At 46.5% G+C, this 251,996-nt stretch overlaps 8 protein-coding genes and 2 non-coding genes across 15 annotated transcripts; 8 read left to right on the top strand and 2 right to left on the bottom strand.

The window, feature by feature from the left end:
• The first annotated feature begins 25,684 nt into the window (after nt 1-25,684).
• MSI1 (musashi RNA binding protein 1) lies at nt 25,685-56,614 on the top strand. 3 transcript variants are annotated; one of them, XM_033075551.2, is made up of 15 exons: nt 25,685-25,867; nt 26,921-26,961; nt 27,096-27,177; nt 27,291-27,375; nt 32,127-32,168; nt 33,812-33,904; nt 43,948-43,996; nt 46,006-46,088; nt 46,757-46,874; nt 48,363-48,443; nt 49,708-49,764; nt 52,543-52,611; nt 52,741-52,895; nt 53,356-53,421; nt 54,342-56,614. In XM_033075551.2, the coding sequence occupies exons 1-14, from the start codon at nt 25,818-25,820 to the stop codon at nt 53,395-53,397; spliced, it is 1,047 nt and encodes a 348-aa protein (XP_032931442.1). In that variant the 5' UTR covers nt 25,685-25,817; the 3' UTR covers nt 53,398-53,421; nt 54,342-56,614. The 3 variants fall into 3 exon arrangements, with proteins under 3 accessions (XP_032931442.1, XP_032931441.1, XP_032931443.1); XM_033075550.2 differs by lacking the exon at nt 25,685-25,867 and adding an exon at nt 26,532-26,677; XM_033075552.2 differs by lacking the exons at nt 25,685-25,867; nt 49,708-49,764 and adding an exon at nt 26,532-26,677.
• A 2,267-nt stretch (nt 56,615-58,881) lies between these two features.
• Nucleotides 58,882-60,720, top strand: PLA2G1B (phospholipase A2 group IB). The gene is made up of 4 exons (XM_033075553.2): nt 58,882-58,915; nt 58,988-59,147; nt 59,864-59,991; nt 60,602-60,720. Exons 1-4 carry the CDS (start codon nt 58,882-58,884, stop codon nt 60,718-60,720), a joined length of 441 nt encoding a protein of 146 aa, XP_032931444.1.
• A 2,994-nt stretch (nt 60,721-63,714) lies between these two features.
• SIRT4 (sirtuin 4) lies at nt 63,715-71,534 on the bottom strand. Of its 3 annotated transcripts, XM_033076105.2 has the most exons (6): nt 71,467-71,534; nt 68,828-69,333; nt 67,937-68,231; nt 66,620-66,823; nt 66,018-66,176; nt 63,715-63,825 (listed from the first exon to the last, which is right to left on the bottom strand). In XM_033076105.2, the coding sequence occupies exons 2-4, from the start codon at nt 69,325-69,327 to the stop codon at nt 66,671-66,673; spliced, it is 948 nt and encodes a 315-aa protein (XP_032931996.1). In that variant the 5' UTR covers nt 69,328-69,333; nt 71,467-71,534; the 3' UTR covers nt 63,715-63,825; nt 66,018-66,176; nt 66,620-66,670. The 3 variants fall into 3 exon arrangements, with proteins under 3 accessions (XP_032931996.1, XP_032931995.1, XP_032931997.1); XM_033076104.2 differs by lacking the exon at nt 63,715-63,825 and having other exon boundaries at nt 65,419-66,176; XM_033076106.2 differs by lacking the exons at nt 63,715-63,825; nt 66,018-66,176 and having other exon boundaries at nt 66,676-66,806.
• Nucleotides 71,535-72,827: 1,293 nt separating this feature from the next.
• Nucleotides 72,828-72,968, top strand: LOC117005002. Its single transcript, XR_004419733.1, has one exon. It is a non-coding gene; the product is annotated as a U4 spliceosomal RNA (small nuclear RNA).
• Nucleotides 72,969-73,628: 660 nt separating this feature from the next.
• Nucleotides 73,629-73,769, top strand: LOC117005001. The gene has a single exon (XR_004419732.1). It is a non-coding gene; the product is annotated as a U4 spliceosomal RNA (small nuclear RNA).
• A 1,347-nt stretch (nt 73,770-75,116) lies between these two features.
• Nucleotides 75,117-122,932, top strand: PXN (paxillin). 2 transcript variants are annotated; one of them, XM_033075983.2, is made up of 11 exons: nt 75,117-75,329; nt 101,869-102,095; nt 102,564-102,679; nt 104,548-104,687; nt 105,061-105,262; nt 105,765-105,900; nt 115,852-116,022; nt 116,367-116,540; nt 117,091-117,172; nt 117,502-117,650; nt 119,570-122,932. In XM_033075983.2, the coding sequence occupies exons 1-11, from the start codon at nt 75,275-75,277 to the stop codon at nt 119,834-119,836; spliced, it is 1,719 nt and encodes a 572-aa protein (XP_032931874.1). In that variant the 5' UTR covers nt 75,117-75,274; the 3' UTR covers nt 119,837-122,932. The 2 variants fall into 2 exon arrangements, with proteins under 2 accessions (XP_032931874.1, XP_032931875.1); XM_033075984.1 differs by lacking the exon at nt 75,117-75,329 and adding an exon at nt 78,022-78,091.
• A 263-nt stretch (nt 122,933-123,195) lies between these two features.
• Nucleotides 123,196-126,701, top strand: RPLP0 (ribosomal protein lateral stalk subunit P0). The gene is made up of 8 exons (XM_033075964.1): nt 123,196-123,281; nt 123,483-123,586; nt 123,973-124,148; nt 124,246-124,333; nt 124,578-124,724; nt 125,162-125,347; nt 126,009-126,149; nt 126,468-126,701. Exons 2-8 carry the CDS (start codon nt 123,533-123,535, stop codon nt 126,630-126,632), a joined length of 957 nt encoding a protein of 318 aa, XP_032931855.1. The 5' UTR covers nt 123,196-123,281; nt 123,483-123,532; the 3' UTR covers nt 126,633-126,701.
• Nucleotides 126,702-127,024: 323 nt separating this feature from the next.
• Nucleotides 127,025-165,238, top strand: GCN1 (GCN1 activator of EIF2AK4). The gene is made up of 58 exons (XM_033075729.2): nt 127,025-127,084; nt 128,517-128,619; nt 129,626-129,689; nt 130,218-130,349; nt 130,868-130,976; nt 131,657-131,755; nt 131,850-131,984; nt 132,424-132,492; nt 132,574-132,682; nt 133,083-133,157; nt 133,419-133,547; nt 133,771-133,821; nt 134,230-134,328; nt 134,603-134,776; nt 135,688-135,840; nt 136,599-136,691; nt 137,326-137,401; nt 137,570-137,729; nt 138,353-138,542; nt 138,657-138,781; nt 139,105-139,283; nt 139,453-139,546; nt 139,994-140,107; nt 140,284-140,482; nt 140,955-141,110; nt 143,567-143,748; nt 143,995-144,075; nt 144,520-144,663; nt 145,337-145,464; nt 145,629-145,818; nt 146,203-146,273; nt 147,008-147,173; nt 148,113-148,307; nt 148,491-148,737; nt 149,201-149,322; nt 149,628-149,742; nt 150,172-150,351; nt 150,693-150,913; nt 151,591-151,659; nt 151,789-151,927; nt 152,035-152,231; nt 152,590-152,732; nt 153,506-153,623; nt 153,776-153,991; nt 154,280-154,444; nt 154,856-155,017; nt 155,471-155,563; nt 155,804-155,947; nt 156,908-157,177; nt 157,290-157,403; nt 157,904-158,134; nt 158,764-158,957; nt 159,528-159,642; nt 160,699-160,795; nt 161,620-161,768; nt 162,365-162,469; nt 163,726-163,944; nt 164,532-165,238. The coding sequence occupies exons 1-58, from the start codon at nt 127,067-127,069 to the stop codon at nt 164,655-164,657; spliced, it is 8,013 nt and encodes a 2,670-aa protein (XP_032931620.1). The 5' UTR covers nt 127,025-127,066; the 3' UTR covers nt 164,658-165,238.
• Nucleotides 165,239-169,406: 4,168 nt separating this feature from the next.
• RAB35 (RAB35, member RAS oncogene family) lies at nt 169,407-183,782 on the top strand. Its single transcript, XM_033075962.2, has 6 exons — nt 169,407-169,578; nt 173,213-173,263; nt 174,002-174,125; nt 180,683-180,807; nt 180,895-181,019; nt 181,545-183,782. Exons 1-6 carry the CDS (start codon nt 169,527-169,529, stop codon nt 181,671-181,673), a joined length of 606 nt encoding a protein of 201 aa, XP_032931853.1. The 5' UTR covers nt 169,407-169,526; the 3' UTR covers nt 181,674-183,782.
• Nucleotides 183,783-184,912: 1,130 nt separating this feature from the next.
• BICDL1 (BICD family like cargo adaptor 1) lies at nt 184,913-233,786 on the bottom strand. The gene is made up of 11 exons (XM_033075817.1): nt 233,466-233,786; nt 228,651-228,866; nt 203,723-203,839; nt 203,060-203,071; nt 201,562-201,708; nt 200,476-200,655; nt 199,511-199,729; nt 198,254-198,397; nt 195,108-195,238; nt 192,465-192,585; nt 184,913-189,119 (listed from the first exon to the last, which is right to left on the bottom strand). Exons 1-11 carry the CDS (start codon nt 233,784-233,786, stop codon nt 188,919-188,921), a joined length of 1,809 nt encoding a protein of 602 aa, XP_032931708.1. The 3' UTR covers nt 184,913-188,918.
• Nucleotides 233,787-251,996: the final 18,210 nt, after the last annotated feature.

Genomic DNA, 251,996 nt, shown 5'->3' with positions numbered 1-251,996 from the left:
TCCCTGTTATTACTGTCACTTGCAGGTGGCTGACACCCACCATGACAGAGGCAACCAAGGGTTTGGTGTTGTGCTGTACACCAAAGACAATTTGTCTCATGTGTGATAGTCAGGCTGTCCTGCCTGTGGGAGGAGATTTAGAGAGCACTGCTGCTTTTAGGTATGTCTGTGGGTTTTCTTCTCCAAAAATAGCTACCTGTTGAAGTGGGAGTATTTCAGAAGGAGAGAGGATTAGCAGTGGTGACATGGATGGTCATATTTCAGGGCAAACACCTGTAAATCGGTCTAAGCCTGTAAGTAGCTACCTATTAAACTGAGTTCACCTCAGCAGCACTCACCCTGTGTCTGCTTGACAAGGCTGGATCCAGTTACCCAGCCCTCAGAGTAGAGCTGCTGCTCCAAGCTCAGCCTTTCCTCATCTTCTGTACCACTGCAAATGGAGCAGCTATGGATGTTAACAGCTGACAAGACAAAACACATTAAAGGGGTGATGACATCTTTTTAATACATCATCTGTATTTCTGCTTCTCTCTTATCCCATTTCTGGCCCCTCTTGGAACTCTGAAAAACTTTTCCTTCTTGTTTTGTTTTTATGGACTTTTTAGTAGAGAAATTCTTTTAATATTAGAGATGTTAGATCGAGTCTTCTGGTGCTGTCCCTTCTGTTCAGCAGAAAAGCTGCCAGCAGGGATGTGTTGCCTGGTTTTCTAGAGGGGAAGCACACAGCTGTTGTATTATCCCATGCCCTTTCCAACCTGCAGGTGTGCAATGAGAAATCAGAATGTTAATTTGAATCCTCAGTTATTGCCACTGTATTCTGGTCTTTTAAAAAGAAAAAAAAGACTATATGGAATTTCTGAATGAACTGCTGCAAACTCCCTTTTAATGAACTTTGCAAAACAAAGTGCTAGGAACACATTTCCTGTAGATATATGGCTTAACCACAAAGTATTAAAAATTACTTTGTGAACAAACATTCCATACCTGTGACCTGGCAGTGAAAATGTTACAGGGTCACAAAGTTCAGTCCAGTTCTCCCAGCAACTTCCAGAGTGATTTCTGATATTACAGTATTTTGTCCTTGGGTTCTATTGCCCCATTGTCTTAGAAAATAACAACCACCTCACCAAGGCTCTGAAGACATGTGAGATCTTTGTCTAGTTCGTGTGTGCAACTGAGATTGTGTAAGGAAAGTATCCTTGTTGTTTTCTGAAGTTTAAATATTCTGTTAGTCACTCTCTTCTTCCATGTTATGTGTATATATTATATAAATACATATATGTATATATGCACTTTTATATAATTTACTTTACATAACTTATAATCTATGATGAACCTACAAAGTTCTTCAGGTCAGTTACATATACCCTTCTCCTAAGAAAATGAAAAATCAGCATTCAAAAAAATTTGCATCCAAATAAGTCAAAACTGAATGTCATCCCTTGTTTACAGATTCAGAAAGTAAAATTTCACCAAAAATTTAAATATATGAGAGAAAAATAGGAGTCAAATGTTATATAAAGATGTTTCTGTAAGTATGTGTCCTGTGTTTTCAGCAAGTGTTCAGAGATCCTTCTGGTTTTGGAGTTTGGGAATTACTGAGAACAGTCGGTGTGCCTGTGAGATGCTGCATTCATCCCTTCAGGACTGTGCTGATAGTCACCTTCCTTGCTGAAACACCTCGCCCTAGTTTCCTTCCAGGAACTAAGAGTGCCAATTTCTTAAGAAATTTTTGCTAATTGTAACATAAGCAGTCTGGGGAGAGGGGAAGACTCAACTGTATCACACAGAAGATCCAGTTCTGCTTGTACAGAACAATGAAGATTTGGCTGTGTCAAAACACTGTTCCCAAATTTTCTCTGGTGTTTTTGGGAAAGACTTCATGGCTGTGGGAAGAACTGTTGGCCTGGGTGAGTTGCTGGCATAAAGCTGTTGATAAAAAATGCACTCTGTGCCATTGCCTGGGTAAAGAACATTTCATTTTCTAGTGGGCATGAGGAGTTGTCAGTGTCATTGAAATTTTATAGCTCTGAATAGTTGCTGTAAATTTCATCTGGGCAATATCCCCAATTGTGTTAGATATAATTACATTCAAAGTTCTTTTTAATCATTTATTTGGAACATGTCCCAAGATTCAGCAGCTTTGGACTGGGACAGAAATTGAATTATTTATTATCAATTAGAGGTTGTCAGAGCCTTTGACACCACGTCGCGCTGGCATTGTTTGGTATCTGTATTAATGATCGTATAGATAAAAGCATGAAATTATTGGTTAGAAAGCTTTTATTCTAGGCTGAGAAGGCTAGTTTGCATACTTGGCTGGATGCTTCCCTACACTCACTGTCATTATGGCCCTGTTTAATCAAGTCAATGTTGCCTGTGGAATTGCTTGCCCATAAATTGATGAATTGAGTGTAAGAATAATTCCTCCTAGATTGAACCCAGTTGTGACTTCCCTTGCCATCCCAGCCCAGCACATTTAGACTCTTCTGCTTTGGCTGTGGTCTGCTACAGACCCTGGAACAATCTTTGTCACATCTGTTCTTTTCTTAGAAGAGCATTTATTGATGGCTGCTGGTGCCATGGCAATGCTGGATGCTGAGCCTTTGTTCCCCCAGGTGAGGAGATGGAGCCTGTAACCTCACAGGTGTTCCTGAGCTCTCTCACAGCTTTCTTGTGCACCTTTCTCTCATCCATGCCAGTCTTAACAATAATTTTTCTTATTCTGCTTTGGCACTTTGCAAGAAACCTAAGCTTAGGAGGGAGATCACATTACAGAGGAATATAGTATGGTCCCAGAAACGTTGCTGCAGAAATGGAAACTGTCATGGAATCAGAGGAAAGGAGCATGAAGATTCCACTTGTCTCCTTGAGTGGCTGAGGAGAGAGGATGCTCATGTGAAATTGTCTCATCCCCATATCTTCTTGATTTTGTTGCCAAGGTTAGTATAGCCTTAGTGGGAAAAAGAAGGGGGAAAAACCTTCTGAGGACATACTTGCACGATTTTTTGTAGCAAATAGATATTTTTTCTGCCTGTGCTCCAAGCTGCTTGAAGCTGTGTGCATTAGCCCTGCACAGAGACTGATCCAGCACATTACAGGATGTGATTTGAACAAGGTTATAAGAAGTTACATGCTAGATCTGCAGAGAGAGTGGGAACTTTAAGTATGATAACAACAATAATTCATAATTCCCTCACCAGTTCTACTCCCCATTGGAGTCAGTTTCCAGTGTCTTCTGAGAATTCCAGTTTCTTGCAATTTATGTAAATTTCTCAGTGGGATCACTGATCTGGGACTTTTCTTCTTCTGATTTTCTTTCTCCTGATTCACAACACACTTATCAAAAGTGGGGTTGTCATACTGTCACAGGGAAATTTTTCACATACACAACTTTTCCAGTTATTTCATTACAGCAAAGGAAACTGGGACTAGAGAAAGAGAGAAGTTTTCATTTTACTGGGAAATTTTGAGATTTCAAAATCATTCCAGAATGCATCACATTTTAGATCAAGTTTTCTTACAAAATTAAACTCTGAAAGCAGAGTCTTCTTTTGACTAGAGCTGTTCCTCTGATTTCAGTGTCTTTAAACTGAAAAACATAGTTATTTTATATAGCTTCATCTAACTTTTTACATAATTGTATATATTTTTTATTTTGGAAAGCTTTCTCAACTATGTGCAGTACATCAGAAATGCCAAAATAGGCCTTTTTGACGTTATTTAAACACCTCATTAATTTTGTTAAACAGAGAAATTGTAAAGTTTTTCAAAACAGTTGGGCTTCAACAAACATTTTTTCCTTTAGCATTCATCCACACACAAACACTCATTATCTAGACAAATATTTTAATACTATGTAACTGTCATTCTTTTCAAATTGTGACTGTGTGGTAAGAAGTACCTCTTCCAGTGATCTCACTTGAAAAAGCTGAGGCTGCATGTATCCAGCCTCTCAGGCCAGTACTGACTTCCACAAAGGAAAGTATGCAACTGGAATTCCTGGAACAGACCTCTCTTGAAGTATGTGCTTTGTATCAAAGATGCTATTTCTCAAGGAAAAATAAACCAAACCAAAACAAAACCCAAGCCAACCAAAGCCCAGCCCATAACAACAAATCAACAAAAGTAAACCCATTTTTGTTATAAAATAGCTTTTGTCCTGACTTGCAGAAGGTGCAACGGCCTCTTCATCTGCTCAAATCCTTCTACTTAGGACAAAAAGAAAGGAAATGGAGAATGTGGCCTATCCAGCTCTGATATAATGTGCCTCAAATACTGCAAGCAACCTCACAAGTTTCTTTCACAATCTGGTAGTGATGTTTCTGGCTCCCAGCCTCCCTCTCCACAAGCTGACAAGCAGCAGCAACTCTTAACTGAGGCAGACTTGGGAAATGACTAATTAAACAGTGATTGCAGGATTGCTTCCTGCCCTGGGTATCAGACCACAAGGGTGAAGCTTCATAAAGATGGAGTGACTGCAGGAAGCGGTGCTGTGCATACTTCCACAATGGGGGCATTATGGAGACATGCCCCGGAGGCTGCCGGAGACCTCGCTGAATGGATCCTGATACCATCGGGGAATGGAGTACCTGCTAGTTCAAAGAGAGCCTGAATGCAGGTTTTAATCCTTTCTGACAATTGTTGAGAGGAAATGGCCTTTCCTCTGACCTTATCGTTGTAAACAACAACTAGTCATCAGGTTTGTCCTGCCGAGGGAATAGTCAAGGTCTATGCAAGGATTTTACTTCATATTTTTTTCTTCTCTGATTACAATGGTTTAATTCTCTAGACCTGAAATGCATTCTCACCCCTTAATATACTGACTTCATGTACATTCTTTCTTAATTATTGAGTCCATACAGCTCAGCCTGGTTCAAATTAGCTCCTTGGAGCTGCAGGCAGACATCCCATGGCCAGTTTCGGTACTCAGCCCTGTGGTTGTTTTTATGATGGGCTGTTGAGAGATGCCTTTTGCATACACCAGTATCCCCAGAGCTGGGTGTGAGACAAGCTGACAAACTCTTCTAGCATGACAGAACTATTTTCACATTGGCCAAGAGGCAGGATGGGGAATTGCTGCTGGGCACCATTAGTGTGGCAGTTTTAGTACGATAGAAGGATGCAAACACTTCTGGAATTGCAGAGGTGGGTGGATTTATGTCTGTGGATTCACATGGCTTTTAGAGCTAAGACAATACAGATGACAGAAGAAATGAGACAGTGGCTTTTGCTGCTCCTGGAGTTCAAGCCAGCTGTCTGTAAACAGCTGGACAGAGTGACAATGCAGAAGAGGGCTGACCTGCTGCACTGTGGAGTGATGAAATCCACTTCCCCCCAGATCTGTGCAGGACTTTGCCTCTGGCAGGGCCCCAGTATTGAGATGCACACCGCGGTGGTCATCTCTAAGCATCTCCTTCCGGGTTGCTGCTCATCAGGTGCTAAGTGCTGTAACAGAGATCAGCTGTCAGAGCCTTTCTGAAAGGGAATTTGCAGAGCCATTAGGAGGGCACTTCTGTGCCTGCTCGTAGACCTTGGCAGGGTATAGGAGGTTACTGATGGCTTTGTATGAATGGCTTTTTAATTCCAGTGGAGTTTATGGATAGCACTCACGTGTCTGCTCTTTGGTCCCCTGTTCTAAGACAGGGAGCAAGCCATAAGAGATTTCTCCCTTGCACTGCACAGCCTGGCTGATCACTGCAAAATGAAGGATGGGCTACGCAAGTCAGTGTGCCTAAGCTCTCTGCAACTCGCAGCTTTTTTTACTGGAACTAAGGAACGTTCCTTCCCTAGGTAAAGACAAATCTTTTCTTGTCCGGTTGACTCAGGTCTTGCTACATGCTTGACAACAGAAATATGGTGTATTTGCAGCAGGCTGGAAGTCACTGTATAGGTCCAGGTTTCTGGTGAAAATCCTGTAAGGGTCTGCAAATGAGAACAGGTTAAAAGTCACTTTCCTTGGGTTGTAGGAATGTCTGAGTGGGCTGTGGTAGGCTAAGGGGAAACTGGTGGATCCTCATAGAGAGGATGTCTGGTTTTCACAGCTGTGATAGCCTGTGGTAACTTTGGGCTGTGTTTTGTGTAACATACTTGTGAGCAAAGGCAAAAGCCTGAACACCGCAGAGAGCAATCTCTGAACACCACATACATCCTCTGCCAAGTGAATGATCAAGGTCAGGGTCTCAAGTGGTGAAGTAAACAGGGCTGGATCTGCCCTGTGCTTTGTCTCTGGCACCCACATGTGCTGTGGCCAAGTACAGGCTGTACCCAAGGCATGGATTTTCCTGATTTTCATCAGGATGTGGGGCTGTGGGTGGAAGAGGGTGTTATAGTGAACATTTGCAGTTTGTCCTGTAGCCATGTGAAGTTGTTTTTCTTGTTCCATACCAAAATGAGTTGGAATCATTTTGCTTCCAGTTTTGCTCAGAAAATAACTATGCAAGGCTGTGGCACATGTGTGCCAGTGGGGCTGAAACTTAAATAAGTGGGAAGGATCTTAAGAAGTTCTGATGTGATATGCCCAAAGGAATTTTCTCTCCTGGGGGTTGAGCCCTGTGACAAGGTTGTGTAAGTAGGCTGCTGGGAGATATCCTCACTAGGTATGGTGTGTACTCCAGGACTTGCAGGAGGCCAGCAGGTTGGTGGGTCAGTATCACCATCCCAGGTGTCTTGTGCATGCTCTCTCTGACAGCTGTGCACTGTCTGCATCACAGTCACATTGTCACAAAACTGAAAGAAGGGCTATTAGAGGAAGTATTCCCCTTTCAGTTGGGATGGACACAGTATTTTGTGAGAGAAACACTCTATCCGTCCCACCCCTTCTACCCTCTAAGATTTACTTGTTTATATGGTTGCAGGAGGTAGCTCTTTGCCTTGTTGTGGTATTACCTGTGCTAAGGAGGATCATAAAAAGCTCAAGTACTTATTGATTCGGTTGTGGGAGCTGTTTCAACAGTGATAAAATGGTGCCTCTCCCTCAGTTATGGAATACCTGTCAGGTTTTCTCTTTCCACTCTGAGGTTCCCTTTAAGACTTTTTGAATTATTTCCTCTGCTTTATAGAGCTGTAACAAAGGATGAGTGGCTGGATCACTGTACCAGCTTTACCTGAGTAAAAGGGGCCACAGACAGGCTGAAAGGGCTCCTGTCAGCAGGCTACTAATTGCGTGTGTCCATCAGCAGGTTGTCCTTCTACCAAAGAATGTTATCTTCAGATGAATCCATAGGCAGCACAGAAGGATCTTGTTGAGAGAGGCAGAGCAGGGAGCTGTAGAGTGCTGCTACTTATTGGGATGGTGTCTTCACAGCAGGTGCAGGAGTGAGAGCAGCACCAGCTCTGTGAGAGCTCCTCTGCCTTGCAGTGATCGTGTTAAGAGGGAGTACACTTTGCTTTTCTTCCTCACAAGGGACCACTTGCATTGTGTTTTGCACTGCTTTGCAATATTTCTGGAAGTCTGCAGTAACTGCTTGGAATTCTGTGGGGAGCAAATGCTACTTTTCCTGCTTGTTTTGTCCATGAACATTACACCATGCACTGTGTGTAAAGAAGAGCGATCTCTGTTTCAGAGCTTAATGAATGCCATTATCGACTGTCTTGGCAGTCTGCATACCTGAAGATTTTTTTTTTTTTCTGCATAGGAGCAGCCGATTTTACTCTTCTGCACAGCCCCGATTCTGGACTTGTCAAGTGTTACCTGTGGCCTGTCTTGGAAGCTTCTCACTGAGACCAGGGAAAAGGGCAATTACTTAAAGATATTTGCACGTGGTTAGACTTTTTTCTGATCTACTGAGAAATGATGGCAATCACTTCCAGATTCTTTGACTCAAAGAAAGTGTCACCAGAGCTGACAAGGTCTCATTCTCAATATGTTATATATTGTAATTAGGATGTATATTGCCATCAGCACCCTGAGATCTCAGGAGAAAATGAGCTGAGGATTTTGCTTGTCTCCCCTTACTGAATGCATCTGAGTCTTGTGAATATTTTTGAAGGAGGTCAAATACTTGCCATTGCAAATCTACAGAGGCAGTGACAGCAATCCTTTGGGCAGGAGTGAAGATGTATTTCTCCTTCCTTACAAAAATGCTCAAGGAATGCTAGAATAAGTTTGAAGTGGTAGGTAATGTCTGTGGAGTTAGTTTTCTCTCTGAAGTTGTGGAAGGGAGGCTCCTATTCATTCAGCTGCAGATTGGCACTTAACACATGTCTGTGGGCAGTGGAAGAGCCAGGCAGGACTGGGACAACAGTGACATGGCCAATATGGAAATTGAGACACTTCCCAAAGCAAATCTGCTGCTTATATGACAGCAAACACCTTGGTGTTAAGGGGTAGGGTAGAATCCTCTCTTTTAGTAATTGTAATATTATTATTTAGGGGCAATTACATTGTTAAACGAACACATCATGAACATTATTAGCCATCAAAGCATCACATGTGGTGCTGTGGGAAGGTGGGCAAAACAGTGAAACTGAGGCATGACACCCCCTTGATGCCTCCAGAATGTGGCAGAAGAAACCTCAATACTGCTAAAATTCAGCTTTTGTGAAAAATAGTTTGTGGAATCCTCTTTAACCTGCCTATGTGGATGTGCCTGAACCCCCAAAGGAGAGGCCTGGGTAGAGAAGCAGGATGTCAAGTGCAATTCAGGTGGAGTGATGCTGGGAGTGGATAAGGCTACACATCCTATCCTTACCACTTCAGATCCTGACTGCCAAAATGTCTGGTCCAAATTGGTCCCACTGTTGACTGAGACATAAGACTACTGGGGACCCAAGAGGTCCTGAGCTCAGTGTAAATCCTGGAATAGGAAGAGGTGTTGACAGAACTTGGTGTCCTGCTGGACAGTCTGGATCATCTGTCCATGGGAAGCCTGTATTTAGATATTTGTGTCTTTGGATGTTGAAGGTGGGCAGGAAGTTTCCTGTGCTGTTGAACCAAGGCTATATCAGTGATTAGGACCAAGGTTCATTCTATTTCCTTGAGCTCATGCTGCCATTCACTGACTTGCACTGCTGGAGCTCCTTTTCACGATTTGGTTGCAGCTTGACACAAGCTCTGAGCAAAAGCCTGGTGAGATCCCAAATGGTGCCATGATCATTAAAGAAGTTCCCTCCTCCTAAGACACATGCAGGATCACTAGTCCTTTTCCTGCACTCATGTTGCTTAGGAGGCTGGAGCTGAGCTGCTGCAGCCCTGTCTGCTTGGGGATGGAGTTGTTTACAGGAGGGGGAAGCATGTGTTTTGGTGGAGGTGTGGAGGAGGCAAATGTCCTGCCTCTTGTTCCTCAGCAACCAGGAGGTTTCTCTGTTCTTCAGGGCTACATACATTCAACTAGACTTCTTTTTTATAAAAGAGACTGAATAACCACTCCTCTGGACTCAGTGCAGGAAAGCTTACCCCCAGACTCTCTCTCCTGTTACTTTGCTCGTGATGCCTTCAAGCCAGGGAGGACCTTTCCTGTAAACTCCAGCACAAGAGGCGGCCTGTCGCTGTGAACTCTTGCATAGTAATTAGAGGAAACAACTTTGGGCTCCCACCACTGGTTATGCAACAGGACTGGATTGTTTGTCACCACACAACCCAGCACCAGCATGCTGGTGCCTCTGTTCTGACGCCCCTCCTTTGCTTCTCCTCTCTAGGCATCTGCTTTGCAGGTTGCAGGAGTTTGTGTCCCACAGTCAGCTCCCAGGTAAATCCTGTCTGGGACATTTCAAGGGAAGTTGTTGCCCCAGTTTCCAAGGCAACTGTCCCCTCACCCTGGCTGCCTCGTTCCCATAGAAAGTTACCCGTTAGTCTCGTCAGCAGCTGCTGCAGAAGCACACTGCCTCCAGAGGAGTTGTCCTTCACTGGACTTGATTCCCATAATGAGCAGGCAGGGGGCCACGGGTGGCCTGTGCTGCAGCCCCCGAGCAGGGCAGCACATCAGCACAGAGCTGCTCTTGAGTGGGTGAGGGGATGGTTGTGCCTTTCCACCTTCCCAGGGAAAAAGTGCTGCTTGGGGCTCCTGGGAGGTGCATGGAGCAGGAGGCTGAAGTGCTGATGGGGCTGCTCTTGGGGGTTTTTTGGTGAGCGGGAAGGTGACAAGTGAATAAGAAGGACACGGCATTTTATTTAATTAGAAAAACCAAACTCCCTAAAACTAGCCTCCGAAGGGCCTCCGTTGTCATCAGCCGCACAAAGAGCTGTGACAAATGAAAGGAACTGAGCAGAGAAAAGGCTGCTTTCTCTTTGTGTCTCTTTCCCAGCTTCTGTTTGCTTTGCTGTCTCCCTTGCTCCCATTGATCAGGCATGTGGAAACATTCCTCCTCCTGCACTCCCATTGTGGCCGCCCGGTTGCCAGGCTGCCGTTGGCTTGAATAACTTCACTAAGCCAGGCCTCTCCAAAACCATGCCATCCGGCTGCTGGATGCAGAGCCAGACACTGCCCTCCCATCCTCCTCCCCTCCCTCCCCCCTCCCCAGCAGCGCAGGGGTGCAGTGAGAAAATGTGCCAAAGAACAAGGGAGGTAACGCGGATCCCCAGCTGTCCCGATGCGGGGGAGAAGCACAAGCTTGCCCTAAGAAAATAGGGGCAAAAGGAGGGGACAATGGCCAGCCTGGGTTGCTGCCTTAAAAAGAAGGTGGGTGGTGGTGGTGAGGGCTGTTAGCCCAAAGTTTCTGAGCAGAGAGGAGACAAAACGGTACGTTTCCCAGGGATACAAGTTAGTAAAGCACAGTGAGGTAAACCCCAGCCTTGTTTCCCGTGGAGGGGAGAGGTGGAGAGGACAAAACAGGAGGCAGCAGGCAGCTGGCTGGGAGCAATTCATGGCCAGCTCTCACTGGCTGTGCCACAAACATGTCCTTACAGCACACGGGGCACCTTGGGCCAAGCTCGCCACTGCTGCTGGCTTGTGCGGCACCTCTTGTTGAGGTGACACCACTGTCTGGTGCAGGTGACAGCTCTGGCACACACTGTTGCTGCATTCCTGGAGAGAGCTCAGGGGCAGGCTGGGGGCTGTACCCCCAGGACTTGCTCCAGGGATTAATTTGGGGTGGTTCCTGTGCTGAAGACAGTGGACTGGAGCACTAGCTAGTGGCCCAGAGACCTGGGGGCTTGTGCTGTTGTTGCAGAGGGGCTGACACCCGCCTGCAGTCCTGCTGCCTACAGCCATTATTATGCCAAATACGAATCTGGCCTATTGTTCTTAACGCTATTTTTCATTGGTGAAATAGCAGTAAGCAATCTGTTCTTTCAGACATGCTTTTGACTCAGCAGGGCTGGGGTTGGATCCTCCGTATAAAGCAGCCCCAGCCCATCAGCTCACAGCATCACCTGTGACTCCCGTTTAGTGTTCCCACAGCTGGCAGTTGGGTCCCGGTGCTCTGGATCAGAGGAACTGTATAACCATGGGCTCAGGCTGTGGTCAGCAGAGGATCCTTTCCAGGTGCCACTGGACCTGTCCCCAGGGGTGGCCCCTGCATCCCAGGAGGTGGAAGGAGATGTTCTGGGGCAGCTGAAGCCTGAGCCAGGCTGGGTTTGCTTTGCAGAGAGGTCCTGGGTTTGCACAGGGTTTGTGCTTGTTTGAAGGGCAGGGACTGCTGAGCTCAGGTGATTAACATAACAATCCGGAGCTCTGCCTTCATCCTGCGGCTAAAGCCTGGTTTGCTCAATCCAATTTCCAGCCTCTGCCCTTTCTTTAGCAGGCTAATTACAGCGGCAGGACAGTGGAAATGACCTTCTTAAAGTCACAGTGCCCCTCATCTACTTACCTGTCAAAACACAGGAGACTGACCACTGGTATCATTCAGAGAAATAACGTTTAGCTACAATGAGTGAGTGTACCGAAGTGCAGAGCTCTTCCCCGAAGTTTCCAGTGAGAATTTGTGTGTTGTTACCAGTAGTGATGTGCATTTGCAAAACTCTTTCCAAGCAAGGTCCACTGATCAGCAGAGCAATGGAGGTGCAGGCTTGTTCAAATTTAAAGAAGAATAAGTGTGCACTATTACACTGATAAATGTGGAAATGCTATCATCTCACACAAAAACCTGTGAGGGCACTGGGCTGGAAAGCTTCTGCAGTGCTGGCTTCTCTCATTAGTCATCCTAGCCTCATTCTGTCTGTAACACGGAGTGCCTGGCTCCAGTGCAGCTCTGGCCTCCTCCTGCACAAACTTGGATGTGGCCTGTGGGCCCAGAGAGGCTGTGAGTGCTCTGGTGGTTGGTCCTACAGGTACTACAGGCATGGGCTGGAGCAGGAGCCTGTGTGCAGGGCCTGCCTGGGGGCTGGAGCTTCAGATGAAGCAGCCTGAGAAGCTGCAATCTGCAGGAAAGCCTTGGGCTGAGCACACCATGCTGATGTGGCCATTGACAGAGCAAAGGATGGGTGGTCCCAGCGTCCTTCCAAGGGCTTGTCCACTGGAGCAGAAATAAGTGATTTCCAAGGATGGCAGGGCTTGTTTCTGTTTGAACACTCTGACCAGCTTTGTAAAGACCTGTGCTGTAGGTGGACTTCATATGCTTGAAACTATGTCAGCAGTCACACAAATCGGCCCCTTCCCAGAGGATAACAGAAAATAAAAGTTTGTGCCTGACCAGTAGCTTGGCACAGGATATTTCTGTTGTGGTCCTGTTGAAATTGTCAGTGATACTTTGTTAAGGCTAAATTTTGCTTAGGATTAGTTTAATTTTGTGGGTTTAGTACTCAAAAAGAAAGAGGCAATCTCCTGGTTGCAGGAGGACCTGTGAGGTGAAGCCAGTCTAATCGGTGGAGTAGCCATAGCTAAACTGCTTCTGGAGCTGAAAGGATGGGTTTGCTATCTCTCCTGCTTGGAAAGGAGGAAATATGGTGAGCATCGTCAGACTTAATGTAATGAAACAGGCCAGGAATAAAATTAGCTGGATAGCTGATACAGATGTGTCAGTCACACTTTGCCCCAAAGCCACTGCTGATTGCTGAGATACCTGTCCCATCAGGCATTGAGAAGAGGTAGCAAAACAATTTTCAATCCATGGCAGTCTTGGAGACCTGCTGCACACAGCAAATTTGATGCTGTGATAACTGACACTGTTTGTGACAGACAAATCTGTGGCTTGTGTAGTGAAGCAGTTCAGAAGTGCCTGCTGTCGCATACCAAGAGGTTGTGGAAATGGTACTTGCTAGGAAATATGTTGCAAGAGGATCCCAACTACCAAAGGCATCTACTGAAAGCCATAGGAGAGCAATGAGATATTTGAGAGTACTGGGAGTTGGGTTTTTTCCCCTGTTATTTTTCTTTCTAAAGGCATAAATGGTCTGGTTCTATTGAAAGCTACAAAATAGGGGATTCTTGAGAAACAAGGTGAAATCATGAAAACTAATACTCCAGCACTGAAGTATAAACTAAACATATCTGAAAGAGAAGAAAACAATTACAGGAAAGGCTGTTACTAGCAAACTGCTGGGAGGAGGGCAAATGCATCCAGGGCAACAAGTCTAGGATAAATACAGGGAACAGTCTTGGAGGCATGACCTTGCCCATCCTTACTACAACAGCCTTTTCCTACATTTTGCTGCTGGGAAGACAGTAACAGGAGTTATTGTATCTCTAGTGTGGAATGCAGGGTTATAGGAAAACAGTGCAATTGCTTAGTCCTGTGTAGAGTGATGTGATGGCAGGGATTGTGTTGAGAACTATGCACAATAAGGTGGACTCACCCACGTAACTGTAGTTGAGGGAGAGCAGCTGGTTTTTTCAAGTGAGTCAGATATAATTTGAATTTATACCTGGAATTATACAGAGTATTTAAAACCCTTAAGATAAAAACTGAAATAAATCTGTTACCCATAATGCAGGTACACTCTGAGACAAGCTGAAGCACACAGGAAACATTTATTGAAAAGGAAAAAGAATGTCTCTCTAACAGGATTTTTAAAATTGTTTGTATTTTCCTATGTGAGCTGTCCAGAGGAGACTTCCTTGTTGGAAAGCCCTGCTGCTGCTGAAGGGCAGGACTCTCATGGGCTGTCACTGGTCAAGTGGTGACAGTAGGCAGCTTGGCAGAGTCTGCATGTAGACTTTGGAGTATTGAAAATCAAGGCAAGTGGTGTTAGCTCTTCTCCATGTGTGGTTAAATGCTTTCTCTGTAGCTGGTGCCAGGCGCTGTTGCAGCCCACTGCTCACAAATGCCTTTGCCAGGTGGAGACCACTGGAGTTAAGGACCAAATGAGACTTTGTTTTCTGTGTCACTTCTAAATGATACTTAGCTCCTCTTTCAGGTAGAAGGTTTAGAATATTGAATCCTTTTACACTTGCAGTGGGAGAATTCACCCCAATCTCTCTTTTTTCCCCCTGTGCTCTGAAATACATTAATAACCTAAGTGTATGAGAGCTATCCTGAACTGCAGCTATGTCAGTGAAGGATCTTGTGTTTCCTTCAAATTTCACAGCACAGAAAGTTACTTGGATCAGACAGTCTCACAGAGAGAAGCCACCACGGGAATGCTGTTTTCAGCATCCCACAGTGTCCTAGAACAGAAGTCAGAGATGTCCTATTTGAGTTTGTATAGTAATTGGTTGCAGTGCCACTGTTTTAGTGCTGTGGTGCCTACAAGCAGAGATCATGCAGTCTAATTTTGTAATGAAGAATTATAATAAAACAGTAGGCAGTGCTTCCTGCAAAAAATATCTCCCATGTGTGGCTTTATACAGGATAAACTGTCTGGCTTAAATATAGAAACAGTGTTCTTCTGTCAGGAGCTCTGAAAGAAAATGCATTTGAGTTGGTGTTTGCTGGCAGTGCATTTGGCATGTCATTCACTTACCTATCTAAATTCCAAGTGTAGTAGTTAAATCAACATTAATTAATTCTCCTATGATGTATTGGACTGATGGAAATCATTACACATTTGTGAGATGTGTGTTCCCCATCACAGCATAGCAGTGGTCTGTCAGGGCCTGGCTCACAGGTAGCCAGGGTCCCTTGTATACACTAGACAGCGTGCTGAACTTCCTGCAACGTTGGCTGTGCAATCTCCTTAGCTCCTGATTGCTCCCTTTCTTTTTCACTCACAAGGACCTTGAGTCAGCTATGTCTGTGGCAGGCTCTTAGTAACAGAACTTGTGTTTGAAAAGTGCTATGTCTGGCAAAACAAGCAGCAGCTCTTGCGTGGTCCTTCTAAGCAGATTTCTCTCACTGCTGTCGTTTCCCTTTCACATGCACCATGCAGTCAATACCCACCCCAGGATTTACTTGCTTCCTTCTGGTGATTGACTCTGTTATTTTGGAGCACAGCTTACAGAGCCAAGATAGAGGATCTCCAAGGGAAGTTTTAAATGTTCAATAAAAGAAGGAATGCAGGGAGAAAAGAAAGCACCGACTGGAATGGCATAATTTTCTTTTCCTCATCCCTTTGAGGTTCTCCTGTCTTCCCTGCCTGTGTGTGACCTCCCTCCTCTTCCAACCAGGCTCTTTCTTTTTTCAGTCTTCCTCCTGCCCCTCACCCTCCTTATTCATTGATCTCCCTTTAGGCTTTATTAGTGACTCTCCCTCCCACCCTTTCTCTCCCTCAGTTTTTCTGATTCTCTAACATGAGACAATTGAATGAGGCCAGACTCCTAAGCCGAAGCTGGGGGTGAGAGGGAAGAGGCGTTAAGATTTAATGATATTGCCTCTTTAAGGAATCCCTAATTCCTCACACCCATCTCCTCCCCCACCTGAGAACCAATTAAAACTCAATGAATTCAAGTGGAGGCTTTTGTGCATCACATGTGCTTGACTAACAAAGCCTTCTCCATGCTGGAATAAAAGCTTCTATTCAGCAGCCAGTTTGTTCTAATTCAAATCACTTCCACTCCAGCATCCTCTCCTTCCTTGCTGCCCCTGAGTTCCCAGGCTGGGCTGCCACCCGCACAGCCCTGCCCAGAGCTTCATGCTCCACCTTGCAGAGTTCTACTTCGGTGGCAGTGAAGCAGAGGGTGGGAGATGACCTCCATATGGTTAACTGGGCAGTCCTTGCTCTTTGTGTCCCTGTTCCCAGGAGCCTCCTAGGCTGGGGATGAGCCCACGTGGTGCCATGCGAGAGCTCCAGCCCTGGGAGGATCTTGAAGGGATCTCTTGCTGTGCCCTTGGAAAATAGCTCCTGTGTGCAGAGTCTGCTGTGTGTAGACAGAAAATTACCTTATCTATGGACAGAGCTCAGCCTTCCTTGAAATGAGTGAAAACCCTCTCCTTTTCCTGTTGCTGTAGGGGTCATGCAGATGTAGTGACACCTGAAGTAGCAGGGGAGTCCAAAAGAACATGCAGTCTAAGTGAGTAGTTTGTACTTTCATCTTCCTCAGGGTATAAATTGCACTACCTGGGAACCTGAGTGTAACTTCTGTCCTTTATTGTGCCCTGAAAATGAGCTTGGATAAGGTCATCTGGGGGATAGAATACATTTCATGCTATTCAACTTCCAAATTTAAAAACTTCACTCAAAAGCTTTGCAGCTGCAGATCTAGAGCTTGGGTGACTTTAAGTAGGGAGGCAATTCTCTGTCCAAATGTTAGCCAGGTGTAAAAGGCTCTGTTCACAGCTTCTGCCTGAGCTGGTAGCAAAGCTGTGTGCATGACATTAACTGGGTTATCTTTTCTCTGTTCCTGCAGCCTCCTATTTGTAGAGATACTTTTGAATTTTTTTTTGCTCTTGTGAGAAATCTCTGGTAGAAGCAGGTTGAGCGCTTTGCTGTGATCGCAATGAGGTTTTTACTCCTCTAATCTCTCCTGGGAGTGAGCTCCAACATTGTGGGCCGGCTGCCAAGGAAGCTATCTGCTCTGTTCCAGAGCCCTGTTCTGCTGTATGGCAATTCCATTGCTCCTGAAACATGTGGTTTTCTCAGGGAGTCATGAGGGAGATGCTCAGCTCTTGGGTAGCTGGGACCTGTCCCACGAAGAGCTCTGGCAATTGTGATGAGCTCTTGGAAGCTGGTTTCATATTTCTAGGAGGTACCAATGCTTAGAGGAGTGGTTTGGGTGTACAGGCAGTTGGGGAGCTGGGGTGTCTGACAACAGGAATATTGTGTTTTGGACTCATCTGTAGTTTGTGGTGCTGGTAATTCTTTCTGCCACACTGCTTTGCAGCTGTCCAGCATGGCAGGGAACAACCTCAGGCTGTTTTGCAGTCTTCTAGTCAACTTTTATGAAAGAAAGATTTGAACATCCCTTAGAGGTCCTGTTCTTTGCTATGGCTGTGATCTCTCACATCTTATCAACAACCCCAACTCTGGCCATCAACTGGAGCTGAATATTTTACTGCTCCAAAAAAGTATGTTTGGGTCTATACTTGTCTGTCTCACTCATGTGTTTATAGATTTGAACATGGAACCTTCCTTTGATGTCAATTTACTATTTGGTAAATTGGCACCAATTTTTTCACCCAGATTTTTTTTCTTTAAGTTGGCCTCTTGTTGCAGTGATGTGCAGAGTTAAAGAAAAAAGGTGCTGTGGATGGATTTTCCCTTAGCAAACCCAATAATGCAAAAGAGCAGGGGCTCTGACAATATGCAAAATTCTTGGGATGCTCAGACTAACACATTAATTGTAAATAACTATTCATTAAATGACAAGTTAATTTCAGGTAATGTCATGTGGTATCATGACAGTAGAATCTCTGTCCATCAGTATGGTGAAAGAGAAGAAGATCAGAACCAAAATCTGTTTTTCTGTCAAAAAGATACTACTTTCCTTTGAGTTAGAGAGGGTTGATTATTTGGGGGAGACAAAAAGTCTTTCCCTTTACAGCTTTGAGTCATTTTCTGCAACATGTTCTCTCTGAAGATGTTGAAACTTTTTCTGTTGGTTTTTTTTGATGGGGGAGGGATTGGTTTTGTTTTGAGATAGGGAGAAACCCCTTGGTTTTCAAGCAGTGAAAGAGAATTTTCTTGGCCCAAATCACCTGGCCAATTTGTGAGAAAGGACAAACCACTTATGAAGCTGGCTCCTCTGGAGCCTCCTGTGGAATGGAGCAAAAGCGTAGCAGTGCTCAGTGGTGGGGCCTGACAGTGCTATTGCCTGCTCAGGGCCTGGCACAGGTTAGTTGGTCCCTAGGCCTGTCTGTAATAAACTTGCTTAATTGAACAGAGCAGAAGATGTGAGCTGCTGTGTTTGTGAGGCTCAGTGGGCAGAACAGCCCCTTCCTTCACAATGCAGCTGAACTCTCCCTGTGTCGAACACTGACCTTCGTCTCAGGGGCTCTGCACTTTGTTCCTGTTTCTCGTTAGTGAAATGAGTTTGATGGTCTCAGACTTACTAGTAAATGGTCTCTACTTCAAAACAAAGTGCAGTTAGTTTGACAGGAGAGTCCCAGGTCTGACCTGAAACTAAATTACAGCTGACCCTGAGACAGTGAGGCCCCTCCAGGTCAGGGACAAGGGCGTTGTCAGGACACTGGGAGCTTGCACTGTAATTAGCAGCAAAGGTATCAAATACCTCTATTTCCAGCATTCCTGTCTTTAAAGCAACACAAGCATTAAATCTTAAAATTTCCTACTGCAACCTCACTAAAAACAAACCAAAAGAGAAGTAAGGCTGAACACCCTTTCATTGATTTGCTTTTTCTCTGTAAATCCCTCCCCATCTTACACTGTCTCCCACAATCCCTCGGTCTCCCAGCATCTGGGAGTGAGTTTACCAGACACTGCATTGCTTTCAAGGCTCCAGAATGACCAACACACTTGAGCATGCTTCTCCTGACAGCAGGAGTGTGTAAGAGCAGCTTTCCTCCTTCAAAAACTTGTTTTACTCCAGAGCTGCTCTACTAGCAGCTGTCCGTTCTATTCCCAGGTTTCTTCAAACACCAGAGGGGCCCTTTCAGTTTCACCCTCAAAAATGTGATTTAAATACATTTTCTGTTACAGGAACATTGTAACATTTGAGAGAGCAAACCACTCCTGCTGGTTTCCTGGGTGTCCAGCAGAGTGCCAGTAAACAAAGGCCATTGCAGCTAAGAACATAGAGAAGGTATAAATTACTGAGCCTTATGCTTTCAACCTGGTCACCTGTGCTGCTAACAAACCCAGACCTTGAGTGTGCACCATGGGACACCAGGAGCTTGTTCTGCACAAAATGCTGTGTGCTGAGAGCTTTCCCAGGCCTTCTTTGGAAGGGGAATGTTAACTCATTTCCAGCTTCTTGACTCAAACATCTAAAATCAGTGGGAAGTTTTGGAAGATGCCTCATTATTTCCGTCCATCACAAGTGGGCAGTTTCCAAACACCAAGGGTGCCTGTGAAGCAGCAAACCTGGTCACCACCAGGAGGGAAAGGTTAGAGCAAGGCAGGACATACTGCACAGGGATTCCAAAAACACCCGTATAATCAGATTACAAGTCCAGTGAGTCAAGATGTCTTAAACCAGAGTATGATCCCTCTATTTCACGTGTAACTCATGCAAGTCCTTTCTTTTGATGCCTCTGAAAAGGCACTGATCATTCCTGCTAAAAGGAGTGCAGAATTGCTCATTGAATAACTGGGAATATGGCAGGGAGACAGAACTAAAACGCATTTTTGTCTGAGCCTTAAGCGTTTTTTAATGTTACTAATGTTACTTTGATGTTACTATTCCCCATTTTGATTCATGTATCTGACAGAAACTTTGAATTGTACAGGTTACTGTTTCATTCATACTTTTACTAATAAGATGGTTTAAATATACATTTCACACCTCCTCTGTGAGAGAGGTTTCCTGCTGCTCCTCTGTGTCCCTGCTTTTGAAGGAGTATCTCCGTGTTGTCTGTCTTAGCCTTGTCCTAAATAAAGCCTTGGCCAGCTACTTTGGATGGAGCTGGTCCTTAGCTGTTGCAGTGCCTTGGCCACCAGCCAGCTGGGAGCTCTGAGGAATAGTTTGTGAATCACTGCTTGCACCTGGTGGGAAAAGGATCAGTGACTCAGTTTACTTCAGCTCATGGAACTGCATGGGCATGAGGTAGGTGAGGAAATTTCTGCCTGGGAGAAAAAAAAAATAAAAAAAATAAAAAGACCCTAAGATAGTAAAATCAGCCTTGAGGGAAATCCACAGCAGGCAAAGGCGTGAAAAGATAAATGCTTAAAGGCTGTGAAAAGTGAGAAAAAGATGGGCAAGAATGGACAAGTAGCAGCATGAGCAAAGTATTTCCCACTAGACTTTGAGCAGTGCAGAATGAGAGCTTCTCTTCAGTTAGAGGTCAGCTCACAGGGTGTGTAGGCAGGGGAATTACTATGTCTTGGGACCAAAGAACAGATTTTGAGTCTTTTCTAGTTCCAAACACATTTAAGAGCTGGTGAATGTTGCTGAAACTAGAGTATTTAGTAATAGCCATCTCATTTCATATTCCCTAGCCTGGAAGGATTGGGAGCCTGTAAGCCTGAGTGTGCCCTGGGGTGAGGGAAGCCCTCCCTCTCTGGTGGGCACCACTCCTGCTCCAGAGCATCTGTGCTGGGTGCACTGCTGTAAAAAAGCAGTTCTGAGTATAACACACGCTGGGTGAGTTCATGCCTTGCCTGTTCTACAGCAAACAGGAGAATGAGCAGAGATGACTGAGCACAGGTGCACTTGGACCCTGGCAGCCTCTCTCCTCCTTTCCCCTTCAGCAGGGAGGAGGCTCAGGCGGCAGCGACGTGTACAGAGCAGCTAAGCCTCTCCTGCAATCTGAGGATGGGAGCTTTGCCTGGGAAGACACTGGTGTCTGTCTTGATTAGGATGTGATGCCTGATGTAAGTCATGTGACAAGTACAAACAAAATACCTTGGCAAAACCTTGAGGAACCAGGGCAGGCTGAGCTGCTTAGGAAGATTTACAGTGTGTATTTCTGTCCTGTATACTTGCCTTGGTCTGAACCTTTCTCATCTCAGGAGCTCCAGCATGCACCCTGGATTTTAAAGATACTCTTTTCTGTTCTTTCCTTCAAATATTCTGAAACCTTCTGTTGTGCTGTTAAGTTTAACAGTTACTTAGCCCCAGTTACTTTACACCATCATAGTACCTGAATGCTATAATGTTGTCCTCTGAGAAGTGCTGTTGGGATTTGTGGACCAGAGGTCCCATCATCTTAGATTAGAAAATAAGTCTTGAAGAAATGGGAGTTAAAAGCCAGTGCGAGTGCTATAGCAGAGGTAGGAAATCGATTATGTCCTGAAAGAAAGGGGATGAAGAAACAGTTTCTGCTTGCTCAGCTCCTGTTCATGTGTTGAGCTAAAAGTTCTCTGTTTGCTCCTCTGAGTGCTTCCTTCTGGTGCTGCTCTGGGGCTGTGCCAGGACCCAGATTTCTGCCTCCTGCAAGCATCTCAGCAGAGAATCCAGTCCTTCCCCTGAGTCTAGTTCTGCCCTTGTTCCTCTGTTCTCTTGGACTCTACCCTCTTTAAGGCAGATTTTAGAGGTCCTTGACATGGTGCTGACTTCATCCCCAGATTAATAATTCACACAGGCATCAGACCTGCCCATGGATAGTGCAGCATCACTGCCTGAGGAGCTGGTGTGGAGACCCAGCACACTGGGCAGCCAGGCACCAGCAGTGTCACTGCAAGGAGACATTGGAAACGCTGTGCTGGCTGGGGTTCACCCTGCCCCTCTTCCACTGAGAGTCAGGATTTTATTTTAAATTCTGAACTTTAATACTTTTTAAAAATGTTAGTGCGGAAATCCCTTTTGTATAAGGTGTCTGGCAGCTCTCGAACCTGACCCAGAACTTTTTCTGTTACCCCTCTTCACCCAGCTCATTCCCAGATGTCTTCTCAGTCTGGGGTGCAGCCCCATGCTGCACTCTTACTTGCCCTGATATGAACTCATGGCCCAAAGCCTTTAAATATCTCTGTTACTCCTCTTCTCTAGGCTCCATCTATGCATGTGGAGTGCTCCTGAACACATATATAATGTAACAGATACATGTGTTCTTGCACATACATAATGTGCAAGAACAAAACAGGATGTAATCACCACACTGACATTTAATTTATTCTTAAAATTTTTTATGAATGGGAATTCCCTGGCCTTCCTAGCTCCCCTCCCCCATCTTTAGCTATCCTTATAGTTGCTAGTTTCTCCTGATATCTAACATTTATCTCTTTCTGTGTGTATTAAAACTATTGCCTTACCTTCAGTGAGCACAAGAAACAATTCAATAAATCTTCTTTAAAAGAGTCCAGCACATCTGGTGAATTTTGGTTGCATCCATCCTCATCTCTCTTTTCTAATGATGGGGAAATGAGTCCCTCTGTATGCCACCATGGGAAGCTCTGAGCTTCCAGGTGAGGAGGGGAAGAACAGGAGGCAATGCTCTGTTCTCAGCTAGGGAAGAGCCTCTTAACAGTGAGTGCTCTAAGAAAGGATGCTCTTTTCTATAGGAAAGTGAAGACTGGGAAGGGGTTGCGTAGGAGAAAGGACAGAGCAGAAAGCAGTCACTGATGGAAGGCTGGGACAAATGGTACTAAGAGGTTAGAGGGAAGGTGGAGCTCAGGGCACTTTCAAGGAGAGGGGTCTCATTTTTCAAATCTGTTGTTGCTTTTTGTCACTTTATATGCAATCTTTGGAGTATTAAAAAAAGAAAAAGGAAAAAGGAAATGTTTCCATCTCCTCTTTGGGGAGGGGAGATCCTTTGCAGGCTGCTGCAGAGAGGTGACACCTGGGCTGGGCTGGGCTGCTGCAGTGCTGGGCACACTCCATGCATGGAACAGCTCCTGTGTTAGAGCTCAACAGCCAGGGCTTCCTCCCTCGTTTGCTGGACTGATTTAGATAGGATCATGGAGACTAGACGCCACGTAGTAGTTTTTAGAGTTTGTGGGGAGGGAGAATAGCAGGCAGGGCTCTCTGATTTTTCCCTTAGCCATCATTTCCAGGACAGCGGGTGGAAGCCTGCAATCTCCTACTGTCCTTCAGAGACCTCTCTGGTTTTGCTATTTTATGCTGAATCCCTGCACTGAATTTACTACGCTGCAAGTTCTCTTGATGCTTTATTTTTCATCGCCTGCAGACTTCTTTCCCTTTTTATCCCCGTGAGGCTCCAATCCCTCTTGCTGCTTTGTGGTAATTGGGGTGGTCTCCTCCTCTTTTCTCCTTCACTCCTTTTCCAGTTATCCCAGTTGTCTCTATTTACTCTTCCTATTCCCCTTTTCCTTCTCTTTATTAACACCTATGTTTCTCTTGCATGCCACCCTGTTCCCCTTCTGTATTCCCACCCATCCTGTTCTCAGTGCTCTGTACCACATAAACAGTTTTCTCCCTAAGGTTTCTTATATGAAGTTGAGAAATCCTTGGTGCATTTGCAGTAATTTGTCTCTTCCTATTGCTGACTCTGTCCGTCCCCCCCACACCCCCACTGGAGTGGAACCTAAATAATTTAATTTTCCTAAATAGCTCCTCTCTGCCTGTGTGCCTGACTCCTGCCAGGCAGGTGCTTGCTGGGGCAGTGGGTTTCCTTTGAGGTAGACACCCCTGGCTGCCTCATGCATGGGCTAGCAGGGTTTTGCCATCCACCTTTCCAGAGGGTCAGCATCCTTCCTAAAGCAGGTGTGAGAACCACCAGAGGCCACTGCCAGAGCCAAGCAATGCCCCCAGGCTGCCTATGGAGTCACAGCTAATACCTTCTAGGTTTGCATCTTAGGCGTAATGCAAATGGTACAAAAATTATTTGAATTCCTATTCAAATTTGTTTATTATCTGTCCAAATGGAATGAAAAGTGAAGCTTTTCACAGTTCCTGACTGCCAAAACCTCCCAGCTAAGGACAGATCTCCAAGACAATCTCTCCTTAAGCTTTATATGATGAGGGAGGAAAAGAGGCGGCTTCTCTGCCTGACCCTCCCCTAACCTCCACTTTTGGGAACCTCCCTCTCACCATGAATAACTCCAGTGTCTGCCACTGGTGCTGGGCAGAGCTTTGCCAATCATCCTCCTCAGCAGGAAGTGGACATGATTTTGATAGTGTCACTCTACCACACATGAGACACTGAATAGCAGCAAGAAAACTGAGCAGTTTTGTTAATCTCGCTGGTGTTTGGCAACCTCTCAGCAGCAGCCACAGAGGCACTACAGCTGTCTGTCTGCAGCCCCAGGAATACAATGCTGCATTATTTTATATTCGGCAGATCATCTTTCCAATCATAAGGTCTGGAATGTTTTATATATTTACTTCTGTGAGGAAAGCTTCCTACTGTCACTAATCAGCAGATTTTTCAAGACCCACTGTCCTGTGCATTACAGAGATAATGAATTGATACTTACAAAGCACTTCGGGGTCCTAAGGTGGAAGTACAAAATATCATGTGTATGTTTTGGAAACAACCTCGGAATAAGTTACATGGTAGCTTACTGTGTCACTGCCAGTGATGCAAGTCCAACCACATCCTCCATCCAAATCTTCCTGAAGGCTCAATTTTTTTTTTCCCCTCTGATCTTCACATTGATCCTCTTCTCCCCTCTCCAATATTATTTTGGTGGAGAAAAAGTAAATAAAATAAAAACACAAAAAAAGACACAATGAAGCATTTTAGCAGTGTCCCTGAGAGTGTTCAACTTGTAGTATCTTTTAAAAATAACATGTTTAAAATTATAGTAATGCACTGGTAGCAAACCAAGAGATGTTATCCTTCAGTGAGTCTAACACTGAGCTCTTTTTTCTTTTTTTCCTCTTTCTTGTTTTTAATTAGCATTAGTAGTGACCCTAACTTGGGTAATTACGGAACCTGTGCCAGGTGACTTGAAATTATTAGCTAGTTCCCCCTTCAAAGTATTTGCCCTCCAAATAGGAGAAGCAGGTGCCAGGAAGAAGCAAAACATCAGTGAGTTTGGGCAGTGTGGCAGGTGGCTGTGGTGGCCCTGGTAGCCCAGCTTTGTCCAGGTTTCTCAGGACATGCAAGGGGAGATGGCTGTGATGCTGCCTCAGCACCACTGCTTCCACTGGCTCTGCACTCCTGCCCGTCACTGCCAGCTGCAGTACCACCTCTGCATGTCATTATTTATATTTCCCTGCTGCACCAGCCCTGCTGCCTCTCAGGGCACCTCCACCCAAAGTGATGACTTCAGCCCTGTGGAATGAAGAGTGGGTTATTCTGGAGAAGCAGCTCAGCCTGGACTGGTGGCAGCAGGAACTGGGATGCTGCATAGCTCAGTTCCCAGGGGCAGCTACCAAGTCTCTGGTGTTGAGAGTGTTTCTGTACCCAAGCACAGGGCCAGGACACAGGATAGGATCCTGAAACAGCTCAGGAAATTGGGTGGGTCAATGGTGGCTTGACAGAGCTAATGGGCAGAGGATGAATTCAACTCAGAGTTGCAGCCCATGTAACAAAATATACTATCACAAAATACTGTTAAGGTGTAGTGGTTCCTCTCCAGAAGGAGAGGATGTGTATTGGGACTTGGACAAACAGTCATGAGAGAAGGGGAAGAAAGGTCAAATGAGGATGGCACTGACCTGAGCTGTCAATACCTTGCTTTAGGCAGTGAGAGGGTTCAGGGGGGACCCATGCTAGAAGGAGCAGAGCCAGGGATGCCTGTGGGAGTATTTGGCAGCACAGTAGCATATGCCTGGAATCCAGTGATACCCTCTTGCCATGAGAAAGGGTCACAGCACTGTCACCAGAGTTTTTGAGCACTGCTCTATTCTGATGTGCCAAAAATGCAAACAAGTGCCTTCTCCCAGAGAGATGCTTGGTGCAGTCAGGCAAGGTTTCAGCTCTCCTCTTGACTCGAACTTTACAGGTATTTCATTTGCTTCTCGCTGAGCTCCTGCAGTCACCCGGGCTAGGTTGCCCGAGAGCAGAGGTGGAGTACACAGACCTGCTCGAGAAGCAGCATGTGAATGAACTTGTGTGGCAGTGGAACTCGTATGGAACCCGGCACGACTCTGTCAGCCTGAATGAGCAAGAAACTGCACGGTGCCTTGGGGACCAACCTACCCTCTTCCCGGTGAGCGGCGGGGAGAGGAGAGCGGCTGGGCCGTGCATACCTGGTGCTGCGGGGCTCTACGGGGCTCCGCGGTGCCCGGCAGCAGCTCTGCCCCGGGTCCTGCAGCCTGGGCACTGCTGTGCGGGGCAGCAAGCGGCGAGACCGGGAAGCCCCTAACCCCTGCAGGGTCCCCGCGGGCTGCCAGGGGGCACAGAGGTACCAGGGCTCCGGGAAGGCGCCTCAACTCCCCGCTGCCCGGTCGGGATCCCGGGGCGAGCAGGGCAGTCCTGGTCCCGACCTGGAAGCGCCCTCGGCGGCGGCGAAACACCGGGAGGAGCAGGGCCGGGTGTCCAGGGTCCGCCGCAGCGAGCCCGAGCGCACCGGGTCGGGCCTGGCTCCGCCGCCCTTTGTCCGCCGCCCCGGGGCAGGTGCGGGCGGCGCGGCCGGGGACAAAGCGGCTGCGAGCTCTGGGCTGCTCCCACCGCCGCCGCGCCCGGGGTCGGGCGCTCTCCCCCAGAGCGGTGCGGGCGCGGCTCCCGGCACTCGGCCCCGGTGCCGCCGGCGGGTTTTATGCGCAGGGCGGCCGGCGGGCCGGCGGGGGTGGGAGGAGCCGGGCAGGTTGTGCCCGCCGGGCCCTCCTCCCTCGCTCCCTCCCCGCCCGGCGGAGAGGGGTCGGGGGAGGGGGCAGCATGGCCTGTCCGTCCGGCCCCTTTTCCAGCGCTCATCTGCCCCGGGAGTGCGGCGCCGCTCCTCGCAGGGAGAAGAGGTCCGAATGGAGACAGACGGCAGCCAGCCCGGCCTCGCCTCCCCGGACTCCCCGCACGACCCTTGGTACCTCCGCGGCGGCTGCCGCCGGCCGCCCCCACCGCCCCCCCGGGTCCGGCCGCAGCCGCCCCCTCCCCCGGCCCCGGCCGCCCGGCCCGGGCAGGCGCGGCGGCGGCGGCGGCGGTGCCGCTGCCAACATGGCCGATCCGCGCCCTCCCCTCCCCGCGCGGCCCCGCCGCCGCCACCCCCCGCGGGGTGCCGCGGCCCCCCGGCGCGGCCCCGCTCACGGCTCTCCCCTTCCTCCCGCAGCAAAATGTTCATCGGGGGACTGAGCTGGCAGACCACGCAAGGTGAGCGCCGCGGGGCCCCGCACCTGCCGCCGGGGCCGGGGGTGGTGGAACTGGGGCTGAGCCTGGGGGGGGGCGGCGGGGCCGGGCCGGACCGGGCCGGGCCGGGACATCCACGGTGGGTGCTGTGCTTGCAGAGGGCTTGCGGGAGTACTTCAGCCAGTTCGGCGAGGTGAAGGAGTGCCTGGTGATGCGGGACCCGCTGACAAAGAGATCCAGGTGAGAGGCCGGGCCCGCGCCTCCTTTCGCTCCCGCCGCGGCCCGACCGCCACTTTAACCAACTTTCTCTCTTCTCTCTGCATCCCCTCTTCTGCCCGGGCTGCGGGGCTCAGGGGCTTCGGGTTCGTCACGTTCATGGACCAGGCTGGCGTCGACAAGGTCCTGGCCCAATCCAGACATGAACTGGACTCCAAGACGGTGAGATGACTTCTCTCATCTCAGGGGTGCATTTGCCAGCGGAATGGCTGTGCTCGGAGCAGCCGTCGATTGTAATGTTTGATTTCCAGTTAGAGGTTGTAAACTATTGATTCCTGATACGGATCGATCGTTCCCTCCTCTGTCCCACTTGCCGGCGGGCAGCCTAGCTGCCGCCCAAGCACCGGGCTCACCGTGTGCCGATTCCTGGTGTGGGTCTGTGGATCCTGGTGATGGTTTTCGTCTCCCCGTTGGTTGCTAGGCCTATCTGGGCAGTGACTGTAGCTCTCTCGAAGCTGGGACGGCTGAACGCGTTTGGGATGAGGATTTGTCCCGGGAAATAAGATGTGTCTGCGTTTGGAGAGAGGGAGGCCGCCTTTTCATCCTGTGTGCTGCCGAGCACTGATCCCTCCTCAGGGGTGCTGTTCCCCAGCGCCCAGGCCCTCTTTCCCTGGACATGGTGGCCTGTGCATCCCCCCTTCCTGGCAGGGAGCCCTTGCTTTGTGCACCCCAGAGACTCTCTTGTGGTTTCCCCAAGTGAAGTTTTTATAATGGGCATGGAGGTTCAGGACTTCATTGTCTCTGAGTGTGGCCAGTGCCTGCCCATGTGGGCCATCATCGGCCTCTTGGAGTGTCTGTGGCTCCAGCCCTCACTCTGCAAGTTTGGGGGGATGAGGAGCCCCTGCTGGGCCAGCAGAAAGATTTGGTGGCTCACAGAACTAGCGGCATAATGTGGTGGGTCCTGCCTTGTGAATCTGTGGTGCTCAGGAGATGTGCAGATTGTTTTGAGCTGTGGGGGTGAGATGTCTGAGTGGGAGGTCCTTTCTCTTTAGTTTTAGTGACTTGCCTTCCCCTGAATTCCTTTCCCTTATTGCTGCCCTGGGGTGAAGGTGAGGGTAGGGATGGGGGAGTGGCAAGGGCTGCAAGGGGATGGCATGGTGAGGAGGTATATTCTGGCTCCGGGCAAGGGCTGCTGAGGAGTCCAAATGCCGAGTTTTATTTCTTGCAGCGCGTGGCCTAGGCGTCCTAGTCTTTATCTTGGCAGAAGAAGAGGGCGGGAGAGTGAGACCCTCTTTCTTAGGGTTTACGGCATGAGTTGCAGCAAGATTTATGTCTGTTCCTGTTTAACTGCCTGGATCGCTCCCTTTGATGTGCACAGGTCCTTCCTCCCCACGGGAGCTCCTGGTTAAACCCACCCCAGCCTTCCTGGCTGAGGCTGCATCCCCAGGACTCCCAGCCGTGCTCCTTCCAGGAGTGATGTAAAGTGAATTTTGCTCTGAGCGGGGGGTTCTAGTAATGACTTTTGAGGAGAGCCCAGGGTTTTCTTATTTCTTTTCTTTTTTTTTAAATTTTTTTACTATTTTTTTATTTTTTTACTATTTTTTTACAATGTCTGATCAGCTAGTCCTGTCATAAGTCTATGGGCTGGCATAGACCCTCTTGAAAAGCAAGTGATGGATGTCTGTTGTAGCACTAATCCTGGAAGTGTTTCAGGGCTAGGAGTGAACTGAAATCCACGTTGTCCATTCTTCTCTGCGGGCCGCCGCTGCCGCCTGTGCGAAGGTGCTCTGCAGCCCAGGATGCAGCCCGTGGTGCAGCCCACACGGGCAGGGAGGGACAGTGGGCGAGCAGGGAGGGACAGTGGGCGCTGCAGGAGAACAGAGGAGCCTCGTGGTGCAGGGCGCGTGGGGACCGGCCAGCCGTTCTAATTCCCTGCTGCATCTGCTCTGCTCACCCTGCCGCCACGGCACGGAGAATGGGGAGAGTTTCACCACGGTTTTCTTTGTCAGGAACTTTGATCCTCTTCTCCCTTCCTTCTTATTTTTTATTTAGTGCAGTTTTCAGCTGGGTCAGATGTTTCGGGATGTTTTGCCTCGTGAGAAGTTAGTCTTGTGGGAACACATGAAACCTTCATATGCCTTTTCCCTGCTGAGGTGAAAGGCTGTGCCGTGAGTCATGGGCTAAATGACACAAACTTATCTAAATCTTAATTTAGAGTTTTATGAAACTTTGCAGGAAAAGGCCTCGTGTCCTGTAAGGACAGCTTTTGATAGACAGTGTCTGCTCAACTTGTTGCTTCATTGTTTTCTGATTCTTCCTAACCTAATAAAGGCAGCTGGCCCGATTCTTCTTCGGGGCAGCCTTGTTCTTTTCAGACTCCTCTTTGTTTGCAAAATAGATAGCAGCAGAGACTACAGGGTTATTTTTGAAAATACTTGATATGAGAATTGTCTTTACAGTCTCAAGGTAAAAGATGTGCATGACTTTGTAAAGCTGCAGCTGGCTGCTGCCTTGAGCTGCTTCTTTACGCGCTCTGGGATGAACACTTGGCAGTGCTGGGTCATCCCATCGTTTCTTTGTTGCCGTTTTTGAGTTTTTGCTGGGTTTGTCTTTTGTGGTGAGGCAGTGATGTGCAGCTCCCCGGCAGTGCAGACCAGCAGGGTGGAGGTAGTGACAGAGGTACAATGGAAGAACAAACCCGGACCTGATGTCTCACAGGTCCTTCCCAGCCCTCCCTGTGCTTTGGGACACTGATACCAGCTAGGCTAACACAGGAATTATGTGACCTGAGCTATGAAATGGGGCTGTAGGTGGCCTGAAGAGCATTACTGAGGACCTGGCTGGCCTGTTGGTCCACCTGCAACTTCAGTGGGATTCCTCTTCCCCAAAGCCTTGTGGGCTGAACTGGAAGCAGTTTGAGCTCAGGTGACTTCCATTCACTGCAGCCTGATCTGGGGTTTTGTTTTTTGGATACAATCTGAGCAGTTCTGAATGCTCTTAGCAGATTTTTATCTGGGTTTGTAAAAAGGATCCATTACGTCAGTGGGTGACACTGAAACACAACTCCTCCAGGGCTATTTGTTTTAACACCAGAAATGAAGGAATAAGGTACCAGTGCCTTCGCTTTAATTAGGAAAGACTCCAGCCACCAAGGAGCAGTCCAGTTTGAGTAACTTGAGTCCGGCACCGAACTCACTCCCCTCTGCATGTTCCCAGGGCTGCGCCTGCAGTCGGTCACCCCAGCCTCCCTCTACCTGCAACAATAGCTGGTTGTGCAGAAGAATTTGTGAAATGACTGCCTGCTCTCTCCAGCCAGGAGGACACGTTATCTCTGCCCAGTTGATCACACTCAGGGTAATGAGAAAATGAGGCTGAGCTTAGCATTGCTGAGTATGAAAGCGTCTTATTGGCAGGAGCTGAATGACACTGGCTGAGAAGTAAAAGACAGTAGATTATTGTTTTTGCTTATTATCTGCCATCAACCTCCCGGTCTCCTGCCGTCCCCTGTCCTCAGAATTCGCTGTGGGTGTCTGAACTAGCCAGGAAGCAGTGGTGGGGGGGTTGTGTGCCTGGAGAGGGGAGGGCCTGGATGGTTCCGATGCCCCAGGGAGGCACTGGAGGGTACGCTAATCTGCTGGTGCTTGGAGCTTGGGGAGTGAGGTTTATTTTTGAATTTATTTGTGCTCTTCAGTTTTGCCTGTGTTTACCTACGTGCTGAGTTTATTTATGTTGTAAGCTGTGAGTCAGGATGGAGGTGGGGAAGGCAGGGAGAGGAGCTGGTGGAAAGGCACAGGGGGGCCAAGCTCCGGGGCTGTGAGACAAGTAAAAGGATGCAGGACGGGAGGGCAGCCAGGCTGGAAAGCTGAACAAAGCAGTGAGAGGAGCTGGAGAAACACAGCTTCCTTTTGGGCTGTTGGAGCTGCTGGGCTGATGGGACAAGGCTCCAGGCTGCCCTCCCAGCTGCAGCCTGTCCAAGTGCGGGGATGAGCCAAACCTGCCTTCACCACAGGTCTTTGTAAGCTGATTTGTAGGTCTGGATCATCCCCGATGTGATGTAACTTTGCAGGAGTTGCTGTAAAAATAGGCTGTAAAGAAAGAGGTGGTGGCTGAGGAGGAGAGGAGGCTTTGTGGGTGTTTGGCTTGCAGCTGCATTAATGTTGTCCCAGCCTTTGTGGTGGTGCTGGTGATGGTGTGAGGCCAATGTAGGAACGCGCTCATCCGTGCTGAGCCCGGCACAACACGCGGCACCTGGATGGCGGCGCGGGGCCGGCTGGTCCGGCCAGCAGCAGGTTTATAGGGAAGCTGAACAGGCACAATGGAGGCTCAGCCCGCGGAGGGAGGGAGGAGGGAGGCATCACGGCTTTGTGTGCAGTGCGGCCTGGGGAGAGGGGCAGCACGATCCCTGCGGCCGCAGCCTCCGCAGCCAGGGGGCCCGGGCTCCTCGGGTTAATTTGTGCCATCCTGTCTACTCTTTTATTGCTTCTTTTTGTCTGCTCTTCAGTATGTGTTTGAAGGGATGAAATGTTTGGGGGTTTGTGTGCTGGCTGCTTTTCTGTCTTGTTACTACCCAAATGAACTCTGTACTTGTAGGCAGAGTGAAGGGTGAGAGCGGACAAGGCAAAAGAAACCACTTTTAATGTGAGGCTGGCGATGCAAGGCACCCAGGGGCCGGCCAAGCGGGCGGTGCAGCCCTGCCTGTTAATCCCAGCAAGTGATGGGCTCTCAGTGCATCTGCCCAGCGCTCAGCTGGAGATGGACCATTGCATGCTGGGACTTGTAGTCTCCCTGGGTTACACCTTACCAAGAGGGAAAGATGTCTGCAGCCAGCTTCATTTTATGTACCTCAGGTAGATTCTTTGGGTTTTTAGCAAGGTGCCACATGGGCAGAGACAGTTGCTCACATAGAGGAAACAGTGTGTCTGTAAATAGGTAGGAAAAGCGTGTTCACCTGTTCTTCCCCACATCTCTTTCAGATTGACCCGAAGGTAGCATTCCCTCGCCGAGCACAGCCCAAGGTAAGCACGGTGGGCAGCCCTTGTGCCACAAAGGGCAGAATTTGTGGTGGTGAATCTTGTCCTTCTGTGCAAGGTGGCCAGTGCATGCAACAGAGTTGCTTGTGGGGATTTGCTCAGGACTCACCTGGAGCGCAGTGCTGGGAGTTTGCATGGCACTGAAGGCACCAGGAAGCCCCTTGGTTGTACTTCAGGATGCACTAGATAGAGCTGGTGGGTTAAATGCTGCCCGGGGTGAACTTATCCCTTCTGAGGTTGCAGACAATGAGTGGAAGTTCCAGGCCTCGAGAGATATGGAATAGCTCCATCCTGTGATGTGACACAGGTGGAAGAGTGTCGTGTGTGTGCACCTGTATGGCAGGGAAGGGGAGAAGGATTTCACTTTGTGAAATGTCCTTGTGTACTTCAGCACTGGAAAAGGTTAAAGGAGTTTGGTGTTGGTTCTTATTTACAAGGGGCTCTGGCCCTAAAATGCACAGTGGCAGGAACTTTTTCCAGGTTTGCAGCTAGAAATTTGTAGCTGAGGAGCCAGCAGCATGCTGGAGACTGCTTTTAGACTTTGAGTCTTCCTTTAACTTGGCTCTGGGATGTGAGTTTTAAAGTTTAGAGTCTGTATTCCAAGTGCTGTTAGGGGTGAAAGAGCTGGGGAGAAGCTGTGCTGAGAAGCAGAGAGGAAAGAGGAGACTGGTGCTGGGAGGGAAGTAAGGGGTTCATGCACTGAGAACAATTGGTGAGCAGGTATCCCAAGTAACTGGAGCCAGGAAGCACATGGTAGGAATTGGGTTAATTCCATTAAGCAGTTTGGTGACAGAAGGTGCTTTAGTGTTAGAACGGGCTGCTCTCCAAGCCAGGGAATTGCTGCGGATTAGCCCTATGCTCCTTGGGGTAATTAGGACCATGTGTTCCTCTGAGAGCAGGGGTGTAGCCAAGCAGCTAAGGGGAGGATGCAGCTGGAGAGCTGGTTCAAAGGATGTCGGTGTGCCTCAGCCTGGCAGCCATGGCCCCTCTCAGGGTAGTTAGTTTTCTTCCTTGTCCCAGCTGTATCAGTGACAAGTGGCAGAGGGATCTTGTCTTTACTTTCTTTCAGAGGCAAAAGTGATTTAACTGGATGTTGACTGGGCTCCATTTAAATAACTGGCAAATGGTAGTGAAATGAGGCTTATTCCAGACTGGAATGCTGTGCAGTTTGTGGGGTGGGAGGGCAAAGCCTAGGGAACCTGCCTGTGCTGGCAGGCCTCCTGCCACCCTGCAAGCAGAACAGCTACCCCTGGGGTTGCCTGGAGGAGGCTGGCTGTACAAAGTGGCAACACTGGGGAAGGGACAGCTGTGCCCCACACGTTTGGGGTGGTGTCACAGTGCCAAGGAGGGGTAGCAGGTTGGTGAGGGGAAAGGCTGGTAATTGTTTGATGAGGAGGTGGTGGCTGGTTTCTGGCACATGTGATGGGGGCTGTGAAGGCAAGAGCATGAATGTGGTGTGGGACGGATCTGCCAGCTGTGCTTGGCCAGAGGGCTTCAAGAAGTTGAAGCTCAGCTGCAGCAAAGGGAAAAGTGCTTCCCAGCAGCAGAGGGGAGTTAGTGGCCTTTTGAGTCTCGTTCTCTGCTCGCTCTGGGTTTATTTGGTGAATTCCTGTCCTTCCCTTTTCCAGATGGTGACCCGAACGAAGAAGATATTTGTGGGTGGTCTGTCTGTGAACACTACTGTGGAGGATGTGAAACAATATTTCGAGCAGTTCGGGAAGGTAAGTCTCTTGAGTGATGTTGGATCAAAGCTGTTGCTTCTGGGGCAAAAGGAGTTTTCTGAACTTTTGTGGGGGCGGGATTAGAAGCTTGAGTCTTTTGCAAGGGTTAAGTAGATTAAAGGTCAGTTACAGATGCTGGCTGGCTGTAATGTCCTTGTAGAAGCTACAGCCAGTGACTCCTGCCCTGTGGTGATTTGAAACAGAGTTTATCCTTGTTCCCAGAGTTGCTAGGACCTCTGCTATGGGAAATGGTTTTCCAGTTTTTCCCTATCCAGAAGCCTCTTGTGGCTCACAGGTTTGTAGTTTATTCAAATACTGGAGGAAGGTTTGTAGACACTCTTAACAGAGTGGCTGCTTTATCAAACCTCTGATTTTGTCCTGTTTCTAACTCAAAATCTTGTGTTTTGTTTTTCGATAATCCTTTATTAAAAATAAGGCTTTTAGTCTTGAAACCTCTCCTGCTGAGTCTTGGGCAAGTGGTGGTGTAAGTTTTGTATAGTTGAAGAAAGTTTGGCACCAAGGCTGGCTCTTGTGTTGGTCTGGCTCTTCTGTGGCTGGTAGTGGCTCAGGGAAGGGTGGGTTACTGCGGCTGGAAGTCGCCTGTGCCATGGTCCATGACAGCCAGGTGTGGGAATTGTGAGATTGGACCAAATCTGAGGATTGAAGGGAGGAGCTTGGTTGTGACCTTTCAGCTGAGGAGGTTGTCAGCATCCCCAGGAGCGATATCAGCAGGATTAGACTGAAGGATCCCAAGATTTTTAATGGGATTAGGAACTGAAGGGGATCATCATAGTGCCAAGTGTGGTCACCTCTGTGGCAGGACATTGTCACTGTTTCTCTGTTGTTCATTGGTGTTGTGCATAGCTTTGCTTTTTGGGGCAGAAAGTTTTGGATTCTGCAGCTCTTAGAACCTTCCTGCCCAGTTAGGAGGGAAGAAGATGGTTTGGTGGGTGATGACCCAGCCAGAACATTGCTGATAGAATCATGGTCATGAGGGAAGTACCATGGGAACTGCAGTATGGGGATGAAGGCTTGGTATTAATTTTCTTTTGAAATTTCCTGCAAAAGGGTCATGTTATGTTAAGGCACACTAATTAGTGAAAGGAGAGGGAGTTTTGTAACCAGATTTGCGATATTGCTGAAACTTTTGAGCAGAAAGTTTGGGACAAATATCTGCTCAGAACCTTTGTTCTGCTTCTGAAACCAAACTTGCATGTCCTGGTGTGTAAAGTGGGACTCTGTTCACTCCTAGGAGAAAGTGATCGGATTTCCTGGCGTTTGCCGGTTGGTAGCTCTGTGTGGTTTCATTTTCTGTAAGAAATAGGAAAGCTGTGTTGTGTCCCCAAGAGCTTTTACATGGTATCCTCAAGGGTGCCACCACTGAAGGTGGTGGTGTCCACGTGTCTGTGCAATCTGAAGGCCGTTTGACTTGCAAGTTCCGTGCTGCTGATGGATGTGTTTGATAGGAAAACAAATTGTCTTTGGCATAATCCCCTTTTAACCTTGACTGTATCCCTGCTAATTCAAAGAAGCATGTCACAGAGGACTCAGTTTACAGGCAGTTACAGTAGCTCTAGTCTGAGCAGTTCTTTCCAGGTCTTTTGGGGTGCTGTTACGCTTCTCTTGTTTAATGGTTGTGTGCTGAGAGGTGTTGTGATATCAGGCAAGGACTGGTTGTGTGTGGCTGTTTTCTGGAGTAGGCAGGAGGGAGAATTCTGCATAGCTGGGTGCAATTCATTTCTGAAAAACCAGTGTCCCAGACAACATCCAGTGCTGCAAATCTGAGTGAGGCTGGAGCAGCTGTCCCCTTGGCTCTGGGGAGTTTCCATGGGGAGACATTAGGGCTGCTCAGATTGATTTGCTGTTTTCAGGGCAGTATTCTGACTCATCACTTCAGATGAGAGACTCCTCAGATCTCTTGTGTAAAGCATTGTTCCTGGCCTGTAACCATCTTTCAGACTAAGCCTCAAATAATTTACCCATGGCCAGGAGAACTGTAGAGAAATTCTCTGCAGTAGATAGCTTGGTATGGCTGATGGGCAGGATCAGTGGGAAAGTGCCTTTCAGAGGAAGCCTTGTGGCCTTCAGCTCTGGAGTTCTGAGCTCTGAATGTGCTGTTGTATGGTTTGTAGGGCTAAGAAAAGCCTGTTGCCTTCAATTTCAGCTGTGACTCGTGGAAAGCATGATTTTGATACGCAGTCACTTTTGATGTCTCTTTATGATGTGCTGGGGGCTCCCAGCTTCCACAGGTCTCCTACAATCCCATCTTTACAGGTGTCCCAGACACCAGGAGTGGTCTTCATCTCTGATTTACGGCATCTTTAAGTGAGAGGTGCTGAAGATCCAGTCATGGTATCCTCATCTCAGAAAATGTTTTTTTATTCAGACTTTCCAAGTCATTTGGGTCCAGTATTGCTTCTGGAATTGTGTCAGGACTGTGTGAAAAGGAACTGTTAAGGATGCTCTTTGAAAGAATTTCTTTAGAGAACTTACCTTCTTAGGAGAGAGTTTCATAACTATTCCCTTTTCATTGAAGTGGCCCCACAGTTACCTAGGACATTTCAGGAGAAAAATTGCTCCTCTTTCCTCCTGCCTAGCCAGGAAAGGCATGGGAACACTTAGGACCCAGAGAGGACAGAGCCAAGAGCACCAAGTTATCCTGTCCTGATTCTTCAAGCTCAAAGTGCCAGGTTCCCAGCAGTGATTTTCAGTCAGTTGTTGAGAACCCAGTGGCAAACTCATTTGGGGTCTTGGCTTCAGGGGGAGATCATGCTCTGCTTCTGAGGACAGGGGAGTCCAGACTGCTGGATGGCTTTTGCATGAAGGTTTGTATGTCACCCTCAGGTCACAAGCCTGAGTGTTTCTTAGATTTGCCATCGCTTAAAGACTTTAAATTAGGATAGATGCTTTTGAAAAATACATTTTAGCCCAGACAAAAAGCATGTACATGCTGAAGGAATTACAAAAGGAAGTGCTATGGCCTGCAGAACAGATGAGGTCAAATTAGATTATCATAATGTTCTCTCCAGTTCAAATCCGTGAACTGCAGCTCACAAGTCCACCAAGGTGGTTTGTGTTGGTGCATCTCAGGTCAAAAGCAGCACACCTCCTACGTCCATTAGCAGGAAAAAATGGAAGTTTAGTTGGGCTGCAAAGGAAATGGTTTTCTATTTCATTAGACAAAATTCCCAAATGTGATTTTTCCATTTTGACATTTCTGCTTATTCTTCTATTTTTGTTTTCTTTTCTTTTCATTCCTTGCTGTGTCCAAAACCTTCTCTCACCTTTGTAAATGGAAGTGGCAAAAGAAAGGTGAAAATGTGTGAAAAGGAAATGCATGAGTATTACTTAGCAATAAAGCAAGAGAGGGAGAGGCTGGCACCCCAGTTCTTCATATCAAAATACTTGGTTTAACAGGCACAAAAGGTGAAACTTCAAAGAAGATCTCAAATACCGTGTGAGTGTCTTTGCTTCAAAGAGAGACACTTTGGGGTTTTCTTACCTTCCAAAACTCTGACTAAAATATATGGGCTGCTGTTTTCCTGAGAAAGAAAATGCAAAGGTTTTTTTCGTTTTTTTTTTTTTTTAAGTACAGAGAAAGACTGAGAAGTGATCTCAAGCTGGCTGTGGTTTGTCAGGTGCAGCTGCAAGGGCTTTGACCATAGCAAGATCTCTAGGAAACACTTCTCCGGTTCCAAAACTTGAATCTCTCTGAGATCCAAGCTCAGGCCATGCACATGCTTTCTAAAGGAGATTATTTTTTCAACTGTAGGACAGAAGTCCTGGAAAGACTTTCATTCACAGAATGTGTAGCCAAGTAGTTTGGCTTAAGTTGGATGGTGTTGAAGATCTTTAGACAGCAGAAGGAATTATTTCAACAGCTTCTAGATTCAGGCTACCACCCTCACTGAAACCTGCAACAGAAAGAGAGGAGGAAGGTGTCTTGCACCTACCACCTCAGGCACAGCTAGTCCTCTGTCTAATTCAACACATATGAGAATGCCAGAGGAGCTCAAGTTGCAGCTTCCTCCTTTTCTACTTCAATCTGTGGGAACATGTTGTTCTGTATTATTTTTGGGGAGGAAAAGGGGTTGTCCATCAGAGCAATTTCTTTGGACTGTTGGGTCTCTGATCTTGTAAGCAAGGTTATTTGTGTCAAATCAAAACTGAAAAAACTCAGATCATCTTTCTAATGAAGACTTGGTCTGATGAAGTTTTGTGGTAGAGAAAGTCATATAAGTTGCAAGATAGGAGGCTTAGAAGAAATAAAGTCATCTGATCATGGAGCATGTCTAAACTGCGAAATCTTTGCTGCAGGATGTTGTTGCTAAAATTTACATAGGCTCCAAAATGATTGGGCAAATTCATGGAAGGTCTTTTAACATACACAGACACCCCTTTAATTCAGAAAATCTCCAAATCACCAAGAGCTTGAACGGGGATGTAGTGTTCTGGGCTCTGTGGTAATATCCTTGCCTTATCTTTATGTTCTTCCAAAGTTGTCTGCTGGTTGATATCTTGGGAGGTTTTGGGCAAGGCAGAGCTCTGATCCAGCTTGGTGCTGCCGGTCTTTTGTTTATCATCAGGAGAGAAGCTGATCTTAACAGAAACTAGAAGTGCACAGTTCCTGGAAGAAATGGGGGCCTGCACCTGAATCAGGTGTTTGGACTCAGAGTTGTGTGTTTTTGCATTTGGTGAAGCAGCAGTGGAGGAAATACATTCACAATGACGTCTTTGCATGACTCACTACTCAGTTGCAGCACCAAGGGTGCTTGGAAAGTGCTTAAAACCAGTCTGCATCTCTCACTGGGCCTGAGGTAATTGTGTATGGATGAGTCGGTCATGAAAGCTCTGCCTCTCTGTGAGGCAGCTCTTGCCCAGAGAGAGAGATCTCCTCTCTAAAAATACCCTGTAAGCAAACAAGAAAAAAGATCTGAGGTCTGAGGAGGGTTCTGACCTTTAGGCTGCCATCTAATACTCCATCCAAATTCTGGACCTTAGAGGTCCTCAGGTCTCACTGTGGTGAGAGCTGTTACTGTTGTGATGAGGGAAAATCACAGTATCTGAGGTGCTGGATCTGATGAGGGTTTGTTGGCCTGTCACAAATGCATATTCATGTACTCCTGCCAGAAGAATGGGGTGATTGACTTGGGTGTATGAAATGAGGTTTTCCCTGCTGACTAATGGGAGAACCTTCAGATACTGATGACAGATATCTTTAAAGAAAGACTTGTTTCTATGCCTACAGTGGCCATGATTTTCCTTTGGATTGGGAGAATGTTAATTAATCCTTAATCTGCCACTCTCTGGAAATTTCAGGGATCAAAGCTACTTGTCAACCTGCTGTGGATTTCCAAACTGGATTTTGGATTTTCTTCCACAGATCAGAGGGCAATTTATGTAAATTCTCACACATAACATGGTTGCCATGAACAGATGGGGAGGGGAGGAGAAGGGGAATCTGATCACCTCTCTTGTGGCAGTAGGCAGTTTGGCCTGTGGTAACAATGCCTCTGGAACAAAGGGTTCTCTGTGCTCCGCATCTGGTAGGCACATAGCCAAAAACACTCTAGCAGTAATGGTCATTCAGGTCTTTGGAGGTTCATCTGATATTTGCCAGGTGCCTGTGTGAGAGCAGGCAAGGACACCTGGACAGGCTGTTCTGCTGTCCTGTGGCATGGAGCAGGCTCTGTCCCCTTGGCCAAGTCTCATTCCCAGAGTTCTGGGAGTGGGTCTGCAGAGTGGGGTAAGAAGGGTCTTAATGGCACAGCACACCTGCTCCCTGGAGCCAGGCTCTCTGTCCATGCATCCTCCTCCCTGCAATTGGCCTGTCCTGTTTGTGCAGCTGGGAGAACCTCACAGGGTTGTTAATGTTGTCTCTTGACGGGATGGCCGAGTGGTTTCTAGCTAGTTTGGTTTCTATTTTCCATATGGAAGCTGTCTCAACAGTTACTATTTTTCTGCCTGACTTTACTACAAATATGTAGCCTTGATTCCTTCTAGGACCAGCTCAGACATTTTAATTTGCAGTTCAGGTGAAAGATGTCCATCTTCACAAACCATCTGCTTGAATATTTATAACTTTCAACATCTACCTTTGGGAAAGTGCATCCAACATTTCCTATCAAACTGCTATTGGAAATTATTATTTTTTTAAATCTGCATGAGGATGTCATTGGCTTCCCCATAGCAGATAACTAGGAAAATTCAAAGATACTGGAGTGGGATTAAACCTCTGAAAACCCCTGGGTATTTTGGCCAAAACTGGATGGATCAATTGTGATTATGGCACCTTTAAGTGAGAGGCGCTGAAGCTTCAGTTATGATATCCTCATCTCAGAAATTGTCGTTTCAGACAGACTTTTTCCAAGTAATTTGGGTCTAGTATGACTTCTGGAATTGCATTGGGACTCTGTGAAAAGGAGCTGTTGAGGATGTTCTTCTAAAGCATTTTTCTTTAGGGGACTTACCTTCTGAGGAAAGGGCTTTCTTTGGGTGAACTCTGTTCACTCTTTGTCCAAATGGCCTCACAGTTATTTTAGCACCTGCCATTACAAAAATCACTCCTCTTTCCTCCTGCCTAGCCAGGAAAGGCATGGGAACACTTAGGACCTAGAGAGAAGACAGCAGATTCCTTAAGCTCAAGGTGCCAGGTTCCCAGCAGTGATTTTCAGTCAGTTGTTGAGAATCCAGTGGCAAGCTCATTTTGGGTCTTGGCTTCAGGGGGGAGATCATGCTCTGCTTCTGAGGACAGGCGAGTCCAGGCTGCAGGATGGCTTTTGCATGAAGGTTTGTATGTCACCCTCAGGTCACAAGCCTGAGTGTGTCTTAGATTTGCAATCACTTAAAGACTTTAAATTAGGATAGATGCTTTTGAAAAATACATTTTAGCCCAGATAGAAAATATACAAAAAAACCTACTCCTATTTTTTCCTTATTTAGGGGAGGGATAGGAACACTTAGGGCCTAGAAAGCAGGGAGCACCAAGTGATTCCTCTAGCTCAAGGCACGAGGTTCCTGGGAGTGATCATTTCCAAGAGCATGTAGTGACAGGGCAAGGAGGAACGGCTTAAAGAGAAAGAGTAGGTTTAGATTGAACCTTAGGAATGAAGCTGTTCCCTGTGAGGCTGGCGGGGCCGTGGCTCAGGCTGCCCAGAGAACCTGTGGCTGCCCCATCCAGGAGCAGGTTCAAGGCCAGGTTGGACGGACTTGCAGCAGCCTGGAGGGAGGCGGCGGGGCTGGAAGGAGGTGATGAATCCCTCGGGAATGCCGATTGGGCTGTGCCGGGGTGCCGGAGGCCCCCGTTGGGTGCCGTGCCGCAGCCCATGGCAGGCCGCGGGCCCGGAGCGCTGCGGGGCGGCTTTGTGAGCCGCTAATCCGGGCCCCAGCTGCCATGGCGGCCGCGTTGCCATCGCGACGGCCCCGCCGGCGGCCGCCTTTGTTGGGGCCCGGCGCGGCCCGGCCGGGAACGGCCCAACGCGGCGGTGCGGGCGGGGAGGAGGAGCGGCCTGGGGGGGCTGTGGTGCTTCAGCACCACAATAGCTCCCAGGGATGGCTGGTGGTGGTGTGGAGGCGGTGCAGGCACAGCTTTGGTGGGTGCTGCATGGTGCCTCGGTGTGAGGCTCTGCCCGAGCCCTGTCCGGTGGGAGACATCCCCTGGAGTGAGGGCTAGGGGGATCTGGGCCCTGCTTTACCTCACAGGTGTGTGCTGAGGGCACCCACCTCAGCTCACAGGCTGCCTGAAAGGAGATATAAACATATTCATGTGTAGGTTTTAATGGCAATAAAATACATCAGTTATAGCCATACACTGAGCTGAAGCCCTGGAGTTGTATGCATATACACCCATATATATATACACACACACTCACATACTGTATAAGGTTTAGTTTTTAGCAGGAAACAGCTGTCAAATAGAGTACATGTGTTACAATAAATGTTTTTGCAAGGCAAGTACATTTCGGGGCGCTGGATAGACACCTCAAAGCAAAGCCATCGGAAAAAGCGCAGAAGGAGGAAGGCTGCAGCTCTCCTTACAGCATACAGCATGGTTTGGGGTGAAGTGGTTGCATATCTTCTGTCTCTGGATGCTTGAGCGCTGTGGCAGTGCCAGCCATTGCCTGGGGTATTGCTGTGCCAGGAGTTTGTGTGGAAGTGCACTGAGCTCTGCCACTTGCAGTTGCTCCTGCTTCCCAGGCTCTGCCGAGAGGAGGGCTGGTCAAGCAGAGTAAGTCAGCAGTGGGCCTGTGCTCTTTGACACTAGCTTGTTTTTTTTTCTCATGCCCATCTTTCATTGTCATGGGTTTGTGGTCTCCAGCTAGCTGAGCTGGGAGTGGCACTGACACAGCTTTCTCCCAGTGTTTACTGGGCTGGAGAACAGTTATTTCTTGTAAACTGGATGGAGCAATGGATCTAGATTTTAAAATTAGCAAAACCAGATAATAAAACCTGTTGAACTATTTTTAAGCCATGTTGGGTTTCCCTCCAGCACATCACAGTTGGGCTGTACCATGAAGGGAAATGGTGCAGATGTGGAAGCAAGTGGTGATGGGGAATGACAGTGTGAGGAGCTGCCCTCAGTGCCCATCTCCCTAACTGTGTGTTTTGGGAAGCTCCTGAGGAATTGCTTCAGGTCTCTGTCAAGGCTTATGTCCCCTGTGGCTCCAGGCTGGATGCTTGGCATGTTTTTCAGGTGTTTGTTTACTTGGCTGAGGGAGGCTGAGCCAGGATGGTAAGTTGTGAGATGAGCAGGAGCCAGGTTGTCTGTTGTCACCTGGAGTGAATGTGTTAGACAAGACTAAGGGCATCTAATATGATCTGTCTGCTAATGATGGTACTGGAAACGTCAGCAAGGGCTCCTTCCATCCACCTGGCCCTGAGATGGAGCTGGGTGTCCTGTGTTGCCCTGGGCGCCTGAGAGTAGGAGCCTCACCCTTTCCTGTCTGGAGTTGTGGGGTGTCCATGGGCAAAGCCCGTGGCTGCCTGTGCCAGGGCATGGGCAGCTTCTGCCCTCTCCAGTGACTGTTCAGGAGGAGGCAGCAATGCAGATTCTTCCCAGGGCAAGGCAAAGGAGTAATCCTGTGGAGCTGGGGGGCACGCAGGGCTTGCTGCTCAGGGAGCGGCTGTCTCACATGGAGAAGGAGGAGGGCCAGGGCAGCTGCTGGCCGGAGACTGCTGCCACCTCCCCTGAGCACTTGCACGTCCAGTTTCATAATCGGATTAAGGCAGTGGTATTAGAGGAGGGATGGGTCAGTGGGACAGGTTTACACTGGGGCTTACACGGAGGGGATTGAAGTGTATTTTTTAACCCTGCTCGGGCTGACCTGCGGAGCGGATACGGCTCCACAAGGCGAGACCCGCGGGAAGATGGGGGGAAAGGGGCACCAGGCGGTGATGTGCTGGGGAGGAGAGCAGCCCCAGGCCGGCTGGGGGATGGGATCTGGCCGCCCCTCCCCCCGGGAAGGCAGCCCTGCTCAGGCCTTGCAGTAAATTTGCTCTAATTACAGCCTCCAGCAGTGGGAAACCTCACTTAGAGGAAAGGCTCCTCTGGCGTGGGGGTGGGGGCGCTTCCCCAGCTTTCCCAGGCAGGCTCTGTTGTCTGAGGCCTCTGTTTCCCCCGCCGCTGGGAGGCCCCTTATTCCTCTCCCCTCTCCAGCTTTGCTTCTCTGCCCCCCTTTGATTCTCCTCTCCTTTGAGGCCGGGATTTGGGAACAATGCCCTCCCTGCTCCTTGGCCCCTGGCTGGAGCTGCAGGCAAACAATCGGGGTCGATTGCTGCCAGGGGCTGGGCCAAGGGGGCTCAGCTCAGCAGCACCTGCCCCAGGCTGGTGGGAGGACCAGGACCATGCTGGTTGTGGCTTGGGAAAGTGCCTGGTGTGATGGCTTATGTGTAATTCATATGTGTGCACACCCTGTTTCCTTCTGGGGACAGGATGTCTCATCTTTATCCCCTCAGGTTTGGGGAGGCCTGGGAAGCTGTGAACAATTGTGTTGGAGGATGCTCGTTGCAGCAGTAATATCTGACTGCAGCCATTCTCTTTGCAGGTGGATGATGCGATGCTGATGTTTGACAAGACAACCAACCGACACCGAGGTGAGAGCTGTCTTCTGGCCCTAGCAGAGGTTACTGCAGAGGGTTTGCCCCCTGCCTTGCCTAGGGAGGGGTCAGTATCCCAGCAGCAGGGGATGTGGGTCGCAGCTGCTCTTTATCTTGCCTCCAGTCGCCCCATTCTTTTGCATCTGCATCCTTTACCAGTGGCCCTCGCAGCACAGAGAGCTTTTGTCCAGTGCGTTTCCTGTGCTGTAAACTCGTCGAGTTGCAGATATGTGAGAGGAGACGGCCCCCTCCTCTGCGTGCTCACCTCCGTGGCTCCAGCCTGCAGTGTGTGTCTTACCTTGTCCCGAGTAATCTGAGCTCTGGGAAAGCTGACACGAGAGCCTGAAAAGTGCCTGCTTCTCGCCCCTTCCTCGGCCTGGAGCCCACTTGTGCTCCCAGGTCACCTTTTCTTACCGAGTCCTGCTGGTGGAGTCTGGTTACATGATGGGAGCAAGGCTGTACTGTTTGTGCTGTACAGACCCAGCCTGTCCATGGGTGTCCCTGCCGTTCTGGTGAGTCCTCAGACTGACTATCTGGTGGTGTGGCAGGGCTTGACACTTGCATCCAACTCGGAGATTTAATGGCAACAACTTGACCTGCAAATTTAGCCTCAGCCTCTTCCCAGTCAGGGTCAGTAATAGCCCTGTGCTGGCTGCTCTCCTGTGTGTCGTTTGAAGCACTTCCAAGCACTCCTGCCCCCAGAGCAGTGAGGGAACTCTCCCTTCTGCTCTTGCTACACTCTGTGCCCTTCAGATTTTTACTTTTTTTTAAAGCTATTAAATCTACTCTGACTGCCAGGCCTTAGCAGTCCTAGGATGTTGTTCCAGCTTCATCTTGAAAGGGAAGAAGCGTTAACCCCTGTTCCTCCATGGGTGCCTTCTAGTCATTGGTCCAATTAGAGCTATTGGGCATTTTGGGAGGCAGCAGGGAGAGCTGCCAGCCGCTGTGTCAACAGTGAGGGGCTCAGCCAGGGACCTAGCAGGCCTGGTGGGGGTCTGATGGGGCTCAGGACTGCTTTTGGCATTAGGGTTTTTCTGCTGAATTCCTGAGCTCCTCTGCTTGTGGGTTTTGAGGTGAGTGGTGTGAATCTACCTGGGCACAGACAGATGGAGGAGTTTATAGCGAGATGTTTCTGGCAGTGTGGAGAAAAGATGGGGTTCTGGGCAGTGGATTCCCATCTGCTTTTAAATGTTATTTTACAGCGCCGTGGAATTGGCCAGCTCTGGAAAGCGGAAAGTTCTGCTTAATCCCAGCTTGCTTGCACAGCAAGCTTTAAGACATCCTCCCACCTGCCTCAGTTCTCCGGAAATGGTTGCAGTCAGCTTAGAGGAGTTGAGTCTGCCCACCCGAGCTGGGCTTTGCCAAAACTGTCAGCAAAGGGGTTGGTGAGAGAAAGGAGGTGTGAGCGTGGGCCAGGGGCCAGGAACACGCTGTCCTGTCTTACCCCAGATACAAACCTTACTTTCGTGAAACTCTGCAAATCACTGTGCCTGTATCTGCCTGGCTGTGTGCAGCTGCACTGCTGATCTTTGCCTGCTCACACAGGGCTTTATGGCCAGTGCCTGCGAGGGAGCTGCAGGGTGTTCCTGCTGGTGTGGTGCGTTTAGCGAGGATGGTGCTGTCCTGGCAAGCAGCTGTTGGTTTCCCCACTGATTCTTTGTGTGAGCATCTGCCCAGATCCTCCCCAGTGTTACAGACATGTGGTTTGCCTTGGGAATAGCAAAGTTAGAAAAAAAACCAACTCAAAACCCAAAACAAACCTGGGTTTGAGACCAGTTGGGTTCAGAGTGGGTGGGAAGTATGGGATGAGTAGGAGAGGAGAATCTATAAGAGGACAGTCCTGTTCTTGTGCATAAAAGTAGAATTTGCTGGAGAGGGAAGATGAGTGACAGCTGTTTTCGAAAGGGCTGATTGTACTCTCCTTTTCTCCTGCCAATAAAAGAGTGAGTAGAGGGTTCAAACTGGGAGAGGTCTGACCTGATCAGGGAGTTTTGCTTTTTCTGCAGGATTTGGGTTTGTCACATTTGAAAGTGAAGACATTGTGGAAAAAGTGTGTGAAATCCACTTCCATGAGATCAACAACAAAATGGTGAGTCTCTGTCTGAGGCAGAACCTGGGGGGAGCAGGGAGAAAGGTGTGGGAGAGAGCAGGGCAGTGGCAAAGAGGCAGAGTGTGAGGCAGTTGGGTCCTGATGCATCTTCTCTGCAGTGGGGAATCAGATTGAGTTTTTCCCCAAAAATCACAGCAGTCAGTCTGGGGAAGAAACTCACAGTATGGAGGTGAACAAGCATAATACTGAGGTCTCAAGGAGGAGAGCTAGCTAAACAAGGAATTGTGCTGTGCTTGGAGGTTTTGAAGGTACACAAAACCTTGTAGTGGCCTGGGAGGGGGCAGGTTTTACCTTTATTCAGAAATGAGGAAAATTAGGCTTTGAGGCTCTGGTGCGGGGTCAGATAGAACATCCAGGGCAACACCAGGAGGAGGAAAGCAATGTTTGAGCTCCTCATTGCCTGTGGTGGCTGCTGCAGAGCAAGAGGGAAGGCTGGCACCGTGTGGGCTGGGGACAGTGATGCCGGGGAAGGGCAGCAGAGCGGGCAGATGGAGGTGGCTGGAGCAGGGACAGGAGGTGGCTGGAGCAGGGACGTGCTGTCACGCAGGCAGCCCTGCCTGGCCTGCCCGCGCTCTGTGGCCGTGTCCTGTGACAGCCTGTGATCCAGCCTGTGACAGCCGAGCCTGATCCTTACTTTCTTGTGGCAGGTGGAGTGTAAAAAAGCTCAGCCGAAGGAGGTGATGTCCCCAACGGGCTCTGCGCGAGGGCGGTCCCGAGTAATGCCTTACGGGATGGATGCCTTCATGCTGGGGATCGGCATGCTGGGTAAGCCCCCGGTCAGCCCTGCCGCGCTCCCCCCGCTCCCGGCCGTGCCAGGCAGCAGCTTAGAGGTTTATTCCGGGAGCGGCGGGGCGGCCAAGGGCAGCGCTCCCTGTGCGGGGCCACCGTTCGCGATCGCAACTTGCCCTCTGGTGGCACCTGGAAAAACTGCAAACGTGCCACCGCTACCCTGCGGCAGCAGGGCCGGCTGGGTACAGCTCGGCAGCTCCTCCGTTGCACAGCAATTCCTTCATGTGGAATAGGATGTAACTGCAGAGTTGAGTGTGGAGTCATCTGTAACCAGGCATCTTCCTCCCATACTTTTACAGGCTTTCTGATCAATTAGTTGATTAAAGAACCCCTAAACTTCCACTTGAAACAGTGGTCTGTTAAAATGCCCTTTAAGTTCTAGTTGAGTGCTGTCTCACCTTGTTCCCTCCCTCTCAGCTACAGCAAATATCTGGTATTGCAGGGAAAGTTATACATTTATCATGGGACTGTTTTGTAAGGAGAAGTTGGTGACAAGCAGGCTGAGGTTCATGTCTACCAATGCTCCCAAGGCAAAAGCATTCAGATAAAAATTAAAAAATGAAAAAAAAAAAAAAAAGAAGTCATTTGTACTCCTGTCTTCCAGGTAACTCTATCTTCCACGAAACCTTGTGCCTAGATTTGAAAGCCAGCATGATCTTTCCAGTGTGGGTACTGGTCCTGGCTTCTCTCTCTTCTCACTTTCATTGGAACCAGGACTGAGCTGACCCAAGAGCACTGTTTGCTCAGGATCATTGCTGGTGTTGCTGGGCAGGGTGTACTCAGCCTGGCTCTCACTGCTAAGCCTGTTGAGCAGCAGTTAGTCACTGAACAAAACCCCCAAAAGGGCATTTCTCCACCAATGTTTTCACTTGAGTTATTGAAGGAAAATAAATCTCCAGCCTGTTGTTTTGGCTTTTGCCTTTTCTAAGCCATCTGAATTTTAAAGCAGCAAGACACAAACTGAGTCACTGGGAAATCCATGGACTCTTGTCTTGGAAGATCTCAAATCAAATATTAATCTGTGAGTCAATGCCCTGCATTCTCACAGACTTGTTCCTATAGGTGGTCAGCTTCCCTGGGGAACAGCAGGAGTTGTGCTCCTGCCTGTGCCAGGAAGAAATGTTCTTTGTACCTGCATTCACCAGCCCTTCTAGTGCAAAAGTGACTCAGAGCTATTCAGCTATTCAAATGCCCCCTCCTCTCTGATCTCTTGTTTGTAAATCCAGCTGATGCATCAGAAAGCCTTAGTCTGCAGTGCTGTGAGTCTGAGAAGGAAATCTCCATGTCCTTACATGTTTGGAGCAAGGAAAAATTAAATGGACCTGCTAAAACTCCTCTGCAGGCTCACTCGTGTTGTGCACTCTCCTGGGGCTTCTGCTGTCTAATGCCAAAGGATGCTCGTGCTGCTCATGAGCAGCCAGACCTTGCCAGCTTGCACTAACGGAGTCCTTTTCTCTTCCTCAGGTTATCCAGGCTTCCAAGCTGCCACCTATGCGAGTCGAAGTTACACTGGCATTGCACCTGGTTACACTTACCAGTTCCCTGGTGAGTGGAGCTCCCTGCTCTGTTTTTTGGTCTGTCTTCAGGTGATGGGAGCCCCTGGCATGATCTACAACCCAGGCTCTGCCCCTTTCACCCTTTCCCGTTTGGTCTTTGTTTAAATTGGAGATGGATGTGGAAGGGGGATTGGAGAAGCCCTGGAATAGGTGGGAACAGCTTGTCCTTCATTAGGATTATCCTCACACTGCAGTGGCAGGAAAAGCCCAAAGCTGCTCCAATGTCCTTTCTGCTGGCCTCCTCCGCAGGGCTGCTGCTGTGACACAGAAGGGCCCCGCAGCTCTGCCTGTCTCACCGCCTTTGTGTGTGTCTGTCTCTCTTTACCAGAGTTGCCACCGCTCTGAAAGTAGCACAGAATGTTAAACCCCACGTGCCAGGGAGCTCCTGGGCACGCAAAAGGCAGGTGCCTGCAGCACTGCAGTTGTGTTCTGAACAGTGCCTGCACCACTCACAGCCTTCAGAAAGTATCTGCTGGGCCAGGGGGCTGCAGATCCTCTGCAAACGGGATGGTTGCAAGCCTCCAACACTGCCATGTGCTCAGAACATGGATTCAGCCATCAATGGCTGGAACCTGCTGTGCCGCAGCTGCTCAGAGCTGTGGGGCCTCTCTTCCCACTCTCTGCCAGGCTGGGGAATGAGGCAAAGCACACTTGAGGTACACACTGTGCTATTGCTGTTGCTATTTTCTAGAGCTGTGGCAACTCTGAGCATCCCTTCCTTACTCCATCCCTCAGTGTGATGGTTGATATATGAAGTTTTGATATTAAGGGCTGGGAATGGGAAGTTTCCTCTTTGTCTGAGGTGAGCTCAGGCTGACTGGCTGAAAGTTGCTGTTGCCTCCTGGCTGTCTGGAAGCTCTCCATGAATCTAGCTGTAGTGGCTTCAAGTCCCTCACTGTAAACCTGTGCCAGGCTGAGTATGGCACATACTGAGCATCCACTGGCCTTGCTGCTGAGAGGTCAGATTGGCTGGGTCACAGAGCGGTGCTCCAGGGCAGACCTGAGGCTACACTGTGATGCTTGAACTTGCCCTGCCCTGGCCACATTTATTGTAAGGATAAATGGATCCTTTCAGCCTCAGGGCAGGAGTCCAGCACCTTTCAGCACCAGTTATAAATCACTTTAAAGAAGACACTGGCCTGGTTGCAGTCTGGTTGCAGACTGCTCCCCCAGCAGACTCTGGCTGCTGTGTCTCTGGGGTCTCCCTCGGGGCGTTGGATGAGTTCCTAAGCTGTCTTGCATTTCGTTTTTAGAGTTCCGTGTAGAGCGGACCCCTCTCCCGAGTGCCCCCGTCCTCCCTGAGCTCACAGGTCAGTCCCACTCATTTCCTAAACTCACAAGCTGGAAGGGGAGAAGGGGGCTTTGGTCTGTTTCAATGATGTTGTTGCTCCACACCCTGGTGCAATTAGACTGGAAATGTGCCTTATTTCCTCTTTCATCTGGATAAGCTCCATCCAAAGCTGGGGATGGAAAGATGGAGAGGCAATCAGAGCCATGTGTATTGCCTCTGAAGAGGGCCATGAGGTCCTTTCCTGCTGCTTGCCTCTTTAACTCCTTGCCCCAGGCTGTATGTAAACCAGATACGGAAACTGCAGAGAGCAGGGTGACTTCCACAGGTCTACAAATGACTTTAACCTAAGCTGTTGCAAGGATGAAATTTGGAGTGCTGGGAAGAGGGAGAAGGCATGGATGCACTCCTGGTTACTCTAATCCCATTTCCCTGGGCAGAAGGGGCTGCAGAGAATGCTTTCCCTGCTCTGGGTGGTACAGCTCCCCAGCTACTCCCACACAGGCTTTCCAGATTGGAGTGTGGTGGGACCCTGAAAAGTCCTGCAGTGTTTGTAGGGAGCTTTGGAACAAAATGGGAGCAGAGGATCGTTCTCAGTATCTTCAAAGTGCAAATGCCCTCTGGATCCTTAGCCCTTGGGGTGCGTGTGGTGTGTTCTCCTACGTGATGTTCCTTCTGTCTGCTCTCCCTTCCATGGCCATGTTTTCCCCAGCTCTGTCTTGTCCATGGTTTTTGTCATAGAAAAGCAGCTTTATGTAGTACCCTGCTCCCTATGTGCCATTTCATTTTCATGGTGCTCCTCCTCCCCAGTGCTTCCTTGCCCCCACCTGTTTCAGGGTTTGAATCTCTCTGCAAAGGGGTACAGAAAACCTTCCTGGGAAGCTCTTCTGGAATTAGCAGTACAAACAGGCTTGAAAGGGAGTTTGTGTGGCACAAAACCATGTTAATCCTCAGGGACTCTCTGTTTGTGAGGATGCGGAGATTGGCAACCACAATGAACAAATTTCCCTGAGGGAGGTAGGGGAAAATGGACTCCTGTATCCCTCATAACCAAACCCTTCCCTGACACCATGTGTGCAGCTGCGTAAGCACCTCTGAGCCTTCTACTTGGCAAACCAAGCAGATGTGGGTCCAGTTGTTTATTTACATGCGTGTTTTTCTGCAAAACCCATCACATTTATAGAGGAACTTTGGTGACTTGGTAGAAGTGTTTTTCCCTTCATGTCCACCCCTGGGTGCCCTTGTGCCTTTTCCTAGCAGGCCCTTACCCAGGGCCTGGCTGTTACTGATGGCCAGGGTGCACCAGGGCTCTGCACAACAAGAAGTTATTAATGCTGCTGTCCTGGCTGGGTGCCACGTTAGCTTACAGTCCTGAGTGTCTCGCTGAAGTACCAGCTGGGGATTGTGGCATTCTTCCCTCCCCGATACGCTTACCTCCTGTTAAGCAGGCCCTCCTTGGCTGGGCTGTGGCTGTGGCTCCCATGTATGGGCTGGAGCTGGCCCAGCCAAGGGCAGGGCACAGTGAGCTGTGTGCTCAAGGGCCCTTGTGCCTTTGAGTGGCTGCAGCACTGCAGCTTGATGAGGGGAGCCAAGAGGAGGGGATGGCACAGGCAGGGATGCACACACAGGTCACTGCAGCACAAACCTGGTGTCTCAGCAGATAAGACTGAAAAGGCAGGAAGGATTTTTCTTGGAAAAAGAGCTGGTGTTTTTGAGATGCCCTTGCCTCCCTTCTCGGTAAAACCACATTCACTCATGTTCAGGACTGGGATGAGGCTGCAAGGAGGGTGGCTGCCAGCAGCCTTCCTTTCCCAGAACAGCATCTTTGGGGGTTATGTGAAACAGCAACATGCCTGCATTGGCCCAGGGCCTGTAATGAGCAGCTAACCCAGATAGAAGCCTTGTATGACGTTTGCTTGAAACAGGCTGGTGCCTGCTACTAAATATTCCCTCCTAAGCTAGTCTGGGTTTCAGCCTTAACGCGATTGATTTGTTCTGACCTCTTTTTATGGTGCTCTAAACAGAATCACAGTGAATTTCACATTCAAGCATGAAATGCTGACCCAGTCATTTTAAGGGCAAAGAGAAACATACTGGCTAGATGCCTCCTGCCCTGAGGGCTGAATGCCTGTGGCAGTAGAGTTGGGAATTAGAACTGCTACATATAAATTAAGACTTACTGTTTTAATTAAGCCATTTCTAGTTCCTGCTCCCTAGGTATATATTTCCTACTTTTCTACAATGAACAATGAGGTTTTGAGCAATTCAGAAGCAAAACTTAGTGTGGGGAGAATGGTACGTCTTGAGCAAAGAAATAGGGAGAAAGAGGCTATTAAACTGTTATTCAAGAATATTACCAAGAGACAGAGGAGGGATTGAGCCTCAGGATGTTAAGCTTCAGCTGCTGTCCCTGAGCTGTTGCGATTCTCCACATTTACTGCCAAAATCTGGATCTGTAGCTTCAGATTAACTGCATTTTGCAAGCTTAGTAGTGACAGGATACATCTGAAATTGCCCACTTCTCATTCAGTGCTTCCATGCCACACCTTTGGCTGCTCTGGGGTGTGGGCTTGACAGAGGGTGGCTCAGGCCATTCCCCTGGCCATTAGCTGTGCAAAAGAACACTGATAAATTCAGGGCTGTTTACTTCCCTGTTGTGATCTTTTAATGTCCTCTGTGGTGCACTAAAGCTGGTATGTATGTGTGAGCCCAGTGTTTTGCAGCAGGAAATGAAGGCTCCTTTCAGGGGGTTTCCCATGTAGCCACAGTGCTCCTGAGATGCCTGTTCCTTCTTTTCCAGCAATCCCCCTCACTGCGTATGGACCGATGGCAGCGGCAGCAGCTGCAGCGGCCGTGGTGCGAGGGACAGGTAACTCCACTTTCCTCCCCAGCATGGGCAGGGTTCTGCCACCGAGGTTTGCCAAGGGGCTGCGGGAGGGGGGTGGGACGGGGTTGCATTTTTGGGATCTTCACTCTGTAGTTCTGCTGCCTGCTGTAGGTTCCACCCCCAGTCGCACCGGTGGCTTTCTGGGCACCACCAGTCCCGGGCCGATGGCAGAGCTTTATGGAGCCGCCAACCAGGACTCAGGGGTCAGCAGTTACATCAGCGCTGCCAGTCCAGCCCCGAGCACCGGCTTTGGACACAGCCTAGGGGTGAGTGCTCCCTGTGCCCTCTGCAGTGGGGGAGATGGGAGTGGGCTGTGTCTCCACATGGTGAAGGGAGGTGAGCAGCAGTGGGCAGCCCCCTCAGCCCACAGTCTGTTTTCTGGTTATGAAATACCACCCACTTCAGCATTGGCTGTGCCACTGCTGAGCCCCACACCAAGATGGATGGTGCAGCAATTCACTTGGAACATCCTTGGTTCCTGTTGGCTCTCCCTGATCACCACTCAAGGTCCTGATCTCCAGTTCTTTCCCTGATCTAGCTCAGGCTTTCCAAGAGTCTGTCTTGCCCCTGACACAGCATCCTCTAGGGTGATGTGCTCTTTAGAGCTAGCATTTCCAACTGAAAACAATTACTCTGTCATCTGGGCCATGACTGAATTTGTTGTGTTAGTAATTCTTCTTCATTGCTCTTTTGTTTAAGAGTGGGGTTTTAACTCTTTCTTCACAGGGTCCCTTGATTGCAACAGCTTTTACCAATGGGTATCACTGAAGCTGGGGACCAAGGAGGCAGGAGGTAAGAGAGCTTTGAACAGGCGCAGGTAATGAGAGAAAGGAGTGAGATTCTGAGCTGGTCTCTCTGCTCAGGCTCTCAGCTGAAGCTGTGGATGTTCTGTGACACTCCATGGCCTGGCCCAGCCTGTGGGAGGAGTCCTCAGGCTCTCTCGTGCACCAGAGGTTGGGTTCCTACTGAACACTCTCCAGGCTGGGAGTGGAGAATGTCCTAGTGTCTGGCACAAAGATGAAGAAAACGAAGCACTGACAAAAAGAGAAAACATCTGCAGGGTTGGCTAGAGTCACAACCCAGTGGTGATCCTGGGAGACAAGCTTGGCTTTTTTGTGTGGCTGGGGAAGCCTCCACTATGCAGCTGGTTATTCTCACTGCTGCTGAGACCAGTCTCTGGGAAGTGAGGTTTCATCTCCTTCCTGGGAGAAGGGCAGAAGGAAAATCTCATCACTTCTGGTTTTGGTCCTTGGATGGGCTGAGAGGGAACTGGTGGAGTCTTCATTTGCTTTGAAGTTAGCTGGCTTAAATTTAAAATTAAAAAGTCAACAACCAGCTTTCAAAGAGGAGAGAACAAACTGGAGGGAACAGTATCCACAGACAGGAGCCCAGGGCAGCCTGGCAGGGCTGGTCTGAGCTGAGTGCTGGGGGAATGTCTGGACTCTGCTATGTCCCAGCCCTCACAGGGACCAGGCCACGTGGTGTGTGGGACCTTGTTTCCCAGGCCTGCACGTTGCCATTGAAGATGGAAACATCTCTGCTGTCCCCTGTCCTTGTGCCAGCCATGTGCAGAGCAAGACTATGGGGGCAAAGTTTGGGTATTGTCAATACTGGGTGTTGGTTTCTGTCACATCACACTGGAAGAAAACCCCAGGAGCAAAGCTGTGGTTGTTCCAGATCATGTCCCTTCCCTCCCCTGCTGTGTCCCACAGATTCCCCAGTGACCTAACCGAGGACAGCGAGTGGCTGGAGGATCTGGTGAGCCTCGGGGGATGAGCCAAGGTTACCTTTCTCTTGAATCAAACTGCACACTGCCGGCTGGCTGCCAGGCTCCTGCCGCCCTGCCCGATCTCTCCCTTTGACCAGACCACACTGGACTGAACCCGAGGAGATCATCTCGCTTTCCTACTAACCACCGACGGTTTACGCTTCCCCCTCCCTGCCCCCAGCCCACTGATTCTTCTTTTATTTATTTTATTAGTTGTTAGTTTTATTTTTTTATTTTATTTTTTTATCTTTTTTGGGGGCTGCCCCTTCTTTTTGTTGTTTGCTCTTTCCCGAGCTAGTAGACATATTTTATGAATTGGCTTTGTGATTGTGTTAGGTAGTTTTCATTGAGGAGTATTTTTATTTGGCTTTGAAACTGTTTTGAATATTTTCAACTCTGTTGTTGTTGTCGTCAGTGTTTTTAAAGCACGGTATGTAACAAGAATGCAGTTCTGAAGGGAAGAAAGAGACAGAGAGAGAGCAAAGGCTGAGAGGAACTGCTGTATTTCTATTTTTTTTAAAGAAACTGTTTTTAATTGTTTCTGTTTTGTAAATGTGAGGCTTTGAAAAGTGTGAAACTCCAAGGATCCGAAAATGTTGGACATCGCTATGGAACAAAACAAATGTATATTTTGCTAAGTGAAAAACACTATCCTTACAGCTGAAAGATTTTTTTTTTCCTAGGTTTAGTTTTATGTGGGGTTTTCTTTTTCCTCCTGTATAATATGTAAATATTGTGAGCTGAACCTGGCTGCTGCCTGCAGCCTGGCTCCAAGGAGCAGCTCCAGGTCCTGGACTTGGTGCCGCAGCGTGAGCAATACTCTCCAGCAGAATCCTGACAGGACTTCGTTCTTTTTTTGTACACCTTTTACTGTAAGATTTTAAGACCTCTGATGAGATGAGCTGAAAGGGGGGCGGGGGGAGGGCGGGGTGAAATGTGCCAGCCATCGGCTGTTTTGCTGAGCGGGTTAAAGCTGCTTCCAATTGCTTGATGTACAGACTCCATCCCTGGGCTCCGTAGCGCCGGCTCTGGGCTGGCTTAGGGAAAGGGCTTTGCTGCCGTTGCTTGTCTTGGTTACTTTGAAAGGAATTCACTCTCCAAACTTTATCGCTTGCGTCAAGATTTCCTGGGAAAGGGGATCCTCCTCCGGAGGCGAGGGTGTCGGAAGGGGTGTCAGCCAGGGGGAGATTTGGGTAGTCGTTCTCTGAAGGGCAGGGCTCTGGGATGGGGATTCATTAACAGGGGAGAAAAGCATTAGGGTGGTGATTTGGGGGCGGGTTAAGGGCTTCTCAGGGATTATATGAATTATAGAATTGCAGCTTCCCATTTGCTTTACTCTGTGTTCTGAAGACTGTGGGAATTTGTCCGTTGTCCTGTGCGGGGTGATCTGGTCCCTTCTCCAGAACCTGCTAGGGCTTCCCCTGGTATGGTCCAGGCCCCTGCTAACCAGCACTCTGCCAGGGGAGGCCTCCAGCAGGAATACATGGGGCAGGTTTGGGTCTGGATTTCAGTGAACCAAAGACCTTGTTAAGGGGGGTGATTAAGCCTTTTATTAAGATGCAGCCAAACTCTTTTCCCAGGGAAATAACAGCTTCATCTTAAGTTTTAAAAATCATTCCCTCTCTTCCCCCAAACTGAGCCCCTGTAAAGGAGATGGGCATTTAGAAAAGGACTGGGAGGGCACAGTGCCCACAGGGCCCTTTTTCTCTTCTATCTCTCCCCCATCTGCTGGAACTTGTCCTGACCTGGGCGATGCGTTTGGAGAGTTCTGTTTAGGTAAGAAGGTACTTAACAGATCAGTACTGAAAACACAAAGCAATAATTTTTGTTACTGAGACAAGAGTCTGTATGTCTGTTTTTTTAAATATTTCCTAATTAAAGAAGAGCTGCATTTTATTGGGTTTATTTTTATTCTATATACTTCAAATTTGGGTCTGCGGACAGCGCTTTCCTCCCTCTTGGTGTATGCGCTGAGCTGCTTCCATGCCCCCTCCAGACATCCCGGGCCAGCTGTGCTGCTGCTGGGCTGTGAGTCACTCTCTGGCCACTGCCTGGAGGCTGGGGCTCTGGTTTCAGGGTGGGCATTTTTTTAAAAAGAAATAAAGCTGTGTTTTTAAGCCAGTAAGTTATTACACTCCAGTGTTTGTTCTCTCCACACCTGTAACCCTTTTTCCAGATTTCAGTTTTAAATTCCTAATAAATTATTTGAAAACTGTCCTTCTCTGTCATTATTTAGGGGTGTGAGGATTTCCAGTGGGGGAGATTTCAGGACCTGGCAGGAGTTGCATGCTGCCTTAAGGATAAAAGCCCCAGGCAGGTCTCTGACTTGATGTTCTGCTCCCACACTTTGGCAGTGGCCCAGTTTAAAATGTGAGGCAGATCCGGTTTTAGTAGAGATTGTGTGTCTTCTCTACATTACAGAGGTTTTGTGTAAGTATTTGTAGGTTCAGAAAAGGAGATAACGTGGTGCTTACAGGTTTGGCTCATACCCTGGACTCAATTGGCTGTGGTGGACCAAGGAAGCTAGATGTAAGGAAGTAAAATGTGGAGATGGGAAGTAAAGTCCTTAACAGACAAAAGAGAGAAAGGAGAATTTTAACAGTGTGGAATAGTAGGGAACTCTGCAATGGGGCTTACAAAAAAAGGTCTTAAAAATAATTTAAGGTTTAAGCCTGCAAGTTGGAACCAGTTATAAGTTGAAATGTGTTAACAAGTGTGCCAAGTATCAGTGGCTTTGTATACAGCACAGGTTGGGGAAAACCAAAAATAGTACTGGTGGAAAAATCTTTACCCTGCTGGGATTTTTCTCATGAGGCACTCTTGTAATACTCATGTGCTTGCTTTCCCACACTTGGTGACCCTTTCGTTGAACTAAAAATGTAGGAAATTGTTGATTTATGATTTTAAAAAGGCCAGTTGACTGGAAACTTTCTAAGAAACGTCAATAATACATCAGATACTGAGAGCAGAGGAAAAAGGAACCAGACTCCTAAGTTTCATAGGTAAGAAAACAATTTATTTTTTTTTTAAAGATAAAAGCAGAGAAGATAGAGAGCTCTTTAGTGGATATTGAAGGGAAAGTTGCCAGAATGATCTGTGGGCAAAAGACAATTTTTTTTTCTAAACTAACTGTGGTGCAGGCTGTCCTTCTACAGCCTTTAATGTTTGTTCAATGCTCTGTTAGAACAGTGAGAATCTTAAATCTGCAACTCAGCATCTGTTTGGCTGTAGGTAAGCCATGAGTGGGGAGCCCCAGATGGGAGTGGTTGAAGAGATCAAAGAAGTCAGAATGGATCTGGTTGTTCAGCACCATGTGTAGCTTTACCTAGATGTCCTATGGATATGTCAACATCCAGTGGGTACTGTGGGTACCCTGGTGTAGTTTCAAACCTGGTGAGGAGGAAGGTGTCCTCATCACCCCTTCTGCAACCTGCTGGCAGGTGGTGAGCCCAGTTTCTTGCATGAACACTGGTGTACTGGCTGCTGCAGAAAGGTGGCCTTTTTCTGGACATCCTGCTCTGCTCTTAAAAGCTGAGGGTTTGTTTGGTGCTTGGGAAATCAATGCAGACTTGACAACCATGTCTAGGAACCGTACCTTGAGTGTGTAAAAATGCCAAACCTGTAGCCCTGAAAATGCCAGAGCCTCTGAGATCTGAGTGCAGAGTTTTTATTTATGCCTGACTGATTCCAGGAAATTTTTCTTACCCATTTTTTGAACTTCTTTCAAGGTTCCCAACTCTCCTCATCCCTTGGCGTAGAGAACCAAAGGCTCTTAACTGGAATCTGTATTGGTTTTGGAGACAGAGAAACAGCTCTAAGTCACTGAAGTCTGCTGTGTATGTTGAAGCTTCTAAGCCTGGTTCATTTCCAGTGCAGATTGCTTAAGGCCACATAAAACCAGATACTGCTCCTTGTTTAAGCCACATACAGAGGTTTTCCAGGTCACTTGGCTCCTGCTTCTTGCCTAGTAGTACCTCCTCCTCTGAACAGCTTGAATTTTTTTTTTTAAATTCAGTTCATGCCAAATGGTCATTTGATGTGAATGGACAACCTGTACCTTATGCTCTGAATGAGAACCCATGGAGAGACACAGGATTAATGATAAGTGGGATACTATAAAAGAGGATGCAAGTATTAATGGCAGGTGGTTATTAGTGTGCCAGAAACTTCCAACTTAACCACCACACTGCTATCAATTTTTAGCCCTTAAAAATATCCAGATCTTTCAAGCTGACTTCTAATAATAGCACCACAAGAATTTAATAACAAAAATCTACAGAGCTAATATTTGCCTTTCAGGCTTTTATGGATTTAACTCAACTGGCCTTCAACTGGTCACGCCACAACCTGCTGCCCACAGCATCTGATGGAAAAAGTCTGCATTTAGTAACATTTTATCTCATACTCATGTCAAGGTGAGCCTGCTGTATAAAGACTCATCTCCCTTAGCACCAGTTTGTGTGTCAAGAATTCTCTGTGCGAGAATGAAGTTCCTGGCCCTGCTTTTCCTGCTGTCGGGTGGGTAGGTGCCCTTGTCCTCGCACTGGTAATGCTAACCTGACTCTAACCAGCCTGTGTGTCTCTCCCCAGTGGCCGCAGCCAGCGATGATGTCTCGCCCCGGGCTGTGTGGCTGTTCCGTGAATTGATCAAGTGCACCCTGCCCAAGAGCCACCCACTGCTGGACTTCAATGGCTACGGCTGCTACTGCGGCCTGGGGGGCAGCGGCACTCCGGTGGACGAGCTCGACAGGTTTATAAGACTCTGCTTTTACAAACTTCTTTCCTTGCACTTTCCTGCTTCAGCTTCATCTCAGCTGGCCCTGCCTATGAACGTTTACAAAACTCTCTGGCTGCTGTGAACAAAGCTTTCTTTCACAGATGGATTCAGGGGAAAAAGGATGTATGCTATCACACCTTGATGCTTTATTACTAAGATAAAATAGAATCACAGTAGCTCTTCTATGGCAGCACAGTGTGCTGATGCCAGCATTTTTTTTAATTTTTTTTTTGCAGCAGTGTATCGGGCCAGCAGCCTCGATGCAGCTCTGCACACTCTGCCCAGTGCTTGACCATCAACATGTACATAGCTGGGCTGCAAAATGCTAGGAAATGGCACGGAGAATTTAGAGACACACAAATCTGGCAGCCAAGTCTTGGATTGTGTTGGCTGAGAGCTTGTCAGCTACCAGGCACTGAGGGGGAGACACTGGCTTTTGCTTTCCTTGTGTCCAATAGGCAACTGTAAAAATGCTCCCATAAGTATGTATGTGTCAGACATGTATTGGACCATGAGCTGGCACAACTGTATCTCTTTGAGGTTCTTTGTGTCTGCCCTCTTATCGCTGGGTATCTTTCTTTTATTGTCAAGAGCCTTGTCAAAGCAAATCTAGTGTATTTGTGTGTCTTACAGGTCAATTGAACCTGCGATTCTGGTATTTTCTAACCTTTTTTCTCCTTGTTTCCCAGGTGCTGCCAAGTACATGATAACTGCTACTCACAGGCAATGGAACTCGATGCCTGCAGATTCCTCCTGGACAACCCCTACACTAAGTCTTACCGCTACAGCTGTTCTGACGGGACAATCACGTGTAGCAGTACGTCCATTTTCACTGCACTCCAGGTGTTCTCCAGCCTCTCTTAGGAAGGAGCAGGGCTGTGTTTCACTCACACCTCTGCTGCAGGAAGGCACAGTGCAAGTTCCTGCCAGGAGACCTGGTTGTTACAAAGAGGGCATCTCACACTGAAATGAGTATTCTCTATATAGCTCACAGTTTAAAGTTTATGAAGATATATGCTATGGCAGGATCTAGAGAAGCCCGTGTAGTCTTCAGGGGATTGAGTACTTTTCTGGGAGGCCTTCTAATGGCACTATCAAAGAGACCAGCATGCTAACTTGACATTGTTTTATCCATAGTTTCTGCCAGACCCATCTTAAGAATAGTGGCGCCTTTACAAGGCTCTGGAACGGAGGTAAAGAGCAGAGAGGCTGGCAAATAGGGCTGCAGGGAAAGCAGGAAGGGGCACGGAGAGACGGCTCGGCTGGAACACACAGCTTTGGGGGCCGTGGGTTAATGGGCGGAAGCCTGTGCCCCCAAAACGATGGCAGCACTGAAACGGTACACCATGAGAGCAGAAATGCCAGCCCGAGCCACTGCAGCGCGGGGCGAGGGAGCCAAGCTCTGACCGCTCCTCTCTCTCCTCCAGGCAAGAACAAGGAGTGCGCCATGTTTATCTGCAACTGCGACCGCGCCGCTGCCGAGTGCTTCGCCAAGGCGCCCTACAACCCCGACAACAAGCACGTGGACTCCAAACAGTGCAAATAATTGCCCTCATGTGCAGCAGCACCAAATAAACAAATATATAATCTAAACCGACAACCCTGCCCGCTGTCCACTGCCGCGCTGAGGGCACGGGGGAAGGGAAGGGCGTGAGGGAGGCCCCGCCCCCTGCCCACGGCCCCGTGCGGCGCGTGCGGTGCCCCCGCGTTCGCTGATTGGCCCTTGGAGGCGGCGGGGGCGGGGCGCACCTGCTCGCGGCCTCGCGTGCCCCGCCCGCCCCTCAGGTACCCGCGGGCTGGGGCTGCTGAGGGCGGGGCTGCGGACTGCTGCCCTCACCCTCCCGGGGGTCCTCAGGGTGATCGTCCCTGCCCGCCCTCACCCTTCCGGGGCTCCTCGGGGCGATCGTCCCTGCCCGGCCTCACCCTCCCAAGGCTCCTCAGGGCGATCGTCCCTGCCCGCCCTCACTCTCCCGAGGCTCCGCTGGGGCACCGATCCTGCCCGCCTTCACCCTCCCGGGGCTCCTCGGGGCGATCGTCCCTGCCCGCCCTCACCCTCCTGAGGTTCCTCAGCGCTCCCCTCCCGCCCGCCCTCACCCTCACGGCCGCGCCCACTTTCCCGGGACTCCTGAGGGCGCCCTTCTCAGCCGTCCTCGCCTCGGGCAGCCCCCGCGTTAGCCTCAGCACCGCTGCCCCTCTTCCCTGGGGCATCGCTGCGTGAGGGTCTTGAGCCCTTCGGTGCTCCTTTCTCCTGAGGCTCTCCTGTGTGCTTCCCCTGGGGAGCCCTTCCCCTGCCCGCCGCTGTTCGCGGTCAGCAGCCGCAGGGAAGGAGGTAGTGCTGGCCTGGAGGGCAGGGAGCCCCTCGGAGTGACCCTCTCTGCCCCACGTTCCCAGCCCTGCCAAGGTCCTGTGCCAAAGCTGCCTCCCACCCTTTTGGGAGGTTTTTGGGTGAACTCCTGGGGCAGGGTCTACACACACCCCCTGCTTGCTGGGGGGGCATGAGGAGGGCCCTGGTTCATCACCACAATGAGCTGTACCCAAACTTGGAGTAGACCCCAAGGATCTGAGAGTGCTCTGGGAAATGAGAAACAAATGGAGAAAGAAGAAGCTGGCTTGGTATGTCACTGGAGGTACTTGCAATGCCTTCCTACTGAAAGTAAATGTATCTTTGAGGGCATTAGAATGATAATGAGAAAGGATAGTGAATTGCATTTAGTTTTGTTTTTTTTCCTTGAAAAGGAGAAGGGATTTTGTCACAGACAGACATTCCATTTTATGGCAGATTGAGCCCTAGTTTAGTACCAGTATTCGTTGCTTATTTTTGCTCAGGTGTTTGTGTACGAGAATTTTCTGGAAATACAGAGTGCATGGAGACCTCTATAGAAATCTTGAGGATACGGGATGTGGTTCTGTCATATGGCCAAAATGAATCATTCTTAGGGCTGGAAGAGCAAGATGAGGTCTCTTGTACCCACTCACTAGCTTAGATTCTCTGAAATCATTGTTTGTAGAACAGTAAAGCTCCTAAGTAAATGTTACTAGAATCCCCTTGTGATAAACCTCATTGTAGAGAAAAAAAAAGTAAAATATCATCGCTATCTGGAGGGAACACTGCATTTTAAGCTGTATTATCACAAGTAGGGAAGATTGGGGTGCATTGGAAGCATTTCAGAAACTGTTAGTATGAATTTTGCTTGTAACAGGAACTCTAGATTTGAGGTGAGCAGTATATCTACTCCTGGCATTCAGCATTTGGAGCATGCTAGCATTCCGTAGATAAACTCCACAGACAGATGAAGGCTCAAATTGATTCCATACTCCATAGAGATTTTATCAGCCTGCTCTTATGTTTGGTCCCTTGATCACACTTCTCATTTCCATGCCACTTCGATGGTGTGAAAGACCCACCATTAAATCCCAGCATCCCCTATCCAGGGGCAGCCTTCCCACACAATGCAGTGTCAGCCCTAATGAACGGCCAGGTGGGGAGGCTGGAGGGGGTGTGCAAAGCTGCTCATTAGGGCTTTGAGGAACCTTGTGGGAAGAGTAACAGCAGGGCTAGTGACTGCTTGAACTGCCAGTGTAGGGGACTACAAGGAGTGCATGAAGATTTTCTGCCATGCTGGCCTGTACTTCTGTTCAGGACCAGAAAGGGATTGCCTGGAATGCGAGGTGTCCCTGTGCTCAGCAAGGGGGAGCTCTGAGACCCTGCACAGCACCACAGCTGGTCATGGGATGCTGGGGGGAGAGCAGCTCCGTGGGCTCACTGCAGAAGTGAAGTCTCAGTCTCATCTTTTCTCTTGCTGTTTTCTATGCCAAAATTTTTCACTCTCTGCAGGGAGAGCTGAATTACTTTTAACTACATGGGCATTGTACAGATGAAAAAGAGTGCTCCAGCTGATGTGAGGCATGCAGAGAGCAAACAATTCTGCTGATGGTAATGATCCTCTGTCAGGTTCTGTTTGGGCCTGGGACCAATCCGAGACACTCACATTATTGCTCATCCTCTTCAGGCTCAGCTTCTCTTTTTCTCTGCCATTGTCTAGTTAGTGGTGCAGAAGGGATTAAGTGCAGGAAGTGGTACTGGGGTGTCTTTCCTTGGTGGGAAGGGAGATGACTGGGAGCTGTACCCAGGATTGCAGGAACAGTCTGGAGCAGTGGTTTTGAAGCCCATCTGGCTTGGCTGTGCTGTTTCCCTGCCTGCTGCAAAGGCTGGGAAAGGCTGCCATCCAAGGCAGTCACAGAGGAAGAAGCACACTCTAGATGGTCTAGATAGTCACTTCACTCCACTGAACCTCCCAAGTCCTCCATGCCCAGAGTTTTGGGTCATTTTCCAGAAGTAATGAGCAAGCAGGTGTGTCAATAGGAGCAATCTAACTGTAAGATGTGGGAGGCTGCACTTACACCCCAGCCATCTGGGCCATCTACATTCTGTGCTGCCCTCCCTGGGGCTCAGTATGTGAAATACCTTCCTCAGGCTGCTGGACTCAATTACAGTTTGCTCTGACAATTTGCCCAGAAACAAAGACAAGATTTGCCAAATAGGAAGTAACTTTTATTTGCTTTGGGTAAGTCCAACCCCACTTTCAGAGGAGCAGAAGAAAAATCCATTATTAGGATCTCAGCTCCTCTATCCAAGCTTCAGGAGGAACAGCTGTAAGAAAAAGAGAAGAGCAAAAGCTGTTGATTCAGCTAATTTCATGCCATGGCCTTTGGTGTAGGAATTTTAGGCTCTCTCAAGCATTTCTCATGCGAGCAAACTTAATGGTATCTTGGGGAATATGTTAAGAAGTGAAGTATTCTGATCCTGCTCTAGAAGAGGTCCATTTTAATAGTGCTGGAACAACTTAGCAGAAAAAAGAAGAAACTTCTTCATCTCAGCCTCATATAGTGCTTATAGATATGCTCATTACCATATAGTAATAAACCATGCACAGGAGATTTACTGTAATGTTCATTTATTGTAAGTCATTGTCCTGGTGGCTTAGAAGTGCAATCAGTGGAGAGTTGGGGTAATGACTCATCTGAGAGTGATGCTGAAGGGACACCCTGACTCCAATCCCACAGGCTCAGCTGCAGAACAGAAGAGGCAGGGTAGATGTGGGAGGTTTAGTTACCTGTCACAGAACTCATTCCAAGACTTGTTTTAGACTGCATGGCAATGCTCCCACACCTTCTCAAAATGCTGGCTCTACCTGCAGCCTCAGTTTTTGACAATGTCATGCAAGTTTCAAGGAGGGGGAGAAGATGATGTGGATAGTGAGACACTCAACCTCAGCTCCTCTGCTAAGGAGGCATCAACGTCTCTTCCTACAGGGAAAACCCCTACATGAAAGCATGGAGTATGTGGAGACTCTGCTGTGCTTTAGGCATGATTTCTGCAACAGCTTTGATTGGTAGGACAGCTCAAGATGGAGAGGTATTTGTGAGCTTTGCTCAGTGCCAAGCAGCAGAAACCTGAGTCATTGGAAAGTGGAGTCACCATTCAGTGAGAGCAGAATGCGGGTGGGAGTCCTGAACTGTTCTTGCCTTCAAAGTGAAGCTGTCTCTCCTCTAACCCAATACAGCCAAATCTGGAAATGTGTTAAGTATCTTAATGCCCTCCACCTTCTGCAGAAATTTGATGCCTGATTTATCCCTTAGACTCTGTGCTTTATTTGCTCTCTCCTGGTGTGGATTTGAATTGTCAACAAAGCAAAAATGAACTTTGCATCCTGTGGTCAGTTGTCCTTGCTTTGCTACTTGACCTTTTAGCAGATAATTCTTGCATCCTTGTTTCCAACTGCTTGTTACAGTCCCTTTCAAAATATTAATCCAGGACACACTGGAGTAGGAGGGGGCACTTGGGAAACCCCAACAATTAAATCCCTCAGAGTAGAAGAGGGGAGTGGTAGTTTCATGAAGAAGGTCAGGTCATAAATTTAGTGTTCTAGTTTGTGCCAGGTTCTGTGTTTTACTCTGTAAACAGTTTGATAGAGTTTACAATACCATCCTAAGTATCAACAAAAAATCACTACCCAGTAGTGATGGATCTCCTGTTAGGAGTGTGGAAATTGCATCTTTCAACAGAGATTACCTCCTGAGGGAGACATATTGTAGAGATTTAATTGTATTTCTCTCTTAATTCATCAGCTGCTAGTAATTACAACCTGCATTTTTGCAATGGAAGAAAATGTATCTAAACTGGCTACTGAGAATGTACTGAAATAAATCATAGGAGGGAGAGAAAATTACAATGCAAATAGTCTCAGTTTTCTAAACAATTTTAATTGATTCCTTAGCTATTCATTAATTAAATAACATCTTCAAAAAATGCATTCTGGAAAATGTAGCAGCCTCACTGAAAGTAGTGTTTGTCAGATTAGCTTAAAGTAACTCCTCTGGCATCTCAACAATATTTAATTTTTAAAGGGGTTAGATTTCAAGCAGTTTAGCTTGTCAGCTTCTCTCTGAGTTGAGAGAAATGCTGACTTCCATGCTGGAAGATGTCAGCCTTATGGCCAGTGCTTCCAAATAATCTGTTACAAGTGTGGTGTTCTTGTTTAGCTTCTATTCTGAACCTTTTTCCTTTTAAGTGACAACTGCAGTTCCTCTTGCCTCCTTTTCCTCTTTGCACACTCTACAGTATCCCACCAGTGACACTGGATCCCCAGCAGTGTCCTCCTTTCCCACATCGCCCTCCTGTGCTACAGTCTCAAATTACCTGGTTAAAATCCCTGTCCCCCCCTTCTCCACTGGGGACAATTACAAAAAAGGCAGTTTGTCCTCAGAAATGGTAGTCCAATTACCCTGTCCCAATAAATGAAAAAGCACTGTTTACAACGACAAGGTAAGGCAGAAAAGTACTTTTTTTTCGTTATCATTCTGTTTCCTGCTATGTAGAGATGGTTTCAGTGGAGAGAACTGGTGAGGCTGTCACGGGTGAGGCTTGCTGCCCTCTCCTGGTGCCCTCAGCACTGGATCTCACAGCTGCCTCTTGGAGTTTTCCCCTTTCTCAGAAAAGTCCTGCAGGAGAAGAAAGAAGCTGCTTTATCGACTTAATTGATTATTTTCAACAGCAGTGTTTGATTAGGATTAGCTGGACCAATTCTATCAGGAACAGCTTTTGAATTGTCACTTGCAAAGCAACAGTTGTGATCAGGTTCTCTGGAAGTACAGGTGATCCCTGTAGTTTCCTGACAGTAACAAATTGATTGGAATTCTACACTACTGAGTCTTCTGGATAATCCTACCCAATCCTCTGGGAGTGCTAGTGCTTAGTGTGTTGTTTATGATCATGGGAACCAGTATCACGGCCCATCAGGACAGACCAGTTGCAGATTCAAATTCACAGCCACATTTTGGTGCAGCGAGGGAACATTTTGTCAGTCAGCACTGACAAATCTCAGTGTCAGCATTTCCCAGAAACCCCCATTGTTACTCTGTAACTGATCAGGGAAGGTACTCACCTTGTAAAAATAACTTTAATCCTGACAGCTACTGAAGCTCAGCTGGTTGGGTCAGGTGCAAACAATCAAAGGCAGCAGCTCTCCACAGCGGGAATTCAGCTTTAAGGATGCAAAGTGATCTAACCTGGTGGGCCCAATGTTAAGGACTGCAATTGGCAGCTTCTTCTCCCGGGCAGCCAGAGCAAACCTGTAACCAGAGTACACCTGCAGGAGTACCAGAAGACAAAATGACTGACAGCTTAGGCAAACAAAGAGTTACAAAAAGGAATAAAATAGTTGTCGTTGGCAATGGGAGAAGGGCTGTACATACATGCTGTGTTAGGCAGCTGCACTGAGCTCAGGTAGGAAATGTCTTTGTTCAGGAGTGCACAGAATAGAACAGCTTTAACCTCTGTAAATGAAGGATTTGCAATGTCATAGAAATTGAAACTTCAGAGCAGATTGAAGGGAAATGTCCTTGTCTTTCAGTAAATCTCTGCAGCAGTTTTTATTAGTTATAACAGCTACTTAAATGCTGTACTTTGATGGTTCTTGCATGGCCCAGCTTAGGTAGTACAAGAACAAACCTAAGGCATTTCAATCATTCCTGTACAGAGGATTATAAGCTTAAGAAGGGCAAGCTCATGGAATTTTTTATCCAGTATCCTGAAGCCAAGAGAATCACAATCAGGCAGCCTTGCTTTTATCTCCTTTTGGAAGGTGTTAGAATAACGTTTTTTAATGTAATAAAACTTGTTCCTGGAAAAATTTATCTTACACAAACACTGTTACAAAAGCTTCTTTGGGTTAGAAACTCCTGTTGTTTAGCTACCTTACCTTATAGATAAGAGGCTAGTGGAGAAAACACATCATGATACAAAGGACAATCCTGAGCAGCAGAGATATTCAATCTCTCTTATTGAGAATTCAATAAGGAATGAGAGGTCCTAAAACCTGATATTTTACACAGTATGCCATGAGGCCTAAAAAGCTACCAAAGGCCACAAATTTCAGGCAAAAAAAAAAGTGAGAACTGAATTGTGTCAGGGAACTTGTCCTTATGGACAATTGTGACCTGATGGAGGAGACAGCAGAGAGAGGTCTGAATGGAAGTATTAACAGCAGCATGAAGGAGACTGGCAAGAGAGTGACAGGGAAGCCCAAACAGGTCACCCATGAAGCCAGATTCCAACCACAGTAAAAATAAAATAAAAAGAAGCTCTGCAAAGGCTGATCTGATCCACAAGCCATTGGTAGTCCTAAGCTGTGGGACCAAGGATCATTGCAGCCAGAGGAGCAGAGAAGCAGGAATGCAGTTTGGGAGGCAGACCTACTTACCTGCATAGAGGATCCTGCTACCAGCATGGAGTCTGATTCTGCCAGGCGTTGGTGTACAAAACTGACTTTTTCCTGGCTCACTGTGTCTCCAAAGAAGGTCACATCAGGCTTCAGGATTCCACCACATTTCTGGCAGGCTGGGACTTGGAAACTGCGCACCTGCTCGTCCGTCAGGAAGACATCCCCATCCGGAGCCACACCAAGTGCCTCAGCTTTCCAAGTAGGATTCAGAGCTTCAAAGTGCTCCTGGAGCTCAGAACGCAGGATTCGGTCTCCACAGGCCAAGCAGAAAACCCTGAAATTCAGAACAAAGTCTTAATAGAGGTTTTCATGTCAGCTGAAAATCTGGAGACTCTAACTTGTTCCTCAGGAGGCCTCTCATGATTTTCCACATTTACTAAATGGTATAGGTCAAGGAGATGTCTTTCTGCTCTGTTGCTTTGAAGGAATGCTCTAGACGAAGTGCTTTCAACCCTGCCATGCATCCTCCCAGTTCAGGCTGTGCTTTTTCATTTAGAAATTTTGGGTGATCCAGGCTGTGATGGTCCTTCTCCAGTCCATGCATCCCATGCAATTATGGCACTATCCACTCTGCTTAAGGTGGATAATCCTTGCATCCTCATGATCCCTTGCTCTCTTTACTAAGAGGATATTTGCTGTACGAAGGAAACAGAAAATGGATGCAGGTTTCAAGGAAAATGATCCAATTAATACTCAAAAAAACTGGAGTGGTGTTCATGTTTCTTAAATACCATGCCATGAACAGCACTGGGCTGTGATTTTTTTCCTCACCCCAGAATACACCATGGACATTTTGCCTCCTTTCCAGCAGCTGACACTGCAGCTGCCTGTCAGGCACCCACTGACAACCCCCTGTGGCAGCAGCTGTACCTGTGTGTGCAGCCGTGCAGCTCCGTCATGCGCTGGCTCCCGGCTTTGGTGTGAAGGGCATCCACGTTCTGAGTCACCAGCCAGTGCAGCTTGCCCAGCTTCTCCCAGTCTCTCAGCACCAGGTGTGCCTTGTTTGGCTGGTGGGAGGAGAACTGGGGCCAGCCCACGAAGTTCCTTGCCCAGTAGCGCTGGCGGGCAGTGGCGCTGCGGACGAACTCGGCGTGCTGGATGGGCCGTCTGTCTGTCCTGGCGTACAGCCCAACGCCCTCAGAGCGGTAATCGGGGATCCCTGACTCCGTGGAGATGCCAGCTCCAGTCATCACAAACAGCCTCTTGGAGTTAGAAACAAAGTGCTGCAGCTCCTCCACTTCCACGGGATCTGGGGGAAGACAGGCTGGCACGAAAGTCAGGTTTGGAGAGGCTCTGGATACTGAATGGGATCTGAAATGATGCAGTCTGGCAGCTCTGAAAACTCCAGAGCACTTGCTGGCAGAGAACATGTTCAGCTGAAAGGCAAGAACAGAACACATGGCAGGTGAAAGAAAGCAAAAAGCATGTCCTTAATGTCATTTGCTTATGGTTCTCTGGAAAATTATGCTGTAAAATATTCTTTGCTCTCTTTTTAGTAAAGAAACAAATTATTTTGGAAACATTAACTGATGTCTGCCATCCAAGGACAGAATGTTCTTTTGGAAGAGGGGAACACTGAGTACAAAGTTAACAGCTCTGACTTGCAGGGCTCCTGCTGTTCTATCCTGGTGTGAAGGATGGCTGCCTAAGAGGACTTGTAAAGGGCCCAGAAAGGCCTGTGCACGCAAAGTCATTCCCAAGTATGTGCAGCAGGCCAGGCAGGAAATGGCAGGAAGGCCAAACACCTCAGCCCAGAGGCACTGGCTGGTTCCTCCCTGGAAGAGACCCTTGTTCTGCATTTTTAACATTCTGCCTGCTCCAAATCAGTCTTTTATATTCACCCCATCCTTTACACATGTTGTAGGTTTTTTTCCTGACAAAGGCCTTGACTGGAGTTACTCCTGGTTTTTTTGGTTTTTTTTTTAATACACAAAAGTCTGGTGCAGAACAGGCCTTGAAGTGGGACTGAAGATGATTAGGGCACTATCTAAATGCCTCTGGCACCTCCTCTTTTGTGGGTGCCACCTCCCCAGAGTCCATGGGGAGCTGGAGGGGCACTGCTTTGCTCCAGCAGACACAGGAGCTTTCCGAGAAAGAAGGTTCATCCAGTGTTGGGGCAGAAGGAACTGCCAGGCAGGGAGGAATGGGAGGGACACGCTGCTTTAAGGGAGGAGTGCCACGCCCTGCTGGGGACAGGCAGGATGGATGGCTTTGCTGATTAAGTAGCCTGGAATTGTGTCGGGATCTGTTGAGACATGAATGGATGGGTTTGGACTTTGATTTTGTTTGGGCTTTCCAGCAGTCTGCATTCTTTCTCCATTTCACTGGTTTAAAACTATTTTTTCTGGCCTCTCTATGGTTTTGCAAATAATGTACAAAAAGCTTTGAAAGCAACAGTCCTGAGAATTCTGTTTGGTATTTCTGCCTCCTTAAATCTCCCTGTGCAGGAGGGCTTGTACAAGATGTGGAAGACAGAGGAAGAACTTTATTTACTGATAAAAGGGGACAATCTGAACAGCTAAACTTCAGATGTATTTAAATATTGCTCCATTTACTGCAAGACCTAGTACTGCCAGGCAACTGAGGGCTTACATCCATCTGAAGTTTAGGTGCTCAGCTCCAAGCATTGTGATACTAAATTGAAACTAGTAGCAAAGAGTAGATTTGGCTCAGTTAGTCTTCAGTTCTCAAGGCTTTTTGTCATCATCAGTTGAAATGCAGAAAAGATTGGACAGACTCCATAGTCTGAATGGCTTTTTGTATCTAAGCAGTGATTCTGTTTGCAACGATTTTTGCTCTGTTTTGCTGTTTAGCAGGAGTTGTGTTGGGCATTCCTTCTGAAGAGGTTTAATTTCCCATATGAATTAATTAGAAAGGACAAAGTCTCCCAATAAACTAATTTGCTTTGAGAGTAACTTGTGTCATGATGCTCCCCAAAGGCTGTTAAGCCAGTTTGATGGTAATTAAATTGCTTTAACTGATGGAAACTCTTCATTTCTGCCCCTTATCATCATAAGATCTCTCAAAAGGAAATGTTCAGAGGCAAAATGAAATAGAAATGTAATAGGGGTTAGCCCACAAGAGAGAGAAGGCAAAAATTATAGATCCATTTGAAAGTTGCTGTGATCCAGGTAAGGACTATGGAAGAAAAAAAGTTAAAGGATGGAATATTTCTTGTCAAATACAAAGCTGCTTTTAAAATGAAAGTGCTCGGATTAAAAAAAATAAAATAAAATTACATAACAAGTGAAACTCTTTTAAACGTACGTACGGAGATCTGAGGCTAGAGTCTGTATTTAGCACACACCCAATGAGCTCCAGGGGAAAAGATCAGGCAAGGTTAAGGTGGTGGAAGATAAAGAGGACCCTACAAACGGCTCCAGGCCAGAAATCCAAAGGGACTCCCGCACCACAGGGGCTGCCACGTGTCTCTAGTGCTGTGACACTGGCGGGGTGACACCGAACCGAACCCGTCTAGTGAAACGGGAGCGATACCGCCGAGCACTCACCTGTCATGGTGCTGCCGGAACGCGGAAGGACAGGGCCGGCCTGCCGGAAAAGGAGCCCTCTGGGAAATGTAGTTCACGGGAAAAAAGCCCCAACACAAAGACTACAACTCCCATGCGTCAAAGGGAGCAGAGGGGCAGCGAGAGGTGATCCCAACATCCCAACGCCTGAGATCATTGGAAAACGCTGAGAGCTTCACTGCAGCCCTCAGGGAAACGTGTGAGGTTAAAATCCGAGTTCATTTGATACAAATGCATGTGACGCCTTTGATAAAATGCATTGTAGCTGTCTGTCCTTAGAAAAGATGCATTTTCTTTTAACTGATACTAACATGTTTCAGGCTTAAAATGTGGTTAAATAAATAATGTAAGAAAAATCCACCGAGGGCTGTTAAAGACATCTCTTCTAGCCTGGGAATTAGGGCAGTGCCAACCTGTCTGCTGCCGACTCTGTGCACTCTGGTAGGAACCCATCGTACCTCTCTGCTTGCTGCAGGTTTCAGTCTCAATAATCACCTGATAATTTGTAGTTTTGCCTGACAATAAGGGCAGGCAAACGTTTGAACTTGGGGTTTTTTTTTTTTCTTTTTTCTTTTTTCTTCAAATGAGTCTTGTTTCCCTGAGGAACAAATAATGAAGAAGGCCAGACTGCTGCACGGTAGCAGCCTGGCGCACTGGATGTCCAGCAGTCTCACAGACAATGGGTTCTTCCTAAAGATTTGGACTGCTTTGCAAAAGCATTCACCAAAGAGCTCTTGCTAAACAGTTCAAAACTTTGCAGAAAGTTTTAATCAATTTTTTTTTGTCTTACAGTTATTTCAAAGGCCGGGTGAGCCCAAGCATCTCTGTAGCAGTGTGTCACTTTGTGATCACAAGGAAGAAGCGCATCCTGCTCGCTCGCGTGCAGTGCCACCCTGCCATGGGCTTAGGTGTGGAAGTGCAACCCTCTTTTTGACAGCGTCGTGAGTCTAAATGACTTTCAGTAATTTACACGTTAGGAGTTTAAATGTTTCAAACTGTTGAGCGATGACTTTGCTTACGCTTTGCTTTCTCCCTGGTGCTCCTCGGGAGTGCGCTCTCTCCCGGCATGGATCAAGGCGATTTTTGGCCAATGCCCCGGCTGGAGCCGCGCCTCCCCGGACGCTCATTACCATAGTGCCGTCCCGGCAGCCTCCGCGGGTGCCGGCGGTGCCAGCGGGCCGCGCTCCGTCCCTCCGCCGCCTCCCGCTCCGTCCCCGGGGCCGCGGCGCGGTGCGGGCGGCGGGCGGGGCCGGTGCGCGGGGGGGCAGCGGGACCGGCCCGGCGCGCTCTGAGCGCGGCGGGGGCGAGGCGGGACCGGCACCGGCAGCGCGGAGCGCAGGGTCAGCTTTGCGCAGTGGCAGTATCGTAGCCAATGAGGTTAATCCGAGGCGCGATTATTGCTAATTGAAAACTTTTCCCAATACCCCGCCATGACGACTTGAAATATAGTCGGCATTGGCAATTTTTGAGAGCCTCTACGGAGGCGGATTTTGTGTGGTTAAAAGATAGGTGTACAGAGTCTTGAAAACGAGCGAGTACGTGTCTAAGGAGTTGCTTTTGTCCTGCGCTTGGGTTTTTCCCCTTCGCATTTCACTGGTCCATTCATTCTATCAGCGCCACTGAGAGAGCAAGACAGGAACCGAACTCTTGCTGTAAAAGCGCGCTCAATTTATTTAACCCGCTCTATTGCTGGAGCAGGGGGGATGCTCGGGAAGAGCTCGTGCTGGAATGGGGCTCAGCGGCGCTGTGGCCGCTCGGGGCTGGCAGGGCTCACGGCCCGGGGGTGCCCTGGCTCGGTACGGAGGGGATGCTCGGTACGGAGGGAATGCCCGGTACGGACGGGACTCTCCGTGCGGAGGGGATGCGCGGGGCCGGAGGGACTCCCTCGTTTCCGCGCGGGGCCGCCCGAGGTGACGTCACGCTCAATTTGCATATCCCCTCCCAGCAGCCCTCGCGGCTGTACCGGGGCCGCAGAACGGAGCGCAGCACGGGGCTCCCCGGTCCCGGCGGGGCGCGGGGGGCGCAGAACGGGCGGGGGGGCCCTGCTGGGGAGGGCGCAGGCAGGAGCGGGGGGGCGGCGGGACTCACCCCGAGCTCAGCGGCAGCCCCGGGGCGAGTGGCGGCGGCAGCGGTAAAGGCCGGTCAGCTTTGCGCAGTGGCAGTATCGTAGCCAATGAGGTTAATCCGAGGCGCGATTATTGCTAATTGAAAACTTTTCCCAATACCCCGCCATGACGACTTGAAATATAGTCGGCATTGGCAATTTTTGACAGTCTCTACGGAGACTGAGAATTGTAGTCAAAAATAGATTGAGCTCTGGAAGTTTCTTGGGGGTTTCCGGGCTGGGTCCTCGGCGTACTTGTGCTTGGAGGTGGTGGGGGTCTGTTACGGCAGATTAATGATTAATACGGCTTTTGTTCCTCCAGTGCTGCCGGCGTTTGCTACCGCTGGAAACGCGGTTTTATAAAATGAGGGCGCTCTTGCATAATAAAAAGCTCGTCTCTTTTTTCCAATGAAGTTGCTGAAAAAGGAAGCGGTCAGTGAAAATGGAAGTGGAGGGGCTTAGGTGCTGGAGAAAGGTTTTTGGAGTAGTTCTTGTTGAGCAGGATCCTTAGGAGAGCTCAGCCTGTCCAACAGGCAGGGAGGAATCTGGGGGACTGAGAGTCTGAATCGGGCTTCCCTAGCTGCAGAAGTCCCCTAAAATCTATTAGGGAATACTTAGTGTAAAGTACTGTAAACTCAATTTTGTATGCATTTCTTTATTGACATGTCTTGCTTTAAGAAAAAAAAAAACAAAACAACCAAAAACCACCAATAGAAAAAAGCTCCTTATTGTCAAAGAAATCACAAACTCTTACTCTGGAAAAAACAGCTGCTGGTGTCAACTCCTATTATATAAGTAAACCCTATCCTTTCCTAATTTGCAGCAGTTTAATAGCTAAGCAGCCCCTGTGGAGGGAGGCTAACGAGCACTGCACACCATCTCCACTGAGGCTCCCCTGCAGCTGGGAGCAGCTGCCCTCCGTCACTCTGTATGAGTGAGATGTTCCTTCTGCTGCTGACAGCTTGCCTCTGACATTCTCTGGATGGGCACAGAGTCAGATCCATGTGTGCCATCTGGATGGTTGGACCCTGAGCTGGGAGCTACTTGAAACTTTGGTAGAGCACAAAACTTAGTAGTGAGCATTAGCATTTCCTCTTTTTTTTTTTTTTTTTTTTTTTTAAATAGCGTTCGGTCATGCTAGGGTATTATTCACAACAGTAACCAAGAGTGACAGTGAAACCTCATAGTGCCCCCATTTGTTCCTATTGCCAGCAATATCAATTGAAATCAAGCCCTGAAGCATAGGGATGCCATTACCCTTTGGCAGAATAAGCCACATGGGTAAATACCAAAGGTATGTGTAGTTTGCAGTGAGTCATACACTTCAGGTAATTTCTTGATTCTTATAAACTGTATTGATAAGTATTGGGTTTATGGCTTGATTGTTTCCTCATCTTTACTGCCAGAATTGTCTGTGCCAATGCCCTAGTGTGGTGCTTTCAATGTGCATTGCAAAGTCATGTCCTACATTTTATGTCAGAAACCAAGTTTGTTCATTTTGGTCTAATAGATGCCTCCAATAAGCGTGAAGCTGGACCTCGAATGTGGGAGTTGCATGTTGATTTACTGCTATTGCCTGAAGCCTAAAGCTCTGATTGATTCTGTTTTTCCTGCATTCACCTGAAGAAAGAGCTAAATCCCCTTGCTTGATGTTCACGTGGCACAGCATAGAGGGCACACGCTGTGATGGAGGTGTTGTCATTGCTCTGCAGTTTCAAGTCACTCTCTGCAAAGTGCACAGGTAACTTCTAAACATGCCTTACAAGCCAGTGTAGCTTTATTTCTCTTCTCTGACATAGATTGCAAATAATGATACTTTTCTTTGGTGGTATTATGAAATGAGCTTTGATCACTCCTCTGCTTGGCAGGCAGTCTGAAATGACAGGGCACAGGTGGACAGTTAAACCATTGACTCTGTCTTGTGTGTGGTCAGTGGGTTAGGCTGCCCTTTGAGGGACTTGGTCTGTAACTGGTAAACAACTCTTCAACAAGAGGGAAAGATGCCTTGAGCAAGTACTCTGGACATAGACTGTGTGAACTGAGGAATACTGTGGACACAGATTGTGTGGAGATAGGAAGCCCCAAAGTCCAACCTTTTGTTGACGTTGACTCACTAACTTCATTTTCAGTTCCCAGCCCTCTTTCCCATCTGCAAATGGGAGTGGTAATTTCTTGTTACACCTTCTGTGAAAGACAAAGGTAAATCATAATGTGTCTCAGCCACAGGGCACAGCATCAGAGGGAGGCCTGTGTATTTCTAGCAGCAAGCAAGTGTTCATGAGTCAGGGGGAGTCTGAGGCAGAGAGAAGGTAGATGAGGAAACAGGATTTCAAGGCATTGGGAAAGGCAGGGTGAGTGTTGCTTGGCTGAGTTTAGCTTGACCCCACAGCACTGAGTTGTCTTGGCAGCTGGGGTTTCAGCCTGCCCCTACTCCTTCAGCTCTCACAGGATGCTTAGGGACTGGCAATTTTAAGTAAGAAATGTGTGTGAAGAATTCAGTTATGAACAGCAGCTGGCTTTGAGCAGGTTGGTTTTAAAAGCAGTATGCCTAGAGGATAGTGTCACTCAGGGGACAGCCCTGCCTTCCCACCCCACCAACCCTTTCAAAGCAGGGCTGAAGCCCATAGGCAAAGCTTTAGAAGCAGTGACTTTATTTTTTTGTTTTTAATTGAGCAGCTTGGACACAACCCATTTCTTGTGAGTGCAACCCTAACTGGTACTATGACAGTTTAATTTCAGCCCTGAGACACAATAGAAACTGCTTCCTTGATTTACATTCACTTCCAGACTCCCAAAGGACACCGTAGGAAGCTGAAAATAAAAACTGCATACCAGGCTACAATATGAACAGAGCACAGCAAGCAATTTATTTATGTAGAGGTAAAAATACAACTCGAGTTGAGGCACGTGCTTGTCACATGTTGCTGGAGGAAACATGCAGACCCCAGGAAAGGACATGTTTCTCATGACCTTAGGTGTGCTCTGTGCCCAGTCAGTGCTAGTGGTTTATGTTGCTCCACCTGGGGATGTGCATTCTTAAGTTGTCATTGTACAGCCAGTGATGGATTTTGAGAAAATTTAACAGTCTCTCCAAATAATGTTTTACATTTTGCTGAGGGAGACCAGCAAGGGGGATGTCAGGCAAGGTCTTTGCATGGATGGTGAAGCATGCAATGAGTCTTTACTTACATTTGTGTTGTATTATATCTCAGTAAGGATATTATTTTCTGACAAGTCCTGGATTTGGAGTAAAAGCTGGAATAAATTTCTTGGAGATTGTTGACTATTCGCAAGCATTGGCTGGGATGAGGGAGGAGATATTTCCCTGCCCCCCTAGCGATAATTCCCATTAAAGCATGACTTAACACAGGAAATAATGATGTCTGACTTGTGCTAGCAGGGGAAACTGGGCATGTTTGTGTATAGAGAGTGAAAAATAAAGCATCGGAGATTGCTCACAGCTGACCTCACAGTCTCTGTTTTATGGAAATACAATTCTGTAATCTCAGCTCAGCAACAGGACACGTGCTGTTCAGTTCTGGGAACATTCTTTGACTTGGTAGTAATTTTCTAAGGAAAAGAGCTACAAGAGTCATGTTTCCTGGATCCTCGGCAGTTCCCACACTGATAGTTTTTGGTGTATCTCTCATCAGATTAAGAGGTGAACATTTGGGCTGAGCAACTGCGTTTACTGCCATGTCAACTTGGTTGGAACACAGTGGGAAACAGTAGCTCTGGTGAGGGTTGAGCTGTGCTGTGGCTCAGACAAAGTGAGGAGCTGTCTGTGCTTTGGAGTGGTTTTTTTGTAGATATTTGAAAGGACAAACACGTGGGAAATGGTGGTTCGGGACCATCACATAAGAAATCCAGGTGGGCTGTTACGGTCTTTGAACACAGTAAAAGACAAGTGGCTGGTGACTTTCCTTTATGGTGGCCACAGCTTGTGGAAAATTGTTCAGGAAACGTTCCTGCTGCTCAGCTTCTCTGGTAAATCAGCTGAGGCTCTGAAACGTTTGTTTGAAGGTTTTGGGGCACAGCCCTAGCCAAGCCCAGCGCGGCTGCAGCACTGCCCCGGAGGACATTCCTGGGAGAGAGAGGGTCCTGCTCCTGCAGGGAGCAGCGCAGGGCTCGTGTCGCGCTCCTGCTCGGTCTCGTTCGCGCCTGGTGCCGCAGGCGAGGGGGACGGCTCCTGTGCGGCAGGACAGGCTTGGGCCCGGGGACAGAGCCCCGCGGGCGGGTGGCGGCTCCGGGCGCTGCCGGCGTTTCCCGGGGCGCTTTCCCGGAACGGGGCCGGGACCGGCCGGGCTGGCGGCTCCCGCGGCGGCCGGCAGGGGGCGGCGGGGGGCGCGCGGCGGGGGGCGCGCGGGCGGGCGCGCGCGGGGGCGGGCCGGGAAAGTTGCGGGCGCTGGGGCGGCGGCGGCACCGGCGGGGCGGGAGCGGCTCCGGGAACAGCGGCACACGGGAACAGCGGCACCGGGCACGGCGGCACCATGGACGACTTGGGTGAGTTCCGAGCTGCGCGGGCTCCCCGCGGCGGGGGCCGTCGCCCCGCTGCTCCCCGGGTGGCGGCGGCCGCGGCCCGCCCGGCCACGCTGCGCCCCTCGGGCCGCGGCTGCCGGCGCCCGGGGCTGTGCAGCTCCCCGCGCTCAGCGCCGCCCGGCCCGGCTCCCCGCGCCGCCGCCCGCACACGGGCCCCTCGGCTGGGCTGTCCCGGCGCCGCCGCCCGCCCGCAGCCAGGACAGGCGGCGGCTATCCCGGCCGGGAAGGGCGCCCTGCGCTCCTCCTGCGCCCCGAGCAGAGTGCAGCGTACTCGGGTTTCAGCAAACACCTCCTCCCTGCCCCGCCGCAGCCTCTCCAGCCTGTTCTCGGGCGAGATCCGAACTTTGCGCGGGTTTGGAGTGGGGAGCCCTCAGGGGTGCAAGCGGAGCCCAGCCGGGCTCGGAGCTCACCCTTGTCCTCCCTCGGCTTCTCCCAGGTGTGCTGCGTTATACGGTTTCCCGAAACCGTGTAATGGAGAAATGTCAGGCAACTGGTCTCAAGGGAAAGATCTAGAGAATTTGAGTTCCTTTGGTACCAAGCCGGAAAGGGTGTGGATCTGCCAAAATCCCTTGTGCTCTGGGAGGCATTAGGGCGACTGAGTTCCGCTTATGAAACTGATTAAATCAGACATTGGGGAGGGACTGTGATCCGTTACTTGCATCCTACCTTTAATAGAAACCAGACATTCTGTTGACATATAGTCCACGAAAATTGCAGGTTTATTCCTGGACCTGGAAGCTCACATTACGGTGCTGGCTTAAAGCTGGTGGTCACACCTTCAGAAAACAGGCTTTGAACTGGGCTAATGATAAAACTTGCAGGGCAAGGAGTCCATCTGCTGCGTGGCTTTCTGGTGAAAGGTCTGGCCACGAAGAGTTCATGCTCGGGGAGTGAAACCCTCAGCTTGAGTGAAGCTATTGGTGGAAGCAGAAGTAATTTCTACTGCAGCTTCTTCTCATGGTTATTGTTCCTTTAAGTGGAGACAGCTCTGTTTACCTTTTCTCATATTCCTCATTCTGGTTATCTCTTGGAGATTTGGTGCAAGTTCCTAGCGTGTTCAGGAATGCATTGCTAGTCAGAACAGGATTCACCCAGTCTGTGTATTGACTCGATGAGTGGCCCTTCAAGGTGAGCATACAGGACTGTGTAGGGCCTGTTTAGTGTCTCATCAACATGCTCTTTAATAAACCATGGAGCCTCACTGTGCCCACTGCAAGAGCTGCATTCCTGAACAGTAGTAGTGTGACTTCCCAGTAGTTGGAATAGGCTACTGCAGTCCTTTAACATTTTTTCTTTGTAGGAGAATTAGAGGTGAACTGCAAAGAAATTGTGAAAAAGATCTGAAATTGTGCCTGGTTTGTTCTTCTGAGTTTTAAAGTGTATTGGGACAACCAAAAGTTAAAGTTGTGATGTGACTTGAAAAGTAGAACTTTGAGTCTGAGCAACTTGATTTCGTCAAGTCTTAATTACACTGCATCTGTCTCAATTTTTGTTCAGCCTTTCAGACTGGACAAGATCTAATTAACAGTAAGCAGCTGAACAAAAATAAGTGTGACCCTTTCTCTCGCTAAGCTTTTCTGTGGTGTACAGAACTCACCACAGAAAAGCACAGCAGCTGTTTTCCCTCTGTGAATCATTGTTAGCCCCACTCTGGCTCACTTTCTGCTCTAAAGCCATTCACCTTGGGATGCACACATCCTGGAACAGTGCTGTGCTCATACAGCTCCCCTGAAATAAGTCAGACTTTAGAACTCAAGGGAAAGTTGTTTGTTTTTCTTTCCTCATTATCTATGGCTGGATTATCTGAGTTGTGGATTAACTGTGCCGTGGATACAGACTGCACTGGCTCTGTCCAGAGTCAAGCTGGTTAGGCAGGACTTGTTGGTTCAGGCATAGTGCCATGAGCACAAAGCTGCTCTGCTTCCAGGGACAGTTTTGGCCCAAAAGGAGTTTGGTGTTGATCTGGGACTTGCAGGTTCAGAGTTGATGTCAGGTAAAATCAGCTTAGGTACTTTCACATGTCGCTTCTAAATCTGTGTGGTGCAGAAATGAGCAGTGAGTGAAGGGCCTTGCTGGGCATGAGGAACCCTTCAGAGACCATTGGTGTGCCTGTTCTTAACTCCCTGCCTTTATGGAAAATCTGCTCCCTTTCCTACAGCTGGGGGATTTGATCAGTGTGTCCATGTCCACTGTAAAATGGAGGTCCGGAAGTACCTCAGTTTTGTGCTTGGACTGGAGAGGTTATGAAACATGAGAATGGGATTTGTCTTGCGTTGGGGATTCATTTGGAGTTGAGCAAAACCTTCATTCCCGTTTTACCCCCTCCCCCAGTGCTGAAGAAGCTCACGCAGGAAGCTTCCTGCAGGCTGGAGCTGTGCACGCTGTTGCTGTGTGGGAGCCTCTGTGCACAGGACACACAGTGCTGGGCTGGATGTGAGCTGGAGCAGCCCGTGGTGGGAAGGGGGAGGAGAGCAGCTGGCCAGGCTTGTCTGGGTTGTCTCCCTCCAATCTCGGAGGAAGCAGCACATTTTGCGGATGTGCTTGGAGTTGGACAGGAAGTTTGCTGAATGAGTTTGCCATTCTGCAGTGCTGGAAATTGGCACAGAGAGTACAGCTTTGTCCTAAAGAGTGAGAATCCTGATTGGGGGCTCTTGCCCCTTGCAGGGGATTGCCAAAGCACAGCCTGTGCTTCCAGCACAAGTAACCATCCACACATGCTTCAGACAGTCTGAGACACTGAATGAGATCTTGAGTTGCTGGTTTTGTGGTGCTACCTTGTCTAAGTAGTATGAAGGAACAGATCCATTAGGATCTGCTTGTTGCAGAGGAAGAAACCTAATTTGTAATGTGTCATGTATTTATGGTGAGAGGAGTAGAAGAGAAACTTTACATTTGCTGTAGTCAGATACTGTTTGATTTTGACTCCAAAAGTTTTTTACAGCCTTTTTCTGAAGGGGGTTGTTTGCAAATACTGCTGATAAACCTCTGGGTGACTCCAAACAGAAAAGCCACAGTGTGGCTTTTAGAAGCTTTCATTTGATGAAATTCTCACTTCTCTACTTTTTTTTATTTTAATTTTTGTTTTCAAAGGCTTCAGTTATTTTTAAACTGGATTTTGCAATCAAAAACAAAACAGCATTCACTGGAGCTTGTAAAAGGTGTTTTACAAAGAAATTAAATGTGTTTAATGGGGAAATATTTATGGCAGTGTTTTGGTTGTCCATGTCAACTAGATTGTGAGCTTTCTTTTTTTTTTTCTAGAGGATTTTTCTTTTGCATAAGGTTTGCCTTATGAAGCAATTTGGCTTCAAAATTCTGGGTGCATAGTTCAGGAGCATGAGAGATTTTGCTTTAATAGTTGTTTTCCTCTGTTTTAGGAACTCTAATCCACCCTCTCTTCAGTGCTTAATCCTCTCAAGATTGACTTTAAAGGGAGCAATCTTGCCATTGATTTTTCATGCAGTGTGGAGGGAGGTGCATGTGTTTCCATCTGTCATCTGTCCTAACATTTGGGTGATTGCTGTGCTCTGCAGGGTGGTGCTGTCTGTCCCTCTCCAGAGGGGGATGCTTGCCTGTTTCTGACTCAGTTCCTTTAGTTCAGAGTCACGCTGTGGGTTTTGGGCTCACTTGACTAAAAGTTTGCCGTGAAATTGCTCATGGTCAGCTACGCCCAGGAAATGGTACTGGGGGAAGCACTGGTAAAGTAATTTGGTGCCTTGGCTTTCTGCTGGCTCAGATTCCCGAGTCCTTCCTGCCGCTGGGCGAGAAGGCTGTAAACAGAACTAATGCTCTGCACAATGGGGTTCTGACTTGTTTCAGCTCCTTAGCTGTTGCGACCCCTTGTAAAACAGGGACTTCATTGTCCTGAGAGCTCAGACAGGGAGTCCTCTGCCTCGAGCAGTGTGTGATGCAGAGAGAGGCTTCTTTTCTTGGTGCTCTATTTCCACGGAAAGGCTGGACTCTGTGCTGTCTTTAGCTCCTTTGTCCCTCGCTGGGAGAGGTCAACTTATCCCAAGTGTTCAGCTGCCCTCCTGGTTAAAACTGATCCTCCGACACCATCTCTGCCACTAGGGAAACAAATGGGAAACTTCTCATACATCTTCAACTCTCCTTTTTCTTTCTTTCCTAGGGAATGACAATACTTCAGTTTCTCTGCACCCCTTTTCCTTACCTCTTCCCTTTGAAGTCTATCTATTATATGAAACAAGCTGTGGAACTCTAGAAATGTCAGCTAAAATTTTAAAAGTCTGGCAGCAGAACAAGGGCTAATAATGCACTTTATTTAGATTGGACTTGGTTTTCTGATCTGCTGCTCAGACAGACAGACAGATAAATCTCTTATATTAAAACTCTGTAACTAGACGGGGGGAAAAGCCTGTCCATGGCCACAAAACAAATCTGTTTGAATTGAACTGTTGTGTTAGTTGTGATATCCAGAATCTGATGCAGCTTTGGAGACAGCCAGAGCAGGTTCTGAATGCAGTTGTGTGTGCTAGTGGAAAATCAGTGTGAGTGAATAGGATCTCTGGTCCCAGTTTCCTGCTCTGGTCTCAGCCTACGCTTCCCTCTTTGTGTGCTGATCCTGAGTGTTCCTTTTTGTCTGATGCGGAAGCTGTTAATGAAGATGCTCGTCTGTTCCAGCTGCCTGAAAGTGAGACATTGTCTGTGGGAAGCTTTCTCACGATGTGGTAGGATGATGAGATTTAGGGAATGAGTTCCTTGCTCACTTCAGGCCTGTCCTAACTGACTGAGGTTTGGTAACAAACCCTAGGAGTACAGGTTATCATGACTGTTAGGCTGTTGCATTTTAAAATGGTAAGTAGGGAACTGTCTCATGTGACAAGATTACTACATCCACCAGTGCAGAGGAGAAGCAAGAAGTGGCACCATTGCTTTCCAGTTTGGTTGAAGTTGAATGGGTTAGAGAGTAGGTAGTGATCTCAAATTGGTTTCACTTGATTTAACTGTGGCTGCTGAGGTGTTCCCTGTGGCCATCTCCCTTGCTTGTGTCCACAGTAACTCTTGGACGGTTAACTGGGTCAGCAAGCTGATTCTTCTCAAAGTCTTTCTTTTTACATGGACTGGGAAGTGAGTCCACCTCTTTCAGCTGTGGGCTATGTTTAATATAACATAAGGTAATAATTTATCCACAGCCTCAAAAATGTACCCTAACTTAAGGCATGTTGTTTCTGTGTCTGTGAAACAGGGGTAATTACTCCTTACCTGCAAAATGTGGTTATGTTGGTTGAGATCTTTGTGTTTCTGAAATAGGTTCCAGCTGAAAAGCTTCTTTCAAGCCTTTTTGGTCACCATTGCTGGAAAAGTTTACAGTGGCAAGTTTGAATTAGATTTACAAGTTTTTATTCCTTTCTCAGCTCTGTTGAATGTTCCCTCTCTGCCTTTCTGATGGCTCATCCTTTCTTCACCCCCCATTATGACAGGCTGTGAGTAGGGAGAAAAGATTTCCTTTCCTTTCCAAGTTTCCCACAGTAGTTCTACCCTGGTCTTTCCCTTGACCACAGAGCGTCGTGAAGTCATTCAAAGAATGTCGTGTGCTAAAGATACACCATAAAAATAGGAGGTGGGTGATGACTTTCTCATATCAGTTTTAGCTGTTTTTCCTATTCATGCTCATGCTTTGCAAATAGCCCCAGAGCAGCAGCAAGCAGCTCGCTGGGGACAGTCCCCCTTGGCTGATGGGTGTTAAAATCCATGTTTTCCCTTCTGTGCATGTGTGCTTTAAAATCCCGTTGAAGCAAAAAAATCCCAGTGAAGTTGAAATGGCAACTGGAGTGCTGTGGAACAAGTTTGTTGTTGGTGTTCTGGTTACAGGAACTGACTCCCTGAGGTTGTGTGTTTGTGCTGTTTAGGAGTCTGGTAAAGTCTTTTTCTGCTCACACAAATGCAGCTTTTTCTTTTAGCAGACAGTAACTATTCAGAATTTACATGGGAAATTTATCTAAGCAGTTTGAGACAACTGTAAACTGAGGAGCCAAGAGAACCTACGGCAGGCCACAGGGGGAGGCAGCCTGCATTGTTAGTGCTTGGCTCCTTCTTCCCTGAGCTGGACTGTCTCTGCACTGTGAACAAGTTCAGTTCCAGTTATTTAAATGGTGATGAGGTAGTCTGAAGTTGTCCAGTGCAGCTTGTCGTGCCGCTTCTCACAGTGTTCTTATTACCATGTGCACATCTGCGTGGATGGCTCTGCTGGGTGAGGCACTGAGTGTCTGGCTGGCAGCATGCAGTGGAGTGTAGCTTGATTTCTTGTGGTTTTTTACTGTTTATTGCACGTTTAAACCTCTAACATTTTGCAAATAATTTGAAGAACATCAAAAAAGTAAATGGCACTCCAGGGAATAAACCTTCTGAATGACATTCTGCATGGGGAATTGTGCTTTAAATGGCTCAGCTGTAAATCAGACTGTATGGGGGCTCCAGGAATAAACCAGTCCCATGTTTTTGTCACAGAACTGAGCTGGCAGACAGAATTAATCCTGTGTCTGCCTAGATGCCTCGCAGGATCTTGCTTTATTTCCACTGCTGAAGAGGAAGGTGAACAGAGAATTTCACTTGATGCTATGGGGAAGTTTGTGGTGGTTCAGGGACTGTGGTTAGTCTGAGTTTTAGTAAGAGCAGGAGGTGGTAAAAGAAGCCAGAGGTAGAAAAGGTCACGAGCAAGAGGGCTGTAAATAATTTGCCGTGGATTAGGGGCTTAGTATTCCCTTGTTTTATCCTCTTTCATGGTTCTAAACCAGTTCAGGGCTTCTCTGTGAAAAGGCTTCTTTTTGGTTGAAGCCACTAATTTCAGCTGGGTCAGACAAAAAAGCCCAAGGCTAACTGTATGTCAGTTGAGGTTACTGGTGCCCCATGAGCTGAAATAAGATGATGGCTTGGCTGGTCTCTGCTGCTTATCCTGTTTTACCATTAGTTGCATCCATTGCTCCATGCTTCTCAGCACCACAGCTGCCTTGGGACTAGGTTTGGATTGTTTTTTTTTTTTGGTCTGTTTTTTTTTTCTGCTAGCAAATGACCCTTTTTGGGCAAAGGTGATCTCCAAGATGCCTGGAGTAATACTTCTGGTTTGAAGCCCCTGTTCATTATGGTTTTATATGGGAGAATTTTTTGGGCTGTGTAGGCCTGGTCAGGCAATGTGACACACAGCTGGAACTATTCTGCCTGGCTGTGAGCAGCTCCAGCAGTCAGACAGGATCCCTGCAGCGAGCTGGAGCACTGGGGGAGGGAAAGAAATGCCATTTCATTCACGTCATGAAGTCTGTTATCAGTGGCCAACTCAGTGTTGTGAGTGGGTGAGCTGCATTGGCCTGAAGAAGCTGCCTTTTATTTCTCCTGTGAAAGATGAGGAGCTCAGCACTGTCAGTCAGGCTGAGAGCTGTGGAGTGGCTGTGTGGAGTTTGAGATTAATTTCTTATAACCCTAAGCTTGTAGTTTTCAATCTATCCTGCTTGTATTTAATCTGAGATTTGCTGCTTGGCTGTTCTGAGCAGTTTGCTTGGGCAGTGCCTCACAGCTGCTCTGGCATGCTGCTCCTGTACTCCTTAGCTGCTTAAATCCAGTTCCTGCAGCACCTTCTGTCTTGGGTGTGAGTTAGAGAGAAAATCTGTTAGGTCATCATTAATTTCTCTGTAAGGGTTGGTTAAGGGCTTTGTTTGTTGGATGCTACTTTCCTGTCAAATTCTGGGGAAAAATCTGCTTGAAACAGATCACCATGGTAAGGCTGTGATGATGTGAGACCTGGGCTGTCTGGATGTGCTGGAGCCCCCTGATTGTACTGCTTGGGTTTGGAAAATGCTGTGTGTGGGATGGGAGGGCCAGGGGGATGTGAGGAGTTTGGAGCAGTCTCTGGTGTGGTCCTGTCCTTGCAGGGTTAGGAGGCTGTTGGCTGGGGAGAGGGGTTGAGGGAAGGGGCTGGGGGTGGTGCAGGGAGGAAGCTTTATGTAATTCTTGGCTGGCTTTTGAATAATTGTTTTAATGAAATGGAATGCAGTGTATTCAGTACTTGCTTGGCAGAAACAGCTTTTTTTTTTTTGTTTTGTTTTCTGTCTTGGAGGGGGGAAAGGAGTTGGAGTTGCCCTATTTTCCAGCTGCTTTAAACACTCTAGGCTTGGATTTGTCATGAAGATAGAAGTGGAATATTGTTCTTGGTGAAGGGCAGTTACACTGCTGTGCACATGTGGGACATTGTACATTGGATGGGTAAATGGCAGAGCCTGGTCCCTGGGTTTCTCTGAGGTCTGTGGATGCCAGTGTGCTTTGAGTTAATTTTAAAGTACCCAACAGTAACGGGATGAAAGTGATGTGAGGAGGTACATGTCCATATAAAACATGTGTGCATCCAGGTACTTGATAGGAAAATTCATCTCTTTTCCTCTGTGCCCTAGTTCAGGGCATAGCAAGAAGAACATGATGAGCTGAGACAAAGAAGTCAACTTAATTTTCAGCAAAGCAGAAATGTAGGCACTGGGAATCTTTACTTCTCTAGACTAGCGCAAAACAGAGAATTGGTGACTTTTATCATAGGATTGGTGGAGGGACAATCAGAGATCATGCTGAAAACCCTTTTTTAGAAAGTAATTTGAAGAAGGATTTATTTCATGTACTTCTGGAAGGGAAGTTTATTCTCATGCTGCTTCTATTTCAGTATTGCTGCTATTTCCATTTTTGGTCAGTGCTGGAGATCGGTCTCTCTTACTCATCTCTACCTCTCAAAAATCTGCTTTCTCTTTGGTCTTTGTAATTTTTTTTCTCACTAGTTCTTTTCTGCAGTCAAGAGTTCTCTTCTGAGTAACAGCCTTTGGTTGATAGAATAAAATTTTTCTTTATCAAATAACAACAACTTGTGTTCAGGGCGCTGAGATGAAGAAGCTGTCATGTTTAATTGCTTTATTAATACTGCTCTTAGTAAAATATCCTCACTCTTTCTCTTGCTGCTGCTGAAACAAGCAAGAGACTTGTGACTGGTACTTGTGTCTTGATGCCAGATGACAGGTACAATGATGAGTCATCTACCTTTTCATGTAGGAAGAGATAAGAAAACCTTAAACATTGTCCAGCTCTTCTCCATCTACTGGCTCCAATATACTCCAGTTCTAAAAATGTTAGTTTTCTGTCTAGATTTAACAATTTCCTTTCTTGCAGTGGGCTAATGTCATGACATTGTGAAACTCTTGAGCCACATTCTTCTGCCAATACTAAAAAAAGCCCAAAACTAAGAGCTCTGCAGCTGTAGAGTCATCAGCAGTCTCCATCCAATTGCCACCCACATATCCCAAAATGGACTGGGGACCAGGTCCCACATTCATTCCTGAGACACTATCCTCCTTTCATTCCCAGAAGCTGCTTTTAAAGTGAAAGCTGCTTTAACTAGATTTTTAACCATGTGCTTCTTGGCCCCTTGTACTCTGTTGTCTTTCAAAGCTGTTGCTTGCCTGCTATCTGCAATAACTTGGGTTATTTTTAAATTACAGTGCTCATCAGACTGAAAGCCTCATTTTAAAACTTTCTACCTATTATAGTTATAAGTAGTACCAAGTTCCACACGACTGAAAAATGTGAAATATGTTGTTGTCATTTCCCCTTGCCCTGTTCTGCGAGTTTACATTGTGCTTTTGGCAGTGCTTTGTGTAAAGTCAGTTGTTGATCATGGCTTGCGCTTTCTGGCTTACGAAGAGTTCGGTGTTGCTTCCAAGTCTGCTCCCACCCTGTTGCAGAGAACCTTTGCAGAAATGAAAACTTCTTAAAAGAAACATGCACCATTTTGGGAGTATTGCCTTAGTAATTAGATTTGTAACAAGCCAGTTAAACCACAAATGACATTTGACACAAGTTCCCATTTTAAAAAACGGGAAACAACCCACTTCAGAGTGGTTGGCAGGTCAAGCCAGCAAGTCTTCATTTGTGTCTCGATATACTAACTTTTTATCTGGGTGAGATTTGCTGGGACTGTATCTCCTTATTGACACAGGCTTTTAAAACTTGAGATAAAACTTTTTAAGGATATATTTGCATTTGTTGAATGTTCTTTGCATTTATGCTTTTGGAAGCTGTGCTTGTTACTGAATGGGAAGTTGCTGAAGCTAATGAAAAGTATACATTTCAAGGACTAAAATCTGTCAAATCTGCATTCTGATGTCCCATTTGAGAGCCTTCAGGATAGGAATGCCTCAATAAGACTGTACTAAATATGGGTATGATTACAGAGTCTCTTTAGCGTCCCCATTCTTTATTACTGGAATCCTCCTTTTGCTGGTAGCCAGGACTCTACATCTCATTGGCAGAATTTGTGCTTCTAATGCTTTTAATGAATTCAGAATTCTTTTAATGAATTCAGAATTTACACTAGTGTTTCAGTCCTTTATTTCATCATCTTTATGTGTGTCTCAAATTTTGTAACTGGCACTTTGCCTAGATGGGTCTATATTCAGATCTGTTTATGCTGCTTGGATAGGATTTCCACAGCTTAAAAGACACTATTTTTTCCCCCTCAAGTTCCATGTCTATTATTGCATAACCATGCAAATCCTACTCTTCCCTTTATTGGTAATAGGGTCCACATGCTTTCCTGTTTCTGCTACTTTTAAAAAGGCAGATAATTAAGTTGGAATGTGCAGGCTCTGACAGTATTTTGTCTGTGACTGTGTCCAAACCCATTTTTACATAAGCAGATGGAGAGGATCACAGGGATCCTTAGCGATGTTGTTACTGACTCTGGTTACCTGTGTGCTGCTGGGGGGTCTGGGGTGGTGGTCCTGCTGCTGCTTGAGTCAGTACAGGGGCTTGCTGCTGCTGAAGGGGGAGATGGCTTAACTTTTACTTGTCCTTTCTCCTTCTGTGCTGACTGTTCGGACATGGCCCTCCTGCTGACTGCTGTGCTCATCTCTTCCCTGACCCAAAAGAAGACAGTCAGCTTTTTTCCACTGGGTGTGGATTCTGTTGGACTGGTTCACAGAGGGGTCTTGTGAGAGCCAGAGCCTGCACAAGTAAGTGGCAGCAGCACATGTCTGGAAGAGGGAGTAAAACCTCTCCATTTTTGGCAGTGGTGAGCTGTTAATTCGCCTTTCTGCATCTTAGGAAACTGTATCCTTCACTCCAGAGTGCTCAGTGTCCAGTGGAACTCCTGTGCTCTGCTGCACTGCAGACCCTGATGTAAGATGTTCTTCCCTAAATGAGTTAGAATCAGCACTTACCAAATTATGATCTCCAAGCTGACAAGTGCTCTACAGCTGTTCTGAGGGGTTCCCTTGAGAGATCAAACCCACACCCTCCTCATTTCTACCTGAGGGCTCTGGAGCACAAGCACACCAGGATTGCTGCTGCCCAGAGATTTGGAGACCACTGCTGTGTGTTCACAAGGCTGTGATTTGCCACTGCTGATTTCACACTAAGCTACTGCTTAGAAGCTGCTTGGAAGAGTGATCCAGTCCCGGATCAGCATGTGTTGTAACCTCAGCGGTGTTTATGGCAACTTTCAGTTGTACAACTCTCAACCAAATACCATTGCAGGGCTTAAAAAAATGCCCTTGTCTACCTTCTTTTCAGTGGGCATGTAGAGGGTTGCTTGTTGTAGCTCGGTGCTGCACACCTCTGCACTCCAGCCTTGAGTTTCTGTTACCAGAGCTATGGTTTAAAATCCACAGTATCTTGTTTCCTGCTGGTTCTATTCCCATCCTTGGACTCTTTTGTCTAGTGGAGGTCTCCTTTGTACCAGATTTGTCAGATGTTTGTAGAATGGCAGCACTGTGTTTTGACCTAGTGCTTGTGGAGTAGCTGCAGGCTGGTGTAGCAGGAAGGGTCTGGTTCCTCAGATAGCTGCCTTGGCTGAGCCCCTCTTCCTGTAGGACTACAAGGGAGCTGGTATTTTGTCCAGAGGCCTTGGCCCTGGAGATTTGCCCTGAGGGGTCAGTTCAGTGGCTACTTGTTTGGTTTTTTTTTTTTTTTTGTTTTGACAGAGGAGAGCAGATCCTGCTAGACTTCTAGAACCTTTCAGAGGGAAGCCAGCAGCAAATAAAAATTCTTATGATATGCATGAGAAGGGTTAACTTAATATTCTGCATACCTAAGGATAAATAAAGGACTAAAAAAGACAGTGCATTGGTTACTAGTGTTTTTGGGCTTATTAATTTTTTCCCGCCATCTAGAATGTTGGCTAAAATCCAGCCCAGGTCAATAGTGAGGTGTTAACTGTTTAGTTGTTTGTGTAAAATGTTTACACTTGCTCCAGTCTGTTCCTCCCACCAAACTGGCTGGGATGCCATTTCATTCCTGTTTGTACAGAGCAATTTCCCTCTCTTTGGTCTGAGCCAACTCCCCTCCCTCCCAGAGACAGTTGGGTCAGGATTGGCCATTTGCTACTGCCTTTGTCTGGGACTTCCTGGAAATGCCTGAGGATGTGTTTGCTGTAAGACAGAGATCAGAAATAGATCTTGCATAAGAAGAACCACTCCAGGAGAAGACTTGGAGGCTGTACTTACCCTCCTTGGAGCCCAAAGCTGTTTCCAATTTCACAGCTGACACGCAGGGAGAGAAATGGAGACTCTCTAATTTGTGCAGATAGTTGTTTCTTGTGATGTTTTACAGGGCTGGCTATAACTGCCTGTTGAACACCAGTCAATTTGCTTCCAAAAGGAGAGGATTCTGACAAAAGACTTGGTGGAGCTCATAGCAGACTGCAGATTGAGGCTGAGAAATTCCAGTAAAGTAATTCCAGTTTAGTAAAGGCCTGAGAGTCAGATTTGCTTTCTATTCTGATATAATATGGACTTACCATGTTATGTCGGGCTGTTCAGGGCTGCATCTCAGTTCTCCATTTCTGAAAGGTACATTTCTTTTGTGCTGCCAGGGAAGTGTGAATGTTAGGGTGAAGATTGTGGTTTGTGGACCTTGTTGGGATTGAGGTGCAGTGGCTGCAGACTTTACTGCCTGAAGTTGTTGCAGGCCACAGCCAGTTCTATCCATACAAAATGGAATACGTGGAGATTTAGGTTTAGGGTGTGGAGCTGTGACAGCTGTGACTGTAAAATGTGACTGAAAAAGGCTTCCATGGGATCAGTGCTGTCACTTGTGGGTGGGAACATCATCTGAGGAGAGTGCTACTTCAGTCATGGAGGTCAGGAGCTGGAGTAGTGGGTAAGGATGGTTATGTTTTACGTATCACCTTGTGATCCTTCTCTTGTGCAATCTCCAGCTTTGTCCAGTGAAGCACAGCCCAGCTTTGTGCTCCTCAGCGTTGTGCAAACGTTGAGGTCATTTAGCTCTTGCATGCGCTGTGTCATAGGATGTGCCACAGCTGGGATGTACAAACCCATGACAGACTTTTCCTCATTCTCCTGAAGATTGTTCGTGGACCAATGGTTGAATTTTTTTGTGCTTATCCAGATTTGGAAATGATTTCCTGTTTTTCAGGACTCTGACACTCCAGTGAATCTACGTAGAAAGGGCCCACACAAAGGATTATTTTCTGTTTTAGCTTCACACAACCTTGAATCTCTAGAGGCATTCAAGACTTGTGTAGCTGAATCCGGCATTCTCAGGAGCTTTTAGTAGCTGTGAAACTGAAAATACTCATTTCATATGGAGCATGGGACATGAATTCAATTTTTAGGCAGCCAGCCTTAGCATAAGGAGTTCTTTCTTGGCATGAACTATTTGCTGCTCTGCACTATAAACAAAGGGAAGTAAATATAAGATGTCTCTTTTCACTTCAGGTATGGAGAAAACCATGCCATAAAAAAAAAAGATGCTGTATGTGGCAGGAAATAACCCTTCTGTCCCTTCCCACCCCTGATCTAGCACTTCTGGAAATGAGAAATAAATGGGAGGACACACCTTTGGGAGGGAACAGCCTCTGGAAGTCGCTGTCACAGTGCCACTGCTCAGTTTGAGTGCTCCTCTTGGAGGCATAGGTGCAGAACACAGCAGCCAGCCTTGCTGGGTTTGTATGGCCTTGCCTTCCTCTGTGCTGTCCTGAGATCTTCAGTGCCAGGAAGAGTTTGATCTTCCTGGTGTTTCTGCTGCCAGTTTTTGAATGTGATAGGCAAGGCAGTGGAGTGGACAGCTGAAGTTAATTTGAAGAACTGCAAAAGGCTGTACTTGGTTTTAGCAGCTTTTTGTCTGAAAACCAAAAATAACATATTCAAATTGTAGTTTGTTTCTCTGGAGTATTTTCCCTTCTGATAGGAGAAGGGGCTTAAAGTACAAATCACTTTCAGTGTGAGGATGCTCAGCACACTTATGCCATTGAGGAATATTTATCTCTGACCACAAAAGCAGTTATGTACCATGTGGGACTTACATTATCTCAGCCATCTAATGAGAACTATTCTGAGACAGTGGAAACAGGATGAAAGTTTTGATGAGGAAGTTGGGGAAAGAATAACTACATGTTTCTCTTTTGTAGGTGATGGTTCATTTCTGTCACCCAGTTTAAGCTGGAGTCTAGTTTAGTGTTCAGAGAGCTAAGTGGAAAAATTCTGGTCCTACAGGAAAATAATTTGTGGTTCCTTTGCGCAACTTGGAGTGTGGGCTAGGGAGTGCTGTGGATTTGTATTGTTTTATTCAGGAAACTGTGCTGACTCAATCTTTAAAGCACTTGTGGTGTCTCTCAGCCAGCACACTGAGCTGGTGATCCCATGCCCTGTGGAACCAGTTACGATTAGGTTACATCCCTGCCAGCTTGGTGATGTGAGCAGAGCCAGCAGCTGAAGGATTTCCCAGCCTGTTGCATCCAAGATGACAAGAGGTGCATCTGAGGTGCTCCCTCAAGGACTGAGGCTGTGACTCCCAAGGACTGCTGGTGTCAAGCTGCAAACTGGTCAGCTGTTTTTGCTACAGTGTCCTTGTGCCCTTGAGAGCCTTGCAGCTGCTGGGCTGCACAGGAACCTGCTGACTCCTCGTGATGCTGCCCAGTGCCCCAGCACCCTCAGCCTGCAGCCAGATTCACCTGCAGGTGAATTCAGGTCTGGGTGTCACAGAAATGTATTCACTTGCAAGGAAGTGGTTTGGGCAGGTCCAGAGTGGTGATGTTAATGGTTTCTCAGCACACGAACATAAATAGCCCTCCTGCCCTTCAGAGGGATCTGGAGGAAGGTCTGAGCTCACAGGGTGGCTTCTGTTGGGTTTTTGTAGCATGCAGAGTTGGCTTATCTTCAGTTTTCTGGTCAGAAGTGTCTGACAAAAGCTCACTCTTCAGCTCAGCAGCACAAATGAGAGCACCAGTGGGTACATAGTGTGTGCAGCCCTGGGGACTGAGCCATGTCACAATTCTGGGGCTGGAAAGCCAAAATGAAATGTCAGCATAGGCTCAGATGGAAGAGGCAGGTAATGGTGAGGGATGTCTCCAGAATAAGGAGCATTTCAGTTTGAACTGTCTGCTGAGTGCATCTTTTCAGGCTGCCTTTTTTTCTGGGCTGCATCTGAGCTGCAGATGAATTATGGCAATCTGACAGGAGGGTAGGTGATTCCTTTCAACTAATGGCAGGATGGGCTGGATTTACAATTTATGTTCTGGCCTGAGTTTTGAAGGTGAAAATAGAGCATTTCCATTTAAAGCAAAAATTTTATTCACTTACTTAAACAAGGGTTCAATTCCGTCACTGGTCTTTTAAATACATTTTCTAAAAGCTACTTAAATCACTACTTAAGAGTGGTTGGAGCTATGCTTCCAAGAAACATAATGAGTTTATCTTAAAAAAACGAAACCAACACCTCAGCAAACTTTTATTGGATTAGTAAGTTGAATTAGTTTAGAAAGTGTCTGGTGATCAGCAGGGCAAGTTCCAGGAACAGCCTGGGTTTGTATGCTGGGGAAGGGAGGTTCCCTGGACCTTTCCCTTGCACTGGCAGTGTGTGGTGGTGTCAGCTCTGCTGGAACTGCAGCCAGAGCACTCCAGGGGTTTGCAGTTCATCCCCAAGTGTGCAGTGAGTAGTTACTGATAAACAGTTCCTGCAATTGCTTCACACAGGCTGTCTTTGCACACTCTTTTACAACCCCAGGCTTGGGGTGGTAGTAGTGCATGTTAGTTGTGACCAGTTAGTTGGCCACAAGCTCTGGAATAAACTCTTCAGCTTGGGTCTCAGTGGTTGGGAAAGGAAGCCACAGTCATTGCTGCAGCTGCTCATGCAGACCACATCTCACACTGCAGTGTCTTGTCTTTGTTTAGACATTTGCTGATAGTGGTCAGAGCTGGGTGCATGGGCTGCTGTACTGGGCCAGGCTCACTGGTTTGGCTGTCAGTGTTCCAGTTATGGCACAGAAGGGATTCATGGTGGCTGCCACCACCTGGTTCTGACTGGGAGGTTGCCTTTGCTGTTAAGCTTTTCAGGAGCACCCACACAAGTTTGTAAATCAATGCTACAAATGCTAATTTTCAGGGACAATTTTGGTCTGAATGTAGAGAGAAGCTTCAAAATTTTAATGGCTATTGTCTACTGTAATTTACCATACCAATATTGACAGTAGTTTGGACATTCTTTTTGTTAAGCAGTGACATAAGGCATGACTTGCACCAATACCTTGATAGTGAGAAAGCACAAGGCTTTAAACATCAGTACATTAAAGAAAGAGCTGAATGGTTTTGCTGACCAGGCAATCTGAACTTTCTCTAGGCAGGTCTGGGCAATGTGAAGTAAAAATCCCAGAGGCTGCTCTGTATTGATACTCCAGCAGTTAGGTCTGGGAAATGACTTACCTTTTGTGCCTTGAATTTTTGCGTATCTTAAATAACAATCTGCCCTTGCTTCTTGAGAAAGCTGAGAGCTTTTATGTGTTCTGTGTTCTAAATGCCTTCTTGACATATTGGTTAAATTTTGGAAAACTTTTAAATGTCATTTCCTCAAAATGTTTTACACAGTAAGCCATGCTATTTTACATGCTTTCTATATATGTGAACTGGAGAACTTGAGGATTTTAAGAGAATCTAATTGCACTTTGGATTTTTAAGGTCTCATTTTGAATGTGATCTTTGTATTTTATTGCTTTTGTAGTCTCTGATCTTTTTGCATTTAAAAGCATTGATTAGAATACAATGCCTTCAGAACCTGTTAATAAATGTCTTTTACCTGGAAGTCAATGCCTGCCTTTACCTGCTCATGATTTTCCTATTTCTGATAAGGCTCTTCCATTTTGCTGAGAAAAATCAATATGGGAATTTCTGCCATCAGTCTGGGGCTCCCCACACCTTCTTCAGTCAAACTCCAGAGAGAAGTCCTAGCAAGGCTCCAGCAAGTCTTGATGCAGATCTTGTAGAGTACTGCAAATATTTCTTTTGAAAGACTATTTAATAGGATAAATATACCCAGGCTCCCCATTCCTCTGCAGTTACTCACAACGTAGAAGTGTCGTGCCAGGGATTGGGTTACTGCCTTGAGCTGTCTCCCTATTCGTGAGCTGGAGCTGCATTTACTCCTGGAGGTGGGGGGAGACTTATTTGAACCTAATGAGATTTGTAAAGTTTGCATTCAGGGATTTTGCAAAGAGGTGGCTCAGATGAGGCTGCAAGATCACACTTCAGTTCTGGAGATGCAATTCCCTTCCCCTCATTCTCTTGGGGGACAGCAAAAATCAAGGATTTGAATTCAGCATCTTGCAGGTATTAAGAAAAAAGAGCTGGAGAATGATGTGTGATTCTGCCAAGAGAGCTCTGCAATTTGTCTGATGCTGAGTGAGACATCATTAGCATGTAAAGTCCATATCCTTATTGAGAGGTGCCCTTAGGGGTATCTTGATTTTTATTTCTATTTGCCAGTCCTCTAGGAATCCTCTGCTGCCTAAACCAGGAAAACTTGCAACAGTTTATTTGGGTAAGTAGAGGCGGGGGGAGAATAGGGAAGGTGCAGATACCTGTTCTGTGCAGCTGCAGCAGAGGAAATTCTGTAGTTTGTGCTCAGATATCTCATCCTGATTCCCCAGTGTGCTGTCTGGGCTGTCAGGGACATGTGGCACCAGAGATGCTGGGGAGATGGGACTGACTGTGGCTGAGTGCATTTGCTCTCTGTGCTGGCTGGATGAGGAATCCTGTCCTCAGTGCTGCTCACTTTCCAGATGTCCATGCAAGAAGCAGAGCTACAGGCAGCCTGTGGTTTGATACATGTGCAGATGTGGCTTTCAGCTGTTGAAAATGAAAGGCTGATGTCTGAGGCATTGCTTCAGTTATGCTTCCATTTCCTCCCCAGCAGTAGATGAGATGTGGAAGAAAATTGACCACCATCCTTTTGATCTACTCACTATTCTGATAATGCTGTGATTTGCTGTGTCAGCATGGCTTAATAATCCTCAGTTGTTGAGAGAGATGAACTGCATATGGAAATCCTTTCTCCAGAGGAAAGCAAATTTAGATTTCTCTAAATTGCCTCATTTAAAAAAAAGATAAATTCTAAACTGCTTATGAATTGTGGAAAATTATTTACTGCATGAGGAAAAATTAGCATTGAATAGCTACTTGATGTCAGTGGGCAAATGTGAATTTGTCTATGCCTTGTTATGGAGGTTTTTTTAGTCCATGATGTGTTCTGCTTCACTGTGTCACCTTAATCCAAGAGTGTTTTTGAGATGCACAGGAAAGGGGAAGTGAACAGAGTATGCTTTGATATGCATGGGAAGATACATCTAAATATATATAAATTTATACTTTTTAGTAACTTCACTCTAGCTATTTAAGGGGGCTGAGTGCAGCTCAAATTCCTAGAAAGAGGTGTCGATGTGTGCATCAGCACAGAGGGGCCTCAGTGTTACCTGGTGCAGGCTGTAGAGCAGTGCAGTGATCCTTAGGCTGGTGTTGCTGCTCTGTGTCAGGCAGACCCGGGCTGTGGGAAGCTGAAGAATGTGCCCCTGGCTGCACAGAGGCCGGTGCTGCTGCTGGATGCTGCCTCTGCAGCAGCGAGTGCTGACACGCAGCGATGCCGGAGGAGCCTGCCTTGGAGCCCCTGGAATGCCAGAGCTGTTCTCGGCCCACGGAGCTGTGGGCTGGGGAGATAGCACAGGAATGTGCACCACAGAACTCTCTTTTCAGTGCAGCTTGAACTGGTGCATGGGGCTTGGCCGAAGGATTTGTCCTGCTCTTCCATCTTGCTGCTTTGGTGTATGAGGAATATTTTCTGAGTGGTTTGATGTGTTGGACGTCAGTGTGAGACTTCTTGGCCTGAGCTGTTGAAATGACCAGCAGAGCTTTGGCTTTTCCTGGGAATTACCTTGAACCAATGCAGTTGGTCTTAAAGGGCCACTTTTACACATTTAACTAATGTGCAGAGTGGTGTGGAGGATTTGTAGTCCAGAATCCCAAGGACCTCATAGTAATGATCTTTGGCAAAATGGAGGAAAGGGAGAGAGGAACAAACCAATGTCCCTGGTCCTCCAGGTGTCTTGGAATGGTTTATAGTGGTAGAGGTGTCAAATGTGCTATCAAACTGTCTCTCCTCCACAGGAAAATCTGTGTAGAAAACCCATCTGAATGCAAACAGCAATGTCCTCCCATACTGGGGAGGATGTGGTTTGAGTAGCCCTCAGGCCTAAATGTGATTTCAGCCGAGTGTGTAATTTTCAGGTTGCCAGTGCAGGGGAGGAATACCCTGTCCTTCTGTTTCACGTTTTCACACAGCTTTACCAGGTGGTTGGCCAGGTTACCTGAGGCTGAGGAGGGCCAGCTGTGCACATGCTGGGGTGCTCAGTGAGGTAGGGTTTTATTGCTGTGTAAGTGCTCCAGAGTAGCCATGGTAAGCAGGAGTGTGCAGGTCGGTGGTGTTTTAGCAGCTCTCCCTTTTGCACCCTCCTGATCAGCACCCTGCTAATGGAGTGGAAAATACATATTTCTACATGGACAGCCCATGCATAGCTGAACCCTACCAAGTCTTTGGAGTGATTCTGCTCCATGCACATGCCTGTGAGTTGACATTTTGTCTGTGGGTTGTGTTAGTGGCTTGTTGTAGTAAGAGTGGAGAAAAGGGTGATCCTGGGGAGGAGCAATAGTTTGAAGTTCCATCATAACTCTGTCTAGTTTACTGCTACAAAATGGTTAAATGTATTCTCTAGGGATAACTAAATCCTCCTCGTTGGGAGGTCCTGCCTCCTGGAGCTGTGTCTGTGGTGCTGCAGAGAGTATTTGGGGCAGCGGTGGGGCTGTGGTGAGGTCAGTGTGTGCGGCTGTTTCCGGAGCGCTGGGCGGTGGCTGCTGTCTCCGTGGGGAGGGGCAGCACACGTGGCAGCGCCGAGGTTTCTGTGTGCCCCAAACAGGGACAGGTTCCCGGCTCTGTGCAGGCTCCGCCGAGCTGGGCACTGCCGTGGGTTCGGTCGCTCTGTGCTGTGAGGTGTCGGTGGTGCCCTCTGATGGATGGTGCCTGGGCACTGCCTTGCGGTGGCCCTGTCATCTGCTTCCTACGGGCTGTGGGGCTAACCGGCTGATTCACACGTCCTGCAGCTCTGTCCCTCAGGAGTCACCTTGGGCAGGAACACTTCATTACCCAGTAAATAGATCGAGGCTTTAATGTTTCTATTTAAGCATTTAATATTCCATTTAAAGAGCAGACACTGTAGTGAACTCCGTGCTGAGAGGTGCAGCACTGCACAAGGCACAGCATCCCTGTCACAGTTTATCAGGTTACAGATGCTGGTCCCTTTTGCAAAAGAGAGAACGATGCAGCTTTTTCCAATAATAAATCTCCCTTCTTTCCCTTCATCTCTTAATCTCACATTGTTTTCTTGTAGTTGCTCAAGTCCTGAATGAATGCACGGTGCATTGGGACTTCGTGGGATGAACTGCTTAATGGAAAACAAAATGTTAATCCCTTTGGTTAATTTTCGGTTGGTTTTGAATAATAGCCTCGAGTCACGCTCTGGACTGTAGAACTCCTTGGGCTGACCTCGAAAGGAGGGACCTGCAGCCCGTGCCTGTGGACTGGAGCCGCTCCCCTCTGGCCGGGCGATGTCCGTGGGGTGGGACGGTGCCACTGCCACTCACACCCTGCCCTCCCGGGGACGCGCTGCTGCTGGGCCCTTTAACCGGGCGCAATTCCCCATTTCAGCAGAGTTTCAGGGAGCTGTGGTTGCTGATGGGCGGGTCCCGGAGCAGCGGCAGGGAGGGACGCGAACGGGAACCCTTCCCTCGGTGGTGGCTGTGAGCTTGGAGCGGCGGGGGCGCAGCAAGGGAGGACGGGGGATTGCAGGGCTTGGGGGCGAGCGGGCACAAGGAGTCCTTTCGCATCGGGAAACCGGGCTGTGAGCGCCTTTCCTGTCCCGCCGGCTCGGGGTGCTGCCTTCGTGCAGCTGCTTCGATACCAGTTGTAAAGTTGGAGTTTAGTTTGAGTAACCGAGTGACTCCTCTCCTCCTTTTCTCCTCCCTCAGCTTTCCGTTCCTCAGCTCTGCCTTGTTTGCTCAAGTCAGGAAGGGGGAGGGTGTGGGAGAGGTTAATCATTAATCTTAACTCCTTCACAGCCATGGGGCTCAGTGCTCCTGGTGTTTCCAGACCTCCCTTCTTCCGCAGCCCTGTCAAAGTAAAGCGGAGCGTGTATCCGAGCTCAGTCTGTCATCAGCAAAGGGCCGGGGGTGTCCGTCCCACGGATCAGCAGCACGGAGAGGAGCCGAGCAGGGCAGTTTGTGTGAGGACATGGTTACAGCTGCTGGTCCTGCACTCAGGGCTGGAGGTGGAGGGCGGAAAAATGGTTTTCATCCCCTCTGCAGGGCCGTAGGAGCCCAACACCCTCACGGGATTTTCACTTCCTGGTGGAGTTTGATTTGCCTTTGTCATTGGAGGGGAGAAGCAAAAACCACTCCTTCTCGGCAAGCCCTTCTCTGGGTTGTGTGCGGGAAACCTCCAGTCACAGGACCTGCCTGACTGCAGGAATTGCGGTTCATCGGCAGTTCCCTGGAGGTATGTGCCTTTCACTCTGGAGTCCACCAGCTGTTCTTTTGCTTGAAAAGAAGATTCAGTTAATTTTTCCCCAGCTGCAGAATACTTGTCTCCCTTCAGAGGATCTGCTTCTGGGATATTTTGGTCCCTTTAGGAAGATAGATCCTGTGACTTTAATAGTTTGGAGCATCTTTTTCACTAAATGAAAGATATATAGAAATAATTAAACACTGTATTTAATTTGCTAATGGGTGTATTCTGCTCTCTGAATGCAGGACTGCTTATTTTTTCTTTTGTGATACTTTGGTTTTTTGGAAAGATTGAATATAAAAGTGGCACCTTCCTCATCTTGTAATGCAATAATACTGTCCTCTTCTAATATATTTTCTTGAAGGCTTGCTAAGTGCATTGGCTGCTGTGGAGTGCTGTGCTCAGGAAGCGGCTCAGGGCTGGCAGGTGCTGCCCGGGGAGCTGTGGGCAGCCATTAGTGCAGGCAGTTGCTCGGTTGCTATTCTGGTGCCACCAGACAGCTCCAGCTCCTTGTGACCCGGGGGGGACACTGCAGGGTGGCCACCCTCAGGCTGAGCCCCTGTGCCCCAGACCTGAGCGTCAAGTACCCACAGCGTGCGGGACCTGCTGAGCCTCTGAGGGCAGTGCAGGGGGACAGGAGATCCAGGAGCATTCACAGAGTGTCCCCTCCTAATTCGGCTGAAGGTGAATTTCTGTTTCCTGGCTGAATTCCACATCTCCAGAGGGACCTGCCAGGTGTGTCCTGGCTCAGTTACATGAAGAGTGCCAGTGTCTCCAGTGAACTGACTCCTCTCTAGCAGCCTTGCAGAGGTGTGCACTGGTGCTGCTGCCCCGGTGGAAAGCTGGGCACGATGCCAGGGAGGTTTTCTTTGGAAAGTGAGCGCAGCACAGACCTGCAGGCACTCACTGGAGTTCCCCCTGCAGGGACTGCAATGGGCTCTGCAGGGTGGGTACGCAGGCTGGGAGGTCCAACAGGTCGGGATTTGCCTTTGAGTCACCCCAGAGGAGTGCAGGATTGGGAATGGGCAGAGGATACATTTGCAGGGAGAAGTCCAGAAAGCGGGGAATGTGTTTTTATGCCTAATCTCTGACCGGGTTGTAAGATTTTTGACAGCTTGAACTGTGTGATGTGAGTCCTCTGCCTGGCATGAGTGACAGTGTTCCTAGCTGGTAGAAGTTTTCCTTCTCTTGAGGAATTTGTGAGCAGTCTCCACCCATCTAGTTAAGAATTGTTTCCAGAAGAAATGGCGTTTACCTGGCAGCCTCTGGAAACTTGTTAACTGTTTGTATGATGTACTGAGAGGGATTTTCATTAGAACTGAAATACATCCTCCTGCTGCACTGATGGACTGATCTGAACCTTTTATGCTTCTTCCACTACTTTGGACTCCGGAGAAAACACCTCCTGAGATCCTGTTTCCTGCAGAAAGCGGTGCCTGCGGCCACAGTAAATGACTCTGTGATGATGTGGGACCTGTAATTAGTCTGTGTCAATATCCTGTTGGAGTAGATCTCTGGACGGGCTTGCCTAGGTTGCACTTCTGCAGGGTGCAGTGAGCCTACGGGTTCTTGCTGTTGGGTGTTTTTCCAGTTAAGGCAAAAATCTGAGACTGACACGGCTTTTCTGGCTGCTTTGTTACATCTTGGTGTTTTCTTTGTAGTAGAAGTTTGATTAACTCGTTCATTCCTGAGCAGCAGTAGTGTTTTTCAGGGCATTTGGTAGATTACCCTAGATGAAAAGTCCTCCCAAAAAAACTTTTGATACAGATACATTGAATGAAAAGAAAGAGACAAAGCTAGTCCAGGCTTTTACCTTTTTTTTTGGTTTTTTTTTTTTTTTTTTTTTTGCTTTCCTGCAGACGCCTTACTGGCAGACCTGGAATCCACCACCTCACACATCTCCAAACGACCAGTATTCCTCACAGAGGAAACTCCTTACTCCTACCCCACTGGAAACCACACGTACCAGGAGATTGCTGTGCCACCCCCGGTGCCCCCGCCACCGTCCAGCGAGGCCCTGAATGGCACCGTGATTGACCCCGCAGAGCAGTGGCAGCCCAACACCCCCAGATACGGCCACCAGCAGGTGAGTGGGTGTGTGCAGGTGGGAGGGTGCTTGTTTTGTGGGGCCAGGATCTCTGGGGAAAGGAGGAGGGAATAGGGAGAAATGAGAATGAATTTGGCTATGAACAGAGCAGGGAATGGGGGGAGGTGGGAGTTTTTATTAGAACTAACTGATTGGAACAAGTGGCAGAAAAGAATTTGAAAACCATCGTCATTGTGCTGACAAAATGGTGGTGTGATGAGATTAGTGTTAGTCATCTGTCTTGAGCCTGTGGAAGCAGACTGGGGGTTTCCAGCACAAAGCTGTGACTCACAGGCAGGCCTGAAATAAGGGGAAAACTGTTGTTTCTGGTGTAGCTCACCTGATAGAGACTGGCTTGACTAAAGAGCAGATTTTTTTTGTTCTGCCCTGTCAATGCATGGGTTTGCAATGCAGTAGTGTACATACTTGTTTTGTATTCTCTTTCCAACGCAAATCTTGTTTCCACAGCCTCAGTCCCAGTCTCCTATATACAGCTCTACTACCAAAAGCTCCAGTGCCTCCATTCCTAGAGACGGGCTCAGCTCTCCTACTCCCCGTGCCAGTGAAGAGGAACACGTGTACAGGTATCCTGTCCTTTTCAAGAGACAAGCCTGACTCACAACTTGAGCCTGCTGAGGGTCAAGTTGCCTTCTATAAGTGGAAACAAACACTGCTCCCCGTGTGTTACATTGCTTTGTGTCAGTTTTGATTGCCTCTTTTCTAACATGCCACTCTAACTTTCATACTCACTTCAAACTTTGACCTGGCCCTTTGGCTTGCTCAGCTGCAGGAGGTTAAGGATCCATCAGACACAGCAGGATCTGGATTGTGTTGTGAAGGATATGATCCAGACACAAGTGACAAATCCACCCCCCTGTTAAACAGCACAGAAGTTCTTCAGGAGGTGGATGGCCTTTGGGTTATTTTTCTCTGGGAACGCAGTACTTGTGGCCTGGAGGGATGTGCAGAGTTTTCAGGTGAATTCATGCTTCTTAAAACTTCTTAAATCTCAGTAGGTGATAGATAGATAACAAGTTGACACTTGTACAGGCAGCTGCTCTCACACTGAGGGGTTGGAGGAGCAGCATGCACAGCAGGACAGACCTTTCTGTTGCATAGGGATCAGTGATGCAGAGGCTGTCAGAAACTCATCCTGGGCACTTTTTACACTTTGGAGACTGGTGTTTCTCTGGAGTCATAATCTAACCATGCCAGCTCTTTCTGCTGAGCAGGAAGTTGTTTCCAACCAGAACTAATTCTGGGTAGAGCTCAGCCCCTCTCTGGGCAGCCTAGCCAGAGATGGCCCAATGGATATGGTAATTGGAATTTTTTCAGATGACTGCATGCAGTTAGTATGAAATGAAGGAAATTAGAGCCATAAGTCCTCTTGAACAAGGGTCTGAAATGGCTTGGTTCTGGTGTGAATTGTGTCTCGTGTGTTGGTTTGGTGTGAATATGTTCTCCTCAGATTGAAGTTGTAGATTTTGTTTTTCAACCTGAAGAGAAGGATAACTTCCCTTATGGAACTCATAATTGTCACTGGTATTACAGATATCAGAATCCTTAACCTGCTAGGTACTAACTTTTTGAGCATAATGGGGTCCTGTGCACAAGGCAGAAATTGCCATTTTGGATTTGGAAAGTAACTTCTTGATAAAATAAGAACCTCTAGAACATTAAAAGCTTTTTCTTCATTTGTAAAACCAGGAGCAAAAATGTTCGTGCTAGTGACAATGTAAAGACTGTTACTAAAGTGTAACTGCTATAAAAGTCATTGCATTGATATGAGTTCTGCTTTGGAACAGTTTGCAGTTCTGTGTGGTGAATTATATCACCAGTATAAGACTAGCAGTAATTACAGCCAGTGCTTTATACATGCATGTGTATTTAACACAGTAGAAAATAATAACAAGTTACTTTCTTATAAATTGATTAGAATTCCCCAAATTAAAGGTGTGAGGACTTAGGGAGACCTTGAGTGTTGGAAGAGGTTATGACATATCCTACTGCTTGTCACTTTCTGCTACTAAGCTGAGGTTTGTGCTTTGCCCCTCTCTCCAGTCTGTGCTAGCCCTGCATTCCCTCACTCAGGGAGGAGCTTCTTGGTGTAGAGTCAGCAGAAACAAGTCATTTTCCCATATGTGAGCTAATGGTTCTGCTGCTGTTCTGTGCATTTTGGATCTACAGACAGGTAACTCTTTCCTATAGGGCTGGGCAGCCCATAGTCCTAAAATCAGAGGCCCTGTCCATCAATGCTATTTTTGTAATTTACAAGAATAGCAGTGGCTGTGTTTAATTGTGTCACAAGCACGTGTCTTCTTTACCCCCGGAGCTAAAAGCATCAGCCTGAAAAGACCACAGCACATGTGTAAACTTTGAAAACCTAATGAGTTTCCTTCCATTCTTCTGCTGTATCTTGATGCAGAATTTCATATTTCCCTTTTATCTTCAGTTTTCCAAACAAGCAGAAGTCTGCAGAACCATCTCCCACAATGACCAGCTCTTCTCTGGGCAGCAACCTCTCAGAACTAGACAGACTCCTTCTGGAACTGAATGCTGTTCAACATACTCCTGCCAGTGGCTTCACAGCAGGTAAGGAATAGGAAGATATTTGGAATGAGTGGATAATTTTATTCTCAGAATAATAACTTGCTTTTTCTTTCCAACATCCTTAGTGAGGGAGACCCCTCCAGCCTTTAATCAAAGATTCATTTAGTAAGGGTGGGATCTCTTGAGGTCTGAGCTGCAGCACCATGCTTAAAGCAAGGCCAACTTCTAAACTGCCTCTCACTAAAGTTTTGAAGTTAGTTTAGATTGCTCAGGCCCTTGCACTGTTAAGTTTTTCATGTCCTTGAAGATGGGTGTTCCACAAGATGTCTGGACAATGTTTTGTACTTGCCTGTGATGAGTGTGTGTGTGTGTGTAAGGGGCTCTGAATGGCTCTTTTCTGCTCCCCTTTTTTCAGATGAGACTGGCAGAAGCCCATCACTGCCCAGCGTGGCTGGCCCTCACTATGTTGTCCCAGAGAGCAGCAGCTCAGGGGGAGGGAAGGCTGCACCCCCAACCAAAGAAAAACCGAAGCGAAATGGTGCCCGTGGGATCGAAGATGTGCGTCCCAGTGTGGAGAGCCTGCTGGATGAGCTGGAGAGCTCCGTGCCAAGTCCAGTGTGAGTCATGGTTTGGTGGTTGCAGGCTTGGGTGGGGTGGGGTGGGCTCCTGGGGGAGTGGTGACTGTAGTGTAGGGGCAGCTGCTGCACGAGAGTGCCAGATGGAAGATGGGCTTGGTCTAACGGGTCAGAAGTCAGGCGTGAAGCATGCTGGTCAGCATGAAGATGCTGGTGCTTTTTAATCTGCTTCTGGATGGAAAAATGCCTAAGTCATCCATAAGAGATGGACTGTTCAAGCTCAGGTTTACAGCTGACCATAAATACCCCTGTCTGACAAAATGAGTGTTCAGGCATTATGTGTTTCTTAGCAGATGGGATGTGTGTGCACACATGAAGCAGGGTCTGCACATGTTGGGGAAGCTGGGCTAGGTTGAGCTGTGCTGACGAAACTCCTCATGCTCTGCTTACTTGGGGGAACAGTGGGACTGCCAGTCTAGGAGTGCCCTCCCAGGTTTAAACATACTCTTTTTAAAATTTTACTTTATTTTTTCCCCCTGGCCAGGCCTGCAATCACTGTGAGCCAGGGCGAGGTGAGCAGCCCCCAACGTGTCACCGCCAGTCAGCAGCAGACCCGAATTTCTGCTTCTTCAGCTACACGAGAGCTGGATGAGCTGATGGCATCTCTCTCTGACTTCAAGGTACCCTGTCATGACAGCTCAATGCTTTATCTTGTCCCTGCCCACCCCAGTCTCTCTTGCCTGTTAACCACATTTGCTGACCTTGGTTTGGTCTCCAGAATGCCTCTTTTACCTCTCACATTAGCTCGGATAAACTTCCTGTGGTGTATTCTGAGTAGTGCTGTAGGTGTCCTTGACTGCTATCCATTCTCATCACTGGCAGGGTAAGGCAGTTCTGGGATCTGTTTTTCTTTCAGTTCTGCAGTTTGTCTCTTGCCATAGATAATGAGCTTTGTTACTGCTCACTACAGAGTGAATTATTTTGCTGTGCTACAACTTAATGAGAAGGAGAGAGGCATGGGACACCACTCTGCTTACTGACAGAGACCAGGCCCTTCTGTTCTGTGGGATGACTCTCCTCTCTTGGAGCGTGTTTTTACCTTGATCTGCTTTCTCCAAAGAGAAATTATATTCCAGGCATGTGGTGTGAGCACTGAAGCCTTTACATCAGACAGAAGGAGATTTCAAAGGTTTTATCTTAAAACAACATCTCTTACTCACCTCAAAATGGGATTTAAGCTTGAGCTTCTTGTGGGGGCAAAGGACAGCAAATACTATTCAGTGTCAGCGTATGTACTTGAATATTTTTTTTTTTAATCTTATGGGTACGTTACCATTCCTGCACTAGATGATGAACTGTAGAGTTTGTTTTCATGAGATTTCATTTACCCATAGTCATAGCAAAATGAAAAATATTTCTCACTTTCTACTTTCAGCTGCTTTGCTTGTAGTCTTTACTGAACTATTGACTTAGATTTGTTCTGAGAGAGGTGGAGAAAGCAAATATACTGGCTAATCTCTTTGTTAGGTTTGCCTTTTTTACATACATATCTGCTTTGTAATCCTAAATCAATTCCTAACTCTGTTTTATCCCTGTATGGAAGATTCTGCTGGATGTTTGAGATTTCTTGTCTGTGCTGAACTCCATCCCCTCCTAGCTGACATTAAGTGGGCACCCAGAACTGAGCAATGTTTTGTGAGGAGAGGTACAGAACATGCAGTGACAGCTTTACTGTTTGTTGTTCTTTCTGTGCCTGGTGGGTCCCATGGAGGTCAGTATAATACCCAGATTTGAGACAAGTGTTCAGAACCCAGCACTGAGCTCGTGTGTTCTGAGAAGCTTCACTTGCCTTGTGCTTGCTGGAATGGATTTCAGTCTGCCATTCCTGGCACATGCACATGAATCGGTGAGAATGTGGGAGTTCCTCAGTGTTTTGTCTAGACTTACTGCAGTGTGTGTTAGTCAGTTGTAGCTACTGACACCTTAGTGTTGCCTTTTTTCTCCTTCTGAGGTGTTAGGGTATAGTGCAGGATAGCCACAAGCTCTGTTCAGCCTGATTGAAACACTGCAGCGTTGTGAAGCTGGAGGGAGCTCCCACTTGTACTTCTGGCACTCCCTGCCCTGCTCCTTCCTTGTGCCTGGGAGCTGAGCACTGTGGCCTTGTGCCCCTGCTGCTTTTATCAGGAAACAAGATCAGGGTGTGGTTCCAGCCTTTGCTCCCAGGTGAGCTCTTGGAAACTGAGAATGACCTTGCCCAGCACAGATTTATTTGGCAAGATCCAGGGAAGGACATTTTAAAGTGTGGGTGTTTCAGTACTTTGCACTCTTGGGAAGAAGCTTTGGAATCTCCAGTAAAACCTGCATGACAGAGATGATCTGCTGTGACTAATATACCACCTGCCTTCCTAGCTTAGTTTTCACTTGACCTGAATTGAAATGCAGCAAGGTTTTAAGATTTGGGCTTTATTAAGCACAGCATTGATATTTTTGTGATGCATTGAGCTCATCTGTCCCTAAATATTCTTCCTGGACCACAAGGAATGTGGCTCCTGTGATCATTTCCCTTTTATTAATGATGTCATTGATGGTTTTTAAGTTACTTTCCCTTTTTCCTGTCCTCCAGGTTGCTTCATTTTCCCTTCAGTCCTTTCTGTTTGGTTATACCTCTTCTGTTTGTGCCACCTGGGTGTTAACTTGGCTGTAAAAATGTATTCTAGTCTGTACCAGGACTCTTCACAAGGGGAGTCCTTGTGAAGGTGGAAAATGAAAGGCTTCTGTTCGAGTATCAGACCTGTGTGTGACTGCAGGAAATAGGATGAAAACCCCAAATATGACGTGTAATTAGTTGGAGTTGGTAGAATTTGCAGTGAATGGGGGTGGGAGGAGTGGAGGGCACTGGTGCTTGATTTGCCTTGCACCCCAGAGTAAAAGGTGATGATACATGACCCTTGTGTCGTATTTTGCTCACCCTAATTAGTTGCCCCTTCTTTTTGCTTACAGAATCCATTTGATTTTGGTTATCTGGTTCATCAGTCATCAAGCACTGAGATTACTTAATGCACTTGTTTTTTTACCCTCTGCCATTTCTATGTAATGTGATGCCTGCTTGCTGCATAGCTGGATGCTTGCAGTTAACTGTTCTGTTACTGCTGAGTGCTCACCCATTGCTCTTATTTTGGAATTACTATGGTTTCAGTATGTTGAAGATACGTTTGAGCAAAACTTCACTCTTGCCTTGAAAATGACTGACTTCATTTTAGGAAGTCTGGAAACCAAGTGTGAAGCACAGCATCAAACCAGGTTACTTTTACAGGTGTACCCAGCTTAGGCAAAATATGGGGAGAGGGCACTGTTGAGAAATTCTCTCATTTTAATATACCTGGTAGTCATTTTCCTCTCATCTGTGACTGTGGTCACAGTAGCCTGGCTCTGCTACTCAAGAGGAAGAGCAATCTGTAATGAAATTTGGTCTCTTATTGCTCTTTCCTTTCTGAGAACAGTCTCCTTGTAGCACTACTGGTGTGACTTTGCGTGTGTGTGTGTGTGTGTGTGCCAGCTCCTGGCCCCTCAGCATGGCAGGAGCTCAGGTCAACTGAAGGTTGTTATTCTTCCATTTACTGACAGGTTTTGTGCATGTTCTGGTTAATGATATCATTTTTTTCATGATAAGTAACTCAGGTAAGTGGAGACTGAGGTAGCATATGTGGAGCTTAGGAAGTTCTGTGCCCCTCCACCTCAGAACATAGGCATCTGACCTCTTTAGGCTTCTCTGGAAAATATGGCTAAGAGTCAGAGCAGATCTTGATAGCCCTTGGATTTGGAAATCCTCTGTGGATTTTTAAAAGGCACAGTCTTGGTCTTAGGTTGACCTGCTGTCTGAGCTTGTCTAAGTGACTGTTCTGAGTCTCCCTTTCTAAGAAAAAGAAGTAGTACCACTTTGTCTCCTAGAGTTTAGTCAGGAACTACTGGAAGTGGGGAAAGAAGGGACAATGAACCTTTGTTTCTAAAGGTTTGTTTCCTTGTAAGTCAAGGAAAACCAAAATCTCTGTATTAGTTGCTCTTTTTAGAATGTATTTTGGATCAAAATTAATACTGATTTTATTACAATGTCAGTGTGGAGAGTTTGGCCTAAGGGGAAGAGGCTAATCTGCCACCTAAGCAATGCTCACAAAGGCATGGAATGACTGACAGGCTTGTATAGATTCTGTGTGTGTCACTTCCAAGGTGAGATTAGTGATGTGAATAGAACAAAGCCCATGTCATCTGCTCTTGCTGTGGATGCCCTGAAGCTTTGTTTTCACTGCCATGAACTCCGCCAACTGGAGCATTTTATTAGTGTATCAAGAAGAAAATGTCATGCTTTGTTCTCTTCATTGATTGAATTTTTTGCAGCTTTGGAATATAAAATTTACATGTCTGACTGTGAGTAAGTTAATGTGACCTTTATTCGCAGTCGAGACACTCCCGGGTTTGGAGCTGGCTTCCCAGCAGTGGCAGTGGCCATACCATGCCCCCATCATAGCTGCAGGTGAACACTGAGCTGTCATGGAGGAGGGCCCAGGAAAAGGATCCCAGTGGCTGCAGAACTTGTGAAGATCTGTACAGTGTCGTACTGGTTCTGCTCCTTGGTGTTTCATTTTTCTTCCTTACTCTTGCAAGTGAGGATTTGGGTCAATGTGGCTTTTTGATTTGAAAGTCATATTAAGTATATTCTTATTAAGGATTCTTATAATGCTTAATTCTGTGCTTTTTTTTCCTTTTCCTTATCTCTGTAATTATCTTTTTCTCTCCTTATGCCTTCTATCTCTTTTTTTGCAGACTAGTTCCACTATGTCTCCGATTTCTGAATCTTCCCTAGAACCGGTTCCCAGTTCAGCAAATGCAGATTCCAGCAGCACTCCTCACAATTTAACAGTGCTGTCCCATTCCAAACACCCTTCTGCAAGTCACAGTGGGAACATGACAGTGCCAACATCTGTCCCCTTAGCAGAGCCCTGCATTGATGAAGGCAGTGGCACTGCAGTTCTACCTGCTGCCCCTCCACCTGTGCCCCGTTTAGCACAAGCTGTCCCTGTGCCCCCACCACGGAGCTCCTCTGGTTATGCTACTCGTGGGGAGCAGGTGGCCTCTGCCAGCTTAGTTCAGCTGAACAGAAAGCCTGACTCTTCCAGAAATACTTCCCAGGTTACACCAGTTTCCAGTGCGGAGCTTCTCTGTAGATCTGCTGATGTGGAGGCACGGGGCTTAGGGTATGATGTGGCAAAAGAGACTGAGAAGAAGGAGCAGAGAACTGACCCCAAAATCTCAAGTGTACCCATTTCAAATACTTTGAAGGGGCAGCTACCCAAGGAACTGCATCAGCAGGGAGCACTCAGGGACAACTCAGCTCTTTCCTCCCAGGGCAGATGTGTGGAAACAGCTTTAGATGAGCTGTGGCCCCTGGAGCTGCCTGCACATGTACCAGAGGTGCATGCAAAGAATGACAATGTTTTGGATTCTGTTAATGAACCTTCTATTGTTGCCCTGGATCGGTGGGATGTCTTCCCAGACACTAAAAACCAGTTGGGCTTTGTAGAGGAGCAAGGACAGGAGCTAAAGGCTCAAGTGCCACATGAAACCGAGGTACACCACTGTCCTGATCTGGGCAAGAAGAGGCAGGGCAGAGACAGAGCTCTTAGGAAGGCAGGTACTGCTAACATGAACAAGGCCAAAGGAGACCAGGAAAATGAGCAGTTCAGAAGCTCTGCAGTCACTCCAGAATCTCCTGAAAACTTTGGGAAGACTGAATGGGATCTGCCATGTGTCTCCAAACCACCCATTGAGAGGATTTCTGCATCAGGCCAGGCAGGCTCTGAGTGAATGTAGGAGTAGGGCGAGTCCTAGCCAGGACTGTTGTGCCAGCACACTAACAGTGTGTGTGTGCAGTGAGTGTGTCACCCACTAACAGCACGAGCTCTGAGCGGTGTCACTGACAGCTGCATGTCACAGGGCTTCACAGCCTCTGGCTTTATCTCATGGTCTCTCCTGCATGTGGTTCAGAAGCACAGAACATGGCAGTTTGTAGGGACTTCCTTGTGAAGTGCGCTTTTATTCCCTAACTGGGGTATGGCTCGGTCCACAGAGACCTCCAAAAAGCTGAAAGGGCTGTTTCATGCTACTGCTTGGGATGACAGCTCCTCTGCTCTGCTTTCCTTTTTAGGTCTCATTACTGAAGCTGTTAGTGTTCCTTTCCATGCTGGAAGTACACTTTGTGCACCAGATATCTCTGACCAAGAGCCTTGTGCCTGTCAAGGACAAGCACAGGGAGGCAGCTCTGTGTCCTTGTGATGCTGAGGTTTCTGTAATGCTCAGTGGAGAGCTCATGCTGCACCTCCTATCTTGGCTTCCCGCTGGTTAATCTTTCCCTTCCTTTTCTAGACAGTTATTTTTGGCTGCTGTGATTATCCTTACAGGGTTTTTCCTTGCACTGAGTCACTGTTCTGGGCTGTGCCAAGAAGAATTTTGGCATTGTGGAATAAATGCCATCACTCTTCCTGCTCACAATTGTCACTAATGTCTTTGAGTTTGTGCTGTTGCATCTTGGGGCTTGCTCTGACATTGCTCTTCTCTGCTGATACTATTGCTTTTGTCATTTAGATTAAATCTTTAATCAAGAGGACAAAAGAGACTGCGAATGTGCATCCAATGTCTCGGGACCTCTCTCCAAGGCGTAAACTAGGTCCTGCCATATTCCACAAGACTGAGTCCCAAGATCGCTTGATTGAGGAGCTTCAGGACAAACTGGGCCTCGATTCCCAGGAGCAGGAGGAATGGCAAAGCCAGGATGCCTGGCTGACAGAGGGGGTCATTGTCACTGCCAGGCCCCGGGGGGAAGAGCAGAGCGTTGAACAGCAAGTAGAGAAGGTAGAAAGCAGGGTCACACGCACTGGGAAATTCCAGCACGTCCCTCTGTCCAGACAGCATTGTGTAGAGGTCCAGACTGAGTTTCTGAGCATCCTAAACAACACAAAATGAAGAACTAACTCTTTCTATTCACCTGTGTCTGGCCTGAGAGGGAAATCAGCATAGGGTCCTAGTTCTGGATGTTTAAGAACTGGAGAGGGATCTGAGGGGACTGCTGATGTTATCTGTTGATGCAGTCTGCTGTTATCACATCTCAAATATTCATGTGGGGATTATTTTTAAAACGCTCTGAGAAGCCTGACACAGAGGTGTGCTTTGTTTTGTCCAGTGCTGCACCTGTGCAGGGCTTTCTGGGGATGAGTAAGATGGTGCTCTTCCTTAAGCTACAGTGAACAACACCTTTTCTAGTTCCTTTCTCTTTCTTGCTGCTTTTCCCCCTTAGATAAACGTACTGGTAGCAGCCAGGCTTCCTGTTAAAGGAATTGCTTGTTAGTTCCTCTTTGGATTTATTCACCTTTCTTCTTCCTCCGTGTCTTTCTAGGTGGTTTTTCCTCCAGAATCCCCACTCCTCCCCAGGAGGACAATCTCTGTGCCAGCCTCTTCCCAGCTCCAGCCTTCCAAAGAAGCTGCAAAGATAGTCCCTGCTAATGCTGCTCCTTCTCCTGCCTCTGGCCCTGCATCTCTTCTCTCACTCCCACCTCAGCCTTCCCATGTGTCATCTGTCCCAGCTCCTAGTCCAGTCTCTTCCTCTTCCTTCAGCTTGGCTCCCCAGCCTTTCTTCCAGTGGGAAGCTTCTGATAATGATTATCATGAGGTTTCTGTTGTGGGCACCCCTCCTAATGAAGATCCCAAACATTGCTGTTCTCCCCAGACCTGGACCCCTAGCACCAAGGCAGTTGTCTCTGTTGGCTGTCAGACTGAAGATGAAGCTTCCTTCCCAGAAATGCAGGCAGGCTTCTCTGTTCTTTGTTTTTAGCAGTATTTTCTAATCTGACTACTGTTTTCAATTCGACAGTTTGGTAGATACAGTGTTAGGTAAAGGCTGGTATGAACTGCTGGATGGGAGAGGGGACTCATGGAGAATATCTAATCCCAGCTGTAGTGCTGCACAGTACATGTCTGTGGAATAAGTTGCTGGGATATGTGGGTCTTATGTATCCTGACAATCACTTTGTGCAGCAGGGACTCTTACTTCCCTCTGAGATTAAGAAGGTAACTCTCAAACACAGCCTGCAGTTCTCCCTGCCACAATCTCTCTGAAGTGGGGGGACTAAAACATGGCAGAGCATGCATATTTGGAAGGAGCAGCTCAGCAATCCTTCCTATGTTTGCCCTTTTAGGCAGGTGTCCACTGTACGAGTGGATTTGGGGGAGAGGATGGCATGGTCAAGACCTGGGTTCTGCATCTCCTGCCAGGGAAAGGCTGTAGCTCCAGGGTGGTGGTGGGTTTTTTTACTGTATGAGCAGTGCAGTGTTAGTGTACAGGCAGCTGTCAAGCAGTGAGCAAGGAAACACCTCTGCATCTTGACCTGTTGTACTTTCCAGGTGACCTCTGCTCCTCCCCTCGTCCACAGTGCCAGTCTGTTGGCTGCTCCTGCACCCTGGGGCCCCACAGCCCCTGACAAGGCAGGATCCCCTTTCTGTTTCTTCAGCATGGTGTGTGCTCTTCTGGTTGATGAGTGTGCTGGGATCTGCTCCTGGAGCTCCCAGCACTGTTAGTGTGGATAATATCCTGTATTGCATGGTTTGCTACTCACAGAGCTCCTTTCTGAACTTGGGTGATAGCAAATCTCATGGGTGAAGGGTGGGAATTTGAAGGGCCTTTGCATGATCAGTTTAAGAGGATGATGTGTTGAGTGTCCCCTACAAACAGCATGCGTTGGGTACAGGAGGTGGAAACAAAACTCTTTCTGGTGAGGGCTCATTTGTGAGCTGTCAGTCGGGCTGGATGGCTGGGCCAGCTGGAAATGGAGGTGTGCACAGGTATTTGTGCCTGCTCTGGGGTCAGCCATGACTGGCAGGAGTGTGTGGTCCCTCCAGGTCACTACAAGGGTCAAGTGCACTGTTGCTACGTGTTGAATTCATCTCATCTCCTTTCTTCCCGGATGGTATTTATCACTTGTGTGTGGCATCTGTGCCTGCCCTGTGTGGCCATGACCCCTGGCTAGAGCAAGAGAAGCTGTGATTCCCTTTTCCTCCTGCTGCACCCTGCAGGAAGCCTGGGCTTTACCCTGAGGCTCTGGACAGGCTTTGTCTCCAAAGACCTGTTGTCTCCCTCTGTGAGTGTATACTTGCAGGTGTGTGTGCTTTGGAGACAGTCACTGACACAGTTTTTAGTAGCAAATGTGTGTTGTGTGGTGAAGGGTTTGTTTTAGGCTGAGGACACTGGGGTATTATGAGGCTGCTCTGTGCTGCTGGACTAGGAGAGGTTCCAAGTTATGGGAGGAAAAGCTGTGTGTTAGGATCCATTGGGAGTCACGCTGCATGTGAGGCAAGGCTGGGGAGTGCGTGGATGTGTGTGTAAGAGCAGCTACATTCATGTATGTCATGAGAATGTTTATACAAATGAGCAGAAACCAGGATTTGTTATTGAGTGAACTGGTTAACTGCAAGGACAAGCAGCTGCAGGACAGGGAATAGAGCTCCTCCTGTGGCTGGAAGGGCAGGGTCTGCCAAGGCTTGGAGCACTTCAGCATGTCCCTGCTCCTTTGGCTATGCTGGCAGCAGGCTAGTGGGTTGTTCACAGGTGTAGATTTTGCCTGTTTTAATTTACTCTCTTAGTAAAAGAAAACGTGATCTAAACCCAACTTCTTTGTGTGTCCTTAAACCTGACAGTAGCTGTGGCAGTGCCAGGTCAGCTAAAATAATCTTTATTTCCTTGCTGGGGTTTGTCTGCAGAGGAGGCTGTGGTAGCCAAGGAGAGCATATGCTTTGTTTACAAGTTAGGAACCTCAGTAAAACATTTCTCCCCTACTCTGGGAAGCCTTTCCGAGCATGTGTGCTGTGGTGGTGTGAATTTCAGAAACAGCCTCTGAGACAAAATATCCAAATCCCCTTCTCCCCCACCGGTGCATTTCTAACTACAATACACGTGGCAGCCTGTCTGCTGGGGATGCACTGCCCTCTCTGTAGGTAAACAGCAGCCAGCTGGGAGGGAGTTACTTCCTTCCTGCTTCCAGGAGCTTAGCTCAGGCATGGGGTGAGAACCACCTGGGAGGGAGAGAGACTTGACAAGCAGATGTGCAGAAGCTGGTGCAAAGGGAGAAGATTTTCTAGTTGAAAGGGAGGTGAGACGAGGGAGAGAAGAGCATCTCTATCAGAGAGGAAAGAGAACTGAGAGCAAGAGCAAAGGAATGGAGAGAGGTCAAGGAGAAGGGGCCCTCTGGATGGCGTCTGCTTTGTCAGCTGGCCAGGAACTGATGAGGTAAAGGGAGATATTTGGCAGAGGCTTAGAGAGCACTGTACTGAGTGCCGGGGATGTGCTGGTGACTTCTGCTCTATGTGCAGTGAAAGAAAATCAAATCCTCAGTTCACAGCTCTGCTGTTACATATCTTAGTTCTCTGCATGTCTCTGCATGTGTACTTGATCCTGGCTCCCACCAGCTTCTTCAGAGAGCATAGCTGACTCCTTTCTGTCTCTGCAGAGGAGTCACTGGCAGCAGCAGCAGGCATTTATCTGATAAGCATAGCAGCATTCACCTTACAGTATTTGTTTTCTCTACCTGCAGTTCATGGCACAGGGAAAAGCTGGGAGCAGCTCCCCTCCATCCACCACCTCCAAGCCTGGCAGTCAGCTGGATACCATGCTGGGAAGTCTTCAGTCTGACCTGAATAAACTGGGTGTAGCTACAGTTGCCAAAGGTGTCTGTGGAGCCTGCAAGAAGCCTATTGCTGGGCAGGTGAGTTGAAGGTGCTGCCTCATTGCTGAACCTTGGGCTGCAGCTGGGAGTAACGGGGAGGGCTTTTTCGTGAGGCTGGAGACACTGGAGATGCTGGAGAAACTGAAGTACTCTATTTATCCACTGGCTAGGTACGCTGTAAGCTCCTCCAGTGACCTCTACCCTGCCCCTGAGGGACTGCCCTCTCCTGAGATGATAGGTAATTCAGTTTTCATGCTACCCCAGTCCAGGGCTCACTCGAGTAGTAGAACTTGTCATTCTTGCTGACCTCCAGCTGGTGTTTAGTCATGTGGTCTAAGGGAGGGAGAGATAGAGTTGTCCTCCATAATCTGTCTTCCCAACAGGTAGTTACAGCCATGGGGAAAACCTGGCACCCTGAGCACTTTGTCTGCACCCACTGCCAGGAGGAGATCGGCTCTCGGAACTTCTTTGAGCGGGACGGGCAGCCCTACTGCGAGAAGGACTATCACAACCTCTTCTCTCCTCGCTGCTACTACTGCAACGGGCCCATCCTTGATGTGAGTTCTTCAGGGGAGTCACAGTGCTGACAAGTTGCTGCAGGCCTAGGTGTTAAAATTCCACTTCACCCATGTATTCTGGGTGGAAGATTTTGTTCAGGGATTTGTTTTGTCTTTGCTTTGAAAGGGAAACAACTTGGCACAGTCAGATTCTTACACTAGTGAGTGGAGTTGGTCCCTCTTACCTTTGCTGATTGTCCTTCAGAACCCCACATTGCTCTGTCACTCTGGTAATGATTCCTCAGCTTTTGTCGGTAGCCTGTGGTAACAGGCACCAGTGCTAATCCTGAGGACTGGATGGGGCCCTGTGTAAGGGAGGAAGCAGTGCTTAAGATCCTTTTAGGGTAAAAAAAAATGTGCAGTGGGAAAGTCTGAATGAGCCAGAGGCAGGGGTGAATTGACTCTGCTCTCTCAAGGACAGTCTGTTTTAGTGCTTGCTCTTGTCAGCACCAATATTCCTGTGTTCTCCCCTTCCTCCAGTCCCCCTTACTCACCTCCAAGCTGAAGCTATAATTTACATGGCCTGCACTTTGTGTTTTCTTCTGAACAGAAAGTGGTGACGGCTTTGGACAGGACATGGCACCCTGAACATTTCTTCTGTGCTCAGTGTGGAGCTTTCTTTGGACCTGAAGGTATTGCTGGTTTATGCAAGAGGAAAGCAGTCTCCCTTCTGAACTGGAGATGAGGGAGTGAGGCAGGGCTGCTGCTGGGGTACAGCCTCAGGCTTCCCAGGGGAACTACTGGAATTCCAAGGGAGCTGTTTATGGGGGAAGGATGGTGCCAGTAATGGCTTCTCCCTGGGGAGGAAGAACATGCCTGTGCTGGGATGGGAAGGGAACAGAACAAGGAACAGCTCTAGCTGCTGTGTGTGTTAGCAGGGGGAAGGATGATCCTACCCACACGGGTTACCCTGCTCAGGTGAAGATGGGGAGCTGATCCCTTTGCTTCTCTCCTTTGGCAGGATTTCACGAGAAGGATGGCAAAGCCTATTGCCGCAAGGACTACTTTGATATGTTTGCTCCCAAGTGTGGAGGCTGTGCCCGGGCTATCCTGGAAAACTACATCTCTGCCTTGAACACCCTGTGGCACCCTGAGTGCTTTGTCTGTCGGGTAAGAAACCCAGAGGCCTTTGCTGCTGCTCTATGACCCCTCTTGTTTCCACCCTGAGGCATCTGGTCCCATATTGGGGAAAGGTGTCTGTGGGGTAGTGAAGGGCAGTCAGCCCCACAACATAAAAACATGCCAGCAACCAAACACCTTCTTGTCCTCTGTCTGTTTACTATAAACTTTTGAGGTTTTTTTGCTCTTTCTGTTCCCAGCTGCAATTATGGGCTTCTGCAGCAGCTCACAGATAAAGAGAGATATTTTCTGTGACCTTTAAATAATTATAAGCTAAGCCTCTCTCTGAGCATTTGCTTCAGCAATCAGATTTTGAGGATCTTCCTCCCATGCCCCCATCTGACAATGTAAACTAATGAAAGTGACCTTGTTCAGACAAACATGCAAGTCAGTGAAATAGTGGCAGGCTCCATACAACAGGCATAATAAACAGGAATACTGCAGATTAAATGCTTGGCACTCTTTCAGAGAGCATTGCAAATATTAACTCTTACCATCCCCAAGAGATGAGCCAAATCAGCCACTGTTTCCTAGAGTGGGAGAGAAGGCAGAAACCAGATCAAGCAGCCAGAACCACAAGCTGCTGATTTGTGTTGTGGTGCTCAGAGCAGACAGTCACCAGCCTGTTGGGACTGTCTGTGGCTCCTGCAGTGCTGTGCCTGACGGGCTGGGAAGGCTCTGCCTTCTTATGCAGAGATTGAGACTTTATCAAGCGGTTCTGTTTTCCTTTTCCCCTCCTGTGGCCTGAATTGGGGAGGCCAGCACGGACTTCTTCCAGGCCACAAGATGTGATTCTCTTCCTCTTTCTGCAAAAGCAGAGCAAACTTTTCAGCTGTCCTGCTGACTGAAGGAAGAGACTTTACTGAAGTAACTGTCAGCATTGGTAAAGTCTTGGACTCACTGCAGGCAAACTGCATTCTCCTGGCATTGCAAGTGTTCAGCTGCCCATGGCTCTGCATGCTGTTGCTGGACTGTTGTCCACATGCTGGGAGCCAGCTGTGTGTGATACTCAGTGTCTTCCCTGGGGAAGAGGACAGCAAAACCAGGATTCAGGAAACTTGCTCCTGGTAAATCTGGCAGTGTCCTCAACTCTTTCCCTTACTCTGCTGCCTCAGTTTTCGACTTCTACAAGGAGAGGAGTGTCCCCAGTCTGGTGGGGATGGTTGGTGCTTTTGTTGCAAGTTCTGTTGTGAAGTGTCCTCAGCTGCCTGACACGGAGGGTGAGGGAGCAGCTTCCTTCCACTTATTAGCATATAGCTGGTGTATTCTCTTTCCCTTTTTTATTCAACATCATTAAAACTATAGAACGAACAGTTTCTGCCTGCAGTGACCCATGTGTATCTGGTGGAAATGTTTCAGGCTGGACAATCCTTTGCAGAGCTGTGCCTGCCTAATGCCAGCCATTCTGAGAGGTCATTCATAAAGATTAATTGTGCCTGATTTTCTCAGCTGGAACCAGTCCCATGCTCATCAGGATTCTGCTGCATGAATGTCTGTGCTGGTCCTTTATTCTGCTTGCCCTTGTGGGGAAGGTAGATAGAGGAAAAAAAAGCAGAGAAAGGTGCTGCAGTGTTTCCCATCTCAGGGCAGGAATGTTCTCTTTTCCTGGCTGGACACATCTGGCAGCTCATCCATAGCATTTTCTTTGTAGAAGTGAAGCCAGCTGGGGGAAGGAGCTGATTAATTCCCTTGCTTGTGTGTGTATCTGTCTATTTCTCAGTCTTTTTTTGGAAACTCTTCCTGATGGACAGAGTTTGGCTCTGGATAACAGGACCGTGCTGAAAGGCAGCAGTTCACCTGCCCACAGCACAGCTGGGCTGTGCCATAGAGTAGCGGACGCTTGTAGAGCTGCCCCTCCACACCACCCCAGCTTCTCATACAACTGTTCCCTTTGCTTTGTCCTGCTGCAGGAATGTTTCACCCCATTTGTCAACGGCAGCTTCTTCGAGCACGACGGGCAGCCCTACTGCGAGGTGCATTACCACGAGCGCCGCGGCTCGCTCTGCTCCGGCTGCCAGAAGCCCATCACAGGACGCTGCATCACTGCTATGGGCAAGAAATTCCACCCAGAACACTTTGTCTGTGCCTTCTGCCTCAAGCAGCTCAACAAAGGAACCTTCAAAGAGCAGAACGACAAGCCCTACTGCCAGAACTGCTTCCTCAAGCTCTTCTGTTAGAGGCACCATAGATGGGTGCTAAAGCATCTTTCTGCCACCCCCTTGGCAGTTCTGTCTCTCTGAACATTACTGTGATTTAGGAACCTTACCAGGCAGGGGAGAGGGGGGTGGGGGGTGGGAAGTGCTGCTATGGAGAGGCAGTAGATCCAGAGATGAGATGGACCATTAAACTGGAAACGCCCTTGCTGTGTCTCAGGAGAGAGAGGCTGAGATCCCTCATTATGGTGTGTGTGTGTCTGCCTGTGTCTGACAGCTAGCTTAGCTCGAGGGCTCTAACAGGGAGATTTTCCCAGCCCCCTCCTGGCAGCAGGAGGCTTTGCCAGTACATTTCAGCCTGTGTCAGCTCTCTGAGCAAATGGTGACACTTGCAGACAACACAGCCCTCTGCTTTGACACCTCGTTCTCAGGCGTTTGCCTGCATGTGTGCAGGGTGAGTGACAGCACAGCGAGGCCACCCTGTGACCTCAGTGCTACTCTGGCTCTGCTCACAGAGTTACACGGTGTGTGTGACTTGCTGAGGCAAGATCATCAGCACAGGCAGCCCAGACCCTGCAAGGGTCTCTCCAGTTCCATTACACTGTAAGGAGATAATACCACTTACTCTTTTTTTAATTAAGAAGAATCAAGATATTACTGTGTGGGGTGTTTTTCTTTTTTTTTTTTTTTTTTTTTTTTTTTTACCCTAGTTTGTTACTCCCTTTCTCAATGCCTTTTCTCAGCACGCTGGAGCAGGAGGTGGGGTAAGCCCCAACCATCCCTCAGCACTGTTGTGCTCTCCTGTGGGGACATGCCATGCCAGGCCTCCACAGGCACCCAGGCCAGCTCAGGGAATCTGCTCCCCTCACCTACTGCTCCTGGGAGAGAGGAAGAGGCATCACCCCTTCTTTAAACGCAGGTGCAGAGAGCTTAGAGCAGCCTTTTTCATCCATCCTGTCATGAGCGAGTGTGACATGCCTGTGTTTATCTGGCCTGAAACTCTCCCATCTAGCAGGGCCTGAATCTGTCACAGGAGTGGGGAGAAGGAAGGGTTTAAGAAGCCAGGAAAAAAAATTCCTAAATTTATATCCTTTCTTCTTCCATTTTGCTAATGAGACCTATCAGCCCCTTGGTGTTTCCCTTTTCTGTGCTCTTGTTAAACATGTTCTACTGAGAGATGCTACAGCAATAACCTTTTATATTGACTGTTACTGGTATAACAAGTCCTGGGGGTCAGGTGTGCGTGACACACTTGGAGTTTTACTATCAAAGTGAATACTGTATCCTGTCTTTGATAAGAACTGTAGATTTCTACACTGATTATGAATTCATATCTAATTTACTTTTAATCCTCTTATACAGAAATTGGTTTTGAAGTGATTTTAAGAAAGCAACTTTTATATCAAGCTGTGCTGTACTAGGCAGTGTGCCAGTTGTGCTGGCTTACTGCATCTGTAATCTCAATGCTTTATTAAGCCAAACTAACATTCAATATTTCCTTTTTGTTGCGGGTTGGGAGGGGATGGAATCTATGGGCAAGGGAATGTGACTTCTATTTGCTTTTCCCTAGCACAGGCAGGTGAACTGTTAATAGGTTTGGGTTGGTTTTTTTTCCTCCTGAGTCCCTAAAAGTGTAATTTTGGTTTTTATTGTAACCTGTAAACTGCTGTATTTGAAATCACCTGCCATTCTCCCAAAGCCCAGCTTGCAGGATGTTAAAAGTGAGTCTTAATATGATGCTATGGGGGAAGGAGCTCTGATCTTTGCCCTTGGTTTCTCTTCTTCAGCTGCCTGAAACCAAAACAGGGTTAATTGGGGAAGGGGCTCCTTCCTTTCTGTGGAATGACAGTCTTGTGATTGAGGAGAAGAAACTGGGAGACAGTCTGTTCCTGACTAGCTGTGCAGCTTTGGGCCAGTCACTAAACCGTACTGTGCCTCATTTTCCCCCATCTGTAAAAGGGGGCAGTTTAGCCTGGATTTGTGAGGATATTGTGGGGCCTAGTTCTTGTTTGGTAAAGCACTTTTAGGTCTGGCTGGTGGGTGCTATGGAGAGGGAGGTATTGTGCTGAAATTGCTGGTGGTGTTCTCTGGTGCCAGCCCTGGGAGCAGTGTTTGGAATTACTGCTCGAGAGAGCTGCAGCTCTGTCACCATTGCAGCCAGTTGTGTTTTGCAGCTTGGCAGGTGCAGTACAGGGATCCAGGGACACCAGTGTCAGAAACCAGCCCTGAAAGCCATGGGTCACTGTCCCATGTAACCTTATCACAGTGCTGTGCTGCCCTGCTCAGGTCACTGACATTGTCCCACTGATTTCCTGGACGGACAAACCTCAGTATGTGGGTATGAAGCCAGAGGGAGCTGTGGGAGCCCAGCTGACACAGCTCTGGGAAATCCTTGAGGCAAGAGTCCTTAGGCATTTGCTTTTTCATCTTCTAAGTCTATTTGACTTGAAATGGATGTTCCTAAGCTGCCTGTGTTAACCTGGCTGGAAAGGTCAGCTTGGTGCTGCTGAGGGGACACACAGCTGTTGTGTGCAAGTGCTATAGAGGGGTGACGTGTTTCTGGCACTGCCACTTTGTGTGACACCTGCAAACTGTGTAATCCTGTGCCTCAGTTTCCCTGTCTGGGGAGTCTTTAACCTACCTCACTGCTGGCTGAGGCTTTGTCTGACACTTGTGGCACAGCTGGGTGCAGGGTGCTGAGAGGAGGCTCCTCTGGCCGTAGTGCTTAACCGAGATGATGTCACACTCACCTTCTGCCTTCATCTGGTGTCTGATACGCCGGGATGCCACACCGATGCTACTCTGCCAAATAATACCTGGTGTGGCTGCCGCTGCTGTGGGTGTCCAAGATGCCTTTTTGTTCAGTGCAGATGCGGTTTTAGGGTAACTCAGCCGCTGTTGGGGTGTGGGGGCGAGGGCCGGGGGTGCTCCGGGAGGGTCTGTGTGTGCACCCCCGGCCCGGCGCTGCCCCTGGGGAAGGCCTTTCACAGCACGTCCGGGCTGGGCTGGGGGAAGCTCCGCTGGCTCGACAATTATTTGATTCTTTCCTCCCTTGTAAACTTCTAACTCCGCTTTTTTTTTTTCCCTCCATTTAAAATTCTTGCAGTTATGCCAATAAAATTTTTACCATGATACTCACGCCTGTGTCGCGGTTGTTTCCCGGCCCGGAACTCTGAGGGAGCGGCCCCGGGCCCCCTCAGGGCTGAGGGGCTCGCGAGGGGAGGGAGGGGCAGTGCGCTCCTCCGGCCGCCAGGGGGCGATGCGCACCCAGCCGCGCGCGCTGTCCTGCGCCGTTCGCGCCTTCCGCTGGCGTCACGCGCTTCCCGCAAAGCGGCGGGTGATTGACGCGGAGGGCAGCCAATGGGCTGAGGGGAGTCAGCGCCGCGGCGCTCTGCGATTGGTCGTGAGCCGCAGTATAAAAGGAGACGGGCCCGCCCTGCGGCCCTTCTTTCCCGGAGCCCTCGTGGAGGTGCGGGCGCGGCGTGGCCGCTCCGGGGCTCGGGCGGGACTGGGGCTGGGGCTGGGCGGCCGCGCTGAAGGGAACGGACCAGGACCAGGAGTGCGGTCCTTGGCCGCGGCCGGACTGGGGGGTTGGGAGCGCTGGGCCCCAGGGCGGAGAGAAGGGAAGGGAAGGGTGGGGACCCACCTGAGCCGCTCTTCTTCCTGGCAGGTCCCAGCTCGTCTTTAAACCCACCGGGCGATCCTTGGAGCACCGCCGAGATGCCCAGGGAAGACAGGGCTACGTGGAAGTCCAACTATTTTATGAAAATCATCGTGAGTGTCGACTCGGAGCCCTCGTGGGGCGCTGCTGGGGCCGGCTCGGGGCAGCGGGAGCCGGGCGGGTCAGGCTGTGGGGGCTTCTAAGAGAGATTCGTGAGCGCTGCAGGGTGTCTGAACGAGTTCCTGGTGCTAGGAAGAGACCTGAGGTAGTCCAGATCAGATCAGGCATCCTGAGAATTTGCCGTGGCGCTTGCAGACTTGTTCAGTGATGTAACTGGATGGCTGAGTGAAAGATGCAGCCTGTGCCACACCCAGCCTCACTTGGAGCCCATCATTCTCAAACTTGTGACAGATCTTTATTTATGTTTTAACGTGTTGAGGTTTTAATGCTGCACTGCTCCGAATTTCTTTGTATAGTTACAGTGCTTCTTTTGCTATAGCAACTGCTGGATGATTACCCAAAATGTTTCATTGTGGGAGCAGACAACGTGGGATCCAAGCAGATGCAGCAGATCCGTATGTCCCTGCGTGGAAAAGCTGTTGTGCTGATGGGGAAGAACACGATGATGCGCAAAGCTATTCGTGGTCATCTGGAGAATAACCCTGCTCTAGAAAAGTGGGTAATGCTGCCTGAAGGCACTTCTAGGTCCTCTGTCTTGGACAAAGGGAGGTTGTCTAAGGAGTAAAACTAAAGGCTGTCATGTTCCCTTTAGGCTGCTGCCTCATATCCGTGGGAATGTGGGCTTTGTCTTCACTAAGGAGGATCTGACTGAGATCCGGGACATGCTGCTGGCTAACAAGGTAAGGTAGATCAGCCCTCCCTGTGTGTTTGGAGATGGAATGCAAAATAAAACTGAGTCTTCCTGGTGGGCACCTGCTTAGTAAGAGTGCTCAAGGGCTGGGAATCTGCCCCTGCAGTCTTAGCCAAACTGTTTAAGTTCAGCTGCCTCACTTGTCTGTGCCTGGGTGCTGTCTGTCCTAGGGCAGGTAATCCCACAAGATCTGAGATGAGCATTCTTGCAGCTTCTCATCTCCCCCCTCTCAGGTGCCAGCTGCTGCCCGTGCCGGTGCTATCGCTCCTTGTGATGTGACTGTGCCAGCTCAGAACACAGGCCTCGGACCCGAGAAGACCTCCTTTTTCCAGGCTTTGGGCATCACCACGAAGATTTCCAGAGGAACCATTGAAATTCTGGTCAGTGAGCTGCAGTGGTTTGAACTGTTCCTTGATTGGGAGGCCTTGACTGTGGCAGCTGAGGGAACTGTGAGGGCCAAAGCTCTCTTTAGTGCCAAGATGCTGTATGAGCAGTGTGATTATTGTACTTGGGGATCTGGAGGAGGGTGTCTGGCTTGGCTTTATTGTGCAATTTGGTGAGATTGAAGTTCTCCATCAGATTTCCAGAGGTGGGCTCAGTCAGAACATGCAGTGAGCTACCTGTAGGTAATGCAGGAAAAGTGCTGCCTTTCTGCTGGCCAACATGGACTTGTTTATGTGGTCTGGGGCTTTCTCTGCTTGTGGAGCTGAATGTGGAGCATATTGGTTGTGCTCATTTGCTCCTCCAGTTCCACTGTCTGTATTTGACGTGCTGGTCTTTCTTGGTGTGTATTCATTCCTTTCCCTGATTTCCTCAGAGCGATGTGCAGCTTATCAAGACTGGAGACAAAGTGGGTGCCAGCGAAGCCACCCTGCTCAACATGCTGAACATCTCCCCGTTCTCCTTCGGGTTGGTGATCCAGCAGGTCTTTGACAATGGCAGCATTTACAACCCTGAAGTGCTGGACATCACTGAGGAGACCTTGCACAAACGCTTTCTGGAGGTGAGTGCCACAGCCCTGTCCCTCGTGTTCTGCCTTGCTGCTCTGGGAGCCAGCACTGCCCCAGAACAAAGTGTCCTGTCTGGTGTTTTCCACAAGGTCCTGCAGAGCCAGGAGCTCTCCCTGGTTCCATACAGGAACTGTGTGTCAGGGAGTACCTTCCTCTAGGATTCTTCACTGGAAGCTGCTTCAGAAATCATTTAAGGCCAGTTAAAATCATGGAATATTCTGAGTTGGAAAGGCCCCACAAGGATAATAGAGTCCAACTCCTGGCCCTACACAGGACACTTCAGCAATCCTACCCTGTGCCCAAGAGCATTGTCCAAATGCTTCTTGGGCTCTGGCTGCCTTGGGACCCTGACCATTCCACATGGCCTGTTCAGTGCCTGACCACCCTCTGGGGGAAGAACCTTTTCTTATTATTCCACTTAAAATTCCCCTGACACAGCTTCATGCCTTTCTCTCAGGTCCTGTCACTGGTCAGAGAGCAGAGATCAGTGACATTTAAATCTTGATGCCTCGATTTCACTGGAGCTGTTACCTGTGTGCATTGCATGCTTTCCCTTGTGTTGGCAGCGTAAAGGTTGTCATCTGGCTGTCCTCTGCTGTGATTTCTAGTCCAGGTTATTTCTCAGTCCACAGAAACATGAGTATCTCTTCACAGGGAGTTCGTAATGTTGCCAGCATCTGTCTGCAAATTGGGTACCCAACTATCGCGTCCGTGCCCCACTCCATCATCAATGGGTACAAGCGTGTCCTGGCCGTGGCTGTGGAGACTGACTACACCTTCCCACTGGCTGAAAAGGTAATGGCTGGCTTTGAGCTCTACACAGGCATGTTAGAAATGCAGCCAGGCACATTCACAGCATGACCCCTGGTTTGAGAGGACTGGGACACGCCTGGGTGCCTGTGTTCCATATGTTGTGTACAAATGGCAGGAAAAAGCTGATTTACCTTCTTTGGGGCTGTTACACTCAGCATAGCTGAGATGTCTTTGGTTCTTCATATCTGCTAGTGATAAGTGGACCTGTTTAGATTCTGGCAAGCTGCAAGTGCTGCTTTCTTTTATTGTTGCAAAGGTTCAGTCCCTGTGAATTTACATTTTTTCCCCTCACTTTTGCAGGTGAAGGCCTTCCTGGCAGACCCGTCAGCTTTTGTGGCAGCCATGCCTGTGGTAGCTGAAGCAGCTGCACCTGCTGCTGCTGCTGCTGCTGCTCCAGCAAAGGAGGCAGCGAAGGAGGAATCGGAGGAGTCTGACGAGGACATGGGATTTGGTCTCTTTGACTAAGAGCAGCCACCCTCTGTCTATGTCAGAGCTGGCCCGATGGGAGAAATAAAAAGCTCTTTTACACCTTCATGTGTGCCTGCGTCGATGGTGTAGTCTCCGTGTCAGCTGGGGTTTGGGAAAGGTGTAACGCGAGGGGCCCTTCGCTGCAGGGCGATGGTTCTCGGGCCGGGGCACGGCGGGGAGCGGTGGTGTCCCGGCCGCGGGTGCTGCAGCGGAGCGCTTGTTCCGGGGGCCGCAGCACAGCTCGGCCGGGCCGGGGCGGGCACAGGCCCTGCCCGCAGCAGCTCTGGGCGGTGCAGCCGCCGCCCGTCCCGTCCCGTTCCGTTTCCCCGCGCGGCGGGGCCGCGGCTCTCGGGACAGGCGGGCAGCGCCCATCGCCGTGGCGCCGGGCCCGCCCCGGAAGCCGCTACCGGTTCCGGGGTCGCGGCGGAGCGATGGCGGCCGACACGCAGGTGAGTGCGGGACGGGCCGCGCAGGGTCCGGCCCGGGCGGGGAGAGCGGCGGGGGCTGCGCCCGGGGCCGCGCCTCGCCCCGCTCCCGCCCCGCCGCGCCCTCGGCCCGGCTGCGGGGCCCGGCCCGGCGCTCGAAGCCGCCGGGGACGTGGCAGCCGGGGCGGGCCCCGCCGAGCCGCCCGCACCGCGCCGTGCCCGGCCCGCGGGAAGGAGCCCCGGGGAGCCCGGGCGGAGCGGGGGGCGGCGGGGCCCGACTCGAGCGAGGCCCGGCCCGAGCCGTGTCCCGCCCGGCTGCGGCGCCGCGTGCCGCTGTGGCCGGTTCGCACCGCCCGGCCGGCCGCGGGGTGACCGCTCCCAGTCCCCGGGCTGCCCGGGCTTCATCCGGAGCGCCTTGGGACGTTCCCAGCATCAGCTCCTTTCCTGTACAAATACTGCCTTTGTCCTCTCTGCTTGCAGCAGTATTGCTGGTATGCTGGCTGTGTGATGTGTACATAAACCTCCTATAAAGTAAAAGTAAAAAGCAAACTGGTGAAGCCTGTCCCAGTGGCTTTTCCGTGGAGACTCGGTGCGTAGTCGAGGTTTTGCTGTTTGTGTAAGTCACTGAGATGGTGGTGAGGTCCTGTAGTGTTATACATAATTTATATTTTAAATTTCTAGACTCAGGATAGTTTTAACACGTTTTTCATGTCTGCACATCTCCCTACTCGTCATTAAGCAGCATGAGTAAGTGCAACTTAATTTGAGTTTGCATATGATGAACTCATGTAATTGAAGCTTTGAGAGGAGAGCAGGTCCTGCAGCAGCTGAAGCAGCTGCTTTTGGTTCTGGTGTCAGTGACGTTGTTGGTCATCAAGCTCAACCCAGCCTTACTGTTCAGAGGTGCAGCACTGCTTCCAGCCAGTTTTCAAGGGGACCTGTGGGGTTGCTCAGTTTGAAAGTTGAATTTCAAAAGCAGAAATTCAAAAGCAGAGCTGTACTTTGGTTTATATAAATGCAGAAAACCTGGGCGTGTAGGTCTCCCTGGGTTATCTGCAGTTCCAGTGCCCCTTCAGGACCACCCAGACTTCAGGAGATAACATACAAGGAGAAATTCCTTTAAATTCTGGAAGCCACTATTTTTTCCTTTGAAAGGTTCTGTACTCCAGATTATGGGTCCTAACTCTTTCTCTGTGTTACTTTTAGAGGGGTAAGTGTCTCTTACAGAACACAATAGCACAGATAATTGGAGAGCAGTTGTCCCTCAGCCCTGGGGAAGGAGTTTCACAGTGTGTGAAGCACAGTGACTCTTCCTTAGTGGATGAGATGCTGGATACTCACATTTGGACACTAGGAGGTCATGTGGCAGCAAGTGACATGTTCTGCTTGCCGTGGTTTGTGTTCTGTGGATTGATATCAAAGGCAGGCTGATGTGTTTTCTGCTTTGTGGTTTTAGATTTCTGACACACTGAAGAGGTTTGCAGTGAAAGTGACTACAGCCAGTGTGAAGGAACGGAGAGAGATCCTCAGTGAGCTGGGAAAATGCATTTCTGGGAAAGGTAAAAGCTCAGGAGCACTGTTCTGTTTGCCTGGCTGGAGGAGAATGTTTCAAAAGGCTGTGTGAGGGTTATTTGTTTGAGGGAAGGGGTTGGCAGCTTTTGGAGCCAGTGCTCCATTCCAGGCATGAGGTTTGAACCCCAGCTTTTGGCACATCTGCTTTTTCCAGTCAGTAGTTGTGATGCCTTGGGTTTTAACTTTTATATTTTTCCAGAATCTCTGGTGCTTAGTGTGTAACTCTGAAACTTCATATTAGGTGTTAGTGAGGTCTCTTCAGAGGGTAATGAGACAAAACAATCCGTTCCCAGCTGGAGAGTCAAGGACAACTGGCACCCAAAAATCAAACAATGGTGTGGGAAAGGGGACAAGCCAGGGGGCTGAGACTTCATAGCCTGGGGCTGTGGCTGGAGAATTGACCCCAATGTGTAGATGAACCAAAACTTATAAAAGTGTAAAAACTCATGCCCAGGATCCATCTGGGATTTGATTTGGGTGTAGCCCTGGCTGGGCTCTTGCCCTGCCCAAGGTGCATCCTTTCAATAAATTCCTATTTTATCCCTTTTGATCTGTCTAGACTATTCCAGGTCAGCTTTTCCAGGCATCAGTTGTAGCATTGTGTATGTTAGTTCTTCATTAGTGTATCAGTTGAGTTTCTTTCATGGTTCTTGGCTTGTTCTTTTAGTACTCACAGAATATTTGGATACATACATCTACAGAGATGGGGAGTGTGGGGGGATTACAGATGATCTTGGTAAAACAGCTGAAACAATTTTTTTGAACTTATTTCTCTCATTTTCTGAAAATGACTGTGTTTCATGTGTTCCAGTTTTACCACTATTCTTAAAACATGCATAAAATGTATAAAAAAAGCAAAGTTCTATTGTGATTCTTGCAAGCAATTTCATAGTTGTGAGCAGTTTACTGATTTCAGTCATGAAGTGAATTATGTTTGTGTTAGAGATTAAGAGCACAGTGATTGATGAAGCATTTTAAAATACATTGTTACAGATCTCCCAGAAGGTGCAGTGAAAGGCCTTTGCAAACTCTTCTGCCTTACTCTGCATCGATACCGGTGAGTAAATTGATGTGGAAAGGCTGTATTATATAATCTATCAGTATTTAGTAGTTAAATTGGTCTGGAGCATCTGGAAATGTTAGCAGTGTCACAGAGATATAAATTACACTAAAGAATGTAATCTTGTAATTACATTCTCAGGAGAGGATTGACATTAAAAAATTTTACAATATTTGCCTTGAGTTTCGCCTTTAATTTTGAAATTTGAACTTTAATCCTGTGGTTCCGTTTGCAAGAGTGAGCGTCCATCTTCTTGTGAAGCAAGACTGAGCTGTCTTTTAGATGCCTTTTAGACATTTTTAGGTGGGGTTAAATTGTGGTCTGCTGTAGAGGAGTTGTTCAGAGCCCATTTTCTTCTACAGTCTGCTGGAGGGCCTCCACATCAGTGCTGTCACTTGAGGAAGGCAATGGAGGTTTCTGCCAGAAACTTCTCCACTTAGCAGAAGAGCTGAAATGAGAAAGCAGGGCCCTTAGTGTGGTGCAGTGTGGCAGGTTTAGGATGTTCACAGTCCATGTTTGTCACAGGGATGCAGCGTCCCGCAGAGCCCTGCAGTTGGCCCTGCAGCAGCTCGCAGAATCCCAGCCTGAGGCCACGGCAAAAAACCTGCTGCACTCACTGCAGGCTTCAGGGATCGGCGGCAAGGCTGCGGTGCCCAGGTGAGTCGCTCTCTGTGGGAGCAGTTCGGAGTTGCTGATAGTTCCTCCTGTTCAGAATGCTGCTTGGCAGAGGTGTTAAAAGCCTCTAGAGATAAAGCTTCCTCTCTTACCTCTCCATGCCATCTGGGAAAGCAGAGGGAATATCTTGATGTAACTACTGGTGGATTGGGGCTGAGTTATGGTTTAGCCTTTGTTAAACTTCAGTTCTGGGGAGATGAGGAACAAGCTCTTTCAAGAAACAGTCTCCAGAATTATTAGGAAAGGGAATTTCATCACCTGTCAGATGTTCAGCTGCCTCTTGTGCCATTTGGAAGCTTTGAGTGTCAAACCAGAGCTGAAACAAACAACTTCTGAGGGCTGATTATTTCCTTTAGAAACGAAGGCTTTAGCTGCATGTTTGTGTGATAAAATTGCCTGTCAATAACTTGGGCAAAATGGGTCTGTAATGGTCTAGTAGGTAGGTCTAAGTTGTGTCTTGGGAAGTGTAGATTTACCTCCCTCTCCTGTTTGTACAACAGTAAGAGCAGTGGATCTGCAGCTCTGCTGGCACTCTCCTGGACATGCCTGCTTGTGCGCACAGTCTTTCCAACACCGGAGAAGAGACAGGGAGAAACATGGAAAAAACTGGTAGGTTCTTTAAGGTTTGCAGAAATAACTAGTAGGTTCTTTAAGGTTTGCAGAAATATCCCGTTGAAAATATGAACTTAAACATTTCTAATTTGTTTAAGTTTCTGCAATGTTGCAAACAGTTCTGAATGTAACTGAAAACACCAAGTTAGAATCCAGGTTTAGAGGGAGATTTGATGTGTTGTGATGTCTCCTGTTGCCCTGGAGAGAGCAGGAGGTGTATGAAGCATGAGTGGGGCAGTCTTGCACCTGTGCAGTTACTCTGCATACAGAGATGGCTGCTGGTGCCTCAGAGGGGCATCTGCAGTGTGGCATGAAGTCCTTGTGCCTTGTTTGAAATATCTCTGTATGGTGTTTTGTCATACAGGTGTCAAGGAGCTTTTGCCTTCCTTTCACTTCCTTTACACAAACCTGCAGCTGTGCTCTTAACACACTGGGATATAGTTGGAACAGATTTTAAGAAGAGATGTAATCTGTTCTCAGTGTTTCCAAAACTGTTAGGCATGGTTCAGAGGTGTAGGATGAAACCAAAGGCAGTTTGTTGGAATTACTTAGATGATCTAAAGACTTAAGCAGATTCAGCTTATCATTGACAATCATTGACATTTGGCATGTCCTCTTCGATACGAGCTCTCTGAGAAGCAGGTGCACAAAGGTTTTTTGGCTGTTGCCTTTGGCAGGTGGAGGTTCAGTGTTTGCTCCTTTTGGAAGTCCTGGGAGGCTCTCACAAGCAGGCTGTGGATGGGGCTGTGAAGAAATTGAACAGGCTGTGGAAAGAGGTGATGTTTACATTATGTACCATATTCTACAGCTGTTCTGTTCTGCTCTGCTCTGTTCTGTGGTGTTAACATGCATTGCTTTTTTTCTCTTAAGAACCAGGAGCTGGTGGATCAGTACCTATCTGTCATTCTTGGCCTTGAACCAAACCAGAGTTATGCTGCGATGCTGGGATTTGTGGTGCAGTTTTGCACAGCCCAGAAGGAGATGGATATTATTAAACGATACAAGGTAAATCTGTTGGACAGCTTTTTGGGGGGAATAAGAAGCATCACTTGTTATAATGAAGAAGGAACTGAATAGATATCTTAGTGATGCTGGTACTTTGGATCTGCCCTGGTTTCACTGTCAGTTCAGTAGTGTTTAGACAGGAGGTGCCAGATACGTGACTGTTTGGTGTTGCCTGTGCATATCTGTGGATGTCCAACACAGCTTCCTGCTTTGTCCCTGCTGTGGGAATGAAAAGCAGCAGCTCTCGGTGTGGTTTGAGTGTTGGGCTCAGGGTAGAGCAGGGAGCACTGGTCTCTGCTTGGCTGGCTCATGTGAGGGTGGAAGGAAAGCTTTCAGAGGAGGAGGATGAGGCAGGGTGCCCAGCTTGGCACCTGATGGTGTGCTGGGAGCTGTGTACAAGGTGAGATGGGGCTGTAATCTGGTGTTTCTGCTTGTTCAGAGTGCCCTGCTGGATTTCTACTTGAAGACCATCCTTATGAGCAAGACAAAGCCTCAGAAGCACGTGCTGGTGAGACAGTGTTTAGAGCTGCTTGTGATGCTGTCCCACAGGCAGCACTGCCCTGTGCTGAGTGCCCTGTCCCCTTTGCAGGACAGCTGTTCTCCGCTGCTTCGCTACATGTCCCACCCTGAATTCAAGGACTCTGTTTTGCCAACTCTGCAGAAATCCCTGCTGCGGAGTCCTGAGAACGTAATTGAAAGTGAGTCTGTCATCTCTGCATTGCTCTGTCAAAGAGCCTAAATCCTTAGTGCTCTGGAGCTGTTGGGGCACTGTCACTCTGGGCTATGCTTTTGGTCCCTGAGTGCAGGCAGGATTGTCTGACTTCCAAGGGTTGATGTGAAAGCAGCATTTGTGGTGTGATCCCAAGTGTCAGGGTATGTAATAGCTACTGTTTGTACTGAGGACAGGATTTCACAGCTGAGTGCTAAGAATAATCCTGAATTATTCTGTTCACTGGGCATCAATTTCAGTAGGTTTTTTTGTTCCTACCCCTTACTACCCTGTCTGCTCTTGATGTAAACTGTAGGGAAGAATGTATTAAAATGCCAGTGGCATATCACATTTTGTTAAGTAACTGGTTTTATCTCTTCTGTTGTCAGCAATCTCTTGCTTGCTGGTATCTGTGAACCTGGATCTTAGCCAGTATGCCCTAGACATTGTGAAAGGACTGGCCAGTAAGTACTCTCACTTCTGGAGGGAATTATGAATTCAGAATAAAGCTTTCTGCAACTTTCTGGCTGTAACTGCAACAGCTTGATTGCTGGTGAAAAGGTTGTTTTAGGTGGGAGGGAGGATGATGCTGTAAATTGGAACTGCCATAGTTTACATGATGTTTCCAGAAACTGCATTAAGCCACATGTAAAGATAATCCTTGCTTGCTGATTTTATGCAGTTTGTTGTAAGGATCTCTTAGCTTGTGCGTTATTATTTTCTAGGTCATCTGAAATCCAACAGTGTGCAGCTGATGGATGAAGCAGTTGTGGCATTAAAGAACTTGGCTCGGCAGTGCAGCGATCCTTCGGCTGTGGAGTCGCTGGGCAGGCACCTTTTTGCCATCTTAGGGGGTGAGTAAATTGTAGGATAAGCAGTGGGGATGAATCAAGGTTTGACAGGCTCAAGGAGTTTTGTGTGTTGTATTTTCTGTTGTTTTTACTGCGTGTGTGGAAGGGGTGGCTCAGCCTGGATCAGGGATAATGGGGCAAGCTTTTGTGTTCTGGAGGAGATTTTTGATGTAACACAGAGCTATTGCCTGTAATCACCTGTCACCTTTGTGTTTCTTGTTGGCAGGCTCAGAGGGGAAGCTGACAGTTGTTGCTCAGAAAATGAGTGTCCTTTCAGGTGAGGATCCTAGAAGAAAGCTGCTTCTCTGGTGAAAGAAATTGAGCAGAAGCCTGAATGGAAGGGATTTGTACCTCAGCCTTTAGGATTTCCTGCCTGTCACTCTAAATTGGCTGTAGTTGGAACCATAGAAGGTGCTGGATACCACATACCAGTTTCTGACTTTCTATTCAAAGAAAATAATTGGCTGGGAGGCCAAAAATTTTATTCAAAGAAGATGACTTGTACCCAAAGTGAAAATGAAGACAGCAATCTGGCAGTGTGGTAGATGGTGGATGTGATATCCAGATGTAGTGACAAGAAAAAGAGGTGTCTCTGCAAGGATTGAAGTGTGAAGGGTCGTTCTTGATTGGTTTTAGATGTTGTGCTGGTAGTTTGGGAGCTACTGAGAGAATTCTGTCCTTTCAGGGATTGGCAGCCTTAGTCACCATGTGGTTTCTGGACCCTCCAGCCAAGCTCTGAGTGCAACTGTGGCTGAACTTTTCATCCCTTTCCTGCAACAAGAAGGTGAGAGTTCTTGCCATTGTTCTGGGTTTGCTAAGCTGTGTTCATCTTGAGCAGGGTTTTCACATGGTTATCCAAGATTAATGTTGATTCTTGCCTGCTGTTACAGAAACTGTTGCCCTGTTATGATGAGCAGCCCCATGGAGACTGTGCTGTACCTGTCAGGAGCAGCACACGTGTTCTTTCCCTGCATCCTGATGTTGTTACCTGCTTTCTGTTTTATGTTCTGTATTTTCTGCAAGTGCTGCACTGATGTGAGCTCTGTGTCTCTCCCCAGTCCATGAAGGCACACTGGTTCATGCAGTCTCTGTCCTGGCTCTTTGGTGTGCTCGGTTCACCACAGAGGTTCCTAAAAAGCTGGTAGAATGGCTAAAGAAAGCTTTCAGCCTTAAAACCTCCACTTCAGCAGTGAGACATGCCTACCTGCAGTGCATGCTAGCCTCCTTCAAAGGTAAAACTGGGCAGCTGTTAGAGTAACTCTTGGCTGTGGGGCTTAGGAGGAGAGTTACCAACCTTTGTATTTCTTGATGTAGAGAGCTGTACAGATTAAGAAAGATTTTGTAAGTCAGTATCTTTTTACTGACCTGCTTCATATTTTTCCTTAAACTCTTTTGCCTTCAGATTTATAAAGATGGTTTGTTTCCTTGTATAACTAAAATCACTGCCCACCTTGCTGTCTTTCATATATCTCAAAGTAATTTTTGATTGCTTTATTTTTGTCTTACAACTAAATTATAAGGTTTCTAGCCCAGGGGCCATACTTTTCTTATATATAGCACCCAGCACAGTGGGATCTTGGTCTCTGGGTTTGACTCTCAGAAACGTAAAAAAAAAAGACTGTGTTTGAAATTAAGAACTTGAGAAATTATTTTCTTTTGGTGATCCTCTTGGGGTTTACATCTGTTGGTCCTGCCCCCTTTGACTGCAGCATTTCATGCACATTTGTAGACCTCTGGGATTCCTTAACTTCTGAATGTTTGAAGTGAAACAGATGGTCATGACTTGCCAGGAATTTGTTTCCCTCTCTCAGGGAAACATTAATCTTTGAAGTCAGACTTCCTGTGATTTGAAGTAATTCCTTTAATGTAACTGAATTAGCATTTTATTTTGCATCCCATGAACAGAAACTTAATATATTGAGATGGGACTGTTCTGTCTGTGAGGAAAGGACTGAAGTGGTTGCCATTGAGGTTTTCATAGTTGCAGTTTAATGATAGTGATTGTCAAATACTCTGGGAGATTCAGTCTTCCCAGTGTGTGTCTGATTCCTTTCCTTGTCTCCTTGGCAAGGAAAAACCATTGATACTGGGTTGTAAAGTGAGGACCCTGCTGTTTTGTAATGTGTCTCTTTTGTCCCCTCAGGTGACACATTATTGCAGGGAACGGACTTGCTGCCCATGCTGATCCAGACAGTAGAAAAAGCAGCATCTCAGAGTACTCAGGTTCCCATGGTAACTGAAGGAGTTGCTGCAGCTTTGTTGATCTGCAGGATGTCTGTAATTGAGGGACAAACTGGTAAGGTCACAAAACAACTGGCAGAATCCAATATAAACAGTTTCTGAGGGTTAACACTTCCTGACAGTGTGCAGGAGATACTATTTCTTAATCTGTGTATAGTTTCTACATAGAGAATCATTGGTCTTCTATAAACCAAGGAAAAATTAATTCCCATCTCTCTCATTTACATCTGTGAAGAGTTCTTACTTTACCATGGCTTTGCAAATTCCAACTTCCATTCACATATAGGTCAATATTCCTCTTTATTCTGACAGGAGATGTTCACCCTGACCTCACCTGGTAGGATTTGACTGATACATTAGAAGTACTACTTGATTGTTGTTTGGGTAGTGTTTTTACAGACTTTTGGAAAGCATGGTGATTGGAATTCTGTCTCCCATCAGAGGATATTTCAAGAGCTCTCTGAGTTCATATGTCTGCCAGGATATGAAATCTGGTGTGTTCTACCAAAAGCAACACACCATGTCTCTACTCTTTTTTACTTCTAGGAAGGTTTCCCCTATGAAAGATTAAGGTGAATCAGACTTTACATTTCACACACAAAAGTCAGAGAAAGATACTTTTGTCAGCTGGTGTTTTTTGGGCATGTTAATAGTTCTGAATGAGAGAAATGAGAGGCTTTAGAATTGAAGACAAGTAAGGCTAGGAGTAACTTGAGGGATTTCAGGAGAGAATTCTACTGTGTTTTATGTGCACTGATGAGTTCTGACTTATTATGAAACATCCTTGATGGACAACTGTTCTTTTCCTGTCAGAGTCTAAGCTGAGTGGTTTCTGGCAGCTGATTTTGGATGAGAAAAAACAAATTTTTACATCTGAGAAGTTTCTGCAGTCTGCGTCAGAGGAAGGTAAATTGGCTGTTACTATATATCCAGCTGCTGTTTAACTCAGTTTCTTAATACTTGACAAGAACTAATGTTGTTAGCCTTTCTTCTATGATTGTTGGAGGATACAGTTTCAGATACAAATGAGCTCTGTACTCTTCAGAAGTATATCTACACTAGCTGTAGTCTAACCTTGAAAATGAATTAATTTATTTCTTGATGAACCTGAGTTATCACTCATTTATCATTCCAAATGATAAAGCAGTGGAAGCTTTGTGACAGCTGACACTCGGTACCCATTTCCTTGCCACTGAAGCTGTTTTGGCAGGGCTCAGGAATTAAAAGAACTGAAGCACTGAGCATGGCGTTTATAATTTGCTTTGCTCTGTCAACTTAGACCAAAATAGGTCACACACAATGGTCAGGAAAATTGTCCTGGGATCCAGCTAACAACATTTCAATGAAATCATGGTTCAGTTCCCAGTCTTGGCAGATCTGAGTTGCATTTGTCTCTAGCTTCAGTGAGAAGATTATGTAGAGGCTCAGCTTGGGGAGCTATTTTAATGTGTCCTCCTTGCTGTTCATTTGTTTTCAGGTAAAAAAAAAGTGTTTCCTTACGACATCTCATGCTGTTTTAAATCTTTATCTTTTCCCTCAGCCATGTGCACAGTGCTGCAGCTGACAGAGCGCCTGCTCTTGGATCATGCGCAGCGGCTGCCGGAAAGCAAAGTTCAGTACGTACGGTGCACTTGCTGTCCCTGATCCCTGTCTGACCCCAAGTGCTGCTGTGGGCACTGGCAGGGTGGGCCTGGGGTTTTGCATGGAATGTTGAACTCTGGGTGCCTTTGTGTGCCCTTGTCTGCAGAGCTGCCCCCTGGCTAACCCCGTGTCTGTGTTTGCAGGCAGTACCACCGTGCCCTGCTGGCTGTGCTGCTGAGCCGCACCTGGCACGTCCGCAGGCAGGCTCACCAGACAGTCAGGAAGCTCTTGTCCTCTCTGGGAGGGTACAAGCTGGCCTATGGCCTCTTGGAGGAGCTCAAAGTGGTTCTCAGTTCTCATAAGGTGAGTAGCCAGCAAGTGTCTGCTCAGACTGGCTACCAGTCACCTCCCTGCCCTAGGTTTGCTGTTAACATTGACATACTGTCTGATGTGAACAGGATTCAGTTCCAGATGATCTCCTGGAATGTTACTGGATTACTGCATATTACAGTATCAGTGTCTGGGCTATGCCTAGTCTTCCCTACATACAGAGAAAAGACATAATAAAAATGTTTTAGGGAGGAAACTAGTTTTCCATATGTTTTTATTATTTTAATGCACATTTAATCTCTACTGAAAGACCAAGTGCTTCATTCTGTTTTTTGTATCTTGGTTCTTTGGCCCTGGCTTATACACTGCAGAAGTTGGGTATACTGTTCCCAGCCAACTGGCTCAACCTTTTCCAGAGTCTTTGCCAAAAGTGATCATTTTAGTTTTATTTTACCCTAGTTTGCCAAATCCAGCATAGTCCTCCATTCCTAATCTTGTCACTGTCATCCCTGTGCTTTTTTTGCTGTTATCCTGTATCCCCTTTTTTCCTTTGAAAACTTCAGGTTTTTGGTATTGACAGGGAGATGGCATTCAGCCTGGTGTTACTGTGGGGAAGTGTGCTCAGGTCTCAGGAAGGTTTGGTGTTGTCCATTCAGATTCTGCCTCATGAGGTGCTGGTGACAGAGGCAGGAGAGCTGTCGGAGCTGGGAAGGACATACATTCCCCCTCGTGTGCTGCATGAGGCCCTCTGTGTCATCTCCAGCGTGGCAGGGCTTGATGTGGACTCCTTTGAGCCAGAGAAGCTGGCCCTGGAGATGCTGCTGGTGAGCCACCATCCATCTGTAGGTAAGTGCAGGGATAAGAACTCTCATGGCCAGTGTATGAGTTTTTATTGTACCTTTTTGTTTGGTTGTGGCAGCAACCTGCTTCTTGTGTATTATGCTCATTTATTCTTGCTAGTGGCAGTACAGCCAGGACTTTGGCCAGCCCTGCTCATCAAGATGAAGATAGATCCTAAAGACTTCATTACCAAACACCTGAATGACATCTTGCCCAGAATCACCACCTACACTCCGGAGAACCAGGTGATAAACTGCTTTCCTTGTGTTAGTTTTGGGAGATAACCTTGGAGGAGTTCAGTACTAGCTGGAAGAGTACTAAGGAAGGAGAGCTGTCTAAAAGGTGGGGAAGAGGGAGGTTAAAAGAGAATGTCTCTGGGGAAAAGGAGCTGGGATTTAAGAGGGAAAGAATGTACCAGCAAGTGAGCAGAATTTTACATAAGATTCAAATACCCACTGAACAATGAATTGGGGATTGGAATGTAATGGGGGCTGCCTCAGCAGGGCACACTTCTTGGAGACAATTTTAAGCAAGACTAATTATGTTTTTTCCTTCATGTTCCTGACAGTCATCTATGAATGCAGTGGGGTCTCTCTCCCTGCTCTCACCTGGCAGAGTCCTCCCACAGCTCATCAGCACCATCTCAGCATCAATGGAGAATCCAGCTCTGTGCCAGGTTACTCGAGAGGAATTTGCCATCATGAAGACACCTGAGGGAGAACTGTATGACAAATCTATAATACAGAGGTAAGACTTCATAATTTCTTTGTGCATCTGGGGATTGATCACTGCTGATATTCTTCCCAGTGAGTGACTGGGTGGGTGAAATGCTCTTTCTGCACAGAAGTTCCTGGATTTTTATGGCTGGTCCTTAGTCGAGAGCAGTGCTGATTCTTTCTCTACTTTTCCTTCTCAGTGCTCAACAGGATAGTATGAAAAAGGCTAACATGAAGAGGGAGAACAAAGCTTACTCCTTCAAGGAACAAATCATTGAGCTGGAGCTGAAGGAGGTGAGTTGATGGAAAAAGGAATGCCAGGCTGGTCAGAATCTTCACTGCAAGCTGTGCGTTGTTCCACGGCCCTTCTGGCATATGTGTGTGGGCTGGTGGGAAAGATTCTCTGAACTACTTGGAATACTTCTATCTGTATGTATCCCATTTTTTAAACAAAGGTTGACTTCTCTTAGCTCTGGGGAGTATGACATACCATCCCCTGTAAATAGCTGGACAGCACTTTTTAATGATTACAAATAATTTGTTAGCAACGTGGAGAAACTTATGGTGCTGAAGGGACACCTGAGTGTTGTTAACCTGCTGATTTCCATTTTGTGTCTTTATTCAAGTTAGTGTTTTAAAAATAAATTGAAAAAAAACCCACTTCCAACCAGCTTCTCTGACTAATTGAGTGGATGGTGTTTGTAGCTCCCAGATAATGATGACCGTGGCTCTCTATTGCAGGAGATAAAGAAGAAGAAGGGAATAAAAGATGAGGTGCAGCTGACGAGCAAGCAGAAGGAGCTGATGCATGCACAGCTGGAAAGGGAGGCTCAGATAAGGAAACGGCTGAAGGAGGTGAGTTTTGGTTGTTTCAGCTCTGAAACCACCATGACTTCAATCACTTTGATAGAGAGAAAATGGTGTAGCAATCACCTGTTTGTTTCTGTTATTAGAAATGAGATTTAACAACCCAATCTTTTCCCCTGGTGGAGCTTTTGTTATGGTAAGCTCTTGAATTGTTTCTCTTACAGCTTGATAATGAGCTGGAAACAGCTCTAGGACTCCTGGACACTGTTATAAAGAAAAAGCCTCCTGGTCTCACTCAGTACATCCCTGGTCTCATCAGTTCCTTCTTGCCGCTTTTTCGATCACCTTTGGCTGCTCCAAGGATTAAGAAGCCTTTCCTTTCCTTAGCTTCCTGTGTCATGCCTGCTCGACTGAAAACCTTTGGTGAGTATTTGCAGTTGCTGTTTAAGGGCAGGGTGTGTCATTTTGATGGTGGTGAAAATTCTTGCTCTTACAGACCACGGATCTTGACCATGTACCACAGAAAGCCAAGAGGAAAAACCACCTGGAACAGTGCTTAGGGAGATGACTGTGATTTCCCAGGGGTCCTACTGCTGAGTAGGACTGGGACCAAAGACAAGGACTTGTCTGGTCAGTGACCAGCTCTGAGGAGATGGTCACTGTGGGACCATCTTCCCTGTGCAGAGTTTGGAGGGTGTGAGTGTAACTCACACACAGTGTGAAGAAATCTGTTCCCTGACAGCCCTGGGCTGGGCTTCCTGCTCTGAGCCTCTTTGGAGTCTGGGCTCTTGCCCAGAGCTTTGTTACAGTTCTTGGGTCTGTGTTCCTGGGGCTTTTTCTCTCAAGAAATCTTTTGGTTTAGCCCTCTCATGGACTCTTTATTCTTCCATTCCAGGTACTCTGGTAAGCCACGTGACCTTGCGCCTGATGAAACCCGAGTGTGAATTAGATGAATGCTGGTGTCAGGAAGAGCTGCCTGTTGCTCTCAACAGAGTGGTCAGTTTGCTGCATGCCCACACCATTCCCAGCAGAACCAGCAAGGGAGAGCCAGGTAGGATGTGTGGTAGATGTGGTGAATCCTGCTGACACTGCCCCCACCTCCAAGAATATGAACTGTTTCAGTTTTCAGAGTTTGTGTTATATTTTGCAAACAAAACTTCACTTTCTCTTTTTTAATTGGATAGCTGTTCATAGATAGGAAATACCTTAAGGGTTTTTTTCTGCTGGTAGTAGTAGAAGTGATGTTGCAACTATGGGTAAGTGTAGAAATTAAATAACAGTATTTTTTCTTAAAATGGTTCATACAGAAATAATAGCAGTCAAATTAAGGCTCATTTTTGCCAAGGACGGCTCCTGCCTTTCAACACCACTTAGCATAAGGGATTCAGTGAGACTAAGTGGAGAGACAAAATAATTGCTTGTTATCTGTGATCACAGCAGTGAAATGCCCATGGCCTCGGCTTGTTTGCTGTGTAGTGCTGCAGTTCATGAATATTTTATACTGGCATGACTGTAGAAAGAGTAGTTCTCTCCACTCTGTAACATGAAGGCAAGCAATATTTTCACAGTGCAAGGTAATGATTTGAGTTAAAGTAAACCTTTGTTCTTGGTGTTCTTTTTAAAAATTATTTCAAGGAGTTAGTTTTAATTTAGGTTGCTTCCAGAATCTTCTTCACAGTGGAGTGCACTGTGCCACTCTGCTGAAGATAACAGTACAGAAGAGGGTTGGTGTGGGTCCTTGGCTGTCTCAGGGTGTACTCCAGGGATAGAGGTTCACTTCACCCAGGATTGAGCTGTTCATCAAATAACCCAATCAAAAGCTGCTCTGGTAGATGGTGTGTATCTTTAAGGGAAATACGGGATTCTGTTTGGTCCCTTAGCCCCACAGTTCAGTTCTCTTGCTGTTGAGGGGTGTGACTGTGGCACATGTCACTGTCACAGCTGACCAGTGGCCACTGACCATGTTGATCACCACTTCAGGGCTGAACATTTCAGTGATAATTTTCCATTTTCTCAGTGATAACAATTTCCATTGTGCAATTTTTGCCCTAGTGGGTGCACGTTCATTAATATTTGAATCATTTTTCTGGCTTATTTCCAGAAAATAGTGGAACTATTTTCAGTCCTTCAAGATCTCCTGTATTGCTTAATTAAATTAATATCTAATTTTTTTTTCCACTTTTGCAAGAGAAGGGCAGTAGTTTCCACAGAACTTTGTTGGACAAATCATACTATATTCCCAAAGGATTTTTCCTCATTTTCAAAGTTCTTTGGAATGTACTTGTGTGATATGGTTTAGCAGAGATTAATTTCTTAGGTTACTGTGAGACCTAAGAGACACCATACTTCCTTGTAATGTGGATGATAGAATTTATCATTCACTGCTGAAATGCCAAGATACATCCTATAATCTTTCTTGTGGTGGTCAATATCAGCTACTAAATAGAACATTTTTCTTCTCCAGTAAAGCTTTCTTCCTCCTGCTGTGTATAGAGGGACAGTAGTTTAAGGCTAAAAATATCCAGCCAATAATTAAAAAAGAAAATAAAAGTGAAAAAGCAAACAGATACTGAGCAAACAGAGAGAAAAATCCCACATGAGAAATAGAGAGGGTTTTACTGAAGCTGTTGATGTTAAATACGAGCTCAGAATGTGTTTGGGGTTTAATATTTCTCCCTTGAACCACTTTTGCAGTATTTTTGCCCTACATGAGCTGACTAATACTGCAGTATTGTATCTGCAATGCTCTTCATCTGCATTTAGAAATTGAAACTTGGGCATTCTCTGTCAGCATGAATAGGATATAGAAAGCAATTTTTGTTTTCCATAGACACCTGATACTTGAATAATAACTGGACTAATGAAGGACTGGAAGGAACATTTGTTATATGCTGTAGCCAAGGCCCTGTAGAAAAGAAGGAGCAAAATCTTTTAACAATGGGAATCCAAAAGCTTTAATTTTTCAGGGAGGGGAAGGGAGTTGAAGCTTGCACCAGAATTAGAAGGACTTAATTCTCAAGGATCCAGCTGAAGGCTGGAATGACAGCTGGTTAGCTAGGTTGGTAGGAAATGTTTAGAGGAAATGCAGCTGACAAACAGTGCTCTGCTTTGGGACAAATGAACTTTATAAGTGACTGTATAATTCATGAAATGGTATCAATTCCATTTACAGTATGTATTTCTATGCTCTTGAGGCATTGTAATTTGGAATCCAATGTGACTTTAATTTAAGCCAGGTAGAATCACAGAATCATTTTGGTTGGAAAAAAGACCCTTACAATCATCAAGTCCTACCCTTAACCAAACACTGAAATGCCAAAAGTCACTCAGCACACTGTTGCTGCTGTTAAGTGTCAAATACTTAGGTTTACTCAGCATTTTTGTGTGTGAGGCTGAAGCTTGGCCATATCTACTATGAGCTACTCAGGTGTACATTTTATACCAGTATTATCAACCAAGACATGGGAGGATCAGCTCTATTCACAGGATGTTTTTTCCTTTTCACAGGTGCTGCCCCATTATCAGCTCCAGCATTTTCCTTAGTCTTTCCTCTCCTGAAGACGGTTATGATTGAGACACCCCATAACAGTGAAGACAAGGAAGAGTTCCTGGTCAAGATTCTGCAGATTCTTACAGTCCATGCTCAGCTGAGATCATCAGGAAATGGCCAGTCTTTGTTGGTGGATGAGGTGAGAGCTGTGGGGTCAGATGACCTTCAGATGAGCCGTGGGATAAAACAGCTGATGTGTAAACTGGACAAAGCAGATGAATTCTCCAAGTTAGAGTTAACTGTATAGGATTGTTTTCTGTCATGGGTTTTGGTACCTGTTGAGCCTTAGGTTTTGACTGGGATTTCTTAAGGAGTATCATACATAGGCAAGGCACTTAGAAATCACAAGATAAAAGTCTTTTTCCTTTCCCTCTCGACCTTTCAGAATGGCCCAGAGTTGCTGCCCCGCAGGGACATGCTGGTTCTGCTGACCCGGGTGATAGGAACGGGCTCTCCACGCTTGCAGGTGAGTGCTCAGCTTCATAACCACAGTCAGGATTCTCCCAAAGTTTCATCAGCATCTAAATGAGGGAAATGTTCCAGCTGGTTTAAGTCTCTGATTCTAGTGATTGATGCATTCCCAATTTTCTTCTGTGTTTATGGTATTCAGGTCTGCATCTTCTTTTTCTCTGGGTTTTACTGCACCAAATATATTCTCTAGTCTTCCAGAGGTGACATCTTTTCTTTCTCTAAGGCCTTGCTCTGCTGGATAAGCTCAGTAGTCTCTCCTCTGAGTGTTGTAAGAGATGAGGTGGCAGAAAGGTCAATAATAAAAAGCAAAGAGTTGAACTTGTCACATCTCAGCTTTGTCACTGTTCTTTGGAGATTTCCTCTGCTGTGAGAGCACTCATTGCTGCTTTGTCAGCAGTTCAGGTGTAGAGGATGTGTGACATTGCTGGTGCTGCTGTAGGTGCTGGCCTCGGAGGCGCTGACGGCGCTGTGCGCGAGCAGCAGCGGTGAGGACGGCTGTGCCTACGCCGAGCAGGAGGAGACCGACGTGCTCCTGCAGGCCCTGCAGTCTCCCTGCATGAACGTGAGAGATGCAGCTCTCAGGGTAGGTGGGAATCATTCAGGGTCACACCAAATCATCAAATTCCTTAAGCTTTTGAGAGGTGAATCTTTGAGAGCCAGGCTTTAGGCAGTGTGTCAGAGGCAGTCTGAACAATAATGCTCCAAGTCATACTCTTTGTGCTGGATTTATCTGCAGAAAGGAGTACTCTGGTTTATCCACACCTTTGTTTCCTTAAAAGAGGACTACTTAACACCTTCTGTTTACAATTGGATAGAGCTTAGGCTTAAAGACAGAAGCTGTGAAAAAATTCCTGTCTGTGCTAGGCCTTGTTATTGGAAAGCTTCAGGCTTAGTCACTTCTGAGAACATAGAAAGAAAAACGTCAAGGGTGCTTGGTGTTCTTTGCCATGAAACAAATTCTAATTTAGCCCACCTGAGCTGTCTGGTCTGTACTTGTTTGTACTTAGAAGCAGAACAGACTGTAGTCACCAGAGCCTCTCTGCAACCTTCCTGTAGAATTGAACTCACTGTTCTTGAGTCCCACCTACTAACAATAGGAAGTTCTTGATCACCGTGGGCAGTGTAAGGCACAAGCAAACATGAATTTTGACACTTCCAACCACTAAGAGCTTGACTTGCCAAAAGTTTTAAGTGTTTTAAAGCATCTGTTGCTAAAAATGAGATCCTTGCACTGATTTTCTTGTTAACTAATTCAGGGACTGATGGAGCTCCAAATGGTTCTACCAACCCCAGACAGTGATGAGAAGAATGGACTGAACCTGTTGCGTCGCCTCTGGGTAGTAAAATTTGATGTTGAAGATGAAATTCAGAAGCTGGCAGAGAGGTGAGGGTTCTTCTTTGTTGATTGGGTTTTAGGGGGCCCTCTTCTCTGCCCACAGCATGGAGCTGCACTCAGGGGCTTTGCTGGAGGGCAGCTGTAGTCACTCCAGTGGTACATGTGGCTTCTTTGCTGAAGGGTGACCCATCCCCTCTGTGTGTGTGCTGCAGGCTGTGGGAGTCCATGGGTCTGGAGCTGCAGCCTGACCTGTGTTCCCTGCTGATCAAAGATGTCATCTACCACGAAGAGGCAGTGCGACAGGCAGGGGCTGAGGCTCTTTCCAGAGCTGTAGCTCAGTACCGAAAGCAAGCAGCAGAGGTCATGAGCAAGCTCACAGAGATCTACCAGGAGAAGCTCTATGTAAGTACTCTTGCCCTAAGGACTTGACAGGCATAAGCTGCTGCTTTATTTTCTTTGAGTTACTTTTCAGTTACTTTTCTTTTTGGCTGTCCTGAAGATGTGCATTGAATCTACTGTTGTCTTCTTTGAGCTTAGCACAGACTTCAATGTCTTGAACCTCATGTTATCAGCCCCTAATGCACCATTGGACAGGTGGGAGGGGTGCCTTAGATGATACAGAAAGGCTGTGGTAAGGCAGTGTTGAAGTAATTTTGACCCCAAACTTGCTTTCTGCTTGTTTTTTCACCTTGCTCTTCTGCTACCTGCATTGCAGGTATGGTTGACAAATTCTTTGCATGCCTATCCTTGGAAAAGGCATTTTAATGAAATATTTTCTCCTTCCAGAGGCCACCTCCAGTTTTGGATGCTTTGGGACGAGTGATATCTGAATCACCGCCTGACCAGTGGGAAGCAAGGTACAGTCATATTCAGATTGATCTCATCACTTCTGTGCATCCAAATTAAATTCTTTTGACTTTTATCTAAAAGAACAAATTACATGAATTGTATTGACTTGCTGTTTTCATGTGTCCTTCTGGTAAAGAATATTCGTGCCTCTCAAGCAAACTGGGGACAGCCAGTATTCCATCAAAAAATTGGATGCTGACATCTCTATGTCCTGATAAAAACAGTCTTTCCCTCTTAGACTGTCTGATTTTTGTCTTAGTTTACTGTGTTCCCACCTCTATATGGGCCATTGATTGTTTCAAGAGCAGCAGTGCAAGCCTTAATGAACTGGCCAAATTCCAGTTTGGATAATTACTTTCTGTTTACTTGTATGTTCTGTACAGGTTTAATTGGAGATCATCTTGTTTGCTGCTTGTCTTGAGCTAATCTATCCTTTAATGCTGATGTACCTTGCTGTAAAGCTGCTGCATTTCAGCAGTAGTTGAAGTGATCCTGATGTCTTAAGTTGGCTCAAGTATCCCTAAAGCTTAATTGAGATAAAAGCTATTATATGGCTGAGGGATTGTTATCCTTGTGGGAGACTGAAGCATGGAGTTATGTAATGAAGTGCACAGAGGCATTTTGTTTCCATAATGGTTCTGGCTCTCAGTTTCTGTAATTGCTGCTGATAGCAAATGTGATTGTGAGCTCTCAATTCTGTGAGAAGTCAAGTAAGCTCATAGGTTCATCACCTTCTTCACAGGTGTGGCATAGCACTGGCCCTTAACAAGCTCTCAGAGCATCTGGACAGTTCTCAGGTGAAGCCCCTCTTTCAGTTTTTTGTGCCAGATGCTCTGAATGATCGCAGCCCTGAGGTCAGGAAATGCATGTTGGATGCAGCTCTTTCAACACTCAACACTCATGGCAAAGTAAGTGAATGTTTCTGTCTCTGTCAGTGGAAAAAAGATGTAATGGATATGTAGGTACTGTGCTGGAACCCACATGTTTTTTTTAATTTTTACAAATTTCTTAGAGGTTGCTGTTACTTGTAACAGCTGGAAACTTTCATTTAGGAATTTTTGTGTTCAGAGTTGTTCTCTTAGTGTCTAATGTTGACTAACTGTGGTTCATCCCTGTCATTGCTGTAAAATGGAATATCCCTGAATCAGCTGGAGTTAAAATGGTATAAAACTAGAGTAATAAAAGTAAAATCAGATCATAAATCTTTTAATCCTGTGAAAATGAGAATTCCTTTTCAGGCTTCATGCAAAGCAAAACATGAAATCGTGCTGATTGTTGGCTTAATTAAAATTAAAACATGGAGCAACTGAGGACCATCCTTCTCCCTGCCAGCTCTTCCCCACAGTGTCAGATGGGGAAGGTGTGCAGGGTGTGAATTGCTCAGCTTCTGATTTCCTCATATGTGCCAGTCACCTCTGGACAGATGCCTGTATTCTTTAGTATACCCCAAGACAATTGGGGTATTTTCATATTATTCATTATTTCATTGTGTTTCTTAGAAAAACATTGTGAAGTTTGTTTGATGTTTCTGCTCTCCCTTGGCAAATGGGGTGAGCAGAGGAGTGGGCACTGATGTTCAGGCCTGGGAGCTTGCATTGCTTCTGGTAGAACATCATGCTGGCAGGCTTGGGGATTCTAATTTTGAAGAGCTAATTTCTCTCTAGCAGGAAATATTTGTTGCCTGTTGGGATGGCACAAGTTTTATGTGATGTGACACATGAAATGAACTGTAAATACAGTGTGATTGTTCAGTTGTTGGCTCAGAGAAGAACAAACAAGTCCACTGAGCATAGCAAATCTCATTCTGAGTGGACTCTAGTGGCAAGTTCTGTGGTTTTGTTTTTCAGGACAATGTTAACTCTCTCTTGCCAGTGTTTGAAGAATTCCTGAAAAATGCTCCTAATGATGCCAGTTATGATGCTGTCAGGCAAAGCGTGGTCATTCTGATGGGGTCACTGGCAAAACATCTGGACAAGAGTGACCCTAAAGTGAAACCAATTGTTGGCAAACTGATAGCAGCCTTGTCCACCCCATCTCAGCAGGTAGGTGCCTTTGGGAGGAGCTGTCAGGTTCCACACAGAGGCAGGTTAACACTAGCATACTGTTAGGGAAGGCAGAGAGATGAAAAATGGTGACAGAAAGGTTTCACTTGGGGTGCATTCTAGGGGGAATTTATGTTAGTAATGATTGTTTTGTGATCTGGTGGCTGGTGGATTGTTTTACAGGTTCAAGAGTCAGTGGCAAGCTGTTTACCACCTCTGGTGCCTGCAATTAAGGAGGATGCAGGAGGAATGATCCAGAAGCTGATGCAGCTGCTGTTGGAGTCTGATAAGTACGCTGAGCGCAAAGGTGCAGCCTATGGGCTGGCAGGGCTGGTGAAAGGCCTGGGCATCCTCTCTCTCAAGCAGCAGGAGATGATGACCACGCTGACCGATGCTATCCAGGACAAGAAGAACTTCCGCCGGCGGGAGGGTAAGGAACAGGAGCTCTCCCCTCCAGAGACTCAGCATTTCTCTTGTACCCAATGCCATTGTGGTCAGATGAAGTTCCTGCACCCCTGTGTTTGGTTTAGCTACATTTATTTTACTAAAGTATGTCAAGAAAGAAAGAAATGGGAAGTATCTCTTGTGAGGCTGTTGGTTGTGTATAGTGTCTCAAAATTTCTCAATTCACATTGTGGTGGAAGAAGGATTTCTAGTGCTAGACCATATGGATGTGCCCCCCTCTCCTGTTTCCAAAGGCAGGTGTTGCTGGGGGAGAGCTCCTTTTCTGGGGCTACAAATCCCTACTACAGCACAAGCCATAAGGGCAAGAAAGCAACAGCCTTCAGCTGTGAGATTTGAGTGCTTTTGGAACAATGTTTGGCAAATTGTATCTTCCCATCCTCCTTAAATGAAGTTGTATTTTCCTCTGACAGTCCTTTTTGGGTTTTTAGGGGCTCTGTTTGCCTTTGAGATGCTGTGCAGCATGCTTGGGAAACTGTTTGAGCCCTATGTGGTTCATGTGCTGCCTCACCTGCTGCTTTGTTTTGGAGATGGGAACCAGTATGTGCGAGAGGTAAGGTGCCTTACATTTCTGCTATCACAGACTGTTATAAAATCCAGATGGAGTGGATATGAATCCTGTTTGTAATGGGGCAAATAGAGAAGGTGACCTATCCCTTGAGATACTACTAATAACATTTTGATCTTCTTAGTAACTGAAAGCATCTGATTTCATTGACCATTAATTGGGAACTACTTAGCCAGCTGCATCATTTTTTACTGAGACACTATTTACATGAAGGCTTTGTTCCCAGAGAGTCTCAGAGGAAGGAAAACAGAGTTGTGTCACAGTTTGTAAGTGTTCTCTTCTCCTTGGAGGCTGCAGATGACTGTGCCAAAGCTGTAATGAGCAATCTGAGTACTCATGGAGTGAAGCTGGTTTTGCCATCGCTTCTTGCAGCACTGGAAGAGGAATCTTGGAGAACTAAAGCTGGTATGGACCAATATGTGCCTGACACAATTGAGAGTGACCCACAGTTCCCTTTGCTATCATCCCCCTTGTCAACCTTCATCCCTGTTATAAGGGACTGTGAAACTTCTCCAGCTTTTTACAGCTGAGTTCCCTGGCACATTTGAGTAACCTTTTTTCCCCTGGGATAATCAAGGGGCAGTTTGTATCCTGTTTCTATAGTCGTACTTCAGAACTTTCTTAACACATTCCTTTTCCCTAGTACAAAAGAAAAGTATTTTTTGGTATCTTTAGGTGGCATAGGGTGACTCAATGCATTTCAGCCTTTCTTTTCTCTCCAACTGGTAGATTTGAGTTTGAAGCAAATGTGATCTTCATCTCATGTCAGTTCTTAATACTGTGTTTTGTCTTTTCTATTGTCTTTTTTTTTTTCTTGGTGAACTTTGTTCACAGGGTCTGTGGAACTGCTGGGGGCTATGGCATACTGTGCTCCCAAACAACTCTCTTCCTGTTTACCCAACATCGTGCCCAAACTCACTGAAGTGCTGACAGATTCCCATGTGAAGGTGCAGAATGCAGGGCAGCAGGCTCTCAGGCAGATTGGGTCTGTCATCAGGAATCCAGAGATCCTGGGTAAGACCTGTCTGTGTATCTCTAATGTCCTGATGTGACTGTGGTTTATAAAAACAAGGTTTAGGTTCACAGTATTTAGGATTAAATGCAAATTTGTCTAGAAATGAAACAAATCCTACAGAAGTATAACATGAAAGCTTAACAGCAGCTATCTGCTTCCAGGCTTTTTAAATGTTCCTGTCCATTTTTTCAGCTGATCTTAATAGAGTTTCCCCTGTCCTTGTGCTGCTTGTTGCTTTAGAAGGACCTGAAACATCCCATGACAACACACCAGCTCATCCTGACACATTTTTGGTTCATGTACAAATAAAGTCTTTTCTTGCCTTTCTCAAAATATTCAGCAATTGCTCCAGTTCTGTTGGATGCTCTCACTGACCCCTCCAGGAAGACTCAGAAGTGTTTGCAGACTCTGCTGGATACCAAGTTTGTCCATTTCATTGATGCTCCATCCTTAGCACTGATCATGCCAATTGTTCAGAGAGCTTTCCAGGATCGTTCCACAGACACCAGGAAAATGGCTGCCCAGATCATTGGGAACATGTACTCCCTGACTGACCAGAAGGTACAGTGCTAAAAATTCCCTCTAACTGTATTCTGATTGATTACAGTGACAAGCACTAGAAGGGATTTATTTGGCTTGGAGATTTTGCTGTTAAGGTAGAAAATACTACCATCCATACAGCTTCATGTGTGTAAATGAGCAGATGACTATAAGGATAGTGACAGTTCTCAGGTCCTTAATTCTGTTGGCCTTTGTCATCTGGTTATTACCAGTTTATCCCTGCAAAAAGGTCTTGTAATTTTTACCGTATAAGAAATGCCTTAATAAACAAACAAGTGAAACACAGATCAGCTGCTAACAAATGGATCCAGGGTTTGTTTGAAAAGTATTTGTAGCACCTGACTGTAGGCTAAAGATCTGTGTTTAATTTTTGTGCTGTTAATCTCTACATTTAAACCTTGTGTAAATGTTAAGAGTGTTGGATTTTCCTAACACACAAACTGTTGGGTTGTGAGTGAGCATTAAAAAGGTTTTGAGTGATCTGCACAGAACTGCTGTTTCTTGGACTTGCAGAATAATTCACTATGCCTGTCTGCAGTGTTGTCAGAGCAGCTAATTAAACTCTCAGGATGTTGAGGATGTTTGCTGATTATAAGGGGTGAATGTCCTTTATATGAAGGTGACTATATTTTCTCTCATTTTGAATCTGGTTCTGACTTTTTGGCTCTTTGTTTTAGGATCTGGCTCCATACCTACCCAGTGTGACCCCTGGACTGAAGGCCTCTCTGTTGGATCCTGTACCTGAAGTAAGTCTTTTTGCACAAACACAGTTTGTCCTTCAGTGCATTGGGTTAAACATTGTCCTAACCAGTCTGGCACATCTGTAGCACCTTTGACTGGACATTTTGCAGATCTCTGTTTCTCTTGGCTGTTAGGTGCGCACAGTGTCTGCAAAGGCCCTGGGGGCCATGGTGAAGGGTATGGGAGAGTCCTGCTTTGAGGATTTGTTGCCATGGCTGATGGAGACACTGACATATGAGCAGAGCTCCGTGGATCGCTCTGGTGCTGCTCAAGGTGGGGACAGCTGTGTGTGAGCACTGAGCTCAGGTTTTCTCATATAAATCAGATTAGCTGCTTGTTTCTTGTGTGTATCAGCTCCTTTCCCTGCTTTTTCCCTCCAGGTCTGGCTGAAGTTATGGCTGGTTTGGGAGTAGAAAAGCTGGAGAAACTTATGCCAGAGATTGTAGCCACTGCCAGCAAAGTGGATATTGCTCCACATGTACGAGATGGTTATATCATGATGTTCAACTACTTGCCCATTACCTTTGGAGACAAGTTCACTCCCTATGTTGGTCCCATCATTCCTTGTATCCTTAAGGTATGTAGCAAAACTGAAGAATTTTATTTATCACAGAATAAAAAGAAGCCTCCAGAATATTTTAAATATAATTTTCAGTAATTGTGGGATGTGCAGAGACTTGTCCAGCTTGGCTGGACTACTAGAAAAAAAGAAAGGGAATTTAAATTATAAATGATTTCTTCTAAGTTATTGGCTTGCTGTCTTTTACTTGTTGTCACTAGTCATTTTTTGAAGTAATCTTTGTGCATTCACAGCTCTGTAATTCATTCGCTTTTTATGGTGGAGGGAGAAAACACTGGTTTGTTTTCCTCCTGTTGCTTGTGTGTATTGTGCTGGAAGGTTGAGTTTTCAGAGCCCCTTTTGTGGCTGTGTGCAGGCCCTGGCAGACGAGAACGAGTTTGTGCGGGACACGGCACTGCGCGCGGGGCAGCGAATCATCAGCATGTACGCCGAGACTGCCATCGCTCTGCTCCTGCCACAGCTCGAGGATGGGCTCTTTGATGACCTGTGGAGGATAAGGTAAGGCAGAACCAGCTCAGCCACAAATGTTTCCCTTCCATGCTTGAAAAACTGGTGTGATTTAGGCTCTGTGTTGCTCCTCAAAAAAATGCAGATACCTCCTGTGAAGCAAAAACAATTGTCTCTTTTTGCTTGTTGATTTGAGTATGATGCCTTACAGCACTTGAGTCTGCAAAGCCCTGCCAGGCTGGATCAGGTTTCCTACTACCTGCAGAGCATTCATGCTGGATTATTAATTCTAGCAGTGACTCTGAAATGCACTTCCAAGGCAGTTGATGTGGCAATATTTAGCTCTTGTGTACTGTTTTTCATTTCTCCAAATGCTGAGCAAGTTATTGTTCTCCTGTGGATGAAAATGAACAGTGGAGCACTCACAGCCAATAGCAGTTGCTCAGAAATTAGCTGCACTCAATTATTTGTGTGAGCTGAGTGCTGCTAAGTACTCCTACCCCAGGTGAATGTTGTTTGGGTTAGACAGATGCAGGCAATGTCTTGTTCCTTTTTTAGAGTCAAGGCTATTCTGAGATTCATTGCTTTGATTTGAAAATTCTCTCAGCCCTTCCATTTTGGAATTCACTCCATCCCTTTCTCTTCATCATGCTGCTTTCAGCCATGTTGGCAGACTGATGTTACACATCAGCCCATGCAGCATTTCAGTGCAGACCCAGCTGTGCTTCACATTTGGCTCTGCTCTGTAGCTGATGTCCTGTCAGAATTGGACAGGTACTGCCTGAGCGCCCTGTTCCTAACAATTGACTTGCTCCTGTTGCCAGGTTTAGCTCAGTTCAGCTACTTGGAGATCTTCTATTCCATATCTCAGGAGTGACTGGAAAAATGACCACAGAAACTGCCTCAGAGGATGACAACTTTGGAACAGCCCAGTCAAACAAGGTAAAGCTGTTCTTGCCTGTGGTACCTTTATTTTTTTCAAATTCTCCTATTTTAAATCAGCCTGCTGGAAAGACAAATTGAACAATCATGTATTCTGTTCTTTTTATAGATTTCATGGGCAGACAATACAATTCTGTGCTGTTTCTTTGCAGGCTATCATTAATGCTCTGGGGGTGGAGAGGAGGAACAGGGTGCTGGCAGGGCTGTACATGGGCCGCTCGGACACGCAGCTGGTGGTACGCCAGGCCTCCTTACACGTCTGGAAAATCGTTGTGTCAAACACTCCTCGCACGCTGCGGGAAATCCTGCCAACACTCTTTGGGCTTCTGCTGAAATTCCTGGCCAGTACTTGTGCAGATAAGCGAACGGTGAGGAATTTAGTTGTCCCTTCCTTATGCTGCAGGTGGCTGTAGAAAATAATTCCTGAGGAACACAAGATAATTCTTCTCTACAAGCTGTCATCAATTTAACTCTTCTAAGCATGAGCATGTCTGAGTTCTGTTTGCTGAAGGCAACTGTGATTGTGATGACAGTAAAACTATTTCTCGATGGTTATTTGTAATACTGTTTCCATGGTCAAAAGTGAACATTAGTTCACAGTTCACCTTCTATAGTTTCATTAAAAAGGAAAATAATTAAAACGTTTTTGGGGACAGGTTGCAGCACGGACGTTAGGAGACCTTGTTCGAAAATTAGGGGAGAAGATCCTTCCTGAAATCATTCCTATCCTGGAAGATGGACTGAGATCAGACAAGAGTGATGAGAGGCAAGGAGTCTGCATTGGTTTGAGTGAGATCATGAAATCAACCAGCAGGGATGCGGTGAGTCACAAGTGCCAGGTGAAATTCCTGCTTTCCCAGGTATTGATGCTATGGTGCAGGTATTGCACTTGGGACAGAAAAATGCAGCTAGTGCTGGACTTGTTCTGTGCTCTGAAGTCAGGGCCTTGTAACTAACACTGAATTGCTGCTCAGGCACATTATATGAATTTGTATCAGTCAGTAAATTCAAACATTGCCTTTTATGAGATATAATACTAGAAATCTTCCACTAGGTAGCCTTAGAGCACTGCAGCTATTTGTGCTGATGGATCCTGCTTTTCTTCCAGTACTATTCCAAGCAAACTGCAGTTTAGTTTCAGTTGTGAAAATTCTGCATTCTTCACTGCTTTACTGAGATATGCATGTCTGTTGTGCTTTAGATATTCTGTAATTTCATCTCTTCATCTACAGGTACTGCTTTTCTCTGAGTCCCTGGTACCTACAGTGAGAAAAGCACTGTGTGACCCTCTGGAAGAAGTTCGAGAGGCTGCAGCCAAAACATTTGAACAGCTGCACTCAACAATTGGCCATCAGGCTCTTGAAGACATCCTGCCTTTCTTGCTGAAGCAGCTGGTGAGCATTGCTCAGCATTAGTCAACAATCTGATTAATGATGTTGTGGGACAAGTTTTGAATAATTAACTTAGAAGGAGGATTGTAGTGGCAAACCTTCCAGGGAATGGCGGCAGAATTTTGTCTCCTCCTAGAGTCATCCCAGCTAGTGGTAGGGAAGATGTTGTGGCTTAAACCTAGGCCTAAGAATTGCTACACCTGGCTCTGTGATGGAATTGTCATTGTCACCAAGGAAATTGCTTGGCCAGCATCCCTGAAATGGAAAATCTTTCTGATATGACAGAAGAGCTTGGTTTGGGTTTTGCTAGGTACTATGAGAATATGAGAACATTTTTGAATAGAAGAAGGACTTGGTTTTGTTTTTATGATCACATGGAAAATTGTCCCTTGAAACAGGGCTAAACCTGGTGTGCCACAGATCATTTCTCAGGTTTGTCTCTCTCTTTCCCTGTAGGATAATGAAGAGACAGCTGACTTTGCTGTGGATGGTCTTAAACAAGTTATGGCTGTCAAGAGCCGCGTGGTGCTGCCTTACTTGGTGCCAAAGGTACAATGGGAAATCAATTTTAAACTTCATATCTCTGCTGTTTCCTCTGCTTGCTGCCAGTTTTCTTTGGACCAATATGGCAAAAGGAAGAGTGTAGTCTGAAGTTTTCTTCTAATTTTGTGCTAAAAACATTGTCATTTGGCTTGTGATGCATAAATATTTCATGTTGTAAAAAAAAGTGAGACTCTTTTTGAAACAGCTTTCTGCTTGTTTCAATTTTTGGTGTTTTTATTTTTGTAGCTGACTACTCCCCCAGTGAACACCCGGGTGCTGGCTTTCCTCTCCTCAGTGGCAGGGGACGCTCTGACACGGCACTTGAGTGTCATCCTGCCGGCCATGATGTCTGCACTCAAAGAGAAGCTGGGCACCAGTGAAGAGCAATTGGCAAGTAGCACAGCTCAGCTTTTTGTTGTGACAGGTTGCCTGCAGATAGTGCACCAGGTTTACTTCCCAGCCCAGAATCTGTGTTCTCTAGATTCACAGATTGCATGTTTAATTCAGTCCATTAGCTTCTCCAGGATGAGTCTTTGCCTGGTGGCATATTGTGAGTCAAAAAACGTATGCTTTCCAGATCTATTTGTATCCATTTAAAAGTCTCCTTGGTCTGCTACAAGATACAATTCTCAGTTTACTTATTCCTGGAGAACTGCCAGAAAGTCTAGTTAACTTTGTATTTATTCTTGGTGTAGAAGACTGAGAGATTAAAGGGCTGCAGGGAGGAAATCTCCTATTTTGCATGCTGCACTCCTCCTGTACTGCTTTCCAAAACATCTGGTGTTTGGACTCCAGAGAACATCCTGGAGTTGTGACTGTGGACAGACATTTTCATAATCAGTTGGTGAATTAGGAATGAGTGACACAGTCTTGTTGTCCTTCTGCTGTGGATACCTATTAGATCAGCTTCTAGCCCCAAGTCTGCCTGGAGATCTCTGATGTACCCACAGACGTGCTTATAATTAGTGCTGTGACGCACAGCATTAAACTACCTAAATCAGAAGAATGTTATCTGACTAGACTCACAGTCTCTCATGGGTGAGTAAGATGGGGAGACTGAGCTACTCTAATTTTTGTAAATTAGCCCTCCTGCAGCTGCTGCAGTGATCAGTTCAGCAGAGTTTGGTCACTTGTTAAATTTTAACAATTGGTCATACCTGTGTCTTCACCAGGACTGAGTCAAGCCTTTAATGGTGATGTGATCAGCTCTTTAATGAGAAACAATTAGCAAGTGGGGTGTGTTGTAATATTTATCTAGAGTCAGTGCTGGGGATAACGTGGAGAAACCTGGGGCTAAATTTGGCTTTGTTCTGTTTGAGAGCTAATGTAAAGTTAATTTGGACTCTTCAGGAGATGGCAAACTGCCAGTCTGTGATCCTGTCTGTGGAAGATGATGTTGGACAAAGAATTATAACTGAAGATTTGCTAGAAGCTACCCGCAGCCCTGAGCTGGGCATGAGACAGGCAGCAGCTGTCATGCTGAACATCTACTGCTCCAAGACAAAAGCAGACTACACTGGGCATCTCAGGAGCTTGGTTTCAGGCTTGATCCGCCTGTTCAATGACACCAACCCTGTAGTTCTGAATGAAAGCTGGGATGCACTTAATTCCATCACCAAGGTGAGAGGCAGCTTAAAAAGGTTACAGGAGTAATGCTTGTCCTGAGAAGACTTCACAAAATATATCTGGATGTCATGTTGCCTGATGTTTGTTTTACCCCTCTCTCCTGCAGAAATTAGATGCTGGGAACCAGCTTGCTCTCATTGAGGACCTGCACAGGGATATCCGGATTGTAGGGAATGAGGCCAAGGGCGAGCATGTGCCAGGATTCTGTATTCCTAAGAAGGTAAAGGATCAGAATGAGTGTGGATTCATCACAGCCACAATACCCCACCTTTGGGGAGAGCTGATTGACATTGCAGCTATTAGAAGCAGTGACTATTTAGGCATTCCAGACCTGTATATTGGAGGGTTTTCTGTGGGTCAGAGCTCTTGAGTAACCCTACAGAACACCCCTCTGACAGTTCTGGTATGCATGTAAGTTATGGTTACTGCCTGCTTTTTGTGGGGGAGTAACACTGGACTTCTGTGCCAAATTTCTCTGGTTTAAAAATTCCCTGAGCTGCCACCACTTTTCTCATAGCAACTGGCTTAGTAAGGCGGAGAGGCATGAAATCAAACCAAATAAAAGTAGCTCTCTCAATGTGGAATCAGGCAGCTGAAGGTCAACAGGAAATTGAGATAAACTCTCCAAGTTTGTGCATCTGGTGTATAATAGGAGCAAAAATAAGATACATATTTCTTGCATCTTAGCTTCTGAGCTTTCTTATCCGATTTTCGTGACAGGGAGTGACTTCCATACTTGTGGTGCTGCGGGAAGGTGTTTTAACTGGTAACCCAGATCAGAAGGAGGAGGCAGCAAAGGCCTTAGGGCTGGTTATAAAGCTGACTTCTGCTGAAGCTCTCAAACCATCTGTGGTGAGCATCACTGGGCCACTCATTCGAATCTTGGGAGATCGGTTCAGCTGGAATGTCAAGGTGGCTCTGCTTGAAACATTAAGCCTTCTTTTAGCTAAGGTAAGAGTCAAAGTATTGAACTGTGGTTTGTGAACATTTTCCATGGCAACCTTCAGAAATATCTGTTGCTGTTCATGTAAATACAGCTGGGATGCCTGCTGCTGTGGATTTGATATGTAGGAATAGCACTGTAACTGGATTGCATTCTTCCAGCAGCATCTGGCCTACAAAAAAAGCCCCCAGTGCTGAACAACTGGGCTTCTTAGAAATACTGATAAATGCTGATCCCACTTTCAAGTGATTAAAACCCACCATGTAATTAATCTCTCCTGTATCTGCCATTTTTATGTATTGTTTAGTGCAAAGATCTTATGTATCTGAACAGAGCTGAGCTTTTATTTTCTGTACTCAGTGCTCTGAGTACAAAAGGCTGTTCATGATAATGTAAAATTTCTCAGTGCTGCCCTTGTATGTCAGTGTGAAGAAAAGATTATTAGATTGGAAAAGGTCAAAGGTTTTGTGGTGAATTGTTGTTTCATGTTTTTCCTACTTTGGTAGCGCGTTAGATTTAACGAGGGCTCTCTGATAACAAGCTGTTGTAGATGAGGTTATGCTGTTTTCAGGCTTTGATCTCTAGCTGCTCTTTAATACTTGACCCCACCACTTTCCCTTCCTCCACCCTGGAATAGGTTGAGATTGCTTTGAAACCGTTTTTGCCCCAGTTGCAAACAACGTTCACCAAAGCTCTGCAAGACTCAAACCGCGCTGTTCGCCTTAAAGCTGCTGATGCTCTTGGGAAGCTCATTGTCATCCATGTCAAAGTGGATCCTCTCTTCACAGAGCTCCTGAATGGAATTCGTACCAGCGATGACTCTGCCATCAGGTAAGCTGCAACTGACAGCTCAGACCTTCCTGAAAGGATGAAAGAGCTGGGATGAATGAACAAAACCCCCATTAGAGAAAGATGTGTGTATTCATGAAAGCAGTGGACTGTAAGCCAAGAATGGGGATGATGGGGCTTTCCTGTATAAGGTGAGCTGTGAGAGTATTTTAGGAGAAAGGGTGCTTGGGGTCTGTCCAGTTCTCCTCTCCTGCACATCCCCAAGCAGCCCACTTGCAGATAAAAGGCAGTATTGACTGTCAATCTGACCTGAAGTAAAGCAGCCGTTCTTGTATCCTGAGGGCTCAGATCCCTAAGATATGAACTTCCTGGCATGATAATTTTTTTAATGTTTGAACAATCAGAAAGTATCTGTGTTGTGTTAGACACAGAGATGAAAGTACTATCTAGGATGGGGTCTGCAGCAGTGCAGAGAGGAGATCACTCTCCCAAAGTGTAAGGCATCTCAGTGTAATTGCTGTGCAAGGATCTGCAGGTGGTATCCAGAGCAAAATTTCTCTTGGAGGGTGGGGGAGAGGCAGCATCTTAACTGTAGAATGTGATCTCTTGCAGGGATACGATGCTGCAAGCGCTGCGGTTTGTCACACGAGGAGCTGGTGCAAAAGTAGATGCTGCAATTAGGAAGAATATTAGCACTGTGCTGCTGGGGATGCTGGGACACGATGAGGTACTGCTTCAGCCAGCTGCAAAGCTCCCCTGCTGCACACAGTCTTGTTCTTATGTTTAAAATCTGAACTTGCTAACAGAATTACTATCTAAAATAACTTTCTGGGAAAATTACTAATGATGTAGTCACAGTGAAGAATTGGAGATCCCTGACCAGTCAGTCCCTGGTTACTCTGAAAAGCCTCCAGTTTAATGTTTCCTTGGCAACTGCATTTAGGGGTTTGGCCTGCAGCTCCTCACTGACAGGTTTCAGGTAGCTCTGCTGTCAGGATTTGCTTTTTATCTTGGAGAAAGCCTGTAGTACCCTCATTATATGCACATATGTGTTTGTAGCCTCTCAGGTGAGGTTTATCATTCTGTGTGAGAAATTTTTCAGATAATGGCAGATTTTTCTCCAATGAGAGAAGCTCTCTAAGTTTAATATAGGGTCTTCTGTATATAGCAGATAGCAACAGTAACATGAGTGAGATTAAATTAATCATCTTATAATGTCTTTTTTATGTCAGTCTCTGCAACAGGCATGCAACTATTGACAGGCTAGAAATAGAAAAATTGAAATATTCCACTGGGTTGTAAATTTGGGGGAGAAGTGGACAGTAATGGGATGGTCACATAAGGAAGCCAAAATAGCAAAAGCCTGGAAGTGTTAAAGGAAAAGTAGTAAGAGTGTATCACAGAGACCAGCTCATCCAGAGATGGCTAGAAAAAACACTTAAGAGTAAGTGATTCTAAACAAAGTTCTTGTGAACTCCTCTTTTACAACATTGAATTTCATCTTTATGATCTTTCCATTTAACAAATCAGAACTTAGATAAGATCTGTAATTCTTCAGTCTCTGCTGGCTTTTTTTGACCTTAGATTTGGTTTTAAGTTCCATTATGCACAAGAAATGATGTGAACTGAAAGAAATCCCCAGAGAGTAGGAGTGAAATACTATTTATTTTCTACCCCTCTTTATTTCCTGTCATCTTCTGACAGTTGTTTATCTTGCTGCCTGTCTCTGGGGTGTGTTGAGCTCAAGCTCATGCCATGTTCTCTGTCTCCCATGCCCTGTCAGGATGCCACCCGCATGGCCTCGGCCGGCTGCCTGGCAGAGCTGTGCGCCTTTCTGTCCGACGACGAGCTCAGCACTGTCCTCTACCAGCACCTACTGGGTAAGTGAAGCTGTTTACAGGAGTGGAACAGATTCTGAAAGCAGGGCAGATTCCTTCTCAGCCATTGATTCAAGCTAACTTTGTGACTGAATCTCTGCTCTGTATTTTCTTGTGCTTTTCTTTGCTCATGGCTCTTAATTTGTGTGCTCTGGTACACAGGGAACACAGGTAACTGGTTGTCACTTGGGGTTCCCAGACTTTTTTCTCTGGATTTGTTATCTGATGACTTGATAAAAGTACTAGCATGGCTGAGTAATTGCTGTTGCCAACATGAGGACAGCTGGACATGACAGGATATTCAGGCAGGGTGGACAGGAGAGCACTGTGTAGGCTGGCTGATGCTAATTGCAGGCCACATCTGATGGCTGCACATGCTTTTGGAGAATTAACTAATTTGCCTCTAAGTTAGAAAAAATCATGAGTTTTATAGGACTCCTGTGTTTGAGAGTGTTATGGATTACTCTCCCCTGTGGGATTAAAAAGGAATTCTGTTGGCTGGTCAAATTATAGATGACTTTCACAAATTTATGAGAGAGTCAAAGCTTGTCTAATTTTGAACTATCAGAAGTATCTGAGTTGAACAAGAGAGTCTCTTGTTTGTGTCTGCTTCCCTGCCTGCCAAGTGGTGTTCCTGCCTGGAAAAAGTGTTGATTTTAGCTCTGTCTGTATGTCTTCTTGGGAGGAATGGAGGAAGCAGGGCACTGCTTTAGATACTGCTCGTTATATCATTTTATGGCAGTGAATTCACAAACTGCCAAAAGCCTCTCAGATGAAGAGGACTAGATGGCAGGAGCCCTGCCATTGTTCTGTTCTTTCCTCTGCAGCAGATGTTTCTGGCATTGACTGGATGGTGAGGCATGGCCGGAGCCTGGCGCTCTCCGTGGCTGTCAACGTGGCTCCTGGCAGGCTGTGTTCCCCAAAATACTACAACAGTGTCCAGGAGATGATTTTGAGCAATGCCACAGCAGACAGGGTGAGTCCTGCCCCACAGTGGGGGAGTGCTGGTGCAAGTGCTTGTTGGGAGCAGTTTTGAAAGGTGTGTGAACAGGCTCCTGTGATAAAAACCCCCAAGTGCCATCTGAACATTCTCCTTTGGGCTAGATGCAGTTTTTATGCTGAAATTACACAACTGTTCTGGTTCTTTGAGTTCTGCTCTCTGGGGAGGTGAAGATTAAATAATCTTTAACTGCAGAGTAGCTTTCATTTGGAGTAAATTACACTCCTGTTTCCCTAGAGAGTTCTCATTCACAGACCAAGTTTGCAAGAAGTGGAAATTACTCATTTTAGGAGGGGGATTTTAATCTGATATTGAATGGATGAGTAGTTTGGGGTAGGAATTTTGTAGGCTTGGTGGGGGCTGCTGCCTTATTTCTTCTGGCTCATGGTTGCACTGGGATTTTTTCATCATATTACCCAATACCATTAACCCAATGTTTTCCTGCTTTGATGCTGCTGTTCTTTTGAAAGATGGGTTTAGCCTTCCACAAAAGCTGACAGACCATGAGTTGGTTTTAAAGGTTGTTGTTGAATTTTGCTCTAGTAATACCAATTCTTGTCTTTATGGTAAAGATCCCCATTGCAGTTAGTGGCATCAGAGGGATGGGCTTTCTCATGAAATACCACATGGAAGGAGGAGGCACCCTGCCTCCCAAACTTTCCAGCCTCTTTATTAAGGTAAGAATTTTCATGTTAACTACCTGGTGGTGTTCTTGTGTGATCTGAATCTCTGACCAAACTCATGAGTGTGTCTGTCAAGTCCCTGACAATCTAGACATTTCTTTTTGAGGCTGAGTGCAGACAGAGTCACTGCATCAGCCTGCTTTGAAGCTGTGAATACAACACTGCCATCCCTGCTCTAACATGGAAATTTGCTTTTGAGCTTTCTGCGCTGAATCTCAAGTCTGATTCTTATAAATGCATTTTTCCTCTGCAGTAGCAAACAGCTGGCAGAGAGGCAGAGAAGAGTGGATGGAAGCTGTCAGGTTTTTAAGATTGCTAAAGGTCAAACAGCCTTTGCTAGAATGTATGGAATACCAAAACTCACCTGACCTGAGAACACTGAAGTAAACATCTCTTTCAGTTCATTTAGATTTAAATATTTTTCTTCCAAATTCCTTTATTGGTTGTTTGTTTCTTTCGGTGTGTGGCTGGGGTTTCTTTAATGGTCTGGCCTCCCCAAACCCCACCACACATGTGAGTATCCCTCTTGGCAGACAAGGATAGATAGAGAAGGGTGAGGCAGCATGTTACATTTTCAGATTTTACTTTTCTTTGCAATTTGCTTAACAACTACCAAACATGCCAAGTTGACATGATACAGGCCAATATTCTTCAAAGCAAACTTCTTGTTTGAAATTCAACTTTTCTATATTAATACAATAGTATTGTATTAAAATATAAAATATCACACTTGCCACATAAAACTTTATCACTGTGTTAATAATGCACGTGACATTCAGATGTTAGCTTTCATGTTTTAAATGGGTTAAGGTTAAAATACAAAAGTCTCATTCTTTGAATTTTAAAGTGAAATCCACTGTTAAAATGTTCCCAGTATTCCAACCAGAGACTGGCTTGGCTGTTGTTGCTGAGTGAGTGTGTTGTAGAGGTGCTGACAGTATCAGCTTTTCTGCTCTTAGTGGTCATTGTCATTTCCTGAGACAGTTGAGATAAACATGTGACACTGTGACCAACTACATATTTAGAAATTTTCTACTGAAAAGTTGTCTTGTGTTGAAGGTTTGACCTTCTCTTACACAGTTTAGTCAGACTTAATTGGTAACAAGTGTGTATCTTGTGTACCTGTGAGTTGAAAACTGTTTGCTTTTCTTAGCATAGTTTTAAATGCTTAAATTAGAAAAAAATTAACAACTGCTTTAAATACATGTCCTTGGTATATGTGAATGTAAGTGTATCTTTGTCTCCTTCAGTGTCTTCAGAACTCATCCAGTGACATAAAGTTAGTTGCAGAAAAGATGATTTGGTGGGCAAATAAAAGCCATCTTCCCCCACTGGATACTCAGACAATTAAACCAATTCTCAAAGCACTTCTGGACAACACAAAAGACAAAAACACCAGTGTAAGAGCCTACAGTGACCAGGCTATTGTGAACCTTCTGAAGATGAGAGCGGGTGAAGAAGTGCTTGAGGTATGAGACATATAAAAAACCGTAATTGTTGGTAGCAAGGCTGTATCACTTGTTCTGCTTTTGTCTGTATGGTGCTTGAAACCTCAGAATGTGCTGGAAGTCTCTTATGAAATAGATGAAGTGGGACATTCCCATTTTCATTTAGATCTTCAGCAGCATTCTCATGCTAAGCTCTGAAGAAATCAGCAACACCTGTTCTGTACAACCTTATAAAATAAAATAATAATAAAATTGAGGCATTTAGCATCCCCTCTAAAGCCTTGCCTGTGCTGAGCTCCCTCAGCTGGCACTGATAATTCATTGCTTTGGTCACTTGGATGATCATAGGGTGCTAGGGAGTATTTAGGATGGACTACTACTTTGTGCATCCATTTCCAGGCCTGTTTTCTAAGTCTGACCTGCTTTTGGATAGTTCCCACATCTGGAATTGTAAACCCAGGTGAAGACTTTTGGGATGTTGGAAAGATTTTTAGTTAATACAATTAGTTAATAATTATTTAGTTAATAATAGTTAGCACGTAAGGTACTCACTCAGATTTTGAATGGTGTGTGGTAAGGAGTTGGTAATTGCTGTCTCCCTTCCACAGTCAGTTTCCAAGATTCTGGATGCTGCCAGCCTGGAGCTCCTCAGTGAGAGCTGCAGGAGGTCCCTGCGGAAGCTGGCTGGGCAGGCTGACTCCGAGGAACAGATCGATGACACCATCCTGACGTGATGAAGCTCCCGAAGACCAGCAAACACTGAAGCAACCGCTGCATCAGCATTTCAACTCAAACACCTGTTAGAAATGTTTTCATTTTTGAAAATGTTAATTCTGATGGGATTTCATGAAAAGGACTCCCAGAGAGTATTTTAGTATCAAATATGCCAGAATAGCCTTAATTAGACCCACACTAGATGAAAATCAAAAATTTGGTCCCCTTTTTGAAACAGGTAATGCACAAGAGACAGACATACTAACCAATACTGGTCAGCTGTGGCCAACTTGAGATGTGGCTAGAGCACATCAGGCTTAAACTCTGGTGACAACCATTTCCTTCCCAGGGTCTGTGCAAAAACTCCAGTACTGCAGGTATTGTTGGTTTTTCCACCCACCCTGGAGGCAGGAATAGAACTCAGTGAAAGTTCAGTTGTATTGTTTCTGTGTACTGCTAACTTGCTGCTTGTGACGGTTCTGAAGACTGAAAATCCCTGTAAAACGGAGTATTTAAAATAGCCTTAGGAATCACAGATGGAAAGGGGGATTAAATGCAGTCTGTTTAGAGAAGGAACATTTAATAAAGGCTCTGACTTTGATCCTTCTGATGTAAATTGTTCTTTTTACAAAGTCATTTGTCAACAAACTTATGCTGTGATTTACTTTTCAGACCTGTTTGTTCTAGGGCATACAGTTTGTAGAGTGAACAGTGCTGTGATCTGTGAAAACCTTTTGCAGAACTGAGGCAAGACAGGGTTTAAAGTCAAGCCAGAACTGACATTTAATGAAATTTGTAAGTAATTACTCCAGTTAGTTTCTGAAGTATTTTTGACTACAGATAGCTTTTTAGTTACCCAGCATGTGAAAAGTCCTTTGTATTTACATCTTCAAAGGCTTCACAAGATACTTGGCACTAGGTTTTTTGGTCAATGAGTTCTGCTGCTCCAAGAAAGTATTTTATTTTACCTGGCCACATCTATCTCTCTTGAAAAAAAGTATTTTAATTTACTGGTACATTTTAGGTCACTTGATGGAAATAGTGAAAATCTTGTTGCAGACTACAGATTTTTAGAAGGCAAAATGAGCTTTAGTTTCCATGTAGAGCAATAGTTAAGTGAGCCATATCTATTTTATGAAACTCACAGAAGCTGGTTGCTCCTGAGAAGCCAGAGCACAAACATTAGTTATTTCATGTGGATGGGGTGTGTGTGATCTTCCTTGCTTGTAACTCTGGATGGCTCAAACCATGATGATGGGAGAACACAACACTACACATCATAAAATTTGAGAGCATGAAGTGGAATCCCATGGGAACACACGTTCTGCTAGAAGCAATTTTCTGATTGTTACGGCAGTAGCAGCAAACACAAGAAGGTTTTTATCACACTAATGCTTCAAACATCAAGATACAATCATGAGCAGGTACTGGGGAGTGTTGTGGTTTGTTCTGGTCAGAAATATGAGAATCTGGTAAAAGGTTCTTGGTGCTGTGTCAGTTCCTAGCCTGTGGTCTCCTGACCACAGATTTGCTACAGGAGTTAGTGGAAGGAACTTGGGGAAATCAGCTATTTTACCCTAAAACAGGCTCATTCCTAGCTGATTGCCACACAATGTTTATATAGCATTGCAGGATGGAGATTCCATAGCCTCTCTATGCCTCTATTTCATTATATGAACCTATCAGACTGTCAGAACTTACCTCATGTCTGAAGAAAGTTTTCCTTGCTGCTACTTGAGCCCATTGCTGCTTGTCCTGTTCCCACAGACATTGAAAACAGTTCATTTTTTTCAGCAACTGCACTGTCACTTCAGTATCCTCACCCTGGATGAAATAAATTTAGATTTTCTATGGATTTTCTTAGAGATTTCCATGTTTGCTAAACTTACACTGCTGCCCCTCATGTTTGTTCCATTCTGACTCCTCTTTGCCTCCAGGTGCCCACTGTTGGCCCAGGTTTCACAGGGAGCTGTTCTGCAAGCCCCAAGTAACAAAGTCAATTGCCCACCCCAACACAAGCTCTGGGTGTTGCTTTGTTGCAGCACCACCATGTCGTTGATACATTTACTTTGTGATCAGCTATGAAGCCAAGCTACACAATGGCTCTTTGGATAATTATCTGTAATCTTGTATTTATGCATTGGACAAATTCCTACAAAACTGCAGCGTTTCCCAGTTGGTCTGGTGGAAACTGTGTTCTATTTCATCACAGCTGCATTCTGAAGGTGGGTTTTAATTCTGATTTTTGCCTTTCAAAACACTTGTGAGTCTGAAATCACCTTAAAACTACCTATTTTGTATTGAGTTGGTAATACTCAAGAGTGAAAAACTCAACCCAATGCTTCTAAAGATTTGGCAGCTCAGGGCACTGGAATGAGTTCCACCTGTGATGAATCAGCTGTGCTTTGGGATCACAGGAACAGCAGTTAAACCATGCAATGCAAAACCTCTGCCCTGAAAGCGTACAAAATTTGTTGCCATTCACAACCTGCTAAGTAGGTGTCAAAAAGCTCATTCCATTACTGCAGCCAGGAAGGAATGGCAAGTTTTGGTGAAGAATGGCTCTTTGAGCTCTTTTCATGGGCACCTTGGCTTACCTATTGTGATTCCAACTGATGCTCCACATCAACACGGGAAAGGTAAATGAAGCCTTTTTTATTAACGTGTTCATCTTGGCCAATAAGATCTTCTATTATTTTAATGATTTGTATTTCTAACTTAGGTAGCAGCAAGCGGAAAAACTCATTCATCTTCCCAAACAGCGCCTGAATTTCTGCACTGAGCTTAGTTGTTCTTGAGAGGGAGGAGTAAAAGGTAGGAGTTCCTTGTACTTGTGGAGAATACGCTGATTTTTCAGTCACAGTGAAACACTCGATTTGGATTTTGATACCTACTTTTTGCTAAACTATTTATACACTGCAGTATAATATATCAGAGACAGAATATCCATAATTTTGCCACAACATGAGATCTGATGAATTGATTGTGCCAACTTGGAGACTAAAGAATTTTTTTCTTATTTCAAATGTCTTAAAAATACCATTTGTCAGTAAAAGATAATTTTTTCCTACAACTGATGGTAATAACATCTTTGAACTGTCAAGCAACTGTCTCTGAGTGACAGCTGAATTGTGTGTATTTCAAGAAGATCAAAAAATAATTTATGAGAAAGGTTTAAACTTACACGGTGCTAAAAATTACATGGAAGAGAGACAAATGTAAAAGCATAAAATATTCAAATATTTTGATTTTTTTAAAATTAGTCACAGTTTTTACTGTCCATTTTATTTGGTAACTTCGTGACGCCTCACACTTTTCGCGTGATGAGGTTTCATGAGCTTAAAAATAGAGATAATAGGAGTCACTGTCATTTTGGGTTTGAGCTGGTGGTTTGTGTGCTGGATTCAAGGGATTTCCCTGCAGCTACAGTGTCCCCAGTTACTTCGGTGGTGCTGGGTTTCATGATGGGCTGCCCCAGTGCTGGGGTGGGTGATATATATATATATAAATATATATATATATATATATACACACACACATATATATCTATATGGTGTTTAAAATGCATGAGTTGCAGAGTGAATGTGAGCTGAAGGTCACAGGAGTGGATTCCAGGATGTGAGGACCTTGACGGGGTGAACTTTGAAAACTGTAATACATTTTTGAAGGTTAAGACAGGTTTATAATTAAGTGGAACACCACCCCCAGGTTGCCCCAGTCCCCACCCAGCCTGGCCTTGGACACATCCGGGGATCCAGGGGAGCCACAGCTGCTCTGGGCACCCTGTGCCAGGGCCTGCCCACCCTCACAGGGAACAATTCCTTCCTAATACAGATTTATGTATAATCTGTAACAATCCAAGTTCTTTAATGCTAGTATACCTCTTCCCATCTGAATGATAATGCATGTAAGACAGGCTTCATTAAGTAATTCAACTTGATCTCAGGAGTTCAAGTACCAGTGAGAATGTTTTTTCTAGAAAAATTAATCAAGAGCAAAACCCCAGTGTTTCACTTGTGCTATGTCTCCACTTAGAAGTGGCAATCGCCTAAGAAGTGACCATAGTCTTCCAGAATTTGTGCATCAATGTCTGTGCAACCGATAACAAAACCACTCAGGCTGCTGGACGACAGGTGAGTGCTTTAGAGCTGCAGATGTTGGCTGGGGACAGTGAAGCACAGCTGCTGATGGAGGTGAGGTCAGGGCCCTTCCTGAGACACACGCAGGCACATCTCCGGAGTAAAAACCTCAGGAATTTCATTTCAGACTGGCCTGACTTGCCAGGCCTGTGACACACACCTGGGCATTTCATATCACTGCTCTAGGGCTCCTCACCTGCGGCTCGGGCTGCGGTGGGACCTGTTCCTGTCCCTACACAAATCGCTCCTCTGGAGCGGAGCTGGGAGCGCTGGGGCTCCCTCACGCCTTTGATGCTTTCCTGGGGGCAGCGTCGCTTTCTGCCGCGTCCTCACACAAGCACCTACGGGAACAGGGAGTGAAACACGTGCCCGGCGGAGGTCTCTCGGCGCTCGGCACTGGGGCAGGACAAGGCTGCCGTGCAGAGGAGGCGGGGCGCGGGCGGAGGGCGGCGGGTCCCTCACGCTCCCGCCATGGCCGCCGCCAGCGCGCGCCACCCGCCGGAACGCCGCTCCGAGCGCGCAGGCGCGGGCGCGCCCCTTTTCCCGCGCAGCTGCGGCGCGGGCGGGGCGGGGTTTGCGCAGGCGCAGCGGTGCAGCTGGCGGCCCTGGCGGCGGCCCCGCGCATGCGCGGCGGCGGCCCCGCTGTCAGTTCCGGCTGTTTGTCCGGGAAGTGGCTCCGGCCGGAGCCGCCGCCGCCCCCCGCCCCCCCCCCCCCCCGCCCGCTCCGCCGCCCGCGGCCGCGCCCCGGCCATGGCCCGGGACTACGACCACCTCTTCAAGCTGCTCATCATCGGCGACAGCGGTGAGCGCGGGCGGCACGGCGCGGGGGCGTGGGTAGGCCGCTGGCGGGGTGGCCGCCCCTCGGGCCGTGAGGGGCCGGAGTGCGGCGGCGGGGCCGGGGCGAGCGGCGCGGGGGAGTCGGGGAGGGGCGGCCGCTCCGCCCGGGCCGGCCGCGGCGTTGTGCTGCCGGTGCCGCGGCGCGGGCTGAGCCGGGACCCCGCGCTGTGTGTGAATGGCGGGGCGCGTTCGCTTGGGCTTCGGGAGGTTTTATCTGATAAACCTGCGGAACTGGCTACCGCAGGATATTATGGTAAATAGCTTGGCTGGGTTTGAGAAAAGGCAGATTAGACACGTAGAAGTCAGGACAGCACCGGCAGTGCTGCCGGCATCAACCTTGGCGAGCGCATGTTTTGACGGCGCCCACTAATCTGTTGCTGGGATGAGCAGGGAATTCCCTTCCCCTGTGACAGGCAGTTTAGGGATCGATGGGAAGGCCTGGCTGCCCTGAGGACTATTGTTTCCAGTGTGGCAGCTACTACGTTTTAACAGTCATTATTACCTTAATTATTCCTTAAGACTTTTTCTGTGCTTCAGCCAGAAGTCTCAGTTCTAGAGTTCCTTTTGTTTTAAAATAAACCCTAGAAGAGCTGGTAGCGTTGTGTATTTCTCGTTACAGTATAGCATGCAAATATCTAAAAACAGGAGATAAAGGTGTAGTTTGAGGTTTTTTGAAATTAGACCTTTAAATACTTCTGCAGCAACCTCAGAAACTTCTGGAGGGCTGAGCGTGTGAACCGAGCCAGTGTCTGGTGCTGTGGTCTGGGAACACAGGAATTGGGGCTGGGAAGATTGCTGCCGCCGGTGCAGCTCGCTGTTGGTAGCACTCCAGCAGCTTACAGATGAATTTCCATAAACTGGAGAAGGGTGCACCCACCCTCTTCTTTTAACAGAGGTGTGGTCTGTGGGGCGGCAGGTCCCGGCATGCAGCGAGGCACAGCTCTTGGATGAAAGAGTAATGTTGCATGATCTTGGCAGTTGTCACCTTCAGAAGCTTTAGCTTCATGTAAAAAATGTTTTATTCTACGCTAAACTGTGTCTGCATGAAGGGCTCTGAGGAGGGAGACAGGACAGCAGCTTCAGAGCAGCATAAACCCCAGGCAGTTCTGCAGCCCGTGGATTATTACAACCAAATGCTGCATTCGGAGTAGAGCAGTAACTCTTTTGCTTGCTGATGAGTTCCAAAACTGTTCAGGCAAGATAAACAGGATGGTGAAAACTCTGAGGAAGACTCCTCATTTAAAACAATGAAATACATTTTCTCAGCTCAGTCTTCTTGAGTAAAATCGCTATAGCGTATTCAGTGAAAGGAGTGTTGTGAGAACTGTCAGGCTGCCTGTGATTTTCTGCTGTAATTAAATCTCACTGTGTAGTTTGACTATTGATTTTTCTTTGGTTTTGTTTTTGCTAACCTCGACAGGAAGGCTTTGTCCCCGCTTTCACAAAACAGTTTGCTTGCCTTGTTTATTGACATTTATTCCCTGTAATAGGAAGTAGACTGTTACTGGATAGGATACTTCTGTCTCATCTGCTTTCCCCTGTATGCAAATCTGTCAAGAGGATAGTAGGTTTGTGTGTTTTTAGAACAGGTCATCTTGAAAAGCTGCTGGTGATTTCAGCTGTGCCAGATATTTAAAAATAATACAGATGATCTGAGCTTTGTATCTGCTTCTTTAATTCATTCTACCATTCAGTAAAATATGGGTCTTAGAATCTTGTCTGACACTAAAATTCGCTTTTAATTTTAACTGTGCAAAGTCAATAGGCCTTTTTTTTGTTTTGTTTCATTCTGCTGTCTTCAACAAGCTGAGGGCCTTGTGAGCCTTCTATTCAGATCTTCAAACAGCTCTGTGTGGGAAGTGTGGGGTCACCAAGAGTGTGGTTTCTCTACTCGTGAACAGTGTGGGTCAGGCAGTGTTTGTTTAGTGAGATCATTGTCACTGGGAGCGTGTAGAACTTCCCGAGTTCGGGAGGTTTCTTCTCCCTGGAAGCTGCCAGTGTGCTGGGAGCTGTGCAGCTTGTGCAGTGGAGGGCAGTGTGACAGAGCAGTGTCATGTGCAGCTCTGCAGCATCACCCGGGGCTGGCTGAGCTCGGGGATGGTGCTGTGGTCTGACAGGTCCACGGGTTCCGGCACCTTCTTGTCCTTCACTGAGCTGAAGGCCGAGGCTGCTTGGTCAAGAAGCACAGCTCTTGCTGCTGGAACATTCTTGTTTTCTTTTAGTTTCTTATTTTTTTCTTAGTTGACTGGTATTTGCAGAGCATTAACTCTTGCTAAATAACCAGTCCTCTGTTAAAGTACAGGAACTGCTCTGCTGTCTTTTTTGAGCTCAGAGGTATTGATTATATCAACGCTGTATCTTTGTATTTTTTAGTCCCTTTCCTCTTTTCCTCCTTAGCTTGGTAGCAATGAGAAATGAGCATGGCTTCTCCAGATGGCTGGTGATTTGAACTCTTTGCAAATAAGACCTGGCTTACTGTAATCATGCAGATTTTTAGATTGGTTTTTGTGTTTTGTTGGTAGCTGTTGTCACATGCCAGCAGCTGAGAACTGGAGTTCTGCATAGCCTTTGCATAGATCTTCTATTAAGAAGAACTTGCAAGTTATACATCGTTGAAATAATTACCTTAAATACCTTCTACCTGAAAAGATTTAATAGATAATTACCCCGGTGAAGTTGAATTTCCTATTCATGCCATAGCAGATTTATTTTGGGGAGGAAGGGTCATTAACAGCAGAGATGTTATGCAGAGATAACGACATGGAGGCATTTGGATAGCCAGATTCCCTTGGGTGGGTGTGCAGGAATGAGTTTGTTACAGTTCTTTTCTGTAGCACTGTGAAAAATGCTTCCCTGCAACAGGGTGTGATCAGGGTGCAAACCATGGAAAACCTGGATGAAGTGCTTCTCAAAGCATTTAGAGGAATGTTTCGTGGAACATTTTGACAGCTTCAGAAAGGTGTCCTTCCTGTTAGATGTGGAACAAAGCTGTTTTGGATGGCAGTACAGCACAGTGATTCCCAATCTCTGTTTGGTTTGGGCTCCTGTTAGACCGTGGCCATGCTAATGTGAGCTCTGTAGTACCGAGCCCTGTGTGATTGTCAGAGCAGCCCAAATTCCACACAGAACGGGAGGTAGGCAGTGCTGTTACTGACGTCACCCGTGATGTGCAAGTGGAATTCAACAGAGTGCTGAATTCAGAGCAGTGTTCTGAGCACTTGTTCATTCACAGGACATGCTCAGCTTTGGCTCTTTCCCTAGCAGATTTAAGCCTACTGATTGTAAACTTGCTTTTAGTTGTCATTCTTCTCTGACCTCTTGAACTGGCCACAGTTCAGAAGCTGCTGTTGGAGGGATTGCTGAGGGCTGGAGGAGGGAGGCTGCAAATCCCCTCTCCCTGCACTGCCTCCAGAAGCATCCTGAGTCTTGGGGTGACTGTGCTTGGTCAAATCTCCAAGGAGAGCGTGGAGATGAGCAGTCAAAGTGGTTGGTACTAAATGATGTACTAATTCTTATGCAATGGATGGGTAAAACACTGCTATGTTCCCTGCCCCCCAGGATGACTGTATTGAAAGATTTGCTGTGTTTGTTTGTCGTAGGTGTGGGCAAGAGCAGTTTGCTGTTGCGTTTTGCAGATAATACCTTCTCAGGTGAGTGGTTTGTTTCCTTCAGTAAGTGAAATGCTCTAGGTTTGCTCCAGTGCTGCTGGTTGGTAAGGAATCTGTGTTTGTCCACTTATAACTCTGCTGGGAATACATCATGCTTTGCATCTTTGGTATAAGCCAACAGACCATCCTGTCTGATCTTCACTGACAGCTGGAAGTCCCTGACTATTGAAATACTGAGGTGGTTCCAGAAACAGCTTAGGTGGTTTAGGTTATGCTGTACTCTCTGCAGACTTCCTATTAGCCATTTGGGATTTAGATTGATTGAGTACTGTGGTAAACCACTTACATTTGTGATATAACCAATTTATTGGGAGGAAACTCTTAGAACAGACTGTATTCAAAGTAAGTGTTTGCACAAGCGTTTAAAGCAAAGTGTTGTCTCAAAATTTTCACAGTCACTGTCTATTTATTGAGATGTTTGGGTGCGTACTCTTGATAAATGGGACATAAAAATAATAATTTTATTTTGTTAACACTGAGCTTTTGGTTTTAAAGGCGGCATGGGAGAAGTGGTTTTATGGCTAGGAAAAAGCTGTTAGCTACAGATAAAAATATGCAGATCAGCATGATGCAAGGCACTTTAAACAGTAAGCAGATATGGGGAACCTTGTTCTCCTGTCCAGTCTGAGAGCTGCTGCCAAGTAGTGTTCAAGAAGTGTGCTTTGGGACATCCAAAATAAACAAGACTTAGGTTCTCACTTACCCACGCTTTCCCTCCAGGCAGCTACATTACCACCATTGGAGTGGATTTTAAAATCCGGACAGTTGAGATCAATGGAGAGAAGGTGAAACTCCAGATCTGGGACACAGCTGGCCAAGAACGCTTCCGGACTATTACATCAACGTGAGTAACGCCAGCTTTGTGCTGTGTACCTGTGGGTCTGCAGCTACAGTCCAGAGCTGGGCTTTAGATACTGAAGTGTTGCATTGATTAACTGATGATAGCTGTGTGGTCTGTACAGTGACACTTCTCTCAGCTGTGTCAGAGCCGACCGTGGTGGTTTGGAACTGGGATTTCAGAGTTCCTCACCCTTCTATGCATTTCTGTGGTGGCTTTGTCTTATTCCTCTGCTGCTGGGTTTCCAAATGGTAGAGCTGGAGTTACTAGACTGCATATAGTGAACAGCTTGTCTCTGTGCCTGTCCAAGTCCATCCTCTGAATGCACTGCTGAAGCACAGAGTGCAAACCCTCTGTCAGTGTCATATAACTAATGAACAGCTTGGAGATTGAAGAGTAGGATTTCTGATCGCTGGTTTTCCTTTAGGACAAATGCTTCAGCAGCTATCTTTGTGTGGAGTTCTGCTGAAGCAGACGCCCACATGATATTAACCTTTTCCTTGGTTGGAATTCAGATTCAAACTCATTGTCCTTTTGAATAGCGTGTGCAGAGCTTTTCCTGTTCCTGAAGAAACCACACCTAGAGCTGCAGTGGTGGGAACTAAGAATAAAATGTGTTTGTAAACTGATTGCAGTAAAGGTGGACTGCTCACGGGGGGAAGAGGGAAAAGTGCACTTGGAAACGGAACTTTTGTTTCCTTGGGTTTTAACCAAAATAATTCTTGAAAGACCCATGTGTTTCACTTGGTCTTTCATGACTCACTTCTCCTTTGGCTCTTATTTGAGAGGAGGATCATTTTCAGCTGATGAATTGATTATTTTACTCATAGCTGAAAATAATGAGATTGGTTACATCTGTGTTGTGTCTAAAGCACTAGAAATGGTAAAGTTGAACGTGATGTGTGCACCGCCCCTTTCCTCTGCTCTCCTATACGGATATTACCGGGTTACTTCCATTGTTTCTTAAGTGTTTAGCTTGAAAAAAACTCAGTTGCCTCTTGTAGGGTTCCTGTGTGTGACATCACTTCTTGTTTGAGCGCTGCAGGCAGCTTTGGGAAGGAAGTGGTGAGGGGGAGGCAGCCGTGCAGCGCTGCGCCCCGTCAGCTGTGACAGGCGGGTCGGGCACTGCTGAGTCAGCACATGGCCTTCCTGTTTGCAGATTCCCCGACGCCACTCGGGGCTCGGGAATGAGCCTCGGCTCGTGGGGCTGATGCCAGCTAGCTTAGAAAGCCATGGTGTGTCCAGCATGGAGGGAATACCAGCAAAGGAGGGTTCCTCCTGTCATCAGGAATAGCTGCGGGTCGGACTTTGCACGGTGTTTTATGTAAATCCTTTTCTTGATTAACATTTAAAATAGATAAAATGAAATGGTTTGAGGTGTTTGTGCCATGACCTGTTGGAACTATGGAGGTCTTTCCTTTTGCATTGCTTTTTACCCAAGTGAAAGTTTTTTACTTTGAGGGGAAGCTAATGTTTTGGGGTTTCTGCCTTAGCTCTGGTAATTACAGAATCCTCCATGGGCAGGGAAAAAGATCTGCATTTTTTGCAGTTCTGTGCAAAGAAGTTCATGGGTCCAAGTGCATGTGAAGTGTTGAGGAAAGCGCTTTGGGAATGCTGGTTATAGTGGGATGAGGGCTCTTCTTGCTAGGTTGGTTGGCTGTGCCTGTCTAGTGTTCCTAATCATATCACCTATAAAACCAGGTGATAACAAGAGCTAAATTTTAGAAATAGTTCTGACTGGATTGTTTTTGGGTTTTTTTTCATTTAAAGTAAATACCTGATTTATTTATCCTAGACTGGCTGTAATCAAGTATCCTTGCTTGTTCTTACAAAAGGGCTTGGCTATCAAGTAATGGGTGGAGTGTGAGTGCCCTGTCAACAGAATGTAGGAATCTGCCTGGTCTTTGACTAGACTGAGGTTTAGACTGAAGTTAAGAATATAAAAGGTGTTCCTTTGGTATTACAGTAAGTCAGGGAGTCCCTTTACAGTGAAAGGCAGAGTTCAGATTGATGTTGAGCCAAGCCTGGCAAGCAAGCCTGAAATTAGAGCCCATCTGGTAATTACAGTAATAGGTTGGTACTGCTGCTTTGTGGACTCAGAACTGCAAAATGGTAGAGGGTAGGAAGTTAATAGTGGGAAATTGGGAAGCATTAAAAGGTTGTACTAGTTTGATTTCACGTGACTGTAGCTACAGTCAAAAGCTGAAAAGCAGAATAAAACTGTTAAGGAACAGAAATCAAGTTGGTTTGGAGTATTCTACAGAAGCTCTAGAAAATGAAATTAGATCAGAATTTTAGACTAACTAGGAAGTATAAAGGCAGCTGGTTTTATTGTCTGTGAAATGTGGAAATACTGGGATAGCTGGTGCCTTCTGGGAGGAGAGGCTGATCTGTGTGAATTTGGTTGCCATGGAATGTCATCCAAATTAAATTTGATTTAAATTCACCAGGGATTTAGCATGCCAGGACGCAGCTGTATTAGCAGGAATACTTAAAATGCATGAACAGCCAGTCCCTGTACTTGATTTCCTCTTGTAGACAGGACTACTTTGTCCTGATTCAGGACTGTGGGTTTAGGATTCAAGCTTTACATAATAGTTGTCAGATGCCAGCTCAGGATGAATAGTGATAGCAGAGGGACCTTCTGCCATGGTTTCCTGTGGAATAGCATGTTTGAGAGAGGGATAAGATCTCTGAGATGATAGAATTGCTGTGTAAAGCAGATATGACTAAAAGGCTAGTAGTTAAAAGACTGGTCTGACTGACAATAGATGTGCTTACAAGAACTTGAAAGAAGGATGAGTAAGACATCAGATTTTTAGAAGTCTCTGGAAATGGTTAGAATTCTAGATGAATGAGAAAATGAAGGAAATGTGTGTTCTAAAGTAGTGAAGTATTAATAAAGAAGCTGGATTAAACAAGTGACCTGTCTTTCACATTTGGCAGTTACATGTTTTCCTGAAAAAAAACAACATATGGGTCCTACTGGACCCACATAGTGTCTCTTTTAAATCTGCCTTGGCTCCTGCTGTGCTCCATGAAACTGGTTGTTATAACTCCAGATGTTAATATTGGAAGGCAGTTGCTGGAGGGAATATGAGAACTTTCTCACTGGTTTCTTGCAGTAGGGAATGCCCCAACAAGTGGCAAATGTTCCCTCGTGTTTCCCAAGGCTGTGTTCAGGGACATGAGGGGATGCAGGTGGCTGAAGGACATGTTGGGTTTGTGTAACCCCCAATTTCATTCTAGCAATGGTAGAACAAGCACTAAAGTGTTTATTTCAACTTAAATGTTGGCTTTCTTCAGCCTTTTCCACACCTAGGCTAAATGTAAAGCCTCTGGGTCTGGGGAACTCTTCCAGCTCTATGGGAGATTGTTGGGTACTACCAAGCGTGCAAGTGCGTACACTGGTGAGGTTTGGTTGTCTTTCTCCTCAGGAGGATACTTTCATGGATACTCTTAACATGAATACCTGGTCTAGAGCATTTTTTTCTGTATTTCATGGAGGTATTTCCACCAGCAGATGCTGGCTTTGGGGGTTTGCAGAGTACATGGCAGAGCAGCCGCACTACACAGAGGACAGCTAGCATCAGTCTGACTGAGAGGCTCAGATCAAGGACTTCAGGTCTCTTCTGCTTTCATTTCTGTGGTCTCCATTTCCCCAAAAATGTGGATGGGAAGGAGATAAGACATTCTTTCCTTTGTGTCAAAGTCTCAACTACCTCTTGGTTGCCAAAAGCACAAAATTTACACCTACTCCTCCCTGAATGCCAAAAGCCCCATCTGTTCTCTACTCGCCAAAGCCCACAGCCTGTTATAAAAGCAATTCTGCACTGCATCATTCTGGAAGTTGAAGTATGGGATAGGATAAATCAGATTTTGTTTTTAGTACTGTCCTGCGTTTGGGGCTGGAGAAGCTTTGCTGTACTTGTTAAACTGCAAATGTTATCTAGGTTGCAGAGCCATATCTAACAACTGACAGAAAATGGCATGACCAGCTTTTTGAGAAAAAAAGTGTGCTATGGGACTTGAGTTAGAGAATAACAGAATAACAGGTAGTCGTGGTCTTATCTCTCAGGCTTATCTCTCCCAACAGCCAATAGAGAAAATGACATTTTAGTGTAGATGAGGGGTTGGCAACCTTTCTAGAACGATGTGCCAGACAATTTTCCTTTCCAAAAATAGAAGCAGTGTGTGCTGGTAGGCACTCAGCAGGGGACAGGGGTTGCTGTCTTGCACAAAGGAAGCTATTTCTGCTGAGGTGGTTGGCAGTATCAGTGGCAGGAGCTCCAAGCTCCTGCAGGGTTCCCATTTCCGTGGTGGTCTCTGCTGCAGGGTCCATCCCACAGCCCATCCCAGGAGCACAATCCGACGGTGCTGGCGATGTGTCAGAGTGGGATCGGTACGTGCAGGCTGCCACTTTCCACTCCCTGACATCACATGCTTTGCTTAGAAGAAAATGTAGGTGCGTGGGCAAGGTAGGAGCAGCAGGATGCTCTGTTGGGCTCCTGGTTGGGCTGCCAGGGATGCCAGGCTGGGCTCAGTGTGCACAGCAGAACGAAGCAGCTCTTTGTAGGTGCGGCTGAACCGCTGCGCTTCTCCAGGGGCTGAGCCTTGCCTTGGCAAATGCAGTGCTCAGTGCTGGGGAGCAAGTGTAGGCCAGCCTGAGGGCTGCTGAATTAAAAGACTGTTAGGTGATGGTATGGGAGAGCTTGAAGATAATGGGTTTGTTGTTGAGCTGTGTTGGTAGGATTGGGGATCTTTCCCTTTCTGATGTTATCACACAAAACAGGATTCATCAAAACAGTGTGCAGGGCATGCTAGGAGAGGATGGGTTATTTTTGCAACATGTGGATTCAGGCCATGCAGTACTTCTCCCTCTAAAGGATCCAAGTTATGAATAAAGTTGAGCTGTAATCAAGTAAAGCACAAATGCAGTGCTGTAGCAAGTTTTGAAGTTGTTGAAAGAACTGACTGCAAATGGACTAAAACATTTGAAAGTGCAGGATTTCTTATGAGCTGGGAATAAGGAATTCTTACCTGAGTTAGTTCTTGCCAAGGGAAGCAAATGTAAATCAGTGGTAAAACATGGCATGGCAGAAGTATATGAGTGTCTTCTGCAAGTGCCCAGACAGGCAGCAGGAGCAGAATGTTCTACTGCTACAGGGCACCACAGACGAGCACTGATCTCCAGCACTGTCCCTGCAGGGGGATCAGGAGAGGGAGGTGTGTGACTGGGGGTGATCTGTGCCTCTCTGCAAGTCTGATGTGTATACCTGATGTGTAAAAGCAGGTGGCTTCTCTTGTAGAAGAATGAGGCTGGAGGTGGGAAGAGACAGTGACTTGCTTAAGCACTTCAGTAGCAAAGTGAGCTGAAGCTTTGAGATCTTCTCAAAGGTGTGTTTGGCTTAGATCCAAAAGCTTTGAAGTTCAAAGTGTGTTTGCTGAGTTGGCAAAATGAAACAGGAGCAGAATGGTCTCAGTGGACATCTCTGAAGTGCAGTGGGTGTACTCCAGGAAGTGCTTGTGATAGGACAGCAAGGTCTAGGAATGCTGTCACAATGTTGTTTGCTGGTTTCTTGAATTTGTTTTATTAAAAAAATTTAATATTGATCAGAAGGAAGAAAAGAGGATGAAAGGAAAAGAAAAAAGGTACACAAAATATAGAAAATGGATCCTAATGAAGACCTCACTGTTAACTGTTCCCTGTTTCACTTACTTTTTATTTTTTGGGTCACAGCTGCCTAATTTGCAATAGGGAATGTACCTGGTAGCCTTGTGATTGTGGCTGAAAATTGAGAAGGTAGAGCTTGCTGGTTTTTTATTTAGCATTTTCATGGTGCACATACTGTCTGTCTTTGGTGGCTTCATGCAGGTGATAATGTTGGAACCTGAATTCAGATATTTTTCTTGCATGTCAGACTTGTGCATGATCTTTTAAAGGTGCTGGTTGCCCAATACTAATGGGAATAAACTGAAATAAAGCTTATTTTTAATGGCTGAAGGTAGCAGAGTGTATTGAATGCACATATGGAGTCGATCTGTTGAGTAGGAAGGTGTGATCAGAACACAGTCGCTCAACAAGACAGAAATTTCTGAGAGCTTGAAAGAACTGTGACTGAAGGTTGAGTATATTTGGAGATCTGCTGAAATTTTAGTCTGTAAGTGATCGTTCACAGAAAACAGAATTACTGCAAAAACTTGATGTGGCTTACACAGCCCCAAGGTTCACATCACAGCCTGGTCTGAGGATGTGCTGGGGTAATTGCCTTTGGTCCTGTAGCAGGAGGACAGCATTCATCTTTGAGGTCTTGACAACCTGAACAAGGAAGATTTTAGAAGTCTTTGGACTTGGAAACACATTTGTACAGAGTGAATGAGCAGAGAGCTCTGTAGCTTTGGAGCCTGGGACCAAGCTGTTATAAAAAAACTACAGAGCTCTCAGTAGAAAGAAAATGAGGGCACATGATCACCATAACTGGAAGATTTGTTGTGAATCCTGTGGAAGCTCAGTGGAAGAGAAGGTGATGCCTTGAGTTATTGCTGTGCTTTTGTGCCCACAGGTATTACAGAGGAACACACGGGGTCATCGTTGTCTACGACGTAACGAGCGCAGAATCTTTTGTCAACGTCAAACGGTGGTTGCATGAAATTAATCAAAACTGTGATGATGTCTGCAGGATACTAGGTGGGTAATTAGAGAAGTAAAGCATCTCATTTAGTGGGCTGGCCTGCTGAAATACCAAACTGACTTTTCTTCTCTTTCCTTTTTTAGTGGGCAATAAGAATGATGACCCAGACCGAAAAGTGGTAGAAACAGAAGATGCCTATAAATTTGCTGGGCAGATGGAGATCCAATTGTTTGAGACCAGCGCCAAAGAAAATATTAATGTGGAAGAGGTAATATAATACTCAGGAGAGTAGAGATATAATGATTTGGAAATAATGGTGTGGGAAGAGATAAAAATTCCATTCTTCCCATTGAGAAAGAAAAAGTGCTTGTATGAGTTGCAGGCAGTAGGTAAAATGTCAAAAAGAGACATTCAGCTGTTTTGGGAAGAGTTGGGGAAGCAAAATGAAGGAGCCCACACTGCATTTTCAGCAGCTTTACAGTGCTCATGTATTAGGCAGGAAAGACTTGAGAAGGCTCACAGGAGGTAGGACTGCCCAGGCTTCACTCCTGGCCACAGCTGCCAACTGTCCTGGTTTTATTTACTGGTTTGGAAAAAGGGATAGAAGTGCTGTTTACTTTGGGAGTGGCTTGGGAAAAGGTATGGGATTTCCACTTGGGCCACAGGGGGTTGGGGAAGGTCTCTGAAGCATTACTGGAACATACAGAAAAGGGGAATGGCTTCCAAGGAGCAGCACCCCCCAGGAGCCAGCCTGAGTTCTGGGGTGGTCTGAGTGTGCTTGTTTCTCTTGCAGATGTTTAATTGCATTACAGAGCTTGTCCTGCGAGCAAAGAAAGAAAACTTAGCAAAGCAGCAACAGCAGCAACAGAACGATGTGGTGAAGCTAACGAAGAACAGTAAAAGGAAGAAGAGGTGCTGCTAATGGCCCTTCCCTGCTGCAGAGACTCTGCTCTCAGACAGATCAGCCCCTCCAGCTAGACTCGGGCAATTCCACTGGGGCAGGCTTTGGGAGGACTTTCTCTGTTTTGTGCCGTTATTTAAAGATTATTTTTTCTCCATGTTTTCTATCAAGAGGCGCTGGCACCTTACCACTGCAGTGCCAAGAAGGTGTGGGATGGAATCTTGCCCCCCTCTCCTCCCCTGCTCATTCCAGTGCGCCTTGTAGACCAGAAGGACGTTGCCTACCAAGTGGACTAATTAACCCAAGAGTTTGTATATAATGTATATTGCTTTAACCAGCCTCGCCTCCCCGTTGTTGCTTTGGCTTCTGCCTTCTTAATGTCAACCAATCATGGACTGCAGAGTTCATCTTTTTAAAGAAAAAGTTTAAAAGTTCTTAATTTGAGTTGGCCCCTGGCTGTCAGCGACTGCTTCCTGGGGCCTCCAGCTGCATTTCTGTTGGGCTCCAGGCTGGCAACTGGTGCCCCTGGGGCCCCTGGCTTCTCCTGGAGTCCCAGGCTTTTCCTGGGGCTCAGGCTGTGTTTTTCTAGGTACCAGGATTGCAGGTGTCACTGCTGGAGCCTGGGGTTTCATTTCACCAGCCCCTGGGCTGGCAGCTGGAGCTGCTTCTGGGGCCTGGAATTTCAGCTTGCCATCATCCAGATTTGTGGCTGGATCCTTGGGTTTCACCTCCTTGTGCTGCAGCCCAGCTGTACCTGTGCTCTTCTGTAGTTTGTATCAAGATACTGGAAAACAAACTGACCTGCAGAAGTGGGATTTGTTTGGATAAAACTCTTTTTTTTTTTTTTTTTGTTAAAGCAAAGTTTAACAACTTTGACCTCTGCTTCTGGTTCTGCCAGTGTCCTAAGTGAGGGTCCATTTCTTTTGAGAAGAACAAAAATCATGTGATTCTGCCAAAAACCCCAAACTTCTTGTTGCCCTGTCCACAAATAGGCAATCTGAACTTGAATGTGAATTTTGGTGGCAAAGCTTTTGTTTTTGAGAGAGAAAAGGCATGGAAAAAAAATCCAGCTCTTCTTATTGATGTCTGAATATGAAAGCTGCAGGATCATTCCCAGGATTCTTCTGTTAGGAAGGAGGACTGCTGTTTAATGCAAAGAAATGGAAAGCTTGCTTGCTTGGGTTATGTGGTGGTGGAGGATCACACTTGGAAACAAACTGAGCTTGCTGTGCTCAGCAACATTTTCCTGGCCCTCGTCAGCCTTTCTGGGAAAACAAGGGCTCACTTCCTCAGCCTGAATAGTTGTAGTTAAAGGTGGAGAGTGTATGTGTGTGTAACTAAAATATCAAATGTCTGGGCTGAAAGGACATGCTCAGCACCTGAATTATTGCCTAAATAATATTAAAAAATAATTTTACCTTAAAAGGCATGGAGGGTATGGCTTCCTTTAAGGCCTTGAAGGTGGACATACTCCATGTGGCCCTATGGAATTGCTGGCCTTAGTTTGGTAGGATGTGATTCACCCGTGTCCATGAGTTTGGAACCAGCCCACTTCTCTCCCTTCCTCACCCTTTCCCCAGGAGAGGCTCAATTTTAGTCACTTGTTTTGCCTGCATTTTTTTAGATTTTTCAGGTTGTGGTAGGAGTCCTGATGATACAATCACATCACAATCAATCACTTTAAAGACTTTCTCCGAAGTGCAAACAATGAATGTGTAACACGTGGGGTTTTAATCGGTTCAGGTGCTGGGGATACGTATCCAGCTGCCTTCACCCACCTCTTCTTCACATATCCTGCATTGGGAACCAAGAGCTGGAGTGAGCTGGGATCATTGTAAGACTTGAGGGCTGTGCAGAGTGGTGGCTTAGGTCACACCAGTCCATCCTGTCTGCTCCCCAGTGTGGAATGTGCTGTGTGCTGGGAGGAGCTGGGCCAGTCCCTGGAGCTGTGCTGTGGGAGGGGAGCTGTCCTGGGGGGCTCCCCCTGCAGACTGAGGGGCCCAGCTGTTACTTTGGGAATCTTGTCGGTAGCTGTGTGCAGATTTAGGAGGGAGTAACTTCTTATAGGCAGAAGTAAAGAACATGTCTGAATTTACTGGAAATGATGCAATAAAATGAGGAAATGGTGCACCCAAGCCTGGAGTGTTCTCTTATATGGAAAAATTGGTCCTCTTTGAGTCCAGGTTTTTGTGGCTGTGGTTGGAATTCTGTCAATCCAGGTCCAGCTTCCTGGCTTAAAGTGGGAATTTCTTTTTCTTTTTCCCCAGAGCTGGAGGAGCAGTTACCTCTGCTCTTGCCATCACTGTTCAATTGGAGGGGGTGGGGACTGTGTCTCTAGTGGTGCTGATGTGAAGTTTCCTAAATGTTGAGCAATGGAATGTCTAACTGGTTTGCTAGGATTATTTCTGTAATGAAAGTTTCTAATTATGCTTTTTAAATAATTTTAAAAAACTAAAAATAAAGGTTACAAGCTGCCAAATCTTTTTTTTTTGAGGCTCTGTTTCCTCTGCTGTCCACCACCTGGAGGTGGAGGGTGGTAAGCCTGGTGTGTGTAAAGGGTTATTTCCTGAGAGGGGATATTTAAAAAAACATAATTAATGCTTTCAAATGTTTAGTTGCTGTTTTAGTTTGAATGAAAAAGCAAGATGGAATGGGTAACTTACTTCTGTGTCCAGTGAGATGCCTGTGATTGTGCTGTAATCTTTTGTTTTTCTGCTCAACAAAAATATTGAAAGCTCCTCCTCCTGAGGTGACTAAAAAGCATCTGGAGTGTCTCCTCTGTGCAGGAACTGCAGCTGTGGCTGTGCCCTCAGCATCCCCTGCCCTCCCCAGGCTCTCCTGGAAGGTGCCTCTGCTCCTGTGCCCCTTCTGGGAGAAGGTGGAGGGGACTCCTGGGGGCGTGTGGATGGTGTGAGCTGCAGCTGCTGCCAGCTGTGGGTGTATCCTGTCTGTGTTTGGTGTCTGAACTCCCAGTTTGGGTCTGCCTCCATACCAGGGCCAGTAAAGGACACAAATGGCTGGAAGGTGTGATGATCTACCCACCTTTATTTCCTGTTACCCACCTTGTTTTCCTGTGCACCAAGAGATTCAATGTTGCAAATGTTTTTGCCCTTCTCTCCTTAGGACGCACAGGGGCTTCACCTGGCTGAATTTCATGGGATGATGCAGCACCAAAGATGCTGCTGGATGTTAAATGACAGTTCAAAAAATGACCTTGTTTTGCAGCTGGGCACAGTAAAGTGGTAAGAACTGAGACAGTATTCTATAAATGATCTGTTTTATTCTGAAGAGAACTATTTACAAAAGAAGTAGAGCATTGTTTTTACTAAAAATATGCCTTTATAGATTTTTATAATATGTATCTTATAAAAACCATACATTTATTTACATGACTGCTACATACAAAAATTACAGCACTGTGGTATATGTACATATCTATAGGTACATTCTTTCTGCTTGTCCCTGCTGTGTGCTTTTTCCCTCTCAATCCAAGGGAATCATTGCTGCAGCACCCAGACACTTCCTTTCTTGGCTTTTTGGTTCAAACAATCTTGCTTTTTATAGCAGAGTGGGGAGTAGAGAGTTTGCCTGATGGAGAGGCATATCTGGAATTTACCATTCTAAGTAGGACAAGTGCATGTGGCCCTGCCTGCAGCTTCACTTCCTGCTCTCTGTGCAAAATGACTCTGTTGTCAGTAACTTTTCGATTTACTGTTCATCTCCATGGCAAGTTGCTGATCTAAGTTTGTATGAAGATAAAGTGCTAGTGACTTGCCTTTCATTTGCATTTGTTCCTTGTTCACAATTGCTTCCCTTGCAGAGTTTAGGAAGGGGAGACTGATCCCTTTTCCCTCAGGCTGGCGTAACAAACATTTGCCCAAACAGTCACCTGTTCCCTGTGGGAAAGTCCTTTGTAGCCTTAATCTCAGCAGGCATCTCTTCTCTGTGCAATATTTGAACAGTGACTGTGCAGCACTACTGTTTTATTTACCATTATCTCAAAAGCAGGGCTGAGGGGTGTGTTTAGAGCTGCTGATCCCATTCCTTAAATCTCCTTTGGGATCCTGAGTACCTGCTGGATTAATGTGCTTCCTCCATCTCATCCCCTGGAGCCGATGTTTCCTTTGCACCGTGTGTGTCCTGCAAGAGTCAAGTACCACAAGTGAAGTGTCTTCTAACCAGCACTGCAAGGCTGATTCCAGGCTCCTGGCCATGACAGGAGGGAGGTGAGCGTGTTAATGACAGCACAGGGTGAAGTAGTCGGGACCTTGTTAAAACACAATGTGATAAATGGGTGTGAAGGACTGCACGGGTGAGGTTTTCCAAGACAGAAGACAAAACCTAGCTGCTGTGTTAAGGCAGTGTCTGTTCTGTGAAGTAGCAGCTCAGCACAAGGAGGTCTCCTTTGGTGTGTTGTCCAGTTCATTACACCCAGTTCTCTTGTATCTCTGGGTTTAGTAGTGCAACTAAGTCTTTAGGGTGAAGGGGCTTGTTTGAAGAAACCATACCCAACTGGCACCTTAGAACATGCTGACTTTCCTCTTGCAATCTCTTCTGTCACTCTCGTTAAATAAATAAAACTGCAATGGGATTAAGGATTCTCCTTAAATGAGGAGATGTGCTGTGCCTGCCCCTGCAACTGAATGAGTCACTTTCCTCAGCAAACATCACAGAAGGCACCTTTCTTCATCTCAATACTGCATCTTCATGGCATAACTTAAGCCCTTGCCTTAGGCTTACATCCATCTATCCATCCATCCATCCATTCATCCTCACTGGGGTACAGTCCCACACAACTGCTGGGCATGTGGCTTCAATAGAGTTGGTAGGGTCTGGGAAATGACAACTGTCAGCAGAAGAAAGGTCCATCAGGACCGAGATGTTCACATGGCTCTCCTGTGAAAGAGCATTGTTTTCAGTGTTCACAGGTGTCACTGTGTCACAGGTGTCACTGTGTCACTGGCATCCGTGCAGCCACACCTCATTTTGCAGGTATCAAAGGTTGGGGAAATGCATGTGGGTGTGACTGAGTCCTGGCAGCAGGAGATGCTGAGCTTGTGCCTCGTGTCCCTGCCCTATCCAGCGTCACAGTACAGGCAGGATGGGAGGATGAGGACAGAGAACATGTGGCACTGCACTGCAGCCCTTCCCTGGCTTGCACAAGTGGCTACAAGCAGAATCTCAACAGCTGAGCATTGCCTAGAAAGGAGAGGCCAAGGTTCACTTTCCTTCCCTGCCTGTGAGGCTCCTGATTGCCCATAAGCATCGAGCTCTATTGGTGCGGCTTTTCCCAAGTATTTCCTGAAGCAGGCTCTGCAATCCAGAGTTCATTGCTTTCCTGTAGATGGGTTTTACCACTCAGCTCTTTACTATCATTGCCAATGTCAGAGCACTCTGCTCCTTGCAACCCAGGGCTGCCTTAGTGCAAGATGGTTTCATACCAGTGTGGTGGTTTCATGCTAACAAGGAAATATGGGAGTGCTCAAATCTTCACAGGCAGAAAGGATATTTGCACTGAGGTATTATGGATGTTCTATCCCACAGGTGTAAGCTGAATCATACTAAAACCCAAGCCACCAGCCTCTTACCTGCTGCTTAGAAGGTGTTTGGCACCTCCTCTAACAGAAAGCTTGTTCCTGTTAGCGAGCAGAGACAGCAGCTCCCTGTGGGATGGTGTGTTAGCACCGAAGTTGCAGAGCAGGGCAGAGCTGAAGGTTCACCCAGCTCTGCTGTGGGACAGTGTAGGTGGTGGCCTCTTTAAAGCAGCAGGAAACAAACTGGGGCCCGTGGGTATAATGAGCTGAGACAATGTGTGAAAATTGCATGACAGCAGCAGGACATCTCTGAGCTGAGCCTGGTGCTCCTCACTGGCTCATGATGGCAGACTGACAGAACAGAAGAGCTGTAAAGTGCCCATGCAGTGCAGAGGGAAGGTCCCTACTTGAGTATTGCAGGATTTCCAGCACTGCTGTGTGCATACACCAAAAGAGCCACGTTCCTTCTTCTTGATCAAGTCAGGCAAAGCAGACTCTGGTCATCTTTGATCAAAGGGACCTTTGGCTACCTGCTCACCAAAGGGCTGAGTAGCAAATGACCCACAGGCAGGGACAAATACTCCTTTCTGTCAGGCCATAGCCAATGTTACTGCATAGGGCAGAGTAACCTGCAGGCTTTCCAGAGCTTTGTAGACACCCTGATGGCCTTTGGCTTCAGTGAAGGCAGATGCCAGTGTGCTTTCTGAGGATCCAGTCTGCCAACCCAGTGTCAAAGACTGACTGACATCGTTGGGAGTAGGCTCTCAGTGAATTATTAGTTAGGCTTTTGGGGGCCTATCCAGTTAAAATGACAGTTTTTTTACTCTGTTTGGGAGATGTGTATGGCTTTGGGGAGAGGTATGTGACTTGCTGAAGCTCCCAAACTACTTTTGGCCATTGGAGTAACAGCAGGTGCCCCAGGACTGAACATGCACAACTTTTATCCAGTCTGTAATCTGTTGTAGATGGTCAGTCTCCTGGGGAGAAATCTGTGTAGCTACAGCCTGCAACTCTTACCTCTGTAACAGGAGAGAGCAGGAGAGGACAGTGACACCACCTATGTGTGCCCTGTCCTGAGCTGCCAGGAGCCTGGATCCCAGCGAGGGTGAACAGCCACACAGAGCTCCAGGGGAGATGGTGCCAGGCAGGATCTGCAGTGAGGGCTCAACTTCCAGCATGGAGAAAGCTACATTTGTCAAAACACGGGAATGCTGGGGCCAGAGTGACTCCAGTCTCAGTGGGATGGATGAAGGATGTCACAGCTGCCAGGGTGGTACAAATGGCTCCCCTCTGTCCTCTTGCATTCAGCCCTCTTCTTCCCCCTGGGCTCGCTGTGACAGCAGTTCTCAGTCCCCTGCACCACTCTGTCTTGGGGCTGCTTATTTCCTTCTCCAGCATAAGAATGCTTTTAAGACAATCAGAGTATTCTTCACAGCAGAAACTGGACTGTGTCAAAGCGCCTAAAATATACCCTGAAGTTTATCACTTCACTTATAGAATAAGAAAAGTTTCTTTCTACTAGAATCACATTGTCAATTTGCAAATCTCCAATTCATGTAAACATTTGGTTCAGACCAGGTGCGGTGTAAATAGTGCAGAGTCTCAAGGGTTAACTCCTTTGCCCCCTTCTTTTTTACTCAGTGGATCAGACTTGGGTCCATCAGCAAGCTGGGCAGCTGCCCCACTCCCCATCTTGAAGCAGGAATTGCTGGAGAGTTTTCTCTTTTCCAAGTTAATTTTTCTTGAAGAAGGAGAAGAGACGGTTCCCTTCGGCCCCGACGGGCTCGTCCCCCTGCTGCTCCGGCCTGAAGGCAGGGGAGGGCCTGGCACTCCGCTTGGCGCCGGAGCCACTGGAGAAGGAATAAGCAAGCTGGCTCCATTCCTTCGGGTGTTTGTCCATCAGCTGCTGGTCAATGACCCTGTGCATGTCATCCTGCAGCAGAGGGAGAGCACAGGTTAGTGCAGCTGGGGCTCAGCGGGAGCTCGTGGGGGCGGCTGAAATGGGTGTGAGACGTGCAGAGATGAGATGGAGCAGGGATGGAGGGACAGGGACAGGTCTGTGTCCCCACCTGACAGCAGGCTCAGCTGTGCCTGCTGCCGTGAGGCTTTTCAGGGACTGAGGAAGATCAATCACACAACTCTGAGGGATAAATTGCTCAGGTGGTCTCGCACAGGAGTTCTGTGCTGGCTTGGGGCTCTGTGCCACCCCTAAGCTGTGTTCCTCTGCTGTCTGCAGCTTGCAGATATCCCCTCTGGGGGAGAAATAAATAAGGAGAACAAATGCAGTGAGAGCAAAGGCCAGAAGGACAGAGGTCTGTGCTGAGCAGGTCTGTGTGCACACGGAGGGGACAGGCAGGGGTGGCAGAGCTGCTGCATGGCCACTGCCACTGGGGCTTCTTTGGGGAAGGTGTTGAGGGGCTGGGGCAGGTGTGGGCCCACCAGATCCCTCCTGGGCTTTGCACCAGACTCACCAAACAGAACTGAGCTGGTCCCTCAGACCCTCTCCTTCCCCTGGAGCCAGCACAGCAGTGGGAGCTCTGACTGACAGCTCAGTATGAACTGTGGCTTTTCAGATGTTGCAGGAATGCTCTGATTCTGTCCATGTTTGCACCACAGTGAGGCTGCTTTATACAAAATAGTTACCCAGTTCTGCTGCCACTAATGATGTGCTAACACTTTCCTTGAAAACCTGGCTATAAATTTTACAGATTTTAAGCTTTCAGATCCATTGTTTCTCCTAAAATTACATATTTAAGCTAAGCTTAGTGAGAATGTGTGTACACAGCTAGCCCCACAGGAGGAATCCACTACTCTCCAGCAGTTTGGTCCCTGACTAGGGCTGAGGACACTGTCTAGTGGGAACAAGGAGACTGGATGGGCTGGAGTGGTCGAAGTGCTGTTCATTCAGAACCTGGTGAGGGGCATTGAGGTGCTGCCATTGCCCAGGAGGTGCTCCAGCTGCTCTGGATTGAATCAAATCAGCCTCCTGGGACTGGAAACTTAATAATGGCTAATCTCTTGTTTCAGCATTTCCTGCAGGGAAAAGGATTGATAGCCATGACCTGGACCTGAATTTAATACGGGGGTTTCCCCTGTGGGAGCAGGAGGGTGCAGAGCTACACAGACTGGGGAAGCTTTGGGTCTTTTTAGAGCAGGGCTGGAGAGAGGAAAGGCAGAGGGAGAGTTGAAGAGGTTGAGGTGAACATCAGTATGAAATATCAGTGAGACAGGTTTCCAGAGCTGAAGCTGCCATGGGCAAATGTACAGCACTTGCATTTTGGAGGCACCTCTTCTGCTAATTGAAGTAGGTACCCAGGCTCCTGCATGGCAGATCTATGTCCTTGATCAACCATACAACAAGGGATGAGAATGATTTATATGTATATTTATATATATATGCACACATACAAAAATATCAAATATATATATATAAAAATACATTATGCACTATTGAGAGTGCACTGCATTGGGTCCCTGTCTGTCAGATGTGAGACAGAGAGCAAAGCACTTGGATGAGGAGGTTTTTTTGCTTGAGTCCTACTTTATGTATGATTATGTCCTTAGAGAACACTGGAATGTTGTTGACAACCCTTGGTGAAATGCAGACTAGAAGTGTGCAAGAGCAAAATGCTGCCAGATTAAAGCATTCAATTATGCCCAGCTAAAGAAGAGACTTTTATTCTATTTTATCAGAAACTTTCTGCAAACCCCTTTGCAAAATAGTCCCCAAAATACATAAATCACCTGACTTGTTTTGTGCCTCTGTGGCTGAGGGGACATGAGGTGGCTGGAAATTGTTTTGCTGCTGTGTACTAACACCTCAGGTCAGTAGGCTGGAGACAACTTACTGCCATGAAGTGGGCCTGAGCCTCAGCTCAGAGAGCTGATGGGAGCAGGTCTGGGGCTGCTGTGTTACTGCAACAGGACCTGTTCTTAACCCCTAAGCTGTGTTTATTCTAGCATTAACTAGGCCTCACTTTATCCCACCCATCCAGACTGAACTTGGATTCAGACACCTCCTATGCAGAGCATTGAGTGTCACTCACTGGATAATGAGGCTGAGAAGTAAAATCCCAGTCTGTCTTTCAAGAAGCTTTCCAGATAGAGAGGGTTAATGTATGTGCACCTCAGCTTGGCTTTCCCCCGGTGCCCTGGTAAAGCCTCACCATGGGGTGCAGGATGCTGCCCCTGCCTGGTGCTGGGATGGGGGCGTGGGCAGAATACTGGTGGGTGATGGAGACCCCCACTGACCCCTCTTGCCAGATGATGGTGAGGGCAGAGAAGGATGTAGGTGATGGTGGCAGCAGATGGAGAGGGGATGGGGGATGTGGGGAGCTCACCTCAAAGGCAGGAGGGGTGTACGACTAAAGCTGTTGGTACAGGAACTGAGAAAGGCCACTAGATCAGAAACCAAAGGAGCCAGATAGTAAAAAGCCCTGAGGAAGCAAACTGTAAGCAGGAAAAAGAAAAGAAAGAAGAAAAGAAAAGGGAGGAAAAAAAAAAAAAAGAGAGAGAGAGAAACGAAAACACAGTGGAGTTGAAACAGGAGCAAGGTTGTATGGGAAAGGTTTCTACTGGTCAGGCTGGTTGTTAGTAGAGCTGGGGTCTTGCATGGTCTGCAACAAATGGCACAGACCTTTTCTCTTGAGCCTGCTTTGTTTTCTGTTGAGTAGCCCTCCCTTAGTGCTGGTTCTGGGAGGAGGCAGCTTTGTCTGCTCTCAAAGGCTCTCTGCCTTCACAAGGGTCTTCCCCACTGGCCCCAAGTGGAGCATCTCCAGGGCAGCTGTGGAACTGCCATGACTTTGTTTTTTTTACCTTAGTGAAGACCTGGAATTCTAGCTTCTCCTTCTTGATGGATCTTTGGAGTTGATGAAAACAGTGCAGCAGCAATCAGCACAACCTCGTTCTCCCACCTTTCTGCTCCATCATGGCAATGCACAGGCATGCTGTGCCTGCCTAGGGACACCTCCTGCACAGACCCCTCCCCACCCCAGGGCAGAGCAACGTGCAAGGAGGCACAATCTGCTTCTCCATTTTAAATGCTTGTTCAGAGCTGTAGAATTGACAGCTCACAGCCCAAAGGCTCGGGGCTGGGAGCTCCCCCCTGTGCCCCACAGCATCAATGGCTCCTGCAGAGCCAAAACCCAGGACCCCCAAACACCCAACCCATGGATGCTCAGGCAGAGAACAGGACACAGGCACAGGGAGGGGGGACAGTCCCCCAGAGGTGGCCCTGGGGTGATGAGTCCTGCAGCCCCTGCCCTGCTGGGGTGCTCACCTGCCAGGCCTCCAGCTGCTGTGAGAGGTTCACCTTCTGCTGGATGGCATCCAGGAGTTGGCTGTTGAGGGACATCATGTCAATCTTGCACTTGGTCAGCTCCACCTCCACCGCGTTCTTCCTGCGGGGACAGAAATCAGGGCCTGGCACCTTTTTCTTTTTAAATGAAGAGTTAAACATATCTAAATAAGACTACAATTTATGTCTTTCACTGGCAAATCCTCACATCCTAAGAGGTTCATCTTTGTTGTATTCTGGAAAATCTATTAATCTGAAGAGTGGGACAGAACTTTTGACATCATTACTTTAAAACCATCAGATTTCTAATAAGCACACTGTGAAGAATACAGAAAGAAAATCAGATACACTGCTGTGTAAGATAATAGTGCCTGGATAATGTGCAAGATCTGCCAATAAAATGGAGATCTGGAACAAGGTAGAATCTATACACAAATATTTTTTCTTCTTTTTTCTTCTGTTTACATGCATAGAGAACAAATGGTATGTGCTAAACATCAAATGGCCTATGTCTGATTGCTTGATCATTAAATTGCAATATAAAACATAAAAAAACCTCTTAAAGGGTACAATTCTGCTTTCACTTGGGACTTGGATTGAAGGAAGAAATTAAAGAAGAGAGTTTATCACAGCATATACTTTTTAAGAATGACAAACTGTTAAAATTAATTGAATTAAATGTTAGGCTTTAAGGAATACTCCTAATTTCAGTGGAGCTGTCCCAGCCTTTGGGAACACCTCTGCTGCATTTCTTCCCAGACATCTGATGGCCAAGTGGGCATGTCATGCCATGGACAAGGTTACCCAGAGACCCCCAAGTGCTCAGTGGCCGAGATGTTCCAGCTGCTCCTTGCTTGTGGAAAAGAATTGTCCCTTAGGATGGAGCAATTTCCTAAGCTGCCCAAGCTGGGAAATGCTGCTCACCATGCTGGGAGCACACAGGTGAGCACAAAGCTTAAGTTTCAATTAACTGCTGTGTGATAGGAAAGTGTAACATGACTTGCTGGGAACCATCTTTCTTTGCAAATATTTTCGAGAGAAATAATTGCATATTATTAACTGTAGCTAATTCCTTGTCTCTTAACAGCTCCCTTGTGCTCCCCTGCAGAAGAGCAATTTGGGAATTTGGGTTTGTATTCCAGGTACTGGTTGCTTAACGCTTCCTCTGAGAGAATCCTTTTTCCTATTGCTTCCCATGTTGCCAAACTTCAGCTTCAAGCAAAAATTATCCACACCAGATGTCTGCCTCGGGCAGTGATTTTATTTCTGTTCAGAGCTAGGGATTTTTTGGGGGGGATGGGTTCAACAAAAGCAACTTAACCCTTGTGGTGTGAGGTGGGAAGAAAATCACGAGCCTCCCCAGGCAGCAGCCAGCCCACTCGGTCTGGGAGGGATGTTTTCACTTCGGTGACAAGATGCTCTTGTCTGCTTTCATTGCAGCCACTTTGTGCTCCTCAACCTCCCTCACCCGTGCCTCATTCCGGGGCTCCTGCACTGCAGGACAGCCAGCCCCAAATATCAGTGCTTTGTCCAGCAGGGTCACAGCGGACTGGAGCAGCTGTGCCCTTCCACTCCCGCCTGTGTTCGGGCACCTGAAGCAGCTTTTGCTCGGCGCTTCCCCGCTGCTGGTTGGATGTTTTGGGGATTGATGGCAGCGGCAGTGTTGCCATAGCCACGGCAGAGCCAGCAACCCACACGCACCGGGAATGTCAGAACTGCCTCCCTGCGCCCGGCAGACAGCTGGGATGCTCCTGCTCCTTGCCAACAGATGGAGGTGTTACAGAGGACAGAGAGGGGAATTCGGTAGCCAGCTAGCCCAGCAAGGGCAGTGCGGGCCATCGAGCCACTTACAGAAAGGGATGTGTGGGCTGATTTAGCTGTGCACCCTCAGAGGTGCAACCCTCTCCTGCTCCTCCTCTTGTCCAGGGCTTTTCCCTAAGCAGCCAGACTGGTGGTGTCCTGGCCCACCTGAAGGGATTATCAGATGAATGCTTTCTAGCAGAGCACAGAGTAGGTGTCTGTCCCTCTCCTCTGGGCAAGGGCATTTTGGCAAGCCCAAGGACAGAGCTGGGGAAGGGGGGTATGGGGGAGCAGAACTGCACAGATCTGTAAGGAGGACGGGCAAAATAAAGAGCCAAACCAGTGGGGGAATCCCAAAAGGAGAACCAGAGAATTACAATACTGGAGATGCAAAAAGGACCTTGGAACAGGAAAGGAGAGAGAGTGAGCAGAGGAATGGTTTAGGGAAGAAGCCAGGCAGACTGTAATGGGGATGGTCAGGAAAGCAGGGCTGTGTGTCTGGAATAGCAAAGGAATTAAAACGTGACAAATAGGGCAGACCTAGTGTTTCCATTTGGCTCCCTGAAGTCCTCTCCTCCTTGCTGTGACTCACACCAGCACTAGGGATGGCACAAACGTGGTTCACAGAATGCCCCTAAATGTCCCCAATCCAGCTGTGGGGCAGCTCTGCCTTTAGCACCTCCTGCCCTGCTCCCAAGCTCCCGGCAGCATTTCCAAAGCCATCACTTTGTCACAGCTGCTGTGCAGAGGAGGAGAAAGCCACTCCAGAGGCATCCCCTGGCATGGCACTGCACGAGTGCCGCCCCAGCTGCTGGTGGCACTCACTTGGCGATGGCCTCGTCGCGGTCCCTGATGGCCTGCAGGAGCCGTTCGCTCGCCTCCTTGTCCTCGGCAGCGCCGCGCAGCCGGTCCCGCTCCTCCTTCAGCGTCGTCATCTCCACACTCAGCAGCGTCACCTGTGGGCAGAGCGAGGCTGTGAAACCCAGGGCTGCTCAGGAAAATGCACAAGTGTGTGTGGGGGGAAAGCCACATGGACCAACCTGCAGGTCGTAGAAAAAGCGGTGTCAGCTGTGTGGGGCTGTTAGTGCTGGTGCCACCCTCCATGAAATGTGCTGCTTTTCCTGGGATGCTGTGTCACCGGTGTGTCACCAGGATGGCCTCAGTGACATGCAGAAAGCTGTGCAGGGCAGGACCCACCTGTGCCTTTTCTGTCACTATAGCATCAGGACTAAAATGTTTCCCCTCTCAGTTTGCACACATCCTTTGAGTCTGCCTGTTCTAATTCTGATCTTTCCAGCGCTAAATTATTGCTAACATAATTTACCAGCAAATAATATTTTTTGAAGGGACCATTACATCTCCTGAAGTAATATGAAGCTGTAGACAAAGGATGTGAAAATTCTCTTTCATGCCATGGGAGGTGTTACTGGCACATCTTACAATTTTAATTAGACTTTAAAATATGTCTGGAGTCTTAAATAGTCTGAGAAATGATCTATGGTTTTGGTCCTGTGCAGAGCGAGTTAATAGGCTGTGAAATCATGCAAGGATTGCATTAGCACAGCTTCATAATATTTCACACACATTTAATTTCTTTGTCTAGAGCACACACATGCTCTGTTACATTACTCCACCACCTGGAAACCATTGCAGCATTTGACCCACCTCCTGCCTCTAAATGCAGCTCAGTTGTGCTTGAATCTTCAAAGAAATCTTTAAATAGAGGGCAGACAGTCAAAAAGGGCTCATCACATCCAGGGTGTGGGAGGATCTGCTGTTAGCAAGGCATGGCTGGGCTGGGGGTAGGAGGGTGTGAATGCACCCTTGTCTGTGCAGAGACTCCCCATGGGACTGGGGAGCTGTGCTGGGGCTGCCAGGGAATGGGGAGCTGTGCTCTCCCTCAGCCCTGCATGGGGAGCACCTCAGAGCAATGATGTGACAGAGAGCAGTGGTGATGGGATGATGTCAAAGGTGCTGAGTACTTCTACAGAAATCCCAGGGGACAGAGGATTCAGAGGCCCAAAACACGGGGTTTGGGGATAGGTCTGGATTTAATTGGTTCTCTCTGTGCTTCAGGTAAGAATGGGAGGAAACAAAGAGGCAGAAGGTGTGAAATTGCCTCTCAGTGTACAGAGAAGGGGGTGACTCCTGTCTCCATCTGCTCACTGTGCTCTTGGGCAGAAGCAATGGATGTGTGTGATGCCACAAGATCCTAATAGCCATTTAGAAGCAGCTCCCCTTTGATTGTATCAATACCAGTGCCAGAACAGAGGGATGAGGAGGCAGCAGAGCACTGCTTCCCCTGGGTGGACCAGATTTCCACATGCATCAATTTTCTGTTGCACTGAACAGAACACAATGATGCCTCTTCAATAGAAGGTGAGAGTAATTATCAACCTGGAGCAAGTGTGAAGCTGGATAACAGGCAAAAGCTGTGGGAGATGTGTACTTGCTGTGGGAGGCTGGAGTTCCTCTCTGAGAGTAATGGCTGCTGCACTTGTAGCTCTCCCATCTTTCTCCACATCACACAGAGATGTGAGAAGAAAACAGATCTGCAGTTCTCCCTTTGCTTACTAAATATTCAGAGCTTTGGTAGTTGGAGACCCCTAAAAGCAGACCCAGGGTTCTAGACTTGCAATCCTGGGCTGGTCTTCTGGTCCCTCCTGGCTGGAGAGTTTGGGGAGATCAGACAAGCCTAAAATCTGTGAATAAGTCTCTAAAGGTCTCTGTCAGCACTGCCAGGCTGCAGTGATTGAGCCCTGGTCTCCTCCATCTCAGGTGCGTTTAAGGGCAAGGGGGGCTTGTGTGTGGTGCACAGGATTGCAGCAGCACAGCCAGGACAGTGTCTGGGCTCATGTCCCACTGGACCTTCACCAGCGTCTCCTGTGGTTGCCACACTGCTGAGAGGAGCAGCCTAGGGGAAGGACAGGCTCCAGGGCTGCTCTCCTCCCTCACTCTGCCCTGATCAGCTGCTGTGGACAGGACATGTCCCAGCCTCACACATGTGCTGCCACCACTGCCAGGGTATTTAATGATGGTTTCTCTCTTTTCTCTTTGGTCCCATGGTGGCAGCTCCCACAGCCCTACACAAGGCTGTCAGACCCCAGGTCATGCTGACTTTCTGGGGTGTTTTTTCCTATTTATTCTGCAAAGGGTGATACAGCACTGCTGAGAGCACCAGTCAAGGACATGAATCCCATTCCCTGCTCCAGTGCAGCCTGCTTCTGCTGCAGCTTCCAGATCCCCTCCAGCATCTGGAGTCTTGTCCCACAGAGACAAGGACAGCCAAGCACCTCTTTGGATGCCTGTGTCCATTTCCTGCTCTTGGCATGGGGCCTCAGATGACGCTGTGCTGGGTGTGGATGCAATGGGATTCTGTGCTTTGGGTATGGGGTTGGTGTTGGGACCATTCCTTGCTGTTGAGGTTGCCTCAGCTGGTCCTTGGGGTGCTGTCTGGTGCTAGTCTGGCCTCAATTAGGATTCTCTGGGAGTGCTTTTCTAGGGGTTTTGTGAAGCTGTTGTGGAAGAGGTCAAGCCCTGCTCCATGCACAGCACAGCAGCACTGTTATATCATAGAATGGGTGCACACACCCCTCACAAGAGTTCAGTGCAGCAATCCAGGTCAGCCTGGATACCTTTGGGTTTCCAATACTCCATATCAACAGCCTTGTACTTTGAGGTCTTCTGCTGAGAAGAATTTAAGGAAGAGAGAAAGCAGACTGGGAGAAAGGCTTAAAGGAAGTTTGGCTGCTTGAGATGATGCTTCAGATGGGCCCCAGACAATTTGTCAGAAACTTTCATCCTAAATTCTTAAATCCTCTGCATTCAGTTTGACAAATCTCCCTCATCCAACCATTTTGGCCTAAATCCTCCTGGGTTATTTATCATGTTGGTCTCTTTGATGGAAGGCATGTTTTGGAGGATGAACACTGCTGTTACAAGACCACATGTAAAGCGTGGGAGCTGCTAACCTGGCTGTGCAGTCGCTGCAGCTCCTCCAAACTCTGCCTCAGTTTCCCCCGTTCTCCCTCCATTAACTCCCTCAGGGCTCGCGAATCCTCACTTGTTCTCCTGATCTGCTCCTCTAAGGTGTCGTCGTCGCTTCGCCGAGAGCTCTGAGAGTGGGAGAGAAATCTCTTGCTCAGATTTCACTTTAAAAAAGGCAATTAATTTGTATTAATTTGGTACCAGTTTGGGATGAGGGTGCTGAACAAGGAAGAAGAAAATGTGAATGTGGCTTTGGTAGAGCTTTTTGTTCCCATAAACAGTCAAAGGTGCTCGACCAAGGGTAGTGCTTCTACACATGATGCAAAGAGCATGCAGACCTTGGCATAAACCAAATTTACAGAGACCTACTGCTCATTTGCTAGCCCATGTGGCTACAGTCTCTGTTTGTGGACCTTTTACAGGACTCTCTACATTTTATTTAGCATATCCAACTTCATCTCTATGCTCAGGTTCTTAAATGAGGAGGGTGAGTACTCCCTCACAGCCCTCTGCAGGGGCTGCACTGTTTTCCTCACCACAGCATCCCAAATAAGTCATAATGGGAATGCAACCAGCTTTGCACTGTAGGGAATGGGAAGAGGCCTGATTTGAGCCACAACAAAAAGTGATAATGTAAGGTAATTCTGCACTTCTGTGGATGCTGAGTGGCCCCTCCATGTCACCCCCTCCTGCCCAGCAGCCTGGGGACCACATCCTACAGACATCATCTTGTGCCAGCAAAACCTTTTACCTGCCACGGCTTTGAGTTTGGCAGCTCCTGCCACGGCATTTCTACCAATGACATTCACAGGGACAGAACCTCCCATCATAACCAGGGGTTATGATGATTTGTGATACTACAGCTAATAAAGCAAGGTTAGGAAAATCCCAAAGGAAATAACGGAACTGAGATGTATACGGCAATCTGCAATATTTCCATGTTGAAACTCTAACTTACTGAAAATCTCAAAGTAAGCCTACTTTTATTAATTTTCACGACTCCCAGGCCAATGACAGTTGTATGAGCTTGAAACTTTAGGTGGCCTGAGCACTGCAGGCTGAAACCCCACGTGCTTGGCTCTTGGCTGACCATTTGAGACATAAGGGGTGGGCTATGCTCTGCAACCATCCATCTCTGTGAGCCACAGAGGTTTTCTGGGTGACCAGGGCCTTCAGGATCCAGCAGCACCTGCAGCAAGCTCTGGGCCAGGGGATGGGCACAAGGTGTGCCACCAACTCACCGTGGAGTCTGCCCCATCCAGCACGTTCTGTATCAGTCTCTTGAGCTCGCTGAGCGCAGCGCGCAGGCTCCCGGCGGGGACGTCTTTGGCTGATGAGGTTTCTGAGGACTCGTCCATGGAGGAGTCGGTGGACACGGCCGAGTCGGCGCTGTCGTTGCCCCGCAGGTGGGAGCACAGGTAGCGGACCTGGCAGTACGCCTCCCAGAGCTGCAGCCTCAGCTGCAACGAGAGAGCCTGGCATTAGCCCAGGGTGCCAGGGCCAAGGACAGCCTCCTTCCATGGTCAAGTGAAGCGTGTGATTGCCAGCCCTCACAAATATTTGCCATGTCGGTTTGGAAATGGATGTAGAGGTTTACTCTCATATGGTCAAAAGGGTATTGATGCCAGACCCTGTAAGCTTTCTTTTGTCTCTGGTAGTTGTTTTACCAGGACCTGAGAGTGCTAATATCAATCAGCATCTCTCAGGAGCTTACATTAGCCAGCAGAGAAAGACCAGAGGCCTTACTTGAAGCATTCCACAAGAATCTTTATTTCATGTGAAGGGTGGTCAAGCAGCATCTCTCAGAACAAAGGAGAGACAGCCATATTTATAGGTTCAAGGGGGATTCAAACTACAGACAATAAAAGTTTATACAAAGAACAGCATCCAATCTAAGTCAAAAGTTCTAAAGGTGAATTGACCAACTACACAAATTCATTTCTAACCAATTATCTTCCAAGGTGTTAGAGTGTGACCAAATTCTTAAGGAATTTGGCTCAGCCTTGGTACCTAGGAGACCTTATCTATTATAGCAAGTTCCAGGGGCCAGGAGAAGATGGCTTTGGAGGAATTGTATCATCCACAAGACCCCAATCCCAATTTTCTGGCCTCAGCTCCAAATCCAAATCAAAAGCATTAAACTCCCTTTTGCTCTCGTATGGAAACAGAGGCCCATGGGCTTTCCCAGAGGCTGGAGGGCAAATACCTGTTCTCGTTCTTGCTCCAGCTCCTCTGCCTCCATGCTTTGCTCTATCTCAGAGAGCAGGGATGTGCTGGTTGTGTTGAGGTTTTGGAGACTTTTCTCCTCGCTGAGCTCCTCCACCTTGCCCTGCAGCTGCCGGTAGGACAGCCTCACCTCCTGGAGCTCCAGCTGGCTTTGGTGCAGCTTGTGAAGAAAATCAAGGAATCAGAAAATATTAATGGAGGTGATATGGACTGGATCAATCTCTTGGTTTTTGAGGGAGTTGGGAGGGAGGAATGAGTGACACAAAACAGGGTTTCCAGCCAGGAGGAAAGTACTCTTGGCTGGTATTGCTGTTTATTGGAGTTTAATAATCTCCAAGTGTCATTAGACACTGTTTAGAATCCAGAATATCCAGAAAGGTAAAATAGCAGGTTAATCAGCACTAAAATGAAGGACACTGTGAAGAAGTTGGGACTCAGGTAAAGAAATTTGCTGAAAACAACACAGCAGGAAGTGAATCCAAAATGAAAGTGCTATCTACATGTTTTTTAAAAATATATTCAAATATATATTTAAAAAAGGAAAAAATACAGAGCTGAGGATGCAGTGCTTGGTAACCCACAGAAGCGAAATGGAAAAACCTTGCTCTGCCCGAAGCCCCAGAGGTGCCACACTTGTTTTTGGGGATGACATTTGGTGATTCATGGCTGTGAACACCATGGAGATTGTTGGGAAACCTGAGCATTGGGATCTAAGAGGCCAGTGAAGCCCCTTTTAAAGCAAATTCTACTATTAAAAAATGAAATAAAATGAACTGCAATCAGAGTCCTCTGATTCATTTTGCATTTACCTCATTTACCCAGCACCCTGACCATTTCCTTGCTCAGAATCTCCCTCCTAAGCTGCTCTTTGCTGACAAGATGCCTTGTTGATACTCCTGTTACCTGTCTTCATGGGGAACACCCAGGACCTTGCTTGCTGCCATTCTTGCACGAACCATTCCATTCTTCCAGTTGTTCTGTCTCCAGTCTCTTCTTTGTGCCAAATTTTACCCCAAATCATGACTTTTACTGCATCTTCCCAACCCCTCCCTGTCTCACTCCTCACCTGCAGGTCTTTGTCATGGCTTTGTCTCTCCAGGATGAGGACTCGATCCTGCAGCTCCTCCACAGTTCCCTGGAGGAGGTCGTTCTCCTCCATCATGGCACTGAGGCGATGCTCCAGCTCCCGCTTCCTGTCTGTCAGCATTTTGATCTGCAGGGCAAAGAGAGGCCCTGTCAGACTTTGCAGGGACCAGAGAAGAGAGGCACCACATTCCAAAGAGAGAAATGAAACAGCAAAAAGCAGAAGGATGTACACAGATGTTCTGTACCTGTATGAGAGAAAACTACCTCTGTGTGTGTTTTAACGCCCAGGAAAGCTCTGAAAGGAAACAACTCCTTCCACAGGCTGCAGGGGCAGCTCCAAAGGGGCTGGGTGTGCACTGGCAGGTCAGGGAGCAGGCAAGAATATTCAAAGGTATTAAGTGGAGACCAGCCCTGCCCACCCCTTACATCTTAACATTTGAAAGACTGGGAAAAACTGGTTACATTTCCTGGGTGGTCCTGGGTGGTCCCAATGCTGGCATTTTTCTCCTGTAGGGTGCTGGAGATCACAGGTTGAGCCAGCAGGATCCAGGGTGAACCTGTGGGATCCTGCTCCCCACAGGGCTGTGCCACAGCACATAGCTGTTCTTAATTGGTGTGTGTTCATCAGGTCCTCACCAGGGATTTGTCTGTCTTTTCACTTGTGAAGACTCCTTTCTGTGCCATGTTTATTTTTAGCCTCCCAGTGATCGGTTGCCTTTAAAATTGGTTCATTTCTTTTAATTGTCAAGGGCAGTGATTTCAGGCGAGGGACAGTGTGCCAAACAAACCCTCCGTGACTCAGTTAGCTGAAAACAGTGCAAGGGATGAATCAGCACTAGCCAAGGTCACTTCTTTAACCAAGAAGAAGGAGCTTTTTCCCATATTAGTACACACAGGATCTCTGGGCTCTGCTATGCCAGCCATCCACCAGTCCAGTATAACCCTAAACACTCCCTATGGCCTGCTTTTAGTTCATGGAGCATAGACAAATTCAGCAAATTCCCACTGTTTCCTTGGCCTCTTTGGGACCTTGTCTCTTTGCTGCTTTCCAGGTTTCTGGAAAGATTTGGCTGCACAAAGGAGTATCAGCCAAGTATGTGGACTTGCTATTTCTGCAGAGTAAAGGCTGCTGGAGGTATCAGAAAGCTGCTCTGAGGTGACTAATGGTTTCTCTGCCCACCACCATCATGATTTGCGTGGGTTGAAGAAAGAAAAATAAGAGGTGTAATGGAGAGATTGTACCAAGAGTTCGTACTTGGTGGGCAGACCAGTAATGAACATGCTGTAAATAATGATACAACATAAAAAATGTTGTTTTGCCATGAGCCCTGGACTATGGGAAAGGCACATGGGAAGGGGTTTGGAAAGCAAGAGACAGGAAGGAGGTGAGGAAAGGAGGTGTGGCATGCATGGTGACAGGCATGCATGGTGACAGCCATGTACGTGCAGGCAAACCCTTTCCAAGCCTCCATACTTACTTCAAGGACCTGCTGCTCCACACCAAGGGGAGGGGAAGAAAAGGCGAGGGACCAGCAAGGAGCAGGTGGGAATGGGAGAAAAGAAATCGAGAGATTTTAGAAAAAGCTTTTCCAGACAGCTTTTAAATAAAAGAAGTGGTTGGAAAGTAGAGCTGGACATCTACTCATCTAGTTCCTGCCTAGGTGATCCCCAGTGACTCTGTCAGGGAAGGGAAAAGGAAGTTGTATCATTCCTGCAGATGTACTTGAGTTAAAACAGGCAGGGGCTCCTTGCTTTCCCAAGTGCATGGCTCAGAGGCAGGAGAGGATTGCCGCTTTCTTTGCAAGCACGAGTAACAGAGGAAAAAACCCCTTGCAGACCTACCCATGCCTACCAGAGTTTAACCTGCACTGGGCAGCAGCCCTGCAGGAGCACAGCTATGGTTTGGCTCCTGGAAGATCCTTCTCACCCGTTCATTATGCAGGAATGCTGTGGCCAAAGGTGCCCCGAGCCAGCCCAGCCAGAACACCAAGGAGCAATCCTTGCTGGGGGAGTCCTTCGCCCCAGTGCTGCCATCCCTCTGTTGGCTCCACCAGCTGACTGTTTGCTCAGCTCAGGGAGGGTCATTACACAAGCTCCAAGAGCCCTGGCTGCTTTCTGCAGGAGGGAGGCAGGTGACTCACCTCGGCCTGGAGGCTCTCCAGCCGCACGATGTGTTGGCTGCTGGAGGAATTCTTCTCCCGAAAGTCCTCCCGGAGGGTGTGGACCTGCAGGGAGAGCTGCCGCTCCACCTCGGACGCCTGCAAGGAGACACCAGCTGGAGTTACCCACAGATCCAAAGCAGCCATCTCCTGCCCAGGGGGACCTGCCCAGATACAACTTCTGCACAAGGCCAGTTTCAGCAGAAACTCTGAATTCTGCAGAGTGTGGGTGAGTGAAAATCTCATCCTGGACAAACACTGGGGAGAGCTGCCACTTAAATCATGTTGATTTTTCCCTTGGGGCAGCCAAGGGGACACAGCCTATAATTTTTTTCCACTGTAAAAAACCATGATGACTCCTGTGTCCTAGAGGAAATTCACTTTGCCTTACAAATTGTAGCCTAGCTGGGGTTGAGGAGAAGACCAGGAAACCCTCCTATTAGATTTACACTCTCTCAACCTCTGAACATCTTTGGCACAGCTCTCATATAACAAGTACTCTTTGCCTCGAGTCCCAGCTCCTGTCAAGGCCAGATGGAGAAACATCCACTCCACATGACTGTCAGAGCAGGATCCCTGGGCTTGTCCCTCTTTCCCATTTTGAAGCAGGGATGCCCCACTTATGCAGGGTGGTTTGAGGACAGCAGAGAGGCCATGCCCACCTGCAGGATCCAGGCTTGAGGCAGCCCTTACAAATGACAGCTTAGACGTTAACTATTCTCCAGGCAGCTTTATGGCTGATTTTTACATGTGAACACACTTGTTTAGGCTTGTAAGACAACATAAGGTTTTTATGACAAAACCCTAACCAGACAGCAAAATAGATGGTTTTCTTTTCAATTAGCCTACATCAGGTTCCATTACACTTAGGCACAGACCTCCAACTATGCCACATGGGCTGGAATTGAGCTGATTTCCCTCAAGAGGTGGCATTGCTGTCCTGCTTGGGGTGTGTCCAGCAAAAGCCACGGTGCTTTAGATGGGGAGGTGAGATGGGAGGGAGGCACTGGGTCAGCAGCTGTGGGCAGGTTGGGGAATGCATCTTTAGGGCTGGCAAATGTGGCTCTGGATTTTTTCCGGGTGCTCTGGCAGTGCTCAAGGCAGAGCTTCACCAAAGGGTGCAATGACTCTGCCCTAGCAGCTTGTGATTGGAGCAATGAGCACACAGACCCAGCCTGAGTGCCCACAAAGGTAACACAGCTCCCTTTTAAAAATGGTCCCTTATTTTGCACAGTCTGCAGCAAAATACTCCAAATCAGAGGCATGAAGTAAAAGGCTGTTCCAGCTCCATCAAGTGGAGGAAATGATGCCTCAACACGGTTTGCTTGGAGGGGCAGCAGCAGACAGAAGTGTGGCCACCAAAGCAAGCTCTGACCACTGGCTTCTGAAAAGAGAAATGGGTTACAATAATAAATAATCTTGTCTACTGATTGTTTTTTAGTTCCCTTCTTATATTTTTTTTCACTCTTCTTTAAAGCCACCTATCAGAACCCTTTGCATATTGCCTTATTTATTTAATAAAGCTTCCTTGCTTGGGCAGGATACACAAAATATAATGACAGCACAGAACTATAGGAAGGGGTTGGTTGTTTTTCTTCCCTTAAGCAACTATATGTTGCAAAGCATCCTGAGCAGCTATTAATTGGTGACACTAAAGAAGATGGATGGATTGTGCTTTTTTTGAATGATTCACTTGCTTTTGTAATGACTGCTGAAACATCTTCATGCTGAAACACTCTGCAGGAGCTATCAAGGATGAAAAAGCACCAGATGAAAAGCACTGAAGGATTTTGCCTGCAAGATGCTGACCACATTCCCAAGAAGCACAAGTGGCAGCAGAGGAGATGACACACCACTATTTGATGGTTCACTGTGTAACATAATTTATATGCTTGAAGAATTCTACGTACAGAGAGTATAAATGCACAACAGAGCAGTAAGGAAACAAGGCAGTATTAATGGCATTGTAAAAATCCCTGGTAAGAGAATATATAGCTTCTCTTGCTCGTTCTGCTCCCCATGCCCAGACAGGAGCAGGTGAAGGGATGAGCTGCAAGGATGATTCAGCCTGTGGAAAGTCTGTTATACGAAAGGAGTCTAAAAAAAGGATGGCTTGTTTTATCTCATGCAGTGAATGCTGAGAGAGGACTCCCTATAAATACATCACGGATGAGCACACAGAAGGGAGAAGCGCTATTTAAGCAGAAGCACAATTTTGGCAGAAAAGAAAGATGTGAATAAACCGGATAAGAGTATACTAAAGCTGGCAATAGGAAGATTTCTACATTTCCAAGGACCTGCTGTAGGATTCCTCTTCCTGCACCATTACAGTACTAGAAATGGTGGCAAAAAAATTAACTTTGTAATGGAGCTGGGTCACTTTATCATGCAGCTTCCTTCAGAGGGCTGCCTGTGACAGAAGGGAAATGAATTGACCTCAAAGGTCCTCTCCAGTACCAGGCTGCTTGCAGGACTATAAGACTTGTATTCACCAGCATTAAATCATCTGGAATTTATCTACGTGCTGCCCAGCTCACAGGCTCACACATCTTATTTCCACAGTTATAACCCAAATGGAGGGAAAACAGTTAGTATTTAGAGCCCTAAAGGCAGACAGGATGTCACAGTGTCACCTCAGTGAACACCATTTGCATCCTACCTCTTGCAGTAAAGTAAAAATAACACTTGCTTTAGCCTCACACAGTGCAGAAAATACTCTCTGACCAGCTGTTTAGCAGAAGTAAACAGAAATGACTGTATTTTGGGTTTCCCTCCACAGGCTAACCAGGAACAGTCTTCATCCAGTTTTTCGGGATATGAAACAGTCTTCTGAGCTGAGCTCTAGTTATGGAATCTTCCTTTTCATGCTACATTTGTTTCAGAGGTTTTTAATCCTGCTGCCAAACTACCCTTTCTAATTGATTGTAAAATAGAGATTTTGACATCAGCTTGCATTAATTTATGAAAGCCACCTTGACAGTGTCCAGTATTTCTCAGGCTTTATGGTGTCTGTTCAGTCAGTGTCCGCTTCAGGTCTCAGCACTGCTGGTGATGTGCACCTGTACATGTGTACTTTAAACATCAGCTCACCACTGAGTACTTCTAACATGCTCTTTTTACTCAGTGCCATCAGTGAAGATGTAAGCTTCCATCTCCATTTTCTCTTTAATGCTCAGTATGGCTTTGCTGAATGGAAGTGAATTTCTTCTGCCTCAGCCAGCCTGTAGGACTTTCTCTTCTCCATCAGTGTTTCCTAAATACTAAAAGCTATATCTTTTGTGGTTCTGTCAATCATTTAGCAATTCACTGATTTTGCTAGAGACAAGTAATATTCTTTGCAGAAAGACAGACATATATTGCTCAACATCACAGCTTTGCTCTGTAGTTAAAAATGAATTAATTTCCTTGGTATGGGCAAATTGGCCAACACAGCCGCCAGGCAAGATTTGAAACATATCTGCAAAAGCATAGACATCAATTCACAATTAGATATATTCAATCAACTGTGAGATTTGTTTTCTGGTCTTCAGGCAAGGTTTCGATGAGATTTGGGCAGTGCAGGGAGAAAGGAAGAGCAGGAGGACATTTTGGCTTCTGCTCTAATTAAGGGCTTTTCATCATTGCAAACTTGATTAAGTTTCTCTCGTGATTAATTCCCAAGTGCTAAAATACACAAAACTGTGTAGATCTTTGGCAGAAAAATATGCTTGCCAGTTACAAGAACTCCATGAGGTTTAACATCTGGAATATATGAGCAATAAATACATAAAACAAATACAAATAAATTGGACCACTGATGTTCCTGAGAAGTTAGGGATGGACTGTGACAAATTCATGGCCACTAGGTCAGTCTTATTCAAAGAAAATCGTCTTCTGGGGTAAGATTTGATAAATAAAGCTAACTGTATACAAAATATCTAGCTGTAAGTCGTGTCAGAAAGAAAAGGAGAATAGAAAAATAGACTGTAGTGGGTGAAGAAACCAATGTTTCCATATGATTTACTTCTACAAACAAGATGATTAAGACTTAACAAAGGATATTGAAGATTTTCTTGCCTAAAATAGCTAAGAAAGAGAAGTCCTAATTAATGCTAAATTTGTAACACTCAGGAGAGCATGTTACCCCTTTTATTAATTTGCTAATAGCTGAGTTCAAGGGACTTCCCATTCCCACTGTGGTCCCATTAACACTTCAAACCACTAATTGCTGCTTCCCCTGGCTGCAGGTTCCTGGATCCCCAGCTCTTCTCTGGAAGGAAAATATATTTGGCTACTGAAATATAACCAGAGGACGAAACAACAACAACAACAAATTGCTTTAGATTAATAATTTACAAAAAAATTGTTAATCTGGCTTCTGAGGGAAGTTCCAGAGGACTGGGATCGCTGTCTTGCCACTGGAAGAAACCTGGTTTTCTGGGATACTTGATCCATGTCAATAAATTGGCTGTTTCCCAGCCCTTTGAACATTGGCACCATAAGCCACCATCAATATTTTGCACACCTGGAGGTTGATCAGTTTGGGAATCTTTGAGAGATTTTTAGCAAAGCTTTTAATGCATGGAAACTTCAAATTGTTATTTGAAACATTAGCTTATCCAGTAAGGTTCTTATATAATAGAAGTGCTTGCATTCACCACCTCTTGAGGCCTTCAGCTTGTATTCACTGATTTATGTGCCCAGAGGGATTCCCTCTGGAATTCTCTGTGGAGAAGAGCAGTGGCACCCTGGTGGGCTGGCCAGATGCCCACCCAGCTGCTCTCACCCCCTCTTCTCAACAATGGGGGAGAAAATAAGATTTAAAAGCTCCTGGTTGAGACAAGGACAGGGAGATTACACACTATTAGGGGAATTTGAAGTTAAAACAGTGACCAGCAAAGTTCAGCCTGGCCATTGCCTGGGACTGGAGTAGCAATGGGGAATTTTTTGTGGTGAGGTGAGGGAGAGGATGGAACTCTGCTGAGGGTAGATATTGCCCTGTGATGGTGCTGCTTCCCTTGTGGGGTGAGAAGGTTTTTATGGGGTTGATGGCATCAGTGGAGCTGTGAAGGGTGTGTGGAAAGTGAATATTGAAATGACCATTATGAAATTAGCATTTTTCTGGGGCAAAGGGTGGAATTTATTTGCTGGAGGTGCCCAGGCACTACTGGGGGGCTGAGAGACCTCTGGGGCTGCCCCAGGATGGACATGGTGAGTTCCACCCCAGCCCCTGTGCAGGGCGGGGCTGAGCCTGTCATTCACCACCTCTGGAAAAATGCACTCAGGAAAGGATAAAACACCTTCTGCCAGCAACAGCTGAGGTAAATGTGTGTGAAACAGCCTCGTGGTTGAACGAGAAGTAGGAGGGGATTTGGCTGGGCTTTCTCCAGAGACCTCTTCCTGCTTCTCCCCAGTGCAGCACAGGACACTGGAGCTGGGAAGTGCTGGTGAGAGCCAGCACTGCCCCCATCCCTGCCAAATGATGGAGTGGAGCTGAATCTTCCTCCTCCTCACATCCTTCACTCTGCTGCTGCCTAGCTGTGGGGTTTAAGGCTGATGAACTTTCCCTTTGGCAGGGAACAGGCTGCCACAGGCCAGTGCCATTGGGTGGGGGGCACTACACTGACAGCAGGGCAGGGGGACAAAAGAGTAAACAAAAGAAAGTTATTTTTGCACAAAATAGATCTACCAAGAAAAAAGGAAATCAGAGATCTTGATCCAAGGGTTGCCAAAGCAAGGAGACTGAGTAATGAAGGAAAGGCACTATTATGACTCTTTTATAAGCATCAGGCTGGGGATATATTAGTGATGGGAAAAGCCTCAAGGCTGCAGCATTTAACCTGTTCTGAGAGGATTCTGTGAGACAAAGGGCAGCAGTGCCAGCTTATGCTAAGCTCTGCACTATTTCCACAGTTTTGACATTTTGGAAATACAAAAACACAAGCTTTTATTGCTTGCATGAAAATGAGAAATGCATAGTGTGTCCTTAGACCTCACTCCTGTTTACCTGAGTTTTACCATAAAAAAACCCCAAGAATGTGTTTCCTCTCAACAAAGCCTAGTTGTGCAGTGGGTGGCAATGGGTTAATGCCAATCAACTCTGATGCCCCACACCTGAGAGGCAGAGGCCCAGCTGGCTGAAAGAGAGAGCATGGAGTACCTGGAGCGCTATATTTTGGGATGGGGTGGTCTGGCACCTGCTTCTCGAGGTGGAGTTAAGAATGGAGATATTTAGTGCCTTGGTGGAAACATCTACAAACCTTGACTCTTCTCAGATCAGGCTGAAGCTGGATCTCCTGTTTTTTGGTAAGAAAAGTGTTTGCATTGTCTGACTCTGGTTATTTCCTATGTTTCTAGTGATTGGAGGACTGTAAGTGTGGGTAGAGATGGTGAAAAGCTACTGCTGCTTTTTTTTTTAAGTGTCCTTGAAAAGTCCTTTTACTAAAGAGAGTGGACTTTTGCTGCATCACTAAGCAAACTGTGAAAAAGTAGATGAGGTTTTACTGGCAATGTAGTTGTTCTTCCTTTCCCTCCCTGTAAGGTTAGGTGATATTTCAAAACCAGTGTGCAAGGCAAGCATCTGAATTCTTTGGGAAAGAGCTTCAGGGGATGAATGCAAAACGGTGGCCTTCATCTTGTCTTTTAGCAAGTGTTCAGATAACTGTCTTATTGAGGCCACAAATCATTATGGCTAAATCAATTTACAGGATTAGGAGCTGCTGTTTAAAACAGAAGCAAGGGCAGTTGGGTGCCATGTGGGGGTAACTCTACCTGGGTCTAACACCTCTGGGTCCATTGTTTGAATGAAAGAAAGAGCTTCACAAGTGGCTGTGGGCTGTTCTAGGAGGTGCTTAAACATGAGCCTCCCTTTTTTTTTTCATTTTCTTTTTTTTTTTTTTTTTTGGTTTATTCTTGACCTAAACATTTGGCTCTTGTGGAGAGGAAAATAGAGTGTGTGGAAAAATGAGTCAGCCAGCTTCCTGTGGGAGGGACTGCAGGAGGCACGATGCTTTGAATGCTGCAATAAATTAGCACTGGAGATAATTCAGAGGACAAAGTGTGCCTGGAGGACACACCATGCTAAGTAGTGCACGAAGTGGCTCTTGCTCTGTGTGCAAATCCTTCTTTGCAGAAGAAGTGTGGGTGATGAGACAGCTCTGCACTGTGTCTGTGGGGCTCTGCACAGAGAGCTGGGCTTGTTGGTAGCTGTTTGGCTCCTGGATGGTGAGAGGATCAGGGTAATACCATGTAACACCAGCAGGTTTGTCTAGCTCTGTGGGGATGCTGCACATCACCTGGAGTGAAGCATTTGTTACCTATTTGCACATGGAAGCAGAAAGGCTGCAATAATCAGCCCTGGTGGAGCTGAGAGGAGCCACCACACTAATTCAGGGCAGCACAGCCTGGCCCTTGTTGCAAGGAGATCTGAGACTTTCAGGTTAAAAAGTTTGTCATTCCCCTTGTGCCCATGCAAGAGCACAAGAGGAATGAAGTTTTGTACTGGATTAGCAGAGGGAATGGTACAGTTTGGAAGCTGGACAGTTCATGTTTTGCATCAGTAAGCTCTGTGGTCTGCTCTCCTAGGATAACTTCCAATGCATTTCTAATGTATAATTTTCACTAATAAGGTGGGGTTTTTTTCCCCTGAAAAAGGCATATTTTATTTTGATAGACCACTTTGGCCATTATCTTTGATGTGGGTTTTTAATTCAGATTTGCTGGTGCTCAGTCTGTCTTTGCTACATGAGCTAAAAGCTGAAAAATATTTCTTCCAGAAACTCTCTAGTGAGCCAAAAGTGTGGGTCAGATGAGAGGATAATGAAATACAAAATGCCTGACTAGTTTGGAAATAACTGAACTGGAAACATGAATACTTAACCCAGTCATTAAAACCTTTTGAAAAATTAAGAGAAAGGTTACAATGGTGGGGACAAAGAAATTTAACATTCCCTTCTGCTCTGAGAGGCTTTGCTGTCTTTCCATGATAGCCTGAAGTCAGGACAGCCAATCTCCATTCTTGAATTTATTTTTTTATGAGATCATTTTAGTCTTAAGATCTTAAACCTGGAGGTGTTCAAACTCAAATGGTTGTGCCTGGAAGAAAGAGACAATAATTAAGCTTCTTACAGTCTCTTGCTCTGGCTTTAAGCACTCTCTCCCCTTTATTTCAAGGCAAATTAACTGAGTTCTGTTGGGGATATCTAATACATGATGGAAGACTAGCTGGTCTGTCTGCTCTTGAAATCTTCATGTCTACACCCTACTAAGCTCACAATATACTGTTTTAGGATTTATTAGTAGTAAACACAAGCCAAAAATTTCCCACTATGTGTAGACTTGATGCTCAAACCTGCAGTTACAAACATGTCTGAATGCATGAAAATAATGGTGTCTGTTCCCATATACATGAAATGAGTGAGTGCCAAAAAGGTGGGACAAAATTCAAGCAGTTGGTTTAAAATATACTAAACTCTCCCATGAAACCTTCAGACAGGAAGAGAGAAAACATTTTCTCAAATGTATATTTAAATTTTATGGTAGATTGACCGGCAGATGTTTTATTAGCTTTTAAATCCCTGCAAAGTTTGATTCCAAATCATTTCTATCAGGCTGTCTCTTAAAAACGGTGCTCATGTGTGTTTGTTCATTTCCTCTAAAGCTTCATAAATTTATTTCAAAAGTGAGAGGAAGATCAGCTAAGAAGTGGCTTTTGGAGCTTGGCTTGACTAAAGCAAGATGTGAAAGTGTTTTGTGCAGAAAGCTGATTTCTCATAGCCAATACAGTAGAACTTGTAGCTGCTTTTTGTGGAAAAATAAGGAAAGCCGAACCCTATAGTGAATGTTGGCCAGGATAAAAGCTACAGCTTCAAACTATTCCATTAAACTTTCCTCTTCACTAAATGTTTTAACCACAGATAGGTGCAGTAGGGTCATAAATGGAAAGTGAATGCCATAAAAATGAGCAAGTCCATCACAAAGTTTTGGAAAAAACCCAAACCAAGAAACTCATATGGCAGCATGTCACATTCCAACACTTAAATAATAAGGTAAAATCTATGCTCTTAAAGAATTGTTCTGGAGCAGTTAGATAACATTTTACTTGAAAATACTTCTTGGTCAGCTAGTATTTGATCTGTCCTTCTAAACACAAAAGAACTGTGTGGAATACCTGCAGTCAAAAAGCTTCTAGAGAGATAGCATTTAACTTAGCAGTGATTCTTTCTGCACTTTGGCAGCCTCCAGCTATATCTGAATTGTTCTCCCTCTTGGCAGCATGAAAAGATCTGTTTAGAGCATAAGGTCTTTGGAGCAGACTTTGAGCACGAGGCAGACCTTGCTCTTGGTGATTGCTGACAAAAGATAATTACAATGTGTTAGTAATAACATCTAAGCACTTTGATCTGCTGAAGCTGAATCTATACTTAGTGCATTAACATGGGTAATAAGTACAGGAATTCTGTCTCCTTTTAGCCCAGCTTTGCTCTGTTTCCACCCAGGTTGAGCCTGTGGACGCAGGTGCAGCAGATGCTGGAACACAGCACGTTTAGCTTGTGTGCAGCGCACAGATGTAAACACTGAGGGGATTAGGTCTTTAATTCCCAGATCCCCAGGGCAGGGCTTGGCCTTCAGAGCAGTCTGCACCTCCCCAACTATACACAGGGGCAAATATGCAACAGTAATTTCTAGTGTGAGCCAGAGCCTAAATTCACAGCAGGTGTATTCAAAGCTGAAAATAAATTTTCCAAACAACACCTGTAACCCAGCTTTTGGGAAGCTTCTGAGTACTTCTGCAAGTAGCCAGATCTTATGCATGTGCCAGCCTGGCAGGTGAGGTGCTCCTCTGGAGAGACTGCATGGCTGTAGCTGTGGCCAGTGTCTGGATGGGAGGAGGGTCTGGAAATATGGATCTCTCCTTGCAGCTTTTTCTCCTACAGTCTTGCTTTTAAAAAGCTCTTGCATGGATTTTATTGAAATAATAACTTTTAGCAAACTTGCTGGCATTTTGATACTTTAAGTCCCACAAAAAGATGTGCTTGGAAATAAAAAACAAAGCAAGCAGATGTGGAAAGGAAATGTAGCTGAAAAATGAAGTGGGTGCAGCACATGCCATGCAATGGCCTAAGAAATTTACTGTATTGCCAAATCATAACATGCAGGGGAGCCATTATCAGGGACTGGAAAGAGCCCCTCTCTGTATGAGTTTCAGGCTTTAGTGTATCTGAATATCAAGGGACAGTATGGATGGTCCTGTATAGGGGAAGATGCCTCACAAACCCTTCATGAATGCAGCTATTCTTCTGATGGAAAGAAGCACAGTGTTATCAGAGGAAGAAAAACCTGCTGTAGCAACATCCCAGCAGCTCTGTTAGAGTAACTGCCTGGGAGAGAGTCCACTGAAAGGGTTACAAAAGCTGGGCTGTGGGCAGCCAGTTTGGCACAAGTGTGGTAGACTCAGACTTGTACCTGTAGCCAAGATTTTGCAGGTCCAGGTCAGGTGTCATTCAGCTGAAAGTCCTTTCCCCCACTGTCTAAGATGCTGCTTAGAGGGATAAGAGTCACTCAAGCTGTGGTTTTTTGGCACGGAGGCTGCTGCTTTCTGACAGCTGACTCCATGCACACACAGCCATCTCCCAGCAAGCCTGGGCTGAGCTGGAGCAGGTGCCAGGCAGGTCTGGGACTGACCCACAGCCCAGGGGTGGGGCTGCCTGCACACCAGCACCTGTAAGCACTGCTCAAGGTCTTAGACTGGGAAACTGCACAAACAAAATTAGCAGCCTGTCCTGTGTCTGATGCCAAGGAAAGATCTCTTTTCTCTGTGAAGGTTTCACAGCTGAGGCTTTGGCTGGTAAGAAGCATGCTTCCCTCCTTCACCAAAGCTCCCTGTTCATCCTCAGTGATTTATCTTGGAGGGGCAGAGTTTGTAAAGACCTACAGCTGCCCTTTAGGGAAAATACTGTCACTTTTGGCTCTGGTGCTTTTAAGCAGGAGTCAGTACCAATGACATGTACCCTGTGCATGTGCCTTTTTAGCCTGACCTAGGGCCAAAGAAAGGAACAGGGGACCAGCTGTGAAGTGCAACAAGAGAAACACAACAAAAGTGGCATGGCAGTGGCTGTTCTTCAGCTTCAAATACTCCCTGACAAGTTACTGTTAGGAATGTGCTTCATTTTCAAAGCCCTGTTTGAGCATGCTCATATTTTACCTGTGGCAACATTCATTGCTTTCCAGGTATGTTCATTTATCTTCAGCAGAGAGGGCTGCCTTGCCTGAGTGTGTGTGGATTCTCCTGCACTTGGTTGTGGGCTGATCTACTCCATTTCTTCTGCTGCTTCTGTAGGATTTTAAACTGGGATCTTCTCTAGCTTTGCTGCACATAAATGATTAACTTGCTCTTCCTCTTGCTGCCTGAAATCAAGAGTAATGTGACCAGCGACAGAGGAGACTGTGGTATTCAGCTCTCAGCAGTTTTTATTACTCCTGCTGCTGTAGCTGAATTTCTCTGTGTGCACAAGTCAGTGGTAGCTGCACTAAATCTCCTGAGCACCTGCTGAGTGCTGGAGTGTCTAAAATGGTGCTGCTTAGAGCTTCTGCCAGTACACAGACATGTGAGTGAGTTAGGAGGGCTTTTATCCTATCTGTGCTAAAAATCACCTGCCTTAAGCCACTGATCCCTTTTTCCCCTCCTTGCAAGTCTTGCATGTGGTGAGGTGTGTGCTGGAGCTGGCAGATGGCTGAGGAGCAAACAGATCCACACAAGCATGCAAAAGAATCAAATTGCATCACTGGTAACCAGCTTGTGCCAGGACTTGGGTTTTCTTCTGCCTGCCACTGCCCTGCCTACACTGATTTCCCCATCACCCCTTGGCTTGGCTGTTTGGTGACCTACCTCCTGGAACGTTTCCCCTCCCCTCTCAGCTCTCTCTAGTTGATTAATCTAAGAGATATCAGCCATGGCACATTGTTGAATTCATTTTTAGACACAATGCTGTGCCAGAGATTTGTTTGCTTAATTACAGAAATACTATTATTTCTGCTGTAGTATGTCTGGATTTGGTTTTGTTCCTGAGGCTGGTGCTGATTTCAGCCTCCTTTCCTTGGCTCTGCTTAAAGGTATATTTTTGTTGTTCTGTTGAATTAGAGCAGATATTTGCAGTTTGGAAAATTATAAAGAACTGAGGGGACTGAAAAAGGAACAAAGGGTTTAACTGTGTCCCTAGTGCAGCACAGGTAGGCTTTTATCACTTAGGTAATCAGCTCTTAACACTTGTATGTAATGCAGGGCTGCTCAGCTCCATGCACTGGCACTCTCTGTATCTCCTGTGAGAAGAGAGGTCTTATGTCAGTGCCCCACAACACGGCAAAAGCTGGCTTTGGGTGCCCAGGATGCCACATGAGACAACAAACTTCTTCAGCAGACCCACATATCATGTGGAGTAGGGACAACTTTCGTGCAAGTGGAGCATGTGTTGAAGCTCCTTGACTTGATGCTTTGCTCATGTCTGCCTGAGCAGTGGCACCAGGGTGGAACCCAGAGCTGCTTGCTCAGAGGCAGAAAGTCTCAGTACAACCCATGTCAGACAGAGTGTGCACACCAAGTGATGACCTGAACCCCAGATAGTTTTCAGAAATTAATAGGTTATGGTGTAGCATAATTTTGTTAAGCTCTTGCAGGGATTTGGAATTTCCCAGTGTGATCCCATTGACACCAAGGGACAAAGAGATAAAGATATTAGAGCCAAGTTTGCAGCACAAACCTTCTCTCAAGTACTGAATCAAAATACAGCTTTACATGTCAAGCTGTGAAACACCAAGTATATCCATGTCTCAAAGTTATTTATTTGGAGGACAAGACAAATACTACCAGTTAAAAAGCTTTCTATTGATTTTCACCCTTACTCAGATTTGCTGAAAGGGTTCAAGATTTAATATTGTTTATGGCAACAATTAAACATTACCAGGAAAGGAGTGTTTTGGCCAGGTCCCTTTACAGAGTCAGAATTTACACAAGGGTTATAAAGCTCATTGGGGCTAATCCCTGCTAGCATTATACATCATCTGACAGTTGCCAAGGAGACAAGGATAATCTGAGTGAAACAAGATATGTGAGAAGGGTATTTATGGACATTTGCCTAACGATGCTGGTGGAATGCACCAGAAGTGATTATTTGAGTGCCTTTGAAGTACTACCTCTTCTGTGATGAATATGGAGGACTGGTACACATGCAAAAAATGTCCCCGTGAAATTAAAGCAGAAGCAGCTTGGCTTTGGTTTTTCCTTTTATCCTGTGGTGGCCTCATCCAGTGCTGTGGGTGATGCCTTAAGATTTTAGCTTTTATATTTTTGAAATCCTGTACTGCATTAGTGCATAACTCTAAGCTCCATATAAAGTGTTAACTCCTGTCTTCAAATTTTGGTCAGACAAAACCATTCCTCTAGGCCTAAAACTCAAGGACACCTATAGCCTCAGGCCCTGAAAAGTATAAACAGAAGTGAATTGAGGGGGAGCAAACTAGGGGAATGACTTCATTATCTGAAGCTGTAATTGGAAGATTAACCCCTGATATGTAAATGGACCAAACTTATAATTGTCTGAAAAACTCATGACCATCATCCATCTTGGGTGTAGCCTCTGAGAGGCTTCTGACTGCCCAAGGTGTATCTACTGAAGGCCTTTAATAAATACCTACTCTTATTCTCTTCATCTTGTCCAGCCTCTGTTCTAGGAAGTTGCTCCAAGGCACCATGGGAGGGGCAGACAAAGCTTTTGCAGTGTTGTGTTTCCTGTCCAACCACCTGCACTCAGTGGCATCAGCAGAGCATACCCAAGGATAAATAGTGTCAAGAAGCCATTTCAGTCTGACAGAGGCTTAATGAAAACTGTCCACTCCACATGCTTGAAATACTCACAGGTGCCTCATGTCTGGGATGCCAAGTGGCGTGAGGGGAGGGAAGAGTGCAGGTGCTGGTGTACAGGTACTCACAGACATGGAGGTGTGTGTGCTTTAATGGCTTTGCAGACAGCCAGGTCATTCCTCCACCCTGCAGGATGAGCCCAGCTGCACCACAGACACCTGGCTCTTGGTCCTTGTGTCACATTCACTGAGCTGTGGGCAGGGTTAGCAGCATGGCCTACTTGGTATGTGGGTCTAGACATTTTGGTCAATTATGCCACTTTCTCTTACCTGGGGTGGCTCATAGCTCTGCTTAGGGAGATTAAAAGAAGTAATTTGAACAAGTTCAGGCTTGGAAATTCTTCTGCACTGTTGGTTTCACACAGCAAAGCATTTTCTTGGCAGGGTGTTCCCTGGCCATGAAAAGGCTCAGAGATTGTTGGAGGAGGCCCATGTCTGGGACCAGGAGCACCAAAGTTGTGTGATCTGGAGCTGTCCCACACTGGGCAAATCTTCCCTTCCAGGGCTGAGGTGAGGCAGAGACGTGCAATGAGGGAGAAAGCTGCCTGTCTCCTTCCCTCTCCCCCAGTTTGACCTTCTTAGTCTCTGATACTGTCTCTTGATGGAGGATTAAGCAGGATGGGAAGACAGAAGGAATTTCCCAAGTTTTGAATGCCTGATGCAAATAACTCCTTTGAAAGGCGGGAGATGCTGAGAGCCAGCCTGCAGCTGATGGGCTGTGTCTCGTGATGCCAGAGTTAATCTGGGTAAGCAGAGATTAACTGAGCTGCTGGATTGGATAATGCCTGAACTGGTTTACAGCAGCTTCTGCTGATAAAGCAGCCCAAGCCTAGGAGACCCCTCCTTGTCTGCAGCTCTGCAGGGTGAGGGGCTGTGCCATGGCAGCAGTGCCTCAGGCACAGGAAGGCCCCAGGAAAAGGTGGCATTAATGAAATCATCAATTTCATAAGCATTTGTCTGGACCCCTTAAAGCTTTAAATATTTATGAGTTAGACTTCACTAAGAGTCTGGTCCCTTGTGCTAAGGTGGAGAAGGAAATAAAGGCTAAGCAGCACAACATTTAGGGAGAATTTGAGCACAAGGTGAAGTACAACATCTAGTAAAGCCTAGGGAAATAAATCTCTCTGGAATAGAGGCAAACCTACAGGAATAATTTCAGTTGGCAAATCCCTGTGCAACTTCATAGCGGATCAATAGATGTTATTTAGACAAATATCACACTGTTACATTCTACCAATGATCTCTTTTGAACAAACACAGTCATTCCAGGCTTTCTCATTTGGCTTCTAAACATAAATCTGTTGAAAAATATGACTCCCACAAAATATGAGTCTCTTCAAGCTCTTTGAATAATGTCCTGTTTTACATTTTTCACCCTTTCATTACTTTATGTCCATGTAGAGGTAAATGCAAGTCAGTTCCAAAGCCTTTGAGATCACTCATTTCCTGTGAGTATTCCCTCAGGCTTCTCTGCCTCATTCTTTAGTATTCATAAACAGCAGGAAGACACGACCTGATGTTAGTCAAACTCTTGCCTGCATAAAAGAGAAACCTCAGAAGGTTTCTTTCAGACTTAACTTTGCCTAGTTCTTCTTGTATCAGTGCAAAAATTGGCCAGCCCTCCCTGACTGGTGTGCACTTGGCCACTTCCCAAAAGTTTCCTTTGATGGAGACCTTGTAGAGTCTCTGGGTCATCTCCTCTACTCAGCCAAACTTACAGCTGGTTTGTTTTTTTTAGCATCAGTCAAATTCTTATCCTGCAATTTATATATATTGCTGTTTATGTAAGGAACATGGGGAAAAAAAGCTTATACTCAGTCAAAGAGTAATGTCTAAGCATGAGCTTTACCCTGTCATGCTGTCAGTGTGGGACACAGAGCACTAAATTCCTATTCCAAACCTTAAAAACAAGCAAAAAGCCCCACCCCAATTCATTCCCATTCTACAAGATCAAGAGAAAAGCTCAAACTCTTGTGTACTCTGCCTGAGTGGAGATTTTTCATTCAGTAGGGTCTTGTTTATTGGTTCACACTGACAATTACTGCCTAGTCTGTCAGTGCCTCAGTTTCCTGGTGTTCCAATAAAATCTATGCCAATCCTTGCTAACCAAGTAAAGAAACAAGGGAGAGGTCTTTAGGTACTTCCCCAAAAGGTGCCCTTCTCTTGAAATTTGTGGCTGTTTTTGTCCTGAAATACTTCACCTGCAAAAGTATTTGGGACTATGGAGCTCTTCTATAAATATAGACCCTTCCCTCCAGCAAGTCTTAAGGTTTGTACCTGTCTAATGGTCCTGGTGTGAGTGACAGATCTGCTGGTCTACACCTGAATTGTAGAAGACTTCCATTTTCCTGGATCTGAGCTTGTAGATAGCCAAGTACAATGGTGCTTTGTTCAACAAGTAACCAGGAACAGCTCAGGCTCAATAGTTGCCAAACAGAACAGCTTTCTAAGAGCACCCCCGTCACTACAAAACTGTGCCAAATCTGGAAGTGGATTTAGGAGCAGACTTTTAAAGGATGTAGAGAACAAAGCAATCACAAGGTTAAATTTTGTTATCTTAGTACACTGAAGTGCAAAGGAACTGAAGGATTCCATGTAAAGGGCAAATCCAATGAGCTGGATGCTTTAGTTACACAAACATCTGCAGATCTTGTAACTGTTCTGTGAAAGCTCTATATGTATGACACATCTGCATTATTGTGCTAATCTTGGTAGAGTCATAACCCAGCTAAAACTATCCAAGCAGTCCTTCCTTTAAAAATGTTCTTTCCATGAGTCAACAATAGAACCTTCCAGGGAAGAACAGTTAGGAGAGGGTGAGAACAGTTAATGGAATTGTTCCCAACACTTCTGACCTCAGCAGTCCCCCCCTCAGACACTGACAGTGATCCCATCCTTGATGGAAATCTGTTGCAGGTCTTGGTATCTACAGAACTGAGCCTCTGCAGAAGGATAACTACTGAGATTGTGAGGCCAGCCTGTATCTCCTCCAAAGTAAATCCTTTCTTGGGCTGCTTATGAGCAGCCTTTTACTCCAGTTGCTCAGACATGCAGGTCCCTTGACTAATGTCCTCATCTGTCAGTTGTTTTCCTGTTGTACCCTTGCCTCTGGATACTGTTGTGTCCCTGTCTGGGGTGGCATTTCCCATTCCTGTGGTGCTGCTGCCAAGCACGAGCCAGCTCTGTATTGCATTGTGGCCACCAGAAATGAACAAGAGTGTCTTGCTGATCCTGTCTCTCTGTTCAAAATAAACTGGGTTCTGCTAAATGCCATTCTAAACAAAATGCTGGTTAAGCTCTAGGCTGTTTGCAAGAGGCCTCTGATTTCATGGGTAATCAGAGCACCCAGTGCAGCTGGCAAACCCTCTCGGTGTAGAAGAGACTTCCCTCTTGAGCTATTGTCTACTAAATTGCATTTAGAAAAAGCAGGCTTGCTTGAAAAAGAAGGAATCTGAAGACTTTCATTATAAGGTGTCCAAACTTTACAACCCAGAATGGGCTTTTAAAGATCAAAATGCTTCTAATTGGTTTTTTTTATGTAGCTATTTGCAAAGCTTTCAATTCTGTTTGGTTCTAGCTAGTAATGCAGTGGCTGCATACAAACACCTTCTGTGTCCTACTTTCTAGAATCTCCTGGAGGAAGTGTTTACAGCAAGTGTGAATAAGCAGAAATATTTTGAAAATTTCTTCTGCCCATGTGTTCCTACCTCTGAGCTACTGCATAATAAAACAATTCCAATAAACAACCTGGACGTAAACACAACAGCCACTCAAAATTTTTAGTGCAGGGCAAGAGGGGAGGAAAGAACTCATTCAGAATTTTATCTGCTTACTCCAGGACAAATTCAGCTTGTTTCATGTTGGATTCTGGCTTTCAGACATTCACAGATTAGTGATGCTGCTGTCTCAAGACAGAAGCCTTGCATGAACTTTTGGACTGCTTGTTGGAGGAGAAAGCTTGGGCTATGAGCAGGGCTCAGCTGAAGTGCAGGGAAGAATAGTGTGTGGCTGACTACCAGGGGCTTTACACCTTTGTGTATTTGTCCAAGAGCGTCCTCTGGACACTCACCCTGCAGGTGTGCTGCCCAGGGGAAGGGGGTGGTGGTGGGACTGAGGTGTGGCTCTGTGATGTCTCCTGGGGCACCATCTGCTGCTCCATCCGGGCACCACGAGCCTCTGAGGGTGGAAGATGAGCTGTGCACAGTCTGGAGGCTCGGTGGCTCATGCAGACAATAATTTTTCTGGTGCCTTGTCCCGAGCTGCAGTCCCTGGAGATGCTCTGTGCCAAGCCCTGGTGGGGTCACCCTGCCTGGGCTCACTGATGTGCTCACAAGGAGCTCTTTTCACGCAGGATATAAAATATTTACCTGTCCCCCAGCAGGCTCGGGAGCTCACTGTGGATGGCGAGCAGAGGAGGAAAGGTGGGGAGGGGCCCGCGGGGGATGCAGAGGGGACCCGGGATCACGTCCGGGCAGGCAGCCGAGCACGGGGGTGGCAGACGGGCCCGGCCACCGCCCCCCGCCTCGCACGTCACAAGTGCGTCTCGCTGCGTGTCCCTGGCTGGCGTGGCGCTACCGGCACTGAAATCACACCCGGTTGCCACAGCAACATCGCCAGCTGGGACACGCCGTGCTGTCATCCAGCAGCCAGCGAGGGCTCCCCGGGGATGGAGGGGGTGCTCCATGCCCCAGAGGAGGATGAAGGTCCCAACCCAGCCCCTGGGATCCAGGGGTGCCATCCTTTTGCCCAGGAGCAGCGATTTATGTAGTTCCACTGCCTTTACAGTAACATTTTAAAATCCTTTTCCTAGGGAGGGCTATGCTATTCATTAGCCCCTGTTTTATTCCATGCACAGCTTTAATAGAAGCATGAAATGTTAAGGAATTGGAATGGATCTTATAGATCATCTAGTCCCAACTCCCCCTGCCACAGGCAGGAATTTTCCCACTAGACCAGGCTGTTCCAAGCCCCATCCAATCCGGTTTTGAACACTGCCAGGGTTGGGACAGCCATGACCTCCCTGGGCAACCTGCTCCAGTGTCTCAGTGCCCTTAAAGGAGAGAATTTATTTCTAATACTTAACCTAGATTTCCCTTCTTTTAATCTGTCCCCATTCCCCCTTGTCCTATCACTACAGGCCATTCTCTTCCTGTCCATTCCCTGAGTGCTCATCAGCACTTTAAAGAACTCAAGGGTAAAAAAATTCTTTCATTAAATGAGTGTGTGCAAAATCCTTGAGCAAATTCTGTAGGGGTGCTCCCCCTCATGTTTGCTGAAATTACTTCTTTGGCACTTGTATTTATTCCTTGATGTCTGGATGGCCCTGTTCCTGTTGGGTCCCAAAGCTCTGTGTGTCCTAAAATGGGGTTAACGGGTGCTGCAGGCTTGGACTGGCTCTCAGCAGAGGGTTGAGCCCTTCTCCTTGTTCTCCCAGAGGGATGGTGGGTAAGTGCCACTCAGCAGTGACCTCAAGGTGTTCCTCCATTACCTTCTAGGGCACTGAATCATTTCACTGAAGGACTCTGCAGGTGAGAACATGCAGCTGCAGTCACGTCCTGTATTTACAGCTTTAGCATGGAAAGCCTCAGCACTCCAGGCCTGATGTGGCATGAAGCTGAATTATTAACAAGTGCTCTCTGCTAGAGGAGAAGCAACTGGAGAGCAGGAGCCTTTCTCATTAGTATTCCCCTGGTGATCAGGGATCTGGCTATGTGGCGTGAGGATCTGCTGATGCTCCAGAGGGTGGGGAGCTGGGGAATGAGGTTACTGGGAGCTTTGCTGGAATCACTGTTTGGCTCTGTCTTGTGCTGGAGTCTGTTTCCTCTCACCTCAGCATGTGTGAGCCTTATGCCAGGCATAAAAAGTGCTCAAGGGCTGTCTGCCTTCCCCCAAGGAATAAGCAGCCCCACCAAAGCTACCATGACAAGCAGCTATTTCAGCCCCTTCAACAGAAAGCAGTGCTGCCTTTTCTTCTGCAATCTCCCCTTCCATTGAATTTAGACTGCTCAGTGGTGATGTAGGTGAAGATTTGCTATGCAGGACTCTGGGCTTGAGGAGTTCAGTGTAGAGCTCCTTATAATAAGCTACTCACTGAATATGTCCAGTAAACACTTTGAAGAGCAAAAACCAGAGAGTTTTTATGAAAAATAATTCAGTGTAGTGGCTGATCTGCATCTTGAAATGTAGGGATAGTCAAAGCAACCCTTCTTGAAGCCAGATTCACTCAGGATCTTTGGTTAAAAATAAACCCCCTGAAGCAGGACTTAAATTCAGCCTGACTTGCCTCTGTGCTAAGGATAGAGCTCCCAATAGACCCTGCTGGGCTACTGGAGACAATAAACAAGAAACCTAAGGAGGCTTTCATTAAGTACCTGTATAGCTAAAACAAGGAATTAAAGATATAATTTATAGTGTAATTGCTACCAAAAAAATGGCAAAAACCAGTGCATCTTGCCCAGCACACTTCTTCCAATAACTTTCTTTTTTAGTGAATAATCTGCATATCTTAAAACCAACATTGTTTCTGTGCTGATAGACCCAGCAACCAACCATTCAGAAAAATCTCTTCAAATAAATGACAACAGACCTGCCTCTCTTGGGTGTTCTTGACCATAAAAGGATATATTTAAAATACAAGTCATTCAGAAAGGCGAATGCAGTTCTTTTATTTAAGAACAAGTTCTTAAATAAAAACCTGTTTCTTTCAAAGCAAAGCAAGGCAGTGCCTGCCAGTTCTTTAACATGCTGCATGTTAGAGCATGAAGTGAGAAACTTCAACTGAAATATTACTGAAAGGAGGGTTTTGTGGTTAGTAAATAATACCTCCTTTGAGGAATTGTGGGCTGGCTGTTCCTGTTCTTGCTATAGCAGAGGGATTGAGTGAAACACCTCATTCTTTGTAGCAGCATGCTGGCTCTAGATGCTGAGTGAATCTATGGAGTTGGTGATTGAGGGCCCCTCTGAGGGATGCCACAGCAGCCCAGCACTCCTCTCTAAGCACAAGGAGCTGTTTCAGCAGTGCAAGATGACACTCTTCCACTGCCCCGGGAAACAGATTTGCATTGCAAAAACTACCTGAGCCTGACATTGCGAAATCGATCCCCTGTGCTCCACGTACCATAAAAGAAGCCCAGCTGAACTGGGAAGGATGAGCCTCGCCCAAGCTACACGCAGCAAACAGCTCCAGGAGCCAGAGCTGGGGAGCAGGAAATGTGTGGGAAAGCCATCTGGTGAAGGCACTCAGAAACAGCGTGGAAGTCTTTTTTCATTCACTTCCTGACAAAGTAGTAATATGCTGCCTCATTATAGGAAGATGACTGTTTGTTATTATTATTTGCATTAGTAACTCCTAGAAGCCCAAAGGTGGGGACAGGACTCTTGCTGTGTTACCTGCTGTGGGCACATGTAAGAGGAGACCTTTCCCTATGCACACTTCCCCATAAAATGACAAAAAGCATAGGATTGTGGTTTTTGTGTTTTTTTTCTTTTGCTTTTTTTATCCTAGTGGGGAACTGAAACAGATGGGAGAGACTGAAGGAGCTGGAAACAGAACATGTAATAACTCCCAAGCCTCGACTTTCTCAGCAGAACTGTTCTTTGCCTCCTATACTTCAGCTCTGAGCAGTTCTGGTGAGTGCTTTGTACCCTGGCACACTGCTCATGAGGAGCTCTACAGTTCTCCTTGGTAAACTTGGCATTTAGCTTGGTGTGGACACACTGCTGAGAGCTCCTGCACCCTTTGCTGTGCTAGGCAGGGGGAGGGAAATCAAAGCAATGTGCAGAAGGATTTTAATCATCATGTAGGGAATTTAAAAATACTGTGGAGATCTTAAACTTGCTCTTTGGCATTTCAGTCACGTCTTTCACTATGTGCTCCCAGTCCAGCCAACCAAATTTTCCCCATGGTTTAATGCTGTTCTAACCTCAGGCAGTATCTTTGTTCTGCTAAAAGCAGAGAACCAAAGGCTGTATTTCAAGAGGAGGCAAAGTTCCTTATAGCCTACTTACTATTATTAGATATTTAAAGTTCTCCTTTATCACCACCTCATTGGAAGACCTTAAACCATTTTAAGGACCTTATTTTAGCCTCTTGGAGGCAAGAGGTTAATTTTTACATACTGGAACAGACTTAAAATTCCTATCCTTGAGTTTTCCTTATCAGTCTCTGCTAGAACTGATGATGGGTTTTTTCAGTCCCAGGCATTAATTGCAAGACAGAGTTTTCTAGGTCCCCTTGCTGTCCTTGTGTGGGTGTGTGTGCTTGGTTGGTTGGCATTTGTGCCAGGTTTAGATAAAATGAGTATGTGTTGGCTTTTCATCTCTGGGGAAGGCAGGGTTAAAAAACATGTCCTAAAGACTAATTAGTTGGTGAAAGTATGGCAGCAGCAGGAAGGAGGAGGGGCAGGATGAAGGAGATGGTGGCTGCTGCCCTGCTTTGAGAGTCTGAAGCCCATGGAATCCAGAAGAAACAAGCAGGACCATGTGGGCTGGCAGCTCCTGAGGCTGACTGTCATTCAATACACAGAGCCTGGTGCCAAGGGATACCTTCTCCAGGAGAGAGATGATTGAGTGTTGCTAAATGGGGCCACGAGGTGTTAATTGCTAAAAACTGTAGAAATTCAAATTTAAGGAGCCAGTACCTACTAGTGTAGAATAACTCTACCAGAGAGAAGCCTGTCTTTGTGTCCTGTGAGTGAAGCAGGGTATAGAGTGTTGGATGAGGCAGACTAGAGGCTCTGAACAAGGCTTTTATCACCTTATCCCAAACTTCTCATAACCCTCTGCTCCCGAACAACCCATGGTGACACAAATGCAGAACCAGGGACATAGGGAGGATACCAGCAACACCTTAAAGGTCATAGGAGTTGTAAGAGCACCTCTTTGTAGGACTTTTCCTCTCCCAGTGCTCAGTTCATGATCCCAGGCCAGACTCCAGCCTGTGGGCAAGCATGTCCACACAACTCTGATTTATCGTTTTTATTAACTGGAAGCCCAAGTGGTAACAGGAGACAGAACTACATGTGTGCAGGGTTTAGGCAGTGCCATTGCTTCAGGGATTATATGTGTAACCTCTTCAGGATAAGAGACCAGACAGATGAGACTGCAAATACACTATGGAGCAGGAAATATGGAATATTAAGCAGCCAGGAATCAAGTGCTAATATAATACTGGGATTTTAAAAAGCCTCAGCTGCAGCCCTGAGAATGACAACAGATTGTTGCTCACTCTCTTTCAATTTGTTCAGGTTTTCCTGACTGTGGGAAGACTTGTTTACACCCTTGCTATACCCTTTGCTGTATTTGAGTTACTGGCAAGTTTTGGCCAGGTGACAAACTCGGTGAGCACTGAATCATGCCTCAGCAAACATCAGCTCTGTCTCTATCAGAGCTTATCTGCATTGGAGAAAAACTGTTCTCCAAGCTGGGAGCAGGGCTGGGCAGGAATGGGAAGGGCAGCACCAATACTCAGCATTTTGGAATGTAATTTCTGGCACTAATAGGGAGTTAAGGGAACAAAACTCATACTTGGACACCACAGACTGGTAGACTTAACTTGGGGGCTCCTCTGACAAGGCTTTGTGGAGTGGCTCTCTGAGCATCTGGCTGTGAGAGGTTCCTTGAGCACCTGACACAACACAGGGCTTGTGCAATCTTGAGTGGAAACTCTCATCCATGGTGTATGTGGGATATGCTCTGTCCAGAGAAAAGTTAAAAGATCTGTAGCTCACTTGGGACATATTGCTTTAAAAACATGGATAAACTTAGCAACATTACTGAACTAAGGAAGATGAGGTATTTTTGTTGTTGGTGGTGTTGTTTTTGTTTGTTGGTTTGGGTTTTTTTTTTCTTTTTAAAGCTGTTAACCAAATTGGAATAAGTGGCTTTTTAAATCCATGACTAGAAAATCTACAGTGGAATGAGGAATGATTTCCTCAAGTGTCAGCACAGAGTGTCATACCCAAGACTAGCTCTTCTCACCTCTAGAGCCACAGGACAACTGCATACACAGCTTGAGTGAAGACCTGTACATTTGGCCCTCTTCAGAGTCCTCTGATCCTAGTGTTATGGTTGAGGTGTCCACCCTCCCACAGGCAAAATCCCTGTGTCAGCCCCAGAGACTCAGCTCTGACAGAATCTAGTCTGAGAGATGTTCTTACAGCATGAGAGGGCCTCTTCAGCATGGATCTGTGTGTGTGTTTTTGTTCTACGCTATTTTGGGAATAAGCAACTGATAACAAGCAAATGCTTTAGTTTGCTGGAGTAACTGTGTTCTCAAGCATTAAAAATATGGTTTGTACTAACTGTCCAGTAGGGAGGAAAGAATGAAGGTTGTTAATTCCAGAAGACAGGTTAGCTTCTGGGGGAAGGAGGCAGAAACTGTTAAGTCTTTTGCTGTCAGAAAGAAACTCCTGCTGCAAGTATTCAGTCAATTAGGCTGATTTGTAGCAGCCTCACTATAAATCCTCTTTCATTCAGAGGCAAGTTAAGCTCTTTGATGAAACATGGCATTCCAAGGAATTTCAGTAGGTTCTCACACATCTAACCACGGCAAAGTTATCTGTAGTGACACACTATCTGAGAATGACATGGTATGTTCAATTCTACAACATTACAGCCAATGTATCTCAAAAAAGGGAGGCCTGCAAAAAGCCTTTCACCCTACTGTTGCAGATTAGCCTTCTTCTTGCATGCTACATTTGTTCAGCCTGTTAGTAAATTAGAAACAGATTTTCTAAATCAGTTCTGGATACAAAAACAGTTGAGAGAGACCACTGTGCAGTAAATGACCATCCAACCCAGAAACACAACTGTTTTGCCAAAGAAATGCATCTCTCCTTAGAGGTATTAAAACAGTTTAAAGGCAGCATGTCTTATGGGGACACCTGTGTAACATGACCAGAGGCAGAACCATTTGTTTCCCTGCAAGTGGGAGCTTTCCCACTCCTTTGCCCCAGAGGGGGATGACAGCAGAGCTGTGCCCTGTCCCGTGCCCAGCTGTGCCACCCAGCTGACTCACCCTGCTGAGCTGGTCCAGGAGTCTTTGGTTCTGCTCGGAGAGTTCCTGGACAGCGCGCGTCTTCTCGCGGTCGGCTTCGCGCAGGTGCACCTGCTGCTTCTCCAGCTCGTCCTGCAGCTGCTTCACGTCGCTCTCCAGCTCAGACACCCTTCCTTCCCACTCGCCCTCCTTGTTCTCAAATCGCCGCCGCAGTTCGTGCTTCTCTTGTTCCAGGTGCTGAACGATGGGGGAGAAGAGGTTAGGAAGGGAGGGAAAAAAGGTGAATGTCTCTTTTTCCTCATCTATGCTAGGGCTAAACCTTGTGCAGGAGAGAGGATGGTGCTAGGATGTGACAATGCCATGGAGACAGCAATTCCACATCAGGGCAGGTCACTGCCACTAGAGCCATTTTCCATTTCCAGCAATTGGCCTGTCCTTGGCCGTTGGAGTTCAGCACATTGGATTTTTACTGAAATAACTGCCAAAAGAGTAAAGTAGGCTGCATGTCAATAGGCAGAATATATAGGTCAGACAGAGCAATTGATTTAGCAGAGCCCAGCTTAACTCCAAAGCAGTATTTCAGTGGTCAGTGGCATAATTCTTTTAAAATTGCCTTTATAGTCAAAATACACAAAATGCTGGTGAGGAATGTAGATGAGGCATCCTTGTTGTCATATGGGTCTCATGAACAACAGTTGAATCATCTATCCATTTGCTCCTTCTATTCCTGACCTAATTAGTTGTCTGAGAGTTTGATAGTGCACAGTAACTCCATTGTTTGATGCAGTCCGCTCTGGAATGGCAATGGATGCAATGAACTGGTTGCTATAGACATTATGTATGTGCATGTTCTGGGTTCAGGTTTCTTAGAAACCACTCTCAGTTCTGGAGACTCTGCTTCACTTTGGATTGGCTGGAAAATGAGGGCCAGCACAAACCTGGTGAAACTTTTGCATGTTTTAAAGGCTCAGTTAAATGAGGGCTTGATTGAAACAGAGCTGCAAATCAGGTCAAAGCAGATTTATGTTGTGCCCATTTGAAAGAATCCCTGCTCCCAAACTCTGAGCTTGAATTTCCCCTGGTGACTGAAGACACATTTACTTTCAGAACAGTCACAGACTGGGGACATGGGCACATCCCAGGATTAGCAGGGAAACCTGAAAAACAGGAGTCCTCTCCTTTCTGGTTGTCCTCTGATCCCCAGAATAATCTCCTGCTACACTCTATCAGATGCCCCAGTCTTTAAGGAGTATGTCTTAGAAAAGAACAGAAACCCACTGGGCCAAACACTGGTAGCACTTGCCTATTACTCCCAGGTGAATTGTTCCCTGGTGAACAATTCCCATGGCACTTTTGATAGGAGGGAAAAATAAACCTGCTAGGCAGAAAAGAAAATTGCACTGCATTTATGTGAAGTGGCTTTTTATTGCTTGTTAGAAACACAGGCTGTGAGGGGGCTGCTTCCCCTGGGTGCCTATTGCTGATGACACACAGCCTCCCTGGCAGGGTCCCTGTCACCTTCCCAAGCAGGTCTGAATGTCACAACCCTCCAATACTTCTCCAGCCCTCTGGCCTGTGTATTGCTCATCCTCTACCTTTTTTTTTACTCTGCCATGCAGATGCCATGTTTTCTCTTTCTTCACCTGATCCCCAAATCCTTTCCTATGCTCCTTCTAGCTCAGTGTAGCAGCATGTTGCTTGTGCCCTTTCAAATCTTTCTGCAAATTCCAGATTTTTATGAAAAACCCTTTAATACAAGGGAAAGCTGATTAAAACCAGTAGCCCCATAGCAGGGGATTCTCCCGTGTCTCAGACGCTAAAAGAGTGAGAATGCTCACAAATGAGAGCTAAGCAGTAACATAAATATTTTAATGCAATAGGTAGGCATGAGATCCCAGCACCTGGCCCATGACAACCATTGCAAAGAAATCTTGTTTGTAGTCCAAGTGTGGCTGGAGCAGCCACAATTTCACTTTCAGCAGCACACTGAAAATTCTGTCTTTTATAGCTCTGCCTCTTTCACTGCTAGGCAACGTTTAGAAAGATCCAGGGCCTTCTCTAAATGGAAAGTGGAACTTCAGCCTGCTGAGAAGCAGTACTGCAGCTGAAGTGCCCCAGACACCTAAATGTGATTTAGAAGCCACTGATAAGCCTTGCAATCATTTTAAAAGCATTTCAGTCCTCCACTACAAAAGAAAATCTCCACTACACACAGCCCCAATAAATGACCATCACAAAGGCTGGCTTTAGAAGGAAGTGAAGAATATCAAATTTATTCTGTTGTGACAGAGAAACCAGAACAGAGCAGTGGGGCGTGGAGAGGCTGTGGCAGAGGGGAGGATAACCCAGATAAGATGTGTTGACTGGTCTCTCCTGCTTCTGCCAGCAGCCAGCTCTCCTGGCCTGCCCTCACCCCAGCACCTGCAGGGCTGCAGGTCTGGAGAGGAGATTTCTGCACGTAGTGCTGAGAGGGCAAACTGCTGTCCTCGGCAGGGGAGTTTCTTGTCTCCTGAGTGTCTCTCCATTCACCAGCTGTTCATTGATTTTTATACAGAATTGCTTTCTAGAAGATGTTTTCTTCTGAAAACAGCTTCTCTTCAACTTAACTGAGCTGGGCTGGTCCTCATCTGAAGAGATGAAAGCAAGGGGGAGTTTCCCAGCTGATAAAGAGGGTTCATTCTGTAAAATGCTTGGACACAGCAGGCTCCTCTGTGTCAGAGGAACAGCAGTATTAACTGTTTTAATCCCTTACAGAGGATAAAACTGCCTAGGATCACATATCAGAATTTATTACAGAACTTCAATTTCATTATTAGAAATAAATTTAAATTCAGGCTGTGAAATGAAAGGTTTGCCAGCACAGGTATATGGCAGGAATGCTGTACCTCAGCAATGAACCCACAAAACTAGAATATATTTAATCTTGAGGCAAAGCACCCAACAAACAGACCAGTACCTTGGCTGTTGTGAAATGGAGAAGCTTCACTGAGCTCTTGTAACCAATTCTGAACTGTGGACTGGGAGAAAATACCTCCTTCTAAGTGCTACTTAAACATCATTATATCAGGTTGTCACCAAGAATCTCATCTGAGACTTTGCTTCTTGTCACCATCAGAAAGTTCTCAGCACAGGGAAGGAGGGAACAGCTGTGGGTCCTTCCTCTCTGCTCCTCTGAAATCGAAAAGCTTATTGTAAAATTTTATTCACTTCAGTGGCAACAGGAGGAGGCCAAAATTTAATCTGCAAAGACTGGGATTATCAGGCTTGTGTTTCAAGAAGATTAATGTTGAAATTTGATTTTTTGTGCGAAGCAGCACTGGGTTAAATTTGCCAAACCCAGTGGGGAAAAAAATGACCCTTAAATAGATAACATTAACTCCTCTCAAATGGGTAGCCTGGAAAATAGCAATCAGTTATTCCACTGTGAAGTTAGGGTGATAGTAATGGGATGAAAATATGCAAACAGTTGGTTGTGTTTACAGTCTCTTCATTTAACTTCTGAATGGGCCTGTGAGAGCGGAGGTAAACATTTGTGGGATGTTATTTAAAGTACTATAACGTCATGGTTTCTCCCCTCTCCTTTTCACCTCTTCATTTTGCAAACAGTGTGTGGTATTTGAGGCTCCTGAACTCCCTAAGAAGCAGCTCACTGGGTACCTAAACTTGTGCATTTTTCCTTTAATGGTAGGAAAGGTTCTACTCCAACTCCTAAGGAAAACCATGTCAGCATAACATCACATACGTCTGCTCTTGCTTAAAATCAACCTGGAAATATTCACTCTGGCAAATTTTAATAATCTAATCTGATAAACAGAGCTACTAAGCAATAATTTGAGCAAATGTCACCTTCACTATTTTTCTATTAGAATAGCAAAGGCAGAGAGATTCCCCTGCAAAGAGGAAGGGATCAGCTGGGGTAAAATGACAAGTTTAATAAGAGAGAAGAATTTTTGTCAGGAGAACAAAGGGCATACAGTAATTTCACAAATCCTCTTGAACCTGAGAAATGTTAAGTCTGTGAGGAAGGAATACAGGAATATGCAGGACTGTGCAGAAAGGACTGGTCTAGGGCTGTGACTTGAAATGTGAATGTTAATCCAGCACTGTTCAAACTCTCTCCAGAAAGGTGAGAGAGGCTTTTCTCAGCCTTCTAAGCACTATTACCTATAGAAGAAATACAATTTCAAGAGTACCTCTGAGGAGGACTGAATAATAGTGGCTCTCTCACAATTGTGCAGAGTTGTTCCAAAAAAGCTGCCTGCACAGGTCTTTTTCTTTGTAATAGCTCTATTCTATCTTTAAAAATCAATAAATAGCTCAATCCCCCGAGTTCCTGGCAAGCAGCTCTCTCCACATACCTGTAGGCATTTTTCAGAGCAAGCAGCTAGCAGCGATGTATCGTTAGGGCTTATCTCCTGCCATGCCTAAAGCCTTAGCTGCAACAGCTTAAGCATAAGGGTCACATATGCTGTGTAGCTCAGTACCTGCTGCGCAAATTTAACTTCCGAGGTATTTCTGTGACGAGATGAGCCGCGCACATCTCTCCCAGGTGGTCCTGGGGCAGAACAGCCCCCAGGAGCCTCCGGAGCGCGGTGCTACAGCCCGGCCCCGGCCTCACACGCCGGCTCTCGGCCGGGGGGAGCGGGGGAGAACGGCAGCTTTGCCTCCCCCAGGCCTCGCAGGCACGGCTCAGACCCGTTCTTGCCCGGCACGGCCACAGCGAGTCCCGCGGGCTGCTCGGCAGGGCCCGCGCTCGGGGGAAGGGGCCGCGCTGCGCGGGGAGAGCCCGCGGGCTGGGCCGGGGCCGGGGCCGGGCGGAGCGCGGCGGGGCCTCACCTCCAGCTTGTCGGTGAGCTCCTTGTGCATCCTCTCGTACTGCCGGCTCATGTCCTGGTTGCGCTCCAGCAGCGCCTTGCCCAGCCGCGCCGCCAGCACCAGGTCCTTCTCTTTCTGCCGGATCAGCGAGAGCAGCTCGGGGTCGCGGGCGGCGGCGGCGGGCGGCGGCTCCGGCGGCTCCCCGGCGGCGGCCAGCAGTGCCAGCTCCTCCTCCAGGGCCAGCTCCAGGGCGGCGGCCCCGGGCGGCTCCATGCCGCCGGCGCTGTCCGCCTCCGCCGGTGCTGACCCGGCGGCGGGCAGGCGCAGGCACGGCGCCGACATGGCCCTGCGCGCCGCCGCCGCTCCGCTGCGCCCCCCGCGCCCGGCCCGCGGCTGCGGCGGCTGGGCGGGGAGCGCCGCCGCCCCCGGCCCCCGCCCCCCGGCGCCGGGCCCCGGCAGCGCATCGCCACCGCCACGGCCGCCGGCACCGCGCCCGCCTGGCGCGGGGGAAACCTGCTCCTGCTGGCCCCTGCTGCCAGGTCTCGCCCCTTCTGCCGCAGGCCCAGGCCAAAAATCTCCCCAAAACATCGGGGAAGCCCAAGGAGGGAACTTGGCACCCCCGAGGGGCGCAGCGCGCTCTCCCCGCTCGCCTCCCGCTCCCTCAGAGCTCTAGCGGGGCTCTTTGGTTGCCAGAGCAGCTCTCGGGATCTTTGTGCTCAGTAGTTCACCCCGGAGAGCTGACTACAGCTTCCAAGAAGCACCGGGGCTTGCTTTCAATTTCAGATTGTTTGGGATGTTCTCGGGTAGCATTTGCCCTAAAGGTACCCTCAGTGAACGTTGGGAGTTGTAGTCAGTTCAGCTCCCAGCACTATTCCCTCTATTAGGGGCAGGACTGGATGGGGTTTCAGTTTTGGTTTTGTTGATTTTCTGTCTCCTTAGATCCCAGTACAGGAGGGAGGCTGAGGTAGAATACAGCAGCATAATCCTGTATATTGTCACATTTGCTAAGACCCCATTCCCTCAATTTCTGATTATACTTAAATTTCAAGCAAAGCTCTAATAGTGATTGCACAAAAACATTTTAAAGAAAACTTGTGCTTTTGATTCCTAGATTTTGCAGAAAGGAATTATGAGTTTTACAGCTTTTTTCTTTGTATGCTGCTTTCTTGGGGCTTGCTTTCCTTTCCTTCACTTAGACCATGTTCATCTGTATGGAGCAGCCCCAACACATCAGTCCAAGGATGTTTTTGGTTGGGGCAGTTGGTGACTGATGCAGTTTTCAAGCAGGGCTGGCTGCTGCCTCGTGTCAGACCCAGGGCCCTGGAGAGTTGCTGATTATTTGTAACAGTTAAAACATGAATTGTGGGAATGCAAACTTCCCTCTGGCCATCTGCCACTGGGACTTGGCCTTTTGTGGGGGTACACCCCAAGAGCCCAGCTTGGGGGACCTGTTGATCCTTGGCCTTTTTCCTGGCAGCATCAGTTAACAGCAGTGCTGCTTTTTGTAATGTGAGCACCTACTCTCCAAGGACTGGGCAGAGACTGATGCCTCGTGCTGCCAGCACCTGTCCCACCACGGTAACTGTTGGCCCTCCTGGCCGTTGTGATTTCTTTTGGGCTGGTGACCCAGAGGTGACACTTCCTTTATCTCACAGCAATTCCCCCAGGCACTGACTTTTCCAGTCCTTTTGTCCTTGCAGTTCCACGGATGCTTACATTGCTGGAAAGAGGGATTCACCATAAGGTGTGATGGTTTGGACAATACTGGCCCTTTTAAAAGAAGTCTTGTCCCAAGAGGACTTGTGATTGCACAGATTTGATCATCACTGTTTAAACACAGGAGGGCGTTTAATATTTAAACTGATTGTGAGCACCTTCTGCTGGAAGTGCCTACTACAGCAAACCAAGCCTCCTGGTGTGATTAATGAAATCCATTGTGGCATTAATTTTCATCTCTAATGCTTCCTTCAGTGTATAAAACAAAAAGAGATTATATTGAGATGGTTTTAATCTCCCAAACAAAGCCTGAGACAAACCCCATTGCTGCAGCTGTTAGGATAGGGATGAAGAAAAGCTCTTGCTTGGATGGAGAGGAAAAAGCACATATAAATCAGTGAAATGTATTGTAAATATGCCACCATCTTAGCCAGGCATCTATACAAGCTTAATGTGCTTTTGGGGACTATTGACTGTAAAACATAACTGTGTTATCTGGAGTAACCCTGGATTAAAGCTTTGTTTATAGTACAACATGTACAACATGTTATTGACTTCCACTTGAAAAAAAAAATCCATTGTCCTGTGAATTTGATTATTGGTTTGGCTTTTTAAAAAGCCAAAACTCCTTTGTATGCTATTTTATTAGTATTTTATTTTATGTGTCATCCCAATCAAATAGCTATGAAAAACTGTTAAGAATATAACAATGCAGTTTCTTTACAGTGAAATAGTGACATTATCTATTAGGGCCCTAAAATGTATTTCACCTGAGAGCTGGGACAGTTGCTGCCTGTAAGTGGACACCCAGCTCCCATTTCTGCTCTTCTTGCCCTGCTTCAGCTTGGTTATGTCCTTTGGAGAACCTCAGCCCAGAAAACAGAAGAACTGGTTATTGGAAATAAGTCAAAGATGAGGTTGTTTTGTTTTAACTGCACTGCTGAAGCCTGGTGTGAGGCTTGACTCCTCAGGTACTGCAATAGTGAGTAGTTCTTGTGGAGATTTAGATCAGGCATTTCAAGAACTGGTGCTCTTGCAACACAGAAGGCTCCTGTGTGTACAGAACAAATGATCTTTCAGCCTGGAAATCACTCCAGGGATGGCCCTTTCTGAAAATGCACAAAGGCCAGACTGACTCAAGCACACAGAGAACCAAGAGCAGGTGACTGATGCCAGTGATGTCATCACAGAACACAGAAATGTCACCTTGCCCAGGACATAGGAAGGCCTTCTTTGTGATATTAGCAAACAAGGGTGAAAATAAAGCATGGCCATAAAGAGAGTGGTGTAAGAGTCTTTGTAAGAGGGTCAAGCATTCTTTCCTTGCTCAGATCAAAATCATGAAGGTCTGTATAAACAGAAAGCAAAAGGTTCTATTATTATGGGGCAAAAGGATGGCACTGACCTTGCCTCTAAGTAATTTTTTCCCCTTTTTCTTTTCCCCATCCCATGAGTACTGAATCCAGTAAATAAGCCATGGGGAGGGTTTGAGAACTTGATTCAAGGAGCCATCCAGGGCAACCTGTCAGTGCAAATTCTCTCTGCTAAACAGGTTCCTAAAAGAGCAAGATACTGAAACAGGCAACCCAGCTTAAGCTGTGGATGCAGCAATGGGTATTGTCCCTCTCAGAGGGTCAAGGAGAGGTGAACTCTAAGATGTGCAGGCTCTTCAAGTCCAGTGTCAAGTATATTATTAAATCTGATGCTTTGAAATCTGTATTCTGCCTTGCAGGGATTTCACTAGTTGGTCTGTTCACAAAGGAAGTGTGGCAGAAGGTCTGGACCTTTGGTGCTTACACCAGCAAATGCTGGAGCATGTAGGACTGTATGACTTGAGCAGGACAAAGCATTTTTCACACATCAAAAAAAAAAAGCAAATCCAATAAATGTCCAAGTGCTTCGATCAATACCTTCACCTCAGCTGTGAGGGCAGCACTCAGATAACAGGCACTGCAAGGGATCATCTTTTTTTGTTTAGAGTAAGGGGAGAAAAAGATGTGTTGTGGGAAAGCCACAGCCAGACCTGTAAAAGTAGGTTATTGTCCTGTGCTTTTAAAGCTGACTGTGGTGAGAAAGGAATTCCCATCAACATCCTTAATCTTCCTGCCAGTGGGGTGACAGATTTCCAGGGGAGGCAGCACAAGCTATCAGGTTTCTCTTGCCATTCTCTCTCTCCATCCCTGCCCCACTCCCCCCTTTCTGAATAATTAATTGCTTTATTCTTCTGTCTGTTTTCCTTCACTTTATTTCTGACAAATATTTTAATTTTTTTCTGGTTGTTTGTGTACCTCTATGCTTAGGAGTTACAGCCACAGCCTCCTGTGCTGCAAGAGGTGCAGGCAGCCTCAGAGAGTTTGCAGTTACCCTCATGAATAATTAAAGGACATATGTGTCTTGCTTGCAAAACAGGCCAGAACTGCAAAGCCAGAGATAAAACTCATGTCTGACCTTTCTTTCTCTTTGCTTCTGTAATGTCCAAAGCTATCCAGTATGTGTGTGCCCAGTTTTTCCCTGATGCTGAGTAGAGGAAATACAAGATGGGAAGTATTTGCAGAGCTTGGTAGGGGTGAGAAAACTAGAGATTTATAGTTAAACAGAAGGGAAAGAAAGCTGCTATGAGTTTTAGCCAAGAAAGACGTAGTAAAATAAAAGACCATCCTGATTTTCTCAAGACTCAATATCTCCACAGAGTTTCTGACAAGTTTGTTTTTTCCCAGGGTTATCAGTATCACATCAGAATGACCACTCATCCACCATGGTGACTCATGGCATGGAAGCCAGGGGAAACATCCCTTGACTGCTAAGGGGGTAAAGCATGGCCTGGATGACTCAGGAGTGTCCAAGGACAGAGCCAACACCATGCTGTGCTCACCCTGCCTGTGTGTAAGGAACAAGGGGTGCAAAGAGAAAAGAACAGGGGAAAGTTTGACTTGTAATATGGAACATAGGAGTTAGAAATATAACTATTTTGTACTATAGGTTTTAGTCTCTGTGAGTTGTGAAGTTTGGAAGCATTCTGTAACAGTCTCTCCAAAACAAAGCTGACAGTGCTGGGAACAAGCAGAACTACTGTGGAGCTGGAGGAGTTGCATGGCCAGTATTTCAGGCCAGCTTGATCTGGTTGGGGTACCCCACCAACAATTTGACTTTGGTTCACTCCTGGCCCCGATCTGACACACATGTTGCCTTGCACCTGAAGCTCCCTCTTGGTCTACTCTGCTCCAGGGAGACTCTGGACACAGGATCCAAGCTGGATCCTTCTTAGTGGAACGATCTTCCAATGCTTATGCCAAGAGGGCTCCCATCCTCACACAGCTTGTGCCAGCTGCTGAGATAGCAGTGTGCCTTTGGCAGCATGTGACAGACTGCTGGAGCTACTCAGAGCAGTTGGAGAAACTGCAGAGAAACAAAAAATGGGACATGGTGAGCACAAGGGTGCAGAGCTGGGCTGGGGATGTGCAGGGTGGCACTGCACACTCCTGTGAGAGGTGTTGGATCTGAGGGCTCCCAACAAACTCAGCCATGGGCTGGATGCTTCTGAAGCCCACAGGAAGAGTAAAGATATAATGGTTCCTTGGGGAGATGTACATCTACATCTAGACTGGTGCTGTGTTTCTGTAAATGCACTAGATGTTTTTAGCAGAGGATGTGAGAACAAACATTCCTATTAAGAATTAAAAAGCAGCTTGTGCCTTTGCTCATATGAAGGCACAAACTGAGAGCTGTTCTTGCTTGTATTTCTTTACAGCAAACCGTTAGGTCCTAAAATTACCTGTCATGGTGGGCCATGGAGTTCTGCAACCATTAAATGATTGGACAAGACTTTGTGCTTTGTTGTAGGGAAAAATATTTGTGCACTATGATCTTGCTCTTCTTCTTAGGAATATGCTGTGATTTGTAATGACTTGTTTCAAGAATGCTGGTCTTTGATCTGGCATTATTGGATTGTAATTGACCACGTTTACCCAAAGCAATGTGGGGTGTAATGCAGCCTCTTTCAGTCACTGTTATGGTCAATTATTCCATGATAATGGCAACTCTGCCAGGTATTTTTGCTTCATTGAGCAATTATGTTGTTATGGAAACTGGTATTCTATAAATTATCTGAAGAGAGGTCTTATTGACTTCTTGGGAATAAGAAATTTTAAAGTAAAAATTACAGGATAACAGGATTTTTTTATTAGCTCTATACTTATTTGTGTAATTACTTATCCTTAGAGCTGTTAACTCCTTGGTGCAAATACCAGCACATTCCTGTCCCTGCAGGATCTGCTCTGTTGTCACATCATTAGGGGCCAGACAATCCTGCCCAGGGGGAGGCATCCTGGGTATGTGCAGCACAGAAGCTTTCAGAGGAGCTTTTGCAGCACCCATTACCTATGAGAGTAATCCCCTTTCATGCCCTGAACTGTTTCCTCAGCACTTTCCAAGAGCACGAACTACGATAAACATGTGGGTGGAAAACCATTGAACAGAAGTAATTAAGTTGCTCCTGGTGAGCTAAAGCTCATTCTACATGGATGAGGAACCCTGCATTAGCTTGAGGTAGTCAGTGCTATTCCCCAGCATCTTTCTCCTTGTTCACGCTTTCAAACTGTTATTTCTTCTGGTTCTTTTTAACAGCTGAGTTACTAAAAAGAACTTTGTCACCTTTTACATGCTCAGCTCACAGCACACTGTCTCCCTGGGCCCCAGGAGTGCTCTGCACGGTCAGGAGCAATAACCTCTCCTCCTCTTGGCTCTGGAGGCACCTGGAAATCTGTATTTGCTGTGTCAGTCTGGCCGTGGAGACCTGCAAGTACCAGGGAACCAGTTTCCAGATGATAATATGGGGTTTAATTTTGGAGGCAGTAATCAACCTTGCTATAAAAATAGCCAAGTCTTAATTTCTCCAGAAAAATGAAAATCCTGTGTCTTCTCATCCTAGATGCTGGTTTCTAAATCCCCTTCAGTTTTGTCAGCACCTTTCCATTTCACAGAATGGCGAGCTGCCAGACTGGTGTATCATCTCCCTAGGGTCTGCTGCCCACATAGCAGGTATTCAAATTCAAAATAGCAGACTTTGTAAGAGTGCAGGACAGCTTCAGCTGGCAGGAAAAGATTTGGGTTTCTTACAAATGTGGTTACATATTGGTGTATGAGAACAATTCACAATGAAATTAAACTTGCTATGAGTGATTTCCATTTTAAGCTCATATTATGTATAGGAGTTTTCAAGAGAAAAAGAATTGCCATATAATAGCTAAGACATACTGTTGAATTATGGGTATTGCTTTCTGTTGTTTAATTACCTGCAGACTGCACTATCCTGTTGGAAAGGCAACAGCAGAACAGTTTTCATCTGGTAAAATTATTTCTGTGGAATTAAAAAGCAAATTATTTTCCATCACTTGCACTGCTCAGAAAACCAATGTATGTTACTTGCTCCATTTGGGGACTTGAATTACAAACAAAAGCAGGACGTAGAAAGCTTCTTTATTTTCTTGTTTTACTGCAAGCATAAGAACTCCTCTATGTAGCACTGTGCAAAGATCCCTGGATATGGCACATGGCATCCACTTTTGGAGAGGAAGCAAAACCAGACCTTTCCTAAAACTACACACCACCCCTCCCTGTACTGTCTGCTTTCCAAAGAGTCCAAAGCTCTTCACAGAAACTTTAATGAGGCAACTCTTGGGGTGACATTGTCCTGTAATCCCTGTTCCCCTTTCACAGAGGGATGAGGAGAACCAAGGCAGTAACTTGCCAACAGCTCCCAATGCCAAGGCCTGCAAATCTCATGATTGAGTTGTGACCTACAGTCTTAACCCTTAGATCACAGTTTCTCTTCAAGAGCCAAGTCACAAAAGGAAAACAAAAGAGTTCCTGTCAATATTTCTTTGCAATGACTACACCGCTTTGGTTTTTGAGTCAGACTCCCAAGGATCAAGGAAGGAGCTGCTGTAACACAGCTGAAGTCACAGATATATAACAGTGATGGTATAAAACAGCTGAATAGAACAGGAGCAAGAGAGGTTGAAGCTCCAGGGGGCTTGAGATCAAAACACAAGAAACATGGAAAACATGAAAGAGATTGGTCTTAAATACTAGAAAGGACCAATGGAGAGCATGAATCCGTATTACAGTAATTTTACTGGTCCGTTTTGCAGTAATTTTTTAGATTTTAAATTGTAAGATGAATTGTTCTTGTAATTTTAAAAAAGTATTTCTTTATTCCTGCTGGGAGGACCTAGTTGACATCAGTTGTAAATGTGTTAGGACAGAAAAATCAAAGTGTTTAACTGCTGCGAGGCACTCTCATCATATCATAATGCCTTTTGAAGCGGTAATTCAATGATTGATCAGAGGAGATCTAATTAACTGACTACATTATATGAAAAAACAACCGTGGAGAAAGCTGTGATACTCTGGGTATCACATTCATCAGAATCTTTGCTCTGCTGCATGGGTGTGGGTGTTCTAAGGAAAAGCCAAACCTTCATTCAATAGATCACCTAAAAATAAACCTTAAGATTAAAAGTTTCCTTTCTCTTTCTATCCTGCCTTTCCCATATTATTGCTCTGCATACTTCTAGACATTTTAGGAAGTACACAGACCATATTTGTCACTAAAATATTCAGCATTAAGCTAACTGCTTAAATCTTTTATTCACCCACACATTATCTATATGGGGGTGAAATTCAGATGTGAACATTACCTTAATGAAGTGCCTTCTATTCTTGTCTCTCATTTTTGCATTTTGCTGTGCAGCATTCCATGCCTGCACGGGCTGGGTGAGCTCAGTCTCATTGGGAATGACATTTATGAACATTTAGTGCACCCTTGGTGTGAGTTCACAGCCAACTTCTCCCATGGGGTGTGTGAAGGGAGCAATGTGACAAAAAGGGAGCCAGATACTCATCTCTGGGATCAGTGAATATGTTGACATGCTGTTGTAGAAAGAGATAAAGATTGGGTGCATATTTTTCTTACTCAATGGCCTTTCATCCTGCATGTAGAGACTGATAAAACTTCACAGCAATCCAGGCTCTGGCTGAATGTCCTTTGATCTGTGATTCTCCTCTAAAGCTTCACACCTTTGCCTGCCTAGAATGACATGAAAGCAGCTTTGTTGAGCAGGAAGGGAAAAGTCATCAAAAATAATATTTTGTACATTATTTCAGTGCTGTGGGTTAGCTTGCCACTTATTTGGGTATCTGGTTTCTTTCAGCAACACTTTGCTATTAAAAGTATATCTTAGTTTAAACAAATATGTTTTTGCCTGTTTAGTCATCCTCTTTTAGGTCAGTGTCAGATAGAGCCTTATGTGAAGAATTTAATTTTTATTTTCCCTCACTGTTTTCGTGTAAAACCACCATATAGACAGATGAGTTTTGCTTCCCCAAATTTACACTTAAATGAAGAAATTTCAGTGAAGGCCAAAAATGAAGGCAGCAGCTACCTGCCAAACATTCCATTATTGAATATTCTTACAGAAGAACCCGTATGGCTTCTCATTCCACAGTCTGGCTCATAATCCTTGCTACTCCCTGGGTCAGTTTGTGCTATTCAGTATAAAATACACACTGTGTCAATTTTACTCCAATTATTTAACTCCAAAGGAGTAACCTATATACAACTAGCTGAAATATTTATGGGTTTGCCCTTCAAGTGTTTTTGTTTGTTGAGTGTTTCAGAACTTACTCAGTGGGAAAAAAGGAGATACTTGCACATAACATGATATGTCTGCAGAACTCAGGAAATATTGTCTCGTTTTTGAAGTACACCAATAACCCTGTCCAGTGCAGAAGCCTCCTGGGAACTTGCTGTGGGCATGAAAAAGGTAAGAGCTTACTGGGATTTTTAGTGTGTCTGCACATGTGTCACCCTTGGTTGCTCTCTTTCTCTCCTGATGACTTAGCAGCTCAATAAGGTGTAGCATAAATAACCTGCAGTGCTATAGCCACCAGAAATTGGGAAATCATTCAGCAGCACAGCCTAAGAGCCACCCCAGCCTGTGGGTCAGGGAGGTGATATATGGGAATCATCTCTCAACTGCTACAGAATTAGCACCTAGAGCTGGAAAAAGAATCTGGAATAAAGGAATTTACCTTTATGGAAAAGTGCCTCACTCTGCACTTCAAATGTTTTGTTTTAAAAGCTGGAGTTGCATTTATAGAAATTAAAATGGGGTTCCCCTGTGCCAGCCTTTTGTATCTATTATTCTAACATGCTTCTATTGAACTTGTCTGGCTTTCTGCTACTATTAATTCTATTAGTTGTTAGTCTGTTGATGCCTTCCTTTATCTCAGTTCTTTGAAGAATAAGAATAGTTTGAGTAGTTGGAGAATGCTGCCTAGGCCAGTGATTGTGTTTATAAAACAGAAACATTATGTTCCTCTTTATTTGCAGTCATTGTAAATGGAAAATGCATCTATTGTTTGTGTTGCTCTGAAATTATGTATCGCTCTTTCAGACACCTGAGGGCCCATTATCACCTGAATTTTTGTGTTTGTCTGTGAGAGAAAATGCCCTTTATTGTCTATCTCAGAAACACCATCTCATCAATTGGGAACCGGTTTAGAATTCTTTTAATTCAGCAGATCATTAGAATATATATGACACTTCCAGGGAAAATTAAACCATGTGGAAGCAATAAAAGACTGGCAGTTATGTCTGATCAACAGTAATAGTCCAGCATCTTGGGAGAAAATAATGTATTTTAATTCAGAAGCCTATCAACATTTAGCAAAGCTGAATTTTGTATTTTTAGCCCATTACAAAAATACCAGTATTTGGAAATCAGTTTTGTATTGCTTTTTGTGTGTGTTTTGTTTTTGTTGTTTTGTGGGTTTCGTTTGTGTTGTAATTTTTTGGTGGGGAGAAGGGTGAAAGAACAGACAGCTGCAAGGACTTGCAGCACATTCTAATTCTTTATTTTGTTTGACCTGATTTAACAAGCTTCCTCTGTTGAAATATCATAGTCTATGTCGGGAATTATGTCAGGAAGCACAATATGTGCAGTGTGGGTGAGTGAGCTTGCAAAAACTGTCAATGAAGATCAATTATAGGAATTTTTGAATTACACATTAGATAAGAAGCAGATGACTTCTTTTCCCTTGCAAGTGCGCTGTTAACTGTTCTTGTCTAAATTAAAATCCAGCCATAGAGGCAGTGAAAATCTGTCACTGAGCGTCACAAGCTGCCCAGGCTTATTGATCATTTTCTTTACGACTGAGGTCCTGCAGAGCCACGGTTTTGGCACAGAGCTCTGTGCAGATGAAGCCAGAGAGCAGCAATCCACTAACAACCTAGGATTTATATGCAGCTTGGGCAGAAACGGCCCTTTACAAATGACTTGGTAGGCATGAAAAGAAAAATGCTATTTAGGAGCTGCCATTTTCTGATGTGTTGGTACTGCTGAATGATGCAGTGGGGGCTGTGTGTCCTTCTCTCACACCACAGCTGGGCAGGCAATGGCAGGGGAGATGGCTTTGCTCCTGCACCTTCCTTGTTATAAAGACCTTGGATCAGCTGTTCATTGGATATTCCTGAATGTGGAAATGTGGAATAGCTTTTTTTGCCCCAAGAGGCTACATATAAGGGGGGAAGACTCTACACAGCTGTTGAACACCACTGCCAGCATTTCCTGGCTGTGCCTCTGGCTCAGTTTGGAGCTGAATTCCAGAAAACAAGTAGGATTTAAAGAACCCTTTCCAAGAGAGAAGTAGCAGCTCTTATTCACAGCAACTAGATGATACATCATCTTTTGAGGCTGGGATACTGAAAGGAATCAGAGTAAAAACCAGGGGAACACAGAGAGGACACAGGTGCAACAAATTATGTAGCCTGTGTACAAATGTGTTTTATTCCAGCATCTTGTATTCTAAATAATCCTTATTTTGTAGTATCTGCTCATGGAGGAATAGGTTGATGCAGAACCCAGGCTCCTCCACTGATCTAAGTGCTGTCTTCTGGAGGACTAAAAGTGATAGCTGGTTGTTAACAAATAACAATTACTTAGGACAGATTTTTTTAAAGTTATAGTTGGTTTTTGTCACTTTGAGGTTGGCTATTTGGCTTTTTTTGATAGCTCTTTGATTTGAAAAGCTGACAAGGTTTAAGATGTGGGGTGCACCAAGTCTGCATCTCCTCCCAGACTTCCAAGGGACTAATTGATATTAATTGTTCCCATCTACCGGCACAATTCATTAGTGCTGCATCTGATCCATTTCAAATTTCAGAGAAGCAATACACAAAATCCATTGCTCTGAGGAAAGCTGCAGAGAAAAGTGGTGAGAGGAGCAGAAAGAAGAAAATATTCTACCTTAGTACTTAGGTAATTAATTCAATTATAAAGGAATTTGAAATAGTAGTATAAACCCACCTTTTATTACAAAGTTATTTTCAAAACAAAATTTGGCCTGCAGTACTTTAAAAAAACAGGGGAAAAAAGCCTGGTTTTATTCAGGAAATGTTTATTCCACAGAAATTCTTTCACATGGAGTTTCCATTCCTCTTTCAAGATTTGTATTTTTGTATCCAGCCTTTGGCTAAAAATGGCAAAATGCAATTCCTTGGCAGACCATGAGCATTGCACCATTGCAACAACTTCCCACCTTCCCAATTTTTTTTTTTTTTTGAGGAAGAATATACTGGGTTTGGAGCCTTTTCTTTCCAGGTAGTAAAGGAAATTTAAAAGTGTGAGAAAACAATGTGAGCCAGACCAATCACCATGAGAAATGCTGAAGAGCACTCCAAAAAAAGCAATTTGACCATGCAGTGACCTACAAAGCAGCCAGAAATTGTCATTCACTTCCTTTATGAACCTTAAATTACTTCACTGCTTGTCAGTGTTATTTCTTAATCACTTATTCATCACAATTCTTAACATGGAAAAGCTGTTTAAAAATGAGAATCCCACAATAGTCACTGTAAAATATCTCTTGGCCTCCAAGCAAACATTATAGAACTAATTCTGGAAGACTTAAATAAAGTAACATGTAGGCTGTCATTGCTGAGTTCTTTGGGACAGGAATGAACACACCCACTTAGAGCAAGAACATCTAAAATCCATAAGGTACCAAAATCGTGACTCCAGATTAAAAAATAGGCAGGCAATCAAATCTAAATTTCTTTTAGCCTCACCTGGAAGAGTCCTCTGACATTAAAACTGTCATTGCCTCACCTTCTGCTTTTATTTATACTTTACATAAAGTGCTACTGTTGTTCTTTTTTACCCCATTCACACTGCCCACCATGCTATAGGGCTGCAGAGCACAGATTATTGGTTACTGCAATTTTTGGAATAAATCTTCAAAGGAAAAAAAGTTTCTTGCAAGTTCAATTACACAAAGAATCCAAGTCTACCTCTGCATCTTAAATCACCACAGTAGAGACTGGGTTTGTTTTCTTTTAAAATGCCAGCATAATTTTAACAGACATATTTTGCTTAATCTATTTTCATACTCAAATTTGATACTTCAGTCTGATGGGATTTGTTTTTGTAACAAAATACCTGGTGCCCAATCCCACAAACAAGCAAATTATTGCTTTAGTTGAGGAAAGGATGTCTTTTCTGTGGATTGGTTGATTTAAGGAAAAGAGTCCTGCTGTGAACATCTAGAATTCATTCACCCTAGGACCAACATCTGATTAAATTTTAATAATAAGTTGTTATTGTGCTCTCAAAATAATTCCGTCTCTTCACCATAGAGATATCACTGTTTTTGTTTTTTTGTTTTTTTTTTTTGGAATCTAAGTAAAGTATAACTGGATATGGCAATTTTTTACATGATTGTTGTAAGTTCCAGAGTAATGGAATGTTATGTTAGATGCAGTTGCCATCTGATAAGCAGCACCTGTCCTGTTCTAGGTTTTATCTTGTCAACCAGAGTTGCTTTTCCTTCCCCATCAATGAAAACATGCAAGTGGTTCTTTAGGATATTGAAACAAAATATTTTTATAATGGCTCAGATACTTTATCAGTTTTGCTTTAATTAAGCTCCTGTCACCTGTTGCTGTGCAACATGTAATTCCCATTAAGTCATGACAAATGTAGTTTTCAGCAGCTCCAGGAGGTGTTAATGTGAACACATCAATATTCATGTGTCTTGACAGATCGTGAGGCTTAAAAAATTGCTTTCTATAAAATAATTTTTGTGGAATCAGGGGTGTTCCTGTGATAGCACAAAGGAAGCCTGAAGCTGAGATATATGAAATATCATTTGCTTTTCACTGCATCTCCAAGTTAATAAATTATTTCTCTGGAAAGTAATGAGGGATTTGTTTTAGGCTAAATATAAAAAAAATGTAGAAGACAATTAGGATTTAAAAAAGCACTTCACTTTCATGTGCTTAAATGCTCAGTTTGCACATAAAGAAAGATACTTAGTGACCCAATTCTGTTACTATTTCATTTTGGTCACACCAGAAATTTATCATGATTAGGTTTCGGCTTACAGGGAAATTCAACATATGGCTGTGTGTTAGGAGAGTGTGGTCAGAACTGAGCAGTGTGTGCTGGAGTGAGGAACCCTCAGAACTGGGATTTGGTCAGAAGAGCATCATCACATATGTCTGTTTGCATTTTCATGAACAAATCAAAAACTAGATGACAACTATGTATCTAATAGGAAGGCCCTGTGTTTTAAAAGCTGGTTTAATGGATTTTACTTCTGTAAATATAAAGAAAATAGAAGTAATACATAAAACCCCCCAGTGAACATTAGCACTTGTACAATACAATTATTAGCGTATTGCTGTTACAAACAAAAAGGACCTTTAATATTTTAGTCAAAATAACCTTGAAAAATATTATCTCTGTCCTACCTTCTAGTGAAAGTCTATGGAAGAAACACCAAATAGCCTTTCAGGCTTTTTAAAGTTTCATTTCCTTTTTGCTTATCCCAGGAGGATGACAGCAGAGTGGTCTTTTTCCAAAAATTCTCAGGAGGAAATTAAAAACACTGCAGAAGGAAAGACAATGTAATTGTTTTCCTGGTGATTATTTCTCTTTGCCTTCATGTCTTTGATAAAGAATTTACTTTCCTCTTCTATGACTCTTCTTTCCAAATCTGTGTTGTGCAAATATTCCTGTCCCCTGTAGTGTACCTGGCTATTATGTCAGGTCAGGTACTTTGTGATAGTTTGGGAAAATAAAGTGGAACAAAATGTGCCAGGGATCCAAGGATTATTTAGGTCTCATTAAGCAGTGGTGAGAGCTACACTTAGCAAGGGTTTGTGACAGCACTGGAGTCAGCCAAGTTAAACCCTTTATTTTGAAACAGCAAGTGGTCATCCAGGTGTGATCAGGGCTAGGGCTGAAGAAAAAGCTTAGTTTATTACAAGCTCTTTTAATATTGGTAAGTTAGAGGAAAGGATAGAACTGATAAAGGAGAATTCCTTTTTTGTTTTCATACAGAATTATAGATTATAGATTGGCATATAGATCAGCTATGGTAAAGGCCTTGCTGAAGAGCATGATTTATTTCTGGGGTCCACATCCCTTGGAAGCCTTGCCTGCAGACCCACCTGCACGAGCAGCATGACATTTTGGAAAGAACAGAGCTAGAAAGATTTGCAAGGTAGGACAAAAAAACAGGTTTTTGGTCTTACTTAGCTCTTAGCATTGACAGCACAAGCCCTGTTTATTGTTTTCTAAGCATACATAAATTCATTAGCACCTTGGGCACAGCCATAAGTCTCTCAGTGCTCCACAGATGAAGATATTTCTGAGTAATGCTGCTGTAAATACAGAAGTTCACAGCCAGATGGTGTTGGGGGGGACTTGGCAGCTCTCTGCCCATTAAAAGATGGTGAGGTTAGTTAGGATGAGGGTCTGAGCACCAGGTTCTTGGCAAAAAGCTGGTGTACCTGCCTGCCTGGTCGTTTACTTCTACATTTACGTGGTGTCTTAGACCTCAGGCAAGCCTGAAGGGTGTCCCTGTGACAGGCAATCCTGGGAACAGCCACCTTGGAGCACAATGCAACAGCATGAGGGAGGAGAATTTGGGCCAGGGAAATAAAGGGAAACCCCTACTCTTATAATAATGTCAAACAGATGGTAACCAATTCAATGCATGGTGAGATGTCAAAACATGTTGAGCACCATATTGGGACCTGCTTAGGGAAAATCACAGAGCTATTCATTCTGTTACACTTTTGAGCAACCTATTAATTTAATAGTAGGAATAAGCCCTTGCTTTGTACAGTTCCAGGTCTGCAGCTGCTCCTTCCAGTTAAGTGAGGTTGTACCCAGGAGCAGCTGGCAAGTCCAAGGAGTGAAATTTGGCTGTTACAAAGGACTGGTGCACTATGACTTCTCTTAATAAAAATATCAAAGGTAGGAAGGAATCATCATTTTCATTCTGAAGACTCCAGATCATCAATTTAAAGTAAAAGAAAAGAGTGTTCTTCTGAACAGGGATGTATTTTTTCACCTGAGCCATCAGAAATGGTTACTGAGGTTTCAGCACTGAAACTGCAACAGTTTTTCTCTCTCTCCTCTCCTCTTCTGCCACTTCAGTTGTTTTCTTACCATTTGATAACAGTTCTGGTGCAACTGCATTTTTGTGCTACTATTTCATTTTGCTGGTAGACATTCTGTTTGCATAAGTCTGTTACAGAGCAACAAAGAAGGAAAAAAAACCCCAGTATGTGATCTTGTATCACATGGCTGCTTCTAGCAAAATATGTATTTCAAGGCCTTCTTAAAGGGAACTAATCTAACTGTGTCTTCACCAAAATGATGAGGAAAACTATCTGTCCCAAAGGCTTTTAAGAGCCAGCTACTTTGCTTGCAAACACTAAAAAAATAAAATCTTTATTTAGAACAATTAAATCATAAACCTGTAAATCAGTAAACTGATGCTGTTGGGCAGCTGAGAGAGGTCTGTGGTCCAGCCAAGCAGCTCACCTGGCTGGTTAAATTTGGGATATTGTGTGGGACAGCCAGAGCCAGTGTTCATGTTCTGAAGGTAAAGGGGAGCATTAATGTACATGAGATGAGACCCATCTCCTCTCTCAGTGTGTGGATCAGCTGTTCCACACCTCCCTGCAGACAAGAGGGAAGGAGAATCAGCCACACCTTGTGATTTGAACACAATACAGAACTGAGCTGTTCAGGAGAACCCAGGGCTTCTGCTTCCCCCATTTTCTAAATCCAAACTGATGTGCAGGCAGGGTGATATCACCAGTGGAATTAGAAACAGTGTGGATATTTAACAGTTACTCTGGCAGTTAAATCAGAGGGGGTTAATGATATTTGCTGAGGAGACAGGCTGGAGAAAGGGAGACACAGGAGCCTGCAGTTCTCTTAGTTTGGATGGCAGACAGTAAGATTTGTTCAAAACCTGGGGTAGAGCACCTTTAGATGTGGTAGGGCTCCAATATCAGGGCAGGATGCAGTATTTTACTAAAATGCACTACCATGGCAGTTGCCCAGTTCATGCACAGGAAGCTCTTTACTGCATTTCTGTTTCAGAGCTGGTCTCTCCTGGGCAATGCGGATGTGGATGAGACACGGCCAATGACAGTGTCCTGAGTGGAGTCCAAAACCAAATTGGCAGTGCAGGTAGTGGACAATAAATTAGATTTTAAAAACTCTTTCAGGCTTTGTAACTTGAAATGAACCCAGCAATGTAAGTTTGAGACCAGAAATACACCACAAATATGTCAGTGTTCCAGGGGTGGACTGGGGGAGGTGAAAGGAAGCACAAACCTATAAAGTGATTTGTATAAAGTCAAATGTAATAAATCCATCAGTGCATTACTTGATCAGCTAGATGCCAAAACAGTATTAGCATCATTAAAATGAATGTTAGAGAGCAAATTATCTTATTTTACGTCACTCACAGCGACATGATTATTTTTAAGGACCACGCCACTGAGGTTTGTTACCAGATTAAATCTTGCCAGATACTGTGTAACAAAGGGCTGTGTTTTGCACCCCTGTGATGGCTGCAGGTCACATCAGTGCTCCCTGCCGATGTCCTCCATGGCCATCTCCGCACGGATCCATCCTCACACAAGGTCATCCTGCATCCCGTGCTGATGGATGCTCACTGACAGAGCGGGTGCCGAGCTGGAAGCTTTGCGCCAGTGCTTCATTTGAAAGTTAATCACCCTGTATCTGAATAAAACGGCCATACAAAAAGGGCCATAAAGGTCAGGCAAGCATTTTACAGAAGCAAATTTAAAGCTTCTGAAAACCTTTCCACTTCCCCTCTGGCTGCCCTACCTGGCAGCAGCTGCTGCCAACTATGACGTCTAGGTAGGGTTGAGCCAGCTTCCCTCAGAACTACTGGGAATGAGTCATTTTTCCCTTTTAAGATTTGGCAAAGGTAAACAAACAAAACAAGAAAAAAGATGTGAAATACACGACAAGCACGAGCAAAGCCGTGAGGGCAGTGTCCGAAGGCTCTCCTGTGCTCCCTCCGGAGCTGGGGAAGCGCCGCGGCACCGCGGTCCCCCCATGATACCCTCATCGTTCCCTCAGAGCCGGGGCCGCTCCCGCCCTCACGGAGCCGCCGCCACACCCGGGCAGGGCTTCCGGTCCCGCCGGCCTCCGATTGGCCCGCGCCGCGGTACCGGAAGTGACGCCAAGATCCCCACGCCCACGGCGGCGTTCAAACGCTGGCGGCGGTAAAAGCGGGGCGGGTGCGGGCCTCGGGAGGACTCGGGAACGGGGCTTGGGGTGGGGCGGCTCTGAGGGGGCTCAGCGGGACTCGGGGCCGCGGGAACGGGGCTTGGGGTGGGGCGGCTCTGAGGGGGGCTCGGGTCCGCCCGCTGCAAGCTCCGGAGTCTGGGGGGCTCTGCGCCCTCCCAGCGAGGTGGCGGGGTCACCGTCCCTGGAG

The sequence above is a fragment of the Catharus ustulatus genome, chromosome 18 (genome assembly GCF_009819885.2).
Source record: "Catharus ustulatus isolate bCatUst1 chromosome 18, bCatUst1.pri.v2, whole genome shotgun sequence".
Lineage (NCBI taxonomy): Eukaryota > Metazoa > Chordata > Aves > Passeriformes > Turdidae > Catharus > Catharus ustulatus.
Note: the sequence above shows the minus strand (reverse complement) of the source record. Positions and strands in the feature narration are given on the sequence as shown.

Coding starts and splice junctions, on each gene's coding strand:
- MSI1 (XM_033075550.2), top strand. CDS start 26,619: ATGGAGACAGACGGCAGCCAGCCCGGCCTCGCCTCCCCGGACTCCCCG. Junction 27,376..32,126: donor ATGAACTGGACTCCAAGACG/GTGAGATGACTT, acceptor CATCTCTTTCAG/ATTGACCCGAAGGTAGCATT. Junction 32,169..33,811: donor CTCGCCGAGCACAGCCCAAG/GTAAGCACGGTG, acceptor TCCCTTTTCCAG/ATGGTGACCCGAACGAAGAA.
- PLA2G1B (XM_033075553.2), top strand. CDS start 58,882: ATGAAGTTCCTGGCCCTGCTTTTCCTGCTGTCGG. Junction 58,916..58,987: donor CCTGCTTTTCCTGCTGTCGG/GTGGGTAGGTGC, acceptor GTCTCTCCCCAG/TGGCCGCAGCCAGCGATGAT. Junction 59,992..60,601: donor CGGGACAATCACGTGTAGCA/GTACGTCCATTT, acceptor TCTCTCCTCCAG/GCAAGAACAAGGAGTGCGCC.
- SIRT4 (XM_033076105.2), bottom strand. CDS start 69,327: ATGTTCTCTGCCAGCAAGTGCTCTGGAGTTTTCAGAGCTGCCAGACTG. Junction 68,232..68,827: donor CTGCACGGCTGCACACACAG/GTACAGCTGCTG, acceptor TCTGAATTTCAG/GGTTTTCTGCTTGGCCTGTG. Junction 66,824..67,936: donor TAGCAGGATCCTCTATGCAG/GTAAGTAGGTCT, acceptor GTACTCCTGCAG/GTGTACTCTGGTTACAGGTT.
- PXN (XM_033075983.2), top strand. CDS start 75,275: ATGGAGGTGTTGTCATTGCTCTGCAGTTTCAAGTCACTCTCTGCAAAG. Junction 102,096..102,563: donor CCAGATACGGCCACCAGCAG/GTGAGTGGGTGT, acceptor TTGTTTCCACAG/CCTCAGTCCCAGTCTCCTAT. Junction 117,651..119,569: donor CTGAGTGCTTTGTCTGTCGG/GTAAGAAACCCA, acceptor GTCCTGCTGCAG/GAATGTTTCACCCCATTTGT.
- RPLP0 (XM_033075964.1), top strand. CDS start 123,533: ATGCCCAGGGAAGACAGGGCTACGTGGAAGTCCAACTATTTTATGAAA. Junction 123,587..123,972: donor ACTATTTTATGAAAATCATC/GTGAGTGTCGAC, acceptor CTTTTGCTATAG/CAACTGCTGGATGATTACCC. Junction 126,150..126,467: donor CCTTCCCACTGGCTGAAAAG/GTAATGGCTGGC, acceptor TCACTTTTGCAG/GTGAAGGCCTTCCTGGCAGA.
- GCN1 (XM_033075729.2), top strand. Junction 155,948..156,907: donor GCACCAGTGAAGAGCAATTG/GCAAGTAGCACA, acceptor TGGACTCTTCAG/GAGATGGCAAACTGCCAGTC. Junction 158,958..159,527: donor AGCGATGACTCTGCCATCAG/GTAAGCTGCAAC, acceptor GATCTCTTGCAG/GGATACGATGCTGCAAGCGC.
- RAB35 (XM_033075962.2), top strand. CDS start 169,527: ATGGCCCGGGACTACGACCACCTCTTCAAGCTGCTCATCATCGGCGAC. Junction 169,579..173,212: donor GCTCATCATCGGCGACAGCG/GTGAGCGCGGGC, acceptor TGTTTGTCGTAG/GTGTGGGCAAGAGCAGTTTG. Junction 181,020..181,544: donor AAAATATTAATGTGGAAGAG/GTAATATAATAC, acceptor TTTCTCTTGCAG/ATGTTTAATTGCATTACAGA.
- BICDL1 (XM_033075817.1), bottom strand. CDS start 233,786: ATGTCGGCGCCGTGCCTGCGCCTGCCCGCCGCCGGGTCAGCACCGGCG. Junction 195,239..198,253: donor TGCAGCGACTGCACAGCCAG/GTTAGCAGCTCC, acceptor CTCTGCCCACAG/GTGACGCTGCTGAGTGTGGA. Junction 189,120..192,464: donor AGCAGCTGGAGGCCTGGCAG/GTGAGCACCCCA, acceptor CCTCTGCTGCAG/GATGACATGCACAGGGTCAT.